The following is a 275,696-nucleotide window of genomic DNA, read 5'->3' as shown; positions in this document are numbered from 1 at the left end:
ATTTTGGAGACATAGTATAGTATGACGTACTGCATAGTATAGTGTGACGTTTTTGTCAAGTTTTGGACCAAAAAAACGTTTTTCAAAAAACTGGTCAGATTTTGGACGACATAGTATAGTATGTCGTTTTTGTCCAATTTTGGACCAAATTTTTTTTCTCCAAAAATGGTCACATTTTGGAGACATAATATAGTATGATGTACTACATAGTATAGTGTGACGTTTTTGTCAAGTTTTGGACCAAAAAAACGTTTTTCAGAAAAATTGTCAGAATCAAAAACAACATAGTATAGTATGTTGTTTTTTGTCCAATTTTGGACCAAATTTTTTTTCTCCAAAAATGGTCACATTTTGGAGATATAGTATAGTATGACGTACTGCATAGTATAGTGTGACGTTTTTGTCAAGTTTTGGACCAAAAAAACGTTTTTCAAAAAAATTGTCAGAATCAAAAACGACATAGTATAGTATGTCGTTTGTGTCCAATGTTGGACCAAATTTTTTTTCTCCAAAAATGGTCACATTTTGGAGACATAGTATAGTATGACGTACTGCATAGTATAGTGTGACGTTTTTGTCAATTTTTGGACCAAAAAAACGTTTTTCAAAAAACTGGTCAGATTTTGGACGACATAGTATAGTATGTCGTTTTTGTCCAATTTTGGACCAAATTTTTTTTCTCCAAAAATGGTCACATTTTGGAGACATAGTATAGTATGACATGATGCATAGTATAGTGTGACGTTTTTGTCAAGTTTTGGACCAAAAAAACGTTTTTCAAAAAAATTGTCAGAATTAAAAACGACATAGTATAGTATGTCGTTTTTGTCCAATGTTGGACCAAATCTTTTTTTCTCCAAAAATGGTCACATTTTGGAGATATAGTATAGTATGACGTACTACATAGTATAGTGTGACGTTTTTGTCAAGTTTTGGACCAAAAAAACGTTTTTCAAAAAAATTGTCAGAATCAAAAACGACATAGTATAGTATGTCGTTTTTGTCCAATTTTGGACCAAATCTTTTTTTCTCCACAAAGGGTTACATTTTGGAGACATAGTATAGTATTACGTACTGCATAGTATAGTGTGACGTTTTTGTCAAGTTTTGGACCAAAAAATGTTTTTCAAAAAACTGGTCAGATTTTGGACGACATAGTATAGTATGTCGTTTTTGTCCAATTTTGGACCAAATTTTTTTTCTCCAAAAATGGTCACATTTTGGAGATATAGTATAGTATGACGTACTGCATAGTATAGTGTGACGTTTTTGTCAAGTTTTGGACCAAAAAAACGTTTTTCAAAAAAATTGTCAGAATCAAAAACGACATAGTATAGTATGTCGTTTTTGTCCAATTTTGGACCAAATTTTTTTTCTCCAAAAATGGTCACATTTTGGAGACATAGTATAGTATGACGTACTGCATAGTATAGTGTGACGTTTTTGTCAATTTTGGACCAAAAAAACGTTTTTCAAAAAAAATTGTCAGAATCAAAAACGACATAGTATAGTATGTCGTTTGTGTCCAATGTTGGACCAAATTTTTTTTCTCCAAAAATGGTCACATTTTGGAGACATAGTATAGTATGACGTACTGCATAGTATAGTGTGACGTTTTTGTCAATTTTTGGACCAAAAAACGTTTTTCAAAAAAATTGTCAGAATCAAAAACGACATAGTATAGTATGTCGTTTTTGTCCAATTTTGGACCAAATTTTTTTTCTCCAAAAATGGTCACATTTTGGAGACATAGTATAGTATGACATAATGCATAGTATAGTGTGACGTTTTTGTCAAGTTTTGGACCAAAAAAACGTTTTTCAAAAAAATTGTCAGAATTAAAAACGACATAGTATAGTATGTCGTTTTTGTCCAATGTTGGACCAAATCTTTTTTTCTCCAAAAATGGTCACATTTTGGAGATATAGTATAGTATGACGTACTACATAGTATAGTGTGACGTTTTTGTCAAGTTTTGGACCAAAAAAACGTTTTTCAAAAAAATTGTCAGAATCAAAAACGACATAGTATAGTATGTCGTTTTTGTCCAATTTTGGACCAAATCTTTTTTTCTCCACAAAGGGTTACATTTTGGAGACATAGTATAGTATTACGTACTGCATAGTATAGTGTGACGTTTTTGTCAAGTTTTGGACCAAAAAATGTTTTTCAAAAAACTGGTCAGATTTTGGACGACATAGTATAGTATGTCGTTTTTGTCCAATTTTGGACCAAATTTTTTTTCTCCAAAAATGGTCACATTTTGGAGATATAGTATAGTATGACGTACTGCATAGTATAGTGTGACGTTTTTGTCAAGTTTTGGACCAAAAAAACGTTTTTCAAAAAAATTGTCAGAATCAAAAACGACATAGTATAGTATGTCGTTTTTGTCCAATTTTGGACCAAATTTTTTTTCTCCAAAAATGGTCACATTTTGGAGACATAGTATAGTATGACGTACTGCATAGTATAGTGTGACGTTTTTGTCAATTTTGGACCAAAAAAACGTTTTTCAAAAAAAATTGTCAGAATCAAAAACGACATAGTATAGTATGTCGTTTGTGTCCAATGTTGGACCAAATTTTTTTTCTCCAAAAATGGTCACATTTTGGAGACATAGTATAGTATGACGTACTGCATAGTATAGTGTGACGTTTTTGTCAATTTTTGGACCAAAAAAACGTTTTTCAAAAAACTGGTCAGATTTTGGACGACATAGTATAGTATGTCGTTTTTGTCCAATTTTGGACCAAATTTTTTTTCTCCAAAAATGGTCACATTTTGGAGACATAGTATAGTATGACATAATGCATAGTATAGTGTGACGTTTTTGTCAAGTTTTGGACCAAAAAAACGTTTTTCAAAAAAATTGTGAGAATTAAAAACGACATAGTATAGTATGTCGTTTTTGTCCAATGTTGGACCAAATCTTTTTTTCTCCAAAAATGGTCACATTTTGGAGACATAGTATAGTATGACGTACTGCATAGTATAGTGTGACGTTTTTGTCAAGTTTTGGACCAAAAAATGTTTTTCAAAAAACTGGTCAGATTTTGGACGACATAGTATAGTATGTCGTTTTTGTCCAATTTTGGACCAAATTTTTTTTCTCCAAAAATGGTCACATTTTGGAGACATAGTATAGTATGACGTACTGCATAGTATAGTGTGACGTTTTTGTCAAGTTTTGGACCAAAAAAACGTTTTTCAAAAAACTGGTCAGATTTTGGACGACATAGTATAGTATGTCGTTTTTGTCCAATTTTGGACCAAATTTTTTTTCTCCAAAAATGGTCACATTTTGGAGACATAGTATAGTATTACGTACTGCATAGTATAGTGTGACGTTTTTGTCAAGTTTTGGACCAAAAAAACGTTTTTCAAAAAACTGGTCAGATTTTGGACGACATCGTATAGTATGTCGTTTTTGTCCAATTTTGGACCAAATTTTTTTTCTCCAAAAATGGTCACATTTTGGAGATATAGTATAGTATGACGTACTGCATAGTATAGTGTGATGTTTTTGTAAATTTTTTACCAAAAAAACGTTTTTAAAAATAATTGTCAGAATCAAAAACGACATAGTATAGTATGTCGTTTTTGTCCAATTTTGGACCAAATTTTTTTTCTCCAAAAATGGTCACATTTTGGAGACATAGTATAGTGTGACGTACTGCATAGTATAGTGTGACGTTTTTGTCAAGTTTTGGACCAAAAAAACGTTTTTCAAAAAAATTGTCAGAATCAAAAACGACATAGTATAGTATGTCGTTTTTGTCCAATTTTGGACCAAATTTTTTTTCTCCAAAAATGGTCACATTTTGGAGATATAGTATAGTATGACGAACTGCATAGTATAGTGTGACGTTTTTGTCAAGTTTTGGACCAAAAAAACGTTTTTCAAAAAAATTGTCAGAATCAAAAACGACATAGTATAGTATGTCGTTTTTGTCCAATTTGGGACCAAATTTTTTTTCTCCAAAAATGGTCACATTTTGGAGACATAGTATAGTATGACGTACTGCATAGTATAGTGTGACGTTTTTGTCAAGTTTTGGACCAAAAAAACGTTTTTCAAAAAAATTGTCAGAATCAAAAACGACATAGTATAGTATGTCGTTTTTGTCCAATGTTGGACCAAATTTTTTTTCTCCACAAAGGGTTACATTTTGGAGACATAGTATAGTATTACGTACTGCATAGTATAGTGTGGCGTTTTTGTCAAGTTTTGAACCAAAAATGTTTTTCAAAAAACTGGTCAGATTTTGGACGACATAGTATAGTATGTCGTTTTTGTCCAATGTTGGACCAAATTTTTTTTCTCCAAAAATGGTCACATTTTGGAGATATAGTATAGTATGACGTACTACATAGTATAGTGTGACGTTTTTGTCAATTTTGTACTGAAAAAACGTTTTTCAAAAAAATTGTCAGAATCAAAAACAACATAGTATAGTATGTCGTTTTTGTCCAATTTTGGACCAAATTTTTTTTCTCCACAAAGGGTTACATTTTGGAGACATAGTATAGTATTACGTACTGCATAGTATAGTGTGACGTTTTTGTCAAGTTTTGGACCAAAAAATGTTTTTCAAAAAACTGGTCAGATTTTGGACGACATAGTATAGTATGTCGTTTTTGTCCAATTTTGGACCAAATTTTTTTTCTCCAAAAATGGTCACATTTTGGAGACATAGTATAGTATGACGTACTGCATAGTATAGTGTGACGTTTTTGTCAAGTTTTGGACCAAAAAAACGTTTTTCAAAAAACTGGTCAGATTTTGGACGACATAGTATAGTATGTCGTTTTTGTCCAATTTTGGACCAAATTTTTTTTCTCCAAAAATGGTCACATTTTGGAGATATAGTATAGTATGACGTACTACATAGTATAGTGTGACGTTTTTGTCAATTTTGTACCAAAAAAACGTTTTTCAAAAAAATTGTCAGAATCAAAAACGACATAGTATAGTATGTCGTTTTTGTCCAATTTTGGACCAAATCTTTTTTCTCCACAAAGGGTTACATTTTGGAGACATAGTATAGTATTACGTACTGCATAGTATAGTGTGACGTTTTTGTCAAGTTTTGGACCAAAAAATGTTTTTCAAAAAACTGGTCAGATTTTGGACGACATAGTATAGTATGTCGTTTTTGTCCAATTTTGGACCAAATTTTTTTTCTCCAAAAATGGTCAAATTTTGAGACATAGTATAGTATTACGTACTGCATAGTATAGTGTGACGTTTTTGTCAAGTTTTGGACCAAAAAAACGTTTTTCAAAAAACTGGTCAGATTTTGGACGACATAGTATAGTATGTCGTTTTTGTCCAATTTTGGACCAAATTTTTTTTCTCCAAAAATGGTCACATTTTGGAGACATAGTATAGTATGACGTACTGCATAGTATGGTGTGACGTTTTTGTCAAGTTTTGGACCAAAAAATGTTTTTCAAAAAACTGGTCAGATTTTGGACGACATAGTATAGTATGTCGTTTTTGTCCAATTTTGGACCAAATTTTTTTTCTCCAAAAATGGTCACATTTTGGAGATATAGTATAGTATGACGTACTACATAGTATAGTGTGACGTTTTTGTCAAGTTTTGGACCAAAAAAACGTTTTTCAAAAAACTGGTCAGATTTTGGACGACATAGTATAGTATGTCGTTTTTGTCCAATTTTGGACCAAATTTTTTTTCTCCAAAAATGGTCACATTTTGGAGATATAGTATAGTATGACGTACTGCATAGTATAGTGTGACGTTTTTGTCAAGTTTTGGACCAAAAAAACGTTTTTCAAAAAAATTGTCAGAATCAAAAACGACATAGTATAGTATGTCCTTTTTGTCCAATGTTGGACCAAATTTTTTTTCTCCAAAAATGGTCACATTTTGGAGATATAGTATAGTATGACGTACTACATAGTATAGTGTGACGTTTTTGTCAATTTTGGACCAAAAAAACGTTTTTCAAAAAAAATTGTCAGAATCAAAAACGACATAGTATAGTATGTCGTTTTTGTCCAATTTTGGACCAAATTTTTTTTCTCCAAAAATGGTCACATTTTGGAGACATAGTATAGTATGACGTACTGCATAGTATGGTGTGACGTTTTTGTCAAGTTTTGGACCAAAAAATGTTTTTCAAAAAACTGGTCAGATTTTGGACGACATAGTATAGTATGTCGTTTTTGTCCAATTTTGGACCAAATTTTTTTTCTCCAAAAATGGTCACATTTTGGAGATATAGTATAGTATGACGTACTACATAGTATAGTGTGACGTTTTTGTCAAGTTTTGGACCAAAAAAACGTTTTTCAAAAAACTGGTCAGATTTTGGACGACATAGTATAGTATGTCGTTTTTGTCCAATTTTGGACCAAATTTTTTTTCTCCAAAAATGGTCACATTTTGGAGACATAGTATAGTATGACATACTGCATAGTATGGTGTGACGTTTTTGTCAAGTTTTGGACCAAAAAATGTTTTTCAAAAAACTGGTCAGATTTTGGACGACATAGTATAGTATGTCCTTTTTGTCCAATGTTGGACAAAAAATTTTTTCTCCAAAAATGGTCACATTTTGGAGATATAGTATAGTATGACGTACTACATAGTATAGTGTGACGTTTTTGTCAATTTTGGACCAAATTTTTTTTCTCCAAAAATGGTCACATTTTGGAGACATAGTATAGTATGACGTACTGCATAGTATGGTGTGACGTTTTTGTCAAGTTTTGGACCAAAAAATGTTTTTCAAAAAACTGGTCAGATTTTGGACGACATAGTATAGTATGTCGTTTTTGTCCAATTTTGGACCAAATTTTTTTTCTCCAAAAATGGTCACATTTTGGAGATATAGTATAGTATGACGTACTACATAGTATAGTGTGACGTTTTTGTCAAGTTTTGGACCAAAAAAACGTTTTTCAAAAAACTGGTCAGATTTTGGACGACATAGTATAGTATGTCGTTTTTGTCCAATTTTGGACCAAATTTTTTTTCTCCAAAAATGGTCACATTTTGGAGATATAGTATAGTATGACGTACTGCATAGTATAGTGTGACGTTTTTGTCAAGTTTTGGACCAAAAAAACGTTTTTCGAAAAAATTGTCAGAATCAAAAACGACATAGTATAGTATGTCCTTTTTGTCCAATTTTGGACCAAATTTTTTTTCTCCAAAAATGGTCACATTTTGGAGACATAGTATAGTATGACGTACTGCATAGTATAGTGTGACGTTTTTGTCAAGTTTTGGACCAAAAAAACGTTTTTCAAAAAAATTGTCAGAATCAAAAACGACATAGCATAGTATGTCGTTTTTGTCCAATGTTGGACCAAATTTTTTTTCTCCAAAAATGGTCACATTTTGGAGACATAGTATAGTATGACGTACTGCATATAATGGTGTGACGTTTTTGTCAAGTTTTGGACCAAAAAATGTTTTTCAAAAAACTGGTCAGATTTTGGACGACATAGTATAGTATGTCGTTTTTGTCCAATTTTGGACCAAATTTTTTTTCTCCAAAAATGGTCACATTGTGGAGATATAGTATAGTATGACGTACTACATAGTATAGTGTGACGTTTTTGTCAAGTTTTGGACCAAAAAAACGTTTTTCAAAAAAATTGTCAGAATCAAAAACTGCATAGTATAGTGTGACGTTTTTGTCAAGTTTTGGACCAAAAAATGTTTTTCAAAAAACTGGTCAGATTTTGGACGACATAGTATAGTATGTCGTTTTTGTCCAATTTTGGACCAAATTGTTTTTTCTCCAAAAATGGTCACATTTTGGAGACATAGTATAGTATTACGTACTGCATAGTATAGTGTGACGTTTTTGTCAAGTTTTGGACCAAAAAAACGTTTTTCAAAAAACTGGTCAGATTTTGGACGACATAGTATAGTATGTCGTTTTTGTCCAATTTTGGACCAAATTTTTTTTCTCCAAAAATGGTCACATTTTGGAGATATAGTATAGTATGACGTACTGCATAGTATAGTGTGACGTTTTTGTCAAGTTTTGGACCAAAAAAACGTTTTTCAAAAAAATTGTCAGAATCAAAAACGACATAGTATAGTATGTCCTTTTTGTCCAATTTTGGACCAAATTTTTTTTCTCCAAAAATGGTCACATTTTGGAGATATAGTATAGTATGACGTACTGCATAGTATAGTGTGACGTTTTTGTCAAGTTTTGGACCAAAAAAACGTTTTTCAAAAAAATTGTCAGAATCAAAAACGACATAGTATAGTATGTCCTTTTTGTCCAATGTTGGACCAAATTTTTTTTCTCCAAAAATGGTCACATTTTGGAGATATAGTATAGTATGACGTACTACATAGTATAGTGTGACGTTTTTGTCAATTTTGGACCAAAAAAACGTTTTTCAAATAAAATTGTCAGAATCAAAAACGACATAGTATAGTATGTCGTTTTTGTCCAATTTTGGACCAAATTTTTTTTCTCCAAAAATGGTCACATTTTGGAGACATAGTATAGTATGACGTACTGCATAGTATGGTGTGACGTTTTTGTCAAGTTTTGGACCAAAAAAACGTTTTTCAAAAAAATTGTCAGAATCAAAAACTGCATAGTATAGTGTGACGTTTTTGTCAAGTTTTGGACCAAAAAATGTTTTTCAAAAAACTGGTCAGATTTTGGACGACATAGTATAGTATGTCGTTTTTGTCCAATTTTGGACCAAATTTTTTTTCTCCAAAAATGGTCACATTTTGGAGACATAGTATAGTATTACGTACTGCATAGTATAGTGTGACGTTTTTGTCAAGTTTTGGACCAAAAAAACGTTTTTCAAAAAACTGGTCAGATTTTGGACGACATAGTATAGTATGTCGTTTTTGTCCAATTTTGGACCAAATTTTTTTTCTCCAAAAATGGTCACATTTTGGAGATATAGTATAGTATGACGTACTGCATAGTATAGTGTGACGTTTTTGTCAAGTTTTGGACCAAAAAAACGTTTTTCAAAAAAATTGTCAGAATCAAAAACGACATAGTATAGTATGTCCTTTTTGTCCAATTTTGGACCAAATTTTTTTTCTCCAAAAATGGTCACATTTTGGAGATATAGTATAGTATGACGTACTGCATAGTATAGTGTGACGTTTTTGTCAAGTTTTGGTCCAAAAAAACGTTTTTCAAAAAAATTGTCAGAATCAAAAACGACATAGTATAGTATGTCGTTTTTGTCCAATTTTGGACCAAATTTTTTTTCTCCAAAAATGGTCACATTTTGGAGACATAGTATAGTATGACGTACTGCATAGTATAGTGTGACGTTTTTGTCAAGTTTTGGACCAAAAAAACGTTTTTCAAAAAAATTGTCAGAATCAAAAACGACATAGTATCGTATGTCGTTTTTGTCCAATGTTGGACCAAATTTTTTTTCTCCAAAAATGGTCACATTTTGGAGATATAGTATAGTATGACGTACTACATAGTAAAGTGTGACGTTTTTGTCAAGTTTTGGACAAAAAAAACGTTTTTCAAAAGAATTGTCAGAATCAAAAACGACATGTCCAAAACTTGACATAAACGTCACACTATACTATGTAGTACGTCATACTATACTATGTGGTCCAAAATCTGACCAGTTTTTGAAAAAAATATTTGGTCCAAAATTTGACAAAAACGTCATACTATACTATGTCTTCCAAAATCAGACAAGTTTTTTTGGAACACACTTTTTTGGTACAAAACTTGACAAAAATTTTGGATAGTCATAGGATAGTATTTCGTGCAAAAATGGTCAAAAACGTCATAGTATAGTATTTCGCCCAACAATGGCATAGTATAGTATGTCGTCCAAAAATGGTCATAAACGTCATAGAATAATATGTCGTCCAAAAACGGTCAAAAACGTCATAGTATAGCATGTCGTCCAAAAATGGTCAAAAACGTCATAGTATAGTATGTCGTCCAAAAACGTCATAGTTTAGTATGTTGTCCAAAAACGGTCAAAAATGGCATAGTATAGTATGTCGTCCAAAAACGGTCTAAAAAGTGATAGTATAGTATGTCGTCCAAAAATGGTCAAAAACGTCATAGTATAGTATGTCGTCCAAAAACGGTCAAAAATGTCATAGTATAGTTTGTCGTCCAAAAATGGTCAAAAACGTCATAGTATAGTATGTCGTCCAAAAATGGTCAAAAACGGCATAGTATAGTATGTCGTCCAAAATTGGTCAAAGAGTCATAGTATAGTATGTCGTCCAAAAATGGTTAAAAACGTCATAATATAGTATTTCGTGAAAAATGGTCAAAAACGTCATAGTATAGTATGACGCCCAAAAACGGTCAAAAAAGTCATAGTATAGTATGTCGTCCAAAAACGGTCAAAAACGTCATGGTATAGTATGTCGTCCAAAAACGGTCAAAAACGCCGTAGTATATAGTATGTCGTCCAAAAAATGGTCAAAAATTGTCAAAAACGTCATAGTACAGTATGTCGTCCAACAATGGCATAGTATAGTATGTCATCCAAAAACGGTCAAAAACGTCGTAGTATATAGTATGTCGTCCAAAAAATGGTCAAAAATGGTCAAAAACGTCATAGTATAGTATGTCGTCCAAAAATTGTCAGAAACGTCATAGAATGGTATGTCGTCCAAAAATGGTTAAAAACGTTATGGTATAGCATGTCGTCCAAAAATGGTCAAAAACGGCATAGTATAGTATGTCGTCCAAAAATGGTCAAAAAAGTTATAGTATAGCATGTCGTCCAAAATGGTCAAAAACGTCATAGTATAGTATGTCGTCCAAAAATGGTCAAAAACGTCAAAGTATAGCATGTCGTCCAAAAATGGTCAAAATTGCATAGTATAGTATGTCGTCCAAAAATGGTCAAAAACGTCATAGTATGTCGTCCAAAAATGTTCAAAAACGTCATAGAATAATATGTTGTCCAAAAATGGTCAAAAACGTCATAGTATAGTATGTCGTCCAAAAACGGTCAAAAAATTCATAGTATAGTATGTCGTCCAAAAATGGTCAAAAAAGTCATAGTATAGTATGTCGTCCAAAAACGGTCTAAAAAGTGATAGTATAGTATGTCGTCCAAAAATGGTAAAAAACGTCATAGTATAGTATGTCGTCCAAAAATGGTCAAAAAAGTGATAGTGTAGTATGTCGTCCAAAAATGGAAAAAAACGTCATAGTATAGTATGTCGTCCAAAAATGGTCAAAAAAGTGATAGTATAGTATGTCGTCCAAAAATGGTCAAAAACGTCATAGTATAGCATGTCGTCCAAAAATGGTCAAAAACGTCATAGTATAGTATGTCGTCCAAAAACGGTCAAACATGGTATAGTATAGTATGTCGTCCAAAAACGGTCTAAAAAGTGATAGTATAGTATGTCGTCCAAAAATGGTAAAAAACGTCATAGTATAGTATGTCGTCCAAAAATGGTCAAAAAAGTGATAGTATAGTATGTCGTCCAAAAATGGTCAAAAACGTCATAGTATAGTATGTCGTCCAAAAACGTCATAGTATAGAATGTTGTCCAAAAACGGTCAAAAATGGCATAGTATATAGTATGTCGTCCAAAAACGGTCTAAAAAGTGATAGTATAGTATGTCGTCCAAAAATGGTCAAAAACGTCATAGTATAGCATGTCGTCCAAAAACGGTCAAAAATGTCATAGTATAGTTTGTCGTCCAAAAATGGTCAAAAACGTCATAGTATAGTATGTCGTCCAAAATTGTCCAAAACGTCATGGTATCGTATGTCGTCCAAAAATGGTCAAAAACGGCATAGTATAGTATGTCGTCCAAAATTGGTCAAAGAGTCATAGTATAGTATGTCGTCCAAAAATGGTTAAAAACGTCATAGTATAGTATTTCGTGAAAAATGGTCAAAAACGTCATAGTATAGTATGACGCCCAAAAACGGTCAAAAAAGTCATAGGATAGTATGTCGTCCAAAAAACGGTCAAAAACGTCATGGGATAGTATGTTGTCCAAAAACGGTCAAAAACGACGTAGTATATAGTATGTCGTCCAAAAATGGTAAAAAATGGTCAAAAACATCATAGTACAGTATGTCGTCCAACAATGGCATAGTATAGTATGTCATCCAAAAACGGTCAAAAACGTCGTAGTATATAGTATGTCGTCCAAAAAATGGTCAAAAATGGTCAAAAACGTCATAGTATAGTATGTCGTCCAAAAATGGTCAGAAACGTCATAGAATGGTATGTCGTCCAAAAATGGTTAAAAACGTTATGGTATAGCATGTCGTCCAAAAATGGTCAAAAACGGCATAGTATAGTATGTCGTCCAAAAATGGTCAAAAACGGCATAGTATAGTATGTCGTCCAAAATTGGTCAAAGAGTCATACTATAGTATGTCGTCCAAAAATGGTTAAAAACGTCATAGAATAATATGTCGTCCAAAAATGGTCAAAAACGTTATAGTATAGCATGTCGTCCAAAATGGTCAAAAACGTCATAGTATAGTATGTCGTCCAAAAATGGTCAAAAACGTCAAAGTATAGCATGTCGTCCACAAATGGTCAAAATTGCATAGTATAGTATGTCGTCCAAAAACGTCATAGTATAGTATGTCGTCCAAAAACGGTCAAAAATGGCACAGTATAGTATGTCGTCCAAAAACGGTCTAAAAAGTGAGAGTATAGTATGTCGTCCAAAAATGGTCAAAAACGTCATAGTATAGTATGTCGTCCAAAAACGGTCAAAAAACGTCATAGTATAGTTTGTCGTCCAAAAATGGTCAAAAACGTCATAGTATAGTATGTCGTCCAAAAATGGAAAAAAACGTCATAGAATAATATGTCGTCCAAAAATGGTCAAAAACGTCATAGTATAGCATGTCGTCCAAAAACGGTCAAAAATGGCATAGTATAGTATGTCGTCCAAAAACGGTAAAAAAAGTGATAGTATAGTATGTCGTCCAAAAATGGTCAAAAACGTCATAGTATAGTATGTCGTCCAAAAATGGTCAAAAAAGTGATAGTATAGTATGTCGTCCAAAAATGGTCAAAAACGTCATAGTATAGCATGTCGTCCAAAAATGGTCAAAAACGTCATAGTATAGTATGTCGTCCAAAAATGGTCAAAAACGTCATAGTATAGTATGTCGTCCAAAAATGTTCAAAAACGTCATAGAATAATATGTCGTCCAAAAATGGTAAAAAACGTCATAGTATAGTATGTCGTCCAAAAATGGTCAAAAAAGTGATAGTATAGTATGTCGTCCAAAAATGGTCAAAAATGGCATAGTATAGTATGTCGTCCAAAAACGGTCTAAAAAGTGATAGTGCAGTATGTCGTCCAAAAATGGTAAAAAACGTCATAGTATAGTATGTCGTCCAAAAATGGTCAAAAAAGTGATAGTATAGTATGTCGTCCAAAAATGGTCAAAAACGTCATAGTAAAGCATGTCGTCCAAAAATGGTCAAAAACGTCATAGTATAGTATGTCGTCCAAAAAACGGTCAAACATGGCATAGTATAGTATGTCGTCCAAAAACGGTCTAAAAAGTGATAGTATAGTATGTCGTCCAAAAATGGTAAAAAACGTCATAGTATAGTATGTCGTCCAAAAATGGTCAAAAAAGTGATAGTATAGTATGTCGTCCAAAAATGGTCAAAAACGTCATAGTATAGCATGTCGTCCAAAAATGGTCAAAAACGTCATAGTATAGTATGTCGTCCAAAAACGGTCAAACATGGCATAGTATAGTATGTCGTCCAAAAATGGTCTAAAAAGTGATAGTATAGTATGTCGTCCAAAAATGGTCAAAAACGTCATAGTATAGTATGTCGACCAAAAATGGTCAAAAACGTCATAGTATAGTATGTTGTCCAAAAATGGTCAAAAAAGTGATAGTATAGTATGTCGTCCAAAAATGGTCAAAAACATCATAGTATAGTATGTCGTCCAAAAATGGTCAAAAACGTCATAGTATAGTATGTCGTCCAAAAACGGTCAAAAAAGTGATAGTATAGTATGTCGTCCAAAAATGGTCAAAAACGTCATAGTATAGTATGTCGTCCAAAAGTTCAAAAACGTCATAGTAAAGTATGTTGTCCAAAAACCTCATAGTATAGTTTGTCGTCCAAAAACGTCATAGTATAGTTTGTCGTCCAAAAATGGTCAAAAACGTCATAGTATAGTATGTCGTCCAAAAACGGTCAAAAAAGTGATAGTATAGAATGTCGTCCAAAAATGGTCAAAAACGTCATAGAATAGTATGTCGTCCAAAAATGATAAAAAATGGTCAAATACCTCATATTATAGTATGTCGTCCAAAAATGGTCAAAAACGTCATAGTATAGTATGTCGTCCAAAAACGGTCAAAAAAGTGATAGTATAGAACGTCGTCCAAAAATGGTCAAAAACGTCATAGAATAGTATGTCGTCCAAAAATGGTCAAAAATGGTCAAAAACGTCATAGTATAGTATGTCGTCCAAAAACAGTCAAAAACGTCATAGTATAGTTTGTCGTCCAAAAATGGTCAAATACGTCATAGTATAGTATGTCGTCCAAAAACGGTCAAAAAAGTGAAAGTATAGTATGTCCTCCAAAAACGTCATAGTATAGTTTGTCGTCCAAAAATGGTCAAAAACGTCATAGTATAGTATGTCGTCCAAAAACGGTCAAAAATGGCATAGTATAGTCTGTCGTCCAAAAATGGTAAAAAACGTCAAAGTACAGTATGTCGTCTGAAAATGGTCAAAAACATCATACTCTAGCATCCCTCCATCCATTATTTATCCCTTTATCCTCCCATACTATAGCATGTCGTCCAAAATTTGACCAAAATGTCATAGTAGATCATGTCCTCCAAAATTTGACAAAAAAGTAATTGTATAGTATGTCATCCAAAAATTCTGTGTGTTTTATGTTTTACAGCTCTTTCATGCCAAGTGTCTCCTGTCAGGCGCAGTGGATCTGATCCCATCAGCAGAACATATGGAGGAGGAGTCAGCTCGACTCGTTGGGTCTGTGTCCAGGGTCACGTGCTGTCAACCTTAGAGGAGGAAGGCATTTGTACTGTACACTCATCCAAACAATAATGTATAGGCTTTATGTTTATAGTAGTATTTACTTTATATTTATGTAATTAGTTATGGTTTAGTGTAGTTACTTTATATTGTTTTAATACATTATCCTTTTTGACATGGTATCTGTTTTTATATTTATAATTCAGTCTTGTTTTCAAATAAAGTATCTCACCAACATTACCGTGGCTGTATTTACCTGAGAGGGTTTATAATAATAATTATAAAAATAAACAACTAAATGTTTTTATATCCACATGTTAATAAGCTGAGATGTACACTTAAACATCGCTCCAATAAAGTACTTTTGTGCCTTAATATAGGCCCATCATCAGTCAAACTGGAGCATAATATTTGAAAACTAGTATTTCATTGGTAGATTGAACGGTCAGCCTTTTTTCTAGATTACCGGCTTAACATTGTCTTACTGTATTCATGAAATATGCTCCAGAAATAAGTTTATCATTGTTGTTATTATAAGGTTCAGCTCAATCTTTGCCAAAACCAGCATGTAAAGGCAGTATTATTAAATTAGCATTCAATAACAATGAATTAAAGGTGCATTATGTAATAAATCTAAAGCAACTGTCCATAAAATCCTCCTAATATGTCACAGAGAATTTAGGAATAATGTTCATATAACAAACTGAACTCACCAACAACAACAGTACAACCAAAATATGTGCATTAAAAAAAATATTTTGCAGACTGCAAATCATGGTAAAAATCATGTTTATGTTTTGAAATCATGTTTTGGCATGTGGCGCCACCTACCGCCGTCTACCAATCATTGCAGTCAGTAGACGTAACTTTCTGGCATGGGCTAACCATGGGTTGCCAGTTACGTCAAAAAACGAAACCTAAAAGACCTCTGTATTTTTTAATTTGAATGTAGTAACCTTTTTGGCCACATTCTTACATATGGCACCTTTAAGTGGCAGTAAATGAAGATCTATTATCTCAGTATCATCATTAAAGTTGCATTGTTTCCTCATACTTTTTGCAGCACTCTGATTCACTTTAAATGCTCAATGTTTACTTAAGTTCAAAATAGATTAAAATAAACTTCCAGCAGCAAAAAGGTAAAATTCTTGATTCTATGCCCTGTCTTTTTTCCCCTTCATGCATCTGGAAACAAAAACCTGCCATAGACACAGAAATAAAGCAGTGTGGACCAGTTTGATTTAAATGTGTCATACAAGTTTGTCTTTTCATGGTTTGTCTCCACCTAGTGGGCATTTTAGAAAACCTACAAAGAGACACGTCAGTTCGTTTCAATAACAAAAGTTTTATTAACAATGTAAAATGACCTCTATCAGCTTGGACTAAAGTACCTTCACTGGGCCCTAAACATTGATCGCTATCTGAATTAAGCAAGACCCATGCTGTCTGCCCTCTGTCTGCACCGACTGCCTCACACAGAGGGGTTGCTCATGTCGTACCGTGATACTCTTTGCTTATCGACTTCACCCGTGAAAATAATCCAGAGAGCATTGCGTAAAGATTATGCGTACATACACGTTTAATGTCTCAATTTATAGATAGATAGTTGTGTGCAAAGAAGTCGTCGTTTATGAATATTGTATCGTCTATTTCATTTTTGAAGCTGAAAAGTTAAAGTTGGGTACAGGTTCTTGGTTTATGGAAGACTAAATTAAGTACATTGAGAAGAAACAAAAAAAAAACAGCAAGAAACAGAAAACAGAGACTGTAATACACAACAAACGTACGAATCTGTCACCTCAGCTCAGACAGACAAAGGCATAACTTTATCTTTGCGACCATCCTCAAATATTCTGATGGCATTTATTCTTGAGATATCCCTTTATTTCCGACAAAAAACATTCTGACTATTATATTCCCTTTTTAAAACATTAACCCTCACTTCATTCGCTCAAGTATGTGGTTGTGATTGAACATGGACCTCGCATTCCCTTTCACACCAGACGAGCAGATATCGGACGTCATTTACCAAAAGAAAGTCTGTTGCAAAATATCTTAAAATATATGTTCATGACTTTTGTTTTCATCACATTGCAGTTACAATTGTTTCTTCTTCTTTGTATTACAAAATAAAATTATAAAATGGGTAGCCTTTAAAAAAAAAAAAAAAAAGAGAAAGAGACAATTTATCTGAAAATGGCAGTAATAGATTGGTGGGAGACACAAGTGGTGAGGGACAGTGGGGTCATGGTGTCTTTGTTGCCGCCTCCTACCCACGAAGGCGGGGCCCTTAGCTGGTTACCAGGCAACAGAGCCCAAAGAACCGCCTCTTCCTCTGTCGAACCAGTGGGTAGGGAGTCAGGTTCAGCAAACTGCTGTCATCTGTGAAACAAGGAGATGTAGATTGACATTGTTGCCATGTCAGATATGTCCTACTGAAGTTGTTTGACAGTAAGTCAAATCTTTTTTTTACTTAACTTTTTGACAGAGGTGGAAAGGAACGAAATACATTTACCCAAGTTGCTGTATTGAATACTTTTTTTGTGTATTTTGTATTTTTTAAGTACAATTTATTTTACTTGACTCAAGTATTGTACTCAGTTACTTTATAAATCCTATCCGTTACTGAGTAAAAATAAAAATTCAGCACAATGAAGACCTACAGGGGGAAAATATACACCAGAACCAGACGAATGATGATGTGATCAACACCAGCACTGGCGCGTGAGCTCCAAAATAGTTTTGGATTTCTGACCCCTTGTCATATTTCTAATACTCTCACACCCCACGCAAAGTAACTAAGTAACTTCTACTTTAAGTACATTTCAAATGAACTACTTTTTACTTCTACTTGAGTACATTTTCAGATGACTACTTTTACTTCTACTTGAGTAATATTTCATCAAAGTATTGGTACTTTTACTTGAGTACAATATTTTAGTACTTTTTCCACCTCTGCTTTTTGACATGTGTGTGTGTGTGTGTGTGTCAAAGTAAAAGTCTGACCTTGGTTCTTCAGTGGTAAAGGCATTGTCTCCCTGAGTTTACTGAGAAGGTTCTTCATTTCCCTCATATCTCTGCAATTACAACAAAAGTTATTATTTATTACACCGGTAACTGATTTACCTTATTTTCCATTATCATAGCTATATCTTAAAATATCTAAAATATTACCTGATGCAGATTACCTATTTATTTTTATTAATGGCAAAGCGCAGCACACTCAAGCGAAAACTACGAAATGACTCACTTGCATTGTCTGCAGATGTTTCTGTGCTTTGACCAACATGTACAATGAATAAACAACTTACTTACTTTTCTATGTTTTCTATGTCAGTGGCCACCAGCCAGCAGAGCTGAGGACAGTCAGTCGGGGAGGAAGACGTGTCCTCCAGGATGGGAATGTCTGAGCACTCCTCCATCTTAGTCTCAACCCCGGGTGGGCCGCAGGATTCTTTACCTGCAAACACATACAGAGAGAGAGCAGCTCATCTCAAAATGTGTGTTACCATGACATTACAAACCAGATAATAGGAATGAGGGGGAAAAAAAGAAGCTATATCAAATCAAATGATCATTAAATTAGTAGATCTTTAGGGTCTTTGCTGAACAAAATAAAAAAAAATGTGGCAGTGTTTCATGTGTGTGTCCTGTTTGACTCCTGTTCCTGCTGTTTGAGATTTCCACAAATATATTCAGTGTAACACTGTGCATCACAGAGTCAGCCCTTGATTTTTGGGAGGACATAAAAAAAAAAAAAAAAAAACCTGACATCAGTCAGTTTCTTCCACTCTAAAAAAATGTAAAAATGGGCCTCTTTACAACTTGAGGCGTTGCAGAGTTACACATTCAGCACCACGGACAGGTCTTTGCAATTACACACGTTTCAGAACCATGGACAGCAGCTGTACGCCAAACTCACCCCGATATCAATAGCTGAGATAGGGGACGGGAAACTACAAACATCAGTCCTGTACGTTTAATTTTATATAAGTTAAAAAAATATATTTTTGGCGAACTGTCCAGGGTGTACCCCGTCCATATCGCCCTATGTCAGCTGACATTGGCACAGCACCCCCTGCAACCCTCCGGTGGAGGATAAAGCAGTAGATAATGAATGGATGGATGGATATTTCTGGGCTAAAAAGTTAAAATCCTCATTTTCATTTGACAAATGTATCTCGTTTTTGTTACTGTGCGATATTCAGGAGAGTAAGTCGTAGAGGCTCATGTGACAGAGACCTATCTGTATGTGCGGTGTCTTTATCTGTGGCCATGTAGGTTCAATGTTACTTCAGTATAACACACACTCTATGTTTGACGTGTGAGCTCAGTGATGTCACCATAAGGGAAGCGCTTTTTCGTAAAAAATGTCCTTGGATGCTTGTTTGTCTCTATGTGGTCCTGTGATGAACTGGCAACCTGTCCAGGGTTTGCCCCACCCCTCATTTGGAAGATAAGGCCTTAGAAGATGAACGAGTGAGCGAGCGAGTGAGTTCTTTTGGTTGCATCGTCATGAAAAGCCTGAGTTGTGCTTCAGGAAGGGATTTTTCTTCTACAGCAGATTTGATTTGCTCAGCACTCTCCGAATAAATTTTAATGTTTCAAAAAAAATAATAATCTGCTGAATCAATTCAGGTTTGTTGTGCAGACTCCTCATAGTATTACAACAGCGATGGTTGAGTTCATTCATTTACACTGTGCTTTGTATTTTGACGGGGATTTTTTTAGTTTCTTAAATATATTTTTAATAAAAGGAGAAATTAAGCATCTTCATTCATGTACAAACCTTTCCTGTGGAGCTGCAGGGAGCCCAGCAAGCAGACAGACTTGAGCATCTCAGTGATGTACATCTCCAGACAGCACTGCAGCTGGATGAAGAGCCTACAGATCTCAGGGTGGATCTCCCCATCCTCTGGCCTGAAACGACACACAACTCAACTGCATGGACTAAAAATGACTAAATCAATAAATGACAAGTCCAAAAAGTTACAAAAAAAAAAGATATACTGCAACACCGTTACTGACCCACATTATATCATAAGTATTTGATTACTCTGTTATTGTGGTTTGACTCGCCAAATTGTAAGTTCCATTACATGATGACAAATATCACATTTTGCAGTAGTCCTTATACATACTTTGAGTTACATTACATCATATTTTGAAATGTTTTTCCTTTTTCCAAATATGACTTCCTGTACTGCCAGTCTGACTGCACGTGTTTCTATTAAAATGATCTATAAGCTGAATATTAGCTCTAAAGCCCTCATGACATCAGCTCATGTAAGGAGAAGAGTTGAATTTAAAAGCTCTCGGATGCAAATGAGCCGTGGGATTTGCAGAAAACGATGAGTCGAGGAGTTATTCATCTGCTCTTTTTTTTTTTTCAAACTTCTTCTTCTTCTACCTCGAGCTGATGACTATAGCTTTTATGAGACACGTCGGTCACTTCACGGCCACGTAAAATGTGATGATTGGGTGACTGAGAAACTATGACAAGTGATATTCAGCAGGTGTGATATCACATGGGAAAATGACAGCGATGAAAAGGTGTGAAACTTGCACCTGGTCCAAGTATTTTTTTTTCACACAAATCATGCTGTCGCTGTTCCACTCTTCCAAACAGCAAGCTTCTACTTCTCCTGCTTACCAGCGTTCCTGTAGCACACTGGAGAAGCCATGCATCACTCAAACCAACCAACACACACACTGGCTTTATTTGATTTAAACGGGAATAATCTGTGTTGTCTAATTCAAACTCTGTGTCTAGTTGTAGAGACGGACGCTGAAAATAAACTGCCACAATAGGGCTGAGCTTGGGGAAAATATCAAATTATTTATCTGATTATTTTAAGTCATTTGGTCAATATTCACCGTGGAGCAGATTTAAAACATGACGGAGCATTACAGCTTGAGACACGTTTAAAATATGACATGCTGTATTGAAATGCAAGGATGAGAACTTTAAGATATTAACTGTTTTGTAAATGAATTACCTTTTTTCTTTTTTTTAAATTGGGGAAATGAATAGATTAGCACTCGCTTGCCTTTCCTCCCACAGTCCAAAAACACGCAAATTTGTGGATTAGATAAATTGGCACACTCTTAAATTGACCGTGAGTGTGAGAGTGGACGGTTGTTTGGCCCTACATGTGGCCCTGTGATGGAACTGGCGACCTGTCCGTCACACCAGTAGCCCGCCTTTCGTCCTATTATGTCAGCTGGGATTGGCGGAGGATCAAGCGGTAGAAGACGGATGGATGGAATAATAATATTACAAATAAATAATTCCAATAGGAATATGATAGGACATCCTTGAAACCAGTCTCTGACACAGAAATACAGTAGATGAAAACCACAGGCAATAAAGCCAGATGTTCTATATGTGTATATATATATATATATATATATATCTACATATATATATATATATATATTATAATTGTGAAATCAATTTGAAAATAATTCGCTGGACAGCTTTAACAAAAGGTGTTTTAGGGTACATGCTCGTCATGATTATAACAATGATGTTGATGCTGATCTCATGATAAAGCACAAGATCATAATGAATACAGCACAACTGTATAATTACAAGCCATATTTTGGAAAAACAAACAAACAAAAAGAATAGGGCAGTGAGTAATATGTAGCTTCTCCACAGTTTCTTCAGAGACTGAAATACGATGTTATTTCAGCGTCGTTATGAACGCCTCTGAGGATGCTGAGGATGTTTGTGTGACGCATGCCTCTGCGTGACAGGAAATATTAAGCAGACGTACAATGCATATTTACGGGGGCTTACCATAATATGAGCGCATCATGCACTTCAAAGGCCGCACGTGAAATGGAAAAGATTTTCTCATGCGTGTAACAGACAGTGAAGGATGTGCATTCTTAAATCACTGTAAGATATAGCGCGTGGATTAATTATTGAGTTAGGGAACGGGTTACAGAGCAGAGAACAGCTCACAACTAACTCATGAAATGGTCATTGGGAGAGCATTAAATGGTTTCAAAAATATGAAATATGTCATTTCTAAAGAGCCTTGTGGGCTTTAGCTCCAGTAAACCTACAGATTATTGGTCTAACAGTACATAAGACAACACTGCCTCATTGTTATTTAAATCAAACTTTCAGATTGCCAGGTCAGCTGGTATCCTAGCCTTACTGAAGACCTTCACTTTTCCCCCCCTCTTCCACTGGCACCGGTGTAGATGAGATCAATGCAGTTCACCATAAAACAATTATTATTATTAACCCTTAGTGGTCACACGGCACAGATCTGTGCACAGACCCTTGATGTAATACATAACGCCTTATATGGACATCCTGGGGGGGTGTGTTTATAGGTCACATATTCATGCTTTACAAAAGGCATTCTTCCGTCTTCGTATGTGTTGTTGAGGCAAAGGTTTTTAAACAGGCGTAGCATAATTGTGCAAAAGTCACAAAATCGACCATTTTGTATTTCCAAATTTAACACATTAAAACAAAAAAAGAGTACTTTTGGTGAAAATGAAAAAAATATATATATTCCATCAGATTGCCTATAGGTTGTACTGCAAAAAAGAAAATAAAACTATATTGCACATTCTTATCGGCTCTGTATATACATTTTAACATAGTAATGTAGTAAATACTAAAATACAAACCAAGTATTTCAGGGTATTGATTGGTGGTACTCCAGAACGATTTGGGGATGACGTGTATTTTGGATTTTCCTGACAGATATTTCAATGACACTATGATTTGTGATGATCATTTTTTTGTGATCATTACAAAATACACTGTTTTGTTAAGAGTAGTTACTGTTCCATCACCATCCTGAACAGTAACTACTCTTAATGTCAACAATTCTTTTCAACACGTATGCCTTAGATTTTTTAAATTTGAAGATGCATTTGCCTTTGTGATTTGCTGATTGCAAGGTTTCAAAAACAGCAATTTTGAAATAATTGTTCAGCTATTGCTGCAGTGGTGAAATCTGCCTATATCTATGCATCTATACAGTAACATAGACATGAAACAAACACGCCGCATACACGGAAAGCAAACAATCTAAAAGTCATTGACTCCCCATTATTGTGATAATTATCTTCCACTTCCACTCTGCTGTGTACATTAACGTTTTAGGGCCAGCTAATGGGAAGTGGTCAGTTACAGTATGCTGTTGTGATTGCTTCCTGGTAGAGCCCCCCTCCACCCTCACCCCCCAGCAATTAGAGATGGCCATGGTTTCTAAAAGCCGGTCTCATGTTCCGTCTCTCCAAACTTTCCTCCACTCCACTCCAAACTCACTGAGACGAGATTGTGCTCAGTAAAAATGTACCTCTTTACAACTTGAGGCGCCGCAGAGTTACACATTCAGCACCACGGACAGGTCTTTGCAGAGACACACGTTTCAGCACCATGGACAGCAGCTGTACGCCAAACTCACCCCGATATCAAGGAGAGACTCTGATGCGCTGATCTCGCCATTTCACAGCCTTTAGTCCGGGTCTTGAGCATTTCGGCCCGCAAAGACGGGCAGTCGACAGTGATTTCGCCGATGGAGATGACCAGTTCCCGGTACAGAGCCACGAGTGTGTTAAATTCTTGAACGATCTGTGGAAAAAAAAAAACACACACAAAAAGCTAAACGTTATTTCTCTGAATAACTCAAGTCAAATAAGCCCCAAACTACTAGAGCTGGCGTCCTTCTCTGGTCACTGCAGCAAACTGAAGGATCCCATGAAAACCAGTCACTCAGGACAGAAACGCATCCAAGTCTCTTTCTTTCCACTCTGGGGACAAATAATCTCCCAGTTCAAGTGCATGGGGATATGCTTCAACAGAAAGTGTACAAATGCCAACTGTTGTCTGAAAGAAACATGGATATAAAAACATTTTTTTATGAAATAATCATTGGCAGTGTATTGGCAATTCTTCCCCCCTCCCCAACTCCTACTACTACATCCTGCTGAATCAAGGTACACACGAGCAGCGAGTCTCCATGACGCTCACTGATGTATGAAAGGGTGAAGCAGGCATATACATATGATCCCTGCTGCTGCCAGCATCTGTCAAAACACACGACATATGTGCCACGATCACGAACACCTCTGTGGATTCTTGCAATTCAGGGACATTTAAAAAAAAAAAAAAAAAAACAGAAAATCACTCAATCTGGTAGCTCCCAACACTCACAGAATGCAAATCACTCATCATAATCTGCACACGCCGAGATGATCTGTTTGGCTTCACAGCCGACAAAGCAATGCAAATGCATACAGCTATTTTTAGGCTCCCGGGCCGGGTTACAGTCTTTAACAGCTGTCGCCTGTGCATCCTGCATCCACGGGATAGCCGAACATCCTAGCACAAAGAAATCCTGGGGAATAATAACAATGCACCCCCCCCCCACCCTTTATAAGGGACAGCATGCAGACATTGACGTGTCGCAAACCTACCATTCTGCAGTCGGCCACGGCGCGCTGGGCTTTGCGGGTACTTTCGGTGCTCTCCCTCCTCTCTGGGTCTCGGTAAGGAGGCTTGCCAATCTGGAAGATGTTCCCGGCGGATCTGGGGCGGTTTTTGCGCCCATTCGATGCAGAACTCATGCATACACATCCACTAATAAAACGGCTCTAATACAGAACGGTTTTTGTCTTATCCCCTCCGCCAAACTCCAGCACTTTCTCCTTCGCCACCTGGCTGTTTACCTTATTCTCTTCCCCCCCCCCCTTCCCCGCAGCCCCGTTTACCTCAGACAAACCTTTGCTTTGGTTAAACCTCGATTGTGGTTATTGCTCCCTCTCTCACGTTCCTCTCCTCTAGTGTGAGAGGAGGCGCAAATATTTTCCTAGACGAGCCTCGGAGCGCAGAAAAAGTGCCGGATGAGCGCCTTCGACTCCTCTCTCCGCATCGCATTGACTGCAGCGGGGCGCAAGTCACCTTCACTCCAGCAGCACACGGTGCACAGTGAACACTTCACACCCAACCCGGAGTCCAGCTATAGCTGCGGCGTCTTCTCTAACGCGCCGATGTCGCGGAGAGCCGATCGCGTGCATTCACGGGTTTCCTCCAGATGCAACCATTTTTTATGATTGCGCGTTTCCATTAAGCACAAATAAGAAGGGAGATAACGATCTTTTTTTTCTTTTTTCTTTTCCCCTCGCGGCACAGCTTCCTCACCGCAGAGACGATGACAACAACGTCCCCACTGACTGTCGACAATTCCACTTCGAGGAGAGGGGGGGGGGGGGGGGGGGAGAGAAGAAAAAAAAAAGCTGAATGTTCCCCCAAGAAAAAAAAAAACTTAATTCCCACTATCGCGATCACTATTCGTCTCCCAGTTTGTGTTTCCACCAGCTACTCGGCCGGGCCCATCTCTAACCTTGGAGAGGCAGACAAGACGAGCAGTTGCTACAGGCCCTACGTGGCTCTGTGGCTGCGAACACTGCGCACCCAAAGGACTGAATACTAATCAGGCCTGGTGCTCTACAGTCACAGTCAGAGCCCCTACGCCTTGAGCTGGAGCTGCATGAGCTCCTTTAACGTCTTAGATCGTGCAATGACCGCACTTTTGTCATCACCCCCAACAGAAGTGGGACGACAACACAAGACTTAGTTAGACAGTGGCGTGCACAGACAGGCCGAATTGGAGAAAGACACACCTAATAATTACTTGGAAAAACTTGCATATGTATTAATTTCAACCACTTATTATCACTTATGCAATCACACAAAAAAGTTTCCCCATAATAACTATATATATGTATATGCACCTGAATTCAAAAGTGAAGGTCTTCAGTAAGGCAAATTAATGAGAGGTTTGCACTTCCTTTCTTGCAGGAATAACTAATGAGATCAATTTCAGTTGACATTAAAGAATGCAAAGGAAATCAATGAAGGCACACGTTTCAGGCGTGCACCCTACTATAGCACATGAACAATCACAGGTAGAGAGTAGACCGTGGGAGGCTGTTTATTGTGTTTTATTTTTGGATTTAGTGACGTAGAAGAGAGCGCTTTGGAGCTAACTCAATCATAGCCCCATCTTATCATAAGTAGATTTTTTTGTTGTTGTTGTTCATTATTTTATGATAAACAAAAAACATTGAAACTTGGCCAAGAAGATGTTAATGCCACTCCTCATAATGAGAAAGCCAGTCCTTATCCTGGAGGAGCAGAGTCTGTTCTTTCCGTAGAACAAACTTAAAGTGACACGTTGTAGGATTTTAACCTTCAAATAATTCCTCTTCTTTAAGATTATTTTGATGGTGCATCAACTTACAAAAACAGGGTGAATGTCACCTCTGTCAAAGCGAGAGCTATTGGAAAAGCAAAAAATAACCGTGCCGTGCCAAGGCGAGTAGAGGCGTGCAAGTGGAAATTTGCCATTATGTATCGTCTGGTTTTGGGTCTGTGCCACAAAAATAACTAAAACATTCTCCTTTACGGCACCCGTAAGCGAGGAAGCAAATGCAGCATACAAAGTTACGGTATTCATTGAATGGATGTCATGGCAGAGGAAGCACAAAAACCACAGAGGCTTTAGGAGAGATAGAATAAGAGGAGTGGACAAGGAAAAATATTAGTCTGGCTTTCACTTTTGCTCCACTAGCAAAGGGAAACTTGACAGAGGGCGACCTTGTCCTCTTACTGTTGAACTACTAAGTGTATTGCAGTTTGCTTAGTGTCAGGCCGTTATATTGAAATCTCGTCAATGATAAATCAAGTTATTCAAACAATGAGCACTGTTCTATAAGTCGAAAATGCAAGCCATGTAAACTAAAGTGCTATCGTTTCAATTTCTAACAATAAAACAATGTCATCACATTTGTATAAAATGCTATAACATAGTCTACTGTACCTGGTCTGAAGACATCTGAAGGTATGGTTGGCTAGGATTAGCGTTACCGCGACATATATCTTACGACATTTATAACAAACAATACCGTTTACCAACTGCGGGGGGGAACCCGAGAGCCACTCCTACATTGTGTTACTTTAAAATTCGGTTGCTTAAATCCAACCACGGGGCCAAATGTCATGTCTCAGGAGCTGTGGGTAATTATTTCAAGAAAGAAAGGCCATCTGATTGGTAATAAACTAGACTGCTTCATTGAACTCATGTGGTTCTATATCACACACAGTGACACATATACAAAATACTGCAGTACAGAAATGGAAATGGGAATTTAAATATAAACTAGGGCTGGCAGCAGCGCTGAACAGACCCTCGCATCCCCCTCACGCATGACAGAGTAAAAGCAAATGAAGATCACACCCTGAAAGCTTCATGTAAATGAAACCGTTTGTTAGTGAAGGCGTACTTCCTGTTGTCAGTAGGTGGCGCAGTGGCTTTCATCGTGTGGACTGACTGGCCCTAAAGAGAAGATGAAAAAGAACAGAGATGGTTGTGGCTGTGCTGAAAACATACTTTTGGCCACTATGTTTCTCTGTCTGTGCGGAGACTGCTGCATGGATGACGATAACATTAAATGTGCAAATGTGTGTTTTTTATTATATAATTTCTGCACAATTCATTGGATCTTTCTAAAACTTTTCTTACAAGGCACGACCTTCAAAAGTTTGCTCAATTAATTAGTGAAAGGAAAAGACAAAGATAATGATGATGCTGGAAAAAAAGAATAATCTGTTTTTTGTAGCAATGATGTGGTTTATATGGGCAATAATTTCTATTGTTGAATCACCATGAAAATCTAGTCAGAAGTGTTCTCTAATAACATTATTTTAAATGTTATTATTATTATTTGTATGATTGGTATTAAACTGTGGATATTCGTGGAAACTACAATCTTTCAATAATCATATGTTTGCTTCCCAATGACAAATACAGTTAGAACTTAAAAAAACCCAACTGATTTTAAAAGTTACATTTGACTAAAATTTCAGATCTCTACTCTGTACTATTCTGTATTATTAAATATAATGTTGTATGATGTGTTTGCAAAAAACCTGATATTGGATAACGTTCTTGGAAAAGTAAAAAAATTCCCATCCAGATTTTTACTTTTTCCAATGGGCTGTGATGCAACTATAGTGAAAGTAAAACACCACAGCTTAAAAGTTCCTATATTAATTCCATCCGTACACTGCACAGACACAGGACATCCACACGGCATCTGCGTCATCATCGTCATCTGGACGCAGAGAACAGAGAACAATGGATTCCCAAACACCCCACTACACCAATCCCCCATTTTCAAATTATTTATTAATGACACACAACAAGCTGATACACTGCTGTTTTTTTCCCCTGCTCCAGCAAACGTCTAACCCTGCCATATCTATACTTTACCCTCAGTCCTTTAGTTTCATTAAGTGGAATTCCCTTGTCCCTGTTTTGCTCCGTCACAGTTTAAATGACTGTCAAAAGGAAGGGAAGAAGAGGTAGCAGAGGAAGCAGAATATGAAGAAGCCGATAACCCAGTTGACCGAGTAGATGTAGATGATGACCATGTCCATGTCGAAGCGCCAGCCTTGAGAGTCGTCCTCAAAGTCCATGGCGTCCTGATGGAAGCTGCCTCCGTGGGGGAACTGGCGTCTGGCAATGGGACTGTTCTGCCTCTGGAAGCCTGGTGTGTGTGTGGGACAAATGCAGCATTACATGTATTATTATTTTATTCAAATAAAAATCACAATGCATCAGTGTTTGCTGTAAAATAGTTCTACATTAGGGCAACACTTAATAGTAGGGTAATATGGTAATAGGGTGATAATAAGGAGGTGATTTTTCAGGTAAAAACATCTTGTTTTCCTACCGTCACTTGGAAATGTTTCTAAATTAGAATTGATAATTTATCGTTATTGGCAAGCATTTATTTGGTGTTTACTATTACAAAATATGATAAAATTACTTCACCACCACAAAATGATCACCATATTTTTACCACATTAGTTTTATCTTTGATTAAATTCACATTGCATTCGAAATAGTATGAAGCAAAGGTGGGAAATAACTAGGTAGGAACCATTTCTGGAATCAGCAATCAATCAATTTTAAGTTTTGATGTACTTGGACTCAAACACTTGCCTCCAAAGATACGGAAGAGCTTTCTGCAGCTTGGGAGAGGCCACTTTGCACAACTCGCTTTCTGAAAAAGTTGTTTCCGAGAAAGGTATTCCTTCGGGAAAAAGGTTCTCGTGGTTTGGTTTAGCTCTGTAAAGAAAGACACAGAGACACACGTTAAAGAGCCAAGAGGGAACATTAGAGTCACAACTCTAGAAAGAGAGAGAGAGAGAGAAAAAAACAGCAGATGAAGCAACAAAAGACTAATTTTCCTCCTGTTTCCGTGTGACCTTGGCTTTGGTAATCAAAACAAGAATCTTATCTTCGACGCTTGTCACCTAATCACCAACAAGAGTCCTTATAGTCTGCAGTGCTCATAACCACGGGCCACTCTGTCTTTTTATGGCCACCACGGCCGCTCACTTCTTCTCCTACATTCTTTGAGAAGTAGGTCAACGTGAATCACATTGCTTCATTACTAATTCATGGGTTCCTCCAAATCAAACCATGTAATCAGTGTGCAGTGATCATGGGATTGCATAAAATATGCATGTCTGCGATACAGCATAGGTGCAAAAACCTTGTTTGTGTAACATTGTTATGCACAGACAACACATTAAAGAACTCGTTATTTCCATCAAGGCATAAAAGCAGTGAATGTCCAGGTTGTCTTCTCATCTGGTCAGACCTTAACTAAAGGTCTACTCTGTTCCCTATGGGATATTTGAAGCTGAGCCCTGTGAAAACAAACACAGGACTGTACATATAGCCAGAAATATACACATAATTAGTCTTTACGGTCATTATATTCATGAATGTGAACGTTACGTATATAAGCATGTTGATTTATACCCATTTTAGCACCCTGTTTTTGCCCTTTAGCTCACCCTTCTGGAAGAAGACGTGCGTGATGATTGTCCTGCAGAGGGGGCAGGGGGTGTTGGCGGGGCTGCTCTTCGCCAGCGTCCGCAGACAGGGTTCACAGAAGATGTGGCTGCACGGGTGGCACATGTAAGGGCTGAAGTACACGTCCAAACACACAGCGCAGAGGTAACCTTCTTTGTCCCTGGCGCTCACGTCCTCATCGTCTTCACTGCTACTGCTGCTGCTGCTGCTGCTGGATGGGTTTTCTGTTGAACTCTAGGTGTGCAGGGAGACAAGACACTTTTAAAACTTTTAAATACAAACAAACATCTGCTACGCTCATACCATTTTGTTTTCGTGTGTTCCATGACTTTCTTGCTCTGCACACGCGATGTGCTGCATTTGACGTCACGGCTGACAAAAGCTCAATAGACTTGTGTCAGACTATGGCAAGAAACGCCCCCATGAAAAGTTCTCGAAGTGGATTCTACAGCTAAAAAATAATACTGGGCAATCAAGACGACTTCACAATCAATCACAATCGTGTTTTTTTGACTTTCTCAAAATGCAAAGCAGTATGAACAGGTGATGTTGCATTAAAAGACACATGACTTACTGAGGTTTACTTAGTGTAAACTCTGAGTATATTAATCCTCCACTTAAGCCTCTGGTGCATTAAGATGAAGAAGAACACTCCAGGGATCATGTGAGGTTTGTTTAGGCAAATATAATATTATTACTATAAGCTCATTGTTAATCCACGTGAAAATGACTTCTTTTGTCACCTTCTTGAGGTTCCTCAACTACTTTTTCTCTTTAACACGCCTGATTAGATGAGGGTAGATTTCTTTGACACCCACCTGTACATAAATAATAATGTGTGAAGACACAACTGTGTCAGGTGAGACTAAAGCTGAGGGAAACATCCTACACCTACATTACCTCACATGTTATAGCATAAATATAAAGAGAGCAATATGACCCTGGGGTTGGCCTTAATTCGAAATCCATTCACGTTCCACGTATGGGTCATGTAAGAAGAAACTGCATTTTGTTTACACTGCAGAGGGGTTAGTTCTTTTGTTATTTTAATCTAGTCGGGATCATTTGATTTCATAAAGCACAATGCAGCTGCCACCTGCCCACTGCTCAAATCCCTCACATCTCAAATCCCTCACTTGCAGCTTCCTGTTTTCAAATGGCAAATATAACTCACATGAGAGGATGCACCGAAACTCATTTTGAGAACAGTATCCCAAGTCATCCTAGGACTGTGTCAGCAGACCGCTGGGGAATGGAGTCTGAAGCTGCAGATTTGAAAAAGATCGGGGGGTGCACACAGAGTAATTACCACTTTCTCACCCAGGGGGAGCTCCAGGGATTTCCCTGTCACACCAGCACTGACTCCCAAGGTGTGTCATCAACACAGATCACACAGCTCCCATGTAATCACAGGCACTGAGGCGCTCCCCTGGAAACGTACACTGTTACATAGCAGCTTTGTTTTGGTTACATTAGAAATAGAAGTAAAACAGACACATCAACACGTTACCTCCACACTGAGAAGTATAACCTGATAAAGAACCAGTCACTGTCTTTTTTTTTTAAGGCAGTGACAGAAACACGACAGACACCGTTTCGATAACCTTTGTGTATGAACTGTGATTCTTCTACGACTAAAAGTGCAACCCGAGCCATATTTCTAGCTTCTGTTTAACAGTAATTATATCAGCTGGAACAAGTTTCCAAACAATCCAGCGCTAATTGCCTCTCTAACACACAGGATGAGACTGCACCCTGTGGGAAATGACAAAAACACCTGCTCTGATCTTTGGCCTACTGCATAATCAGTGCAAACAGCACCAAGACACTCTCAAGTTATATAAAAGTGGTACTGTTCAGGACAATTTTGGAAGAGAACACCACACAAACAGCCCTAATTTAAAGCTCCAGTGTGTAACTTCCGTTGCCAAAACACAGCTAGCATCACTATCCACTATCAAAGACACTATTTGTTCTGTTTTTGATGATATAAATCACCAAACGAAGCTGCTGGAAACAGAAGCAGACACAAACCAAGCTTCTGCAGTGAGCGGCAGTGATGCTGTCATGAGAAAGACAAGTAGTTTAAGACTCTGAGATTCAGGAGAATTAGAAGGCGTAGGGTAGCTGGTTGAACTTCTGCCTTCTCTCCGATTCTCAGTGATTCTGTGAGCAGTGTGGTAATGTCACCGGGTGACAGAAAACAAAGCAGAAACACAGAGAGTGTCGCGTGGAGCTGATAGGCTTCATCAGCATTGTGTGAACTCATCTGACAATGGATGGAATTGAAGTGAAATCTTTAACATCCAGGTATCCAGGAAGTAGATGTGATGGGACCTCCCACTGTACTGTACCTCCTCATAAATAGAGGCCTGAACCTCCACTTCCTCTTTTGCCATGAGCATTTGAAATATCCTACATTTTGTGTTTCTCCTTAGTTGGATTTGATCTTTAAAACAAGTAACCTTTATCATTTGTGTAATAGTTTTATGTTTAAGAATGTCCAGCTAACCATAATTCATATTCTTATTTGTTAAGTTAAGTGCACTGCATTACCGTAATTACGCGATGGTTTCTGAAAAGTGGGAAGTTGCACGTGAAAGCCAACATTGTGGTTATTACGGTAATCGGTCACTCGCACTTTTACAGGAAGTCAGTGAATTTTTTGCCCTGTTTTTGCACATTGAGACAAAGACTCAAAACATGTTATTGTTAATCTGTTGTTCGTGTACAACGCAATGTTTTTTTTCCTCTAATAATTTGTTTCTCTTCATTTTAAATTGTTCATACACTATTTTAGTTATTCTGGGAAAAATAAAAAATAAGCAGGACTTTTAGAGGCTCAGGTGTTAAAGGGTTAACTTGACTTTATGTTGAATTCATTATTTAATTGATCAATATTTTAATTCATTTCTTCTTCTTCAGAACTATGAACTGATTTACTGTAACCCATGACTAAAGCTTTCACAAACACTACAGCTTTTTAACGGGAAGTTTCAAGTGCATAAAACGGCACAAGCGAGTGAATGAGGAAAAACTACTGCTCTCCTACCATTAGCTTTCACAAGTGCCACAGTGCTGCTCGGCGGCTAATGGCCCAAATGCTGTGCTTGTACTGAGACGATCCCAAGTGGAAATTAATGTAATTGTGGAAGTGCAAAGTTAGACACAGCTGAGAAAAGACGCCGCTAGCTCAATAAGCCTTGATAATGATACATGAGCAGGCAAGCTCGTTCAATTCCCCTGAATAAATCAAAGTTTAGAGAAACGCCTAATTAGAAAAGCACAATTATTCAAGTTTTGTCTGAGAGTCAGGTGAGAAGATCAATACGGCTGTCTGTTTATGCACGCTGAATATGAAGCAAGGGCACAATCGGCACGGAGACACAGTGGTGGAAAATGGATATGCTCTGTTTCAAAGCAATTAAATACATTCAGCTTTGTCTAATACACCAGTTGGACTAATTCCAACCCACCAACCACCTGACTGCAGAGCTGCAGGACCCAATCAAAACAGGATCTGCTTCTTTGTCTGCTCGGTTTTTGAAAGGCTCTCTGGCCAAGCCTCATCATGCAGCTCATTCAGATGTAACCCCACTTTAAACCGCATGGACAATGGCTATTGAGATGAGCGTGGTGCTGAATTAGGGCTGTCGAGAGTCAGAGTCTGGATGAAATGAACACACCCTAATACACGTGAGGCCTGCAGGTGCAAAAAGAGCAATGAAAAGTTGTGTTGTGCCCAAGGTTTTGACATTAATTCGTTTTTATTTTTTCAGTTTGCTTTTTTAAGTTATAGTTGATTCAACAAATGATTTAGTAGTTTCAGCTTAGTTTTTATTTAGTTTTAGTCTTAGTTGTTCAGGTATTAAGAGAAAGCCTCGACTTGTAGACGCTGAAAAGGTTGAAAGAATGTGTGACACCAAATTTGGATTATCAAATCCTTTCAAAGAAACCTTAAACACCTGCAGGTAAAACATAAGTAAAACGGTATTGCAGAATGAAGTTTCTGAAAAACGAAGACGAGGCTGAATTTTTCTACAGTTCAGTTTAGTTTGAGTTAGTTTTGCTTTTTAAATTGTCGTTTTTATTTTGATTTCAGTTAACTAAATCCTTTTTTCACTGCTAGTTTTAGTTTTTGTTAACTATAATAACCCTGGTTGTACCACAACATTTCCACATTAGTTTTTTCATCTAGAATGATACTTTAAATAGACTTCAAATCTCACAGTTGCTGTGTCCACATATTCCCCAAAGTCTAATATTACCATAATAAACTAAAAAATGCTTTCATAATTCTGTGGTTCTTCATCTGTCATTAATTGTATCATTCACCTGTCGGCTCTCATGCAGTTGACTTTGCCTCCACCTCTCCCTTCTCCTTTGCCTCCTCCTCAGACACTTAATCCTGTTCTTCTCTCTTTTACACATCCTTCGCTCTCCAAAAGGAAGACTCGGCGGCACCACAGCAGCCGCCGTGGTTTGACTCGTCACCTCCATCACACCACGACCTTCCTCTGTGCCATCTTCCGCGTCCTCATCCTCTACTTCGTCATTGTCCACCTCTTCCTCTTCTCCCAACTCTGAGCTGTGGTGACTTTGCGATGATCGTCCAGTCGCTGTCGCAGCTCTCACCTGCAACCAGAACGGATCAGGCTCTCTGGATGAACTGGGTGGGTGGTGGTGCAGGTCTTCTGCAGCTGTCCTAAGGGAAAGCCTCTGAGCTTGCAGTGGTGTGGAGCTGGATGGGATGGAGCGTTGAGGGGGAGAAGAAGACATGGGCTTCACAATGGGCCATGGGGACTGGGCAATCAAACTGACGGTGTTGGTCTGGGAGCAGCCGATACAGATAAATCTGGGACATGTTTGTCCTCCCTGTAAGTTGTTCGATCCTTCTCCAACTTCGAAAGGGCTGCTGGACAAGCTTTCAGTGATTCCTGCTTCCCATCTTTCCTGGGCTCCATCTCCATGCGTTCTTTCAGTCTTCCACTGCCGTTGCTTCCCTCTGGCCCTTCCTTCACCACTTCTTCTCTCCTCTTCACTTACTTGGCTTCCTTCTCTCCATCTTCCTCTGTCGTCCTCAGCGCAGGTCTTCCTGCGTGCTTTCCTCCCAGGTAAGGAAAGTCTCCCCAGCTGCTCCACACTGCTCGATCTCCCTCTTCCAGCTGGATCAGCGCTCCTCAGCCGAGGCCTCACTGCCTTCAAGTACGGGGCGCAAGGTTTATCGTTGCTGTTTTCTTCATGCGGATCCTCAGATTCATGAGCTGTTACTCCACTTGAGATGTTTACACCAGAGCCTCCTGCATGGGAGCTCATGATGATGCCTTTCGCAGCCCCTTAGGCAGCAGCAGCAGAGCGTATCTGGTGCAACTTCCACCACCTAGTCTGGTCTTTCACCTGTCATTCTTCCTTCAGTCTTGTTTCTGCCTTCCAACTTCTTCTAGATGTATAGAGTCAATCTCTTTTTTTAAGAGTTAGAGGGAGTGTTCCAGTGCAGAGGAGGTGAACCATGCAGTCCTCTGGCTTGATCTATCCTGCCCCTGTTTCCCCCCCCTGGGACATTCCACACTGGTGACAAAGACAAAGTCCTTCTGGTTAGCTGCAACACAATAGCAGCACTGTTCATGGCCTCACTATTGTCCTGTGTGACCTATAGAAAACACATCTCTATGCAACCACTGCACACACACACAAAAATAAGGTGAAAAAGCCAAAGCCACCTTTTATTTTTTATCACATCCACACTGCGGTGTCAGCTTTTTTTCATTCATGTGTGTGGGGGTGCGTCAGAATCAAATTGCCCTCAGTGTCTTTTTTTTATTTTTATCATTGAGTGTGTGTTTGTTCGGACAATTTATTGTAATTCCCCAGACATTTTGTTTAATTGGTGTTCATTTTTTGTTGTTTTTGTACTGGTTTGCTGAGGGCTTCAGGTGCACTTTTGCACCTCATAAACATTTACATGAAACAAATGTAAATGTTTTCAATGAGAGATGTTATCATAACCTGTTCGGTAGCAGTTTTTCCCCCAAAGGCTTTGCTGTCTCTAAGAGGATTTAAGGCTGAAAAAAAAAACATATTCTTTACCAGAAGTGAAAAAAAGGCTGTGATGCTGTGATATCCAAGATTATTAGTATTTTTCACTTCTCTGGTTTAAATTCCCCCCTTTCGTTGTGGCTCGGAAGGTTTGATGCTTCCATCCCAAGCGCCTCAACTCAGGCTTGTTTGAAATGAAAGCCACTGAACCACATATTGCCCCTGATGCGTGTGTACACCGCACTGCACTTATCCCACTCCATTCCCTGACTCACTGATTACATTTTCAGTTTCCTCAGATTTTAAAAAACAAAAAAAATAAGAAGCAAAACGCAATTATTAATTTCGGAAGATTCAAACTGCCCCCCCCCCTCTTTTAGACACACACACACACACACACACACACACACACACACACACACACACACACACACACACACACACACACACACACACACACACACACACACACACACACTTCAATTCTCATCTCTCCTCTCGCAAAGATCAGACAGACTCATTTGACGCACCGCCCACTGCGACCAGCAGATGGCAGCAGCTTCCCTCTCTGTGCTGATGTGGCGCTGTCTCTGGTCCTGAATTGTCCTTCCACTCGAAAATCTGGACATGCTGATGTTTTTCCTCCATCCCGGCTCTTAACAGCGTTCAATAACGCACACTTTTTTACACTACGTATTGCCTTAATTTCGGCACTGAAGACGTTTGTTTTATGTCACATGTCTGTTGAAAATTAATTTAGATTAAACGATAAGTTAATTTGAAGTAATAAAAAGGACAAAAAAGACTTGTTCTTTCTTCGCTTGTGTGTAATAAATCCTTTACCCACACCATATTTATATATATATATATAAAAAAAAGTAACGCTCGCTTCAGCTGTTGTAATTTTAGAGTAAAACGGAGGAGAGGAAAGAAGAGCCGTGCGTCTTTATTGGCTGCCTGTGCTGAAAAACAGAGCAACAAGCAGAACACGAGCATAAAACTCCAGAGCGACCTCCTCACGGTCTGACGTACTCAAAGCTCTTGGTATAAATGAAATCACCTCGTCACCAAGCCGCTCATATGATTCCCACTAACAGTGAGCGCACCCGGCTGTCAACACTCAAGAGCCACAACGCGCGCACAAAAACTCCCGCACACTCACTGACAAACACGCCTGCGTCATGCGTCCTGAGAGCGACGGCACGAACTCGGTAACTCCTATGGAACCCAGTAAAAGGCACAGCGGCTGCAGCAGCTGCAGTTTGAGGGACTGACTGTGTCCTGTCTGTCTGTTCAGCAGCAGCGTGTCCCCACTGCTCTGGGGAAAGTTGTAGTCGCATTATGGATTTTGTAACAACTATCAGCAACGACAGCAACGTGACGAGTGGTTCCCCTCACGGGAAGGACGTGGTTGTTGACTGGGACGGGGGCGAGAATGGGACGGGGTATGGGTCTCTGCCTGGTCTGGAGCTGAATTACCAGATTATCACTTCTCTGCTCTTGGGGTCCCTCATCCTATGCTCGATATTTGGCAATGCGTGTGTCGTTGCAGCCATCACCTTGGAAAGATCTCTCCAGAATGTGGCAAACTATCTGATCGGATCCTTGGCCGTGACAGACCTCATGGTATCGGTTCTGGTTCTGCCAATGGCGGCTCTCTATCAGGTTTTGAACAAGTGGACTCTGGGTCAAGAGATTTGTGATGTATTCATTTCTCTGGATGTACTTTGCTGCACATCATCCATCCTGCATCTGTGCGCAATTGCCTTGGACAGGTACTGGGCTATAACTGACCCCATTGACTATGTAAATAAACGGACACCAAGGCGAGCTGCGCTCTTGATTAGTGTGACTTGGTTAGTTGGTTTCTCCATCTCTATTCCGCCTATGTTAGGCTGGAGAAGCGCCGAGGACCGGGCGAACCCCGACGCCTGCATCATCAGCCAGGACCCGGGCTACACTATCTACTCCACGTTTGGCGCCTTTTACATCCCCCTCATCCTCATGTTGGTCCTATACGGGCGAATATTCAAGGCTGCTCGGTTTCGGATTCGAAAGACGGTGAAGAAAACGGAGACAAAAAAAGTGTCAGACAAGTGCATGGCTATCTCTCCGTCCATCTTCCATAAGAAAACCAACGGCGAAGCCGGAGGGAAGGGCTGGAAGCGCAGTGACGAGTCAAAAACGAGTTCTCCGTGCGTAAACGGCGCAGTGAAGCATGGGGACGAGGGCGAGTCACTGGAAATCATTGAAGTTATCAGTAACTCAAAGACGCATCTTCCTCTCCCCAACACCCCGCAGTCCTCGCACGGCTACGATTACATGAGCGAAAAGAACTCGGGGGCGAAGAGGAAGATCGCGCTGGCCAGAGAGCGCAAAACGGTGAAAACACTTGGGATCATCATGGGAACTTTCATCTTCTGCTGGCTGCCCTTTTTCATCGTCGCGCTGGTGCTGCCTTTCTGTGCAGAGCGCTGCTATATGCCCGACTGGCTGGGCGCAGTCATTAACTGGCTGGGCTACTCCAACTCGCTCCTCAACCCCATCATATATGCCTACTTCAACAAAGACTTCCAAAATGCTTTCAAGAAGATTATAAAATGCAAATTCTGCAGGCAATAACCATATGTGGTGTTCACTGGTGTGTTAAACGGACTTCATGGAAGTGGTGGAGGAAAAAAAATACTATCCAGACTTTAATTCAGGGACAGTCTCTTTTCAGTGTGTGTATAAGAGAGAAAACCTTCAAAAAAAGAGAAAAAAAGAAGGAAAGAAAATCACTGGTTGCTGATGAAACGACACAGAGACAAGACATGAACAGTCGCTTTAAATGTACAAGCTCATGTTTATTCAGTGTTTGTAGCTACAGTATATATCCTATATGCGACGGCAGCCATCGTTGTATTGCCATGCAAGACGTGTCATGTGCTGATTCCATGCATTTCATATCACGAGACGCGGGTTTCCGTCCTATTACAACCATGAGCTTTGTAGCACTGAAATAATAAAAGCAATCAAAGTTTGTCCTTAAGAAATATGAGTCAGTTGTTATTTAGGCTGGAAAATCGAAAGTAATGACCCAAGAGGCGGAGATCAGGGGCCCATGACGAGGAAATCGCAGATTCACTTGGTTGCTTGCTGTCACGTCACACTGTACATCTTCATACAGGGAGGTCGCAGGGAATAAATCAATTCATGTAGATGAGAAAACAAAGCACGGAGGCAACTTATCAGTTTGCTCTGACAGGCTGCAGGATGAGGACTGGATGGTGATCAGGTCACCGGTGCATGATGCCTCTCAGGTATATCAGAGCAAAAACACCAGCATCAAATTCATCTCAAAGTCAAAAGCAACAGGAGGTTGTTGTCTCTCCCTTTCTCTTTTCACCCCATGTGAAAGAAACAACAACAGACTGTGAAAGAAGGATTGCTCAAGAGGAACTTCAGTGCTGCAGAAATTAGTGCTAAAGTTTGTACACAGACCATAAATAGCACATGGTATAGACTAGAAAAAAAAAACTGCACAGACTGCATTTCTATAATCCCAGACACAAAATCCACTTACAGCATAGAGACTGTTGGGCCATGAAAAGGACTAGGAGGAACACAACTTTCAGGAGGAAGCCACTTTTATGTGAGGCCAGCATGCTTCATAATGTAAGATGGCTGTTTGGATTGTTGCCATGGCAACACATGAAGCTTAAGGCCCACATATGGTCAGCCAGAGTGTATGCTGGCGAAGTAAGACACAGTTTAGAAAGGTCACCTGTGGAATGCGAGCGTGCGTGATAGAATACGCTGACAACGTAGCGTCAGGACACATGTCAGTTATTATTATTGATTAGAATGAGTTGATTTTGCAGTATCCTCAATTAGTGATAGTGAATTTGACCTCTGCATATAACTCATTCTATTTAGAACACACAAGAGCAGTGGGCAGCACTTCTCTGCACTCAGGGAGCAATAGGGATTGGATGCGTTGCTCAGGTGCACACCAGCCATTGACCAATCCTGGATTTTGAACCGACGACTCTCCAGTTACAAGCCCAAATCTTTTCCTCTTGGCCATGCAAGCTGCCTGACTTACTGGTTAGCTGGAGCCTGAAAGAGGACCCTAACTATATATAGGCCATCAATCAAACAGTAAATATAATAACAATTGCTACTTTAAAAGCCACAATAGCAAAGTACATGGTTTTTAAACCAGATGAGGTCATTAACCCCAAAAGCAATGCCCGTAGCTACAAAATTAAGATAAATTAGAATGTGTAACAGGCTTTTAAAAGCTTAGCATCGATAAAAGAATTGTAAAAGAATAGTTTAAAATTGTGCCTGGAGAAAAATGACCTGTAAATTCATGAACCCATTATTTCTCCAAGCCATATGTTTCCTTTCTTCATCAGAACCATTAACTCTAGCTCTGTGGCGAGTCATTGTGACTTTCAGTTATCCTAAAAAATGCTTTCGGAAATATTAATTTCATACCTGTGACCTCTGGGTCAAATTCTGGGCTTATGATGAGCTCAGTCAACCCCATAGAGATTGCGGTGTGAGCTGCTGAGCAGGGTAGAGTAAAAATATGTCCTTGTGAAAATGTGGAAACCATTAATATCATTACATTTTGGACCTGATATGAGATTACCAAGCCACTGACCTGCTTTAATCTACTGGATTGTGAGACTACAGTAATCCCACGGAGGTAAAATACTGTAGATAGATGGTTGTGGTATAATGATACAAAAGCCTTTTATACAAACCAGCAAAAGAATTGAAGAGTATGGGATTATATAAAACCACTAGGGGATTATAGGGTTTATTACACGTTCAACTGGCCTAAAACAAGAGGCAAACTACCAGATTGCATTATAGTTATGGTTTTGTATGATAAAGAGAAAGACGTGTAAAGTAAAGAACAGGTAAGACCAAATGCACAGCTCTCGCATAGACAGTTAATGATTGACTGACTTGTCTCATCCATACCGTCTGAAATCTTCGAATGTGGCTTTTGTTAAATAGAAGCTGCATAAAACACAGATAAACAAGCTAAATTAACGTGTACATCGTTTTATTTAACTTGCATTGACAGAATATTGAGATGGGACAGGAGAAGATTATGCAAAGGATCAAACATTCAGTGAACAGATAAGCCTTTCAAATCACCGATCACTTGGGAAATCCAGGGCAAACACTCAATCATTTAGTGCAAATAAGAATATTCATATTTATTTCGAAATGAACGGTAATTAAAATAGAGCAAAATGCTAGTTGACTAACAAGTCTGTCATGTATAGGGGCTTAAAGGGACATCTCTAAATAAACCTAGGCTGTATTCAAAGGACAGAGGATTGCCTTGGTGATATTTTATGAATAATAATAATAAAAAAGAAAATCCTGCTGCAATATACATTCATTCCTGGTCTAAAATTGAACACTCTGAGTCAGGGGCTTATCAGAGGACTTTGTTGGCCCCAGGCAAATGAAACCCAGGGGGGCCATATTAAGTAAAAGTAGAGCAAGCAAGTGGCTACAGTTCAGGGCAGCGTGACCCCGTAATAAAACCTATGTAACATAATGCTATATAATAATATACATTATTAATTCACGGGTTCGAAAAGTGGGTGGTAAGAAAAGTATATATTTTTTTCATAATAAAACAAATTTGAAGATGTGCATTATTATTCTTATTCTTCTTATTATTATTATCATTATTTAAAAAAATCACTGTTATCGAGCCAAAATTACTTTTATTTTGAAAGTCAGATGCACTGCTATGTGCAATGAATGTGGAGGTAAGGTAACTGTGTGAAGCGTTCTTTTTACTTTCGATCTGTCAGAGGCTTTGTTATATTTTGTGAGCGGACATGGAGAGAGTATGTATATACATATATATACTTTATTTTTGCATTTAGTGTTTTTTATTGTCGGCCATGGTTAATTAAAATTAGTATTGAAAATGTGCGAGTAAAAACGAGGCAGCACATTATGAGAGCCTGTGTGTTTTTACCTAATGGGGACAGACGGTTGCAGCGTTGCATTAGACATAATGAAGGTTAACGGGTTGGTTCCATTACGGAGCTTCACACGTGTAGTTGGGTGCAATTATTATTACTATTATTATTATTTTAAATGGACCCATGCAGGACTCTGGTTCAAGGATTTTCAACTATGGTGTGATTGCAGTCTCATGTCGGCCACAGCTGTATAGAAATGAAGGGGTTTCACGGAAAACATTAGCTGTAAACTAATACAATCGGGAGGTTGAATAGTTAAAGGTGATATAAAACATCTACACTGTATAGGAGCAGATACTGTACTATTCTGGAGACCCTTGTTTTTCTTGTCCTCTGGCATTTTTGAGAGGGGTAGTGAGGCTTTTTTAAGTTTAGGTTTAATAATGTATAGCAGCTCAATGCTCTGCCTGCTTTGCTGGTATCCTGTGTGCTGCAACTAAACATTTATTTTATGAATATAATGGCCGTACCACTGTTATGAGCGAAATTTTTTATGTTGCCTTTAATTTCAGATGACACATCACGGTCATTTCATAGCCTAATATAACACATTAATTACATAAAGCCCCTCAAGGCAATGATATAGAGAGGGAAAAGCATATTAGTTAACAAAATGAATGGATGAGAACTGAAGAAAGGAAAATGGCTTAAACGACAAGGAGGGAAATTGATATAAATGAGGATTCAGTCCAACACGCGTCTCTGCCTCATCCCCTCCAACGTCAGGGTCTTCTTTATATGTCAGAGTCTTTTCAAGGATCGCACACTCTGTCAAATACCCGAGGCTCAAATCTCCTTCTCCTCACCCATGCCCAGCAGAGACGACCGGAAACATCTCCTGATGTGGAAAATCAAGACTTTTCAAATACGGCCAGGTTAGTTTTCTCGGTTCAGGAAAGGGTGAATCATGTTTGTTTTTAAGTCATCGTCCAAACACTGATGGATAAGACTTTCTCTCTCACACACACTGAACTGCATCAGTGTGACGGAGGAAGGGAATGATAATGTTCAAGGACAACAGTGAACAGGGAAAGACGCAAGAGTAAACAATGTCTATCACATACTGTTTTCACAAATAATAGAAGAGACAGAGAAAGAGAGTCGTGCTCCTGTGTATTATCGCAGCAACCTCTTTTTTTTCTTTTAATTTTGAAAGAACTGCATCTCCTCCAACAACAAGTCACAAACAAGCTGCTTAGTCGATGCCCCCCTCCCCTCCACTCTCCCCACTCTGATACACTTCTCACAGAGTAATCGCTTGGTGCCGTTCAGTGAGTGCTATTCAGCTAAAACTTTGATGGTTTAAAGTACGTGGAGAGACAATGAGTGGATGAGGCAGAGGACCAAACACTAACTGTGTGACAGTCTGAGAACAAAGGCCACTCCAAACAAAACATGCCCCTCTCAGTTTGCCTGGAGGCATTGCTCATGCGTGTGTGTGTACGTGTGTGTGTACGTGTGTGTGTGTGTGTGTGTGTGTGTGTGTGTGTGTGTGTGTGTGTGTGTGTGTGTGTGTGTGTGTGTGTGTGTGTGTGTGTGTGTGTGTGTGTGTGTGTGTGTGTGTGTGTGTTAAGAAGGGCAGAGAGAAGTGGAGAGAGAGAACATGGACTGTATGCTGACAGCCCGGGAAGCCTATTTGAGTCCAGCTATTTGAGATGCATCCACTTGTTGGACTTGATGAAAATCCAACAAATACAACACACAAGAGGACTGAAATCTCTGAAACTCCAGTATTCACCAATTTAGTTGTGTGCAGACAATTTTCAAGAACAAAATGCTAACACAGAATAAACACACTCAGTATGTCCAGGTCAAAGAGCGTGTATACAGACAGACAGTGGGATGGGACAGGCAGTGTGTTAGTACCTTTTTTTTTTAGATCATTGAAAGTAGGGTGGGATCATGAGATCATTTTCTTTATATTTTTTTTACTGCATTGTTCAAGATCCTCTTCATAACCCGATTGTAACCAATTCATTAATGCATGGTCACAACAATTAAAAATGTCAGTCACCTGTGGAACGGACAGGTCTGTAAAAACACCATCCAATGATATTGAACGGCCCAAATTAAATAATTGGATCGTGATACATCAATCAAGCTACCATCTGTCCGCCCTCCCTCCTATGCACGTACGGCTCTTCGTGCACTAATCGCGCATGCGCAAAAAACAACACACAGTTGCAGCAACGTTATGTCAGGAAAGCTGCCAACAACAGGTGTTGGTTGCAAATGAAAGACGGACTGAAAGGGCTCCAAAGTGATGCCATTGTGGCTCTGTTTCTACTGGACCGGTAGGTTAACTTGCTTTTCATCATCGCGTTGTCAATTGAACAAGTAGCCACAAAATTTAGCGTCACCGAAAAAGTACCAAAAGTTACAGATGATGCGCATCGCTTGGAATCCGTGTTCGTTGCGCGTGTTCCTGTGCTCCGGAGGCGGAGCTTCGGAAGGGAAGTCTGAAGGAAGGGGCTCTGACTTTTGAATTCAAAATGTAGACTGCTCTTTCAGTTTTTTCCAGGATCTCCAACTTTACCTTTAATAGCCAATCATGGTGATGATTGCACATGCAGTTTATATGGAAAGCGGCTGACTCATCATGAGGATTTACACTAAATCATTGTGATGGGTCACAGAATAGATTTTCCGTTTTCTGCACCCTGATCCTCTGTCCTTGCACAGTGTCTGGTCGGTGAGAAGGAAGAACTTTTTCAAAGACTTGAAAAAGTCACAATCATAATGGCTTCATTAATACAGCTAATTTCTCAAGTTTTAAAAAAATCTTATATGAATCTAGCAGTTATATCCTGCACAGACTTTCCAGTTGTTCTTATGGGCATAATCCAGTCCCTGTTACTTGCTGAAATACAACAAACACAACCAAAAATAATGCAATGTTTTCCACTTGTCAGCTCTTGTCTTGTGACTGAAAGGTTACTTCCCGAAGACTACTTTCATTTATTTGACAGAATAACCACCCATAGAAATCTCTTTAGAGAGAAAATACAAAAACGAAAATGCAATTTTTCAATTCACAAAATGTGATTGCATGCTCCTACAGTAGTACTCTGCAACCACATGCAGAGACAAACAACAATTCACTCTCACATTCACACCTATAGGGCAATTTAGAGCGTTCAATTAACCTCTGTGTTTTTGCTGTGGTGTATTATGGATATTTCCATCGATCTACTCCCGCTTTATCCTGCACATGAGGGTCACAGGGGGCGCTGTTCCCATCTAACCTGACATAGAGACAAACAATCATTCAACCTCACAATCACACACATTGCATGTATTTGAACTGTGGGAGGAACCTGGAGATTAGGAATATTTACAACACAAAATCTTAAAGCAGTTTGACTTTGAGTACAGAGCTAATATTAATGCCGCAGTTTTTCAAGGTCATTCATAACAAAAAAAAAGTGACTATATGAAGAGAGAGTAAGTGTTCCGGAGGAAACTGAAGCACAAGACGTCACCAAGAGTTTTAATTTGGACTTTCCTACCTCCGGCACTGTTTGATGGGATTGGGGGAGGAAGAGACAGAGAGAGAGAGGAACTTTGGATTATTGCATTATTTCCAGCCACTGTCATCGTGCAACATCTCCTGCCAAGAGTTAGATCGTTTGCCTTTAAATTTACTTTTGGAGGGGGAATAAAGGCCCCTGGTCCACATTTCATCTGTTGCCAAGTCTTGTTGCTTATTTTTACAACATCTCACCATGTGTCCTGTAAATATGGTCACAGTCTTGAGCGTAAACACATCAACATGTCAGCGTTTTCCGCTTCAGGGACAGCGTTTAATTTGAATATATTGTTTCTAATTTTATAATTCGCCTCTGTAACCTAAAAATCCACCTGTAATATGTATACTTTTTTAGTGCTTTACCTGTAATAATGTTTTTTTGTTTGTTTATTTGGCTTTTTTTTTCCTGCTCCATCCATTAACAATGTTGCCTTTTTGTGTCCTCAGAGACAATGTCTTCGCTTTCAGTCAAGTTATCTTAATTGCCAATGGGATACTGACACTGGCAGAAGATGTGCATATTAATTGGGCTCTTGGAAACACACACACACACACACACACACACACACGCGCACGCGCGCACGCGCACGCACACACACACGCGCACACGCACACACACACACACACACACACACACACACTTATGTTCCAACAGAAACCAATACAGTAACTCCCCGGAGCCCATAGTTCTTTCCTCGTCTAATTGGGTCGTGTTTATGAAAACCTTGACCTGTTTTTGCCACAACTTGACAAACTACATTCTAAAGAGTAGTAAAGTCTATGTTTCCTTGTAACTGCAATAAACATCAATATTCTATGTCTTACTTAGTCGGCTTTAGTTTGTCTTGTGTGGCAGTGGCAGTGGCGGTGTGTGCTATTGTGTAACATGGAGCTGCCTTGGGACTGTAGATGAAAACGAGCCCCCAGGCTAAATCCGACTAATTTCACAGTACATCATATTGAATAATTAATGGCCACTGTCCCTGACGAGAAAAAAAAATAAATGAAAGAAAGATTAAAAAAAAAAAGTGAAATAGAGGAAGCAAGGGGATAAGGCTGATTAGAATATGATATTAGAAATATTTGATCATTGTCACTGCTTTTGCCACGGGAACAACGTAATATGATAATCTTTAAGTCCTCAATTACGCAGTGTTCAAAAACAAGTCGACGACAAGAGATCACAGAGGATTTGATGGATAAAAACAAGAATGCAAAATACTGTGAACATTTCGAACACTCGCTCATTAACCCAAGAACACAGAGCAGTATGTACGGAGGCTATAAGAATGTGTAGAGAGTCTTATATCCTTTCAGAAATCTGATTAAACTTTTTTTCATTTTCACCAACTATACAAACACAAAGCAAAAAGTACTCATAATGTTTAAAATCCGACTGATTCTTTTTTAATTTGGAAGCACGTCACAGTTCAAAGTTCACTTTTAGGAATAAAAAGAAAAGAAAAACAGTCTGTTTTGTGTCTGCACAATTATTGCTACTTTGTATCACTACTAAAATGCGATATAATGAAACACCCCCAGGATGTCCATATAAGGAGATATGTGTTATTCCCCATGGGTGCACCTGCGGCAAAGATCTGTGCCATGTGAGCACTAACGGTTAAAAGGTTCAAATATTTGAACCTTTTAACCGTTAGTGCTCACACGGCACATTTGCACCAGTTCATTCTTCAGAGAGAAAAAAATGGTACATGGTACAAGGTCTTTTTCTTTCCCACTTGTGGGCTATGAGACAGAGAAAGAGAAGGAGCTGAGCTACCACCGCCTGACATGGCAGCTGACGCTCTGCCTTGGCCCCTGAATTCAGACATATTACAAGACGTTGATAGGACACCTTGAAGTCCCTCCAGTGATGTCAGTGCCTCGTCTGAGGAGCCAGAGGACTATAATGGAATCCCAGTGACCTAGCACTGAGGTAAATTGGTGTACACTGTACAGCCCTAAGTGACTTGTGCAGTGACTGGTCGATGCCTGTATTTGTGGGGCAAAAGCTAAAAAACTACTTTTTTTTGGAAAGAAAGTGTTAAAAAACTAAAATAAACTCAGATTTTTTGACGTTTTGAGCACAACACAACAGAATCCATTAGGCTTTACAAATTTATCAGGCCCACTTTTCACGTTCCTTTGGGTCTTGACTCAAATATGCTTGTCCCTTTGTTATTATAAAAACTAGGGCTGTCCGCATTAATCATTTTGTGTCTAAAAGTAATAGTTTTGGCATTCTTTTGATTCCCAAAGCAAGATATATTTGCAAGAGTTGCTTTACACAACAACATCATTTACAATACGGACTTGTTGTGAATTGCAAAATAATAGAATTTTAATGATAGAACTTCTGCTATAAATTGCAAATAGTTTGACAGCCCTAATAAAAAATGCAATCCCTCACCGGATTAGGCTGTGAGATTAAGATGGCTGGCTGATTAATGCTTGATGAAAACTACATTTAACACAACCACTGTTAGTCTCGGCAGTGACATAATGCTCAGTGATGGATTGGCCCATAAATTAAAGCAGGAACAAAGAAGAACAGTGTGCTCGTTGCTAAAGAGAGGGAGCTACTTTTGATGTTAAAATTATGATTTATGGCAAAAAAAAAATCAGACTTGTGCACTGCTAAGAAAGTGTTACCCAAGAGTGAAATCGTCAGTATGAAGCACATGTGCATAAGGATTTTCAGATTCCAGGCTCATGGCTAAGCTGATGGACTCGGGCTTCAAATGAGGAGGCTGCTGATGTGTGCAGTCAAAATGCTTTCAAGCATGGAATACATACAATACTGTAATATCTACAGCAGCGGTCTGCACTGTATACTCTACTCGCATGTATCTTGGTCATTTTGAACGTGTCTGGCATGAGGAGACACCTTCAGGCTGTTTATAGGCCTATGTGGGACCATCAGTTCTCGGTTGTGCACGAGCATGCGCACGAGCATGTGCAGTGTGTGTGTACATGTCAGCTCATGCCGTGTACGGATGTGCACAGTCCAAAGGCGTGCACTGCCGACTAATGTTAATGGACAGCAACAGCATTCCCCCATGGCAAAGTCTGTCCATTAGTCTCTGTCACAGCACAGCTGCAGCTGCAGGTATCTACAGGATAAGAGCTCGCTGACACTTCATCACTTGCAAACTGAGCCTCTAAAGGAGGCCAATTAGATATATTCAGTGCTAACAGCAGCCAAGGGGTTTATCTTGTGATCCTTTGACCACGCCATTTAAAGAGAGAAATAGTATATAAGAGTGAGAGTGAGCACGCAGCTCCAAGGGAAGTCAAGCAGAAGAGTCGCAAACAGGAATAGATTTGTGTACTTCGCCATGTCCACGTTACGTTCAGGACCATATGGGAGAGGTGAGCAGAAAGAGTCTGTGATATTTATAAAGACACTGATGTGATTAAATCTGGCATGTGAAGCTGCAGGTGTTCCCAAGGTAGGAAATGAAATCCCTTCAGCATGTTCTGGCTCTTCCCAGTGGTCTCTTACCTGGAGGAAGAAATCCCAGAAAAAAACGCCACGGGGAGGCATAGTGTAGGCATTCTGATCAATATCTGCCTTTCAGTAACATATTCCTCCCCTCAGCTGTCAATTCCACTCCACATTAACAATTCAAAAGCAAAGTGTTTTCTTTTCTTTGTTGATAATAATAATAATAATGAAAAATAAATAAATAATTAAACTGTATCTGTTTCAGAATGTTAGAGGCACGTGCCACAGTGTGCATATCATCCTCACAGCTCCTAACACTTTTCTCTGTTCTCTCAAATTTGAATCTGATTCCCCCGGTGTCCTTTTGCAACTCCAATGCTCTTCAATTTTCCCTTATTTGCTCCTACTTCACCATCCCCCCCCCCCCATCAATCCTTCTCCTCCTCCTCCTTCCACTCCTTCCATCTAGTCTCATAGACTTTCCACTTAACATCAGCCGGGGAAAAAAAAAACAGGTCAGAGAAGAGCAGCCCCCACTTGCTGTCTGGCTGGCAGAGATCCATGGCCTTTTGCTCTTGTTCAATTTTTCCGCACTGTGGAGTCTGTCGGATGACCTCTCGTCTTGAATGTTGAGAGACCCTTCAAATGTTGCCGAGAAAAATAGAAATAAAGATAAACAGAGGGCGGTAGGGAGAGGTTGTGGGCAGGGGTGTCACTATTTGGTGAAGAATTATCCGTTAAGGCTTCACATTATGTATTTTTAAATCATTTTCAAGTGTTTACTCTTTCTGTTTAACCCTTTAACAGGTTTGCACAAGCACACTTTGCATTACCGTAGTTACGTGACAGTTTGTGCTGAAAATTCCAACGGTTTATGAACGACGAGAAGTTGCACGTTAAAGCCAATGTGTGTTTATTACGGTAATTTCACTGGCGATGCTGCAGGAAGTCAAAGTATTAGCGCCAGAGAGGAGAGATTGGAAAGAACACCCGTACATCGTTTCCATTTTTTGGGGTTTTTGCACATTAAGAGACAAATGTTATTATGAATATGTTTCATACTGCTGAACATTTTGAGGGTTAGGTGTTAAAGGGATAAGTTATTTAATGTCCAAAACACAAGATTCCATATTTCAGAATTTGGCCTCCCACAGTACCATGTTATCTAAATGATACTAAATGAAATTTTATGCAAAGTGATTATAATAACATATATTAAGAATGTTTTTTAAGGAATCTGCAACAGGTTTATGACACAATCTCTTACAATATTAATCACTGGTGCAGCACAGTGAGCTACTGTAAGGAGAAATGTGTCTTGTGCATTTGAGAGAATGAAACAAACATAGGAACAGCATAAAACAGCAGCATGAAAGTCTTAAAGAAAATGCCTGAATCCTGCTCACTGGGCTAATTAATTAGTATTAAACTATCTATTTTAATAAACTGATTTATTTAGTTGTGGACTGGTTTGGCTTTTGTATGCAAAGGCAATCTTTTGTTTCTAATTCAAGCCTAGCCACACGACCATAACGCTCGTATATTACGCAACACCTTTCAGAGACAAACCCGATTATGAAACAGAGAAGAGAAATGTACACACGTGGATGGAAAGTGAGAGAAAAACACAGAAAAGAGAAACGTTACATAAAAAAAATAAAAAAAACGTGATGGATCTCGTACATATACAGTACATCAATAATGCACACGCACGCCGCAGCGCCTATTAATTATGTAGACTCGGGAGAAATATACCATGGAAGTTTGCAGACTCAGTGCAAATTCTGTATACGCCATTATGGTGATTGCTGTACATGTTAACTGCCCCAAAATAGTCTCGCTAACATCCTCTCCCTCAGAGAGGAAGAAGAAGACTCACAGGGGTTTGTTTTGCACGCGCAGCATTTCTGTGCTCATGTGGTGCACGCACTCGCAAATAAATACAGTGTTCGCATTAGAATTTTACTCATGATTAGCATGCCATATTGTCAGCTTGTCTGACAGCTGGTATATGCTAATGCTACTTTTTTTCTGTCTTTTTTTTAACAACTGCCGGGTGTTTGTGTTCAAATGAACAGGCAGCAGGTGAGTAAATATACGACTAAGAGACTGTGAGAGCTTCTCGGGTTCCATTTGAATAAAGCTGGTGCCTAAACTCACTTCTCACCACTGACACAGCGATGTACTGCACACATCCATACTGTTGCACCACATAATGTGAACAATGCATGTCATGGTGGTGATGCACAGAGGGAAAACTACGAAAAATATGTAGTGAAGAAGTAGATTGGAGAAAAGGGTCACAACTGGGGGTCGGGAACTAAAGTGACCCCAGGGCTACTTTATGACGTACCGTAATATTGACAAAAACTGGCATTAGCGGTGCTGCTAACTGTACTTTTGGAAAAAATGTTGCTGTTTGTCTGTGACGGATTTTCACTGTTCACAGTTGGAGAGATCTGTGTTTCTGTCCCAGCCTGCTGCCTGTTAGTGCAGAGGAGGCAGGGCTGGCTCCAGCAGCTGACGACAGTATGGTTGTTTGAGCATATTAAAAAGTTCTGTTTTTATTTATTTATTTATTGTTTTACTTATTTAAGGACAGAGGCAATGCATATTAATAAACGTAAAAATTTAAATTTGCCACGTTGCAGCCTGAGTCTAATTTTACGCCTGTAGCCCCTTGACAGGTTGATGTTGCATAGGATAAAAATGGAAATTACATTCAGGGAAACAAAAACATAGGGACATGAAAGCTCCCAAGAATCAATAAAAAGTTACGAAAATTGTTATTTTATTAACCCTTAGTGCTCACATGGCACGGATCTGTGGACACATTCACAGTGGAAATAATACACAACTCCTTTTATGGACATCCTGGGAGAGGTGTGTTTACAGGTCACATATTCAGGCTATAAAAAAGTGTTTTCGAGTCAAACTTATGATTAATTTAATATCGCACTTTATTATGGTATAACGTAGCAATAAAAGTGCAGAAGTCACAAAAATTACAGTTTTTTCTTTGATTTGTTTATAAAAACGAGCAAAGTTAACTTTTGAGTACTTATTGCTCTGGTGTCTAGTTGGTGAAAATTTATTTTTATTTCATCAGATTGCCTAGGTTGCGCTGAAAAAAAGAATATAGACACTTTTTTACTTCTAGCCTCTGTACATTTTAACATAGTAATGGAAAAAAGCAGCCGAAATGCTGTGTTCTAAGGGTTAACATAAAACTTTGAAATAACTACTTTAAAATAGCACTGTTTCCCTTCCCCTCAATGTTAATAATGAGAAATAAAATAAAGTGCATTCTTTACTTATTTATGTTTAATTCTTTCTCCTGAAAATAACCAATGAGTGCACCATTAACCTCTGCATCAACACGCAGAATCAAAAATAGTAGTAGTATCTTACCCATGATACTACCCAGCATCCTGCTGCTGTTCAGTTCAGCACACACTGGGGGGTATTTTATACTATAATATATTCTAATTATATTTCTTTATTTAACTTTTCTTCAGTTGTTCTTGAAACAAAATGTACTATCAAACAGGAAATGTTATGCAAGTATTGACAGTTTATGATGCAATTTATTTAAAATCTGCAACAGCACCACACACTGGTGATGCTGCTCCATAAATCATCATATTGTATAGTTTTTAACTATAAAAACTGCTGTATATTATTACTTATAAGATGCAGCAACATAATGGCAAGCTTAACCTGAGAACACAGCGCATTAGGCCGCTTTTTCCCCATTACTATGATAAAGAGGGGCTATAGGAATGTGCAATATACAGTATAATCATGTTTTCATCATTTTTTTCCAGCACAACCTAAAGGCAATCTGATAAAAAATAAAAAATAAATTCCATTTTCACCAACTATATAAACACACCTAAAGGTTTTAGCAAAAAGTACTACTTCAAACTTTTAAATCTGATTCAATTTGTGAAATTTGGAAATACGTATGAAAGAAGGGAAAAGTTCAGTTTGCTTGGCTGCACATTACTTTTTTTTATGCTTTATAAAGAAGATAAAAAAAATGCATTTGCAAAATGCGTTTTTGACTTTGAATATGTGACCTTTAAACACACACCCGCAGGATATCCATATAAGGAGTTGTCTATTATTCCCACTGCAGTTTACCAAGGGTGCACCTACAGCACTGATCTGTGGCACGTGAGCACTAAGGGTTAAGCAAGAAGCTCTCTCTGACTGACCGTTTTTAAGCTTAAAACAAATTAACAGTGGAGATTAACAATGACTCCATTTTATGCATGGACATATTTAAATGGTACTCTGGCTGACAGTGGCACTGCATGGGAATAAGAAGGTTGATTTTAAACTTCCACGGGTAAACCGTTTATTCTATGACATAAGCTGCTAGTGTCATGAAGTGTAAAAAAAAAAAGCAAGAGTTAAACTAAACTAACAAAAAGGTTAAATAGTAAAACACAAGCTAAGACGAGGAACTTATGCAAACATGAAAAACCTGAGCAACATAGCATGAAACAAACTAAACGAACCAACAGAAGACGCTATGGAGCACAGAGACTAATGATGCCTTCACGTGCTATCAAAATTATGGTTAATATGATTTCCCAAGTTCCGATTTCACAAAAGGGAAATATGATCATCTTTCTGATAGCATATGATACCTGAGGGAGGCTGGGATAATCAGACACAGGTGAGACAATCAACAGGGAAGACGGGACAGGAAGTCAAACTGAACAAGATACACACACTAGGAAGAAGTACAAAATAAATCAGGAAAACCAGTAATAGAACAAACAAAAGGTAAAGAAAAACAGAAAGACAAAAAAAAGAAATATTCTTGCTATAGAAGCTTTGTATGGGTTCTACACATTGTATATGACATAGCTTTGATCATCTCCACAGAGGCCTGAATCAGACGAATGAATATATTCCACACAATTTCACTTGCAAGACACACACAGCATCAGTAAAAAACTGAAAAGTGGTTTGAGGTCATATACTTTTCTCTGACACACTGAAAAAGAACAAAAGAAAATCCCCAGGTCCCTGCTCAGGGAAAGTTCAGAAAAAATGTGTTAAGTTTAAATATGCTGTTTGACAGGATATGAATTATTGTAGACAGGATTCCTGACCAATAACCTATCAAGAATATCAGGCCACACATCGACTTTGATAGATTCCCTTTGATGCAAAGCTTCAATCATCTGCTTCTACATATTGTTTTGCTTCAAAAGTATAAACGTCTCTCATGTCGGCGCGTGGAGCCCCAATTGATGATATGTTTGAGAAGATTTACAACGCGTCAGCCGGAATGAGAAAGTAATAGGTTTGCGGAGAAAATGGATTCAGACACGAGACGGTGGAATAATAAATTGGTTTATCAGATTACGTTAAGCTCCAACAAACTTTCTGTCTTTCCAACAACACGGAGAATTAATGAATTGAGCGTAATCAAGAGTGGGATTATTATAATTATCATCTTTATTATTGTTATTATTATTGTTGTTATGTGATCACCAAAATGACAATCAAGATAATGTGGCAGGCTTTTTTAGTGATGTATATTCTTGGATGCTTAATTGTGGTTTCCACTCTTCTCATTATCTCTTACAATTCCCATCAAAATCTTTCACCCACTCACTTTCTCTCTTTTTCAAACACAAACCATAATCATCTCTATTCTCCTCTCCTCTGTAGGTGTCTCTTCTACACCTATAGACCCACTGTGTGAATCCAAAATCACACAATTCTTCAAATAACTTTGAAGATTTAACTGATAAATTAACTTCAAGGCAAAAACTAAACTTTTTTGGGGGGACCCAAAGATTGATACTCCGTCAACTGGGATTATCTCCAGTTCCCTTGTGACCTTCATGTGCAGGATAGGAGAACACATGAAGATAGAAAATGCAAAACAGACAAAGAAACAGAGCTGGAAACTCCGGGGAGATGAACTCCCAAAATAAACAAAGGGATAACACATGCAGAAGAAGAGGATACTCTGTCATGTGCAAGTATTTTTCTTTTTGCAGATTAGACAAACAGAAATAACAAATTTGAAGGTACAATGGTGGATTGCAGTCATTCCCAGATGCTGGGTTGGGGACACAAAAATGGGTCACATGAATTTGTCCCAACCACAAGGCCTGAAGGACAGACTTCACTTGCAGATATAGAAAAGAGGAAAAAGTAAAGGCTAAGTGAGCTGGAGTACAAAGATCCAAAATTAAAATGGAATAGTGTGAAATAAAGCACAGATGCACTTTATGGTCACTGCTAATCTCCTTTGCCATATTTTATTTTAGTTATCATGATCTCCCCTGTCTTCCTCTCCTCTCCTATTAAGATGCAACACAGGGAAGTGATTGCTGCTGCAGTCCCTGGAGATATCTTCGAGGATCCACTGAAATAAGTGCTTGTGGTGGTGGTTCGGCATGCGTAACAAGAAACATGATGTGGGCAGATCTTTTGCACATGATTGTGGGCAGGAAGCAATTTCACACGACGGCTTCCAATTTGTTGACAGAAAATATGCAATCTATTTGCCTCCTCATCGTGGCAAGTTCCTCGTCTCTCTCTCGCAACAAATACAGCACGCAGCCATCTAACTCTCGCTTAAATCTGATCTCGCTGTGACTGCGTGTGCAGTCGACGTCCTCCTTTGATCAATAACATTCACTCTGTCATTCAAATCATCCCAGTGTAATATCAGAGAGTCCAGTTCACAATACGTGACAAATAAAGTGATCTCGTCGTCCCTGCAAAAGCCCTTGGCTCAGCTGTTTTCAAAGGGAGCTGTGTCATTCCTAAATCAGTCAGGTGCATTAACATGCCTGACCCTCATCAACGCGTGCAGATACGATATAAAAGATGAGGCAGCCAGAGTCAGACAGAAGCTAAAAGCCATGCATTATCTACCATAATTGCATTTGGCAATATCCAGTGGTACTAACTGCAAAAAAGAGGGGGAGAAGGCCAATTTCATCGTTACACTGGAGTGTGAAGAGGATTTTAATTCAAAACGATGTGATGCTAAGTCAAGTTTGGCCCAGTCATCAAGTCGAATACAGGGGAAGATGAAGGGCAATGATGGGGTCCGGGCGGGCACAGAGTGGAGTGACAGCCTCACTGAGCTGAGAGCTGCATTATGGGCGTGTGCATTTAACAATAATAATCCATCCATTCATCCGTCTTCTACCACTTTATCCTCCGCATGAGGGTCGCGGGGGGAGCTGTGGAAATCCCAGCTGACATAGGGCGATAGAAAGGGGTCGTACCCTGGACAGTTTGATAGTCGCCATCGCAGGGACACATATACACTCTTAGAAATAAGGGTACCAAAAGTGTTCTTCTACAAGGGCTGAGGTTCTACATGGAACCATTTGTTTTTCAAGGGTTCTTGGTAACACTAATGGTTCCAGTAAGAACCATTTTGATCCAGAGAAGCCTTTAAAAACCCATTCCTGCATGAATAAAGGGTTTTAAAAGGGTTCTTGGTAACACTAAGGGTTATAGGTGGAACCTTTATTAAAGTGTTTACCTGGAACCAAAAACGGGTCCTCCTATGAGGACAAGCCAAAGAACCTTATATGGTTCTACTTAGCACTTTCATTTCTAGGAGTGTAGAGACAAACAACCACCCACTCTCACATTCACACCTTTAGATTGCCCAATTTACTTAATCCCCAAATCTGCATGTTTTTTGGACCGATGAATCATCTGTTCCATAAAATGTCATAAAATGTCATAAAATGCTAAAAAAAATGTTTATCAGTGTTTGTCAAACCCGGAAATGACGAAGTTCTCGAATGTCTTGTTGTCCACAAACCAAAATGATTCGATTTTTAATGATTTCTTTGTTATGTGGAACTAAGAAAGCAGGAATTATTTACATGTAGGAAGCTTGTTTTAATCATGAAAAAAGCTTAAAACTGATTAAACGACTATCAAAATAGTTGATGATTAATTTAGTAATTGTTTAATAATCAATTAATCGATCAATTGTTTCAGCTCTAGAGAAAACCCATGCAAACACCATGCAGAAAGGTCTGCCCAGGTCTTCTTGCTGCAAGAGTGCTAACCACTACACCGATCGTGTGGCCCCACAATAATAATAACACTAATAATAGTGGGGGAAAAATAACATATAAAGCAAGAGTTCACCAGGAGCAGCACAGCAGAATAGTGATGGATCCTGTATGAAACAACGCTTGTTTATTTAAGAGGTGTGTGCGCGACTGCAATCTGTATCTGTCATGTACAGGTGTCAGGGTTTGATCCGTTCATCTATCCCTGCAGTGACGGTATCAATATCTCTCCTCCTCCTTGTTATGATCGCATGAAAATCCCCCTTTGAACACAGGGAGGAAAATCTCATGGATTTGTTTTTCATTTCATCCTATTTAAGCTCCCTCCCTAACTCGCTCTTTTTCCCCCCATCAAACTGCTACAATCCATTTATCACCTGTCACTCTTCACCTCTTTCAAAAAAAAATAAATAAGAAAATCACACAAACTGCATGCGCAAAATGTATTAATTCTAATTCCTCTCTCGTATCTGTTCTCTCTCCTCAACCCCACATGTGCAGTATCCCTTCTCAAAAGCGTTTCCCTCTTCCAGGGCACAATAAACAGTTGTTTTGAGAGGGGAATAACAAAGATTGTCGCCATGGATACCTCTCCCATTCCGCCTGCACTGAGTGGCCCTTTTTCGGGGTTCTAAAAGGAGCAATTATCTGATGATATCAAAGACAGGCGACGACATAAAAAAGCAAAGCGAGGGAATTGCGCCCAAGCCATTCATCAGACAGGTGGAGCAGGGGCCTCGTTCACCTTATTCAGTCAGGATGGCGGCTACAGGCAGCATTCATTCACCTCAAGGGGCCTGAGACGATTATATAAACACAGTCATTCTGCCTGAAATGACCTGGATTTTATGACGTGCAATAGGAGAGAAATGCAATAGAAAGTGTCAGGAGAATATAATTACACAATTACAATAAATGGTGGCACAATAATTGAAGTCTCTGTTCAGATGAGCACATTTAGAGACCATCATAATTAAGACACGTTTTTTCTTTAGTATTTTTGTTCAACTATATATTTATTGTATTATATTGAGGTTTATTCATCTAATTATTGAAAATATTAGTAGGGTCAGAGCACTCGAGGAGTTATTCTTGTTCTTATTATTACTTTTGTTCTATATTTCACTCAAATTAATCACATTTTAAGGGCCTAAGCATGCCCAAGTCACAAAATGTTGTGCACGTGTCAGTCCTGGTGGAAATGTACGTGTGAAAGTGGTTGTGTGAATAGGCGTGGTCAATTGGAAGTGGGAGGAGCAAACAAATGTGATTAATGTATGTGTAGTTTCTCATACATTAATGGAAATTGGTACATGCATTAAACATGTCAGGACACTCAAAAAAGTAAGCAAGGACTTTGTGGTCAATCCTAGAGGAAGGCGGCCATTTTGGATTGAACGACCATTATTATTTTTTTTTTTTTTTTTCATTATTAGTGTTTTTTTTTTTTTTTCATTATTAGTGCATTTTTGATTTAGCTCACTCTCTTTTCTCCGATTCTGTAAATTTAGAATTGCACACAAATCATCGCTTCTCTGTGAGTTGCCTGCTTCAATCATAGTTTCATTGTCATACTTCCTGTTTTTTGGGGGGGTTTTAATCTCCTCTCAAACATGTGCGCTCTCAGTTCCAAGCTATAATTTCCCGCGGTGGTAATTGTGCAACCAACTGTTCATCAGCTGGTCTTATCTGTCCCAACAGCACTGCAACACGCCTCCTCGTTAAACTATTAAAGTAGACAGTTGTTTACAAAGTTAGAATTTACGTTTTCTACAGCCGTTTATCAATTCACTTTCTTTATTACAAACTTTTGAAATTATACTGAATCTGCTCATTATGTTAAACGTCTTCCCCACTTCCACACTTTTGGGCATAACTTTTAAATAAACAAATGTCCATCAAAGCTCTTATTCTATGACAAAACACTATAAAGATAAGATGTATTTGATGAATCATGCCCTCTGTTGGTTGAATGTTGTGAACGGATGAGCTTATTTTGAGACACGAATGAGGTGTTTTGAAGCTGAAATTAAGTGTTTAGCTGAGAGGCATGTCGCTAATGCAGACTGTGTCGCTGCAGTATTGATCAATGCTTGTTAGCAATTGAAAAAAAAAATCAGCAAAATGACAGCTTTCAACAAATATTTCATGGGCAAACCTTGGCTCGTGTGTGTACATGGTATTCCTTATGTTCTGGGGACTGAAATCTGTTTACACAGTCACACTATGGGGAACAATCAAGTCAGGAAGACACGTTTTAGAGTGAAGCTGATGTTAGGGTTAGGTTAAGGTTAGGGTCAGGGTCAGGATTAGGTCCAGAAGAAACTATGGTTAGGGTTAGAGTAAGTCTCCAGGAAATGAATTTAAGTCAATGCAATGTCTGTGTGTGTCTTTTGATTCAAATTTTGATTTAATTGCGGTTAGGTTACGGTTAGGTTACGGTTAGGGTTACAAATTAACTGGTTATGGTTGAGATAAGGGATAACACTTTGCTTGTCCAAATGAATGGAAGTGTGTGTCATAGAGAAAGAAACAGAGAGAGTGTTTAAGTGTCACCCAAGGTTCTAGCAACCAAAAAAAAATGCTTCCCCTCTCTGTTATGAGCAGTGTCTCCTCCCTCATCTATACTGCCATCAAACAGATCTTTAATTGTTTCAAAATTGGGTTATTTTGTTGTTGCTTTCGGTTCTTGGAAAATACAAAGTCAGAGTCACAAGCCTCCATGTTTCACCCAGGTTTCCTTGGATGGAACAGTTAGCGGCCATTTTGGGTCACTGGTAATGTCTCTAACAAGGAAGAGGTCATACTTTCCCACAGGCCTTTCTCTTAAAGTTCATATTGCCTATGCATAGTTCAGCCATACTCTCACATTTGACCTGGGGGTTATGAGACCAGTGTTTCATACAATGCGGTCACAAACACGCGATAATGAGATTTGATTGAGTCACAGTCGCTTTTGGACATATCAACATCGAACGCTCTTGAATTTTCACTTGGGCTTTAGAAAAATGCAGCGTCGCTCCCCTAAGAGCTCGGCTGACATTTTTATATAATGGGAGCGGAGACTCTTTCGAAATAATTCACAGTCCACGGAGATTTAATCTCATTACAAGCATGAGGTGTTGATCTTCGGCAAAGTTCAACATGAAAAATGAATTGCAGTGGGGGGGTTCCCTGAGGAGTTTTCCACAATCAGATTTTTACGTGAGCAATGCATTGAAACTACGTAAGTGTAACTGGTGGACTGGAGTTATTGACAGCCATATTGATTTGCAGTTTCCCAACGCATGGGGTGAAAAAGGGAACACGGTACTAAGAGCATGGTATGATATTTAGTTTGTAAGCACTCTGGTGAAGCAGAGTCAGATAAAAACACAATGAAATCCTACAACTGAACAACAAGGAAATGAGTCAGGGTTCAGTTGAACATGCGTGAAAAAAAAAAAAAGAAGAAATCTGGTCAATTTTGCACAGTTTTTAACAGGAAAACAGACAAAGGCAGATGTGGAACAGGTAATCAGAACAGGACACGTGGAGAGTTGACCTTAGTGACCTTAGTTTAGACCTAATCTCCTACCACAGTCAGGGTAGAACGACTATTATCCTTGTCCTTAGCAAGGAATCTATTTATCAAATGAATTGTGTCCTCCTCTGCTCTGCTTGTTAGTATCAGGTATTTCACAGTCATTAGCACCACTTTGTGTCTTTCTACCACCCATTTTTTTTAAATGACAGTTTAAATTCAATCTCCTTATCAGTTGACAAATGCATTGTTCTGGATTTTGCCACATTTTTTTCCTCAGCGTTGTCTCCCTTTTCTTTGTACCTGCCTCTTCTATTATTTCCAGGTCAAAGCCTGTGGGTGGGAACTGTGCGTGCAGAAGTAATTTTTGACTCGCATTATCTGGGTGTGTTACACAGGATTTTTTTTTTTTTTTTAAGTCATGTAAATGCACTGAGTCCCAGAAAGGCCTTTTCCAAAGGCTGAATAATAATACAACGTGTCATAACACGTTTTGGAACGTTCCCCCAATACAATATCGACTAATCTTTCATAATAACAGCATGTTTTGACCAAAAGTTCTCTTTTTAAACGCTTCCCATTGGTCAGTTGGTGCAACACCAAGGGAATATGAGTCTGAGGGAGAAGGAAAAAGCAAAAGTGTGCACTCACAGAGCATAGTAATATGAATACAATGTGAGTAATGTGTGTAAAAATCCACTCAAAATGTTCAGCCCAGTAGTTTAAACCTTACATTGTTAATATTTGAACAACTTCCTGTGAAGAATGTGCACATCAAATATTTGTACCTGGATCCCACTCAAGGATTTTGGCAAAAAAAAAAGGTGGGCCAACCTATAACTGATTAAAAACTTAGAGCAGGTAAAAGATAAAATCAATGAAATATAAATCAATATCTGGTCCCCCCCCCACCTGGATGATGAAGAGTGCAGATTTAGAAAAAGGAGCAAAGGCTGTAAATCCTGAAACCGTCAAAGGCAAAGTTTGGGTAGTTGAATATTTACATTCACACTTTTATAGCTGTGTGTGTGTTGCCGGGCATATTTCAAAGCTGTAAATGGATGTGCAGACTGTGATATATTGTACATTGGCCAAGTGTACTCTGAGGACACTTCACTCTGTGGAATGAGACTAGCAGAATAAATCAGTTGGGGCAGGGTGTCGCAGATATTTAGGGACTACAAATGTATAGTGCAAGTTCTACAATTCGAAGCGTTTTTTTTTTTACAGATTGTGTTTAAGAACAGGCAATAACCACTCGTGTCACAATAAATAACCTGATAAGAAATGGTGAAAACAAAATAAAATAATTCAGAGAATGTTGGGGTATGTGTGAATCCAAGGATTATGTGGGCTGGGCAGCAATTTACAAGCTCAGGAATCACTTTACTAACTCCAAGACAATGTTCTTTATGAACATCTGTAAAAAAGTAAGTAAGTGTAAAAAAAAAAAAAAAAAAAAAGGCTGAACTGGGTTATGTGTACAAAACAGAGGATGTGATTTCAAAAAAAAAAAAGAGTGTTTTATCTGTGAGCTCACACAAATTCCATTATGTACAGTACATCTATTTAAATGAGCCAAAATGTACATCAAATATTTGCAAAAATATACCAAAAGTAAAGCATAGTATGCATATTTTCTTTTCAGGAAAACGGAACAGGGCCACACATTGGTGCAGTGGCTTGCATTGTTGCCTCACAGCAAAAAGGTCACCAGTTTGCATGTTCTACCCATAAGTGTGCAGGTTTTCTCCGGGATTCGGACACTTTAAATTGATTGAGTGAATGGTTGTTTGTCTCTGTAGTGGCGCTTTTCCGTTGTATACAGTTCTAGCACTTTCTCTACTTGACTGGACTTCACTCAGTTTGGTATAGAGTTTAGATTCTCTGCCTGAGCCCGACCCGGCCGATATTTCCCGCCACTATCCTCTGTCGGTCCCTTGATCAAGCCCTTGTGTTTTTTTTTCTCCCTCGTCGTGTTTACGTGGTATGTTATAGCACGTCGTATTGTGTGAAGGTGTAAAAGCCTGCGGCCACTAACACATCATTTAAAAAGCAGGAAGCGTATCGTCATTAGCAACATATGCTTTCTTGGAAGCAGATCTCAGCGGCTCTGTTATTGTTGTAAATTAGACTGTGGCAGCAGGTACAACAAGCTCCCACTGTGGAGAGGACGTGTACATTTATGGCTCACGTATTAAAAAATTGTCGGGTTTAAATCCGGCTCGGGCTCGTAATTACAGTTAATGTGTCGGGCCGGGCTCGGACACAATGTGCACGGCTCGGGTAGGGTCAGGCTTGATTTTTTTTGGGCCCGATCTAAGCTCTAGTTTGGTATCAGGCATGTCATTATCCACTACACCAGGTACTATCCCTAATGGAAAAAACAAAAACAACAACAAGTAGAGTCCAGCCGAGCCGAGCCGAGCCGAGTAGTGCTAGAACTGTATCATGGCAAAGCGCCATATTTTGACCCTGTGATGAACTGGTGACCAGTGAGTAAGCTGATTTCTGCCCTCGGTTAACTGGAATTGGCTACAGCAACAAACACACAAATATCAAATACATGACTTGATCTCATGAGTCAGGGAGTACGATAATTAATGGGACAATACAGTATTTGTGTGGTTAAGGTTTATGTTGTTATTATGTTAAAGTTATTTGCATAAATCTGAAATATTTCAGCAAGTCAGAGACGAACATTGCATGTATTTGAGCTCCAGTGCACATCAGAGACTTGCATCTAGTGCCTCAGAGGTTTGTTGTGTTTTTGATATTGCGAGCACACCAACCTATTTAGATTTGCTGGAACATATCATATCTGAAGATGAGCTTTCAGTTTAGCTAGCCTTGAGTAAAAGTCCTGACAGGTTTGATTTCTGCTCAGAAGCCCGGTGGTTCTTTGAGTTTGAGACCTGACACACACACACAAACACACACATATGAGCTGCCTGTGGTAATTCATAGACTGACAGATCTCCTGCTGTGGTCTGTGGAGGAGAAGACTGTAGATGGACAGAAAAACTTGAGGGGGGCAGTATGATAGAACAGATCAGATCAGGATTAGTCAAGAAAGTTTTTGGGGGCTCGTTTGGTGTTTTCTTGGCAAGTTCACGCCTGACAGATGTCATGTTTTACTTGGACTTTTGCTTCTCTGCATCTCATTTTTCTCTGCGCCCTTTTATGTTGCCTCCACAGCGAGAGAGGATTTTGCGATTAATATTTGGGCAACTTCGTGTTTAACCCTTTGGTTTTCAGGATTGCAACCCTAATTTACTTCACAGATTAGATAAAGCTCAGAATAATGACCCATTAAATTCGCAAATTACATAAATAATCTTTTATTTATTTCCACTCTTTGTGGGATGTGGAGAGTTTCCTCCAAATTACAAGCCATGTCTTCACAAATGATAAATTCATACGACTCACAAACTGGCCTGATATAGGCAAGAAAAATACTTGGTCGTAATCATTATATACCATGAAGTGCTGGCTGCAGTTAATGCACTGATTGCTCTGCGAGTGGACCCATCTAACTAATCCAAGCGCTGTTTGATGTTTAATCCACAGCTTCTTCATGTACTAGTAATACACACTTATGTATTATAATACATACTTGCCTTGCTCTGCGACTGTGCTGCTTTTTTTTTTTTTGGACCCCCTGCTGTGACTTAACCTCCTTGTTGACAATAAAGCCTCACGTTAACAACCTCATATTTTGTATGCACACATTAACGCGAGGGAAAAAATAGATGTCCTAAGCATGACCGCATGTTCCCGATTACTGTGCGAGATTTACATACGAGGGGATACGTTTCCATGGCTTTGTGTGCTACTTTTTCTCATTTACCTCAGGGTCAAAGTAAAAGCTGTAGATGCAAAAAAAAAAAAAAAAAATCCACGTCAACTCAGACGTGTTTATACTCAGAGAGGATTGCACCTGCAGATCAGTGTGTGTTTAGAACCTGGTTCATAAATAACTGTGGAGGGAAATGATCCACATCTGAGTCTTACATAAACCTCAACCCTCCTTTGATAAGGAACTATACAGCACAAGGCAGGAGGGGCTCAGGCCTTTGGGATTTTCCCCCTCTCTTAGTGTTGTATATACTCTGTACAGTCATTCTCAAAGACAGTGTCTCTACTTTCATGCACACTTGTGCATTCATAATTCATATATATATGGGAAACATTGTGTGAATAAAAGCAGCCAATTTGTTTGTTATTTAAGGCTTGAAGTTGAAAGAACAATCGGCAGCAATACATTTTCATGAGGTGACGGCTATAGAGAGGAAAAATACTTCTTTTTTTTTTAACCTTATTTGTTTTGGTTTTTTTGCACTTTGGTCGTGTGCTTTATAAATAAATTGGATTGGAATGGACTGGATTGTTCATTTTTATAAACCACAGAGACGTGTAAGCTAAGATTTCTAAACAATATTTTGTTGCTATTTAGCATAATATACAAACTACGAAGGAGTATTAGAGCCAAACTGAAGAGAAAAAAATGTAATCTTTTGAGAATAAAGTCGTAATATTAAGAGAATAAAGTTTCTTTTTGATCATTATCTAATGTATTATTATTATTATTATTATTATTATTAATAATAATAATAATAATAATAATAATAATAATAATAAATAGCAGCAGCACAAAGATGTAACCAGCATTATCGTTGCAGTCGACCACAACCAGTCATTTCCTCCTCCACAAAAAGAGATGACGTCGGTGTGATTCTTTCTTCCAAACAAACTCGGTTTCTATCACAATCTTTTCCAAGTCCTGACGCTAAAGATAATGTGATGCTGATGTGACAAAAAAGATTAAGTATTTATTTGTGAAGCCCTAAATCAAACTGTAACTTCACGAAATGCTTCGCGTTCCTCATCTGAGATTTTGCTTGAATTATAATAATTCTCATAATATTACGACTTTATTCGCTGTCGTAACAAACAAATTAGGGTGATGGTGACCATCAGGAAGTATAACTTATACATTTTACGACACATACTACTATTATTTGTTAATTATTATATTTATTTAGACGATTTTTCACTTCTTTGGCATACAAATACACAACAATGTCAAACAAATCTCCTGGCGTTTATCCAATCCAGTCCAATTTCATTTATAAAGCACATTTTTAAACCACAGTGTGGACCAAAGTGCAGTGCATACAAATCAACAATAAGAGGGATAATGAGGGCTAAAAGACACACATAAAGGCCAATAAAAGAAGCATTTAAAAAGACCTGCTGCAGCTGAGACACACATAAGAAACAACTCACTCTGGGTTAAAAGCCAACGGAAATAAACAAGAATAAAAAAACAAGAAGTGTGGGGGCCTGCCTGATGTGGAGTCAATCCACAATTTAGGAGCTGGAACCGAGAAAGCTTCAGCCTTGATTTTGGGACAACTAAGAGGAGCTGATCTGCAGACTTTAGTGACTGTGAGGGAAAAATAAGACTGGAGCAGATTACAAAGATAGGGAAGGGTAAGATTACGAAGGCATTTAACGGCGAATGAAAGGATTTTAAGTGCAGGAAAAACAGAATCGGTATAACATGCTCACACTTTCGAGTCGGCGTCAGTAGGCGATTAATTATTGCTTGATTTGCCCCCCATATAAAGAGCATTGCAATAATCTAGGCAAGTGGAAATAAAAGCGTGAATTACCTTTTCAAGATCATCTAGTGATAAAATTGATCTGACCTTAGCGGTCTGACGACTGTGGTTTGCATCTTGGCAAACATCTCCCAGTGTTTCATGAAAAAGTGTTTTAAATGACTCTGGTCTGAGTATTTCAGTAACTGCTGATTTACTAGGCTTTTCACAGAGAACAGTCCAAAAAAGAGAGAATATCCAGCGAGTTCTCTCTGGGTGAAAAAAATGCCTTGTTCATGCTCCGCAAAGAACAAGGAATCCAGGAATTTAGTGCATTGTCACGTCCCAGTGAGTGCCGAAGTCAACATCACAAGTTTTGTCTCCTGTACTTAGACTGAGGAGGACCACCAAAACATGAGTGAGTCATCTTTTATCACACTTTGCCAACTGATAGGGCCTCCAGAGTCCCAAATATAAGGATTTAAATGATTAAAAAGTGGATTCTTGCATAATATGGGACCTTTAAGGTGAGGGTAAGGGGCTAGGGAATACATTATGAGGGTCCTCACTTTGAATGCTGCACAAACGTGTGTGTGCAGGTGTGTTTTAACTGAAATGTAATGTTTCCAACCGACTGTATTTTTTCTATTTCTGGCTCGAGTTATCACATGATGCTGAACACACGCAGATGTACATTTCGGGTCTCATAAAGCATGTACATGTACACATTAATCACATATACGCACGCCTCACGGTACATGTGCTGTACTGCGTAAAAGCTCAGGCCCACACACCCACATGATATATAAGCTGACATGTACAGCGCAGATCCAGTGTACAATCCACAGACATGTTTCACGCTATACATTAGGCCCTAAATATCTTCTGCTGAAGGTAATACTGTATTATTTCATTCCTTTGTATTTCTAATCACTCTTCCTACAGCCCTCCTCTGCCTGCGTCTCCCTCCCATGACAACACCTCTTTCATCTCAACCATGAGCCATTCATCTTCCTCTGTTCTCTCCTGTAATCTTGGATTACTTTTACATTCTTGGCATCATTCGTATACATATCATCTCTTCTCCTCCCCAACAGCCCAGGAAGAGAAAAAGAGGAGCAGGGAAACTTGAGTACGCCTAAACTCAAGTTGCATTTTCTGGCCAAAATAAAAGAGCTTTTTTTTACAGACTTACTGATTTGTTCCAGTAAAACAGGAACGTGTGGTGCGCTCGCACTTAGAGGCTGAGTTTAATCTAAATTTATATGCATCACCCAAAATCAGACCACAGCGTGACAGGTAATATCATAGTGGCATTTCAAAGTTATCTTTTTTAAATCCCGTCTGCTCTGAACACCCACCAGGATCTGGCACTGAAATTATTGTTTAATATAAATGCTGTTGTGTTGTCAAAACCCACCACAATGATACTCGTGCCTGAAATAATGACGGCTCACATTTAAAAAGACGTTATGAGGTCACAGATTCCTTCCATTTACCACTGCCTACATCCATCATTGTCACCTCCAGTAAACTTTATAAGAAACTGTGTCGCTGATGTTTGTTAATTAGTCAAATAAAACAATCTTGACTCTTGACTGATAAACTTTTTAATCAGTCCTAGGATCAAGGATTCTAGGATTTAGAAAATAACTTTCTTGTATAACTTTCAATATCTAATGTGGAAATAACAGTGGTTCTGAGGAGATATTATTGTAAAATGAGATTTATTTTGTGGATTTATTTTTGGAGGGCCAATTAAATGGCTGTTTTTTTCTGTGGTTTTATGGGATGGATTAAGCTGGGCAGTGATATGTAAAAGGAATATGAGGTGAGATAACAGGAAGAATAAAGTGTGCCTTTCCAAGTAAAGGAAGATTTTTTTCTGCACCCAGAGCTCTCTTAACAGAAGCACATAATCCTAGTCTAACCCAGGATTACAATATTATAGTAATACCATGTTACAACATCCAGGTAACTTGTTAAGCATAATGTATATAGGTTACAATCTATGTAATACCTTCACGGTATAACGAGTGACATTAACCATTATAATTAAGTTGATGTCCATCCTTTTTCATGCCTCACTCACATTTTTCATGATCGCTATTGAAATAAGACGTAATATTACCTCTTTGTTTGAAAGTCATTATCATACTATTACAGCATATTGTTACTGCATTGACATGTAAAGTGTTAGAGGGAAACTATATTGTGTTTAGTGCAATGAAAGAATCCTCAGACACAACTCATCACAAACATGTGGTTTCTCTCCACTGGTGCATAGTGTTTGCTCATTGTGTGAACGGTTGGGTTTCTCTTCTCTCTATAATATTGTACAGTGCCTTGAGATAATGTATGTTTATTATTTGGCGCGATACAATGCATTTGTGTTTCCATACAATACAGGAATTGAAAGTGAATTGAATGTTACAGCAAACAAATATCCTCTTGTCCCCCAGTAGATATGTGAGACACAGTGAAGGGACCTCCTGAAATGATTTCCATAAATCAGATACAACATAGACTACAGTATATCTTTGAGCACGCTGGTATAGACTTGCAGTTAGATCATTTCAAATTGTCCTTATTTAACTTTCCTTCCAAGTTAAAACTATAGATCGGCGCTGAATTACTGGAATTGTTGTCTCGCGGAGCTCCACTTTGTCCATAAAACACGCGAGAGTGCTGGCGAGGGCAACGCTATCAGAAAACCGGAAGTCCGCGATAGTTCTATTCTTGGCTCCACAGTGCAGCACAGAGTCCTACACAAACTTCCAGCCTCAGAGGATTAACGTGTCCAGTGAATACATGTTATATTTGACCGTAATGTGTCTGCTAGAGCCTTCAAATTATCACTTTTCCAAATGCTAACTGCTGTTAGCTCCCAGTAGCCTCTGTGGCTGATGTAATTTCCTGTCCCTTAAGTTTTGTTTTACTTTTTTTTTATTATTATTATCATTTTTTTTTTTAAAGAGATACTAAACAGAGTGTTCTGAACAGGGCTGTTTTGGCGGGGTGATTGAACTGCTGTGGTGCTTCATCCTTATGGTATTTTGACCAAAGCATGTGACAGACATGTTCATTAGGACACCAGGGAACTAGTTTAATTCGGAGAAATAGGGTATAATATGAATCCTTTAATTTCCACTGCTATTTGTTCTTCAGGTCACACGCCGCAATAAAGGCAGAGTATTGTTAAGGTCGCGTGTCCTCAGAGCTGCATTAAACTGATTCACTGGATTACAGCCTGATTTCAAGAGACTGGCTCTGCAGACGACACATCTCATCTGATTATTCAGATTATCAAAGTCCTGTGCCAACAATCAGAGGGGACTAAGCAGAGAAAACTGAGACTGTCAGGAGGAATACAAAAAAGAGATGTGAATTATTTTTAAACCAGCGAGGTGAGAGGTTGACAGATTCAGGTTCAATAAAAATATGATTCCTTGGTCTAAAAATGCAGGTTTTATTTGAAGAGATCTTTTATGGAATAACAATAATGACTACAATTGCTTTTCGATATACCGTCTTTCTGATATCCTATCCTTTACTGTCACTCTCATTAATCCATAGCTATTTTTTTTTTTACGCTTGTTGTTTTAGGCTCAACATGACGTTCACACAAAAGCAGTAGGTTTCTGAAGATGTCAGTCATTAACAGTGTGACCACAACTCAATTGGCAAAGACCTGAGAGTAAACAAACCATTCGACACCCCCACACCCACACACCCACCAGCTTGTCTGTCACAAGGTCATGAGAAGAATTCCTCTGAGCGTTAAGGGACATTTGACACATTGATTTGATTGCAGGAGAATATTTTCATGGCAAAGGTTTGCCTTCAGGTTTAAGGTCATCGGTAAAACTGTCACAGTAACATTGATAGCGCAGGGTTTTCCGGAAAATGAACATGTGCCTGTGTCTATCATAATCCTAATTGGGGGCACGAGAGGGGCATCTCATCTCGAGACTGCTTCAAATATTATTTAGATTAACACAAAGATAAATCAGTCCACATCACACCACAAATCTAGCATGTGGATAATATCGGCTGATTACTTTCGCCAAGCAGTAAACACACCTTTTAATAAATTATCACAACTAAGGACTTAGTCATTTTTAATTCATGTGATCTCTGTTGTTAGTCATCAAACTTAAAATATAAAATTTTTATCTTATTTAATTTATACTGTGCCTGTTGTCTCTTGTACCCTTTTGCGCTGATGTGAGTGCTTCTACCTCAATTTTGTTGTACTTTGCAATGACAATTATTAAAGATATTCTTTTCTATTCAAAACAAGCGTGTTCCACCAACTGGACTGGAAAGTGATGTGCTGCAGCAGGGTAACATGAGCAGTCAGTGCGTATACGGCCTGTTCAGACTCTAATTTGAAGTGTGCTCACAATTGTCCCTGTAGGTTTACAGCACACAGACCCTAGTGGATCTCTGTGTGAACATTATGTCGAAAGCGTGACCTTATACCTCAAAGAAGTGAAGTGACAGACTATTAGGTGAGAAGCTAGAAACTAGAAACCCACAGTGTTTATTTTTGTTTCCCTTTACTACCATCTACACACATGACATGCGGTGAAAAACCTTTAACTTGTGGCCACAAATTAGGTATAACTTGCACAAGAAAAACAAATTAATAATATTAATATCAAATGAACCTTGCGTAAGCATAAGAAGGCTGATGCTGCACAATGGTGAGATACAAGATAGTGTGATTGAGTTGTATTTTAGGTTGGCAATGAGTCACAAAGATATTCTCAAAAGCCTCACATTGCAAGGAATCATTATTACCCAATTTAAGTAAAGTGAGAACAATATTCACAAAGAGATTTGATCTTTGACGAAAATTACTATGATTCAAAATATATCTTGCGTGTGTTTCAGCAATGTTTCGTTTGAATGTGATTGATCGCAGAAGTTTTGAATCTGTGAATACTTTTGTGTCACGGTTTTAAGCGCGGGTGCGCTCCATTTGCTTACCCTGCCGTCCAAGTTGTTGATGGGAATATTAACCCACAGTTATACTTGTTTCTTGTCCACAAATTAGTATTTTGTGCGCACAAATTCATATTCCGTGGCCACAAATTAGAGTCCCCCCCCCCCCCCTATGTCATGTCTGGGGCTCCGCAGCTATCCCTCATTACTCGCATTTTTTTATTATTTTTCGTGTCGTGTCAGCACTTGTTTGTTTTCAAAACTGCTTAATCATCAGAATTTGCCTCACAGCCACACCTTGGGGAAAAGCATTCCTCCTAAAAATGCAATTACTTTTCCTAGTCATCATTTTACTCAGTAGGGCAAACCAATTAAAAAAAATTGAGAGAGGCCTTGATGGAATTATTGATGCGTGTGTGCATACATGGATAATTCCACGTGTGTGTGGGTGCCTAAGCAATGGTCTCAGCAGTCTTTACGGGGGAGTAGTTACTAAAGTCTCTCTCTTTTTTTTTTTTTTCAATACTGCAAAATGTGCTGATTGTCACATACAAACTCACAAAACCACATACTGTGAAATTTCCGTGATATCAATCTGCTGAATAATTGACGCCGGGCTTCATGGGATTCTCAGAAACAAACCCGCCCACTATGAAATTGATCAATTCACTGGCTCTTGAGAAAATGGAAGGACAGCGAGACCGAAAAAATACATACATTTCTGGATTTATCGGGATTCTCAGCCACGTGTGGTCTACTGTGCCGGCAACTTTTCCAGCAGTGTGGAAGATTGGTTTGATTATAATCAATATCCAAGCAATCCATACACCCTCCTGAGTGTAACTGCAGATATTTTCTGTGACTGATACGTTGTGTGCGTCCATGTATTGACGTAGTGTAGGGGCGGAGCTGGAGGATCAGCTAAGGATTTGGAGGTCTGTTACGATCACTGTCCTGTGACAGGCCACCTGCTCTCAAAGTCAACTCATCGCGTCATTTCACACTTGATGGTAAATGGAAAGTGGGGATGGAAAAAAATGAGGAGCAGGGAGCGTGGAAGAAAAGACGCTTTCAAGAACATTGACGAGAAAGAGCAGGGGTCAAGAGATGTCACGTGTGGGCAAATGGGAAAAGCTGTTGGGGGAATGGAGAGATCAGGACCACAAAAACAAGTAATGGACCTGAATGGAGAAAAGACCTGAAGCAGCAGTGCAGGTATTTTGTGTTACTTAATGGCTTGTGTTTTGTCACAGATAGCAGGGGATTTTAGAGCTATAAATACCTGGGAGTGGTGATTGACAACAGACTGGACTGGAAATCTAACACCGAGGCTGTGTACAAGAAGGGGATGAGCAGACTCTATTTCCTGAGGAAGCTGAGATCCTTCGGTGTCTGCAGTTTCTTTGCTGTTGTGTGTTGGGACAGCAGCATGAGAGTCAGTGACACTAACCGACTTGACAAAATCATCAAGAAGGCTGGCTATGTACTTGGTCTTAGGCTGGACTCCAGGTATGCTACATACATCCATCCATCTATCTATCCATCTATTTTAAGAGAGGATTAATGTCCCTGACCACTGCTGGGTGTCATCAACAACATACTATAGATCCATCGATCCATCTTCTACCACTAAAAAGTAATAATTAAATACAGTTTTTGTTCACCACATTTTATGAATTCATTATTGCCGCTTGCTTATTAAATTAGAGCTGCAACTAGTGATTATTTTCAAAATGCTAATGCAAAATAAATATTTGCTCGCATATTGGTGAATGGACACCGACTTCGTCGTTTCAGTATAACACCATGTTCTGCGGTGAACCGTGTGAAAATGTCTCACCCACCGTGAGGACAGCCTCTTCACTCCCACCTCCCCGCTCCAGACAGCGCAGCTGCTGCTGATGAGCCACTGCCTGCCTGGTGTAGCGTGATAAATCAGCGAAAATAAAAATTCCTCCAACAAATTTGAATATCAAGGATGCACATCATCGGGCCATGTTCAACCCATATCCAATGTCTTAGGGCGTTCAGATTAACAGTCAGCGAGATATGCTTGTCACAGACACACAGACACAACTTGCTTTATTGCTAAATTGATAAAAGATAAAATTCAGCACAATGAAGACCTACAGGAGGAAAATATACACCAGAACCAGACGAATGATGATGTGATTAGCACCAGCACTGGCGTGCCAACATAGAGGGCGCGTGCCAAAAGTGACGTAATATCCTGGGTCACGCCGGACACGTGAGCTCCAAAATAGTTTTGGATTTCTGACCCCTTGTCATATCTCTACTACCCTCACACCCCACGCAAAGTGACAGTACATTTCAAATGAACTACTTTTTACTTCTACTTGAGTACATTTTCAGATGACTAGTTTTACTTCTACTTGAGTAATATTTCATCAAAGTATTGGTACTTGTACTTGAGTACAATATTTTAGTACTTTTTCCACCTCTGTTGATAAGTGAGAACAGCTGTTACTGACCGTGAAGCTTTCTTTAGATGGAAGATCTAAAGAAAACGCTGTTCCTGTCCCTTTGGTAAAGGCCTCTCCAGTCGCCCATATTTACAGCGTACATAACTCAAATGACAAGACAGCTACGCTAATGTAGCTACATCACAAACACTCACATTGGCCACATGGAGCTTTGAAACTGAATAGGATATTAAAAAAAACTGATGCTTTAATCTATTATTTACAATCAAATTAAAATGCAAAGCGTAAAACTAGCTGACTTCCAATTCTTTAAAAAACGGTCATGGGGGCGAGCAGTAAGATGCTGAAGCTAAAGTAATAGTGTAAATTATTCAATCATACCTTTAAATTATACTTTGTAAAATATGGTTTGATAAATATGTACAGTATGTATAGTTATAAAAACAAAGGACCACTATGCTCAAGCTATTTGGCTCAGTCTTACTGCCTTAATTGCCGCAGAACCTCAAAAAAACATTATGTCACTGATTAGACCGTAAAACACTCCACTAATCTCAGCAGATTTCTGAAAAATGAAGATCACACTGTCTGATTCAATTTCAAAAAGAAAGTCTTGCCAATCATTTCCCCCCAGAACCTCTGCAAATGTGAAGATTTTTCAAAAAGGTGATGTCCAAATTGCCTGAAAATCAGTGAAATTAGAGCACATAGAGCAATCAAGATAGAGGTTTCTCAGGTTCGCAGCTGTCATTTCGTCTTGATCTCTTCCCAGGGAATAACTCTGTGGGAGGGGGGAGGGGGGGAATCATTCGTCTGTGAATGAGAAACAAACATCTTCTGGGTTTCTTTCTGTATTTCCACACAGGAAGAAAAATCATGCACAAGCACTTGACAATTATTTTAGCTATCGTGATATGATGATACGTTCAAAAGAACAAGCCTTAATGAGAGCTGCCCTCATTTGGCACAAAACTGTTAAACATCTAAATGAGGCTCTTCTTAAATAAATAACTATGTTGTACCTGTGAAGGAAGTCGGACATGAGACAAAGAGAAAAGGAGGGGGCAGTAAATAGACAGAGTGTGTGTTTTGTAGTCTGGAATGTGAAATAAAATAAATAAGTCAAATGAAAGAGGGGGGACTGTGCCAAGCTTCAAACGACAGGGTCTGTTCTTTGTTCCCACTGGAAGCTTTTAATGACAAGTCTCTCTATGACTCAAGAGCTCTCACACTGCTCTGCACTTCCACCCACTTCATTTTTTATTTCAGGGTAAACTCACGGCAAACACACTCCACTTGACCACGGGATCCAACCCGAAAATGAAAGAAATGAAACGTTCAACAACGTTTGAGGCGTGCTGACTATAAACTACATGCAACCCACATATGTCACTTCACTTCTCATATACCTTGTGGTTGAAGTTACTGGTGACGGTGGATTTTTTTTGATGATTTCTATATAATTGATGAATGTTTGAGATTTGCACTCGTTTTAAAGGTCCCATATAATGCAACTTTTTAATCATTTAAATCCTTATGGGACTCTGGAGGCCCTACCAGTCGCCAAAGTGTGAAAAAAGATGACTTATTCATGTTTTTGTGGTCCTCCTCAGTCTAAGTACAGGAGATAAAACACGGGATGTTGATTTCTGCGCTCACTGGGACGTCACAAGACACTAAATTCCTGGAATTGTTGTCTCGTGGAGCTCCGCTTTGTCCATAAAACATCGTATCTGAAAACCAGAAGTCCGCGAAAAGTTCTATTCTTGGCTCCACAGTGCAGTACAGAGGTCTACACAAACTTCCAGCCTCAGAGGATTTATCTGTTCAGTGGATACATGTTATATATGACGGTAATGTGTCTGCTAGAGCCTGCAAATAATCACTTTTCCAAATGTTATCTGCTGTTAGCTCCCAGTAGCCTCTGTGGCTGATGTCATTCCTGTCCCTTAAGTTTCGTTTTACTTTTTAAAAAAAATATATATATTTTAAGAGATACTACTAAACAGAGCGTTCTGAACAGGGCTGTTTTGGCAGGGTTTTTGAACTGCTGTGGTGCTTCATCCTTATGGTATTTTGACCAAAGAATGTCACAGACATATTCATTAGGACACCAGGGAACTAGTTTAACTTGGAAAAATAGGGTATAATATGGGACCTGAAAGATTCACTGTGGAAAAAGCTTTTGCCTTATAATTTTCTGAATTTTGTATTTGTGTAAAATATGAAAGCGGAGACAGAAGCATCCACACAGACGACGCTGCTGCTACTGCCACCGCTCTCCTCAGCCAGTGCTTTTAGTCAGAGTGTGCTATAATTTTCTAAAACAAGAAGAGTGACTGCTGCTGCATCGAGCTTCAAACAGCAGGACCTGCCCTTTTGATCCGAATCTTTTCATGATCAGCTTTATGCTTTTATTGAAGAGAAATAAATCACAAAAAAAAGAAAAGAAAAAAGAAGCTCCAGATTCAGCATTTGAAAAGAGTCAAAAATATATCCCTGTGCTGTGCAGTTAGACGTGCGCTTATTTGTGTATTTGCCTGCGTCAGAGCAAATTAAGAGGTTGAACCTGAAAGAGAACCCCAGCGTTTTTTCAGCGTACAGGATGAGTCACTTCAAAAAAAATTAAATCAGAGGATGGAAGTGATGAAGATGGACACACACAAAAAAAGTCTGAGGAAGAGTGAACTTTAGCTTCACAAAAGCAAGATGGTGGGGTTTTCTTTATAATTTCTGAAATTGGCAGTGATTGGCCCCTTTGTTGAACCATAAAAAGAAAAACACACATTGTTGCATAGAAGTTCTCTTCATATGGGTGAATAAGGAAACCAGGGCTCATCTGCATTTCCCATCAACAGTGAGAGAGCGAGCAGCAATATGTGAGCAATAAGATTAATTAAAAAAAAACTACCATTAACTCATTAATTTAGTGCTCACATGGCATGGATCTGTGCTCCTTATATGGACATCCTAGGGTTAGGTCACATCTTTAGGCTTTACAAAATTATAATTAATTTTATATTGCCTATTTCTTTTAAAGTGGGAGTAGCAATAACTGTGCAGAAGTCAAAATTTTTGTTCATTAAAAAAACGAGGCAAGCAAACTTTGACATCACAAATTCAATGCTCAGGTGCGTTTATGTAATTGGTGAAAATGGACACAAAAATCATATCATCATTTTGCCTATAGGTTGTGCAGAAAAAAAGTATAATACACACTATATTGCACATTCTTATAACTTCGGTATATACATTTTAACATAGTACTGGGAAAAAGCAGCATATATACTCAAAAAACAAAACAAAACTATATACAATACACTATATAAGGAACCGGTCAACATTAACTAGTTGCTTACTAACATGCATATAAGTACCACACTTGCCCTTTATTAGTAAATATTAAGCACGTATTAACACCTTATGTAGGAAAAATCTTAATTCATGTTGTAATAGAGGTAGGTTATAATTAAGGTTATGTAGAATAAGGTGTTAACACGTGCTTAATGATTACTAATAAAGGGCTAGTAGGCTTCTTATATATGTTAATAAGCACCTAGTAAATGGTGAATATGTGTTCCCTAATCTAGTAAAAAGATTAGATCTTGGGGAAACTGAGTAGTCTTTTTCCTAAATTGCATAAAAGTCTGAAAAGTTGCCACAACTTTGCTGCACAGGTGATCAGAAAATACGCCTACATTACATGATTACCGAACAAAAAAAATATTTCGATCGTTCAGGGAAATGAAAAACTTTACAGCTCACATTTAAAATTCAACAAAATTTAATACTGCTAAGTAAAAATATGTTATGTTATAGCTTATGTGAATTAACACATAAATACAAATATTTTGTCCTTTAAATAACAGAAAAACATATAAAAGGCCAATGATGGCTCCTCCTACACTATATGATACATGAGAGATGCTAAAATGAGAATAATGTGAAATTAGTGAGTGTAATTTACCTTGTCACAGTGTTCTCGGCCTCATAAAGTACCTGATTGATTATTGGATGGCTGTTAAGAGCCTGGGACTAAAAAAAAGTCTTAATCATTCGGAATTATACTCAAGTGACAGGTTGTAAATCTGAGAGAAGAACAGAAGGGTGGAAATCACACCAATTTATAGGCAGGCCAGGCCACAGAACACTGCAGTTACTGCGCCATGTCAGCGCTCAAGCATATGTTAGATATCGAGTCTTAAATTACGGCTTAATGTCTTACCCTGGAGACATGTCAGAAACTTGACGAGAGAGAGAGGAAGGGGGCGTCACTTTGGTTAAATATCAAAATTAGCCTTAAAGATGACGACTTTCATTTTCACTTAATGTAAAAATAAATGTACTTTTGCTCATTTAAGCCTCAAGTCAATGAAGTTTGCTAGAATTCTATACAGTGGAAGTGGAAATACACAAAACTATTATGGACGTGTTTTGTGTTTGTGAAGTTTTACTTGAAAATGGAGGCAAATACTTATTTTTATTTTAATAAGTGACAAAAGTCGTGTGGAGATATAGAGGATGCGACGTGCGCTTTGCAAGAGTGGACGTTAAGGTCAGCGGCATCCAGCAGCCGGCTGACAGCAGACTGTCTATCACTGCACATCACTCCGTGATGGAGGTGGCGAGGTAAATTTCACCGAATAATTTCTGTCTGTCACTCGGTCGAGTGAGGACTCTCGGGTCATCGCTGTGATTGAATGGCGACGCTTTCAACCTGCCGCAGCAACACGTCTAACTATAAATGAAGGAATCTCTTTCGGTTTTGTTATCTGTTTTGCAACAGCCACTCAGTCTACCGACTTGAAACTTGCTGGTTGTGTTGCTGACAAAGAACTGCTGTATCGAATATTAAAAGTGCTATATGTGAGACTTTTTAGAATATAGTCATAAAATGACCCTCATGTGTCAGCAAAGGTTAAGGAAATATGTTAATTTGAAATACTATGGTGCACATTTGAATGTGTTATGGTTGAGAGGAAAGTGAAGACATAAACGTCATGTGGATGATCTTCTAAGACAGTGTTTCCCAACCTTTTTGAGTCACAACCCTCAACGCGCCGGTGTGGACACATGATGGATAAATCGCTGTCCACGGTGCTGAAACAACACCCGATCAATACACCGTAGACCGGTGTTTTTCAACCTTTTTTGAGCCAAGGTAAAATGTTTTTAGTGCTGTCAGTTAAACACGTTATTAACGGTGTTAATGCAAACCCATTTTAACAGCGTCAATTTTTTGATCGCGCGATTAACGCTCTTTTTGGACCCGAGCAAACTTTGTATTTTTTTTCACTTGCTGTTGCCTGAACTAGAACAACTACAACACCACACCGGATCTAGATAGACTGGAAACAAAACAACAGACACGCTGCGCGAGCCGTCCTAAGAGTAGTCGGCTCGCGTAAGAGTAAACGTTCCGTTTTGAGCGGATGGCGAGCGCTGTGCACTTCTCCGCTAGCTCCTTCAGCTCGGATTAGCTCGTTACGGTAACAACACATTAAACTACGAGACTTCGTCTGCGTTGAAGAACGTCTCTTTATTCACAGAACTGCGGGCTGATACACAGCCTCTGTTATTATTGTGCGGCTCTCACAATGAGAGGAATAACTGAAAATATGCAGAGTGACGGAGATATTCACCTGCAGCTCGCTAATATAAACACAAGGAACACATTACTTCTTGCTTCACCTAAGTACCTATCTGAGGTCACACGCGAATGTCTCGTACCTCCTACAGCACACACACACACATGCACAGCTCCTCACACACACATTGCACACATCAGGTTTAGCCTGTAACATAGATGAGTTTGTCTGACAGGGTGGTTCAGTCTGTAGAATAAGATGTGTAATAATAATTCATCTAAAATTATATATTGGCTTGAACAAATATTAAATCATAAATATTGTGTCCTGAAATTGCAGTAAGCTGTATTGCAATTTAGATACATTTTGATTAATTGTTCAGCCCTACACTACAGTATAATATATTTATGCCAAAATATGCAAATAACATTTACACAAAGCAAGCCAATCCACTTTTCTATGTTGATAAGAGTATTAAAATGAGGAAAAATAATGGTACAAAAAGAAATCAAGGGACATTTAGAATAGATACAAATGTGCGATTAATCGCGAGTTAACTATGACATTAATGCGATTAATCGCGATTAAACATTTTAATCGTTTGACAGCACTAATTTTTTTCATTGAAAAAAATCACGAGGCACACCACCAAACAAAAATGATACTCTGTAGCCTATATTTACAATTGAGTCATTCTTATTAAAGTGTCTAGAATATTTATATCCATATTATTTGCAGATAATTCATTATTTGTTTTAAAAAAATGTTTTTAGACCGATTAGGTGAAATTGGATAATTTCCACGGCACACCCGATGATCTCTCACGGCACACTGGTTGAAAAACACTGCCGTAGACAAGGAAGCAAAACAGGGAGCTTCAGCGACAGTAATTCTCTCTCTCTATCTTTCTCATACACTTACATCATGTTTTTACAGCCTGTTGTTGTCACCTTGGGTTTCCTTTCAACATGTTCCTATTGCTGACGGACATAAATTGATCAAATAGGTTCAATGTTAATACAATTCAAACTGACACGGTACTACTTATGTATGTGCATTAATACAGCTAAACTATAAGTGGGTAATAGTTTAGCTCCCAAGACTTAAAACCTGATAATAAAGACTATATTTAGAGCGGGCTCAGGGAAACCTGAACCATCTTTTAGTTAGGCTGCTATAGACCTCGACTGCTCGGGGAAGGTACGTGGTGCACTCACACACAGGGTATGAATAGGACTTTATTAATTTATTATTTATATGTCAATAATCTTGTTCTTCCTCTCAATAGTTTGTGTCTTTCATTCCTTTCCTCTCTTTCTATCACTCTCTCTGTCTTCATCTTGCAGGCTGCAGGATCCAGATCCAGTTTCAAGGCTATCATTATTATTATTAGTATTATGACTAGCATTTGTGGTATTGCCATTAAAGATGATGTCGGCATACTTTCTTTTCAACAATCTCTGCTGCTGTGTGTATAAACATGTCATAACTGATTCAGAACTGTCTTGCCTAAACCTAGAACTTGATACAACTGTTATATATCTTTTGAGACCTTTAAAATGTGTATGTGCTTGTTTGTACCTCTAAAGAAACATGCACTCCTAATGACAAAAATTTAACTGTATACGCTGAGAAAGGTACAGTGCTTGTACCCTGATAGGGTACAACTGGAGCGACAGCAAAATGTATAGTCTCGTACTTTGATTTCTTAGTGTGTAGACTAGCAGAGCAGGGAATCGAACCCACAACCTGAAACCTGATGATTTGCTGCTCTGCCACTGAGCTACCATGGCCCACACTCTACAGTGTTTTCAATCCAATCCAAATTGATTTCTACAGCACATTTAAAAACAACAGAGTGGCCTAAAGTGCTGTACATGGCATAAATACATAAAACAGACAATGTAAATTAAAAGCAACATAAAACACGGAATATAAAACCAATAAAACACAACTGTAAACACAGAAGGTCACTGTGGAACATATTTTACATAATCTCCTATTATTACTCTGTCATGCATTGGAAGTTTTACTGGGAATCATATATTGCTGTGCTTGCAAACCAAGAGTGAACTGGATCCAGGGGTTACTCCGAGGGCAGGGACTATGATTTCAAGGTCACAGTATTTAAATCATGGGCACATAATTTCTAAGCCTACACATTACACATGACTCACTAATTTCCCCTGCCAGCTCCAGAGGGCCTTGTACCTTCACACACCCTCTATTTTCCCCCTTTACAGCTCATTTTTGTGAAGTTTCTTGGGCTCACACTCTCCAGATAGATTAATGCTGGGCCAAGCAACCAGCTCCTACTGACAGGAACATTATAAATGGCTACTGTCAGCGTATACATAATAAGAGAAAAACAGTGGACACACAAAGACTTGTTGGATAGTGAGTTCATCATGTAGAAGAACAATCATTCAGATAGAGAAAAATTAGATTTTTTCTTTGATATGATTGACAGGTTTGTCTTACCGACACACACTGCACACCATTTCACACATAGCTCCCAAAGCACCACGGGGGGGGGGGGCATTATTAAAATCTCATCCAGCCCATGCCTTTCACTCACATGATAACAAGCTCTGGTTAAAAATCAGTGGGGATCAGTTTCAGTCAGATGTGGATTCTCTGCATGTTTCCACAGCACCCAAGAGGCCAATTTATCCACCTCTTTACTGAGTGCAAACCAAATGTCCATGACATGAACCAACAATGAGGAGCCTTGACAACATTTTTAATACGCGTCCCTTTGACTGCTGACTGAGGACAGAACACTAACAATATGGTAAGAGCTTATGGTTAAGAATTTGTAATAGAAAAGTATATAACGTTATAAAATAAAAATGAATGCATTTAAATATGATTCACAAACACTTACACTGAGGGTAGTACGGTAATTATCATTAACAAGCTATTACCAGGATAGAAGTTTTGAAATAACATGGTACTGCTTAAAACCAAATAATTATTGTTAATATGAAGAAAGGGAGTATCACTATTATGACATAATGAATCCCTTGCTGTTGTCGTAATGTAAAGTGTTATCTTCTTGTACTTCTGGATTAAAGTACAAGCTTTTTTTTTTATGTGTTTATTCACCTGAAAACACTCACATTAAGCAGTCTTGGTTGGGTTTGAACTTGGGTTTCACTAAAATATGCAAATATACCAGGATCAGTTTCAAGAGAACCAAACAAATCAGTTGTGAAAGACGTCACAAAACCTCATAAATGACACGAGAATAAAAATTGTGCTCACGGTTCATGGATAATGTTAATGTCATTTGTATTATAATGAAAACAAAGAGATCAAGAAGAAATTACCCCCATTAGACGCAATCTTGACGATCGAGGTTCAGTGTTTTGAAATGCCTGGGAACCAAATTAAAATTCCTTTACGTGGTATGAAATAATTTAACTGGGGAAATATATATGTTTCTTTTTTTATATAAGCTAATATATAGCTTTAATAGAAAAGCAATTACTACAGAAACTGGCGTGGCTGAATTCTGCAGGAAATGGGATACGTTTATGTTCTTTTTTTTTATTATTGTACTTTAAGGTCAGTGGCTGTCACAGAAGTCCTTTGCTTTTAATGTTGTATAAAATCAATCACGTCTGTCACTGGAAAGCAGTGATTTAATATATTAAAGCAACTGCCAGAACAATTCTCAGCAGGGTAAATATATATAAAGTAAGAAGAACCTGTCATGGTCCATGCAGATGTACACTGAGTCAACAGCGCTAGTGTTTGTCCCCAGTAAAAGTAAACATGAACTTACTATACATTTTTGTGGGCGTCGTGGTATCGCAGCGGCGTTTCCTCTCTCTCTCTCTTTCTCCATCCCCCCCGACCAGGGATTTTGTCCTTGCTTTAGCCATTTCCATGGAAACCCCTCAAATGAGGTACACATAACAGGTCTTGATGTGAAGGGGGCAGCGGGTGGTCAGCAGATAGGGACAGCAGGTGGCCTGCTGCTATATGATGACATCTGATAACCTGCGAGAGAAGGATGCTTAAGATTATTTAATATATCACGAAACACACCATTAACGATAAAAAAAACAACCGTCAAGTTATTTTTGGAGAGATCTGATGTGCACCTTTGCCATTTCAAGCTAGAGATGTTTTACCTACGTTGCCTAAGGGGTATGACCAAGAAACTAGGTCACTGAGCCAGGAAGAGACCAAAACCTGGTCCAAATGAGGTAGAAATTGCTAAGTTTAGGACTAAAATGTTGTATTTATAGTTAGGGACTCGGACAGAATGGTCAGAGTCCTTGGTTTGAAACCCACCTGACAGACAGACAGACAGCTATAGGCACTCATCTCATATTAAGTTATTTGACTCCAGATGTGAGAGAAAGGCAATTTTTTTGTCCATGTTTTCACTCCTGCGTGGCTTAGCTTTGGTTATATTTCCATTTAAAAATGATAATTGTGACAATGAAATTTCAATTTTTAAAAAACAGTTCATTTGTATGTTAATCTTAAGAAAAAAAAAAAGGTCTGAAGTGACCATTGGCCCCTGGAAATCTTAACATTATGAAATCTGGCCCTTGTTAAAAAAAGTTTGAACACCTTATGCTGTCCAAACGACTATAAGTCACTGCAGTGTCCCAACAAGAGTAGCTGTGCAAACGTGTGTTTGTGTGCATATGCACGCCAGTGACTCAGATGGATCTGCACCCAAAGAGCCTGAGGTCTGAAGGCAGCAGTTCCACACACACACACACACAAACATTTCCAGAGTAAACAGGGCATCAAGCAGGAGCTATGCATCACAGATGATGAATGGCTGCATGTTTCACAGTCCAGGGGAGATAGATGAGCACTGTCCGCATGTTTATCTGGAAAGATCCTGAAACTGTCCACAATGACATCACCCTATCAAGTGTGATAAAATGTCTGAGCATTGTAGAAAGTGTCCTACATTCAGATGCATCACCGCTGTGCTGCAGTGTCCTGACGAGCTCTCAAAAGGAAGACGGAGGCACAGCACTTCCATCATCACAGGAGCTACACATGGTCGTAAAAACACGGCCATGAAACATGAAGAAAACATCTCCTGTCTGGGAACGATGGGGGGAACCGTTCCTGTGATGTATAGCCACCATCTATCAGACAGTATTTGGAGTGTGGCACAACACAGTGGGCTGGAATTGCCGTGCTGATTGTGAACAAACTCTTCAATCAGCTCAGTGGGAAGAGATTGCTTTACGGTCTCGCCAAAGGTCAAATCGAGGTGTGAGGCTTTTTTTTCTGACTAAAAGAAGGACTCATATATGTTTATAATGATAATGACGGGCCCAGCTTCTCCATTACCATCCGTCATTAAGACTGTTAACAAATCGATCCCCGTGTCCCACTGGTGACGCCTTCAGCCGAGGGAAAGAAGACACCAAGTAAACACAGACTGAGTGGATTTACAAAGCCCTCTCCTCTCATTCATTGACAGCCTGCTATCATGATGCAGTATACGCTCCTGCCGTCACACAAGGCTACACCAAGAGGACAATTCATTCTCATGGAAGGATCAACCAACAACAGAGTTGAGATAACCAGGCAAAGTCAATATTTATCTGCTTATTCCAAATTAAAATGAACAATGTTTGTTGTTAGAGGAGATTATCTGATACTTACTCTCAGGTCTGTCACAGGTACCAGACGCTGCAATATGCCTCGACTCCAGACAGGGTCATAAGTCAGTCCACAGTGGAGTGGGGACAAGCGTGCAGTGATTACTGTGACTCACAGTGTGTCCAAGACGAAGCTGAGTTATTGAACAGAGAGGGCAAAGATCCTCTCAACAAACAGTCATAGAGGAAGGAGGACGTTTGTCCAACATGACAGTCCTTTGAGAATGTAAGATAATATCCAAATGTTAAATATATTTTTTAAAAACTGAAGTGCATTATTTTTTAAATATGAAGAAATGTCATTTTGATTTAAAACATTGTCAAATGAGATCACAAAATGCTGATGAGGCCAAACAGCTCCACATGACTTGTGTATTGTGTATTTCTCAGTATCGTGGTGTTTAGATTGGAGCTGCAACTCTATGATTATTTTTCATAATCAATAGATCTGTTGGTTATTTTCCTGATTAAACATTTGGTCCATAAAACGTTGATCAGTGTTTATCAATCCTGGAAATGACAATGTTCTCGAATGTCTTGTTTTGTCCTCAAACCAAAATTATTCCGTTTTAATGATTTCTTTGTTATGCTGAGCAAAGAAACAAAGAAAATATTCACATTTAAGAAGCTAAAACAATCAGAAATCTTGTTTTACTCATGAAAAAAGCTTCAAACCGATCCAACTATCAAAATAGTTGACGATTAATTAATTAGATCTTGTGTCGCAAAGGTTTTCTATCTTGAGATTCTCCCGAAACCCTTGAAATTACAACTTCTGTTTAAAGGTGAATTATTCAACCAGTGAACAGAAGACATTGACAAATTGTACCTTAGTTTCCTTCTTTAAAAAGAATACAAATACTGTGGCAAGGGCGTCATGGACCGTGGGGACATGTCCAAGTCAGATTGTCCCTACCAATGAGCTTAAGCTTTGGGTCAGTGAGAGAAAAAGAAAGTTTTTTGATTACCTTGACATGGGGGATAACTACGCCCCCTGGTGTCTGACGTCCTGTTGAGGACAGCTTCCCAGGTGTGTGATAGGATGTAAGATCCCTCATCCCGGATGATGGTTCTCAGGGCTCCAAAATCTAGTTACTTGACCGAGCGGATCACTTTGGCCTTTTCCCAGTCCATGATGTGACTGCAAAAGGGCATAGTTATAGTCTGACAAACCTGAATAAAACAGAAAGCAAATCATGTCACATGTAACATCACGTGACCACTTCTGAGGAAGACCACAGGAAGTGGAAGTTTTTAACTTTATTTAGACAAATAAACATTATTTACTGTTCAAACAATAAAAAATAAAAACCTTTATTGTAAAATGATGACATGTCAGTAACCATTTTGTATGACGTTGAAGTTTCTGTTTAGCTTAAAATTGAAATAAAATATTACTTATTAGTATATCATATTAAAACTATATATACATATATTATTATTTATTGAGTGCTGTACACTGTGGTTTATATTTACTGTTGTATATGAATTGGTTGATGTTTTGCTTCAAACAGCAAAAGTTATTTTCTTTTTTCCTGCAATATAGCTAGCTATAACTAGCTAGCTATAGCCTAGCTAGTTTCTAGTTTTCTCTTTTCTCTCTGTTCTTTGGGTTTTCTGGTGGAATTCTCTGTTTGGGTGTGTAAACTAAGTTTTTAAAAAATAATAACAATAATAATAAAAAAACACTTCTGTCACACCAGAGTACTTACCACACTCCAGGGTGTTGCTCCTGGGTTGCAGCTGGATGCTACTCCAGGAAGTGGTCGAAACATGTCAAGCATGCCCCAGCAGTGTCCCGACCATATTGTGGTAAATCTTACATTCACATGCTGCAGGTGACACACAAGCCTCTGCTTTATCTCAACAACATTAAAACACTTCTCTCACACTGTCACCTAGTTTACGAACATGCTGCGTGCTTGTCCACATTTGTGATAATCCATGGCGATACTTTAAAGGAGCCACATTTATTCGAAGAAGTATTACTTCGGCACAGAGGCGTGTGGCTGTGAAACCGTTGAGTGCACAAAAAACCCTCATGAGACGACACATTTCTGCCAAAAAGCCCACATTCATTACCAGAGAACAGAGCCCGTTTATCTCAGAATTATTATAGTTTGTGTCTGCGGATAGTCTGAAATTGACATTTTTTTGTAATTTTGTCTGCAGCCTCCATGGGAGCAAGGGATTATTTTCACAGGAAATCCAGAGGGAGCAATATTGCATCTAGAGGCCAGCAGTAAATACCAAGCTAACAAATATTAAGCCTGTGATTCTCATCGAATCCCTTGATGATTTTACACATTATTTCCCTTCCCAAGCTGAGACCATGCAAACTGATCGTTTCTGGTCTACTCTATTATCCACATTTACACAATACATTTCATAAAACCTTGGCGGTATACAGTATGTTGCTTGTATAGATTGGCAAAGGAAGTCGTACTTTGAAGCAGCAGCAGAAAAAAAAAATCTATAGGTGAATTTAAGAAGATTAAATTTAAGTTAACACAAGCTGCCATTTCACTGCGTCAACAACAACCACATACAATTCCACACCTGGAAACGTCTTCTTCATTCTAAGCTGTCAGCAGTGTTGCCAGATCTGACAGTTTCCAGCCCCAATCACATCTTAGAACCCGTCCAATCCAATAAAAACCAGCCCAAACCACGAAAACCCCGCAAACACGTGAAATCATAACACATGCAAATAGAAAACAACACATCCAGAGCTTCATATCTGCATCAAATAACCACACATAAATGATAGATGAATAGGCTTTTGCAAATTGCAACCAACAAGAGCGCAGTAATTGCATCCTAGCGCCAGTCCCAGATTAGTAATAATGCCAGCTGCACGTAAAAAGGTGCACTTTTAAGCCATGTAGGCCTAATAAATTATTATTATTATTATTTAGATCACAAAAGGCTTATATGAGGACAAACGAAAACTCGCTAAATATGAGGAAAAGCAGCTCAAATTTTATTCACCACCCGATCTGGCAACACTGACTGTCTTAAAGTGCCCCGTGGCCAAATTGCTATAACCTGGTGTTTTATAAATAGATTGTTGAGGATATTTTACACTTTGCAACACTAGTAGCTTTGTGGTTTACATACTAACGCTCCAATAATGTCCAATGATTGTTCTGAGAGAGTACACCTACCAACAAGTCATCCTACTGTTCCCTATGCTGAGCGAGTCTCATAATGGTCACACCATGTTGTAAAAATCCTTGACATCTCATTTCTTTGTATGAATGTTTGTGCTCCACATATTTATGCGTGTACAAGAGAGTGTGTAGATATAGCTATGATGAAAGCGTGACAAACAGTACATTTATTTCCTCACCTGTGAGGCACGATGATGGACAATTTCACTTCACCATAATGGGCTAACAACCCCAAACACATGCTCCATTCAAAACCGTCCTCGTATTTCACACCAGGTTTAGACACGCACACGGTCTGGCAAATATTGAGCCATATTTTGCGGAAATTAATTTGCTCATCGACGCAAACTTCAGCTCGACAATCCTTAAGTATTCATCTCTTTGGTGGAAAACCTGTAGAGAAGACACGTCTGTGTGGACCGAAGTCTCAGTTTCCTTACGTCCTCTTTGGCTGATGTGACGCTGTGCCGTCCAAGGGAGACCAACGGCTGTTTTCCCATTCACTGTGCATACATGTTTAGGAACATATCAATGGAAATCAGTGATGCGGGTATGGGGGGGGGGTGGGATTATGTGGGGTGGAACAAGTGATGCAGGACAGAGAGAGAAAGGAAAAATAAGGGAGACAAGAGCTGCTGAGGAAGTAGTTTTCACAGATGACCACATTGCTGAGTCTGATAGCAGCCGTTACACAGACGCAGAGCTCGACACGGTTGAGTCTATGTCCGTATATCTGCGATTTAAAAGGAGTTTTATTGAACGGTTTCATCGGCAGGAAATATCTTTATCACTTCGCTCAACGGAGGGTTAACTGCCTTTGCCTTTAAATCACAGCTCCAAATAAAGTCCCATTTATCCGCTTGTGATTCGATATAAGCATAACAAATATATGCAGCTGCCAAACTACTGTAAATTCACTGTAACGTATTTCATAGCTTCTAACAACTTTCATCAAAGTGCCTCAGCTGTTAATGTATTCACTTTTGAGAGTCTCTCTCTCCCTCTCCCCTGATGTCAGCCCTCCTCATTCCTTTGCCCGCAGTGTCACCACATAATTACAGATGATCAGTGAATCGTCTACAAAAAGCCGTTTCTTTGCCTTAAATTCACAGTTTCTTTTTCTTTTTTTTGCCCAAAACGGCCAGAAGGACTACGCAAAACAATGCAATCTGACACAAACACTTGTGCCTGTTAATTGAGCAGCACAAAAGCTAAAAAGGTTTAGCTTTTGTTGTGCCACATCATTCCCACTGCAGTAATCCTCAGAACATGTCACACACAGTCAGCCAGCAGCAGGGAGGCCAGGAGCTGTAAGCAGAAGTGACACTTGTGCTATCAAAAGGCTTCAAAATAAACGCCACTTTGCACAGAGGGAACAGGAACGCAGTGAAAGGGAGGATAAAGCAGGCGCAACATGCAGCGCCATAATACCATTAGCGACCGCCTTCGCTGATTAAATTCTTTCCTCAACTTCTAAAGTGAAACAAAACTAAATCCACAGGGGAGGGGGATCAGGTGATCCAGACGAGGTGTGTGTGGACCTCCAGGGCAGCCATAAATGTCCTGGTGAGGATTTCTCCCTGTTGTGGGAGGCTGACAACTGACATGTGGGAGCTGGAGGCGGCCGGGCAGCTTTTGGAGTGCTGTTAACTCTACTCAGGAGAAAATTGGACAGTGACCGTGCGGAGTTGTTACACCACGGTCAACATTTTTATTCTTTTCCAAGCTGCAGGGATTAGACAGGTGTTGCAATGCACGGGTTCTGGCGTGTTCTATTGTGGCACTGTGGTAGAGCTTAGATCGGGCCCAAAAAAAATCAGGCCCAAACCGAGCCCATGCACCATGTGTCCGAGCCCGACCCGGCCCGACACATTAACTGTTATTACCCGAGCCCGATTTTAACCCAACATTTTTTTTTTAAATACGTGAGCCATAAATGTACATGCTCCCCACAACAGGAGCTTGTTGTACCTGCTGCCACAGTCTAATTTACAACACCAACAGAGCCGCTGAGATCCACTTCTGTGAACGCATATGTTGCCAATGACGGTACACTTCCTGGTTTTTAAATGATGCTTTCAAGGCTGCAGGTTTTTACACCTTCACACGATATGATGTGCTATAATATACCACGAGAACACGACAAGGGAGAAAAAACACAAATGCTTTTGTGCTTGGCTCGGGCAGAAAATCTAAACTCTACACTGTGGGTGTTTTTATACGCTCAGTACAATCTTAGAAATAAAAGTGCAAATTAAACCATATAAGGTTCTTCCGCTTGTCCTCATAGGAGAACCCTTTTTTTTGATAAAGGTTCCACCTGGAACCCTTAGTGTTACCAAGAACCCTTTTAAAACCCTTCATTCAGGAAAGGGATTTTTAAGTATCAAAAGGTTCTTACTGGAACCATTAGTGTTACCAAGAACCTTTGAGAAACAAATGTTTATACAAAGGTAGAACCTTGTAGAAGAACACTTTTGGAACCCTTATTTCTAAGAGTGTACAGTATATGGAGAAGCACATGCATAATATTACCTTGTGCAACCTCACAACATGTTTCCATAGGGAAAATAATGATAGTTCTTTCATTCAATATTAATCAGCCACCAGCAGAGTGAGACAGAGATGGTGGATTATAGGACTGGAATATGTGTGTGTGTGTGAGTCATGGTGAGTTTACACTCCACTCATTCTGCTCTCTGATCACGCACCCCGGTTACAGGTGCTTCAGCGAACCCCGTTATCACACTGTCAAACATGTGTCAAGAGGATGACGGCGTGATTATCTCGATGCCGTATCAAACAAATCCTCACGAGCCGTCGTCGCCGCCGTTCCTGTCACAGTTAAACACGGAGCCCATTTAGGGAATCGTGAAACCAATCAACGGCAAATTCATCCTCGGCTTTATTTGACAAAAAAAATCCAGTTAATGAACATCAACACGTACAGCAGCACGGGATAATGAAGTAAAGGAAAGTCATTATTTGACCACAAACACTGTTTCAGCTATGATTAGGAACTGTGTCATCAAAGTCTTTTTTGAATTAATGAAATTAGAAAGCTGCTGGCATGACACAGACAAAATTCTGCTCCTCTTCTGCTTCTGTTTAAATTACTTTGGTGCGGTATGACAACAGCAACCTCTGCTCTGCACCTGTTAATATCCTCTGTGGCATTTTCTCGCGAGGAATTAACCTTTTTAATGACAGTATAGTAGACACTGATTCTCCCTGTCACTAATTAGCAGGACACCATAGCTGCATCCTGGGCTGAGTGCCACCCAAGGAGAATGTGATTGGTTTAAGAAATACAAAAACGTGTGTGTGTGTGTTTTTTTTCCACAATGCAGTGGAAACACAATAACAGGAACATCTCTGGTAGATTTAAATCTAGAACCAGAGCCCTGCCGACCACATCAATATGAGAAGTATCCATTTAATCTCACTGGGACATTGATATTCCCATGAAGTATTTTTTTTTTTATTTATCCTGATATGTAAGATATCACTGAAAACACGAGCAGGCACCGTCATCCGTGAGGGAGAAAAGATTAAAAAAAAAGGGGACAGCAATTCACAAAGAAATGATCCCAGTAAATTGTTACGCCTCATTGGTCAATATGTAAATAAGACTGCAATAACCACATACAGTATATGTGTGTGAGGAAAATTATTCATAGACGTGGTCAAAGTGTTTCCATCACTGTATTTATCATCACTCCTGGGCGTGTTTGCAAATGTTTATACATACATACATACATGTATATATATACATATACATATACATATACATATACATATATATAACATGTATATAGAATGTAAATCCCATGGTAACAAATTCCTGATACATGGATAAACCAGGAGCAAGTCTCCCATGAGGCATTTAGAGTTATTAACTGATTCTGAAAGTGTGATTTCTAAGCTTGTCTAATGTCTAATACATGAAAATCTGAAGATGAATGTGCAAAATTGCAACTGCCTACAAATGTAGGGGTTTGCATTTAAACTAGTCATATTATATACTATTTCTCCAAGTGAATCTAGTTCCCTGGTGTCCTAATGAACATGTCTGTGACATGCTTTGGTCAAAATACCATAAGGATGAAGCACCACAGCAGTTCAATCACCCTGCCAAAACAGCCCTGTTCACAACGCACTGTTTAGTAGTATCTCTTTAGGTCCACCAAAAAAAAAAGTAAAACAAAACTTAAGGGACAGGAAATTACATTGGCCACAGAGGCTACTGGGAGCTAACAGCAGTTAGCATTTGGAAAAGTGATCAATTGCAGGCTTTAACAGGCACATTGCTGTCATGTAAAACATATATCCACTGGACAGATACATCCTCTGATGCTGGAAGTTTGTGTAGGACTCTGTGCTGCACTGTGGAGCCAAGAATAAAACTTTTCGCAGACTTATGGTTTTCGGATACCGTTGCGCTCACCAGCACTCTGTTTTCGGTTTAGCGCATTGTGACGTCCCAATGAGAGCGGAAGTCAACATTGCGTGTTTTATCTCCTGATAGGGCCTCCAGAGTCCCAAATATAAGGATTTCAATGATTAAAAAGATGGTTTTGCAAAATATGGGACCTTAATAAATAATTAAAACACTTGGAACACACAGTTTGTGTAGTGGTTTGCGCTCTTGCCTTTGAAGCAAGAGGACCTGTGTTTGAGCCCTGCATGGAGTTTGCATGTTCTCCCTGTGTGTGCGTGGGTTTTCTCCAGGTTCTCCGGCTTCCTCCCACAGTCCAAAAACATGCAAACTGTACTGTAAATTTACAGTGAGAGTGAATGGTTGTTTGTCTCCATATGTGGGCCTGGTGACTGGCGAACTGTCCAGGGTGTACCTGGCCTATCGCCCTATGTCAGCTGAGATTGGCACAGCTCCCCCCGCAACCCTCATGTGGAGGATAAAGCGGTAGAAAATGGATGGATGGATGATTCACACACTTTAATGAAATGATCTTACCTAATGACCTAATGTCAGTGTTGCTTTCACATGCGTTACCCAGGCCAACATATATTATGCTTACTCCATGGACAGCGCACAACCACAGAGTTCCTTCCTCCGTCTTCCACATACAGAGGCAGTTCTGCTCTGCCCTCTGTGTGTCTGCTTCTGTCTTTATTCACCTTGCACTTAAAAAGAGAATAAATGATAAGAGGACTTTCTAGTTTTATAACACGACCGATAAGAGGCCGTCGCAGTCTTTTTTAGATACAGGCCTTATCTACTTGCCTTTATGGCTGCTGCTTATCAATGATTCCTTTCCAGACATTTCAGGGGATTAGGCCAGATTTACTTTATGATTATTCTGCTTCCGGAATTCTGTCTGTTTACACTGTTACGTCAGGGACAATATAACACGGAGCAGTCTGAAATGTCTATTTGTGGGAAAGGCAGAAATTCAATAAATTCTACTCAAAGCAAGCACTCAACCATTTAAATTTTCCCAAGTACCATGTACATTACATCACAGAGTGTCAGCCATGGGGGTTTCTGGCAACACAAGTTGTTTTGCCGAAGCACTCAACATGCTTTTAGTTTTGCTGCTATATAAGAAAGATGTGCTTTCAATTTTTCAGGATCCGTCATTGGTGTGTAAGGTTAGGAGGCCACACAGGTTAGGTCACAGGGATACAGGAAAAGACACAAACTAAATTGTTGTATACATAATGTATTGATTATACATTGCGGCTGGAGAAATGTTTCTCGCAAAACAAATGAACGTATAAATTCTATTGCTGTGCAGATGTAATGAAGCTTCACTTACTTTGACTGGTGAATGACTCTCCACTTTATAGTGATGCGTTTCAGGTGAGGGCGTGACTGTGACCCAGAGTCAGTCTGGCAACACATGAAGAGACACTGAGAAACTCTGTACCTGAGGGAATTAGTGCCATTTGAGCAAATAATGTGTTTTGGTTTACTGCACTTCATAACATGAAGTTACTCGATAAGTCACAAGTGAGGTGGCAGTTGTTTTCTTTTCCCTGAATCGCTCAAAATGTGTTCCCCCACCACCGACCGTAGTGCCTCGCTAAGCATTATTAAAACGCAGCAAAGCATGGACCAGATGAATGTTGCATTGACATATTTTGACAGGTCACAGTAGGACAAGCGCAGGTGCCCATTTAGCTTCCTCCCTCGAAAACAGTTGGAAATCTGATATAAATATTTCATCAAAATTATATCCGTAAACTTAACTTTTCATACTTCAAATAATGTTAAATTAAAGTGAACTAGTGCAGTGCCCGTAGCCAGTATGTATTCCGATAGTGGGAGCTGAAGAAGATTTTTTCAGTTATGGTAATGCATGATAAGGAACATAAAGGCTAACACAACAGCTAGCTACGCTAATAAAACTTTTTTTTTTTAAATTGCGTTGTGCCTAATGAGGTTGAACAGTGTTTGTATTATGTTAGCCCTGTGCTAATGCAAATCCTAGCCTCGCTAGCTTACCTTTGGAAACAGGTTCACCACGTTAGCCGCAAAGTAGTAGCATGCTAATGCAAAATAAATATGTGCTCGCGTATTAGTGAATGGACACCGACTTCGTCGTTTCAACACCATGTTCTGCGGTGAATCGTGTGAAAATGTCTCACCCACCGTGAGGACAGCCTCTTCACTTCCACCTCCTCGCTACAGACAGCGCAGCTACTGCTGATGAGCCGCTGCCTGCCTGGTGTAGCGTAATAAATCAGCAAAAATTAAAATTCCCCCAAAAAATTTGAAAATCAAGGATGCAAACCCTCGGACCATGCTCAACCCATATCCAAAGTCTTAGGCCGATCAGCGGGATATGCCCATCACAGACAGACAGACACAACTTGCTTTATAGATAGATGAATAAAAAGCATTACACATGGATTTTAAGGTATTTTTATGCATTTATCCTTCAACCTTGCCTAAATATTCCTCTATTGTCACATGTATCACAGGTTTATTTATAGCTTCATTTTGTTTGTTACCTCACAGGATTAAGACTTGTCAAGCGACAGAGAGGAGACTATTTTGTCAATATCTTATACAGTCCGGTGAAAGCTGAGCAACAGGACTCATTACAACAGAAACTCATTACGGTGACTCACAAAGGTTCCACACATGGACAAAAGACGCAGAGATCTTGCCGGTGCACAAAAACAATACAGGAAAGAAAAGGAGTAAGTCCGTTTGAAATGAAAGAAGACATCTGTACAGCCTGTACAAAGGAAGCAGTGACAGCAAATATCAGTGGTTTGAAGGCATCAGCTGTCAGATGGTAATAACCAATTCCATAAGTAATCAGCAGATCCGACCCCAATCAATACAACGGTCAATTCCATTGATCACTGATACAGACAGTCCAGGAAAACCTTTACATGCTGCCCCTTTAAACACAGTTCTTATTTTTAACCTGCAGATTTATGTAATAAATCATGATTAAATAGCATTTTTAAAAAGCCTTCAAGTATCAACATCAGTGCTTGAAGTGGCCTGATACTGTCCAGCACTTCTTAATTTTACCATTTTAGGTACGGACACTTTTATTTGCACACTGGCGCTTCACACGAGATGCTGGTTCTCTTTTTAGGTCATAGAATAATCATGTTCCAGGGCGCACTAAATGACATTCACCCATTTGTTTCTCGTGTCTAGAGTTTTTGAATTTATTGTTAAAATAGAACACTATCTGTGAAGAAAAAAAAATGTCATTAATATTTAGTTATACTCACCCACTTCTTGCCACACGTGTCCTGGAATGGACTGTGAGCTTGAAGTTTAAATCATTGCGGGAAATATTAATGACTATCTTAATACGCAAATTAACGTGTAACACAAGTCCAGTTTTTAATTATTTAGTTCAATATTTAAATGAATACATGGTGTGAACAACACTAAGATATTCTGGTATCTTTTATTTACTGTGGAAAATGTCATTATTTTGTGTTTAATGATTTAATGATACTGACATACACGGCTCATGTGGATCACACACTGATCGCCATGACTTAAGTCTACACGGTTTCTTTCAAACCACTTCCAGTCGTATGGAAATTAACACATTTCCTCGTTTCAAATAATGACATGTTTGATATCGTCGTAGCTTGAATGCTTTCAATACATAAATATTGAATCTGATGCATTTGACAACTGTCGCATCTAGTTATATCCATGTGATTGTGCTGCAGGAAGGAGATGAGAGACCAGACTGCATTATTACATTATGACCAGAGGAACACACAGTGTCCACCTTAGTGATTAGTATTTGCTGAACTCTCCACAGCCTGTAGCATAATAAATACAGTAATGTTCCAAACATCTCAGTTTTTCAGCGCTCTCATCTCCGTTCCTGATGAAACGCAGTTTTTTCTCGTCACTTTTCATCCACTTCTTTTAAAGAAGTTCTGCCGTCATACTATCGATGTGACAGCATTTTATCACTAGTAATGATCACGGTACATGAAAGCATTTAGTGGTTCGGCTAGACTTACTTCACGAGAATCATATTTTCTTTCTAAAGAATGCTAAAGGAGGTTTACATTCCTGACTGTATCAAAGTAAAGGCTGCATTAATGATTCATCTTACCACAGATAAATCCGATGAGTCTCCTTGTGCAGGTTTTCAGGCTTCCTCCCACAGTCCAAAAACATCCTGATTGGGTTAATTGGACTCGTAATTGACAAGTCAAATTCCAGGATGTACTCCAACCTTTCGCCCTATGTCAGATGGGATTGGCTTCAACGCCTACAAGACCTTCATACGGAGGATAAAGGGGTGGAGAAGTATGATTATTAACAAGGTCCAGAAACAGATTTCATTTACGTGTCTTTGAGTCAAAAGCCAAATGAGAAGTAAGCCAATTATCCTTTAGATGTTCACGTTAAGAAGAAAGAAATCATGTTAGGAAAGAAAGACAAATAATGCGAAGAATGTAAACAACATTCAACAAAAAGAGCAATAAGGAAATATATTCTGTATATTTCATTATATAGCTAAGTTCTTTTTGCAACCAGCACCGTTGCCCCCTGGTGGCTAACTGCTATTTCCATCCTACGTCCTGAGTTTCACTTCTTAAGCACCCCGCCCCCCCCCCCCCCACCCCAAAAAAAGAACTACTACCAGTTTTATAAACAGTCAAAAATAGATCAAGGAGTTAGTCGCTTGCTTACATGAGTCCTTATTCCTTATCGTGTCAAACACATTTATCAGTGCAACACTTTCATCAACCAATCAATAGCAGCGAACACAGAAAAGAGGCTGCGCGCGCACACACACACACAATGGGTACACACAGGGACGTGTGGTACGGCCATGTAATGATCACACCTGCCTGGAGCTTCAAGGTTTTAATTACAGGCTTCCACAGGCAGACGAGAACTGCCACTTTCACTTCACGAAGACAAAAAGACACGGACATGTGAGCACACACACACACACACAGTGGGAATGACAGGTACACTATCAAAATGTGGGAGAGGAGGACACGTTTTTCTTAGAGAAAGAGCTTTTGTGATGCAAAAAAGTTTTCATAAAACTGGTTTCTGGTCATCTGCGTCCGTGTAATGTCTTCATGTTTTACTTACGTGTGAGTGAACCACGGACAACATGGATGAACTGCACTGATGCTACCGTTGAAACTGGAGAGAGGGGGCATTGCTGTGAATGTAATACAAAGGAGAGAAATGCAATTGTTCAGCATGGATGGAGAAAAAAAACTCAATCACCGTCAGGGCCACACAATGGATTTACTGTCACTTTGTATGGTTATCACCAATATTTGGCTAAAAGTCAATGGCATCGATTCAGAGGAATCATTATGTGAAGGTGGAAAACATTTGTTGTCAATCGGCAATTATTTGGCCGTTCATCAGCATCAATGTGACAAATGTGAGGAAGTCATGCTTTTACTCGAACTCTTGAAAACAATTTCTGGGTTAACATTCTGTTCTCATTTGATGGAAATTGGCTCTGTAGTTTTTGAGAGGGACTGAGCAGAGTGCAATTTTTGTGTTTGCTGTTTTTAGCAAATTGAATGTTTCATAATTATAATGTTAATAATTATAGCTACACGATTCTTACCCAACATCATTCTGAGAAGTGGATGAAAATGAACAAATGTTGATACAATGAAGAATAGAAGTTACAGACTAAAGGAACTAATCCTCCTGCTCTTCACCGTCACCCACTCCACGGGATAATGAACCCAAAGCCTCACCTATAGTCTTCTTTATCATTCTCAATGATGACTACACAGGTGGAGGTGGAGAGAAAAGTGCAGGAGAACAAAGATGAATGACAGTCTCTTTGATTAACAGTGCAGGAAGGGGAGGAAGAGAAGCGCAGGAAGCGAACATGGGTGTAGAATTCCTAATCATGTCTTTTTACTCGATGATGCACAGCAGTGACGAGCTGCCAGCAGCGCATTTATTTTTCAGCACTTAAGACAAATGGATTGATGCCGACCGGGGGTCGTCGTTTTTTGTTTGTCCTTTGGCGAGCGGAGGCATTGTTTGTAGGGGAAACTTTGAGTTGCAAGTTTGTGCAAGAAACTGTATTGAAGTTACAAAGCATCACAGCTGATACAACAACCTCAAAAACTTCCAACTTCAATGTTGACACTGGAATAAAAGCATTTTTTAACCCAGTCTTTTTAGTCTTGCTACACACAAGAGGGCACAAAGTTCTTGCATTTTTCTCAGAGCAATCCGTGTACAGCTCGAGTCTGAATTAATAAAGACAGAAACTATCCTTTTCCTTCTACTCAACAATATATATACTCATCGCGTTATTGCTGCTCCAAAACCTGATAGATGAGCTCCTCAGTGGTGCGGCGTCCAGGGCACGTCTGTCAGGTTTGTGTCAGTGCCATAGCGATTGGAACTGCTTGAATAAAACAAAACACACTTGGACATCAAAAAAACAATATAGTTTTCAGTTACACCTCTGCATCAAACAAAAACAAGAACTTTTTTTCACAAATATGCCTGTGTACTGCATTTTATTGAAGCCTTTGGAAAAAGCAACAATTTTTGTTTTTTTCTTTTATTCCCCCATCAAAACATGACCAGAACATATAAATCAAAAATCTTTCCACTATTATGCGTTGCGTCCAAAACTTCAAAAATCGCCATAATAAACGAAAAATTTTAAGCGCAGACATCATCTACCGCTAAGGAAATTAAGATAGAAAGAGATATTTTTTAGGTTTCAATAACAGGTAAGGCTGAAAGCATAAGGCTATTATGTAGATCTGACTGCTACTCATCACAGTGTCAAAATCGCTAGTGTAAGGATTATCCGACTGACCTAATGAACCACATTAATCCAGAAGTTTCAGAAGAACTGATTATGGAGGCAGGGTAAAGTTCAGGTTTTTCCCTTCCAAGTTACAAACGAATCATAATATATTTCAACATTCTACATGAAATGTTTCTTCTTGCAGACGTGCATTATCATTTCCCCTTTATCACGATACAAGTTTGTACATCTTCCACATAATCGGTTGTTCTGAGAAAACAGGAAATGCCATTTTCTGCCAAATCAATAACCAACACTTCATTTCTACCACTACATCGTCAAAAAAAAAAGAAAAAATCAGTACACACAATCAGTCAAAGCAGAGAAGAAGAAGAAAAAAAAAACAGGGCAGCAGGACAGATACGCTTATCTTTTGACTCTGAAGGAAGTCACAGTGGCTCATTTTGTGAATGTTCCAACTTAAAAATCTGAATTCCTCAAATGAAACGGTGACAAAAATGTATGTTCGCAGTCAGATTTCCTGTCGCACCGAGACACCATCGACGGCAACAAAACAAGATGCTGCAGCCTCATTGGCACAATCCTGCTGCACTGCTTGCTCCAAGGCCTTGTGATGTGTGATGTAAAAAACAAACATATGAAATAGGTCTTTTGGTTATAAAGTGCTCGGACACACCATCAATTAGCAGCTGTATGTATATACACATAGAAATGTGGTTAAGCATCGTGAACCATTTAAAAATCACTCATTTTACAGACACATTCCCCCCAAACTCAAAAAGAAAGAAAGAAAGAAAACATTTCTCTCAGTAGTTACTTCCACTTCATCTCTGGTTACGACAAGAGTTATTTAAAACAAAAAGGAAATCAACATAAAAACAAACTAAAAAGTAACATTTTGTCATGCGGAATATCATCCATATTTTACATACATACAAAATAACATTTCTTTTCTGTTTTTTTTTCTTTTAAGGATCAAGTCTGTAAACACTGCTTTAGGTCCTTCAGGTATATTTTGTCCACATTTCTGCTACAATCTGTTTTTTCCCGTAGAAAATAGTCCGAGGCTCCTTCTCTGGCACCTGCAGATTTTTATTTTATTTTTTTTTGCTATTTTCTCCTCAACCCTACCCTCCTAACATAGTAGTTTTACTATCCTTTAAATTTTCTACACATTTCACGTAGAAAACATAGAAAGAGAAGAAACTACAGGAAACTAGTGGAAGCTCTAGTGTGGTGATATATGTGGGTGTGGGTGCTTTGACATTTTTAAGCACTCACATAAACACCATATTGATTTTAAAAAAAAAGAAAGAAAGAAATTCACACAGAAAGAGTTATAACTGAGGGAAATCAACAAGGCTAGTTCTATAGATAAGGCATAGCATGGGTAGAGGTTGGGAAGGTTTGGATTCCGGCACATAAGGGCAAATTATTGCCTTTCCAGTACATTTTAAAACCTGGGGAGGAGGGGGGGAAGGGGAGGTACTAGCGTTAGGCAAAAGTGTTTGTGTAAGGTCGTGACGGACAGCAGATGTAATTCAGAGGCCTTGGAGGAACTCCTGGAGCTGTCGGACGAGCTCCGTGTCCACACTCTCCATCAGGACCCCGAAGCCCTGGTCCCCCATCAGGGTCTGCTGTGTCTTCAGCTTCTCATAGACAAATTGCTGCAGAGAAACACTGTGCACGGGGTCCTCCAGGGCCAACTGTAGAGGGGACAAAGAAAATGGAAGGTGGGAAGAGTGGCAGTTTGTCGCCTGAGGTGGTGTCAGCAAGTTAACTTTGTGTGAGAAAGACCACGGGCTACAGAGGCATTACATTTAATGACAGGGAAAATGTGTCCCATTCTCACTGGTCAGGGAAATAGAAATGGTCCTGGGTCAAATGACTGTGGGGTTTTGACACCTTTGACTCTGATTGCTATGAGTAAGACCCAGGTGAACACGCTTATTTCCTTCTTGACACAATGCTTTGATGCCGATTCATATTCTTCCCAACTGTTCGCATAATCATTGGCCTCATACCTTGTGATGTCCCAATTCATGCATTGGTACGGAGCCCCTAAAGGGACAAGAAAAAAAAAAAAACGTTTCAGGTGCTCACCTGATACAATCAGGTGCTCACCTGATACAATCAGGTGCTCACCTGATACAATCAGGTGCTCACCTGATACAATCAGGTGCTCACCTGATACAATCAGGTGCTCACCTGATACAATCAGGTGCTCACCTGATACAATCAGGTGCTCACCTGATACTTTCAGGTGCTCACCTGATACTTTCAGGTGCTCACCTGATATGATCAGGTGCTCACCTGATACTGTTAGAGGCTAAGCTAAGCTAACTATGTGTGTGCGTGCGTGTTACGTCAGTGAGTGAAACAGGAAGTGTGTGTTCGCCGTGTGGTTGTTTATGTTGGAGAGCCGCAGCGAGAGACTGTCACGCTTCATAATGTTGCTTTGTTATGTTCTCCCCTTTACGAGAGAGACTCATTGTACCCAGAGAGGCTGTGCATCACCCTGCTGTAATGAAATAAAGTGCTGTGTTCAACGCAGATGGAGTCCCGCAGTTGTTGTGTTGCTGCCGAACGAGCTAACCCAAGCTAAGGAGTTATCGGTCCCTTTACTGCGGTTCAGGGAATCGCGGATTGGCGTTGTTAACAATACTTTCTCGTGCTCATCAGAAAGTAATTGCATGCGGGCATGATGTCCGTGAGATCATCCACTGCAGTCATTTCGGTTTGTGTTTCTGTGTGAAAATGACAGTGTTTCACTCACTGACGTCACACGCACGCACACACATAGTTGGTTAGCTTAGCTTAGCCTCTAACACTATCAGGTGAGCACCTGATCGTATCAGGTGAGCACCTGAAAGTATCAGGTGAGCACCTGATCGTATCAGGTGAGCACCTGAAACCTTTTTTTTTTTTTTTTTTTTCATGTCCCTTTAGGGGCTCCGTACATTGGTGACACAGGAGTGAAAAGACCATTACTCGCATTGGTCATGGTGTTAATACAGGGTATATGCAGGAATCCTGAAGTTATTTTCAATACCTATTTAAGACTTTTTCATGACCATATCGTTTTTTGAGTGGCTTCACTCGTGGTGTAAAACATAACTTCAGTAGTGCATACTGGACTCCAACTGTAATAGATTGTTTTTGTACAACTAGTACTTTTCGTAGAACCCCTTATAAAAAATAAACAAACTAGAAAAGCACTTGGAGAGCGCAGACCTCCGCCAAGGCAGCTCAGCCCCCCAAAAAATATCGATAAAGATAGTGATAGCTACGGTCTACGGATCACGCCCAAAATTTCATCACTTGTTCCTGGTCCCATTGCGGACATTTTCTGAAGATTTCATCTAAATCCGTCCCCGTCATTTCGAGTTATGTTGCAGACAGCCAGACAAACAAACTCCGGCAAAAACATATACCTACTGGAGGAGGTCAATAAAATTGCAGCAAATCTCATACAGATATGTCTCCTCCCTTGAGGTCCCAGGCTGGTTCATGGATCGACAGCAGTGTGTTCTGTGACTTTAGTCGTGATAACGTGTAAATACTTCATACAAAGATGATTTAAAAAAAATAAATAAATAAAAACCTAGAACTTAATTAGCACATTCTGTGCTGTGCTACATTTGAATTGCCCAAACGCTAACAACTTCTGCTTTGGTTAGTGATTGATTTAATTTATTGCATATAAATGTATGTGTAGTGTGTGTGTGTGCTCTGCTCGTTTCTCTCATTAAGATTTGCTTTGATTCCCCCCCGGGATAAATTATCATTAGGCCTGAGTCCTCTCGTTGAACCTTTCCTGCACAGGTCAGTTTAGCAAATGAGACGGGAACAAACTCCTTCAGCAAATGAATACACTTAATCACCTGCATTAACACACAAAAACGTGACATTCAGACATCCAGTGTGTGCATCCTACTTGCACAGCCCTAGAAGATCTTCACAAGCCACCAGCTAAAAAGAATCCTTGCCATAAAGTGCAATTAAACTAGTAAAGAGCACCTGTCAGCGAGTGGCTTAACGGAACACCCGTCAGCTCACCTTCATAATTACATTTAGCACACAGACCTGCTGGAAGTGCGTGTGTGTGTGTGTAATAGCTTGTCCTTAATTGCCTTACGAGCGCTACATATCAAGGCCTTTGTTTATAGGCAATTAAAAGCGTGCAGGTACCTTTCTGCAGTGTCTCGGCAACAATGATCCCAATTAGAGCACACAGTGCACATCCTAATGCACATATTACAAGTACGGACAAAAGTCCTGCTATATGTTGGGTGAAAAACAGAGGTTTTTAAGCACACATTTCAGCAGGTGCACAACTTATACCTATACTCTGTATAGACGTCGTTATGCCAAATGAGGCATTTTTTGTTAACAAATCTTTACTGTACCTGTTTGGATAGATGAGTGTGCGTGACTGCATGTGTGTCTGTGCAACTGAATTGAAAGTGATGGCTATACAAAACAATGTGGAGTGGAAACTATGAGTAAAAAAATAAATAAGCATGATCCACCATGATGAAAAGGGAGCAACAGATGAAGAGGGAAAAAAACCAATGGCACAAGGCCAGAAGAGGTGAATATTACTACGCAGGAAAAAAAAAAAAACACACGAGGAGTAAGGACAATGATAAAAAGCAAACGGGGATGCAAGAGGAGAAAGGATCACTGCTTTGCAAGAGGTTATTGGAAACTAGAATGATGACGTTGTAGAGGAGAACACTATCAAGAATGTGAGTGACCCAAAAGCAGATATGTGACGCAGAGAGTGTGAGCAGTTCAACCTCGCTGTTCAGGACATAGTGGAAGAAGAAAGAGGAGTGTGAAAGGCACAGAGAGAGAGAAGAAGGTAGACTGATGAAATGACGGAGCCTGTGAAAACTCTCATATCTAATGCAATCCCCAGACTACTGTTGCCCTTTAACAAGCAATGAAATAAAAAAAATCCTACATTATTACTGTGGAAAAACATCAGTGCTGTTTCAAAATCAGCCTGCCAGGGTTTTTGAAACATCTGCTACTATGACACAAAGACATTTATTTCAAAAAGCACTCGGTTGATGCATCTGTCATCATCTGGCTATAAAAAAGAAAAACATTATGTGGTCTTTGCCAACAGAAGTGACATTTGTGTGTTTAAATCATGGGAGTGTGATCATTGCATCACAATTGGTCACTCTGAGGTCCAGTTCACACTGGATGGAAGTGCAGTGTGTGATGGGTGCAGTACTGATCTGCTGCACCTTACACAACTGTGTAGTTCACACAGTTTCTTAACATCGGGTTTGCCTTTGAAAATCATAAAACACACTTAGAACACTAATAAATACTAGGGTAATGTTTTACAGAGACTGATCTGTGTCGTTCGGGATTACAGTTTACAGTTTTGTAAATGGTCTACTTGACTTTTTCATGCGCAAATCAATGCATCAATATCCTAATTGAATGACACTGTGACCTATACAACTTGCTGCAGTCACACATGGATACCATGGTTACCACAGTCATTTCTTCAGGTCTACTTTAGACATCACAGATACTGAGACATAAGTTGGGCATGTGGATGACCTTATATTAATTATTATATATTATTTACGATAAATATAAATACTGAAACTGTGAAGAAAGATTATTTTCATCAGTTATTCTTGGTGGGAAAATAAGCAAGATCTATTCCCAAAAAAAGGTCACTCACTCACTCTAACATGAGCAAAACATTCCACGCCACACACATGCAGCCAGAGCTGTCCACTTGATCAAATGACATCGGATCACCTGAGACCAGTCGTGTTAATCTGTCCCAGATGAAAGATGACCACCATGAAGAAATGATGGCCATTTCTTTGGTAGTGACTGCTAAATGGTGGCCCTATGTCGTCGTACTGTGAGTGAAGTTTAAAGACGGCAGTTGTCAAGGTCTTGAGACCCTGCGAAAAAATCCTCTGAAAGTGCCATAAATGTAGGATGACCTTCTTCCAGTGCGTGAGTCTGTGATTGATATCGTAACCTATAATACAATGGGCGTCATCACCGTATAGTCAACAAACTGTATGCTATACTTGATGTGCCCGAGTTCATTAGATCCATGTTGGATAGTGTGTTTTGTAATGATATTTAGATTGCTGAAATTGGTCTATGTGGGGCATATGTCACAGATGGAGTCAAAGATGCAACAGTTTTAGCCACGTGTCCTGTCATATGTCACATCCATTCCACCTGCACATATACAGTGTGCAAGTTTGTGTCCGCGTGACAGAGAGCACACACACACTTAGTTGTTATAACCTGTGGTGGAGTAGGATGTACTGAACTGGAAACCAAGACCTGTATTGTGTAAACGGATGCTGACAGTGGTGGTGGAGTAGATTACACTGCAGGTAAATATCTGCGAAATATGTGTCAATACAATGATGAATCATCATTGTATTGACACATATTTCGCAGGCCTTGCCACCTTTGCTGTTGCTGACTATGAGGGCTTTGAGGGAGAGAGAGAGATGCGGTGTTGCCTCTTGCTATGCAAGACGTCATCGTTCTTCATTAATTAGGGAGCAGTGGGAATTATCGTGTCGTTACAGCACATATAGTTTGTGTACATGCTCTAGAAGAGGGGCCTCAAACTCAAAATGACCTGGGGGCCAGTGAACTTCTAGGCTGGTCAGGATGGGGCTGGGCACCGGTCAAAGTAAAATGCTTGGATAACTCAACTTAACTTGAAATTATATCTTGATAATCTATCATGATACTGCGAATTTAAAATATGCAGGATGATATTGCTCACCCTTTCAAATTAAAAGTGTTTGTTTTGATATAGTTCACACAAAAAGAACACACTTATGATGCAAAATGAATCTGTTAATAGAATTATTAAAAATAACATGTAGACAATTGTATTTAAAACACTAGACAAGATTATATACAATTAAATGTTGAATTTAACACATTAAAAAATATCATTGATGTAACCTATTGTATTATTAAAAATTTAAAGTAAGTGCATGGCCACAGGACATCGGTTGGGGGCCGCATGGGGCCCACGGGCAGCGATTTGAGACCTCTGCTCTAGAAAGACATGATCAACTCGGTCATCACCCACTTTGCCTGCTGTGGAGAAGACGTGTGCCATTGCTGAAGCTGCCAGATTTATAGCTGGACACAAGAGCGTACCATGGTAGTTACAGTGAGTAGATGTTTACATGTATGGGGATTAGGTAAATTGGACACTGTAAATTGGCTGTAGGTGTGTGTGTGTGGGAGTGTATGGTTGTTTGTCTATATGTGGCCGCCGCGACCCTCATGTGGAGGATAAAGCAGTAGAAGATGGATAAATGGAACATTCCAGGTAATACTGGTAGAACACAGCTATTTTATTAGGGTAATTCATTGTTGGAATAAGGGCTCATTTGGATAATGCATACATGGATAATGACATGACAATGACAGGAGTCACAGGCGAGCATTATCGGTATACTTCATGTGCAAACATAGTCACTCAAGTCACGTCCGTTCGCTTCAGGATTGGACATGAGGGGAGTGACTTTGAATGACAGCCTTGACAGTGTCATGTGATTGGCCAGGAATGTCCAGAGGAATCGGACAGCACCCAATGAGAGAGCAGCTCCAGGTCACCTGACTATCTAAAGTTGAAGCACATGCACACACACTCGTGTTACCATGCCTTAGAAACATATATATTTAGACAGAAAGAAAATAAATAAATATAACCTACACCATACACTGTGAGTATCATCTCAATTTTATCATTATTTTGGATTCTTTTGTCAGCATTGTCGATAATTGACGAGCCGTCACTGCCGACGACACTTCACAGCTGCTGTCAAGTGGTCAAATAAGACTCGACGGAACACGTTCACGACCGACAAGTGCTTCTCAATACATGTTCTGAATGGAATTGCAGTCGTCTATGAGACAATTCATCTAAGTGCAGTTTAATATTGGCAAAGGTATTTTTTAATGCTTCACAAAGGGCACATTTTCTGTATGAAACAAAAAAAGATAATTGAGTACCGCTGCTTAAATTTCACCAATCATTAATATAAGTGTGCCATTGATGATGATCACTCATAACATGCTCAAATGAGCACCAAAATGAGCTGCCAATTAAGATACCAAAGACAAAAATGAATAATCTAATATGATTATTACTAATAAGGGCCGTGCCATCATAATTACTCATGGAAACTGGCACAAAACTGAGAAACACTGTGGTGCTGATTATTGTCGTAGTGTAATTATTATTAACAGAACAAATGTGAATATTACTTTCTTGCTTTTACAATTCCCCAAACACTCAATTGTGTATGTATATTTGGTCTGTTACTCCAGACTAAGCAGAAGTCAATAATGTTTTACGGAGATTGATCTGTATTGTTCGGGATTACAGTTTTATAAATGGTCTGCTTGACTTTTCCCATGCGCAAATCAATGAATCAATAGCCTAATTGAATGACACTGTGACCTATACGACTCGCTGCTGTCACACATGGATACCATAGTTACCGCAGTCATTTTTCCAGGTCTACTTCACACAGCACAGATACTGAGACACGGGTTGAGCAGGACTTTACCTGCATGTGGATGACCTCATATATATTATTTGTTTATTTTTATATTTTATATTTCTATTCATTATTTATCAGACAGTCAAGAATGGAGAGACAGAAAGAGTTGTCCATGTTGAGTATTCTGTGGCAATAGTGTAGAACTGTGCTAGCTTTACATCATACTGTGGAAATCTTTTGATCGGACCAGCACTGTGCGTCACCCCATGTTGTAGAAGAACTTGTGAGTGAATGTGCACTGAGACAGAGTGAGAGTTGGGGTAGGGTTGCATTGAGTCTATTCATTTCTTCGGCCATAACTTACACTATTGTTCAAAGGTTTGGGGTCACTTAAAAATGTCCTTATTTTTGAAGGAAAAGCACTTTTTTTTTTCAATGAATATAACATTAAATTAAGGTGTATAGAGGCCCATTTCCAGTGTTCTAATGGTACATTGTGTTTGCTAATCGCGTTAGAAGGCTACTGGATGATTAGAAAACCCTTGAAAACGCTTGTGCAATTATGTTAGCACAGCTGTTTTGCTGGTTCTAATTTCTAATCTTGTCAGTCAACTCTTGATGAATACAAGTGTGAGTTTTAATGGAAAACACTAAAAATCTGACTAGTTCATTCATTATCATTATCCTATGTCATACACAACTTCAAAACTCCTCGTCACCTTAAAAGCCGCCAAGGCCTAATTGGATTTGATCAATTAACTTAATTTTAGCATGCACTCTTGAGTTCACTTGTCCTGGCTAATTTGCCCTCTGTTCTGGTTAAAGGTGTGAAGAATGCTCTCAGTAATTATACTGATTCATTATTGTCCATGTGCCAATAAGAACAGGGGTGTAATTTATCTCATACAAGCAGGTGCCATAAATATAACAGGGGTGTCAGGGTGATGTAAATTAGTAATTAATCTATTCACTTTCCCTGAGTCTGTTAAGGTTAAAGTGTCTTGAAACAACAGTCTTGTCTTGCTTACACTACAAGCAGAGCCTGTGGAGAAATGCAGCCAGTGTGTAGAGCAAAGTTGAGCGAAAGGGGAAGAAAAAAAAGCGAGGTGAAGATCTGAATGTGCATTAATAATATGTGAGTACAACCAATTTGATATTACTGTGAAGGTAAAATCCAGGAATACTTAATATAAGGCCAACGCAGGCTTAGGGAAGGAAAGAAGAAGAAAAAAAAATGAAAGAGAAATGGATTCCGGATGAGAGAGAAGCGTAGAGGGAGTGACCTGCTGTGACTAAGATACAGAAGCAATGGTGTTCATGCCTCAAAGAAAGTAGAAGATAAATGAGAGGCAGGATGAAAAGACAGAGAAGGATTACATGTAAGAAAAGTGCGAGGGGTTTGGCAGATTCCTCGCGTATGGAGGATGATGGAGGAGCGCGCAGAGAAAACAGAATAGAGAAGTAGGTATGAGAGGGAACATCTCAAGATTATGACCACGATGATAAGGACCACCATGCTGTGTCCACAGAGGTAAATCTATCCTCTTATATATCTCTTTAAAAATGACTGCAGAGAACATTTGTCCTGAGGTAACCTCTTTTGGACCATACCATTTCTTTCAGTGTTGTTATGCAAGCAACATCAATCATTTGAGGGCAGGACATTGTATGTGTTTATAAAAATAGTGAGGACATGTGTTACCGCATGCTATACTACTGGTTCCAAATGTGCGCGTGTTGGAACAGCTGCACTGGCCTGCTGAGACTGGACCTGCTGAGTCTGACATTAATCCTGTTACCTCAAGCTTCTCCAACTCCAGCTCCTGCAGACGGCAGTTATCTAGTGTTGTCACCGCACGCTCTGCCCTGAATGTGCCCTACAGACGTGTCGTGTAGCGACACGGCGAAGTTAAACTCAAATTTGATTCATTATTAGAGCTAAACGCAATGGTTTATGGCCTGCAAATGTCAGTATTCTAAGAAAAAAAAATGTGTAACCTTGCACCTGCGAGAATGTGAAATTGCTCATGTATGACTATCAGAGATCAAAGATAAATAATAAACTATAACGATGTTTTTGTCAATCTATCGTCATAATAAACAAATATGCTGTATCATTATGGCCCTGGACTTTTGCACAGTACTGTAAATATTGAGCTAAATCTTTCATTGGACAAACAGCAACTACATGCGTGGATTTCAAGCAACACTGACACCACAGTAAACAGAGAAACAGTAAGCAATAAGTAACATAAGGACAAGATTATAACATTAGTCAATGTCATCCGGAATCTCACATGAATGCAAGCGAGAGAGGGAGAGAAACCCCCCCTCCATTTCCCATGGTCCCTTGACTTAGAGGGAGTATTAGAACATTAGAGCTTGATTGCAGCTATTTCCTCATTCAATGAGGCGGCACAATGTAATACCATAATTAGTATTATACTAGAGGGCGTAAATGTTCGAGCCCCTGTAGCCATTTGTCACTAGGGTGCATATGACCAAATACATGGGCGGTAGTGCGGAAAGTTACCACTCAAGACATGATCAAGAAAAAATAAAAGCTGCAGTGCCAATGTACTCATGTTTGTTTCAAGTCTGTTGCTTTTCCCTGTAAGATCTGACCATACAGCTGTATTCGGCACATAACTAGAGCTTGAATAAACTAAATATAAAATGTGTTCATAAGTGCCATTACTTCATTTAAATAACCTGAATGAATGAATGATGAATGAATGGATTCAAATCTTTCATTGAGGCCCAAGTGTGCGAGTGAAAATCTGTTTTGTTTTTAGCCCTCAGAGAAATGTATTCAAACCTGACTGTGAAATAAAGAGTTAGTCCTCAGTGTATTATGTTTCAAACTGCTTGCATACATACATGCTTGGCTTAACCCTAACCCTTAAACTCAGAATTAAAGAACTGGATGAAGATTCCCTAACGTGTCATTGTTTTTAATTGAACTACTTATGAAGTTGAAGTCTAAAAATGTTCCCCATCCGTTGTCATTAATGTCTGTAACTTTATTTTTGTTTTGTTTTTTCCTTGTGCAGCTGCTTTTCTTGGCTAGGTCTCCCATTGAAAAAAAAGTGATTTATTTCAATCATATTTAATCCTGGATAAAATAAAGTTAAATAAATAAATACAAACATTTTGGCTGGAACTCTTGGGTGTGAGTGACAAGCTGGGCCAAACGGTGACAGGCAACTTGAAAGGTTCTTAAAAAAGACAATTTCCTGCATTTGTAAGATTAGACTTTCAGAGGAAGAATTCATCTGGCGTGTTTTTGAAGTTTGGGATTTTTTTTTTTATGTTGTATCAATGAGATAAAGCAGACTGGAAGATGGAGGGTATCATAAAGTATCATAAATATTACATATAAGACTATTAATATAAATAAGACTTTTAGAGGTTTTGGTTCAAGTAGGTCCAAAAGTGACAAAGACATTAAAAAAAAGGAAGTGAGTCGGTGAGGTAAAGCATAAATAAGCTGCTGTGTTGGTTTCTAAATTAACCTTCAGTCAGCCACATCACTGGTCTCATCAAAAAAACAGCTGTATCATTCACAGTGACACATCATGGCAGCAACCTAACAAGAGTGGCATAATCTGAAAACATAAACATTCTACGGTGGCATAAGTCATAAAAACGAATATATAATGACAGCAAAAGGTGACACAGCATTTCCACTGCAATGGATTTTAGGAATATAAAGAGCTACTTTTGAAGGAGTAGACTGCACAGATGATAAATGAGCAGCTGTAATCGAACCTCTGCTCCACTCATCACTTGAGGGCTGAGTCATATAAGACCATGTCTGATATAGCATTGCATGAGCATAATTTTGAGCAGTCTGTGGTCATTTAAATGGGTAAAATGTGGAGATGGTTAACACACTGGGTTGGGATTATCACTGTCGGGCAGCATTTGTCAAAACTAGTACAGATTAATAAACATGTGTCCCACTGCCTTTAGATGGCTGCAGGGTATAAAAAACGAAGATTTTCAGAGCTATGAACTGTGACAATCACTGGTACTAATTTAAAACGACAAATTGAGCTCAGATTTCCTGCTTTACATGTAATTTGTGAATGCTGATAAAAATGAGTATAGTGGCTGTGGAATGATTGGTCAAAATTGATCGGAGTCGCATTATTCTATTTTTCTATCTGTTGGACATTTTTGAGACCCCTCCTTTTGAAATCGGGATCGGGGGCAGCGTCAGACGACAAAAGCGTCATAAAACCATATCTAACTTTAACAAACACAGACATGCTGCATACCCACAGACACACATCTACAGTGAAACTTACACCTCTGGTGGAATCTCACAAGTATTATCTTCCTTTTGAGCTCCGTGAGACAACAATTCCAGGAATTTAGCGCATTGTGACATCCCAATGAGTGCGAAAGTCAACATTGTGTGTTTTATCTCCTGTACTTGGACCGATTAAACTACTGATTAAAAAGTTGATTTTGCGTCATATGTCCCCTTTAAGAATTCTCTCCGAGATGTTTTTCAGCAGTGGGAGCAGTTAATTCCACGAAAGTCAGTTTTATTTATTGTTATTTACTGTAACATCTTTGCTTAACATAATATAACACGTTCTTAAGGTACAGTTAAATTCCAACTTTGAAAAAGGCAATGCATTTAGTGAATGCAATCAACAAACTGCACCATTTGTTATTGCTATGTCGAGCCAGGCTCCTCGCACTCTGTGGGCTTTCTTATTTAACAGCATCTGTTGTGCAGATGCTAGCTTTACATTTTCAGCTCATTAAAAAAAAAAGTTATATTATTAATTCAGTTAAGTTCCCAGCTTCCACCCTTGAATTCACAAACAGCAACAAGAATGCACTGAATGTTTAGTATTCCTCAAGACAATAGGGTTTAACTGCCAACAGTATGCCAGTAAAATAACTTTCTCTTAAAACTAATAAAGTATAATACTTCATTTAATTAGTTGATACATCTACCTGTCCAGAGAAAGGATTATAAAAAACAATTGTATCTCTTGTGTAACAGGCTTTTACTTGAGGAAAAGTGAGCAGCAGTGTGAATTGGACAGATCAGACTCTCTAGCTCTCCCACCGCTCAATCAAAAACAGAGTGACTGGTTATAATGAGCCACATGCTGAATGAAAGGGCTTCACTCTGGTAATTAAGATGTATTATGATCAGTTTAACAACTGTGACTTGTCACATCAAATATGGATTATTATCATCATTTAAATCAAACCAATTAACTCCCAATAAATCCGAAGAGCTGACAGGTGAAAATACTACACTCGCTCCTGCCTGTATCGTTGTGTGCTCGATCGGCACAGCTGCAACGCTGACAAAAAATACTGTTACAGACACAAGTGGGTAGATGATTTGAGCATTCCCTGTGGTGCATGCTCAACAATTTAATATCTGGATGCTTTTTATAACAGCGGGCTACAGTCTTGATGAGATGCTGCCATGGAACAGCTTAATCAGTATGGCAACACTAATGATAGATGTTAAGGAGATCTCTTCTCAGAGCCACAGAGATGCCGTGATTTATTATGTATCTTTTGACCTTTGCTTAGGATAAAGACGAGCAATGTAAAACAGGAATAACACCACCAGGCACCAGCAGCAAGAATGAATGATAAAAGTTGAGCAGAAACTCTGATTGAATCATGAATTTAGCTCAAATTAATCATGGAGAGAGATTGAGGGGATTAGAGATATGGTCTAAGGCAATCAGTTGAATATAGTTTCTGAAGTTTTGGTTGTTGTCATGGCCTAACTAGCTTAACAGTATTGAGCCACATGTTTATAGGGGTATAAAGTCCATCATTTAACAGTTTGATCATGAATGCTTCCATAAGAAATGTGCTGTTCTTTTCACCAATTCAGTTTCCACACACATTTCTCTATTTCGGCTCGTCTTCAGAGTGTATCTAGTGCCATTTTTGCAATTTATAAAGATTAAAAACAGAGCCTTCAACATGTCTATGTGATGTACTGTATCGCTATGAGAAAGTCTACCAGTACACTTAATCTCTCAAGTACTTAAAGTTACAGTGAATTCGATACATGGTAAACGGCAACACAGTATTTGCAACCCTGCCATCCCGAGAGCAAACAATTTCCAGTTGTCTCAAGAACAAATGGCTGTAAATTAGAGAAGTGACAGAGATGGAAACTAATTTGGATATCTCCGTGTGCCTTAGGCAGCACAAAGGAGAATCTTTCTATCTTGCACTGCAAAATAACACTGTCAAAGGCTCTGTTATTCAACAAAACCAAATTATGCTGACAATGATGGTCTGCCTGAGACTGGGTAAGTCTTCATTACTTACGCTTTGTGTGGCCTAGACTGAACTGATAACACACTGAAACTCATTTCCTATAAATATATACCTTTAGGATCTCTGGAGTCAATTTAATTAGTAATTAAAATGATAAACTGCTGAATGGCAAAACAAAATATTTTATGATTTATTGGTAAATGATCAAAGCTAAAAAACACTCTCAGCAATGACTGCTATTGGGGAATAATGCATTTTTTGTCATTAAATATTCAGATATAAATGGGGTTTCCATTAAAGCCAACTAAATAAGTGATTGCTAATCTACATGAAATCACAAAAATTAAAGGAATTTAATGACTAAATAAGTGCTGGAAAAATGATTTCCATTCCCTTTAAGCAAAAACAACCAAGACAATAAAGTAATAGGTAAAACTATCAATCTCTCTGTATCAAACATTTTACTGGAGGAGGTCTTTTAATTGGAATTTAAACTTCAGACTGATTTGGACTAGAAGCAGGTGGCTGACAAGATTTGTCACGCTTCTACACCTTTTTAAAGTAAAAAAACTTGGTAATTTTTTTTAAATGGTTGAATCATTGTCCGTCTTGTTATTGTTTTTCATTTGATAAAGGCAAAACAAGAAAATGCTAGTTTAAATGTAAACTGAATGTCCTATTTTGTGTGTCACCCTATCAAAAGCTACAATAATAAAAAAAAAAACATGTCTGGTACCTCAGAGTTTCTTTAGAACATTGATGAATGTGATGTGAAACAACCTGACCCAGCATCTCTATTAGACAAATATTGTTTAGTCTGAGCTGCAACCAACTTGTATTTTAGAAATCACACAATGTTTATTTTTGTAAAATTCAAAATTGCACGACTGCCTATAAATCTGAAAACAACTCCTCTCGCTGTGAACGCGATGTTTATTATACCACCATATCCGACTATTACCAATACTAATAGGAGAAGAATGCAGTCAAACCCAACTCATTAGCCTAATAGCCTGGAACAAAAACCTCATCAGTTACACATCCTGAGCAAGTGCTATTAATGACTAAACAAAAACATTCTGTTCAAATAAAATTAAACCATATTAAACAATAAACAGAGGGCACAAAATGGGACTTTGAAAATGAGGGTGTGTGCACCTCAGATTCTGAAAAAACAGCTGTTGGAGAATTAAACACACAGGATAATGTGCCCGTTTGCAAAGATGAGGCAAGTGTGGTTAACTTATGAAACGTTTCTTGTCATCAGGTTGTTGTGATATCAGTCCATTCCCAACGTATGTGGCATTGCATTGAAACGGTCACATGTACACCGGGCTAAACATCTTGGTCTCAGAGATCAAGCCATTACAAAATGATTGATTAAAAAATATTTGACAGTGACAGGAAACACCTGAAAAACAATGAGCTTTCAAAAACACCTTGTTTACACAGGATAACCTATCACCTACAACTTTTGTTTCAATTATGTAAGGGAAATCTGGATTCACTACTTCAGAAATTATGAATTTTACATGTGATTGATGGTCTGTGCGCCACAAACAGAATGCCTTTTCCCACATGTCATGACGAATGTGGATGATGGATGAGGATGCCAAGTTTTGAAGGTCAGTATTTAAATAATTCAGGAAGTGAAAAAACTAAACTATCTTTACAGGCTGCAGAAGGCATCGCCTAAGTAGTGAGAGACTTGTATGGCTACGACTTGTTTTTTTTGTTGTTTTTGTAATTTCTTGTTTCAAATTTCCGTAAATCAACTTCGAGCTCGACATGGCATCTCATCATATCCCACATAACTGTCTTTAATAAAGATACCCTGTCCAGTTTTTTAGCTCTCTAATCACTCACTGGCAACCACTCGGATGAATGCAGCAGCACAAGAGCCCCGATGTGTGTTGTGCTTGTACATTAATGTGTAGTAAAAGGAAAAAGAAATACGCTCAAGAGGCTGTGCGCTAATATGGCACAACAATCAGAGCAGATGTTATTAGTACTCGGAGAAAGTCTTTGATCCCTCTTCTTGTTTGATGGTGTTGACCTTGTACATGAAGCACAAGAATCAAATGATGCATTATGTGCCGAGGCCCAAACACAGTCAGTTAGTCTTTTCTACTTGTCTGGAATAGTCAGATGAAAGTGAGTCTGCTAAAATAAAACTAATTATGTGTCTTATGCGAGTCAAAGTCATGCAAAGTAACTACCATAACTACCACCAAGGTTCCAGAGCTTGTGCTGGTCATTACACAGGACAGCAAAGGTATCAGGGTTTGCTATATTTACATGCTTTCTATAGTGTGGTGTATTATCCATGTGCAGTGCATGAAAAAAGAAAGCCCAAATATAACAGGACTTTGTAAGTGAATCGTGATTATACATGCACACCTGCCTGGAACAGGAGGTATACAAAGTCGAGTCACTGTCACTATCTGGGAAGTATCTCGGAACACCACAGAGCATAGAAGCCAGTCCCGATATGGTGCCTTTGGCATTGCTTCACCTGCTTCACCTCTTTCACTACCTCAAACCCAGCCACCACCCCAGAGATGTGACATTTCACATCTCAAGTTCCAGTTCTCACACCCACACCTCCTGCCTTTACTTGCTGCCTGACTGGCAACGCACCAGACCCCTTCAGCTTACCCTGGAGATGGTGGACCTACAAGGCTGCTCCTGATGAGAGCTGACTAAACAAAGTCGATTGCCATAGAGTGCAAGCATGCCTAAAAACATAATTAAGCAATGCGTATGCAGCAGCATTAAATTTATTCATGTGAGATGCATAGGCAGTCCACTGTCTGAATAAATTAATCAAAGAAAGGCATTGATGCAGAAACACAACAGTTAGTGTTCAATATAAAAGCCTTTCACACTGGCTCTTTCAGACCAACACAAACATTGATGCACAAGAATGTATATAAATATACAAATATGCACACACCTGCCAAGGACAGAAGCCATGAGACAGCTGGAGTCAATAAATGTCAAGGGTCTCTTTCCTCATTAACATTCCCCTCTAACTCAAAACCATCTCACACAGTACACCCGCCGCTCGCACACAAGGTTTCAAGCACGTCCTCAAAAAGCACACACATTAGGAGGCTGAAGGAGGTAGGACTTTAACTTTCCTCTTCTCTCTTCCCTAGAGCAAAAATGTCAGGGTCTGGGCTGAGGTGATAAGTACAGTGGCATACTGCCCAGCATATACACACACACATACTTACAGAGGAAAAGAGTCAAAGTCACACAAGGAAAATAAACCAAACCATATGAAATCTAATTTACATTTACTCATCTGATGAAGGCCAGACCAGAAGATACACCAACATCTTGTTTAAACATATTTTTTTTTATACTATAAAGGTGGTTCTGCAATGTGTGAGCCTCTGCAATGAGAAACTATATATAATTGGTATGTTACACTTGCACAGCAATATTTATAACTACCTAAAGTGGCAGCATGCACCGATGAAGTATGCATGCTAGGACGTGTGCTTCAGTATGAGCTTCGTTTTCACATAGCGGTTCAGCTCAGTGGGGTTTGGAACTGCACAACCTGACTTGACTTATGCTTCCACCACAGGGTGTCTGGGCTGGATAAGGTAAATTATGTAGTTATTTACACAGCTGTCGTCACAGTGGAGCTCGCATATAAATTCCACAAAGAAAAAGAACACAGTCAACAAAGAGAAACAATGGCCGACATCCAGCATTCTTTCTTCTTAGCATGTGGCTGTTCACTCCGATGAAGAAGATGAGCTTTGTTTGAGATAAGGCTGCAGGTTGCCTGGAAAAACACCTCTAATTTGCCCTTCCATCAAACTTATGTGACGACTTCTCTGTCGACCAGTCAACGGACTGCAGAAAGTGTTACACTTACTGGTGTCGTTATAGAGGCGAGTTAATGCAACAGTGTGTGTGTACGTGGAGCGGTGCAGCGGATCAAAAAGAGGAAACAATACAATGTCAGCACCTTGTTTCCTGTTCAACAGACTGCCACGGTGAAATGCATGTTGAGGAAACTCTGCACAATGTATTGATAATGCATCCTTCTCTCAGATGCAGTATAGGGCTGAAGGATTTTGAAAAAATATCTAAGTGTGGAGCTGCAAATAATGATTATTTTCCTAATCGATTAATCCGTCAATTATTTTCTCGATTAATCGTTTGGTCCATAAAATGTCAATGACGATGTTCTTGAATGTCTTGTTTTGTCTGTGTGATATTTGTGCAGATTTGAGAGAAACAAAGATGTGTATAGATCAAGACAATTTTTAATCTAAAATTATATTTTGACACATTTTGGCATTAAAAATATATACATCGCCTCTCGATGTGAAAATTGCAGTAGGCTATATTGTGATTTCCATTAAAATGTTGATTAATTGTTCAGCCCTAAAGCAGGGGACCTACCTAACAACATCCCTGCATTACTGAAACTCTTCATGGAAATGGGTCTCTAACTGAAAAACTGTACCAGCTGTTGATGCAGAAATGTGGCTGTGGATTGGTCCCCGACCACTTTTCTCAGTGCTAATACATCAGCTCTGGGCTGTAAAATATATAGCTTGTATTAGTTGAGCATTTTAGGCTTGGCTTGTATATACCCGTGTAGAATAAAGGTTAATGTACATCTTCATTTTAACGTGCTTTCTTTCTCCACGTAATCTGAACAGAACGCATAACATTACTGGAATGATGTTTTGGTCATTTGATTGAACGGTCTATGCACAAATGTGTGTGTGTGTCAGACTCACCAGTTTCTTCCTCTTGTCCTGTTCTGTCGGTGGCTCTTCATCATCACTTAGCTTGGGCTCCTCAAAATGACTCATCAGCATGCAGCTGCAAAGGCAATAATATTCCACTCAAAATTAATAAGCACATATAAACCCGCACAGTAGGAGACAAACTCGGAAGAGGCAGCACACACACACACACACACACACACACACACACACACACACACACACACAAGACTGAACCCTTTGGTGCTTTTATATGCAATGCTGACTGGTGTTCATATTGGTTCTTATGCATGCAGTGTTTCACAAAAGAAACATTTGTGCTCAGTCCAAAGTCTGTGCATGGTCTTTTAATTCCTTATTGTGAGAACAGATAGCTGGGAGATCTTGAGTGTCACGTTACCTGGCTTTAACATGCACTTAATAATGTATGATCCGATATTTAACTGCATTCCCCCTAAATACAAACTAATGAAACTATAATGAATGTGACTAAATTAGGTATAGAAAAAGGGTTGAATTTCCAAGACAAATAGCCTAGTTAGAACAATCCACTGAACACAATAATAATCATCACATAGTATGAAATGACAATGTGAAAATGTGGAGGCGGTCTCTCTATCAGCCAAATCTGCAGCTCATTTCTGTTCTATGGGGAAGTGAATTCCAGCTCCCTTTTAGCTTGCAGACAAGCGTCAGTGTTATTGTTCAGTCTCATGGCACTCGTAAAGTGGTTTCAGTCACAGCAGGCGGCTGTTTTATTTTCAGTGGAGGAAAAAAAAACACCTCTAAATATCAATAATACGCTACTTGGTGCAACAGTTTCCCCACAAACTGAAGAGAAAACTACATGAATCTAAAAGCAAAACAAGATAAATAAATGAATGAATGAATACATAAAAATAAGATAAGACAATGAGAATAGAACATTTGATTTTTTACTCTCTGCCAAAAAATAACATACATAAGTAATTTTACCCTCAATAAAACCTTGCACTACTATAACTGCATCACCACATTTTATATTAATTCCATTCAAATGTTGCATATTGGCTCTGGACAGTTCAGAAAAGTGCAGACTGAGGAATGACATTTTCAATAACACCAAAGTGCCGTTCTGTGTCAGCTTTATTTGCATGGCAGCTGTGACTCTTATTCTTACCCCCAGACCGTACAAGAACAATTACAAACCACCTTTGACAACAGAGAAATAAATGGAAAGTCTGTAGACTTTGATTAATTCCTAAATACAGGCGAAAAGAATTACAATCCCCACTGCGACTCAGTCTCAGTCAATTGCTTTTTTTACAAACAGTGAATTAAACTCAGAGGGGAAACGAGCACTCAAAGTGTTGTTTTTGTTATGAAGCACAGCAGGGAGCAAAAAGTTTCAACACATCACTGGCAAATAAAGGAACACTTACACTAACCTTTCTACACGACTCTACAGTTCATTTCACAGTGGCACGTCTTAGCAGGGTGCTGAGTGTTTCGAGTATTTTTTGACAACAGGGAGAGGGGGTATCTGCATGGAGGTTAACATCTAATTTAAAAGATTCTACAGTGGATGACGGGGGAAGAGAGATGGGGTAGATTCAGTGTGTGTTAGTGTTTTTAATAGTGTTTTACTGTGCCATTATTATTTTAAAGAAATAACCACCAACACTGCCACTATGTCTCCTTCAGCACAGTCATTTTTATAAGGAATTAAAAGCCTTAAAAGCTTGTTTTTAAATGCCTCCTATAACTCTTTCAAAACAAATATTTCAACTGTATTTTTTAACACTGGGTTCCAAAAAAAGTTGTCGCCGACTTTTCAACTGAATTAGGATATTGCACCGCTGAATCCAAAAATGAAATCCATTTTTCTCAATCAGGTCAGGTTTTTATCCTAATTTGATTTTGAAAAATCCGATCTTCTGACTAAATTGATTAAATTTTTGTGACATTATCAGTTGATTTTCATTAATATTTCTCATCCAAAAAAGGTTTTTAGGAGAAAAAAAAAAATGTTTTCTGACAGATTCCAGAGTTAGGAACAATGTTGTAGTCACCGCAAATGTAGCTGAATATGTCAGGCTTATTTTTGCAAGATCTTCTAGTCGAAGCCATTTCATTCACTTGTAATATATAAAAAAAAAACAATTAGTCATAAGTTGGCACATGCAACATCTTCAGAATGTGTTTATTGCAAGAAATGTTGCATCATATGACGTGAAAATACCCGTACATGTAAAAACAAATATGTAGCTTTGTTCAGAAAGTTGACCTGATTGAGCAACACCAATGGGATTTTTGGATTCGGCACATCAAAATTATCCTAAATCAGCTGAAACGTAAAAAATTTGACGTTGAAAGTGTAATCAACATTGAAGTTCTTCCTTTATTTTCTCTCCATGTGTACTTACTCTCTGAGAGTGCCTGTATCTGGATCTTCTGTCATCACGTCATGGAGCGCCTCAATGCAGATGTTGATGATGCCGCAGAACTTGTCCTGGATCACACTAATAACACACACACAGGCAATACAGGACTAATTATACATGAAATAATTAATTCACAGCTATATGAAAAGGCGAACGTTTGTCCAAAGAAGTAAGGCAAACAGTCACGGAGAGCAGCATCACAACACATCACAACTGACCCAGGCTAAATCCTGATAAAGTGGCTGTCAACAAAACACAAGGCCCTCCTGAAGAAAGAGATTAAATCCATCCACAAGGCATCACAGCACCCATATGCATCTCTGTCACCATTTCACCTTTGGCTTTCGGGAAGGAAATATTTTGCTACAAACTGTTGAGTGGAAGGGTAAACAAAATAGCCCATATAAAAACGTGCAGTGAAAACATTTCTCTATTATTTATGATCCGACAAAAAAGTACTGCCTTTTTCCACGGCTGTAAAGGCAGTTTTGTTGTTTCAGAAATATTCCAGTTTAAAAAAAAAAAAGATTGAGGGCTTATTGTCTTTAGGAGCCCACACACTTGTGCGTTGAAAGCCTAGTTTTTCCAAAGACATTGTGGAAACTTTTTCAGAAACTATAAATTGTTTAGTCTTGGCCTGCTGCCTGCGAAATCTGAGATCTTTAAAATATGCCCACTCACAACATCCACCACCTGAGACTTGACACAAGAGATAGTCATTGATTAGTTATTTGAATCTTTCTTTTTTTTTTTTTTTAAACCACTGCAACGGTAGTGGGGTTTCCCTTGACAATACGAATAAAAGGTAGATAGGGAGAAGACGTACAGACTGAGTATGTATTCATGTAGGCACTGGTGCATCAAACGTTGTCATTTCAGGTATTTGGCTTAGTAGATGCAGGCAGCTCACTGAATTCAGAGCAAGGTTGGAGAAAGAAAAGGGAGAAAAAAATGTATAAGAGACATATGCAGCAAATTCACATAGCTGTGTCTTTGTTTTATGTATCGCAATGTTTTCCCTCATTTTCCCTCACTTACACCAAAAAAAAGGGGGTGTATGCTCATTTGCATGGAGAGATCTGCATTCATCAATAAGGATATTGTCGTAGCGTACAATCAAAGCTAAGACCAGGTGTACGCAAGTGCAACACAATGTGTGATAATTGTCATCAGATCTTACTAAAAAAAATGCCTGTTCATACAGAGCTATTGCACACAAAATGTTTTGTACTTGTTAAAGGTCCCATATTATACCCTATTTCTCCAAGTTAAACTAGTTCCCTGTTGTCCTACTGAACATGTCTGTGACATGCTTTGGTCAAAATACCATAGAGATGAAGCACCACAGCAGTAAAAAAAAAAAGCAAAACGAAAATTAAGGGACAGGACGCACACAGACGCAAACCGGGGTCTTTTTGCTGTAAAGTCACAGTGCAATCGGTAAGTTTGCCTAAACATAGTAAATATAAGTATAGCAAAACTTAAGGGACAGGAAATAACATCAGCCACAGAGGCTACTGGGAGCTAACAGCAGTTAGCATTTGGAAAAGTGATCATTTGCAGGCTCTAGCAGGCACATTGCCATCATATATAACATGTATCTACTGGACAGATAAATCCTCTGAGGCTGGAAGTTTGTGTAGGACTCTGAGCTGCACGGCAAGAATAGAACTTTTCGCCGACTTTGTGGACTTCCGGTTTTCATGTTAGTGTACATAGTGCTGGGTGATAAATCAATAATATCAATTAATTCAAATTTGTTGTTTAGGTTTGTTTTTCATGACAATCGGAAAATCAAATTTCCCCTTTAACTCCACCACCAACGCTGCCATGGTTCCTCGCTTCTCCTTAAGATGAACACAGCATGGTAGCAAGAAGGGAACCACGGCAGCTAGCAGGGAAGAACTTGTCCCCAATAAAGGCACCATGCTGTCGGTCACTTGGACAATTTGTTTTGGGTTTTGTGGTATCAGACCACGAACAAACCACAACACAGAGCAAGGTTTGTTTTAAAGATGTTGCAAACCAAAGGGAGCAGCACAACAAATGTGTTCCAGCACCTCAAACAGCAGCATGCAGCTGAGTGGGAGAAATAACGCTCTCTGTGGGCGATAAAGGACCATAGCCCACAAACATCGGCTAAAAACAGTCTTCAGTAGGCGAGTCATTTTCACATTGTGTCCCGTTACGACATATGATTTATGGGGTTGAAAAGCCCCAGGTAGATGCTAGCAAGCTGCAAGTATTTTGCCGAAGTTGCCTTGCCTCACATGTACAACTGCACACGGGAGAGGAAAGCTAGAGAGCTAGTGAGGGTGTCATTTTACTCCACCACAACAGACTGATGATCTTGTTTACACAACTAAACAGAAAAATAGCAGTATACCGTTAACACTTGTATTCCCTTGTTGCATCCGATCTTAGATGTAGCCTTCATATCATGCTATAGCATGAATATTTGCTAGGAAAAGCATCGTTTGGGTTCAACCATTCTAGCACTGCCGACAGTCTTCAAACCTCCTACATTAAAGCAGCAATCATTTTAAATTTGGCCAACAATGGTTTTACGTTTGTGTAGGAGATGTTGGTTGAAACAGTGTTGCCTCTGTCCACGCAATCCACTAACATTTAATTGGATATGGTCACACAGGACACACATATGGAACTCCTCATGATATCGGTGAAACTGGATTCACTGATTGAAGTCTAAGTTGAAGACCAAGAGATTGAAAACCACATGAAGAAAGACAAAAGCTGAAAACATAAATTGTCACATATCTCTTCAGATTCCACTATGTGACAGATGGGGTGGATGTTTCTCACCTATTGTCAGATGGTAGAAGAGAGAGCAAAGCCAGAGAGGACAGCTTTCTCCTTTCAGGCTGAGTGATGTTGTCCATGCGGTCGACCCACATATCTATAACACAGCCCAGCAGCTGCTCCATCTAATGAAGAGAGAAGGTTAAAAAAACAGAGAGTGGGAGAGTGCAGTGACACAAGCAGTGTTTGACAACTAATGACACAGTAAACTGATGGATGTCTGTTTTAATGGTTACGTTGAGCAAAACTGACCTTCCCTGTTTGTCTCGCCTCATTTACCCCCCTACCTTGTCCTCCATTATCAAACAGAGGACTTTGGCTTGATGGAGAGACAACCCAGAGCAACGACTCTCCAACTGTCACATACTTAGATTAAGACAGCAATGATGAAAACAAGACGAATGAATTTTGCTCTGGGTCACAATAAAACCACAGTTTCCAGAGAAGAGGTGTAACTCAAGGGCTTTAATATCACTTTTTGAAATTCCCTATTATTTTCAGGCTCATTACTTTCAGCCTTGCTCAGAATAATTTCCTTTGAACAGTCACCACGGTTATGTCTCATACAAAAAATTCAAAAGGAACTGAGCTGAGACGTCTGAAATAAAGAGCAGACATAGAGCCTCACCTCCTGGTTGGACTCGGTGGCCATTTGAGTGAACAAAGCGTAGAAGAATCCCGAGTTCTGGAGCAGGACACGGCCCATGATGCCAAGGTAAGTCGACATCACCACAGGATATCTCTGTGCAACACAATGTACAATTATCCGTGGATGCCGAAACATACCCATGTACATATTATTTTACAAGAGGCACAAATTCAAGCATGAGAGGAGGAAATAGATGGACACAGCAGAAATGTGAGAAGGCCAACTATGACCTTTATCAAGGCTGATCAATATATGCCACGACTGCCTTCATAAAAATGTGACAGAGAAGGACACACTGGAAGCACACATAATAACAGTTTAATTTTTACTGTTTCTTTATATTTAATACAACTGTACATAATATATTAATATAGTAACTGAACATGTATCATAATGTTCCAAGGATTTGTCTTTACAGATTTATTAATGTACTTTATATAGCTCCTTGCGAAAAAGTTGATGTAAAACTTACCTCACCGTCCACAATACCTCTGAAGACACCTGGCAGCAGGGGCTGGAACATGTGGGCTCCCAGTATGGGGCTAACCTTTAAAGCTATCTCGACCACCTGCAGAGGGACAGAGAGAGGGAGATAGAGAGGAGTGAGGAAAAGTAGTGGAAGGGGAAAGTGCAAGAAGAGCATATGGGGAGAACTCGGGAGGGAGCCCAGTAAAGGAGGGAAAATACGGAGTGTGCAAAAAACACAGGATGATGTTAAGAATGAGCAAATTTTGGAAGGGCATCAAGAGGCAAAGAGGACTTCCTTTTAGAGAGAAACTGTTAAGGGTATATAATCCTATTTTTAATTGTGGGTCTGACCAAAATTATGAGGCAAGCAGATTTAGGCCCTTAAGATTTAGATGCCACGAAATGTAACTCTCAGGCACCAAAGACAGCTTACACGCATCAAAGGAAACAAAGCTAGAACATGAAGAAAAAAACACAGTGACAGTTGCAGTATGCATGCATCTTTACAAATACAGAGCTGTACTGTATATACACACATGCACTTGGCAGTCACTTAATAAGCTTGAGCTGTGGAACATATAATATATAAATTTAGCCACAAACAACATTTAATCTGAAAGGACAGGAATCATTGCATCCTCGTTACACTTCGCACAATTAGCGTACAACATAAATCCAGACACCTTAGACATAATACTTTTGAAATTATATAATCACTTGATTTAATTACTTGTTGTTTTTTGTCAATTTGAATTGAGGATTTATCGGGTCTTTTTAGGGATGTATGCATATGAAAGCGAGTCAACATGCCACAAGCTGTCATGACGGCTGACAGGTTTATTGTCTGCTGGCTTTACCGTCCTCTCCAGAACAAAGGATTAGCAGGAGCCAGATGTGCAGTCAAATCAGGATTCTTTACCCAGCTAAACCTCTATGATCTCATGGCTACTCTGCATATTTACTCAGCCATCTGTAAAGACAGCGCACCAAGAAAATTAGAAATTTAAAAAGAAATATTCCATGACATTAAACCCATTTTGTAACACACCTATTAAGGTCTTGAGAAGTATAGCTGTGTGTGTGTGTGTGTGTGTGTGTGTGTGTGTGTGTGTGTGTGTGTGTGTGTGTGTGTGTGTGTGTGTGTGTGTGTGTGTGTGTGTGTGTGTGTGTGTGTGTGTGCGCATACCTTGAGCACTTGGACCCGTCCCTCATTTGTGATGTCTTTGAGCAAATCACAGAAGGAGCGACACAAAGACTCTGCATAATTCTGGAAATACAGACAAAAGGTGCTTTTGCTATATCGGTATATACTGAACGAGCTGCGACGTCTTTTGTTTCTCTGTTGTGTTTATCTTGCGTGAGTGTCTTACCTGCAGGAACTCTGTGGCAGACAAGTATATGTAGGCATTAACGATTTGGAAGCAGGTGCGCAGGTTCTCGGAGCTCAACTCTGAAACAGAGCATCAGACAAAAAAAACAAAAAGTATGAAGGTACTTCATGATAAGTGCTAGACAGATCTGCGTTATTATCTCAACATTCTGTTACTGTATTGCAGACTGGATGGATGATCTTACAAGCTACTTTTAATTGCGAGAAATCAATAAGCGCCCATTTCACTCCGGTAAATGTTAAGGGTTTAAATCGGTTAATGTCAGCTAAGGATTGTTAAATATTAGGAGATGTATAGACTGGCTTAAAAATATAATACATGCACAGGAAGTTCATGGAGAGTTAATAAGGTACTCTTCGATTTTAATATCAGAGATAGATAACAAAAGCTCAGCAAATGATGCACAACTATGCTATTTCTTCAATCTACTAATGCATGTGGTGCAAGGGCAACATGTCAAAACCAAATTTAACAAAATAATCAAAAAGGCAACATAATGATCAGTGATTAAAAGATATTTAATGACTTGTGAGCATATGTCTTTTAACCACAGTTTAAGATGTCAATGATGCAGCAAATGAATACTGCAGCAATGTGTCTACAAGAGTGGCTGCTTAACTGCCTGCACTAATGAAAGTGATAAAGACAATCTAATAACAAGGACTACCATATTCTCACCATTAAATCAGTTGTAAATATACTTTTCCTGACCTTAGACACACAAACTGATGCATGACTTGCATGATTGCATGCAGCGTATTATACGATATATAGCAGGCATATACCTTAAAATGTGAAGTCAGAAAGGAGAGCCAAGGTAGGGATGAGGGGATAATTTATTTCAAGGATCAGGACTGGCCCTTTGCCCAAACACAACTTGATATTAACTGACTGGCAACAAGCCAAGAGATGTTCAAAGGCTGTCTCCACCCTGACACAGGCAGTCTGTGTGAAAATTCAATCAAGTCCAAGAGATGATTCATAAATACACAAAAAAGGAACTTTGGGGAAATATGTGACAAAAGGAAATACACAAGAATAAATCTCATTATTTGGATTTTTGCCACAAAAGAAAACATGGAAAATAAAAATGTCCTTCAGGGTCAACCCCCCTCTGTATACGTGTCAGGTCATGCAAATGAAACATGCATGTAGCAGGCAGGACTGTCAGGAGAGTACACCGACAAACCACCAATTACTCTCACAGACACACCCGCTGGGCAATTTAGAGTGTTGCATTAAAGTACCCGGGAAACAAAATCCATGCACACAGACGCAAACCCGGGTCTTTTTGCTGTAAAGTCACAGTGCAATGAGAAAGTTTGCCTAAACATAGTAAATATAAGTATAGCGAAACTTAAGGGACAGGAAATAACATCAGCCACAGAGGCTACTGGGAGCTAACTGCAGTTAGCATTTGGTAAAGTGATCATTTGCAGGCTCTAGCAGGCACATTGCCATCATATATAACATCTATCCACTAGACAGATAAATCCTCTGAGGCTGGAAGTTTGTGTAGAACTCTGTGCTGCACTGTGCAGCCAAGAACTTTTCGGGGACGTCCGGTTTTCAGATACCGTTGCCCACACCAGCACTCCAGGAATTTAGTGTATTGTGACGCACCAGTGAGCGCGGAAGTCAAAATCGCATGTTTTATCTCCTGTACTTAGACTTAGAGGAGGACCAAAAAACATGAGTGAGTCATCTTTTTTCACACTTTGCTGAATGATAGGACCTCTAGAGTCCTAAGGATTTAAATGATTAAAAAGTTGATTTTGCATAATATAGGACCTTTAACCAAGTGGCCACCAAATAGACAACTGTGTCAATTTGTCACTTTAAAATATGACATACTATACACAGAATGCAAGGTGAATTTAAGTTTATCAGGTTGAGAAGGGAGAGAGACTTCAGAGTTTCACAAATGACATAGGAGTAGAAAAGGAAATGAATATGGTATTATCAAGAGAGGAGTTTTAAATATGGACAAAGTCCAGCTGGAAAATAGCACACAGAATAAATGATGAGACTGGTCTCACAAGAAGCAGTAAGATGTGGCCCACATAAAAGGATAATATTACAATATTATTGAGAGTAACTTTCACCACTAAACGGAAGAACATACACATCGGTTTGACAGTAACATAACCTGGCATGGGAACAGACCTTAACAAATTAAATAACCTTTTGGAAGCAGACGTATGGGTACAAACACACAATATACATGGAGACAGGTGAGTGATGGACAAGAAGAGGACAGGAAAAAAATGGTTCCTCAAAAAGACAGACTGAGAGAAAGAAAAAAACACTCGCTCCCTCCGACACCTGCATGCCAACACAATCGCCCCCAACTGTCTTCCCTCCAGTTCACTCCAGCTAAAATCTGCATGAGTTTGAAAGTAACACGAGCTGACAGGGTAGTTCACTCCAACACCTGGAGTAGTTGTTTACTTCATACAAGTTGACAGGATAGCTAATTCTAACATCCACAACAGCAGTTACTTCTCTCTACACAAAAAGTAACAAAGTCTCTGTCTTGTCTTTGAAGCCGATTTGTTCTAGAAATCACGGTCTTGTCAACAAGTCTTGATGTTTGTTCGCCTACCACGCCTGTTCACTGCGTTCGTTTAGCGTCATGCTGGGACTGCACTGTGCATGTGAGCTAAAGTGCTGACTAAATAGGTCCCTGTGTACCTGCACTGAGAGCAGATGGCAGCGTTCATTTTTCTTATTCCCACACTGTAGCCAACAGATGGCCTCCCAGAAACAGACTGCATACATCAACATGAGTATGGTCAGCATGGCCAGATTGGATATCGATTTTTGTTATCGCAAAACACATACAAACCGAAAATATTAAACACACATGCATGTATAATACTCTGCTATCCACACTAAGACATAAAGGAGGTGTATTTTAGTATGGAGGGGCAACAATGGAGGACCAATGACACAGTTGTCCACATTCACTTCCTGATAGATTCATATTGGTCACAACGTCAGCTTTGCTGATTCGTCAATCGTGTCACATGGCCTTAGTGGCTACTGTACAAGCCCATGGGGCAATGTTATGATCTGCACTTGTCTCAGTTGGTTAAAAGTGATGCCAGCTGACTACCTAAATATATTGAATGACCAGGGTTTGTCTGACATATTCCATGATGACAATGCCAATTTTAATCTGTGAAGGAAAGCTTCAGGTAGACAAGACATAATTTTAACATATGGATTGTCTGCCACAGAGTCCAGACATAAACCGCAATGGAGAATCTTTGGTATTATGCCTCGACACAGCGGTCCAACTCCATCATAAATATTATAAATATAATAAATTAAGGCAAGATTTCAATTAATAAATGCAGTCCAACAAAAACTCGACATTTTTGGCAAGGCAGTGTTTAAGGTATTTACTCATAAAATGTGCGGTAAAGCAATTGATTTGCCGTATCCACCATCATTAAGAACAATGTGAGGGAAAGATGAAAGCTACACTACAACAAATGTTCTCCTGTGATCAGGATAAGCCATTCATTCATCGTTTCTGTTTTAGTGTGAGCTAACAAGCAAACAAGAGGCAGATACACAAACATGTTTGCTCTCATTTCAGACCTGACTGTCCGTCTAAAAACGTGGCATAATATGAAACAAACTACACTTTTCCTGCAAATTATTGCGAGTGAGTGAGCGAGGGAGTGAGTGAGCGTTTCTTCTGCAAGTCCAAATTTTGAAACTCAATCAAATTCCCGTCCACCATGACATAGGGCATAGAAGGCAGCTGCCTTAACAGAGAGTAACAAATCCATGTTGACAGCTTATCAAGGAGAAATTTTTGACAACTTGGTGAATACTCCCGAGTCTTCAATGAGTGATGAAATAACTATATTGCAGACGTGTGCGCAGCACTGTGCTGCTCAGGCCACAGGAACGGGCATCATGTCAATCATGGTGCTTCAGGAGATAGCAAAATGCCTCAACCTGACTATTTCAGACGAGAAAGGGGAGTACATCCAAAACAGCCCCATAGATAATAGTCGGCTTTGCTGCTTAAGAGCTAGGAAGCAAAGAAAAATGATCCTCCACTCTGTGCCTGTTAAAATTCATTTTATCACATCATAGCAAAAAGCACCCACGCTCTATTTATGTTTATTACAAACACAAAACCTGAGGTAAACACAGGCCTGGTCTGCTCCTCCATAATGCTGCCACCACAACCACCGTCATTACTTGCCTTGCTGATAAGCTGTGCACACACTGTAGCAATATCCTCTGAAGGAGTGTTGTGTATGAATATCATACAAGAGGAAGGACAGGTACAAGTATTCATATACAAGAGGAAGAAAATGAATTGAATTTTCATCCTGGGCTGGAGGTAGGTCATGGAGCTCAGAGCACTAAGCCCCAGACTTCATAAGACTTTCATCTTCTCCCCTCCCGTCACTATCGCGAATGAACCGCGAGGCACCCCAAGTGTCCATGTATGAATACAAAAGCCTGACAAAATAACAATGCATCTGGTTATTGGAAGCAAATGCACTCACATTTTCCACATATCATTACGCCACTTTTTAGAAGTGAGACCAATACTACAGGGAAAAACAGGAAGGTGGGTTCACTATGACTCACCTAAACTTCTACATAATCTACATAATCAGTCTCACCTTCTAAACAGAGCCTGATAAAGTCTGGCCTTTTCATTTTTACAAGTGAAAGATAATACTGTATTAATACCAATATTAAAATGTGTGACCTTAGATTACCCAGCAGCCAACACATGGAAATACAAATAAACTCAAGCTGCAATAATGTATTAATTAATTTATTAATAATCAACTGCTTAACTTGCACATCAGTTATTTGTTTGAGTGTTTGAATGACAAGTTCTCTAATTTTAGCTTATATATGAATATTTTCTTGTTCCTTTAATACTACATGACAATCTGGAGGAGAAGAAAATACATTTGACAACAACATTTTGAGGTTTATGAAACGAAGATCGACACTTTGCATAATTTTCTGATATTTTACGCACCAAACAACTGATGAAGTGAAGGTTACTTTGTTGTTCTGTATAAAACGATGTCGTGTGAGAAGTGACAGAACATCTTTTTACTTAGTCTGTCACATTGCGCACAGTAGCTCTGCCACTCACTTAACACCTTAAAGGGTGAGAGATGTGCCTCTCTCTCATGGGACAAAACTGTTAACCGTCTTCTACAGATAGAAGCTGAAAGTTGACCACAAAGTATCATGCAGCGCTGCTTTCACTGTTGAGGCCAAGCCCAAAAAGATTAAAAGTTACAGCAATGTTGTTAAGAACAGGGTTTTGTTCAATTTGTTCCTAGACTGCTCGTGAAGTATGAGCTCATGATAGGCTTTGAGGTTATAATTGAACGTGAAAGGGACTGAATTATGCTGAAATGTAATATTTTGTTCTCCTGTGCATGTAAAAGCCTGTGAAGGAAATATTAGAAAGTCCAAGTGAAAATGAGTCTAAATAGAATAGGCTGTTTTGCCAGATCAATAATATAAAAGCAATTACATTTTTAGAAAGCAACAGAAGGTCCGCAAAAAACAGATGCCCTGGCTATAATCAAATAGTCACAATAACAGCTGTTACAGCACTGATTAAGCTGTAGTGTGTACGTCCTTCCTAGCCCTGGGCATACGCTGCACAATCCACTTCGGTTGTCAACAATAACCGGGAAAATGAGCCTCACGTCTGACTGTGATAACAGCCTCTAATGATTGTTGGGGACACTGCTAAATTTTTTTGGTTATCTCCCAAAACCTGGTTTAGCTTTACATTACGTGGAGGGGTTGACAATATCATTGAAGGCAGCCAGCTACGCAAACTTTGAATTGAGAAGAGGACTGGGAGTTTTAAAGGCAATTACAAATGCATAAATTAAAGGTGAAATCAAGTTTTATTTTAGAGCGCAGTTGATAGCTTGTTGCCCTCCTTAAACATGTTTATTATGGGTAATAAAGTACCTGCTACCCTACAGAGACATTTCATTCAAGGTTTGGAGAAGTATTCACGCTTGACAGAGGCGAGAAAAGCTCAGCGAGAGATTTAATGAAGTGGCCCGATCTCAACTTTACGAGAGTAGGGCCCCGTCCCAAAACCTCCCCTAACCCTCAATTTTTCCCCTAACCCTAAATTTTGCGCGTTCTCGTGTAGGGGGAGCAAGGGGGATTGCTATGCCCTTATAATCAACCGTCAAAATGTAATGAGCTCTGATGTGTGCTTAAAACCCATGATGCTTTGCGAATTCATCGAGCCGGCTGATTTTTTTTCAACAAAGATGGCGGCCACATCTGCAGATGAACAATTTTGTTTTAATATATTTTTCGCAAATAAGCATGTTACAATGTCGAAATGTGTGTAATATGTTGGTTTGATATACATCCAAAGGACCGTTGAGCTTTGAACACTAATGTCAGAAAATATCTGCCGATTTATGAAAGCAGCTAGTTAACTAGTTAACTAGCTAGCGGCTATTTGCAGAGTGCTTTAGCTCTACATGACGGGGCATACTCTCTCGAAGCACTTGGCAAATAGCCGCTAGCTAGCTCTGCTACATCTGGGTAGTTTTGTCAGTGTTTTCGATGCGTGTACCTGTGTTCACTTGAACACGAATACCCTGGACTTGTCAGATTACAATCACATTCGTGATATAGTGTTTACGAGGAAGGAGAAAAAACTGCGTAGACGGAGAAAAACAAACTCAGCCAATGCAAAAGACAACACAGCTGGATCCGCCGGCATTTTTCCTGAATGAAAACAGTAGCATGCTCCACCAGTAGAATTGTCAACATGCGACGTAGGTTAGCACATTCTTTATGTTCACTACGCTAATTTGCATATAGGTGTATATGGTGTCCCAATTCCATAGGGAAGCCACTCCCCTAAACGAGTGGAATTTACGGTTTAGGGCACTCCAAACCAAGCACTCCAAACCAAGTGAAATCCAAACCGATTCAGTTTAGGGCACTCCAAACCAAAACTGAATCGCTTATAATAATGGAAGGTGTTTTTTACTCCAAAAAGAGATAATTGTTGTGAAGGATTACGTCAAACTTTAACTAAAATGACAGAAAAGATTAACAAAAATAACTATATAGAATACTGTTGGCTAAGAGAATTCCTGTATTAAATGTCGCCAAATAAGTCCAACTTCTTAAAAAGCTGTCATATTAGTCAGCACCTCAAACTGGGGAGCCTGTGATAAAGAGGTTCTGTTATCATGTCCTAATTGATCCATGAAGCACATTATCTGGGTAGTTAACTGTGAGTCTACACGGTGAAAAATGTTAGAGATCCACTTTCGCATGAAAAAGATGAGGCAGAAAACTGCTTTCAATACAAAACCATTGATCTTGTGGGAATGGTCTGACACTTCTCTGGATGAAGCAGTTGCTAAACGATGGAACGTTCATCAAGCGGTGCATTGCACAGCTCAGTTAAGTGCTTTAAAGCCACCTCAGAAAGGTCACGTTGCAGCTTCTTTTTTTTCCTGATTTATTTACCATAAAATGCAGAGGCGGGTCATTAGTTGTGGGACAATTACTTGAAAATAAATAACCAGCTATTATGATTTGCATCATCATTTATCAAGCTAAATTTCCATAATTTATATAAATGTTATATTGGCTAGACTATTTAGTTATTTCACATAATTTAAAGAAAAAAACAATGTGCAATCTGAAATGCATGACTAAATACACACTCAAACCCTGAACCCCATAAATGTCATTGACTGTCTTTCCTTGGACTTGCATCACCAGCAATTCACCCAGCACATCTCTATAATCTACAGGGAGGCCATTAGAAGGGTTAAAAGGGTTACACTTCTTAACCAGTGTCAGGTTGATATCCATTATAGAGTAATACACAGGCACCTCATGACCTTTCCCATAGTTCATTAGTATGTTATCTAACAACCCAACACCTACGGGAGATGATGATGTTCTAGCTCTAAAATCCCTGACAGCAGATGGTGGAGCACCAGATAGATATCTGAATAAATGAGACCTGGGAAATGCTGTAGAATGTGCTCAAAATATTCCATTATTAAATTATGATAATAATTAGATTCAGACCCATTTCTAAGCCAGTGCCAAATTAAGAGCTATCCATTTATTAGCATTACGAGACCTCTTGTGTTTTAGCAGATAAGGGAGTTGTAACCAATTGCTTTACCTGAGGGGGTGAAGGATGTTTAAGTTGCTTAAGCCACACACACCTCAAAACCTAACAATTATGATATAATATCAATAATCCTACAGAGAACTTAAAACATCTGAAAGTTAGTAAGATGCTATCACCCCTTCTGCCACAACACCTGGGAAATGTGCCTCCTTCCTTATTGCAGCCACTAGAGGTTTGAAGGTTTAACAGGTTTAACCAAGAGAGATTATTTTCAGACCTGAACAGCTGACTAGTCTTCTACTCTAGACTTTCTAGTGGAGTGAAATTAAAACATGAAATGCTTTAAAAGTACAAGCTGATTCTCCATCATAACTGGTCACATGCAGCACCACGTACAGCTGATATGTGTCCTAGGACAGAGAGTGGTGGCAGTAACGCAGGCCATATACTACTAGTCTCACAATTTAGCCAAGGCAAACCCCCAGACATTCTAATTAGAGAATTTGCTGCTCCAGTTTAGCAATTACGGAGCGAGGCACTTTATCAGGCAGGCCAGGCCACATACCTGGCAAACTGTGACACCATACTGAGCCAGATTCTCTCAATGGCCCACATCCCTCCTCTGCTCTCCATGTGCTAAATAAATGAACCAGCAGTGGTTGTTCCGGTGCAAATCAGCCAAAGATGATGACTGACCAAATTTTGACACAAAAGAGGGACAGGATAGGAAGAAGGATTAGAAAAAACTTGATTTCCACAGCAGATCATCTGCCTCCATCTAGCCCTATCCCTTGTGTCTTCTGCTGTTACACCAGATGTCCTCATGACCTCCTACACAACATCCATGGACCTTCTCTGTCGTCGTCCACTTTTCCAACAGCTCAATCTTCAACATCCTTTGTCCAATATAATCACGATCCCTCCTCTGAGACCAAACCATCTCAACCTTGAATATTGAAATGTCCCTCTTTAAATAAAAACACACAATTAAAACGGTGTGATTTGTTTGACCCTATGATCATAGACCATGCCTCTATCATGCAGAAACAGTTCAGCTTAGTCTGTGCAAACGTCTCTGATTGGTCTAAAATTTGAAAAGCCTGGGTTGTGATGCTTTGGTATTGACTCAGTTTTTTCCATTGCTAAATAAGATGAAAAAGCTAGTCTCTACTCTTTTCAATAATTCATGTCAAAGTTCCTCAGAGAACACCTCCAATGTAACACCATGTAACTCTATCATTAATTTCCCTGCATCACTTCTTAAATCATTAATTTTCATCCTCCACCTCCTCCTTGTGACATTTCCCCACATTTCTTGATCCTTTTTAATTCCTTCCTCCTCCATTTCATCCATCCGTGACCATCCTCCTGAGTGAGTCCCTTTGCTCGTCTGTATCTCCTGAATCCCACATACATGCTATAAATTATCAAACGCTCCACTAAACCCATCAGGCCACACTAGTGTTCATTTTAGTCCCACTCGCTCTTTGTGTGCAAAAGCACCTAATCAATGCTGTTCCACATCACACTGAAGGCCACACACACACACTCACTCACTCACAAACACACACACTCGCCTCTACACACTACAACAAGTGAAGTGTCCCAGTGCTCCAGGCCTGTGATAAATCACCCAGCCACTTCCATTCAATCTGCTACCACTCACAGCTGCCTACAGACCCAAAGAAGTGGCTCGAGGCAACTGCAAATCCACAACTGTGATCTTCGCAGGCTACAAGAGCCCGAAATGATAAAATTATGAAAATGAAGTCCATGTCCATGGATTGCATCAACTTCCCTTCCACATGTTCTCTCTGTGACTCCAAAATATTTGATCATAAACCACTTGCTTTTGCTTTTTCAGCTGCAAAGCTTTTCTTTGTCTCAGGCTTAGAGAAATACTAAAACATGAATCCCTACTTCACAGGAAGCCAGTATTTAATTCAATCAAATAATGCAGTATGTCATACAGTTGTATTATTTGTAAGGGACCTCATGGTATTAAATATATACATTCATGGAAGTAGTAAGACACAGACATAATGTGCAAAGAAGGAATGTTCAATAAGCTCACCCAACAATGACGACATGTTCTGGAAAATTCTGAGTAGCTCTGGTGTGACAGCTGGGCTGTTCTCCAAAGTCACCAACCTGTATGATGGTACAGGGGGGTGAGAGATGAGTGTAGAGGTTATAGATGAGAGGTGGCAAAAGAATATTGAGGAGGAAACAAATACAGCAGGACAAATTACTGAGTCAGACAGAGGAGGAAAGCATAGGCATCACCAAAGTGGGGGAAAACATGCTTGAGTGGGTGTCAAAGAAGAAAGGAAAAGGAAAGAGGCAGAGGAAAGCAACATCATAGTAAGAAAAAGTGCTGGTTTAATATAATTTTATTCTTAAATCAAAAAAAACAAATTAATTTTTGGAGCATTTTGGACACTGGACGGACATCGAATTCAAAATATGGCATGAATTACAGCATACAATACTCCATACAGCAAAGATACTGGATTTCACCTGCATGTTTTGATGCATTCTCCACAATTTATTATGAAAAATGAAAAGTACTTGAAATGGCATAGAAACAGAAAAAAAAAACATCCGATAAAAGGAAGAGAGAATGACATTGACTTTCTAAACAAAGAAAGCAAACATTTAGGACATGGCTGTTTATCAGGCAGGATGAAAGGCAGGGAAGAGATATAAGATTGTGGCTTTGTGCTATACACATTACACACACACACTGCATGCTGAACAGTGCAGCTCTCCGCAGGGACAGACAGAATAAGAAGAGATTAAGAAGGGAGTTAAAAAGCAGAGATGATTGGAACAGAACAAAAGGTAACCCTAGCCAATTCTGTTCTCCTGAAGCAAACCTTTTTTTTTCTGCATCCACTAGAGATAACATAATTTTGCAGGATATCTTTACTATAGTTTTATTATAATACGTGTCCAGAACAATAACATAAAGACATGGAGCTACATAGCAAATGAGCAGATTCATAAAAACACCTAAAGTGTCTGTCACCGTCAGCCTAATTACCACGACTTGTGCACAAAATGTAACTTGTTAATTGGTTTCCTACAATTAGAAACCAACATTATCATCACACAAGATAATTAGACCTGGGATGTGATGAAAACACTAAATGATACAGCAGACAACCTAAGTGGGATCAAAGAAGTTGCCATAATCTGCCATAAAAGTTAATTACCCGATCATCACGGCAACATGAGTTTGTTATCATGCATGACAAGCGTAATATCTCAGGCGGCATAGCTGGCTTCATTTTTATCCACCATTTTTACTATAAAAGAATCTAACTTTTTTTTTATGCAAATGGCTTAAACCATTAATAGGAGAATAGCTTGAAGTTATATATAATGGATTACACTAAAAAGTAGAAGAACATCTTGAAGTGTGATACAGTGATTTGTGCTGACCAGGATTACCTCAGCTGCTGCAAATCATTAACGTTAGGTAAATTAAGTGTGTCATTTAATTTCATGATTGGATGGATGGATTATTAAAATCAAGAGTTAATCACATGTACAAATATATGAGCCAAAGACACTCTTAGATCGACCCATTAGTACACAGTTGCACTGGAGCTGCACTCGGGGAGTGAAATTATCTCATATCTCAGTTAACGGTTATCAATATCATTTTTACATATTTGCATCCTCAATATCTTACATAGAAGATTGTCAAAATATAACAAACGACTTACCATGGTTATATAAAGTCAACGTTAATGACCTCCGCCAAGGAGGTGATGTTTTGCTGAGTTTGTTTGCCTGCCTGTCTGTTATTTAGCAACATAACTCGAAAAGTCATAGACTGATTTGGATGAAATTTTCAGGAAATGACGCAACGGGACCAGGAAAAAGTGCTTCAATTATGGGCGTGATCTGTAGACTAGACAATTTCACTGGTTACGACACTCGCTGTCTGACCCAGGCGCGTCTGGCAGGGTGTATTTTGTAGACACTGTGCCTACAACTTTTTCACAGCAATTTTTTTATATGTTGCCAAATTATCAAAGCCAAGAGTAGATTTTTAAGGGCTGAGCTGCCTTAGCGGAGGTCCGCACTCTCCGAATGCTTTCCGAGTTTATGTATAAATTATCTAAGATACACATTATCACTGCCATGATTTTGTAAAAAGAGTTTCCATACAAAACCATAGAGTTGTAAGTCACTGTGTGTTAGCTAAAAGCTAAATATCAGCTAATACTATGAATTGGAGAAAAAAATGGAACACCACAATGCAATGTGTTTGAAATACTCCATACATGGTCAAAATGTTTGTTATTTAAAAACATCTACACATGAACACAAAACTCTTAATTATGAACAAAACATGATATAAACATGATGTCCTCACCAAAGCTCCAGTCCGTCCTCCAGCAAATACACATGTGGTGGCTGGGAAACATCCGTACTCAGTTGAATGACAGGCAGGAGGAAAGGGTACAGGTTCTTACTCTCTGCGCCAAGGCCCTGTGAGTACATAGGAATTCACACAGTCAAAGCCAATTAAGAAAAAACTTAAGAAACTTAAGAAAACATTTTATGTTTATTTTATGGACCACAGGCCATTTATTTGCAGTAGATGAGGGGAAAAAAGATCAGGTCTACACACTTAGCTCTAAGGCTGCACACACACTACTCTGTCTTGACATCCTTTTATCTGTTTATTTGTTTAATGTATTGTGTGCAGGCACATAATGCCAATACAAATATATGCGATTTACAGGACACTTCTATCTATCTATCTATCTATCTATCTATCTATCTATCTATCTATCTATCTATCTATCTATCTATCTATCTATCTATCTATCTATCTTCATCTAAAAACACATACATTGTGCTCCAGATAGACATACTTTATTGATCTGTCATCCTCATACCACCAGGGCTCTATCAACACAGGAACAATCTTTTCTGGAAAAACATTCCAGTAAACATCCAAACCCCCCCCCCCCCCCCAAAAAAAAAACTACTGAAAATGCTGTCGTATATATACTAGACCTATAAGTGGCACTGTAAACGGAGAAGATGCCGTTATACTCATTACAATCTATCACAGAAACAGAATGAATCAAGCCATTTGGCACACCCCAAACAATCTCCGAAGAGAAGGCAGACGACAATGACGAAAAAGATAAGGACAGTGAATGCCAGTGCAAGTGAAGACTATGGGACTATGACATCATTGTTTTCCCCAAAGTAGCATATTCGTTATGCAACATTTTGAGATTTTCCCACTCTGGGACCCATTTTCAAAAAATACCATTTCTAGGCTCCTAAAAGCACTGTTTCAGTGTGGATAAAACACCATAAGGGGTATAAAAAGGCTGTGGGCTCTACTTTAGTTTGAAACCCCAGGGCTGTATTCTCAGTATAGATAAAAAACTGAGAATGTTGTTCTACTTACTTCTACTTATCACATTTCTCTTTAGCAATGCTTTATGAAAATGTATGTATGTTTCTTGCCTCAAAGCAATACAGTTTTGGTTCAAGTGTACCAGCAAACTGGGGCTTTGTTCTCACTGTGGGTCACTGAATGGTCAAAATACATACATTTGTGTACATGTGTGTACTTTGTTTAATGTAGGCTTCCACTAGTTTCCTCCCAGAGTCTAAAGACACGCAGATTAGATTAACTGGTAGCTCTAAATTCCATGCCGGTGTGAATGTGGGTTTGAAAAGTCGTATTTATGTGTCAGCCCAGTGGTAAGACTGAAGAGCTGCCTGGGGTGTCCCCTGCCTCTCATCCAATGTCATCTGGGAGACCAGACCATAATTTAAATCACACAAAGCTGTTTTGTGCACAAGAAAGCACATCTTTTTTCTACTTATCTCTGTATATTAGTTCAACCACTATTAATTTCCAATCTCATAGTTTGTTTTTGTTATTTACGTTATCATATATTATCGAATAGCCTGGATCATTAACCATGACTGAGTTCCCATGAAAACTTTTGGAGTGCACTTCACAAAAGACAAAGGATAACCTACCCTGAGGCTAAAGTGTCAATACAGAAACTGACAACAAAGGCAAACACAAATACACACATGAAAAAAAAACTTACCAACTGTACCATCAACTGTCATGTTTAGCCGAGCTTATGAATTATGCCCTCTGAAAAGTTCTTCCCCTTGAAAAATCACTTCCATCTTCTTCACACATTCTCTCAAACTCTTCACAGTCGATAAAAACTTAAACACGGTCTGACACCATGCCCTTTCAAAGCACCCCATCACTTTGAGTTTAACTTGGCCACTTTGTGTATTCACTGAAAGAACCCACATGAAAATGTTGGAAAGAGTAATGAGGAAACCATGCTTGTGTGCATGTGGGTGTGTACCAAAGGAACTGATCTGTCTAAAAGGCAGAGGATTCAAAGTGGTGTAGTGTCCACACATTGTTTCAATGATGGCATGACATTAATTAAGTCTAAATATGCTTGTGTCTATGCGGACGTGAAACAGGAAGAGCCAGACTCATTTCCCAGTTGGCACCACCCTGTTTCCCTACCACAGGCAACAAGTAACTAGTTTCTTTGAGGGAGCAAGCAAATATGCAGACTCTTATGAGCATAAAACCTCTTTTAATGCCGTCTGATCTTTCACAGGCATGGCTGCTTGAAGCCAGTTCCAACAGAGGCTCATCTCTATCCTTCTATGATTAGGTCAGTTCCCCACTGTTCCACAGCACTGCCAAGTTTACTATGCACAAAAGATGGTTTAGGGTTGTGACGTTTCCCAGAATCTGTCACTTAAGACATTAAGCACTGAGGGCTGGGCAATACACCAAGTTTCTAAATGATATCGCCATATTTTCAAAACAGGTTGTACAATTACATAATTATACATTAAAGCCACACTTGCTTAGATATAAGGTGTATCGCTACCTGAACACGATTTTGTTCTTTGTCCATTTGTTGACTGACATGGTAAAGGAATTTTCACAGCGGTAAATTACACACACAAACACACACAGAGAGCAGCTGCAGAGATCTACCCTGTAGTGGTGTGTCAGGAGTCTTTTTTTCTCTCCATCTATCCTTCCACTCAAATATCTTCAACAGTGTATAACAGTGGCTGTAAGGTGTTTATGTTGTTCAGTTGTGTTTGACTTACCCCCAAGACTGAGAGGAAGAATAAGTAGACATCACTGCTAGGCGAGGATAAGTGAATAAGTGAAGTGTAATAAGTGAATTTACATGTAACACAATGTATTAGTGTGAGTGTCACCAAAAGTGGCCATTGTTTCTGCCAGAAGCAGTCTTAATACGAGTCATGTCCTGTATCTTGTCTTCTCTGTGATAGTCTCTCCACTGTATTTATATTGACCATTGTTTTTCATTTTTGCAGTTACTGTGACAGACCTACAACAAGCTCATGTCAGAAAGTCTGGATCACCGGTGAATCATTGCATCAAGTGCATGTGTTGAGTTTATTACAGTATTGGGAGGACTACAGGTGCCGTTCTTTTCAGACAACTTTAGTGACTGATGGCTATGACATGAAGGAGTTCAGCAAATATGATTTAAAGGAAGCATATCAAAAATCAAATTCAACTTTTTAATAATTTAAATGGTTATATTTGGGACTCTGGAGGCCCCACCAGTCGCCAAATTGTGAAAAAAGATGACTCACTCATGTTTTTGTGGTCCTCCTCAGTCCAAGTACAGGAGATAAAACACACAATGTTGACTTCCACACTCATTCGGACATCACAATGCGCTAAATTCCTGGAATTGTTGTCTCGCGGAGCTCTGCTTTGTCCGTAAAACACATGAGAGAGTGCTGGCGAGGGCAACGGTATCCGAAAAGCGGAAGTCCACGAAAAGTTCTATTCTTGGCTCCACAATGGAGCACAGAGTTCTACACAAACTTCCAGCCTCAGAGGATGTATCTGTCCAGTGGATACATGTTATATATGATGGCAATGTGCCTGCTAGAGCCTGCAAGTGATCACTTTTCCAAATGCTAACTGCTGTTAGCTCCCAGTAGCCTCTGTGGCTGATGTCATTTCTGTCCCTTAAGTTTTGTTTTACTTTTTTTTTTAAGGTGGACCTAAAGAGATACTACAAAACCGAGGGGCTGTTTTGGCAGTGTGATTGAACTGCTGTGGTGCTTCATTCTTATGGTATTTTGACCAAAGCATGTCACAGACATGTTCATAAGGACACTAGGGAACAAGTTTAACTTGTAGAAATAGGGTATAATATGACTCCTTTCAGTGTTTCAGTAACAAATTGCAGACCATAGCTTTCATCGCTTTCATCATCGTTAAAATCCACTGCTTTGTATATATCACTACTGTGCAAGTAGTGATATACAAAGCCAGAACTGAGTAGCGAGTGGAACTGGAAAAAAAAATAACCTTACTTTTTTTCTTTTTTAACATCAGCATTATATCGAACAGTATATATTAAAATCTCAATTAGTATGCAGCTGCACAGTTGACTTATCTTAGCCCCTTTAGCAGTACACTCCCTTAGCACCGTGCAGCTTTCCATATGTGCACTCTTGTTAACTCTCTCAAAGGGACTGTATCTATCGCTGAGTGTTTCGACTCCTACTGTGTAGTAATGCAGTAGCAGCCACACAGGAGGCCAAATCTTGCTGATGGGTGCCCCAGTGTAACGACTAATAAAGCATCTGTCTCAGACTATGTTCCTGTCTTCATTTAGAGATAAACCTGATTGACATTGATGCAAGTGCTTGAAAAAACAGTATAAAACTTGCCTCACAAAGTCAATTGATTTTCTTTTTTTTTATTATTCCATGCCATGCTAAAAGAGAATAACAAAGCCAGAAATGAATTCAGAACCTCTATATGTTTAGGATGGTCGGGGGAAAAAGGTATCGCAGAAACCCAGCCAGTTTGGGGAAGGGCATCTAAATGCAGGTCTCCCTATCAGACAATTTTGTAAATCAGTCTCAGCAGCATGTGGCCAGACAAGTAAAACCACACTTATTGTCAGATTCACTGAACAGTACCACCTGTCAAAGCTGCAGGACGTGGTAATTCTACTGAAAACTAACAATGTACTTTCAATTGAAACAGCTATCTAACCCCTGAGCCATAAATTAAGTAAATCCTCAGCATTATTCTTGGCAAGAGTTTTTTTTTTTTGTTACTTTTCCATTTATTTTAATTCAAACAATTTTGTTAATGGGCTCCCTTCTTATGATCCTGGAAAAGAGACAAGAGCTGGCTGGCTGCAAGAGTGAAATGAGCCAGCCAATCTGTGCTGTGGTTTGAAATTATGAGAGTAACACATATGGGGAAAGTTGCTCATTCAGGCAGTTAACTATTATCTCAATTTAAGTAGCATCTACATACTTAAATATGGGCCAAAAAAAACTGTTTTTCAGTGAACTTTAACTCACCCTGTGCACCCTTAACCAATTAATAGAAAGGAAAGATATATATATATATATATATATATTTTTTTAGATATATATATATATACACACACACACATCAACTAATGTGGTATTACAAGCTCTATCAGAATGGCATTTCTACTATAGTTGCTGTATTTTCATTTACCAATGTATCCACAAGGGTGCACAATTGCTTCTGGCCAACAAGGACTTTTTTTCCCCACGTCATATCATACCCCTCTCTACTTAACTTAAAACAAACATTTTTGAAGTAATGAGAAAATGAATGGGTGCTGAAGAATCACCATTACCTGGACCAAGTGGACGAGAGTGGTGAGTATGGCACATCGCAGCATGTTGTGTTCTTCGGACTGCTTCCAGAGCAAAGGAAGGTATTGAACCAGACAGCCTACATATGGCCGTATCTGAAACAGAAGGAACATGAAATGGCAGTGACATATTAAGCCACAGATTCTTCAGAAAACATACCAGCGACACAGCTACCTGTGCTATCGCTACCACAGCCAGAGCATACACAGTACATATCAACTTATCGATTTTCAAAGTCACATAAGATTTAATAAATGTATTTTTCTCTTTGAAATCTCTTGGAAAAAAAACAATAAATAGATCTGTGTTTAGATCCCAAGTGGATGCCATCGATCCGCTTCCCTGGTGCAACTACACAATATGATAGAACCTCTGTAATTCCATGACACCCGAGTTTGCTGCTGAATTACAAACTTAATAAAAGTTTTCTTTCATTTTACTGTGCCGACATGCGAGAAAGTCACATCCCCTGTAGCAGCTATGCGGCTGAGATGCAGAACCTGCACTGGGATTATTTGCTCAATTACACCTTCATGAGTAGCTTGCTGCGAGTACAGGGAACACTAAAATTCAATTGTCACATACAGCCTTGAGCAAAAAATACAAATAAAATGGGCGAATAAGACACACCAACCAGCCGAGGGCAACAATAATGAGACTGACAGGCCAGCAGAGACAGGAGTTTAATCTCATCATATACAGTAACAGTATGTCATCATCTCTATTTCAACTGAAGCTGCATTCATGGTGTCATTGCATAGCTTTCTTAGCTACTGTCAGTCTTTGGGTTTTCAAAATCCCTTGTGAGAGGGGTTAGAATATTAATGGGACTTCCTCAGCCTTTGGATGTTGAGCCGGGGACCAGTGACAGGGGAAGACTTACCCAGACTGACAGCTCACAAGAATGAAAGGCACTTCTAAAACCGATTTAAGTCAAGAGATTGTTTAAGGAATCGAGCTTAAAATGGTTCTGAAAAGAGCCACAGGGGGTCAAGAGGAAGGTCACTTTTTTTAAGGGGCAGGCATTTAAGTGGATTAGAATGACTTACTGGGTCCTGAGATTAAAAAGAAAATCCATATGGCCACAAAAACACTGTGGCAGCAGAAGAGCGACTGTACCGTCATGGCAAATGAGAGCAGACAGAGGAACAAGGGCTGCTTGAGGCCTCATGATTTACAAAGTGTCAAGAATTGGACTTAACAAATCATTAATGTCAAGCTATCTTTGAGGACAGGCGGCTGCTTTACCTTGGCTTACCTGTAGTCTGAGGCTAGTATGGGGGTGAAGGATGTTTTGTATCAGAGTTATAATGTTTTTAATAGCTGTACGTGTCCCCCGCAGAGTTAAGGTCAATGACTACAATTTGCTTCAAGCTATTCTTCACAAAGCAGTGAGCAGAATACAGCTCCCCTGCTGTCAAAACACAAGGACTCTTTCAATGACATCAGAGTTTGGCTCAGGTTTACCTCACATGGTGGCAGGGAAACGATAAGAACAGTAATATGTCAACAATATCTCAAATCTCACCTGGATGTTCACTCTCTCAATGACACAGGAGATGACATGGAGCACCTGCATTTTAGTGTCACACTGTGTCACTTGCTGCAACAACTGGAAGAGCAGCCCAAAGATAGACTCCAGGTACTACACAAAGAGACAGCGGAGTTTATTTATTAGAAAAAATTAGACAGCTTAAGGGGAATTCATTGGTTAATCTTCAATGCATTTCAACAGAAGTGATGTATTTACTCACGGGGAGAAACTGCTCTGTCCGGAACTCAAAGTCATCAACAGGTGGGTGTGAGTTAAGGATGAAAACAAGTTGCTTGTGTGACAAATATGACAGTGGTTAAACATTAAAACAGTCTTCAGTTTCTTTAGCATAGCTAAGGACTGATCAGACTTGTGCATCAATAGATCAACTGAGGCTTATAATACATTGAATCAATTGAATTGTTACAAAAATGTTGCCTGGAAGTAGGGATGAACCGACGACTATGAGTAGTATGATGCAAAATTCCATCCATCATCTACCGCTTTATCCTCCACCCGAGGGTCACAGGGGATGCTGTGCCAATCTCAGCTGACATAAAAAAAATCTGGAATGTTCTGATTATGCCAATACAAACAAGATAAGTATTATTTTCTATCTATATTCCATCCAATCGAAACCTTGCTTTGTAGCCTCGCTTTGAGTGTAGCTGTCGTCTGAATGAAACAAAATTCAGTATTATGTGGTCATTGCAGGAAGGGATGGATAAAACGGCTTGCAACAAAATCGATTTAATATCATGCAAATCAGATGAAGACTGATTTTTTTTGTACCTAATTGTAGGACTACATTTTGACTTATTTTAAAACCAAGCAATACCTAATTCTCTGCTGTAGAGCAAGCAAGAGTATTTCCTCTCTGGCAGCTCCGACTGGTCAAAGCAATATTTGCATTAAAGCGCGACTAAATACCCGCGAAGCTGTGCTATTCAGGGATGCAGCCTCTCCTGCAGTAGACGCCGCAGCAGGGTGTATGGTTTTCATGCTGGGGGTTGATGTTTGTCCGCCTTCAGTTTGGATAAGCTTTTATTACATGTAACCGACCAAATTTGCCCTTTACTGCTTCACTCTCTGTCGTTCTGTGCAGCAGCTGAGTGTGTATGTGTGTGTGGAGCAGAGTAAGAAGGGAAGGGAAAGGGTGATGAGAGAAGGGACATAGAAACACACTACAGACACATAACGAACTGAAATAAACTAGTGCTGCCCTCAAAATGAATGGCAGTCAAAAACACTTAGCCAGGTGATATTAAAGACAGTAGAAAGTTCTGTTAATGAATGTAGAGGGAACACTGCTGCTTTGCGAGTACGATGAAAATAGACATGGTATCTGCATCACAGTATCCCTACCTGTAAGTACTGCAAGGATATTGAGCTTCAGGGTTGTAGCTGTCTCAATCCGCACCTTTATGAGAAAAAAACAAAAACATACCTTTATTGTGAAAAGGATAATTAGGCATCATACATTTCCCTCCATATTGCCTGCACATTCAGCTTTGAAAGCGAGCAAAAAAACCCATAAGTGCATCATCCTTTAATGGAAGCGTATAAAAGAACACAACAACCAGCTCTCAGAATAACAAAAGCTTTTCATAACACTGCGTGTCCCTCTAGTAAAATACCAAAATACAGGCTGTCTATTGTTATGAAATGGAGCATCCCCCTGTGATCTCTCAGACTCCAGCACTGTAAACTGGCAGTGGTAAAGTTATGGAGGTGGCACTGTCCACCAGGGAGAAAGTGATCAGGTAGTGGGAAAGAAGTTTCAAGAAGGAAAATGAGTGAAGAGGAATGCAAGGGAATAAGGACTCATTTAGAGTCAGACTTTGTTCTCTACCATTTCACAACATATTTTAAGTACAAAAGGCAAAGTGAAAGTGAGGCCGTGGTTTGTCTGTGCAAGTTTTATCCATAGAGCTTTCAGTATAATATACATGTAGTATTAAGTAATATTATTACTAAATACAGCTACCGTCCTCATTCCTATAAACTGGTGTTCACAATGTAATTCCAATTGTAATTCCTTTTTCTAAAGATTCAGTCAGGTATTCTGCTGTGTATTCACCTCAGTTTCAAGCGTGCATTTTTATTTCCATGATTGTAGTAAACAATTCTAATAAAGCAGGCTCGATAGAGCTTGATGTGCTGAATCATGGACTTGCCATAAGCTTTTTCTTTTAATTTATTCCCACACTGAATGATTCCGCGTATTCCTACTAGAAGTTACAGTGGGTGAGTCCTTGTTGACTCTGTGTGCATATTTTCACATCTATCAAAATAACAAATCCAAGACTTTCTTCTTTTTGGAGGAGAGCACACAAATAAATATTTTAGTTTTCAGTTCATATATGATTTATATGTCCATATTTGTGACAGAGTCTCAAAGCGTATTCCAATGACGTGGGTGAAGTCGCCCTTCATGCTTGATACATTTTGTTTTATTAATGCCAATCTGTTAACTGGAAGTTCAAAGTTAACCTCAGGTTTGTTTGTTTTTTGCACTGGGCATGTGTATTTGAGCGTCAAATCAATAGCAGGATCACACATATCAAGCTGCTGCATTTTCTGTTTTGAACTGACCAATTGAATAAGCAGCAACCTTTTAAGCCTCCCGCCAAAAAAATAATCACCTCTTGTCACTGCCACACAGGATGTGCGGCAAAAATTTTTCTTTGTAGCTTTACACAAAGACATTGGTAGCTTTTTGTGGCCGGACTATGAACAGTAAGGAGAGAGTTGGCAGGGGCGCCGCTGGTGTCCATCAAACAACAGGTGCTCTTGGAGGGGGGGATGCTACTAAAAAAATATACACCTGATGCCAAAAAATAGGTATTTGCATAAAAAATATCGAAGTCAAAGCACTCACAGATACTTTTGAAGTTAAATGGCCTGTATATCAACTACTTGTGACAATAACAGTGACTTGATATTGTGACATTACCAGTGAAGTTAGTGATATTAAAGGTGCATTATGCAATAAATTTAAAGTGGCCGTAAAACCCTCCTAATATGTCACAGAGACTCAGGAATAATGTTCATATAACAAACTGAACTCACCAACAACAACAGTACAGCCAAAATAATTGCATTAAAATCTACCACCATCTACCAATCATTGCAGTCAGTAGTGTCTCAGCTGCCAAGCAACCACAGGTTGCCGGTTACGTCTCAGCTACAATGGAAACAAAACAAAACCTAAAAGACCTCGGCATTAATGTCAAAAACACCAAGATAACGTTTTTGGCAAAGCGAGGGTCTATATAGGACATGCTTTTGAACGGTGGAGAGCGTTGAAAGCTGAGAGGAATTTCAAAACTGATGCAGAATTGGCTTAAAAAAACATCTAAAAAACATTACTCAGGTAGACTTCACTGTCTGTAAAGTCATCGCAAACATAATAGGATTATAATTCAGAGGCACAAATCCATATTAGAAATGCTTCAGATCCTTCATGTAGTCGAGGAAAAATGGGACAAACTGTTGACAAAAAATGTCAGAGTTTGATGTCATCAAAGCTGACTCAACAGCAAAGTCTAAAAAACATCATTACCTCCCACTGGGACTGCAAATGGCCTGAAAACATAAGGAGCTGAAACTTGCAGCCAAGATTATTTTTAGGCCTTAGTATGTGCGAGTAAACGGCAAGGACGAACACAGAGGCAGCAGTTAGAAAGCAGTGGAGAATGTTTTACAGAGAAAAAACAGGCACAATGGTAAGCTGTAAGCAACATGCATCTGTGTCAATGATTATGCTCACTTCAAGCCAAACAGTGTACCGCAACCACTTTAAAGAGCACTGAGGCACCGGCCACTGGACATGTGTTTAAAAGCTTCTTATCTAACCTTTTAGCCATGGAAAAACTAACCTTTGTGGCTGAAGGGAAAATACAGACTTTTTCAAGATACAGGGACATTTTTTTAAATACCTGGAAGCCAAAGTGCTTATCAACTTGTTTACTCAATACTTGAATGGAAAAGTAAACTTCGGGTCAGGCTTTTAGCCAGCAGGGCGTCCGGGCAACCTGAGAAATTAGATGCCATACTTTTAGGCAGGACACCCTAAAGGTGCCCTATTTTTCCCCCCGGTAACCACCGAAACAATGTCATGAGGACGCGCGGGTATAGACAGGCGCGTGCTGGCCGTAGTTTTTGCTGCCAGCATGCGCTCGTTAGGTGTCCACCAGAGTGAAGTACAGTGATCTTGACTGGATGAGATGCCGTCTTCATTTGTGTAGCGCTTGTGTTATGTCCCCCACCCCCTTCGTAAACTTAAGCGCAACCTCGTTGGCACTGCACGCACACACACACACGCTTGGACGCGCACAGCCACTCGAGAGAATGAGCCGGTGACGAGCTGGAAAAAAGACGAGATGAATCAGTCAACATATAAACCTGAGGTAAACTATTTCCAATTATTCTTCAGCCAACTAACCAACAAAACTATTTCTTTGAGTAATATTGGTGCCCATTTGCATTCACATTGGGGATGCATAAGTTAAATGGAAGACCTAAAAAAATTATATTGCTAGCTAATAAAAACAGACTAAATGGATTAAAATAAACTATCCCCAGGATGTTGAATGAATGCTCACTGCTAATAAACATGCAAAGAAATAACCAGGTAGATATCCCCTAAAGTAATTCCTTTGTTTTTGTCATGCACGTATGACATTTGGGTTTCAGATCATAAGACTTCTGAATCTCAGTCTCTTACATACCCTTATTTACATCTGAGATAAACAACGTGAAATGTAGTACCTTTGGTAACAACCCATCCAATTTAAGATGAGAAAATGCAAAGGAACTGTACACCAGAAAAAAAAGGAATTGACTTTGCTGTCAGGAAATGTTGGGAGGGACTTAATGCCACCGACACAAGTTAAATTCCAGCTAGTGGAATCCATATAATCCTCTAAACTCAACTCGACATGTAGAATGATGTGACCTTCCTGTTCATTAATATCCACAGTAACACGTTTAGGTCACACTGCAATGTATTGTTTGGGCCAACAAGAATATGGTGCTGACAGAGCCGTCTTAAATGCGTTACTCTTCATTTCGCTAATTCTTTATTCAATTAAAGTCCCGAAACCTGATCGTGTGTCATAGACGGGAGACCACAATTAATTTTAGAGAGCTGAACAAATGTTATTTATATCGCATTAGTATAATCAGAGCATGGTGTTTGTGTAGGCATTGCCTTATGTATATTATTATCTTAATTATATCATAGCCTTAATAAAATTATAATCATATTATGCGAGTAGAGCATCTAATACAAATAAGGAAAACAAATAAACAAACATCTAAAAGTTTGTCACAAAAGGAAGAAGCTCATTAGATAAGACAATGATGCAACCCAGTTGTTCCTAAAGGCAGAGTGCTAATAATGAGATAATTTTGAATATTCAGCAATAATACAAGATAGAAATAACACCCAAATAAATTCTAATGGGTGTGTTGCAGAGATGGCTATACAACTGTATTTTTTTATGCATGAGCGAGTGCTCCAAAAAGCAATTATTGGTCCCTAAATAACTATGCATGGGTTCAAAAAAAGTTTTTTTACCAAAGGAAATCTATGAATATATCTACTTGTGCATAACTTGTGCCTTACCACCAAGTCAGGATCCTGCATGAGGCTCAAGATGACCTCGTACAATAAAGGTCGAAGGTCGGATTTGAACTTGACAGAGATCCACTGTCCTATTAGCCAGATGACCCGTCTACGAATCAACTTGTACCTGAGAAGAGAAGGGAAGAGAAGACTCATAAGTTGTGCTTGCAGAGAAACACTTAAACAGGCTTTCTGCATATTTGCATATGCGACCCCTGAAGGGAGAAGCTGACTTTTATATATTCGAGTAATAATTTGGAAAATGAATGTCTCTCTAATCTTATGTCCACAATGTGGCTGTACTAATGGAACTATTAGAAATAACTCACCCCACTATTTGAAGGATGACATCAGGAGTGACTCTGCTTATGACTCGACATTAAATTTCTTCTATCAGAGGCTTGCATAAGCCCGAAGACTGCAATATAATTTGGGGAGGCCGAGGGACAGACCCATATCATTGTCCCTCTCATATGCATATCCAGCTCTGAGACTGTTTAATTTAGCCCACACTCTGGCTGTGTACATTTCTGCACGGAACAGAGAGAGCCAGAGAGACTCACACCGGATATTGGATATGGTGACAAAGTGACTCGAAAACCCAACGGACAAAATGAGACAAAAGGAAAAAAGGAAAAAGATGAATGAGCGAGGAGAAAAAATTCAGTATACTATGTACTAGTGCTGGGCACTAGGTTAATGCACGTTGACGCGTGTTAGCGCATGACGCTTTTCCATGACAACTGACAGGAAAAAGAAGCGTCTTTATCGCCGTTAGCACACCTACAGTCGAACTGGAGCGGTCTGTTTATTAAACGAAAAGAGCAGCGCTACAAATAACTGTGTACTGCTTATGTGTGTCTCTGTTTTAGTGACACTAAAGTTTAGTGTTACTTTAGAGACTCATTTTAACAATCCGGAGTCACATGACACGTGTCTTTTTCCGGTCAGTCTTCATGGAAACGTGTCATGCATAAACATTGATGCCGTTAACGCACCCAGCACTATTATGTACTGTATATATATATAAATAATGTGTATACAATGTGTATAAACCTTTAAAAGAACACCTGTGAGAAAATGCCAAAAAGCCTGAAGGACAATGATATCACTGTCTTAAGACGCAAGGAAAGAGTCTGCTAAGAAAACTAAAATGGCCAAAAAGCCACTGGGGCAAGAGTAGTATGTGATATGAATTAAAATGCACTAGACTGTTTTTCCCTACTGTGCGGAACTGATTGTTGGTTTTTTCAACAGTTGTTTGGACAGACGAGAGGTGTCCCTCGGCATTTGCACTTGTTTGTATCTGTGGCAGAAATTGTGTCTGTGGACAGCCTCAACAGAAATGAGTGGATGAGGGGGGGATGTAGGATAAGGGGTAGCACTCTTGTTGGCTTCTTGTCACATATCCACGGGGAGCCAGAAAGTGAGTTCTGGGCCAACCGCCAGAAGACACTAAACAGCATGACTCAGGACTTGCAGATGGAAAACAATAGTGTCTATGTGTGTGTGACCATGTGTGTGTAAATGTCTTTCTATGGTTGTCTGGAGAAATTGCAGTTTAAAACTTTTATTGTGAGGCCATTTTAGCCGGAGAAAATCAAATGGCTGTTTGACGGTTAAGACGGGGGGTGGGGTTTTATGGTTCAGCTAAGGTCCTGCATTTGCTTAAATTGAGCTCTTTCCGCAAATAAAATTACCATGTGCGTACGTCACATCAATGGCAACCAAACCATAAATATAACTGAGCCCCTGGAACACTAAGCCAGACAAGATTGTATAGATCACAACAACAAATGACTGACTTTGAGGCCAGTGACACAGAGGAATCGACAGCAGACATTCTATCATCTCTAAGAGCAGACACGTCTGGTACTATCAGGTGAGATCTTGACTTTCTGTAAAGCAAGCTGAAAGAGGCAGTTTCTAAAATTGCAAAACACAGTGGCTTTCCCCCTTAAAAATATCAAGGCTGCTACCAGTAACACAGATAAAGGAAAATCCCATACATTCTGCCCTTTAATAGAAGCTGGCGATCATGGGTTTTGGAGAGGAACCTGGATTATACTTTATTCCTCACTTCTAATCTGGAATTAATGTACACCACTCTGGCCGATTGGAAATAATTTACACCTTTGCAAAAACAACACTGACCCAGGATTGGAAAGCTGCAAGGGCTCTACTTTGTGGCTTTGTTAACCACTTCACATGTCAAATTGTATACGTTTTGGGGGGTATCCATAGTGTTATGTCCACTGCCATTCTGTATGGCTGATGCATTGCATACATTAATTGTATATTCTAAGTTAATTAGAACAGAATACAGGGAGCCTGTTGATATTTGTAAGTTGGAACATCAAGTCCAAAAATCATCCCATGAAACGACACAGGTACATCGCTCTCCAAAAAAATCACAATCAAACTTAGTAATATGCCCACAAGGAAGCCTTTAGAAGGAGACGCACTGAGCAGTGACCACATATTCATTGAGCAATGTCATTCTATTGAAAATCCAAATCTATTGAAAATCCAACAGCAAGAGCAGACATCTGAGGGACTAAGGTTTGCCAGCTATTAAAAGCATCCAGAGTATGAGATGGACTCAAACTGAACCACAGTGTAACAATGCGTGACAGTTTATTTTAGTGCAGACAAACACTTCTGAGCAGGAGCAGAGACAATATATTATGCTTGATCAAGTCCCATTTGAAAGAAAAAGAAATCACTGCAACAAAAAAAAAATATCAATATGAAGTGAAGCAATAATGCTCTCAAAATGAAAGTCCACATTCTTAAATAAAACAGGAAAGAGTCTCCATGAGCATCAGCTCCGGTGAGTGTGGCACCAAGTATGAGAGCTACTCCCTCCCTCACACACCGATAGATGTTTGCACAGCATTCAAAGTGAGGATCCTCATAGTCAAATTGCATTCCCTAGCCCCTTACCTTAATCACCAAGTGCCTAACTGTAACGCTAACCTAAACCCAATTCTAACCCTAACCCTGAAACCAGGTCCAGGATCCAAGTGTATTTGCTTGTGTGAGCCATGATGTGGGCAGATTCAAACAATGCACAAGAAAACAGAGGAATCTGAAAAAGTCCATCAAAAAGGGAATAGTCTGGCAGATTCAATGTGGGTTGTATGTTTAGTATTAGTACTTTTACCATCTAAATATTGCTGGAGACCAAGCACAATAAGCACACCCCCACAAGGAAATACATTGAAATAAATAAATAAATTACAAAAATGGCTTGGAAAGGTGTATTTCCAAGCCATGGAAATGTGAATTTCCAAGCCATGAAAATGTGAATTTCCAAGCCATGGAAAGCTAGCTCATATTAAGAGCTAGTTTTGCTCCAGATGTAATATTATTACATCTCGATCTAATCAAGCCATCTGTGGTATGTGCTGGGAAAAAAAAGTTTGAAAATGATAGAGGCCCAGACTCACAACCTATAGCCAAAAACCACAACACAGAGGACCTGTGGTGCCATGCCTAAAACGGTTAGAGCCATTTTGTTGGCAGAGGTGGGACATGCACAATACTAGGCAGGTGTTCATCAGGTTATGGCTGCTCAAGAGACTCAAGATCACGTTATTGTTTCTTGACACCTAGCTGGAGCAGACTAGCTCCACACAGAGGTAAACATGCAAATGGAAAAACAGTAGAAAAAACTAAAATATCCAAGGAATTGACCTAGAAACAAAATTTATTAGTCAGCTCAGAAACAATGAATTTCAACTAATGCCATATCCCCACGAAAGCGGCATGTTAAATGGCACAGGCGAAAAAGGAGCCGGGGGGCAAACAGGCGTGTGAAAATACGGCAGGTGTGAGTGTGCAGGTTTTAATTCCAAACCCCAGAGACAGCCATGGACAGCATTCATTTAGCTGCAGTGAATTAACAAGCTTTACCATTAGATCTTTCTTTTTCATTTGAATTATTTATCTGTTACTGAGCACATTTTCATTGTCATTGTACTTTGCTCCAACAGCGAGTAGCGAGAGAGCCATGGAAGGCAAGTAAAACAAATGCTGTCGTAAGAACAGCAAACGGGCACCAGGCCAGTGTTTCTAAAACATCATTATAATATACTTGCTTCAGCAAATATACATTCACACAAGTCTTCTAACGTACGCCAGCGAAAATCACAAGATTAGTGAGAGAGATCAAGCATGTTCCTGTTTTAATATCCACATCGGCTCTACAACATCATGAAACCGACTGTGGGAACACCTCAAATCTGATAAACCTGCTTTATTTATCACCCAAGTAAAATAAAATCAATTATAGTTGAAAGGGTTATCTGAATAAATGTACAATTTAAATTATCTTAGTGGAAAGCATTCACACATCATGTAACAAATACATTTGGGCAGTGTTATTATTATTTACCTTTTTTTTTAGTCATTATTTTACTGACTGCATCAACAATTAAGATATTCTGCATATGACCATTGACCAAGGGGCTGCACACAGATTGCTGAACTGAACTGATTGACATTTCTCTATTGTTGTCAACACATCCAGTGTGTCTTGAGCAGTCAAATGATTGCAGTTAATTGTGATTAAGAAAGAATCAAACGTTTATTTAAGTTAATCAGGATTCATCCGATTTTTATAGAGATACATGCTTAATTTGCAATTTACAACACTTTGGACACAAGTCCATATTAACAACGTAAAGCAACTTTTACCAGGGTATCTTGATTGGGAATCAAATGGGAATCTTATATGATCTTAGATTTTTGATTTATTTCATTATTTAAAATCTGTGGTAACACATCTACAGTCTTTCTTTGAATCACACTACTGTGGACGTAAAGTGAATAAAACAAAAAAAAAAAAGATCAAAGAAAAGGAAACTTGGGTAAAAGTGCAGGGGTTTTTTTCACACCTGCATCATATGGAAATAGAGTTGCGTTGAAATCAGCAGGTCTCCACTTTGACGTCAACACCAAAATGAAAGGCTGATGATTTGAAGTGCTGTGGGCTTTTATTTTGTGTCCGTCTTGGGGTCTGTGTGTGCAGGCCAGTGTTCTTGCTATTATGCACACCACCTTGCCTCTAGCCATACTCTCTTACTTGTCACTTTTGAAATTTATTAATCTATCACCTCGCTGCTTATTGTTAATGCAGCCGAGTGACTGTCGCCCACTTGATCAACTTCCCTCTCAGGCTGTTACAAGGCTTTTCTAGTTTTATTAGTCTGCTTGAGTGCTCGTGTTATGACAAGTTTGACTGTGGCTTGCTAGAGCAGAAGGAGCCTTTGTGATTATAACTGCCACAGGCATCGACTACAAGCATCAGTTGGCTATTTATGAAAAATCAATGGCTAGACAGAGGTTAATAGCAAATTAGCTTGCGATGACGGGAACGTTGTCTATGCAATGTATCAGGTGCCACTTACTTACTGCAAGTGAAACGCTGTACAAACAAAACACCTTTTTAAAATTTACTTTGGAGCAGAGTGATTTCATTTACCGTCACATAATACTTATGAAAAAAATACATAAACACTGCAACTTTCATTCTGCACAGGGGAAAGTAAAGTTGGCTGCAACACTGTGAGACTGAGCGAGGTGCTACTGTACAGCCATAGAGGAGAAGTTTAATGCTTGAGGTGCTGGTATAGCCCAGCTTGGGTCACATTTCTCTGTCCAAATCCCACCCAAGATATGAGAGAGTCCTAACTAAACCCAACCTGAATCCTGAAAGGCACCATTTTTTTTGTGTGACTGGACTTGACCAAAGCCTGCCAGGAACAATTGCTGCGTAACAATACAAAGCTAATTAGATTGTCAAGTGTCCACATGAGGTTTCCACATTCTTTAACTTTAATTTTAATTTACTTTTATAAAACAAAACAGAGGGAAAAAGAAACAAAGATGCGAAGACATTTCAAAATACCTGCTCATGTCAAATTACCTGTGATGACTGACTTGCAGCTCCCCGAGAAGCTGATTCTTGAACCACTGGTCAAAGTCCACATTATCAAAGAGTTCATAGGCAGCCAGACCCACTGCATTGTATACTGCAGATAAAAACACAAGTTAGAAAATCAGCACTGAGGATATAATAATATAAGTCCAAGTTAGGACAAAAGACATACAGTTAAATCTTATGGTCCAGCTAATATCTGTAGAACATTGAAATGTTCGTTTTTGTGACGACTTCGAGTAAATTACTCTCACTTCTACAAAATCATTTTTAATTGCACTACAATATGCGACGAATCAGGTTTCATTTCAATGTCTTAAATTCTATTTTGATGTATATGGTCCAAGGGCACTTATCCAATAGGAGCTAATGATGTACTGCAATATATTTACTCTGTGCAGGACAAAAATGATCAATGTGATAGTGTGGGAATGGAAAGAAAAATACATATAGACCTCATGAATGTCTGCTGCAATAAAAATACAATCATAAGCGGCACGGTTGACTGCCAGAAAGCAGCATTTGTCAGCAAACTGAGCCATGGTTTCGCAGCAAATATGGTCATTACTTAGCAGCAACACCAACACAAATACATAATGCCAACAAGAAAGGTACTCAACTCAACAAAGCACATGGCTACACATTTATGATTTTGCACCACAATACTTTTTACATTTTCCAGCTCACAATATTTTTCGGCTTCTCCCTCTCTAGAGGAAACAACCAAACAGGTTAAAAAAAGAATAAAAAACAGAAATACATTTCTTTATTAATGTCTCTATGGAGCATGTATTCCATTATACAGCTCACTGAAGCAAACCTGGAAGTATAATCTTGGGTTGTGCACTCAGAAAAGCACTTGACCATCTTTTTTTTTTTTTTTTTTTTTAAGCAGTAGAATGGAAGCCTTGCTCTATAATTGTATTAGTCCTATTATAATTACTGAATCATTTATGTTCTTCTTGGATAAAAGAGAACTTGCAATGATTTAGTGCCCCTCTCGATCTTCAACCAGTTACAGCTCTCACCAACACATCATGTGCCAGTGCTGCTGCAACCACAGCACAGCTTCATCATTCTGTAATGTTTGATATTTTATCAATACTGTCAGCGAAATTATAAGATCTCTACAGACATCCAAGCTTTAACAGAAACCCTATTAGCAGCGAGGGGAGGAAATCTCAAGGTACCTTATAAATTCAATTACAAAACAGAGGGCTAAAATTATATTATAAAGTCACTTTTTCTTGGAAAAATATGGTGCAAAGATCCATAAACAATTCATGTGATTATTTATTTATTTTTATATTTTACATTGGAGAGGAAAAAATACTTCAGGAAACAAGGAAAGTAAATAGGATTGCGTCTCCAACAACAGCGTTTAATTACATAATTTACTGTGCGACATACTTATCGCTTTCTATTAAGGTTTAGGTAGCTATAAAAAAATAAAATTGGAGAACATAAATATTGGCTGTCTAAAACAAAGAGGGAGGGGGAGAGAGAGACAATGCAGCAATTGGGTGCGCCTCCAGCTGAGTTAATCCATATCTACAATTCTGCTATATGTATCTATAAAATATTATTGAGAAAAACTAAATGACCAGCACCCATAGACCGAGCCAGGGAGTGAGAAACGCTGAAGCAGACAGCTGATATTTCTCTTCAAGTCCGCCCGGACATTATGAGGGAAAGATATTAATACAATTTAAGTGTATTTTCCAGTCTGCTAGTTCACTTCTGTTTTTATTGCCATTTCTGATGATAGATTTGTTCCCACATTGATTCATAATCTTTCAAGAGAGAAAAACGACACATCAGAAATCCCCCCCCCCCCACCCCTAACTGGTTATCCTAACTCTGTGATTTAGTTGTGTGTGCCATAAAATCAGCCCTGACCTGTCAAACTGTCATAAACACTACAGGGATGTAGAGTGGGATGTGAGACGGGGAAACGAGATGTCTGTATACAATTGACCCTGGTTATACTCGCCACGTATTTTTTTGCATTTTGTGGAAAGATAACAATGACAAGCAACTCTGCCAGGCTTCAGGGTACACACTAAACATTTAAGAATAATTTCAGCAAACTTTTCAATGGCATGACTCACCTGCATCCTTCATTAGCAGCTGGACGGGGTCTTCCACGTTGGTGGGGCCTGGAAAGATACTTCCACAATGTTAATTTTATGCAACAAGCCAGAGGGCTTTCTTAATGCAAATCCTCTAATGTTTAAAAATCGTTCCAATGATAATGATGAGGACCTGTAGGATTTAATGGACACGTTGACTAATGGTAAACGGTCTGCACAATGTTAACTACCACTCAAACTGGACTATGAGTCACATTTCAACATTAGTCATTAAGCGCTTTTGGATGAAGTTTTTTGGAAAAGTGATCATTTGCAGGCTCTAGCAGGCACATTTTCGTCATATATAACATGTATTCACTGGACAGATAAATCTTCTGAGGCTGGAAGTTTGTGTAGGACTCTGTACTGCACTGTGAAGCCAAGAATAGAAGTTTTCACAGACTTCTGGTTTTCAGATGCTGGTGCCCTCACCAGAACTCTCACATGTTTTAAGGAAAAGCGGAGCTCCACGAGACAACAATTCCAGGAATTTAGAGTCTTGTGAGTTCCCGGTGAGCGCGGAAGTCAACATCGTGTGTATTTGTATATCCCCTGTACTTAGACTGAGGAGGACCACAAAAACATGAGTCATCTTTTTTCACATTTTGGCAAGTGGTAGGGCCTCCAGAGTCCCAAATATAAGTATCAAAATGATTTTAATGAAAAAAATAAAAAATAAAAAAAAACTCTCAAAGATGAATCCAATATCAAAATAGTTGACAATTAACTCAATCAATTAAAAGTTGCAGCCCTAGTAGTGTCTAATTATATAAGCAGTGCCATTCCACTTTTATTATGATCATTTACTTTACACTTTATAATAACAAAATGCTTGTTGTCACACTCTTTTAAAGAGGGACTGGTCATCAGCAGCACCTGACGAGCATGATCATCATCATCCTAAAGATTTTACCAACACTGGCAAGTAAACAGCAACTCGGCATCATCACTAGTTTCAGTGTTAGGGTTAGTGCTTCCTGCAGAAGCCTGCACACACATCTCAGCAGGCTCTGTACTAAACACCTGCTTTCCTGTTGTATCCATCACCCAGGTGTTCATGAAGGAAAACGGCATATGTGTTCAATCAATACCCATTAGTCTGACAACACCATGTCAGTTACTGCCATGGATACAACCTATTTCTGTGAAAAACATGCGAGGGTGATTGTACTGATGGAGGTTGTTATCAGGCATGTCACCCATTCCATACAAAACACAATTGGAAATAGGGTCAGAGATCTGAGGCCCATTTTGTGCTATGAGGAATATATAAGGTACAACATGTCCAAGGCAGGCTGATTTTAACTTTATAGTAGTATAATACAGAGCTAATACAAAGTACAAAACGCATAAATGCATTGAAAAACAAAGAATTCCCAAATAAGACATAATATATTTAATGAAATACAAAATATTTTACTATAACAATAAAACACAGCAGAAGCAGCAGCACACCTCCTACGACTTTATAACCCTTATGATCATGGGATTTCTTTTAGGGCAGCATTAAACAGCATTATAGTTTAGGTGGGTGTAAAAGTGGCAAATTATTGCTTCTTTTTTTTTTTGGCGTGTAACAATGTTTGAATTAACACTTAACTCACCCTGAAGATTCTGAACCATTTCAAGCAATACTGGCGTCAGGGTCTGGCTGTAGTTGTGAAAGATATCCAGGAATAATACTTCTGTACAAGGCTAAAAAGAAGAACAAGGGATAGAAAAAAACACAGTTAAGTAACAGAATCCATGTGTGACAACACGCCGTCAAAGAGGTCATCAGCAGGATTCATTAGCATTTATCTAAGTACGCTACATTCTTAGCAAACACTTGTATGGTGTTGCATGGAAAAATATCATGAATAACTGACATCAATATGCTGTTTGTATCCTCTGTCAACACAAAAAAAAAAAAAAAGGGATGGGTATGACAAACGTGCACGCAAACAACAGCAGATGTATTGAGCTCCCAATTCACTGTAAGGTCTTTGTGACATTGTGAGGATATTTCCGTCCATGTGCAACTGTCTGTGTATGAATACAGGACCTAATTTCTGAGGAACTGGTTAAGAATTAAGCCAACATTATACTTCTACAACTGCGTAACCACGGAAACCCCTCAAGCCTTCATAGTTCTCCGTTGTGGTGCCGGATACACACTGCAATTTTTCCGCCCTATCAGTAGGGGTCGCTGCACAAGGTTGTCGTGCTTCTGGCTACAGTGAGCAATGGCGTCCGAGAGAGAACGACTGTTGCTGTTGCAGCTGAATAACATTGAAACACAGATACTTTTGAAACAAAAATGGAGACATGAAAGACTGAGGAGATGTGTCCGGATGTGGTATGTATATCCACTAAATGTATCAAGACTGATATGTCCTGTTGCACATATATGTTAGTTATGGAGGTCTACGTATATATACACATTAACTTGTTTTTATGGTCAAAAACTTTGTAGTTGCTGTAAATGAGCAGATAGAAATCAATCCTTACCGACGCTCTGCTATATATCATGCAGTCGGAGGACTCACCATAACCGAGGTAGGGTATCAACTGTCAAGGATAACACTTTATTTAGTGCGTCGAAACAAATGGAAATCAATTCACTCTCCTAAGCTGTGCAAACCTATGTGCGTATGTGTTCAAACATAGAAATAATAGCCCAGCCACAAATAACAGTTAAAGGGATACTTCACCGATTTGAATGTGGCTTTGTATTGCTAGAATAGCAGTAGTATTTTTTAGAAAATGTGCTTCCCTCCCTCAGTTTTTCACTGAATTGTAAAAAAATCTGTTTTCCATTTTCAAAATGTGCCCTACTGTGATGCAAAACGTGTCATTTGACTCACAGGAGGGCACATTTCGATAAGGGAAAACAGATTTTTTTACAAGTCAGGGAAAAACTGAGGGATGGAAGCACATTTTCTAAAAAATACTACTGCTATTCTAGCAATACAAAGCCAAATTCAAATCGGTGAAGTATCCCTTTAATTAGTTTTGATGCAATAAAAAAGAAGGAAATAAATAAAATGTAAAATGTTTAATTTCTAAAGCTAAAAAAGGACAACCACGTTGAATTTGAGCTACTTTTAAAAAATGCAGTTTGTAATCAATATCATATAGAAAGATGAACTGCCGCCAGTCAGGGCAAGGTAAGGTGTTATAATGAGACGTAGGAGAGGATTGCCTTTGAGGAAAGGAGGTGAATAATTAAATGGCCCGAGTGCAATTTTTGTTCAATGTTTATTTCTATTATGCATTTGAGTGTTTTTATCACCCGTTTGGTTTCTGTAATGTGCTAAAGTTTTTTTAAATAAAAACATTGAATATAGGTATAAGCAATCTTATCACGGGGAACTATATCTATATATAGATACTGTATATAGATATAGATATGTGCATGAACCAGTGACAGGTCATAGCATGCAACCTTTACACCTTGTTGGCAACAGGCCAGAGGTCACGACACTCTTAAAAAGCCAATCTCTCAATGACATCAGGGCAAACACAAAACCCTTGTTCAGCTGGGAAGGTTATAGACAGGTAGGATATAGATCCATAATCAGCAATTAGAATTGGTGACCATGGAAGGAATAAATGGATAGTGACATTTGATCCATGAACAAGAGTATGACAGTGTGCCGATGTGTGACTCTTGAGTATTTTAATGGTGCCTCTGAATGTGTACATGCATTGGAATGACAATAAAGACATTTGAATCTTTTGCATGAGCTAAAAATCGTCTGTAATCTGTAACCATCTGTACCCTCTCATCACCTCCCAGGAGAGAGTGTTTGAAATTATTGATACTGTTTAATCTCTTATTTGACAGTTGTATTAATTATATCAGCTATTTACAATTTAATACAGATTTTGTGTTAATGCATGAAGATCTTTGACAGCATCTTAGTGTAATTCAAAGAAACAGCGAGGTACAAGTTTGTCATCTAAAGCGATAAAATGAATTGGGTTCAACAGAGAGCAGGAAGAGGAGAGTAAAAAGGGGTAGACAAAAAAAAAAAAGCCAGTGGATGAGAAATGATGTCATGACTGAAGCTAAAGATAAGCCCCTGCCAACTAGACATAGCCAAGGAGATACGATATAAAGCCCTGGGGAATGTTGACTCATTTATAAGCTGTAATGTTTACATTTTGTTCAGTGTATTCACAGGAAATGCTACTTTGATTTTTTTTGTAAATAAAGAACATTTTGTGACAATATTACAGTAATTACACCTTTTGCTATAATGTATCTTTTAAAGGTGCCGTCTGTAACTGGTTTCTGAAACACTTTATACAATTAGGGCTGTGTTTACAGCCCTCACCACCAGGAAGTTATGTACTTAATATACATATAGATATTTAACATCCTTAGATCTGTACAACACATGCTTAGGATTTCTGTCCATCAGAGATGATGTTATTGTGGTGTTAATAAGAGGCAGGATCCTCGTTTGTCATTCATTCACTTGTGTTTTTTTACTTACCCGCAGACTGTACTTCCAAGAGTCTCCACCTGTTTCTTCAACGGCTGAAAAAAAACATGTGAAATGGTTCTCCATTAGAAAATCTCTGTCGTCATCTCAGTGATGAGCAACTGAACTGAGCAGTTATTGTAGCTTTAAAAACAGTCTTGGCTGAGCAATCACAGCTATTTGTAATACAGCACTGTGTCCAGTATCTTGGTATGGCCTGATGCGCCCTCTAAACCAATACAAGTAGACGTGGAAACTGTCCTTTTAGAATAAAACAAACAGATTATTATTAATTCTAATTCATATTCATTTCATACTCCATGAGAGAAGATTATTGACAATCATTGTATATAATAAGGACAGTGTTCGTGGGGCATCATTCTCGCCTCTCTCCCAAGGTGGCAGTGACATTGACACATTCTCCAGCAGTCAATGCAGCGTCTATGTATATATGTCAATGTGCATCCCAACTTCATGAGCATACATTTAAATAAAATAAGTTTTGCTGATGTCTACACCCAAAGCCACATAATGAATTGTAGAACCGACTAACCCTCACTGTCCTGGACCTTCAGAGAAGATACCAGTTAACTCAACCAGTCTGCAAGTCTAGATAAGCCCCAACACTGGATTTAGCCTGTGTATCTGGAGATGTGCTATTACCAAAGCTCTCCGGGTCCTCTTCCCACATTGCCAGCTCTTCCTCTGTGAGGAGGAAATAGTGTGAGACGAGCCGGCGTCCAATCTCCGTCAGTGTGGGGTGAGTGAAGAATGCTGTCTTGATCTTGTGAGCCTCCAGATTCTCTGGGGGGGGGGGGACAGGGAATGAAAGAGAAAACAAAGGGATGAAAATATACACTTATAAAAAATAAATAGTGCTAAAATTAGCACATAGGGTTTCTAAATATAAAAAAGGATGCATGCTCAAAATGCTTAATTATAGGCAAACTCCTTTGTTACAAATGGACTCAAGAATCAAAATAGTCTCTTCACTTATAACCTCAGCCAAGGATGTGAGAAGTCATATTTATGTTTATATTACTCAGAATTAGCCTGGGTAATCTAATCTCTGGCATATACTTCGACCAGCTCTCCTCCATTGTGTCTCTCAATGCCTCGTTTCCCAGTTGTGTCCCATTGTCAACAAAATGAGCAAATGTAGTGAAACTCTACATACCATAGTTTAATAATTCTCATTTTTACCTAATCAAAATAGAATGTTTGTTTATTTTTCTTGAAACTGACAAAATGTATGAAGAATTTTACTACAAGAGTTAATCCTGTCCTAAAACGAACAACATGTAGTTCCAGACTGACATCCAATCAGACAGGTTGCTCATCTTTTCATGTATGACCCAAATATCACTGCTTGTGCTATACTAATAACCCTCTTCTAATACACTCAAATGTGACACAGCATTGACCGAATATAAAAAGAGAACACCTGTGAGCTCAATCCACTGAATTTAACATTGTGACATGAAAGACTTTGTTTCCCCCTTTGGGAACGGGAAATGGAAGGCAACGCCGAGGACTGGTGTCACACATTTGATTGAAACCAAGGTACGAACACCCACGAAAATATGGCTCCTTTCACTGTCAACTAAGCATTGCTTAGGAGAAAGACACCACAGTACCTTGCAGAACAAAGACAGAGCTTTGTGCTCTATGACTAACGAAGCACTAGAGGCCTCTTGCAGCTTGAAATAAACATGAGCCAGGGCGAGTGATGTTGATGGCATTACAGCACTGTGCTTTTCCAAACACTCTCAGAGAACAACTTTGAAGAGCTTGTGGCATTTTCTTTGAGACTGGGAGTTGCCTAAATTTCCTTTTAAGTCCTGCTTTCATTTCATTTTGATTTTTCCTCATGCATCACTCATCTACCGTGTTTTTCGTCCCTTGTATTATCACTTTATTAATCCTTTATCCTCCACCCTTCAGCACCCCAATATCCCAAAGACCTTGTGACCTACCATCCATGTTCTTTGAAGGTTTGTAGGCATCGTTCTTAACAATCATCTTGATGAGATTCATGCACTGAACAATGAAGCGTTCAAAGGTCACTCCCTCCCCTGCAGGTGTGAACACATAGCTGACGGCAAATTCAAGGGAGCACTGGATTAGGGGTAGGAATGCACATGGGTGATACTCCAAAAAGTCCAACAACTATATAGAAAGAGGGAATGACAGAAAATGACACAAGATAGCAAACATAAAGGGAGAGGAAAGCATAAGATCAAAATGAGTCAGTTGTTTCTTTGCAACAATATATATACAACCCGTGTGTGGTGCATTATCACATATTAACATTTCACTCACAACTTTTGTGTACAGTATGATCGTTTTCTCCAGTTTTTCTCTGCAAGTACTATCCGGACCAACCCGTCGGCCTAAAGCACAAAAAGAAAACACACACCATTTCTATCAGAAGCATATATATATATATACACATGCATACATATATTCACACATATATGTATATATATATATATATATATATATATATATATATATATATATATATACACACACACATACATACATATACATACACACACAAATATATATATACACACATACATACACACATTTATATATATATATATACACACATGCATACATATACACACACACATATATATATATATATATAAATATATACATACAGCTTCAAAGTTATCGATAAATGTTGATTGGGACACCAGTGAATCAGCATCATTATAAGAAAAACATCCCAGACCTACTTACATAAAGTGTAATGAAACTGTATTTAGCAATGTAGAGTCATTAAACTTTCTTGGAGGAGTGTTTAATCGATCCCCAACTTTTTGTATTAGGCTTATGTCCATCAAAGCATGATTATAGCTTAAAAAAAAAATAAAAATAGGAACAGGCTTTTATAGAGCTCAACTTGCTTCGGGCGAAAAAGAGTAACGCATTGTTATGGAAAAACATTCACAAAGGTCGACATACAGTATATTCTAAAGGCTAAACAGAAAGTTTTTGATTCACCAGATGACAGGGGGATTTAATAACTTCTGTGATTAATGCAGTTCCTAAGTAGGAGAAATGTATTTTACCTTAATACTTGCTGTACTCCTGTTCCAAGTATCCTTTTGAGTTTATTTTCACATTTACAGCAATTACTCTGCACACTGTAAAAATGTGTGTAAATGGCTATTCCTTTCTTATTCTGTGGCAGAAAATAAAATGTGGATAATTGCTTTTTATTGCAAGTCATATTGTCATTGCAATATTTAACAATGTTAATGCATATCACATTTTTCCTCTTATCATGCAGCCCTTGTCTCACTTGAATAAAAGGTTGATTAAACATTATGTCTATTGTGAGTGCGTGTGAATAATTTCAATAGTCTCTTGAACCTACAAGTGTAACCTGACTAAAAACAGACAATTAGCGTACGCCACGGAAGCCACGGTTTGATTATTTGTAATGAAAAGGTGCATTCGCTCTTTGATGATCAGACCTTAAAAGAGTCACAAATTATTCATCGGAAGCATATGAAGGATGACGGGGAGCATTCGATGAAAAATTGCTTTGACTGATGCCTGAGCTCATCTTTGCTAAACAGGAAGGAGAAAATGTTCAAAAACCGGAGAGATTCATTTGAACTCCTGCAGCATGAATTTATTTACTGCAGCAAACTTTTCCTCCTTCAAGGCCAAATGCCCATTATATCCTACTTTCCTTGGGACAGTGACATGGACCCATTACAGTTTTTGCAATATATAATAAAGTGGGGTAATAAAAGCTTTTCAAAAAATGACTATGGCACTCTCTAATGTACATGCTGGCGCCATAAAACTACTTTTTTTTTCTTTCTTTTTTTAAATCAGCAAAGAGGCCAAAGTCATTGTTGTATTTCCTCTTATACACACATTTATTTCAGCAACTCATGGTGTAACGTAATAAAAAAAAGGTTTTTGTCTTGCTTCCTCTAAGATACTGTACAGATACATTTTTGGTTTTTTTACTTCTGTATCCATACTATAATGTCCTTGTATGCAGGTGTTTGACAGCTAGTGATGTGAAGCAAACTGAGGGCGCAGATTTGAAACACACAAATAAAATTCATAGGATAATTCAAACGAAAATGAAAATCTAGCACAGCTACAAGAGGGGTCTTATTTCTGATACAATCAGCCGAGCAAGGAAGCTGTCAACAATGTAGTGACTTGCAGAAATAGACATGTGACCTTGGACGGAGGATAAACATCTAGCAGCAGGAGCCAGACATCAGAACAGGACACAAGGACTGTCCCAAAAACACCAGTTTATAAAGCTGACCTTATCAGACTGTGCAGAGCTGATATTTCTCCACAGACAGACAGTGACCTGCCTCTGTGTTTCCTCTATCTGTCCGGACCAAATACCAACAGGACCCTGACACTGTCTCTGATGCCATCAGCAGAATAAATATTGGAAGTGATAGCTGCTGCTGATATCTCAAATAATTTTTTTTTGCCAACATCTGCCACTATGACAGCTCATGGAGCGGTCTCTGAGATTTATCTCACTCACTGAGCATTATTATGACAAACCTATACGGAAAAGCAAAAAGGATCATCGATGGCGAGATCACACGGTGAAGTTTGGGCCAACGTAGCTGCATAGAGCAGAAGGTCTGGATCCAGAGAGCGAGAGACACTACAGAGCACTGGGATTTTAACTGGCCCAACTGTTCAAACCTTTATGCCACCACAGGAAATGCAGACCAAGACAGCACTCAGCCAAATCGTGTCAGTGAACTGACTGAACACTTTGTCTGGGCAGTGAGAGAGAGAGACACTCAAGGGAAACAAGGGAAGGAAGAATCAACTGATTATGAAAGAAAAGTAACTTCACATGGTGTAATCCGACATGCGAATTTTAGTCGAAATAAGAGTCAGATATTTAACTTAATTTAAAGGTCCCATATTATACCCCATTTCTCCAAGTTAACCTAGTTCCCTGGTGTCCTAATGAACATGTCTGTGACATGCTTTGCTCAAAATAAGGATGAAGCACCACAGCAGTTCAATCACCCTGCCAAAACAGCCCTATTCAGAACACTCTGCTTAGTAGTATCTCTTTAGGTCCAACTTAAAAAAAGTAAAACGAAACTTAAGGGACAGTAAATGACATCATCCACAGAGGCAACTGGGAGCTAACAGCTATCTTTTTGTGGACTTCAACACCGCGCGCTTTATCTCCTGTACTTAGACTGAGGAGGACCACAAAAACAGGAGTGAGTCCTCTTTTTTTTCACACTTTGGCGACTGGTAGGGCATCCAGAGTCCCAAATATAAGGGTTTAAATTATTATAAAGTTAATTTTGCATAACTGATCTAGTTAATAAATTAATTTTGCATATCCATTTATATTTACTGGTGAGCTTCCAAGCTACTCAAGTAGGCTATAGTCCACATTATCTGCAAGAGGCCTGGCCGTGTTTCTCTACATAAACAGTCGGCCATTCAGGATGGATCCCAAAAAAGGGTCATCAAAACAATTTTTGCCAAATTGCAGTCTCCTTGTCACACCTTCATTTCCTTAAGTTAACAATTAACAATTCCCTCCAGTTAGCTCTGTGTGTAAATACAGGAGAAGGTGGCATCCGAACTCGATAAACTAAAGGACTGTAAGCAGCTCATAAAAAGAGACATAAAACATCTTAAATGTGTATTAGTGTTGTAAAATTCCTGTTAAAAGGAAGACATTAGGCAGGGGAACGACACAGTCAGAAATCATCTCACACATAAACCAATTAAAGACCGGTGAAGAAAAACAAACACTATTTGATTTGGGACAGGGAAGTGAGATTACTTTACTTAATTATTTATAATTAGATCTCACGGTCACACCAATAAGTGAGAGAGGAGGTCAACATCAATGAGGAAAGATTTTCCAAAATAACCCATTACAATGCATCTTTAAATTGCGCTCTGAAGATCTGAAACAACAAAGATTCTCTTTTCTTGAGTTTTTAAATAAAAGAGAAGTGAGCACACACTGTATACAGAAGCAGATCGTCTGTTTGCTAATGGTTTAAAAGAGAAATCCTCAATTAAAGCTTAACCTTTTCAGAGAAGTCATTTTGATATTTTAATTTGACACCCATACAATGCTATTATGAGACTTGGAGTTTGCATATCATGGAGGATCTTCAAACTTATAAATAGCAACCTTCTGCATGCATAAAGCTACTGTAACTGAGACTGTTTACTAAAGCCTTGGATCAGAGATTGAAGAAAAGAGAATGAGACAAGTACTCACAGCATTCCAAGAATTGTTTTAGCCTTTCAAACACTGCATTCAGGAAACCCTGAAAACAAAAAGGGTGAGATGAAGTTTAATCACTGTGACATTATAGCAGTTGAATCCCTGGTGATTGCTTCATCAGTATTATCCAGAAGCAGAGGAAATAAGTTCAGTGTGTTGCGTATGTGTGTATCGGTAGGAGGCACACGTACATGTTTGTCATTGTATTCAGGGGTAGAAATGAAAATGTCAGTTATACATTATGAGTCAGTTTTCTGTATCATTGTGTAGCTGTGGCTTAGCATGGGAAATTAAACGATAAACAAAGACGCAATCTGCTGAGATGGGCATTAATCAGTGGACAGCTCAGCTACCAACGACAGTGTCAAAAATTGTCACTAAGGACAAGAAACTGGGTGGGAGGCTGAGGGAGAACAAGGACTGCGGCAGATATTTCTAAAGCTGATTGCAAGATATTTACGGAAAGAGGAGGCAAGGTGATAAAAGAGAAGAAAATACCTGCATAGAACATGCAGGAAATTAGAAGTGACAAATGCGCTACTTTTCAGCTGAATCAGTGAATAATTCAACAGGTTTGCCAGCAAAAGAGGGAGTGAGGCTCATAGCAGTGACAAGGACAATACACAAGATACATTTTAAAAAGTAAATGAATTGAGATGTTACTAAAACGATGACAAATGGTTAGCATCGACTAGAGATGCCTGCAAGGACATGTGACCTCTCCAACTATTATTTTTCTACTATATTCACTACAGAAAAGACTAAATGACCTATGAATGTGGGCACAGGAAAAAAAAAGAAGTTTATTGGTAAAAATATCTGCAATATCTTACTCTATCTGCATTGCTTATCGGCCCAAACACTCTCGATACAGCAGCATATCAGACATTGTCAAAATGTCCAATATCGTGCATCCTTATGGCATTTTAAGACTAAAATTTGATTAGTGTTTCAGCTCTGTATGATTATGTACATCTGCAGAGATGATCCCAATTTATGTGCTGGATTTCTTTTACCGCAACATCTCAACCAGATGTGCCTTCTTTTATAATTCATCATTATTTTGGGATTAAAAATACTTAATAGAATCATGCAGATCCACAGTTCAAGAACAAACAATATATCTAGAAAAAAAAAACAAGTGAGGTTTATTTGTAATGAACAGAATAAACAGATAGTCTATCATGACATATCATGATAATTTTATGACTCATTACAATAAATGTCTTACAGACCACTGGCAATGTAGCAAACAGATGAGATAATCGTGGAGTTATCAGACATCGCTATTTTCCCAGTTTCATTTGCCTCACCTGTTCCCTTTATGAACTCTCTTTCTCTCTCATTTGTTCCACATCATAAAACCTGACTGTCAGACACACACACACATTTAACTGAAAACAAAAAAATAACATATCTTTAGGCTGTAAGACTCCACTGTACAGATATGTAAAGAGACAACAGGAAAAAACAAAACTAATGAAGTAAGCTATAAAGTCCCTCAGAGATCAGTGAGCAACTGGATGCTGATGCATGACGACATGAGGTCAGGGATTTGTTTCTGTACAAGAAACAAGGACACATAAGTCTTAGTCTTGTTGAAAATATTTTACAACCTCAACATATTTTACAACCTAAAATATTGGGAACAATGGCCTTGACCCGACTGCTGTGAAAGGCTGTGGCTTCACACGGAGCATATTTTTTGTCTCAACTCAGCATTAACTGAACAATAACAAGCATGAAAAATGGTATCAATCAGCAAAGGCTGCAAGTAGCGAGCCTGCGATATTAACAGCTTTTACATCTTAACATGAAATATTAACTCTAAACCACCGCATCTACTCACTGAGCTGGAATAACAAGCCGCAGCTCAAGGCAAATTACATTTTAATGTGAATGTTTTAACCATTCAACAACCCTCAGCCTGCAAGCAAAAACTTGTCTCATTAGTGGAATATTAGAGTATTGATTTCTTTCCACGATAAAGTGTCTCTGTCATCTGTGTTATATAGTAATAATGACAAACACCGTGGGAGAAGGACAGATGCAGGTAACACAGAAGCAACGTGCCAATACTGACATTGAACAATTACTTTTTTGACAATGCACGTTTACATTCATTCAACAACTCTTGTTGTTTTATTTGAGCTTTATCCAGTCGGAAAAAACAACTCAACTTATACCAAGCGATGCTGCTTCAGTGACTTATATTTTAGTTAGTTTAGTTAGTAGAAAAAATATTTCTTGTGCAATACATTTGTCTCAAGGATTTATTGTTCACATATCTAAGCTCACATGTCAGTAAACAGTGAATACAATCAACCATCCTAGTTTGATGATCTCTGGGACTCAGGGAGCAGCATGGTATGAGCTTCAGCTCAGTTCCTGATCCTGTTTTTTAAGTTTTGCATGCCACACAATTGTTTTTTCAAGAAGTGTATCACAAACCCAACACATCCTGTACTCTTTTCAAAGTAAAAATAAGTCTAATGTTTCTGTTCCCGGTTTTAATTCTCCCCCCCAAAACTTTTATTGTGAAATATTTGCAGGACAAGCACCGCTACACACTAAAGCGTTCTGGCATTGCATTAAATGCAGAGGAGCATTTAGAGCATTTAAAAGTTTATTATTTATGATGATTTTCAAAAGGCAAACCCCAAGTATAACAGCAGCAGCTCCGCAATTAAAAGGCAATTAGAGATCATTAGGAAGACATCATTAAATGGCAGCGAATGAAACCGTCCCTGACCATCAATGGAAATCTTTGGATTTAAGGAGTGTTGAAAATATGTTGGCTAATGTTAAGGCTTCTCAAAAAATCAAGTCTTGTCATATTTAAATATGTTAATTTAGAAATGTTATATTAACTTGAACTACATGTGTTTAAAACATGAGGAGTCAAGCTCTCTCCTTGTGGATAAGTTGATACTAAATGTGTTGGAGCTCTCTGAATGCATTTTCCTCTTCCACATCAGGGTTAATAGGGTGATGTGACAACACTGACTGTGTGCGATAAGGCACACTGTTAACACAAGACACTGTGTAAGTGCAAGAGTGCTGCCTATTTTCAACAAACAACACAAGCTGCTGTGCCAGTGGATGTTTCTCTTATGGCAAAGTGATGTTTTCAGAGTTGCATACACCCTTATCATTCCAGACACGAAATATCCTATCTTCTATTCTTTCACAAATCCTTAAATGTAGTAGTCACAATGTAGCTGGAGTTCAAAGCATATGGACATGTTGTTCAAATTAGGATTTTGGTTTCCTCAAGGCTCAGACACACATTTAAGATTTTATTTTTAATCTGTAAAAAGTTTGACTAATTTGATTAAACAGTTTCATGGATTTGAAAATCTCACACAGACGACTCTTTGAACCACCACAAGGCGTAGGGCCCTTTCAATTATCAACAAAATACGGCCAATCCTTGAGCAGCCAGAGGCAAAATAACTCACCATCACTTCCATATTTTGTTGTGGTTCTTGAAATCCATGGACAGTCAATTTACGAAGCACTGAAAAGGAAAGACAGGAAAAATATTTATAAAACTTTTACAGTGTTTGGGTGATATGGACTGTTTTTTTCTCTTTATACATCTTTGTATTGTCCTTGACATTTAAAAAAAAAACAAAAAAAAAAAACAGTTAAGAATGTTTAAAAAAAGGTAGGGGTTGTTAAGTTCACCCTTTTTTCCTACTGCATTCGGACACAACAATGGATTATAATGATTTATTACTACATAATATTCAAAAAATATATTGTTTAATTAATTATTTTTTCTTCAAAATACAAATCCATTCATTAATTCATAGTTATATTGAGTGAGAGATAAGATCATTTTCAATTTATCGTTTTACAATGATGAAAAAAGTAGTGTACTACTGTTATCAGTTATTCAGGGCCATTAAATAAAAAATACTTTTTAGATCACTGCACCTTGATTTAGCATGAGACTGCAGTTGTGATGTGTGATGTGTGATGTGTGTGTGTGTGTGTGTGTGTGTGTGTGTGTGTGTGTGTGTGTGTGTGTGTGTGTGTGTGTGTGTGTGTGTGTGTGTGTGTGTTGCCTGTATGGCCATGTGTGAGTTTGCGTGTCTGCATATGTTACTACCTTTAAGAGAGAGCAGTGTCCTCTCCAGTGAGCCAAGTGCTGCAGCCTCATCTCTGGCACAGATCTGCTGGAGGAAGCAGTCGGTGTGATGACTCCACAGGGAGCAGGCGAAGCTGTAGATGCCAGACGCCAGCTGCCAACACACACCAACAGTAGAGTCAATCACACACACGAATAAAAACTACTCTGGATCACTGTTTACATTCAGCAAATGCCGCAAAAAGTTAATTTTGGCACACGTGTTAATCACAGATGTTTAGGCACACCGAGTGTCATGCAATGCAACACCTCTGACAGCAAAGACATAAAAGCCAGTTACATTGATGACTGTGCTAATATTGTGCACGTAATACACTCATAGTAAAAAACACAGAGTGACCTCTGAATTATGGGTCTAATATAGCCCTGAATGGACATAATATTACAGTCATTACCATAGAATTATGTAGACCCAAAACAATTCTTTTTTTAGGCATTCTCCTGCAGAGGGGAAAACAAGATCATTAAAGGAGGCAGACAAAAGTACTCTCAGTTCCATCAGCTGTGTCGCATATACTCTGGTCCAGTAGCTCAGAGAATATAATAAACCTGAGAAGAAACAGTAATGAGCTTTGTTCATAAAAATATACAAATAGGGAAAATGTGACCACACGTCTCAAACACAGTCGCTCAATCTTAAAGCAACGACACTCTGAGATAGTCTTCATTTAGTCTGAAAGGTTCAAGTAAACACCAGAAAAGGAAGTTAACAACTCAAAATGTAGTGGGTAATACTGATGAGGCCAGGTCGGAATCAGTGGTTACAGTGGTGACAGGACTACTAAAAGAGAAATCCCTGCTTTGACAGCGCAGCGCAGGCTTTGATAGATTCTTTATAGAAAACTGCCGAGCGGGCAAGATTCCTCTTTGGAAAGATTTCTCTGGGGATCGCCACATTCCATTCCTCAGATCCCAAACTAACCCAGCATATAAAACCTGAAAAAGTGACGAAACCACCACAGTAAATTATTCTATTGGCTTCTGCATTATCTCAATATTGACCTTCATTAACACATGCAGACTAAACACATGAATTAGTATATAAAGCAAAATGGACTTCAATGCATTTCATAGCGGTCAATTGCAGAATAAAATTACAGTCATCATCCAACCACAGAGTGTAATTATAGCTCAACCAACACAAGCTGCTTTAAATAACCTCTACAACAACGTTTGTCCCGTTATTGAAAACATGTTTATAACAGCTTGAATAGAATACGTGGTCATCACACCAGCGAGTTAGTCCAAATTTGTACGAAGAAAAATTAAGAAGACACTAAAATATTAGTATGACTTAAAGGTCCCATATTATACCCCATTTCTCCAAGTTAAACTAGTTCCCTGATGTCCTAATAAACATGTCTGTGACATGACACCCTGCCAAAACAGCCCTGTTCAGAACACCCTGTTTAGTAGTATCTCTTTTATAAAAAAAAAAAAAAGGAAAAGAAACTTAAGGGACAGGAAATGACATCAGCCACAGAGGCTACTGGGAGCTAACAGCAGTTAGCATTTGGAAAAGTGATGATTTGCAGGCTCTAGCAGGCACATTGCCGTTATATATAACATGTATCCACTGGACAGATAAATCCTCTGAGGCTGGAAGTTTGTGTAGGACTCTGTGCTGCACTGTGGAGCCAAGAATAGAACTTTTCGAGGACTTCCGGTTTGCAGATGCCGTTGCCCTCGCCAGCACTCTCGCATTTTTTTTTTTTTTAGGGACAAAGCAGAGCTCCGCAAGACAACAATTCCAGGAATTTAGCACATTGTGGCGTCCCGGCGAGCGCGGAAGTCAACATCTCGTGTTTTATCTCCTGTACTTAGACTGAGGGGGATTTGATTGATTTAGCATAATATATGACCTTTAAACGAGCTTTTAAACAATTGTGTCTGCAACCAATTACACTTTCTTTTGGTATCATTCACAAAACAGATAATGACACAATCAGCTCACTTTTTTCAAAAAACCACTGTAAAGGACAACATGCTTTTCAGCTTTTCAATGGCCCAGACTGCAATTTGTTTTACGACCCAGAAGGCATAACCACTGCACTGAAATGGATTATGAAACATAATAAGAGCTTAAAAAAGTACCCTTCACTACAAACACTGAAGTCCCCCTGACAACAGATTACATCACCACCAAATAGCTTCATTGCAGTGGTCTGAAAGCTTGAACTGAGGTATCGAACTTCAATACCATTGCCATTCTATATATACAGTTAGGTCCATAAATATTTGGACATCGACACAGTTCTCTTTATTTTGGCTCTATACACCACTACAATGGATTTGAAATGAAACGAACAAGATATGCCTGAATTGACTGAAAAGTTATTTCATGGACAATTGTGGGCTATTCCCTCATTATTTCATCTTCAATGACACAGGTAAAAGTTCTGGAGTTGATTCCAGGAGTGACATTTTCATTTTGAATCTGTTGCTGTTAATTTTCTATATGAGATCCAAGGAGCTGTCACTGTCATTGAAGCAAGCCATCACTAGGCTGAAAAATCAAAACAAACCCATCAGAGAAAAAGCAAAAACATTAGGTGTGGCCACATCAACTGTTTGGAACATTCTTAAAAAGAAAGAATGCACCAGTGAGCTCAGCAACACCAAAGGACCACAGAAGACCACAGAAAACCACTGTGGTGGACGAAATTATTTCCCTGGTGAAGAAAAAGCCCTTCACAACAGTTGGCCAGATCAAAAACACTCTCCAGGAGGTAGGTGTTTCAAAGTCAACAATCAAAAGAAGACTTCACCAGAGTGAATACAGAGGGTTCACCACAAGATGTAAACCATTGGTGAGCCTCAAAAACCGGAAAGAAGATTAGAATTTGCCAAACAACACCTAAAAAAGCCGTTATAATTCTGGAAGAACATCCTCTGGACAGATGAGACCAAATTCAACTTGTACCACAGTGATGGGAAGAGAAGAGTGTGAAGAAGGAAAGGAACTGCTCATGATCCACAACATACCACCTCATCAGTGAAGAATGGTGGTGGTAGTGTCGTGGTGTGGGCATGTATGGCTGTCAATGGAACTGGTTCCCTTGTATTTATTGATGATGTAACTGCAAACAAACGCAGCAGGATGAATTCTGAAGTGTTTCCAACAATATTATCTGCTCATATTCAGCCAAACGCTTCAGAACTCATAGGACGGCGTTCACAGTGCAGAGGGACAATGACCCAAAGCAAACTTCAAAAGCAATCAAAGAGTTTTTTAAGGCAAATATGGAATGGTATCAGTCAATAACCTGACCTTAATCTGATTGAACATGCATTTCACTTGCTGGAGACCAAAACTGAAGGGAAAATGCCCCAAGAACAAGCAGGAACAGAATAGCGTTACAGTAGAGACCTGACAGAACATCACCAGGGATGAAACCCAGCGTCTGGTGATGTCTATGCCTTCCAGACTTCAGGCTGTAATGACTGCAAAGGATTTGTAACCAAGTATTAAACAATGAAAGGTTGATTTATGATTGTCCAATTACTTTTGGTCCCCTAAAAAGTGGGAGGCACATATAGAAAGTGTTGTAATTCCTACACCGTTCACTTGATTTGGATGTAAATGCCCTCAAATTAAAGCTGAAAGTGTGGTTAAAGCACATCTTGTTTGTTTCATTCCAAATCCATTGTAGTGGTGAATAGAGCCAAAATAAACAGAACTGTGCCGATGTCCAAATATTTATGGACCTAACTGTACCTAATACCTAAAAATTTAATTTCATCAGCATACTGTGTTGACCGGGATCTAACAGTGCTAATGATTGGCTGTCTCCACATGTGCAGGAAGTTAAAAATACAAATAGTGCTTATTCCCCAAAGGAGAATATGGAGTGTTGTTGAGTGTGTCTGTGTTGTGTTTTGAGAGCCAAAGCTACTTTGACTTTAAATTAAAGATTTTAATTAAATAACTCAAACCACACTCCATGGTAAAGGTCATATTTTTTCTATTTATGAATCAACCTCGAGTCTGCAAAATTATTTTGCAGACTCGAGGTTGATTCATAATATTATTATGAAGCTGAATTTTGGATACTGAATTTTTGGTATTATTGATATTGTATCAAAATGCTTAATCAATGCCCAGCACTATTGACAAGAGGTCTGAAATTAATTATTGACTTCCTCCATTTCTTTTCTTAAATCACATTTCTAAAAGTTGGGAAGCAAAGATCACTTAAATGACCCAATCTTATTCTGCTTCTCTGTGAACACAACCCCAACTTTATCTTTACATTTTCCCCATTACTCAGTAACTTATTTATATATACGACCCATCACCAGCAGCCTTTTCAATCACTTCTTCCTCTACACAGCCACACTCCAACTATTTATCACTCCCCTCCTTCCATTTCTATTTTATGATCTATTTAGGCACCGGCTCGGCGTGGACCAGTAAAGAATGAAGAACTTGTGTTGTTTGCAGTGTCTCATCAACATACAAGATGCAGTCAGTGTGCTCCAACACCTGAACAGGCGCAAACACTCAATGAGGACAAAAAGATGATCAACCATCCTCGCAAACATTTCAGTACTTTTGCAAACCTCATAAAACATACACAGTGAAACACAGTGAGTGAAACAAAACACCACCAACTGAGAAGGTCAACAGGTGAGTTTAGAAATTAAGGCATGTATTTCTGTGAAAAAACAGCATTGGTTATGTCCGGGGAAACGAGGAAGTACAACCCACTATATAATTACGGTCTTCCTTGCTCAAGAGTTTAAAAGTCTCACTTTGTTAATGAAAACAATGAAGGTTGTGTCGGGTCATAATTAGCTTCCCCTGCTACCGTTCAGCCCAAGGTCTAATAAGGTGTGCTGTTTGAGATGGTGACTGAGTCGTACCACAAGAGACAGTATTTACAGGTGCTGGGGTGAAATCAAATAACCCAGATTAAATCAGTGAGGACTCAAAGGATGTAGTATGCCGACAGAATTAGCAGTGTTGCATTATCCTGACAGTGTCACCTCTTCAAAAATAGTCTATAGTGGCAGCTCCCAAAGCCTGGGTCGGGACCAACAGATGGGGGGTTTTGGTGTCCCTAATCAAATTTGTTGAATTTTCCCAAACTTTTACTTAAGGTTATATGGGGTTGTTGTTGTTTTTTTGCCCTTGTCAAGATTTATATTGTGATTTGGGTCACAATAATTTGCCATCTTTAAAAAAAAAGGTTTGGTCCATCATGTGCACATGTAGTGTCTACAAAGCCCCAGCTTTGCTATGAAAGGATAGAGAGGGAAAATTGCACAGACCATTTAGCTTCAAAGTCATCAGTGCATCATTTAAAAACCTGCACTGTTTAATGGGGCTCAGTCTGCCTGCGTTCCTTGTTTCGCCGTAGGGCACACATTTTGGCACAGTGTGTGCCTCTGCATGACGTCCAACTATTTGGTCTCAGTTACTGCCACTGATCTGTCTCCTCCCGATTTGATAATTTCATTATCCTAAAACTTCTCATTCTGACTGCCTTTCTGTCCAAGTCTCATGTTCTTTAAAACCTCAGATGGGGGAAAAAACTGATCATCTTACTCTGACGCTGTGAATGAAACATTAATTCACACAGTTTCTCTCACAAGAAACCAGCAACAAGGGCAAATCTATACCCAAACACGTCAATCATGCTGGAGTCATGCACGAAAACAGCCACAAATGTATGTACAGAAAATCTGGCTGCTATATTTCTTCTATAGCTAAACAGCATCTCCTACAGGCAAATTACACCTGCAACGTCAAAGATCCTATTTTTCATCTGCAAATATTTACAGGGGAAAAATTATATTACAAGGTAAGAAAGCTGATACCAATAGGTGAAAATCGAGAGCACAAAACTACACTACACTACAAAACCTGTTGTGTTCAGGTCCACAAACCTACTTCTCAAACACAAACAAGCTGAGTAGGATACTGAATCACTAACAATGACAAACAAGATGTTAAGCTAAGAGTGGGGGAAAAAAACGACTGAAAAATAACAAAAACTGTCAACTTACATCCTGAAAAAGCCGCCTGTCTTGTGCCAGACGTTTGGATGATAGTGTTTTGGTGACATGATAGAAGGTTAGCAGTGCTCTGTGCTGCTGCAGGCCATCTTGACCCTTCACAGACTCCAGCAGAATGGGGATGAGCTCTGGCCATTGCCTGGGGCAATCCAGACGGGCCACCTTGGCTATGAGTACTGCAATCTGGGTGGCTATCTGTTTGGGGGAAAAGAAGAAAAGAAAAAAGGAAATCACATACCAGAGGCACAGAATAACCACAAGATGATATCACACCTTGAACTTCCTGGGTCACTCAACAGTATTTATATGTGTCTTAAAATAAGCCACAAACAACTGTTTGTCCAGTTTATGTTTTACTTAAAATGCAAGTATATTTGTATTTTAAGGGAAAACAATTATTTTAATTTAGTAATTTCTTAACTTAGATACTGTACTGCTGAAATTGCACCCAGGTAAAAAGTCAGTTTTCAAAGAAAGGTGAGCCAGTTCATAAAATGTGCTTGAATGCGAAAACTCACATTTTCTGGAGTTATGATCTGACAAGCACCGGTTATTGACTGGAGGGACACATGGTGTTTAAATGACATTTACTGCTTGCCATATGGACCCTATCAGTCGTGAGGTTGAAAGCCTTTCCCTCAGGGACACAGAAGCTGGAGAAAAAAAAAGGGCTGGATGGATGGCGACCATTCAGGGCCACCTCACATGTTCCCTCAGCCAGATGCATTACACTCTGTATGATTCCTGAATTATTTGTGTGTCAGCATTCTCCTGACATCTATAAAATAAATGGCTGATCAAGAAACTTGTTGACCCTTGAGTATAATGCCCCATATCAGTGCCTTTAATGATCCTTTACAACATTTTGTTTTGTTGTTACATTTCTTTGCTGAGCATTTATTGTTGCTTTGTATGAAACAATTTAAACATTGGCACAATATACAACATATCAACTGCTATAAATAGCAGAGCAACAATTGAATTCCACCCAATCACTTAAACCTATAATAAATTAAAATGTTGTGGCTCTGGCAATAACCAATCAATATTGCTCTCAACACTGACAATGTTATTTCTCAGTCATGAGCTTTAAATGCAAAATATTATCTATTTGATGCACACAGAATCTACTGACTTCAATACGTATGAGTCACTGTGCTGGCATACTGTAAAACAGGACATTGTGCACAGTAAAAACAGAATTACATAAACACACCACTGGAATAGACTGTGTGACTGGGATTATTCTGAATTATATTCTGTATAATATAGCTCTCTTAACACCAACATTGTGTTCTAAGCCTCACTCACTTTACTTAAGGAAAATGTATTTTCCTGCGTGGAGTTTGTGCGTCGTTTTAACGAGCACTTCGCCGCAGCGATGGCGCACTGTCGCGCACAGCTGATTCAGAGTATATCGATCTGTCTGCTAAAGATGCCAAACACTCTAAAATGTTTTAATGGTAATTTCCCCTACTGGACCCTCTACCGAGCGAGGGTTCTTATGTTTTCAGCAGGCAGCTGTAGTCTGAATTCTTCAGCTGTGCGCAGCAGCGCGTCATCGCTGAAGTGAAGACTGCAAAATGATACTGTAAACGTGTGCAGCGATCGATCAGAATAATCAGAATGCATCAACTCACTTATACCAGTGGAGACACTCTGTCCACGTTCTAGCTACAAAAGGAACGGACTTAAAAAACTGAGAAGTCAGGGAGTTCCTCAGAGCAAAAAAGGCATCTCCACCTTCAAACGCATGCCTCCCTAAATTTAACACCATGCAATAATCAATCAAGAAACCAGAGTTTGTCATTTTCAACAGGAACATTTTTCTCATTTTAATGAGTACGTGCTCTGATTTTGTCTTACTGACGGACACATGTTAACAGGCCAATTGTCTGAAGGGGTACGGGACTGTAAAGTTTGGGAACCACTAATCAGAAAGATAAATGTTGAAAGCTCTGCATCTAGAGTAAACGATAAAGGAGAGTAGATCTGCCGATCTCTGATCAGTCCAAAAAAAGCAGACTCTGTGATCCAATAGATGAAATCGGGAAAATATACAGCATTATCACACATTGTCATTACTGAATACTAGAGGTGAATGTAGCTCAGAGCGAGTCTTCTTTCAGCTGGAAGGTTGTGGGTTTGATTGCCAGCTTCGTTAGTCTACATGCCAATGTGTCCCTGGGCAAGACACGTTAACCCCACGTTGCTCCCGACTGCTGTGTTAGCAGCGTGTAAATAGTAATAAAAATTTGTGATAGAAAACACGCTGCACGTGAATGAGCTGTATGAATGTGTGAGTGAAGCGGTGTGAACGGCTAAATTGTAGAATAAAGCAGATTTGAATGGTCATCAAGACAAGAAAAGTGCTATATACTAGTGCTGGGCACGTTCACGCGTTAGCGGCGGTTAACGGCATCAACTGCATCAACATAAGCGCACGTTAACGCATGGCGAGCTTTCATGATGACTGACCAGAAAAAGACAAGCAACGTCATGTTTACGTGCGCTGGCACCCGGAGTCCAGGCACCGTTTACCAGTTAGCTCCGTTAGCTACTTTAGTGCCATTAGCACGCCTACAGTCGAACTGGGGCGGTCTGTTTATTAAACGAAAAGAGCAGCGCTACAAATAACCAGCGTATCTGTGTACTGCGTATGTGCGTCTCTGTTTGTAAAGTTTACGTTACTTTAGAGACTAATTTTAACAATCGGGAGTCACGTGAACATGGCGTCACGCGTCTTTTTCCGGTCAGTCGTCATGGAAACGCGCCATGCATTACCGTTGATGCCTTAACGCTGTTAACCGCCGCTAACGCGATACTGTGCCCAGCACTAATATATAGCACTTTTCTTGTCTTGATGACCATTCAAATCTGCTTTATTTTATAACGCTGGCGCCGTTAACACATTAATATGCCCAGCACTACTATATGTACATAAATACAGACCATTTACCATATTCACTATGATGGATAACACATTTCACACTAATTTAAAGCTTTAAGTAGGATTAATGCTTGATATCAGCTCTTATGTGATAAAATAATACAGCTTCAGCCATGAATAATAAAGAAACATGTTAACCATGAATAATGGAATATAACATAAGAGGCATAAGGCTTTCAATCTATTAAATTAATTATCACATTAAATAATTTTACTCAAAGGATTTCACCGAGTTGCATCATGCCAAGTGTATGTTCGTACTCACAGTACATCAAATTATTTCACCACGTACCTGATTGACAGGCTCGTTGAAATTTGTGATGAGACCTGCACGCAACGACGTCTTCTCTTCTTCTGATAACGCACTGTGAAAAACACAAAGCAAAATACATTCTGGTGAGGAGTGGAGGAATGAAAAGCTGAAAAATACAACAAATAAGCACACTTTTCAAACAATACAGTGTCTACACAAGTACATTTTTTGAAGCAAAAACATGAGAGGCAGAGGCATTTATATTTCTCAAAAAAAAACTATTTAACTCTGGACCTCTTTGCAGAAGGCAAGAGTACAAGCCACTAATCCACCCAGTCATATTTTGACAACAGAGTGCCAAACTGCCTTGGCATTGTTGCATGCAGCTCTTATCCTAAGTGACTCATTACACTTTCATTTCATATTCTAGACATGCAAACCACAAACTCTAATATGGTGATGATATGAATATGATATCAAGCTGCCATGTTGTTATGGGATCAATTAAATCCCTGCATAATCTCTGCAGTACAGGATATGCCAGAAGCTTGATTTAATCAGTAAGCTTTGGATAAATCCTGTGGTCGACTGCAACTTGTGTGTCGAAATCAGCAATCGGAGTTTTAACAAAAAGGGCAAGTCCAATTGTTTGTCAGGACAATCCCCCAAAACAATCAAAATGTATACTGTCTTTTATTTGTATTATTATGAGCTTCACATAAATATGGGATGAAAAAATTAAAAAAATTAAATAAAACCCCTGGAGCTCATGGCTACGCTAAGGCCACACAATAATATAAATTATATAAATACACAGAATTCAAACAAAGACATACTAAATGTTCTAAAGTCTGTCTGTGGGTCAATAAACCTGCTACATGTTCTGGTGTTGTGGATATTTTTGTACATGTGCAGGAAGACAATTACTAACAATAATGGCACCATCATTACCGAGTAAGCCAACCCAGTGGTTTGCTGATATATGTCAACATACATCACATCTATTGATAGATTCTCGCCTGGAAAAAATCTTAAAAGTGTAACTGAAATCATGTTCTTGCTATATAACAGTTCTGGCATGTCATTATTTTGTTAAGCATATCATATAGCTAAACTAAATAATCTGAAAAGCATTTTTTGGATGGGTTATTATAAAAAAACAACACAGTAAACGGAACATTCGGGTTTGTATTGTTGGTGCTATGGAATGCAATGTATGCTATGTAATTTCACCTACACTTATAAGTATAATACTGCCTCATGCATGGTGCCATCCCAAAGAGTATCTGGATTAATGGCAACAATTCAAGGGCAATCACATAAATAAACTCGAGGACCAAAACCGCTTGCACAGCACTCTAGCAAATGAAATTCAGTTTACTGAACTACTGACATGAGTAAAACTTTGGTGAGAGGAGAAAACTTTTGAAAGACTAAAATAGCAATAATGTAAAGAAGTGGAAAAATTGCCAGAGTTGGCAGAAGAACTGATTATATCTGGCCAGCTATTGTCCTACAAGTTTAAGAGCAAATGTTCAGTTCAATTCAGGTTCCATAGACAGAGTGTAAGCATGAATGAGAGACACAAAAGATCAACTACATATAAAATCAGAGTACAACGATATGAATATTCAGGATGAATGGTACAAAAAAGAAACAAGAAGGCTGTGAAAAATGGTGGAGGCAAAAACTGCACATGTAAGCTAAAATTAGTAAAAGAGAGAGGCACTGGAAAAATGAACACAATGAGAAATTTAAGTTACAAAATTGAACCTGTGACAAAAAGAGATCTGGGGAGAAAGATGGATGCTGACAAAAGAGCTGATTAACAGAGAGGAGAGAGAATGAATGAACAAGGAAGTAAAGATGAGCAACAGAACACAGAAGAGGGAAAAAGCCTTGGATAGGTAAGTGAAAGAAAAGATGAACACAAATAGGGAAAAGAGCGACAAAGACAAGTATGCACTTACTGAGGGGCTACTCTCCTCCAGTATCTGTCAATGCCATTTTTGAAGTACAGCACAGCCAGCCACCTTACGTTCACACCCAGCATGTGGTTATTGAAGATATTCTGTGAGGGGAAAAAAAAAAAGTTACAGACAAGGCCATCACTTGCCACCAGAACAGATTTAATATGCCTTGGTATTGATATTACAAATGTCAGGTAATAATACAGAATACATCGATAACACTATTCTTTTAAAGGATATCCACTGTAATGGTGATTTGACAGTGGCGGAGAGGTCTGCCAAACACAATCCAAAAATCTCCAATAACAAAGGTCAAAACATTCGATTCACATAATTTTCCTCCTCATCAAAACATTCAGTGACCCCACATGACGTCTGGATGGGGAGGGAAGGAGGGCCCTGTCATCCCAAGAGAGCCTTCACCTCAATCAGCAAAATGTTGCCACCATTACTGTGAAAAAAAAATCTGGCTGAGTGCTGCTACTGTGTTCTCAAAGTCATTCTCCTATTCACTGCAAGGACAGGCGCTCCATAAAGGGAAGCGTAATAATATCAGAGACTGGATTCTTGGCTCTCACATTTGCAGGTTTAGGGGGTGTGGGAACAAATTTGAGTTAAAAAAAAAAAGCACTTTGTTGTATTTTTCTTTTTACGAGTCCATGTCTCTGTGTATTTTTCTTTCCTTTCAGCTCCTAATCAAGGGAATAAGTTGCTATTAGTAGAAATAAATAGTCTAACTATTTACTTGAGTGCAAATCAGTCCATTGCCACAAAATGACTTTTGTATGCATCAGTGGACGTGGAGATTCGTTGGCCTGGCTGAAATTTGATTTCCTTATATGCTGTCCCTCCTGTGCCATCTCTGTAGTGAGATACGCAGTCATAATTCTCCTGAACTAAATGAAAAAGGGTACAGTGTGCACCTTGAGAGATAATGATGTGCTCTGGAGCATGACATCACAGGCAGCTACGCAAGATAAGGCATGAAGACAACTCATACGCAAAACATACCAAGAGCATTATCAGAAATGTCCGAGCCTATACCAGAACTTTACAGAGCCATGCTCAATTTATCTTGTATCCCAATTAACATGCACAGCAGGTACGAAAAATGCAGAACCACAACACAATCCATCTCGCCGTTATGATGTTTCTGTGACGTAAAAGGTCAACAGGAAACTGACGCACTAGTCAGCTGATTGGGCTACAAAAAAATTTCACTCCCTTGCAACAGGTGGTTCTTCAACGCCTGCAGACTCATACAAAGATTAACATCTTGTCGAGACAAACAGCCACAATACAAGCAGGAAAAAACGAGCTGCTGGATGTCATCAATTTTCGCCTGATGTGTGGTGTTCAGTGTCGTCGTCCGTTGTCGTCATACTGGTAGGACGTCACGCTATGCAGCCATCGGGCAGAGCCCACACACCGTTTACCGAGTAAAGATGCTGTTGTGAACCATACCATGATGGATACACAACATAAAAGGTTGAGCTGAATGTAGCAGAGCTGAAGATGCTGAGATTTTCATTGGGAGTGACCAGGAAGGACAGGATTACAAATTAGCATATTTGAGGGACAGTGCAGGTTGAACGGTGTGAAAAGAGGAAGACAACACAGACAATTTACATGGATGTTGTGTAAGAGGACACAAGGGATAGTGCAAGATGGGAAAATTATCCACTGCGGCAGCACCAATGGGGAGAAGCCGAAAGAAGAAGAAGACACCCAGTGTTGTCTTCAGTGACCTGCACTGAAGCACAGTCAGCCAACAACCACGTGCATAGCATAGTTGTCTGTGGATTGTGTGCACGTGTGTGCCATATCAGAGAACAATCAGGTTTACATGAAAGTCAGATGCAAGACAATTGAAGTTAAGAAATGTGAACCATGAAATCTGATCTGTTTTGAATAAAAACTGAACTGGAACAACGTGGCTGGTGACGTAAACTCAGTTCTGGATGAACATTTGCACGATAAGATCCACATCACCAAGCTTAACAGTTGCATGGATAGTTCCCTGTACCCCAACGAATAACCATGAACTGATCCATCACTGTGTCAAACCTTAATGCAGAACAACATTTTTGTTCAGGAATAACTCCAGTGGATGTCGCCAAGATGGTGCTGCTGGTGCTTTTGAGACTGATCGGTTGTATCGAACAAATGTCACAAAATTTAAAGAAGAGAAAAAAAAAATGGATCCTGGATCCACACTTAATCCTTTTTCAGATGTGGTCCCTACCACCACCTCTAAGAAAAATGTTCTCCATATTATTTACTTAATCTGGCTCATAGATGGACAGGAGGCACCTAAACCATAATCTCCTTGGTGGAGGTAATCAATATCGACCGGGCTTTCTGCTCCACGCACCACATTGATTAATATACCTCAACATTGTTTAGACTTATTCCACTTATTTGCAATCACCCCTCACCAGAAGGACTGAGTAGAAGCCTGGCTGGGTCTCCCACTGTCGGAGCTGCTCCTCCGCAGGCTTCAGCACAGCTGTGTCCTGACTGGTTGCTTGGGTTAAGGCCTGCAGCACCACTGAACTGGCACTGTCTATATCCATGGCTGGATATACCTGCAGGATAAAACAGACAAAAGAATTTCATTTGCTTTTGTTTGTAAAACTTTAAAAAGTTTAGCACACAAAAAACCATAAATATTTGCACCTGAGGGATAAAACATTTACTGAAAGCTAAGGGAGTCAAACGCCATGTGCAAATGTCAGAATAACAAGTTGCTGCTATTTTGTTGGTGGGTTTTTTTGCCGTGTCTGGTTTTATATTTTGCTAGTTCCTTCTATTACAGATCAAGCAGCACAGATATCACTGTCAACCATCATTAGGGAGAAACAAATCCTTCCAAATAGAGGAAAAGCACAAACGCTGCAAGTGATTTCCACCACACATGTAGAGAGGTGTTTTTCAGTTTCAGAACTTCAGGCTGTCAGATTAAAATACTGCCTCACAACACCTACTTTGGTATCTTGAACGTGATTGTTAATCTCCTAACTACAAAACCCCCTGGGCTGCAAAGTATTGTTGGTTAATCAATAATTTATCAATTAATAAATTAATTGTCAACTATTATGATAACCGATTTTATCGGTTTGAGTGATTTCTTTAATAATTAAATAATTAAAACCATCTTTAATAATGGTTTGTGATTTGAGAATGTCACACAGGCCAAACAAGCACTAATTTACAGATTAAAACAATGATGAAAATTATAATTTGTTGCAGCCCTGCTGAAATGAAAAGAAGCACATGTTAACAGTTAATTTCAGCAACAAAAACACAACCTTGGTTAATAATCGTCCCAAGTAACAGATGTGACTGTGGAGAACTGTTGGCTAAGAAACCAGGAGAGAGTCTGTGGTGAAAGTAAGCCACCACTAGTAATAACAGACATGTAGAGCAAGTCTGCCACCTACAGCCCAGAAACAAATTCAGCACATTGATCCAATGTGAGCTTTAGTTGTAGCATGTGCACATCGACCAGTGTTACGAACACAATCACATTGTGGATACTGAATATTGTAATGAACATCCATGAATTATTTATTCAGGAGTAAATCTATTAAAAAAAACATTTTCTGTTCTATAGGTTTGATAGCATTAGGTTGCATCAATGTAATGCGATCAATGAAGGGTCTTTTTCCAATGTCTCAGACTCCCATTGGATAATTTTCCAAATAAAAAAAATCCATCATAAACAGGTCTTACGAATAAAGAACATGCTAACTGCTGGAGGACTTGCCAAATGTGCAGATGCACGGTCAACTCATATTTTATCATTGGTGAACAAATTAACACATTTCATGTAAATCCCATGTAACTGGTCAAGACAGAGGTAAAAGTCAAGGAAAACAGACAAACCTAGGCTCATCTGTAACTACCAAGTTAACCCAGAAGAGAAATAATAGAACCTAGAGGAGTCAATGTTTGCAGAGACACACATGATTAATATATCCTACTGGAAAATATGATACATTGTACTAACTTGTTTACATGGAATTAAGAAAACAGAATTATTGTCTTAGTCCGACTAAAATCAGACTGTTCCTAAGACTAGGATAAGTCAGTGAAGCACCTGCATCTTAGGCTTGAACTGACTCAGCATCAAGTGCATGGCACATTGCCTTGAGTATTCTCCAAGGCACTGCACACACTGGTGCCCGTAGTAATAGAGATATAGTGAAAAGTGAAGAGAAGTGCTGGAAAAGTTATTTTTTAATCTTCTTTTCCTTACAACTAAATGTTCATCTAGAGGGAACACAAACTCAAATTCACTGAGTAGAGGGGCAAATCTTTGTTAAAAATTAAAGTTGTTTCCTGCTTTAACCATATTGAATCTGGGAGAAATGGGTCAAGCATCGGGCATCGCTCACCAATCAGCCTACTGTTGAAAGTTAAACTTGTCCTGTACTATATGTAGGATTGAAAACATTCCACCGTCTGATACTCAATGAATATGACCTGATGTGTGTGGACGTTGTTGTTGTTCATATGGCAGCCCACTGGAAGTGACGCTGTAGTTTGCTGCTGGAAATCGTAGCAGAAGAAGAGAGGGAGGTGACGTAAGTGGGGGATGCCCAACATCCATATGGAGTGGAAATATGGCAAGATGCTATTGCCACAGCTTCTCTGGCTGTTCGCTCTGCACCATCATGGGCCTTTTTCACTGCAGTCATTCTCACTTGTTATGTTCAAAGAAGCACACCTAATAATGCTTTTTTTTAAAAAGAAGGTGGAATGTTGCCATCATTTAGACTGAGGCATTTTACAATGACATAGGTGGAAAAATGTGTATTACCTGTTATACAGCATACATTCAATTTAAGTGTAGAGAAATGCAAGCTATGACCAGAGACTTAGGTGTGGTCAAAGTGATGCAACAGTCTACTGACCAAATATCATGAATAGAGCTGCAACTAACAATTATTTTCGCAATCGATTAATCTGTCGATTATTTTCTCGATTAATCGATTAATCGTTTGGTCCATAAAATGTCAGGAAATGTTTAAAAACGTTGATCAGTTTTTTGTCAAAGCTGAAAATTATGTTGTTCTTGATTGTCATGTTTTGTCCACAAACTAAAATTATTCCGTTTTAATGATTTCTTTGTTGAAGCATATAAAAACATGCTCCCCCCCATTCTTACCCCAAATTCACCTCCGTTTGTAACACCAACACACAAGTACACACAACACGATGAGTTATCGCTGAATTTTTCGATGGAGCTGCAAAACTCGATTGAATAACGGCCTCAAATGCTAACAATTGCTGGTGGTGGTTATACACTGACATATAACTTAAACTGCAAGTGAACGCTAAAGGCCGATGTGCAACCAAGTAAATCGTAATCTATTAATGCGATGCTACTCGTGGCAGATTTACTAAAAACTACATGACACTATAACGTTACACTGGTGCAGCTAGGTACGCTACTCTGCTGCTAACACTAGCAGAAAACGTCGCTGTGACGGTTTTCACATTGCGGCTACAATAGCACGCGCTGGTCCGCGCGTCTATGAAGCAGCGGAGTTTGTTGTTAAAAGGACGCAGAACCAAAACAAACTTCGTAGACAGCTACAGCTGTGCAGCAGCCGTGTCGCATTAATATCACCTACAGTCAAATTCGAAATGCTCACAAGTTGCCCACATGGTTTATGGTCACCGTGTATCATGTGAACACGACACCTGTCAAATTGCGAATGGAAACGAGAGACACCGACTTCTCAAATCGTGCATAACCTAAATTAGAGCAAAGCTAACTTTGGGCTAGCTTAGCGAGCTAAACTTATTCAACGGGAAACCAAAGGCCGACAACGCCAATTAAGTGGAATAATGTATGTATTCTGATAAAAGCGCAAAATACAACGTGGACTCACCTTGTAGAGTGACTACGGTAGAGTAGAAATCAATGTTTACAACAGTGGCTGCTGAAGCGCTGCCTGTGTAGTGTAATAAGAGATGGAAACACACGCTTGTGGGAATGGCGCGAGCACGACTGGAGTCGCGTGATGATGACGTAGCCAGCTGCAGCTAGTCCTTTTTGGTACCTTTAGACGTCACTTATGTATAATAAGAATTATTTTATATTGCACTTAGCCAGTCTTGTTAAAAAGTACCTAAAAGTGATTTGTACAAGTATCAGTACAAATGTACAAATGACTTTGGTAGAAGTTGAAGTCACTTTTTAATAATATAGTCATAATATTAGGGTAAAAGTCATAAAGTATATGACATTTACTGTATCAAAAGTGATTTTCTGATATAAAATATGCTTAAGTTTTAGAAGTAAAAGTATTAAACATAAGTTAGGATAAGTTAGGATGAAGCCATGGTAGCTCAGTAGTTGTCTTTCAATCCTTTAGCAAGACACACAAAAACCCCATGTTGCAGTGTGTGAATGGGTGTGAATGGCAAAACTGTGTAGTGAAAGTACACAATTTAATTTAGGAAATGTAGTGGAGTAAAAGTAAAAGTTGCCAGAAATAAAAATAACAAGGTGAAGTACAGATATGTGAATTTTGTACAGACACAAAGTATTTGTACTTTGTTACATTACAACAATGCTTATCAGTGTCATCAGACGGACAGAAATATTTTAAAATGGCGTATTTTCAGTTATTAAAACTAATCAATCAATTTTAGATCATATTTACATATAGATTATACATATACTTATATATATATATAGTATATCGATGCACACATGCAATACATTTAAAAGACCTGTTCCAAGACCATTGTAGTTAGGCTAAAAGATTGGTCGTCAGTTGGACGTGGGACTTATCCTACCTCCAACGAGAAAAAGTGCACTGGAATGCCTGTCGAAGTGGGACCTCCTAATTGCGAATTCGGGGCTGATCGACCTACCCTGACTTCCTTAAAATGAATTGGGAGAATAATGGCGGCGTCCATGGAGTCACATGAATAGGCTATAAACTTTACTTTTCTGCAGGTAGAGTTGTTTTAGACGGAGCAATTTTATTATTTCTTATGTCGTCGTCGTTATCTGTTAGTATGAAGATATGTAGGCCTACGTTAAAAGTATACTCATGACGTTACATATCGATATGTATCGCGTTTACATATACGGCTCACTTGTGTTATGTAAATAGACTGAATTGCTGACAGTCAAAATGCCTCGTCATACATGAAGCAAAAGCGCCCCGATCTTCCATGTTTTGTTTTCTAACATTCGACTTCAATTGCTGGAACGCTTTGAAGTAGGAGCTAGTACAATTCAGGTAGGATAAGTGCCACATTCCCATTTGTTTGGATGGGCTCTGCATTGGAACACACAACTCAATACACTACTTAATAAGTTGTAAACCAACAAAGCACACAGGTTCTGATGATCAGTTAAATATGAAAACAGAGGAAAATAAAAGATTGAAATACAAAGCTTTGATAACAACTGGGCTTTGATGACTATTGTGTTTTGATTACACGAACCTGTTTTTTTGTGAGTTTGCATCTAAGTCAGAGGTAGAGTGAGAGACTGCTGTTGTTGAAATGGGAGTGTCTTCTGGAAGGGTCATTCCCACTTGCTGTCAGTCCTTACTTTTTAATGACTCGCTAGACCAAAAACCTTCTCTCAGAGCAGACACAAAACACTGAGAAGTTAAGTCAGACATCATGGATTTAACAGAACTGGTTTTAATTTGTCTTGGTGCAGCAGTTACCGTCTACTATGGAGTGAAACTGCTGCTTTTCAATAGGATGCTTTTCCCAAAAGTGTGGTTTCCGCTGGCAAAGACATTCTTCACGTCCATGGGAGAATGGGCAGGTGAGCTCTGTGTGTGTGTGTGTGCGTGCGTGCGTGCGTGCGTGTGTGTGTGAGAGAGAGATAGAAAGAAGATTTTCCTGCACTGACTGGACAATAATGTTCTATATATCTCTACCCTTCTGTGGCAAATAAAAGCAAACATTTTCACAGACAACATATTTAATAAGATGAGAGAGGGAGCAGAAGAGTACACTCGCAACACTTTCAAACAACTTTTGGGTATTTGGGCACTCAATGCAATGGTCAGTGGCATCAGTTCATTTTATAGAGTGATATTTGTAGTTTGCATTAGATTGTTACATAGATAATACATACCCTAATGTGATGTCATGGTGTGGTTTCACGACATCATGATATTCTAATCCACTGTGTTTTGTAAGCTGTCCTACAGGATGCAGAATTAACTCACTCACTTATACTCATTAAAATTGTGACTGTCACTGGTGACGGTTTAAACTGCCCTCCTATCACGGTTTGCAATGCAAGATGATAAGTTTATGCAAGGAGAGCAAACTTCCAGCACACTTGAGAATCACCTCGTTGCATTTTAACCAAAACACGAGTGAGGACACTCTGACTCACCCCCAAGACCATCTCCTGCAGTAATTACACACAGACATTCCTCTGCAAGTCCCACAGCAGTCTCAACTTGCGAGATCTCCTTTGGCGTCTTCTAAAGGGCTTTACTCAGTCTCCCACAGTGCTAAAAGAAGCCTCCTGAAAAAGAAAAAAGGAAAAAAAAATCTCTCCTTTCTTCCCCAAAGCCCACTTTGATTCTATTCCAGCACAAGAAAAACAGCCATCAGGACAGCGTGTTCCAGGCTGAACCACGTCCCTTTGCATTCATTTTTGTCCTGACAACGTCAAAACAAACTTGCGTGAGTTTTTTTGTCTCCTTTCTCCACCTCAAGGAGCTTGAGATGCATTGTGCAGGTTCATGGGTCAACTTGCGCATGGATCTTTACTGTTCATATGCTGAGCAGTGCACAGGACTTGTGCAAGGATTAGTAAATGATTTAGTTCATTTTCTTAATGATGATGATTTCAGATGAAATACAATACGGATTTTAATGATGTGTAATTTATATAGTGTATCGCTGAAACCCACAAACTGCACTAACTGCCATGTGCTTGTAATTAGGGCACACAATATGTACTGATAGCGCCATTATCAGGATTATGTAACACCGACTGACCAATAGGATTTTCATAATTGTATCCCTATTACTTTGTCTTCGAAGTTTGTTGAACTAATTTGCATATATGGAAATGGGTTTGTCATGTCCCAGACTCTTGGATTAAACTCACCCTCACACTGAAACATCCCATCCATCCATCTTCTACCGCTTTATCCGACATGAGGGTCGCAGGGGCGGCGCTGTGCCAATCTCAGCTGACATAGGACACATGTAGAGACAAACAACCATCCACTCTCACACCTACGGTCTATTTAGAGTGTCCAATTTCTAAAATATCCCCATATTTTCCAATTCAAGGTCACATGATTTCCTGTAATAATTGCATTTTCTACAAGAGCACTGGCAATGCGAGGTTTTCTGTTTGGTTGTTGAGCAGCTTGAGCTCGAGTGTCAAACCCAAATCCAAGTCCTGGGGGCCAAAGAGCATCTCATCTGGTTAAGAGGGGAAAAAGTGGGTGGAAAAACAGCTCTTCAGTATCGGGTGGGCAATATGTCTAATATATCTTACTCTTATTACACAATATTTCATCTTGATGCAATTAAGACATTCATGATGATTTCTCCCATAATTGCACAATAAAAACATTATTACAATACATATATTACAACGCAAAATAAATCTGAAATTAAGTAAATGACGTGGACAAGTGTAATTCAAACACTAAACAAGCTTATATAATTTAATGTTGACTGTAATACATTTAATAATGCGATAATCTCTGATCATTACAATAGCTAGTAACAAACATTTAGTATTACATTGTGTCTATGTACTATCACCACCCTGGCAGTTCAATAGTAAATTTAAATTTAGTCTCCCATATAAAGACTGGAGAAACCCTCTGAAATCAACTTTCATCGTGGAATGTTTCCTACAGCTGCAGCATGCGCAGCAGGAGTTACTTAGTGTTGATTTAAGTTGAGGCTGATCGCTGTAGGCTCACTAAAATTACCCCATCATTTCATATTAGCCACATCTTCTAGTTTTTTCTATGACTTCTGGGTTGGATGGAAAATGTAAAATCCCTCCTTTGTGTTATAGGAGTTGCACATTTCATCCCAGCTGGATTTGCCTCCACAGGAAAGCATCCTGATTAATGCCTAAACAGTTAATCTCATTAATGTGATAGAGCAGTAGTTATTTTTGAATCTCTAACTTCCTCTCTCTGAACTTTCAAGTGAGTCCTGGACAGAAAAGCACATTATTCCTTCTATTAGTCACTATAGCCAGAGCTTCCTATAATAGCTGTATGTCTATGCTGTCTGTGTGTGTTATTCCCATATCTATCATACCGATACTCCGATTTATTTCAAACTTGACAGGTGTCGTGCTACGGGCACGAGTAAGTGCAGTGCCAAGTTTGACATTGTTTGGATAAGTGATATCATACAAAAGATATCATTAAATATATCGGTAAAAGAAGCACACATGAGCATCCACGGGTATAAAAAGTTAAGCTAGTGCAATATGTGTGGGTGATTATTATGTAAGATAAGGTGCCATCAAGCTGAAGAATGACAGAGACTTCTGCCAGCCGACAAGGTTTAATTTTCTTTGCAAAGAAAGGTCAATCTGCACACGAGTGATCCTAGTTGGAGAAAGATGCAGCACATAGTGAACCCTCCACATTTATACCTGAGCAACTCCCCTCTCGCATTCCTCCAATAGACAGGATAGACCTTTCCAGGTCGTGTTTTCACACCTCTTTGTTTACTGCACTAATCGGGGAGCCGACTCCCAGCGGATGTTGTGGTAAGGTGCAAGTTCAGTCAAGACATCCACAACTACACAATCTACAATACAAAATATGTTTCTGTGTTTCCGTGTTAGGAAAAGGGTGGTGGGCAGTTGTAGCTCTGAGACAAAGAAATTGAATTTACCATTACAATGACGAATCACTTTTCGCTCACTATAGCAGTCCAGTCAATCCCAACAGCAGCACAGGTATCAGCACAACCCTTATAGATGAGCAAGACCCAGAAATTCTCGAGCTCCTTCATTTATAAGAGTGATTGAGGACAAGCCGTGTGGACCTGGAGCTTCACTGATCAACACTGCAACTTCCCCACACTTCATTACAAACAGGCCCGCAGTTGTTTCAGGAGGTCACAGTTTAACGACGCCACGTAGAACAACATCATTATCAATAATGATGCATCGCCGTGGTCATCAGGGATACTGTGTCTCATGCTAAAAATAGTGACAATAGAAAAATGAGAAGACAAACGTGAGAGGGAGGACATGAACAATGCAGGCAACAGTCAAGTCTAAAAATATTAGCCTACATTTACTGCGGTTGTAACACAGGAGATGGCAGGTGCGATAGTCTGCCGGTGCCAAACACGGGAGAAAAATGTTTTTGGAAACACGTTTCATTAAATTTTCAGTGCTTATCTTGCAGCTGCTTGGCAACGTATCGATAAAGTTTGGAACAAAGCGTATTGGAATATTGCGTTTTTGAAGGAATACTGGATCAAACCAGATTTCTTTAGGCTGAATATGCACCTATCTGATGTGCACAAGCCTGTGCATACTCCGCAGTCACACGATAGTTGTTGGACACCATACAAAAAAACAGTTCTGCCCAGATGACGGGTCAAGAACAAGCTGCAAGAACTCCCAAACAAGTGCTGCAAGACTATCATGACGTCATTCTTTTTTTTACAGCCCCGGCAGAAAGAACACATTTCTCTGTTCTTGCCGAGCCTGTACTGACCTTTAGTCTCAGTGAAGATATAACAGCACCCAATTTAGTCACAAATTACCCTAAAATATAAATAAAAAGCTGTTCATTAATTATTATCAGCTCCACGCGACTCTCTATGTTCCTTAGAGGTGTTTGGATTTCACAATATCACTGCATTCCCTCACCAGCGAACATATCTGTAATATTAAAGGTGCCATGTAAGAATGTGGCCAAAAACGGTTACTACATTCAAATTCAAAATACAGAGGTCTTTTTGGTTTTGTTTTCTGACATAACTGGAAACCCGTGGTTGCTCGGCAGCTGAGACTCTACTGACTGCAATGATTGGTAGACGGCGGTAGGTGGCGCCACATGCCAAAACATGATTTCAAAACATAAAAAAAAAATATTTTTTTTAATACAAATATTTTGGCTGTACTGTTGTTGTTGGTGAGTTCAGTTTGTTATATGAACATTATTCCTGAGTCTCTGTGACATATTAGGAGGATTTTATGGCCAGTTGCTTTAGATTTATTACATAATGCACCTTTAAAACTACCCTCTCTTCGTGCATTGTTATATTTGACTGTTCACGAAACCTGCAGCAGACAAGATTTCAGCTGATGTGATCATACACTAATGGATACTTGTGAATATTTTATTGTATTTCAGAGTAAAGGGTTTCTGTTAATGTCGCATCATATTTTGCAGAGAAGACAAATTGTCACATAATCCATGTAAAGTATTTATGGTCTGATACAATGGCTCATTCATCATCCACAAAAAGGTCTGCTGCTGCAAACATGACAGTAATAAACAAAGCATAAAACTGTTTTATTGGTCTGGTTGGTTCACTTCACATTAACTTTGGTTTGCTGCTGCTGCTGCTGCTGATGACGACGACGATGATAGGAAATTCAAAATGAACCGAGAGAGGTTCCAGATCAAAAAGGTCAATTGATTTTTTTGAGTTTTTGAAGACTCGTGAAACATTGCATTGCCAAAGTGAGGAGAGGGTAATGTGCCAGAGCTAATTACCGTCTCCCCGAGGAACATCACATCTCGGCTTTTGAGAGAAAAATGTTCAACGAAACTTTTTCGCAATTGATTCCCGATATGTGAGAACTTTGGTAAAAAAAAAAAAAAAAAGTTTTAAAGCTTGTAGAGTGATGCCACTCTGTGTGTGTGTGTGTGTGTGTGTGCGTCAGGAGTTGCTTTACTCAACTGATTAGTCATAGTGTAAGAAAATGTGTTAAATTGCTGATTGAATCAGTCTCATTTGAAATAACATTTGAAGTAATCTAGGATTTACTTACCATTTAATCATCAACATGGAACAGGCCCGGGGTAAATATGGATGCTAATCACTTCCTGTCTAATAATACTGAAAGAAAAGAAGCCCACGATCTTGATAACCCGGGTTGGGAGTGAATGGGGAGAGAAGCGAGCTCTCGGAAACAAGCAGGTCCAGTTTGTTCTCTTTATCAGACGTTGGAGAACATGCTGTATTGGTACAGCCTGTTAGGGTTGGGTGTCATGTAAATAGAAAACCCTCTTCCTCTGTGTGGCAGCAGAGGAAGAGAGATAAGGCCGTGCAACGCTGGTTCACAGTGTCTCTAGTGGATAGAATTGAAACTACAGGAGCGTTTGTGTCACTCATATATGGCTGCATCCTTGTTTCAGTGGTGACCGGTGCTTCAGAGGGCATAGGGAGAGCATATGCATTTGCAGTAAGTGACTGATTTCTGAACATTTATTGACGCATGTTGTACAAATATGTTGTTTTAACATAATATCATTATGTCCTCCCCTCCCCTCCCGTCCACCACGGTACTGTCGCTGTCCTCAGCTGGCCGAGCAAGGGATGAGTGTGGTTATCATGAGTAGAACCAAAGTGAGACTGGATCAGGTCGCCAAGGAAATAGGTAAAGCTTTTTGGTTGCTTTGTGTGTTCATCTGTAAGAGTTCATAATACATCACTGACCTCGTGTTTCCACGCTTCACAGGTGATAAAACAGGGCAGAGGGTGACGGTGATCGTGGCAGACTTCACGAAGGAAAATGTCTTCAGTGAAATCGAGGATCAGCTAAGGGACCTCAACATTGGGGTTTTAGGTCGGATATATTGGATGTTTTTATTCCTCCAAGTTCAAAATACTAGCTTTATATCACACAAACCCAAATGAAAAAAAATACAAACATTATTGGATTATTGCCTTGTGTCTTTCCGCAGTCAATAACGTGGGCATGCTGCCCAACTACATCCCCAGCAGGTTCCTCGAGTGTGCAGAGCTGGAGAAGGTCAGTACTGCCTCAACTATTTTACTCTATGGAGCCCTTTTTGAGGTTTTCATTAAAATTAAAATCTATGCGGCCCTGTGATGGACTGGCGACCTGTCCAGGGTGTACCCCCCGCCCTCTGCAACCCTCATGTGGACAGTAAAGCAGGAGAAGATGGATGAACAACAAATAACCTTACACTCAGTGTTACAGTGTTTACCCCCCCCCCCCCCAAATATCTACAAAGATAATTTCTCTAAACCTATTCCAGCATTTTTTGCAGCCATGTTCAGGTGCAAGCAATTGTTTCCCGTGTCTTTGCACGTACATTGAACGAACACTGGATGTGGACTCAAAAGCACAACTCAAGAACAGTCTCGGCGTGAAGAAAAAAACACCTTTTACAGGTTTCCAAAATCGCAAAAGAGGCCAAAAGGCTACGACTAGTAACTAATCTTTAGACAAGGACAAGGACGCTTAGTGGACCACCTGGTCACAGACACAGGAAAATGACACACAGGTGGAAGGATAAGGATCAACGGGTGAAACACAGGAGGAAAACTGTACAGGAAGCAGGCTCTGAAACGAGAGGCAATGGTAATTATTTCAAAATAAAACAGGAAACGAACAACAAGACTACTCGTTACACATTGATTCAATTCAAATTTTATTTGTAAAGTGTGCACTAGAGATGCCCTAGGCATCCCTTTTAACAGGAAGAAATCTCTGACAGAACTAAACTCAAAGATGTGCAGCCATCTGCCTCGACCGGTTGGGGTGAAAGTGGGGGACAGAGGAGAGATGGTCTGCCTCCTGCATCTGTGTAATGGTGTGAAACCCACATGCATGTACTGTATGTGTTCATGCACATGGGCAAGATGAACAAAACAATAAGACACTCCGTAGCTACACTGACTTGTCCTTTTTGTATCGTGTCTTCACTTGCATGATCAATAAATAAGTCCAACATCGCATTATGTCCTCACCGAAATATTTGTCTCACAGAAAACCAATCATTTCTCCATCTGTATCCACATTTGTGCTTTCAGACAATTACCAAGGTGATTAACTGCAACGTGAAGACGTTGGCCAAGGTAAGAGAACAATTAACTTTTTTATATCTGATCAATTGGCTCTTCATAAACAAATAACCCTCGCACCATCTGCACCCACATCAGTCCTCAGAGCTCCATCAGACCGAACACGTATCCATCATACGTGTCACGACTGAAAGACGGTTAATGAATCATGAACTGCTCTGTATTCCTCGCAGACAAACCCCCTCTGAACATATTTTCTTTTTTCCTCCAGATGTGCAAAATAATCCTTCCGGGCATGGAGAACAGGTTTCCTTTATCCATGTTTTCTTCATTAGATTTAATGCTTAATACAATAAAAACACAACACGTTGATTAACGACGTTAACGACCGTTTCAACTGATTTCTGCCCTCAACAGAGGGAAAGGAGTGATCGTGAATGTTTCGTCTGGAGTTGCCTGTATTCCATTTCCTCTGTACACTCTATATTCTGCCTCCAAGGTGAGTGAGGTGGTATCACCGCCGGTAGAACTCTAATCCTCATAAATCATATGTCGTATGATCACTCATCCTTTTCTAAAAATGTATGTTACTGTAGGTGTTTGTGGAAAGATTTTCTCAAGGTCTTCATGCAGAGTACAAAGATAAAGGGATTATTATTCAGGTGATATGAGAATCCACCTTTGAATCAACAAAATAGCCCTTTTTTGATTCAACGTATTTATCTTAAAAGGGATTTCTCCCTCTTTTTATTCCCTACAGGCAGTCGCCCCATTTGGCGTCTCCACTCGCATGGCCGCGTACCAACAAACCAGTATCTTGACTTTGTCACCGGAAGACTTCGTGAAGAGCTCCCTGCAGTACGTCAGAGCTGGAGACAAGACACACGGCAGCGTCTGTCACACAATCATGGTAACACTCAACAATGTCCTATAATACTTAGACCACAGGTGCCAAACTGCCATTTTGGCCCCCCAATTGATTACATGCGGCCCCCCACTTAAAATATGCTAGAATGAAAACATGGCCCACGACCTCACTGTCTTTTAAACACAGTGTTTAGCTGAGGCACAGCTGCCAGCGAGGTGACAGAATGTAATATAATATATGTTTGTTAGCAATCTTAGCTAAGTTGTTGATTTTGTGGATTCAAAACGGTGTGACCATGGCAACCCATTCGCCACGATACAGGAAGTGCCCTATAACTTCGGCATAGATTGAGGTCCACCTAATTTCCTTGGTGGAAACTTGACAGAAAGACCATGGCCTCAACTCTATAGGAAGTCAGCCTTTTTTATTTCGGCGTCCAATTTGGGGATCTGCGAATCTATGTATGTTCCTATAAATCTACGTATGTTCCTACAAATCTATCTACGTTTCTACAAATCTACGTAGGAAATCTATGTATGTTTCTACAAATCTACGACGTTCCTACAAATCTATGTAGGAGCAATGTCAGCAAAGTTGTTGAAAGGTTTTGCGGATTAAAAACTGCGTGACCATGACAAGCCTTGGCGAATTTCGACCATTCGCCACAATACAGGAAGTGCCCTATAACTTAGGCATAGATTGAGTTCCACCAAATTTCCGTGAAACTTGGAAGGCCATGGCCTCAACTCAACAGGAAGTCGACCTTTTTGAATTTTGGCATCCATTTTTGGCCCCTATAGACCATACTAGACGTTCATTGGCCCCCAGATCATTTGAGTTTGACACCGCTGACTTAGACTGACTAATGTGTGTGTGTGTGTGTGTGTGTGTGTGTGTGTGTGTGTACATCAACAGGGCTGGATACTGCAGTCTATTCCTCTCAAGTTTCTCCACACAGAGTCCATGATACACAACCTACAAGACTATGTCAAGAAGAAAACTGCACAAAGCGTCCATCGTCGCAAGTCCAAGTGCAACTTTTGAAAACAGAAGCAAGAAATAAACAGGAAATATCTGCACTGTAAATAGAATGTAATATAATTTTGAAAACTAAATGATAAATAAATAGAATGTATATGTATATGTTGTAACTTGTTTGAGTAGTTTTGTTATTATTAGCTATTGAAGGAGGATATTAAGCCTCAACAACAGAAAGTAGATGCACGTTAAAAGTCACACCAAATATCAACCTGGTCTGTTTCTTTAGATTCCACTAACGCTACCATCTCGTTCTTTACTGTCCGTTATAGCAAAAATATATATATTTTTTATTTTGTTAACATAGTAATATATATATAGTAATGCACCCCAGGATCCTGATATTAATGATATGATGATGTATTTCTTTTTTTATTCTTAATGTATAGGGAGTTTAAAACACTGTTTATATGAAACATAATTTATTCTTATTACAGGGTATCTTGTCGCCAAGGAAGTGATGATTTGCACATTTCTCCTCAATTTGATTATGATTATTTCCTTGTTTTGCCAGTTTTACACTAACTATTATAGCGTTTCTTGCCTCTATTTGTGTATATTTCCTTTCACATACTGTCTATATGTGTAAATGTAAAACGAGTACCATAGGAAATATGAGTTACACTGTTACTGTAGTAGCTGCTGATGAATTAATGGTGCACCCATTTTTCAGTATCATCAAACGCATCCAAATCATATTCTGATGTACTACATGCATGTACACTTAATAAATTAGATCATGATTTAATACTGCATTTACAATAACGTTAATATTAATTCAGGTGTCTAAATGAAAACATTGTCCTTGGATAAATGTGATCAATCACCGCGTCACTGCCCGGTTCCCTGCAGTCATGAATCTTGCAGAAGAGAATGATTATTAATGAGTCTGGAGCCTGATCCTCAGTTGTAAGACACACTCGCACAGAAACACACCTGCTAACGCCATTAACGTCAACTCTTGCCCCTCCGAGATGGAGGAAACAGTTGATCGGATGAGTACACCACCAGGCGTCTTCGCCGTGGTGTCAGTCACAGTTTGAAATCTCCACAAAACCAGTCGGAGGTGGAAGCTTCTACCTGCTCCCTGAGGGAACTGCAATACACAGAAGACCAGGACTTGATATCCTGCCCCTTCACAGGATGATGTACAGTCTTTTTTATGCTTACAAACGTTTCCCTGTCCGTGCACGCACACATGCAGACGGCGAAAAAACACACAGCTGCTTGAGTTAGTGTGTGCTACCGTGATGTTTGACCTAAAAGAGCCACTAATCACAGGGCGACCAGGGCTGTTTTGACACTCGTGATGAATGATCCTCCCCATGAGAGATAGTTCAGGCAGAGGGAAACGCAGCTTGAGAAAGAGGAAGAGAGAGCGAGAGCGAGAGAGGAGGTCAGAGTGACCCTGAGCTTAGATGATTCATGCCTGGACTGAGACCTGAACGGACGTCTTACTTTATCTGATGATTTCTGACAGCTCTACGCCACTTTAAGGCGACCCACTATCTACTGTAAACACGTCTACTGCTTTATCTTCCACATGAGGGTCGCTGGTGCCAATCCCCAGGTGACATAGGGACAGGTCGCCAAAAACCACACAGAGACAAAACAAAACATTCACTCTTACATTCACACACAGGGAGAGCAGGCTAATTCCACTCAGAAAGGAGCTTGGTCGAAATAGGGATTTGAGCCAGTGACCCTTCTTGCTCTGAGGCAACAGTGTTGGCCACTACTGAGGCTGACTCAGCATCATGGCACACTGCTTTGTGTCTGTCCTCTCTGTGAAGTGACTCATTTAACGATATATGTTCAGATTATGGGAATATGGGAACATGAAGCGCTTGATCTTCTTGTAGAAAATTGCCTAAAGTACATATAAAAACTGGACGGACTATAATTTCTTCTTAAGCAGGGTAGAAAAGTTGGTAACACTTTGGATTAGGGAACAGATATTCACCATTAACTTGGTGCTATATAAGTCGCATACTAGCCCTTTATTAGTATAAACACCTTATTCTACTTCTATTACGACATGAATTAAGATTTTCCATACATAAGGTGTTACTACGTGCTTAATATTTACTAATAAACGGCTAGTACTTATGCTACAGCTACATATGCATGTTAGTAAGCACCTAGTTAATGGTGATCATGTGTTCCCTAATCTAAAGTGTTCCCTAAAACTTTAAATATATTCTGTTTTGTTTTAATATCTCTTAGTACTAATACCGTTGTGAACATTAAATCTCTCAATGGACTCCTGTCTGTTGTGTTTTTATTAAAATTGTTATTTTTGCACCATTTTAAACATGTACAGTATGTGTTTTTGGAAACATTAACCCTTTAAGGTACGCACCGAGAAAAAAGCAAAAGCATTTTTTATTATTTTATTTACTTATGATAACAATAACGTGAAATTAGACCCTACAGTATCTCAGATACAGGCCTCTACCAAACAGTTGAGACGTCTGTTCATAATAAACCTGGGTAATTTATAAAGTACAACATTCAGAACAAGTCACATTAAGTGTTAGCTTAAGTGTTCAGCTTGATGCAGTTTTAAATGAGATATCGTGACTTAAAATGTGGTCGACCAAATGGTTGAGTAGTACCTTAAAGGGTTAAGATTCTTTGAGGATTATAAGGCTGTATACAACAGAATGAGATTATGGGGTCAGCTGTCATGTGACTAATTTGCCCTAATTATATCGTAAATGAACGCCCCATGACTAAACTATTCCTTAATTACTGAAGTGCTCGGGCAAATCGATGATTCCAGAGTCCATTAAAATGCTGTGTATGGATTGTAATAGTGTCAGGTCTGGTTTTTATAGAGCTGGTATGGTATCTGTTATTTACAGCTATAATTAAAAAAAATAAAATAAAAAAATCCATTTCACCTTAATCACGCAGACGTTTCCCTTCTGTTTGGTCAGAGTGTTCTCAGATAATCTCTGTCCGACACATCATTTATGCTCTTAGACCACTGAAGAGGCTACTGCTATAAAAGAAGAAGATTTAGGAGAATATATAACAATGTACTTATCCATGTCCACTGTGTGCTATGCTGAGAGAAATGCACTTGTACTATGCTGTAGTTTATCTGCTGCATTCAGACATTATCTTCTTTAAACTTTGGTTGTAACAAAGAATTATTGTTGCCTTTCTGTCATTTTGAAGCAGTCTGGTCATTTCTCCTCTGACCTGTGGCATCAACAAGGTATTTTTCACCCAGAGAACTGATAATCAGTGGATACATTCTCTCTTTTTTAAAACTCAGTGTGGAAATCTGTCTTGTATAAAGTTCCTAAAAGGGATACTTGAGTAAACGTACCAGATGCCAAAGTATCGTACCAGAAAATGACTTTGGTAGTTATTTTTTAATAATATTACTTAAGTAAAAGTCTTGACATTTACTATACTTAAGTATTAAAAGTGATTTTCCAATTTGAAATGTACTTAAGTTTTAGAAGTAAAAGTATTTAAACAGGAGGATTGAGCTTATATCCAGTCTTGTGTAAAATATTTAAAAGTGACACTTGAGTAAAGTATCAGTACCAAAAAATGACTTTGAAAGAAGTTGAAGTCACTTATTTTTTAATAATATTACTTATGTAAAAGTATTAAAGTATATGAGATTTACTGTAACTATCAAAAGTAATTTAAGTTTTCGAAGTAAAAGTAAAAGTGTTAAAAAATGGTAGCTCAGTGGTAGGACAAGTTGTGGATGTGGGTTCACTTCCTGGCTCTACTAAAACTACAGTGTAAAGCAGATCATCAAGACTAGAAAAGCTATAAATAAATAAATAAATAAATACAGACCATTACTAACTCTTCTTCTGACTTTATCTGGTTGTAACGAGTAACAAAGACAGTTAGTTGTAGTGGAGTAAAAGTAAAAGTTGTCAGACATATAAATAACAAAGTAAAGTACAGATACGTGAATTTCGTACTTATGTTACATCACAACACTGGTGGAAAACCCAGTCGATCAGCAGTTTCTGAAATACTCCGTTCTCCCTAATTCTGATGCTCAGTTTGGTCTGAGGCGTACCTAATAAAGTGGCCAGTAAGTGTACACTCCAACAATGATGGTAGTATCCAGTATGGCCACTAGAGGGCACCAAAGTTTCATAGTGCTTTTCAGGGTGCTTTTTTTTTTTCTCCCTTTTGCATCTGCTGCAGAAAGCACACACACACACACACACACACAGGGGAAAGAGGGAGGTAGATGAGTTGATGAAAGCTTATCAAAACTGTGACTTATTATGTCAGGCGACATTGTGGAACTACAGCAAAGAGTACACAACTGCTTCACTATAATGATAAATGGAGCACAAAATTCTGAATACTATCACAAATCAACATACATGCATATTTTTAGGCATACACACACACACACACACACACACACACACATGCACACAACAGGAGTGATTTAATGTAACCTGACTACTTTGCAACACTTGGAATTTCCAGGAGGTGTGTGTGTGTGTGTGTGTGTGTGTGTGTGTGTGTTTGTTCCTTCACCCGCAGCAAGAAATGAAAAGTTGTTTACCGTTAATTGCTCAAGAGCTGGGACTTTCCTCACCCGAGGTGCTCTGCAATTTAGCGGTGAAAACACTTCACAGCCCACTTTCAACTCGCCACACTTTCAAAAGTCTCTCTCCCCGAAAAACATCAAATGAGCTTCTCATAGGTACGGGATATGTCAGCACAGCGCTCACTGATAATAGCAGGTTGTGGCAGAGCGGGAGAGCTTTTCTTCTTCTCCATGCATGTGCACAGTAATGGTTTTACCATCCGGTGTGGGGGGGAGATCATATTTTAGCACAAATATGAGGTGAAAGTGGCCTCAACACCTCAAACAGATGAGAGACTCATTAAGGGAGGAGGTCAACGGAAAGTCATTGTTTTAATTTCAGTGGCTGTCTGCTGCTCGTGTGGGTGGTCGACGACTCAGAGGATGATCTTTCTATGCAGTGTGTGTGTGTGTGTGTGTGTAGAGTGAAAGAGAGACCGAGAGGTGGTGTGTTTGAGGATGCTCCCTTGTATGATTCCCCCTCTCCTCCCTGGACACTGCTTGCTTGTTGTTTCAGTAAACAGAAGAGGGTCCAGTGATGGTCCAAGACAAGCACGCAGCCACTGCAGCCCACCCAGGAGCCAAGGTCAGGACCACTAACCCTGCAGACACACACACACACACACACACTCAACATTGTCCAAGTAGAACCAGGACAAATTTTTAGATTCAAACTGAAACTCATTCACGGGTCATGCTTGGAAAAAAACCACCACCACACCACCCAGTCAAACATGTCAGTACACTACCGTTCAAAAGTTTGGGGTCACCTATACAATTTTAAAAGAGTTGCAAAATGAATAGAAAATAAAGCCAAGACATTGAAAATAAGGGTTTTCTAATCATCCAAGAGCCTTCTAACGCGATTAGCAAACACAATGTACCATTAGAACACTGGAGAGATGGCTGCTGGAAATGGGCCTCTATACACCTATGTACATATTCCATGAAAAAACAGGCGTTTGCAGCTAGAATAGTCGTTTACCACATTAACAATGTATAGAGTGGGTTTCTGATTCATTTAAAGCTCCCATACAGTGGTCCTATCACACATATATGTGAGTTATGGAGGTCTACTTTACTTGTTTTTATGGTCAAAAACCTCCTAGTTGCTGGAAACAAGCCGATCAAAATCTCTCCTCACTGAAGCTCTCGTCAGTCGTTTCAGACCGAAATCTCACAGACTGCGTTGCGATTGGCCAGCCAAACGAGAGCTTTCCCAACTGTCTTGTGATTGGCCAGGTACCTGGAAATTACGTAAACGGTGGATGTTTTAACAATGTTTAAAAATGGCTACATCACGACTCCCAGCCGCAGTCCCTTTTACGACTTTGACCCGGAGTCGGACACAGAGTCAGAAGACACTGTCGCAAGTGAGACACCTCCACAAAGGACGTTCTTCTCCTTCTGCGGTATAATGTACGCAACCGGATGTGCCCAGACTCGTGCCCGGAGCAGGAGGATCTGCTGTTCAGGAGAACCGCTGTTTACGTAACCGGACCAGGTTTTTTTTCAGAGATCTCGCTGAGCCTGAGATTACAATACAACACAGCGTTCTCAGCAATGGCTGAACTGTTTGTTCTGAACCTTCAGGGCTTCGTAAACAAGGTAATGTCGCAGATGCACACCAAAAAAACAGTGTTAATTGGAACTTCCGTTCTATGGGAGCTTTAATGTTATATCCATTTAAAAAAAGTACTTTTCCTTCAAAAAAAAAAAGAAGACATTTCTAAGTGACCTCAAACTTTTGAACTGTAGTGTAAGTTAAGATAGCCCCTCTCTGGATAATGCTGGATAATTATTGGAAAAGATATTAAAACCTCAATAGTCAATTACATACAGTGTGCATTCCTCGACTCCATGTTTCCTTCAGTGGCTTTCTCCCTGCGTGTTTTCCGTCTCCTGAATGTGCCAGCGTGACACCCCAGCATAAATATTTGAATATTTACACTAGATGATGATTATACTACTCGGAATATTTCTGTGACATAATTACCACCTTGTCTGTGCAGCGATGTTGCTGAGCACACACATATATACCTTCTTTACCGAGGTAATTATTTTCTCACAGGACGACTAATAACCATACCACTTCTCTCCTGTCCAGGATGGAGGTCTTTGAAACCCAAGAAGTTTAATTCCAACCCTTCATCTGTGTGCTTGTCAGGGGGGGGGGGGGGACGACAGGCTGCACTGTCAGCATGGGAAAGCAAACAAGATTACAGAAGAAGGAACAGAGGATAAAAGAGAGTAAAACGGTCAGGAAGAAGAAAATGGAAGAGTTTAAGAGAGAGACAGTTTGAGAAGTGGGGGGGGGGGGGGGAAGAAAAGGCCAGCGACTTCTCTGACAGCTCAGTGCTCACATATGGCCAGGCTTTGCTTGTATAGCCTCACTTCAAGGCGATGGGCCCTGCAAACATAAACAGTGGAGAGGCTGCAGCTGGAGCAGGGAGGCAGCCCGAGCTTTGCTTACCGAGAATTCTCTACACTAAACAATGGATCAAGTGACGCACAGGCCTTTGGCAGCGCAACAGAGGCGCAGGCGGGTCAGAGAGATGTCTTTCTTCCTTTACGTTTATATCTCTGCTCTCTCAATATTTACCCCATGGGAAAACACACAATTTTCCATTCCTTTTGTCCCGTAGGGAGCAAAAGAGGAGACCCCCAACCTCCCATAACCCTCCTCTCTCTGTCCCTGGGTCCGAGAGGACAAGTGTCTTTTTGTGAAAAACTTTGGGAGTGAGACGACTCTGTCTGGGGTTTAATCACGTAGTCATTGCTCCGTATACAGGTGTTGGGGATGAATACGTTTAAGTTTAGCGGCACGGCACAGCGCTCTCCTTCAGTGCCGTTCATTGATATTCACTCGCACGGGCCTGTGTCTGGCCATGTTGAGGAGAAGCAAAGAAAATGAGGATTAATCTCTCTGAGAGGGTTACTGCCCTAAATAACTTTATGTGTGTGTGTGTGTGTGTGTGCATCTGTGGTATATGGCTTTTATGATGGGGCACAATGGGGAACGGAAGGGCCCAGGAGCCAGTGAAATAATCCAAATTACAGCTTCCAGTTGCCGGGGTAACTGGGTAGGAATGAGGGGTAAATGGTGCTTTATTTCCTAATGAAGTGGGGGCTCTTCTTTCTTGTACATTTAGAGACCTCCTTAGACTGTTACCGTAACAACAGAAGGACACTGTACCCCCACTTTATGTAGCCGTTTGTTTGCCGACTCATCTAAATGAGAAACACCTATGAGAAAACCTCAGTGAGATTAAAAATCTAGGTAACACTAGATTACGGAACATATTCAACATTAACTAGGTGCTTACTAACATGCATATAAGTAGCGTACTAGCCTTTTATTACTAAATATTAAGCACAAATTAACAAATTATGTAGGAAAAATGTTAGAGGTGCATTATGTAATAAATCTAAAAAAATGGCAAGAAAATCAGTAAATATGACAATTTTCAAACACTTCCCATAGATGTTGTTCTTATTTAACAATAAAAATTACTAACTCTAGACACTAGAAAATAATAGAAATAGACTTTTGTGAACGCCACGTCATGCAGCCTTGGAAATGATTATTCTGGGAAACAATATATACATACATATACAATATAGTACCAGCAATATACCAATAGACGCAAAAATAGTCAAATTGAGAAGTAATTCTGGCTTATATCACTGTTTAGAGACAGACCAAATAACAATTACAGTATCATTAGCACAAACATACACTACCAAACATATTCATCTTAAAGAAGAATAAAAACATATAAATAATAACTCCTTCAGTTATTAATTTTTAGGGTCCTCTACACCTTGTGTGCGCTCAGACCCTAATAATGAATTGTGAGTTCTTTAGCCTTAAAGGACTCGTGTGTAGGATTTAGTGACATCTAGGGGTGAAGCTGCATATTGCAACAAATTGAACCTTCGTCTTTCGAGTCCAAACCTTTTGCAAACACTCAATGGAAGAGGAACCGCTCCTATTTAATGTAAAACGCTCATTCTATGGTAATGAAAATAAATCATTTTTAACATTCAGGTGATAATAAATGACTGTAAACATACTGTTTAATACTGCATTTAATGTTAAATTCTACACACTAAACGTCTAATAACACCGTCAGTTAATTTTCCAATTAGTCATTTCAAATCCAACCACACCAACAGAAACGTCAAAGGTCAAGTCTTCTAAAAAGTCTTCAAATGTCTTCTATAACATGACTGTGTTTGTGATTTGACAGGAATACTCAGCTGTGGGAACAGTTCAGCAAAGACAGAGCCGGAACTAAAGCATCTCTATCCGTTGTTTACATTAAGAAAGGGCAAAATAAGAGAAGATGAATCCAAAAGAAGTTTTGCTGATTGAGAATCAGTTTCTACTGAATCTACAGACATGGTTAGATAGCTAATTATACATGATTTGACTATTTGAGATATATAAAGATAACTGAACGATTACCTCAAGGAGAATTCACTGTGAAATGAATTTGTCTGTTTTTTTTTTAACTTTCCTTGCTCCTAATCACGGACCGGCTTCTTAAAATAAAAAAAAATAAAACAAAAATAAACTCCAAAACCGAGGTTTTTCCACAACTTCAATGTTTAACGCATTTGTACCAGAGCCAGTTCTTAATCATCTTAATTCACAACACAACGCTGAGTGAACGTCCAGAAACCCGAGCCTGGAGGCCCCGGGTCAGCGTGGGTCAACACTCATTCACAGCTTTTCAATAATCAAATCAAACTAGGTGTCGCGGGCCTGATTTCTGCAAATAAACCTACACGGCTCTCCTGTCGCTGCGTCTCTGTCCAGTGTTTAACAGAGTCGCATATTAAAGTGTCAGCAAATATAAACAGACTTCACTTTGACGCAAGGAGACACGACTGAGGAAGTGGGGGGGGGGGGGGAATATATACCTCGTCGTCACTCATCTTGGGTCAGGAAATTGAACGACATGAGCGTGTAATAAAACAAGAATCCAATAATCAGACTAACTTGAGACATGTCCTTCATCACTCACTCACTCACTCACTCGCTGTGAATGTATGACCCACTTTAGTTAGCGGCGAGGATAAGAGACCTTTGTGTGCCACTGAGCCGTGTTCGCCGGGCCTCCATTAGCCGCCTCAGTCAGTCAGGTGAGCCTTTCTTTGGTCCTACTGTCAGTAAAAAGACTAAAGCCTGTCTGCCGTCTCACTCCAAGCAGACTGTGACAACAAAAAAAAGACAGATAGGAATCTCCAAATCTCAGTTGTGGCTGAAACAGACAGAGACAAGTAGACGGCGAAGGGTTTGAGGGGTTTTGGATAAAGAGAAAGAGCTTTTTATTCTCTGTCTGATTTGAACAGGTGTGACTGATGTGTGGTCTCGCTGTGTGTGTGTGTGTGTGTGTGTGTGTAGATACTTAAGGGCTACCACCCACAAGGTCGACATGTGTACACTCACACACATGCTATTTACCGAGCTGCGTGCTCTTGTTGAGGCACGTAGCGTTTCTCTGCTGTTTATTGATAGCTATCAGCACTTTCTCATTTCTTGTTTAAGAAAACACACAACACTCGCACAGAAACGTCTCTCTTCGGGCCTTTTCTATTCACCGAGAGGTCAAACACAGCTGTGCGTGCGCGCTCACAAGAATGTGTTTATGTGTGCGTAGAACTAGAAAACTGAGTTTTGTTGTTGTGGGGGAGCTGACATGTATTACTAGCTAGCTAGTAGCATACTAGTCCTTTATTAGTAAATATTAAGCATGTACTACTAGCTAGCTAGTAGCATACTAGCCCTTTATTTGTAAATATTAAGCATGTACTACTAGCGAGCTAGTAGCATACTAGCCCTTTATTAGTAAATAGTAAGCATGTACTACTAGCTAGCTAGTAGCATACTAGCCCTTTATTAGTAAAAATATTAAGCATGTACAACTAGCTAGCTAGTAGCATACTAGCCTTTTATTAGTAAATATTAAGCATGTATTAACACCTTACATAGGAAAACTCTTAATTCATGTCATATTAGAGGTAGAATAAGGTTATGTAGAATAAGGTGTTAATATGTGCGCAATGATTAATAATAAAGGGCTATTATGTGACTTATGTTAGTAAGCAAGTAAGTTAATGGATTCATATTTCTTACAAACAATGGGACAATATCACTTATTTTTGTGTCCAATATACCAAGACAATATCACAAACTTGGGTATTTAGCAATACCGATATTAGTCAGATTAACGATTTCATTTCAAAGACATAATTATCAAACTGTGTAACAAATATTGCTCCTCCCAAAAGATGAAACATGCCTCTGCTAAAATGCTTTTTATTTGCATTTTTACAGTCTGTGCATATAGCGAAGCATGCAAGATATAAATAGGATATAAAGGATTGTTGCATTGTATCGGATTTAACATTTATTTAACACATCTGTTACAAATACTGAACAATTCCCATCCCTATTTCTTACTGAACATTTTACAAACAAGAATCTGAATAAGATCATTTTTATAATGAGGTCCTGGATTGAATGGAAAGATGCAAATGCCCTTTATGACAAATCACTAGGACTAGAAAGACAGCATTAATTCATTTTTTCTCACTAATCAAACATTTTGATCATGGAAATTCATCAAGATCTCCTTACTGAGTGGGATTTTAATGATGATACATATTTTGATGCATAATGAACTCCTATATTGCCCATTTCTGCCTCTAACAGCTCCACCATCTTCCACTGCTTCCATCCTTTTCATCTTCTAATCATTTCCAGCACAAGAAGAAGAAGAAGCAATTAAAGATACTTATGCACTAACAGTGAAACAGCCTCCACTGTGGGCTGTTTGAGGGGCAAAATGAGCAGAGCAACAGATCAGATCACTTTAGTGTGCAGAGAAACCACATCATCATCTACTTTTGTACTCACACGATCATGGAGGGCGAGCGTGACAGAGACGTTAACAGCCATTATGATGTTTTATGTGATATGGGGCCACCAACAGTTCTGTCATGGCAGTGACCGTAATATCACAAAACGACAATGGCTGATGCCTTCAGGGTTTGGGTTTCTCTGTATCATAATATGGGAAGAAATTGTTGTGGACCAAAGTCATTTTTCATACGACAAATATGACATATGACAATTATATGATGATTCCAGTTTCTCAAATGTGAAAATTTGCTGTTTTTCTTAGACTTACATTCTTCTACAACCAAACATATTTGAACAATCAATTGGGGAAAAAAGAAGTGAAGTTAACTTTTTGGAATCTGTGATATTTCAATATTTATGCACTTATATAATTCCGATCAAAGACGAATCAATGAAACAATCCTTGGTCACAGCTCCATATTATTACAAATTTACTATTGTGCTTTAAGATGAAAACATATGATGATGATGATATATATAAAAATAAGGCATTAACACGGTTAACACAAGGTACAACACTGTTTATTGAAGTCAACAGTCATTTTGTTGGTAACTCACTGATTTAACAAACCTGATCTTTAAAAAAAAAAGGACAGTAAATAAGACACATTTTAAAAATGTAACTTTAAAATACTAAAATAGGATATAAAAAGCATTTGCTGCACTTAATTTGAGAACTTAAAACACAATATAACAACGTCTCCTCTGTATTATTTCTTCCATAGGAACTTTTCATTTGTCTTCCACAGACTCTTGCTCTCCTCCTCCTCCTCTCCAGATCGACTTCTCGCTGGACGCTTCGTGTTCACGCAGACTCTCTGCACTTCTGCCAGGTCTGTTAACCTGTTAATGCTCTCCTCGTTACCCTCATTGAGGATGTCCCAGAAATCTTTGCGGCTGCCTTTTGGAACCTGCACAGGTGTACTGAGGGCGTGTGCACCAGCAGAAGGTCGTGGTGAAGCAGAATCAGAGCTGAGGGGGATTCTGGAGGAAGAAGGGGAGGTCAGAGGTGGTGTTTTTGGGGTGCCTCTCTGCTGTGCACCCCTTGGTTTGGGTTTTAACAAATCGTCGAGGATTGAAATGTCTCCTATCAGATCTGTGAGGAGGGAGTGATTACTTAAGGCAGAAGGGGCCTGTTGAAGAGGGGAAGAAGATGGGGAATTTTCTCTCCGTCCTTGAATGGTTTCTTTAGTCCTTGATGATGATTTCTGCTCTCGCTCCCTTCCCTGTGCTGTGGGTTTGGATAACATGGCGGACCTGCCATGGCTGAGGTCCGGGGAAGAAGGGGTATCTCTGTCTGTGTGGTTCGGGACAGCAGCAGCAGGCTTCCCAGACCCCAGACCACTGCTGCCGGCACGATCCACGCCAAGACCACCACCGGCTGTGTGAGCTCCAGAACAAGAAACACTAGCCCTTTTTGTCCTCCTGTGTCCTTTGGCACTGGAAACCATTTCCTCCTGCTCCTCTGACTCATGGCTTGTAATGTTACCTCGAGGTTCTAGAACATTCTGTTGTGAGACCTTTTGCTTTTTTGGGGGTTCTAGAACATTGCTTTGTGGGTTTTTGGGATCCGTCTGTGGATCTGGAATATCATTTTGGCGAAGTCTGGACTTTCTTTGTGGTGCAGAAACATCGGTTTGTGGGATTTCAGGATCAGCCTTGGGCTCCCGACTCTTCTTAGTGTATTTACGCTTTTGAGGAGCTTTTGAAAATTCCTTTTGTTGGCTTCTGGTTTCTATAGCAGTTCTGGTGGCTGTTGAGGAGTTAGCTGCTGTAGAAGCAGAGGAGGAAGTTGGTGCTGAATCAGACTGTGGGAAATTATTTGCGACTATATTAGCCAGGTCAGGCTGGTTCAGTGAAGTGTAATACTGTCGTAGCCAAGCCAGTCTCTGGCTCGAGTCTCTTCTCAGAACCTCCACTGCAAACTGACGAACTGAGGGAAAGTTGAATTTGTTCGCCATTTCCTCCAGGTGCTGCCTACAAACAAAACCAAAAACATCCGTGTACAAAAATGTGGTAAATCAAAGATACTTTGTAATAGTTTCTGCTAGTCTCCTGTGAATATACATCATATTAATATAGGTAGTTACTGTATGATGTGTGCCCACTGCACTTCGAATTAGACATATAAAACATATTTAAAAAGAAAGCCATAGGACCTATACTATTAATCAAACTTTCTGCGGCTCCATCAGGCCCAGGCTATGATGAATAGTATTCATGCTCATATCCAGACAGCCATGCAGTATGGGGAATGTTTTTTTTCCTGAGCTCCGAGGCAGTCATTAAATTTTTCGTCTAACCAGAATCGGGCACAGCCGCACTTCAAAGCCACTGGTAGTAGAGCAGTGTTACAAAAGGTGTTATTACCGTTTGTGGCTTTCACTGGAAAAACAATAAATAAAAGCAATGGCAGTAAAACACGACGTGCATGTGGATTCAAATCATTAAACAGCGAGGTTAATTGCGGAGGAAATCAATATAACTAGTGTGCATTTTCACTTCCTGGTGAGCCTGTGGGCAAAAACACAAGCTTCCCCTTGGGGAGCGAGTGTTTAAAAGGCAGAGGGGTGGAAGTGACGCAGTAGAACAAATACATATACACATACTGGATAGAGAAGGTGATCATTTTTGGTTCACCTCAGGAGGCGCGGCGGTTGTGGCGGGGGAAAACTGCTGCGCTCGCAATCTTCGGGCACGATGCAGGGGAATAGGTGGAAGAGAAAGCTCAGTGGTGGTCCCTCGCTAAACACACACACACACACATTCCCTGAGGCCAAGTGGGGGCGCTCAACACTGTATGGAGGCAAGCTTTGGCTTACCTCCCTACACTGCCAGGAATTTCTTACTTACTCAATTTTTATCACTCCCCCGTAACGCCTTTCATCAACGTGCCTTCATCACTCCCATCTCTTTTCCCTCTTGTTGAAGGCTCCCTTTACTGGTCTTTTTCTCTTGTATTTCTCTCATGGAAAGTCAATCATATGTTTTTTTTTCTTCTAATGTATACTCCTTTATTAACTGTTCAGTGCTTTCAGTACCTGCATATGGCCTGTGGAGTCTCTCCAATGATGACGGTGGTGTTTCTGGTGTGGTGCACGCTCTTGCTGGTGAAGGTGACCGGATGTTCCACACTGGGCCTCTCAGGCCTGACATTGGCAGAGTACAGTGGACTGTCTGGCGGACTTGAGGACAGGCTCTGGTACAATCAAACAAGAGTGAAGTTCTGTTTTTATGCAGTAGTGAGTGAGGATAACGTAAACGAAAAGTAGAAAGGAGCCACTTTCCCAGGTCATAAGTACCAATGGTCTCTGTACTGAAATGAACACCTACAGAGGGGTCAGATGACCCGAGTCAATCTCCCAATCTGTAAAACTGACATTTTATTGTGTTTATTGTCCGACTCTGTTTATCCATATCCTATCTAAAGCTCCCCATGGCAAGAAAACAGAGCCCAGAGGAGGTGTGACACAATTAATGTGTTGCTTACCCCAGCCTTTTAAGAGATTATTAATAGATTAACGATTAATGATAACCGATTAATCGGTTTGAAGCTTTTTTCTTGATTAAAACAAGATTTATGATTGTTTTAGCTTCTTAAATAACACTGTTCAACATTTCTTAATATTTTTATGGACCAAACAATTAATCGAGAAAATAATAGACAGATTAATCGATTATGAAAAGCCTTATTATCTGAAAACTCATGCTTCATTTCCACTGTATGGCAAAGTTCGGTGACAGGAAAAATCAAAGTTTGCCCACCAGCTGTATATAGTTGATCTTTAAATATTATTATATAAAGAATGTCTAAATGTTTGTAACATGAAGAACTGGACCAATGCGTCAGCTTTGCGTACCTCTTGGGTTCCTAGAAGTTGATTGGCCGGGAGCTGCGAGTACATCCTGCGTTGAAACACGTCTCGTACCGCAGCTCTGCTGATCATCTCCTCCGCTTTGCTCCCACCCACCACACGCTGGTTGGAGTGGGTATACACCACCTCCTGCACGCCTCCTTCAGACAGAAACATACGTCACTCGTTTTAGAATTGTATTTATTAAATGTTGTGGAAAAAAGATATGAAATGGACGTTGAATCTGACCTAGCACACTATCGATTGTTCCATCCTTCCCTTTGGGCTCTGGCGATGTCAGACTTTTCATACTTGTTTTTCTATCTCCTCTTGATTGTTCTGTGCGCGGAGATGTGAAGCGACCTCCTGTGAACCTCCCTTTCTTTTTAGGAGTGTGTTCATCCTCTGAAGATGTGTATGTCTCTATGGAATCTGTGTATTTGGATCTGGCCTGGTTCCTTGCACTAGTCGTTTGCCTCTTTCTGTCTTGGCCTTTTCCCTCTGAATTTAAGGCTCCTTTCTTAGAGCATGCTGTTTTCTCCAGGTCAAAATCCTCAGATTCGTCAGAGTAACCCTTAAAGCGGTGCCGTGTGATTTTGGGCTTGTTGGAGGAGTTTTCATCACTCTCCCAATCTATTGCTATTTTCTTATCTCTCAACCCTTTCAGACCCTGTCGCTTTTTTACCGCTTCATCCTTCTCTTGTTGCGTCCTGGCTCCTTTCTTTTCATCATCTCTGACTGAATCACTGGAGACGTTCCATGGTTTTATCCCCACTTTGGGGAGACGGTCTGAGCCATTCTCAGATTTGGAGCTCTTGTACATGCAGTCATTTGTTTCCATTTTCTCAGGATTCCCAGCACCTGTGTCAGAGAGGATTTCTTCATCAGAACTACTGTCACCTTCAACCTCCGGTGTTCCTTTCACCCTTTCCAAGAATCTGGAGAAACCATGCTGGAGGAGATTCATTTGGCCAGGACCGATGGCAGCATTCCCACCCCTGTTCCCATCCATTGCGCTTGAGTTTGAGTCCTTCCTCTGAAATTGCTGTCCATCATCATCCTCTTCACTCCCACTACTAAAATCCATCACCCCTCTAGAGACCTTTGATGCATCCTTGATAGCTTCACAATTCAATTCAGAATCTCCAGGTTCCTGAAATAAAACAGTTGAAACCAACAGCTTAGGGTGACAAGCATAACAACTAGATTGGAGTGGTTCGTACGAGAACAAGAAACCGGTATAAAAATTGTAAATAAACTGTACATGCACTGCAATAGACAAACATAGCCACAAAATTCCACCAAAAGCCTGTAAATGCTTTACTACCCTTGTTTATGCCATCTTTCAGTGGACAAACCCATGTGACATTTCGCTGTGTAACACGAAACAGATGTTTGCAACAATAAATCAAAATAATAGACATCAGCGCAACATATGCCCTCCATCATAATGTAATATGAAGCAAACAAGGGGGTCACAACATTTCCTGAAGTAACATGAATGGGCTTTTATTGAAAGAGGCCACCAACTGTGATTGCAGTTTCACAAAAGTTACCAAATAAGTCTTCTGCAGAGCGCACATATCTAAAGCTCCATTCTGTGCATGTTTAGGAACTCCAGCGTATTCAGCACTGCAGGAATCTGAACAGCCCTCAGAGGAGAGTCAGTCCTGTACAAAGGACAGTGTGCTGTGCTGCACAGCAAAAGCCTGGCTGGGAACATGATGATAAGGGGTATCACTGTGTAAATAAATATCTAAGAGGAGATGATAGACTTCGGTGTGGTCTGCCCCTTCCATTAGGACAAGCAAATAATTATATCCAGCTGTTTTCACACAGCATCAGTGAGAAAGTGAGAGGCACACAAAGAGAACCTGATCCTCTGGTTTTGCTGAACTACCAAGAACAGAGTGTTAAAAAAGTTTTTTTCTGTGAGCCAAGGCCTTAAAGTGGTACTCCACACAAAATCTAACAAACTACAACATTTTAAGAGCAGAGTTCGCTCTAGTATATAATGTGTAGTTTTTACACATACAGAGAACAGGAGCGTATTGTCTGCTACAGTTTACAGGGTTTTTAATCATCCAATAGCTAACACGATTAGCAAAACACAATGTACCATTAGAACACTGGAGATATGGTTGCTGGAAATGGGCCTCTATAGACCTATGTACAGATTCCATTAAAATCCAGACGTTTTCAGCTAGAATAGCCGTTTACCCCATTAACAATGTATAGAGCGTAATTAAAGTGATTAATTTAATGTTATATCCATTGAAAAAAAAGTGCTTTTCCTTCTAAAATAAGGACATTTCTAAGTGACCCCAAACCTTTGAACCGAGTGTATAACAGCTAATATTTAGACGCAAGATGGCGGCACATGATCCACTGTGGAGAGCCCCTAAAGGGAGAAATCAACAGAAAAAGAAGCAGAAGAAGCCATATTTTGAGAAAGAGGCTAAATGTAAGTTTCAAAAACAATTCTCTTTGACACGTGTGGCCGTGGCGTGAACTGCAGCCGCGATCAGACGAGCATCTTGGGCTCTGGCCAAACATTACTAATGAACAAGATAGACACTGGTGAGGTAACTAAAGCAACATTCTCATCTTTGCTTGGCGTCAGTCACTTTCCCTGTTCAGCCTGACTGGCTGCTCTTAATAAAACTTGCTTTTTTTTATGTTTTTGAGGGTTCCTGTTGCAAGTCTGTGTTGTGCTGGGAGTTAGTCGTTTGTTGATATTAGCACACTCCATTAAGTCACTATTCACTGCTTCGGTAGAATTCAGCCACTGATGTTTTTCCATTGGCATTCGGGTGGGAACATTGTGTCATATCTTTAAGATATTTGCAGACACGTATCGAGTAGGGGTGGTCTGATTTCTGGATAGCACTTGAACTGCCTGAGCTCAAGCTAACGACAGCTGCAGTGAGAACTTTTTATTTGCCATCCCAAAAGTCATTACAATCACGTTTCCCACATTCTTCCTTCAAACTGAACGTGATTTATCGAATCCCCTCTAATTAGGTATATAATCATTTTAAAAGAAAAAAAAACCTTAAAGGGAATAGGAGGATGATCACAAAATCAAAAGAAAAGTGAAACTTTGTGGCTTGGTTGGTTGATTGACAGGCAGGAAGATTCCTGTAGGAGGTATCCCTTCTTTCACATGGGAATAGAAGGATGAGTGGGCTGCCTGGGAAAGAAGATGGAGTGAGGGATGGGAAAGATGAATGCCCTATGTTCGGGGTCCCTGAGAAAGGCAGAGTTACTCACGCTAACTTCTTTCCTGCCCTGCTCCGCCTTCTCTTCGCCTGTGTGCGTGCTGGTTGTCATTACTCCGGCCTCCACTTGTCCTTCTCGCTGAGAGAGACACACACATTGTCCAATATCAGTTTGGTATGGTACCACTCATCAACAACTGTTATTCTTCAGTTTTACTAGATATAACGTTGAACAATAAAAGAGATATCACTTTTTATTTGAAATTCAAACATGGGGTGAGAAAAAAGCTGTATATTCAAACTTTGAGGCTAAAACTGAAAGTAGTTTAGCTTGAGATCTCTAAAACCTCACTAACAGCTTGAACTATGGCCGTTTTGACCTTGAAGGTCGTGGGTTCGATTCCTGGCTCTGCTACACATCACACTTAACCCCACATTGGTCCTGGCGACTGTACCGGGAGCGTTTAAATGGATATGAAATATCTGTGATAGAAAACGCACTGCACATGAATGTATGAATGTGTGTGAATGGGAGCGTGGCAAAACTGTGTAAGCTGAGATTTAGTTAAAAAACTATCTACATATGAGGACTACATATGCTGACCTCTAGTATCTTGCGTGTGAGACATGTTCCTTGAATCTGCAGCCTGAAGAGGTTGTTTATCCCAAACAGCTCCCCTTTATGGACGCCATGTCCCTGCACGGCCTCAAAATAACGCCGGGAGCTTGCTTTCTCGACAACAGAGGACTGCAATTGCTGGAACAAAGACGGACATATTAAAAAATGTATCAACATCGAAGCACTGAAGTGACTGAAGTGAAAATAAAAGGTATCAGAGAAAGTATCTTCACATTAAGGACATGTGGTCATACTTGTGTGGTACCTGTTTGTAAACTTGTCTCAGGTAGATCACTTCCTCCACTGTTCCCAGTGAGATAAGCCTGAGGACAGTCACATCTCTGCACTGGCCAATACGATATGCCCTGAGGGGGAAACACACACACACAGGTATATGTATACACATCCTTAAGCATACAAATTGAGACTTATTATTACATTAATCAGTACAGAATATAGACTAAGTTTTATTTAGTCCTACAACAGCTGCTGAAATACAGTGTAAAATTCAAATTGTCTGTCAAGCTGTGGCTTCAACATACCTGTCAATAGCCTGAAGGTCATTTGCTGGGTTCCAGGTGGGGTCAAATAGCACTACAACATTGGCTCCTACAAAGTTAAGGCCAAGACCACCGGCCCTGACAAAACAAATCAACAGATACAAGGTTTTGAACGTTTACTCTAAAAATATACATTAATAAACACATGCTTGTATAAAAAAAGAGCAGCAATCTTCTCTCTATAATATTTAGTGTGCTACTAACATGGTGGAAACCAGGCAGAGGTTGATGTGAGACGAGCTGTTGAATTCTTTGACAATCTGAAGTCTCTCTTTGGACTTGGTGGTGCCGTCCAATCTGCTGTAGTCCAGTCCCTCTGCCATGCAGTAGCTCTCCAGTACATCTAATAGCTTAACAGGTTCAAAATACAATGAGGCGATTGACAGAGCAATGTTTACAAAATTACATTACAGACAGTGTCAAGCGCTAAATCTATTATATAAATGCAACTTTGTGAGAGAAAATGTAGATGCTAGACAAATAAACATGATTAAAAAAAGCAATATCCCTTGTATATTTATAGATATACTATCTGGGTAATACTAAGCCATGGTCTCTAATTCCACAAAAAAGTCAAACAAAGGACATGAAAACATAACCTCAGGGCATTCACAAATGTTTTCTTACTGTCTCAGGTGACCACAACCATTATACAATCCAGTCTAATTATCAATTAAAGTCTCATTTCACTCCCAAATAAAACCCAGGGCTTATTTATTAATCTGTGCCATTACAAAACAATGCCTCCAGAAACTATTTCTTCTGTAAACACATCATCTACGAATTAAGAGAGTGTGTTTAAGCAATTTGCTGTGCTGAAACCTAAGGTGAACGGATACATGAAGAGAGAGACATGAAACTCTAAAACAGCGTTGTGTGTTCCAACTTGCACACCATTTAAAACCTCTTTTGAATACATCAGCATGGGCTAAAATCATTTTGGTAAAGGAAAACATCTCACAAAGTCATCGACAGACAGAAAATTAAATACTCTATGATTTCAGTATTCATTAGGCACCAACACAGAGAGAGAAAGAGATCTCACCTTGGTGGACAGAGAAAACAGTAGTACTTTATCTCTCTTCTGCAGATAATATTTAAGCAGCCTCTGCAAAACCTGAAAGGACAATACAAAGATGTTAACTTTAGCTGAAACAGCCTGTAATGCTGACTTAGCCTTTGTTCCTAAAGCATACCTTCATTTTCCCACTGTACATTGGGTCTGACAATGCCTCGAATGCTTCATCCTTACATCTTTGCACAAAGTCTGGAAACTTTTGGAAAACCTTCTGACAAATTGCAGTCAAATACTTTTCCTACACAGAAATGAACTGAATTAGTGAAACAAATGTGGAAAATATGGTATGAACTTATAGAGTCTGGAGGCTTTGTCCAGGAGATAGCCATCATTAAGTTAGTATACATGCTAAATCAGTTACAGGATAAGTGTTTGTACCTGTTTCTTACTGGTTCCTGCAGTGGACTGAAGCAGCGCCACATGGTTGGCAATCTTCCTCAGTATGGCCAAGTAACTAAAATAAAGATCCCTCATTTGAACGCCATCGGAGTTCGTCTGTAACAGGAGAAAAATGTAAATAATGGATTTTTTTTTTTTCAACCACACTGGTTTGATATTTGTTCCTCCTTGCATTCAAAGTGCTTATCAAGCAACTGGCACATCGCAGAAGCCTCTAAGTTTCTAATTTGTAATGTATTTTAGTCCTGTATTTCATGCTGAAATCCACGACTTGTTTACCTATATTACTCAATGTATATTTTTTAAGTTTACTTTTTTTTTAAGTCAACATGGCTTCAAAGCACCATTAACAAGGCAATTTGAGATGGCAGACTTCACCCTATTCATGCAACAAGCCTTTGTTTGTCATATTGGCAAGTGTAAGTGTGGAAGCACAAACAATAAAATGAAAACATTTCTTGGCATAGAAGGGTGCATGGTGTTAAAAGGTGACACTAACTGCATAGCAGCATCTTCTACGGGTGCGCCCACTTCCACAGTCACATTTCTCGGAAGACCTCAGCAGTAACGTGACATCTTCAGTATCCAGCACCGTCTGATACACTGTTTGCTGAAAGTCCGTCAGAGAGCAATACACCACCTGGGGGCAAAATACAACACAGCAATTATTTGAGGGTGCTTTGAGACACCAGAGAGTTTCATCTCAATATATAAACCAATAAGCAGTCTTACCCTGTCGTTCTTTTTCGGCAGCTGATCTCTGATAAGAGATTTAGTCCTTCTGAGGAAGCAATGGGATATCTTCCTCACCAGGGCTCTGACAGCTTTCCTTCCTGTCGCTAGGGCACGTTTTGTCGCGCTGTGCCGCTGCCCTTGCTCAACTGGGTCTGAAAACTTGTTCCTGAAATGTCCCAGACTGCCAAGACAACCAGGTCTGGCCCTACACAGAATACAATACACACAATATAAAAAGCTGACTGCACTTCACAGGACCAAATGACTGAAATGTGTTGGGAATATAAACGTCTCTTCAAATACCAGTCCATGACACACCACAGCTCCTCAAGGTTGTTCTGTAAGATGGTCCCAGTGAGACCAATTCTGATCTGAGGGTGAAAATAGGTACACCTTAGTCCAAATGTTAGGCTAACTTTATCTTTAATCTAAACATACTTTATCAACACGAAATATTAACACTAAGATTAAAAAAAGATTTCTGACCTTACATTCCAGCTCCTTCATAGCCTGAGTGATTTGAGAGTTTGGATTCTTTATCTTGTGAGCCTCATCTACAACCACAGCAGACCAGTCGATACTGCAGGCATAACCAGGAAAATACACAGAACATTATGTTTTTGTTTTTTTTATGTATGTATACAGACAAAAACGTATGTTACCATGTTGCTGTTTGTGTGTGTCGATCAAGGTTCTTACTTATTAAACTGATCCAGACAAAGGCGCAGAGTCTCATAGGTGGTGAGAGCAATTTCAATGCGTCCCTTCTTAATGCGAGCCAGTTCCTCCTCTTTCCTCAGGCCATGGACAACCACAGCCTGGAAATAACCCCACGCATCCAGTTCATCTTTCCAGTTATAAAGCACTGACAGTGGAGCCACAATGAGGAACACCTGGATCACAGAATCCAAATAACAATTCAGTGCTTTCACATTTTCTCAAACTACTGCTGCACTTGATTGAATGAACTTGGTACATAAAAATACGCATTTGTAATCCCAAACATGATTTTTATGATTCATAACATTCCTCTTATATCACATATATGCCAGTACCCACTTTGTTGGGTTTACTGTGTGTGGAGGGGATCTGAGTCTGAAGAAACTGTGGCCTGTTCCTCTTCATGTCCTCCCATGTGCCTGTTTTGTGCAACACAGCAGCAAGAAAACCAATGACCTAAAATAAGGCCAAAAAGATGAATAGACAGAACAAATGTAAAGAAGAAATGCAGACATTTAACCTATTAAAATATTTTGCACCTAGCAACCTTCTTACCTGCACAGTTTTTCCAAGGCCCATGTCGTCACCCAGGATACATCCACGGGAACAGATGTAGCTGTTGTAAATGAACCGGATACCTTCCCTCTGATAATCCCTCAGGTATCTGTTGATGGTGTACGGGACTCTGTCCCCATCAGCTTCACTCAGCTCAAGAGTAACACATAACCTGGTGTCTGTGATGATGCTGGGAAACAGCGGTTTCTCCTGGTTGAATTTATTAAAGTCTGGTCTTGAGAGTTTCGAGACCGGTATAGCTATTTCCTCATCTTCTTCTTCCTCCTTCTCTGCATCTTTATTTTGGTCAGTAAATATCACCCATGCTGTGGAATCATCGCTGTGGAAGTTGGAGTCCAGTCTGTGGACGGTTGCTTCTTGCAAAGTGCCATCTCTTGGGTTCGGAGCCAGACAAGTGTCACCTTCACGCCACTTTGCTGTGAACATTATGTTGATATTGTGTCAATGTTAATTGAACATTTCTGTCTTTAAGATGGACAGCAAAGGGTAGAATATCTGTTTCAAAATGTTAATTTCCATCTTAAATTTGCAGCATCCCCTTATATCAAAGTTGTTTGCATACTAATCATTAGTTACCTCGGCAGATCTTGGTGTGTTTGGCAATATCCAATAATACATCTACTAATCTAATCTACCCATACCAATAGTAGTCCGATGCAGTCATTTCAGATCATTTATGAACTATGAAGCTGTTAGCAACACATTTGCACTGATTTCAAAGACATAATTCATCCAACTGTTTGACAAATATTGGTCTCCCATAAACAAGAAACAAACATACCCATACTGATTACCCTTATCAGAGGACAAAAATATTAAGATTATTATTATGTCAGCGAAAATGACAATCCAAAATACTTTACTTACTTACATTTAGAAACCACCAAGAAACTAGCATCTTCACTAAAGGGACATTTATACTTTATTTATTTATACATATATTTATATTATACTTAACAATACATCAGTTGGTTGCTAAGTATTTACAACAGTTTGTTGCTAGAGGGTAGGTCTATATGAGATATAAAGTAGCTGCAGTAATTTTACGGTTTGAAAATATAGAAACGTAACTACCAGAGATGAATGAGTGAATGAAAGGATGTCTTACAAACCTTTTTCACCTGCAGAAGTTGAAGCCATCAGGAAACATGACAACACTCTCCTCTCTGCACTTTCTCCTATTGGGGAGCTTAGCTTGTTAGCTAGCTAGCTTGCTTGGCTTAGCTTTCTTGTGAGGAACTGCAACAGAAAGAAGCGAACAGATAAAGAAGTTCGTGTCAAAAAGTCACGTTATTCCGAGTAAGAGACGAAGTCTTTATCCTCCGTTTATGTTAAGTGAGACTCAAAAAGCCTCAGACACAGACAAACAGACACAGCAGCAGCTGCAGCAGACACACTGCCTTCAGCTGAGTGTTTATCAATCTTCACAAACACGTCCGCACTTTCCATACATTTCACCGACTCAGGCTAAATTAAATCAAATAAAATGGAAACAACGAAACACTTTATGACATATTATCTTTACTTTACTGATGTTCAAGTGGTTCGACCATGGTGAAATCTAATATTTGTGGTGTCAAAACATTGCCACGAAAGTGCTGTGTGGAATCTAAATATCCTTACCAAAGCCCTGTTAGCAAAGGTATGAAAATATGGCAGTTATTTACTAATTTCAACAGATACTTTGAAAAACAAGAAATAATTTCAAGGTAAATAATGTCTTAAAATGAAATATGAAATAAAAACAAACAAAGAAAACAGTAAATATGATGATAATTAATTAAAATTACATAAATTGCTTTAAAGTACAGGTTTTTTTGCTGTTTGGAGTGTGTATGCTAGCTTGCATCTTTATTTATTTATTTATTTATTTATTATAAGCATTAACTTTATATATAATGTACTAAAATAATGTGATTATGTTAGACATTTATTTTTTGATTTATGCGATATCAGTTGACATTTGTGCATAGTTCCTGGTTTGTTTGGTCCATTTGTTATATATGCTAGATAATGGAGAGTAGAGAGACTTAGAAGAGCACAGACAGGAGAATAACACACATTCAGTGCAGATGAAGGTGAAAATAAAAGAAGTAGTAAAACATATGTGACCTGAGACCTGAGTCTCTTGGTGGTCTGACCATCACTAAGCTCACTTTAAAGTCCGGTACACATTTCTAAACACACGGCAACACTGTCTCAGTTCTCCATCCCCGATTTGACTTTCCCTAAACGTTGGCCACGGCGCTTCAGATGAGGCACGGCAAGGTCCGCTTCTCGCCATGCTACGCTGCCGTACAAAAAAAAGGAGCTTTTTGTTCCTTTTTTTTTCTCTACACTGGGAATTTATAGGGCAGCTGCCACAGATGTTCTCATAAAGAAAGTCCAAACACTGATGTCAAACGGTTTACATACTGCACTCAGTCTCGTACACACTTGTGCTCTAGCTGAACCGCGAGGGCCTTCACTGGCCTCATTTGCAATAATACATTACTGCTCAAGCAGATACAGTTAGATCATTGGTTCTCATCAGCAGTCATTGTCACAGATGACTAGTTGATTGTGTTGAGTGACTGTCTCAAATGGTCTGTGCTGGGCTTCAACTCCCAAAGCAAAGTGTGAGCTGAGTTTTTCATACTTACATGTAGCTTTGTGTTTTGTCCAATGCATGTTTATTTTCATGAAAGTATTTACATTTTCAGTGACTGCTCTCAGCTACAACAAATGAGCATTTCACCGAAACAAAACAGTGTTTTTCCCTTATTGTGGTCAAAATTCTAAAATCAATATCACATAAGACAGAAAACATTTTTAGTTGACATATCGCATCACTTTCAGCCATTTCATTTCACAGAAATAAATGGAAATATTTGTTTTTGGATGATTATTTCTTTGTTGTAACAATGCTTATTGGCAATGAATCGTATACCGTTGGAAAGCCTGTTTATTTCTGTTTTAAATGGTGCCACATTTGAGGAGCAGCGCAGTTGAATGCGTAGGTTGCACCCACTCTGCCAATGCCAAACAGCTTATTCTGCTATTGACTCTTGTTTGGTGTTGTTTATACGATTGGATGATTGAAGTCTGAAGTAATTATTGGCAATTTAACAATTTATTCATTTAACAAACAGGGGCCTCAGTAGCGTCCTCCTGTGGGATGGCATCCCATTCTTCTACCAGCATTTGTCGCAAGTCAACCAATGTGTTGGTCACTCTGGCACAAACAAACACCAAACACCACCCAAGCTTTATCCTACAAGTGTTCAACAGGGTTGAGGTCAGGACTGCAGACAGGCAATTCCATCCTCTCCACAAATTCTGGAGGTGCAGTAGTCTCTGATAATCTTTGTCATCTTGGTCATCTTCAGACTTTAATCATCCAATCCAATAAATGGCACCAAATAATAGTCAATAGCAGAATAAGCTGTTTAGCATTGGCAGAGAAGATAAGCCACATGCTATTTAATTGTCTATTATTAATTATTGACAATGCAAAAACACACAATGCAAGTTATATTTTCGTATTGATGCAATGAGGTAATGTAGAATTTTATCACTTCACCCTGTGAAGTGGGAATGAAGTATTGTTTTTAGTGGCTCTGTGTGTTTGTTTGTTTGTTTGTGCTTCCACACTTGTACTTGCACTTGCCAATATGACCAACAGAGGCCGCCAGGGGCTTTAGGTAGTACTATTGAGATACCATCATCGTTTTTATGTTTGGTTGTTTGTTATTTAGATGCCTTTTTTATAAAATATCTCTTAAGACTCAGGATGGGAACTGTTTAATAATGTATTCTAATTAGGTCAGGAGGGTAAACGCTCTTGCATTCACCGTAACATTTCCCCACTGGCTTTCCTGAAACCCACCTGCGTTGACTTAGGCAAATGTATTTCTCTGCAGACATAGCTTTCATCTCCGTCAGATTAATTTGGCTGAAACGAGATTTGATTTGAATAAAAATATTGTTTTGGATGAGGCGCTTGCTAAATTTCTGTTATTGGTCATAATCAGAGTTTGGAGAGGAAAAACCTGAATGGAGGTCTTGCCTCACTCACAGGAGCTTTTTGGAACAGTCCATCTGTGTTCCACCACCTCTCTCTCCCCCTCTTACACACACACACACACACACACACACGCGCACGAGTCAGGGTTTGCCATGGGCCAAAAGTAATTACCACCATGCCAACAATGACAGTTCCAGCTTCATATGCACTGATTGCAGAGATGGAAAATTGGGTTGATAACTCATGCTTTTCTCTTTCATTCTCATTTGACTTCTTTCACTTTCCCATTCACTTGCTTTCCTGTCTATGTCATTAATTTTGTGTCTGTTGGATTAATGCGATACCACGTGTTTAAAGTCGGCACAGCTCATGTTGAATTAAACAAAACGGCTGAAATGTATTGGTTATGATGCTTTGGCTACTTTTCCTTCCTCTCATTTCAGTTGCCACCAAACTCGACCACAGTACTGGAGGTAAGACATTATTAGAATGGATTAACTTGTATTTTAAATGTGACAATTGTGTAGTTCATTCATTCATCTTCTACTGCTTTATCCTCCGCATGAGTGTCGCTGGTGCCAATCCCAGCTGACATAGGGCAAAAGGCGAGGAAAACCCTGGATAGGTCGCCAGTCCATCACAGGACCACATAGAGACAAACAACCATTCATTCTTGCAACCAATTACGATTGCCTAATTCCCAAATCTGCATGTTTTTGGACTGTGGGAGGAAACCGGAAAACCTGCAGAAAACTCACACATACATGGGGAGAACATGCAAACTCCTTGCACCAAGGAACCATGTTCCCACTGGGTCGCAGACCTGGGTCTTCTTGTATTCTTGCACAAACCGTGTGGCTCAATTCTGTAATGAATAACAAAAAATATATGAGCTTTTTCTACGTTAAAGTTCCTTAGTTTGAGATATATATTTTTCTAAAACATAAAATGGCAATAATTTAATTTAATTTTAAAATTTCCCAGAGATATGGGACCTACAGTTTCAAGCAATTAGGAGATGGGAATTTTAAGAATTCACTTAATCATCGCTTTGTTCTTACTCACTGCTGTCACCACCTGATTCCATGAATCCCGCTTCCTCTGATGCTCACGGACAGCAGTGATGACGACACAACCGATTCTGTTGAGTGGGCTGGATTTCAACATGGAAGCTCCCGATGACCTGTATTCGTAGGCTCGTCCCTTTTGTCCTGCAGTGACATGGAAAACATGTTTACGCTCAAGCCGCCTCTCATTATGCTGCAAGCCCATGGAAGAGCCTTTTGTTTGTCCAATTGAGACACTCTAAGCACATCAACTGGCAAGTATAACTGACTTTGGCATCCATGCATGCGTGTGCTTGATGTGATCCTGTGTTTACAGGCCATTCAGAGCATCCCATTAAATGGCTGACAACGACATTGTTAGATTATGTGACATAAGTGTAACAAATAGAGAGAAGAGACTGTGATTTCTCTTTCTGTTTTACTCAATTTTGGTCACAGCTATAATATTCCTGCCATTTATGGTGAACAGGCACAAAGCGGTTGGACTTGAAATAAAAAATATCTGGCCACTCGACAACATTTCCCTCTCTTCCACTCGTCTGAACCACCGCTACGCAAACGTGAACACTGACCAGGACTCCATGTTCTGCATGACTGCACGTCCCAACAATGAGGCCACACAAAAATCAGCAACTCATCAAAACTGGACGTTCCGATTCTCAGGCATTTAAGCATGCAATAATGGTCCTCTCTACCTCGCCACTTCACAGTCACAATCAGGGTACAACGTGGTGTCTGTAGTGGTTCAGCTCTTAGAAGGGAGAAGTGAAGACGAGGGCCTCGATTGGATGGATTTTGTTTTCCTGAGTTGCTGAATAGGCACTTGTGTGCATGGATAAATATATATATACGTATTTAGGACGGCTATTGTTTGTGTTTCGGATATTTTACTTATATGTGACCTCACAATTTCAAACATAAGTATATTTCCATGCAACCTACTTTAGGGAAAAACTGAAGATAGTCTGAGAGACGCCATACACAATATCGAGGTATATGGAGCTTTTTAAATACTGGAATCCACAAAGTTTTCCTGTGTGTCTGTGTTTGCGTACGTGTGTCAGTGTTTTATGGGATGTTATCCGGTGGGGAGCAGTCCTGCTGAGGGGTAGGCCATGCATCCAAGCATGTAGCACTCACACATTCACCATATGGGGTCCAGAGGGGCTTGCAGGGCCAGGCCAAGCCACGCTTATGGACCATTTAGCACACATTGCTTTCTCCTTCATGGCTGCACTGCACTCCCTCTAACACACAAGTCAGAGATGGAAAATTTTACACAGCGAAAAGCCTCACAAGGCACAATGGGATCTAGCTCGAAGCATATACAAATCGGTATTTACTGGCATATTTTTCTATATACTGTATTTTTCCATGCACCCTTATGATACTGTTGCGTAAAATCTTTTTAAATCTGCCAGTGGTACTGCAGTATAGACTGCCTTATACCAAATTTAAAGTATGTCATTATTTTCTCCTTGTTTAGATGAACTGAACTCAGACTGTTACAACCATCAACCAAAAACACTGTAAGTTTAGAACTTTTCATATGGATTTTCAAACTCTTTGTGATGAAGTTTTTTGAATGCACCATTCATCTACAACAGTTTTTGTCCAGATTATTTCTTATTGCAAACACATAATCAACAAATAAAATAGTAACATATGCTGAAGAGATAATCCTGACACCAAATCAGTCAAGAAGGGAAAATAGGAAGCAGTTCAGATGATGAAAATCATAAAAGGACCTGCTTTAACATTAAAGCTGTAGTGTGTAACTTTTAAATGTCCGCTACATTAAAACCTTGTCAAATGAGTTCACACCATGCTTGTTAGCTCTCTGTGTTTTGTTCTCATGTCGCCCTCACCTACCAGAAACACAACAGCTACATAGCGCTAGTAAACGAAGAAAGCTGCATACAACTGGCCAATCACTCTAAATACAAAAAAAGTACCCATGAAAAGTTTCAGAAGTGGATTAAACTTAAAATAAATCTGCATCACATTTTAATCACAATCATGATTTAGATTTTTCACGATAAAATTTATGTAATTGTCTGATATTGGAAAAGCCAAAATAATGCACCAAAGAAGCCTCAATATGCCAGTCATACTTGCTGCTGTTCACTGCACCATGCAGCTCCAAATTTCCTGGATGCAGTCTGGATGAGTGACACTGGCCTCCTTTACACCTGGCATTAAAATGCGCTGTCTGTGACTGGATTAGCACCGAGTACATGTGCAAATACACCCCGAGAATGTGTAGTTATCCGATCTGCCAAACCACTTCAGGAAGTGGTCTGTGACGCATTGTGACCACATTTAACAGAAGTATGTAAATGCCACGAGTCTCTGATCTGCTTTTGTCGATTTTCCGCTTGTCGAAGACCTCAACTTCTTGTTGTGACGTTGATATGGCCGCTCAGGAGGTGACGTAAAGGGGAGAAGATGACCGTGAATGGATATCCATCGGCTCTTTATGTGGACACAAGAGACCCATGTTAATACCAGGTATAAATGCATGTGGAGAAGCTATATCTGATCACAGAACACACAATAAAGGGACCATTATTTTATAGACACAACTTTAGAGACCATTAACACAAACAACAAAAGACCAGTGGAGCTTAAACTTGGGACCCAAGTGAGAACTGCTTTTAACTCCACAATTTAGAATGCAGATTTGGTTAGTATGACCAAAGACATTAAATTACATGGACAACCCTAAACCATACTCACCTAACTCTAACCTTCACATTAACACATCTCCATTATGGAGATTTGTCTCTTGTTCCCTACGGAGGACACGTTCCTAGTTATCTAACTGTCTTAACAGTTTAAGATCCACACTGAACAAATAACACCTCGACCACACATGCATGTGAACAAACAAACACTATCATCGCAGTGACTGCGTGAACAGTATACCTCAGTGCCCACAGAGACTTAATAGTACGAACTTCCCCATCTATCTCCCCTTTTTTGTTACATCTCCATATCCTGCTTCCCTCCCTCCCTCTTCCACTCTGTCTGTGTGTGGTCTGGAGACAGTGTAAATCCCCAGCGCGCACACGGTGCCACCCAACGCGATGCTCAGTCCTCCTTATCCACAGTATCAGCTACCATGTCAGACCAAGTGGGTCAAGGCCATTTATGCCTTTAAACCTCCTCCAAGAGGCTTTAATTAACTCTTTTTTTTACTGACACAGAAAGACAAGACCCACTCGCTTTGATTTGCAATTACTGGTGTGTGTGCTCACACATTGTGAGTCCGGTTGTTGTCTCATTATGCTCCACATCTATGCTTTTGAAAGATGTTTTGATGTCATTTAACTGCAACCAATACCTTAAAAAGATTCACCACTGAAATATTCGGAGTAGCTGAGGTTTACACTGACTTTTCATCCCCAGCCACTAGAGGGAATCACTGCAACAAATCATGTGACTCACTTTTCTCTCTTTCTCAAGGCATCGTCAATAAAGACACCGCGTGTTTTACACATCCCGTCTTTCACCTGGACATCACAAAGTCGACTTCTATCCGTGCTGTGTCATCATAATCACACATTTTGGTGACAGAGAGGGATTACTCTCATTCAACTCAGAGGCCCTGGGAACAGCGGAGGCGTTGGGGAAGAAAATGGGAGCCTAAAACTCCCCATGTCTTTGCCTGGCTGGCTGGCTGGGTGGTCTCACGGGGCACAAATATCATCCTAAATGACCATCCTGTCGACAGTTCACAGAGAGCATTTTCAAACAAACAGAGGGGCAGGACACACTGCGAGAGAGGAGACGCAGACATGCAACATAACCAATACTTAGGCATGGATGGGCTGGGCTGAAATGTGGAAAGACAGAGAGCTATATATCCTATATATTTTTATAAGTATATATATCCTATATATACATATATGTGGGGATGCGATAGTTGTAGAGAAATAGTGACCAGATGAGATAGGAGGTAGGGAGGAAAGGAAGGGAAAAGGGGACAGAGGAAAACCAGGGAGATGTCCTTGCACTGTTCTGTGTGTGTGTGTGTGTGTGTGTGTGGTCTGAAGACCTCCAGGCTTGTTCCGGGGTGAGTGTATGAGTGCACGCTTCCTGGGCTCAGAAAAAGGAAAAGGGGAGGAAAAAAAAATAAAAGAAAGAGAAAGAGTTGAAGTCTGCACAATAAAGGGAATGTTTGCCTTTGCCTTGTGTATGAGAGTGAAAGAGCGAGCGGGTCCCCTTTGTTGAATAAGCAAGCAAACACTGGCATGTTCCACTTGCCATGTGGGGAGATCGCGATGTTGTTTGCAAATATATCTCATCGAACACGCCGTCGCCCAGCAACAGCGAAACACGAGCAGAAACACTCAAGCATCTGCGCGTCTATGTGTATATATGTCACGTATATTAAATGATGCAGATCACTGCATCATTTTGAATAATGAACTTGGTGGTACGATATATTTTCCATGGGACCCAGAAGTCTACGACTACTTTCAAACCTTTTTTTTTTTTTTTTACAGATGTAACAAACGGTAACACTTTAGATTCGGGAACACATATTCACCATTAACTAGGTGCTTACTAACATGCATATAAGTCGCGTACTAGCCCTTTATTAGTAAATATTAAGCACATATTAACACCTTATGTAGGAAAATTCATGTCGTAATAGGGGTAGAATAAGGTTATGTAGAATAAGGTGTTAATATGTGCTTAATGATTACTAATAAAGGGCTAGTATGCTACTTATATATGTTAGCAAGCACCTAGTTAATGGTGAATATGTATTCCCTAATCTAAAGTGTTACCCAACAAACTGCAAGAATCATCACATCATAGTTATCTTTATCACCAAAAACATGCAAAATATATTTAATTGTCAACACAGTTAACCTCATGGTAGCTTAGATTAAAAAAATTAATAATAATAATTTGCAAGGTGCAAACGCAAAGTTTGATTTCTCGACGTACACAGAAATAACAAACACAAATATTGCTTGCGTTTTATTTTTTTTTAAATGCATACAACACTGCACAGGGTCAACCTAGCCATTTGCATAAATGATATAATGAGCACATTTGTAGAAATGCACACAACCCCAAACACAGCGCACACGCCCACATACATCAAACGCACATATTTGTGCTCAATTAAAATTAACACGCACTGAGGCCCAAACCCTGAAACCATTTCCCGAGTCATTTTGTGGACTTTTGTGAGTCTCAATCTCGCACACTGCAAAAAAGACATGGCATGGAAAGATCCGGTGCCGAACAGACTGTGTTACATATGAGTCTACTACAGTTTCCCCCCCCAAACACAGAGACCTTTTTCTTCAAATAAAGATTATGATTGGACTCCATCAGTCATCTGTTAGGCCTGGACCAGAGCTTTTTCCAGCCTCAATCTAGAAGGAACCAGATGCCACAGTATATCCTACACACACTACACACATACATGCACACATAGGCAAACAACTGCAGCTCCAGATTAGGGATTTGGGGAATAATATATCAATTCAAAGCCAAATGACTGCTGCCTAACCAAATAGTCATCTGGTTGGCATAAGGCGTCCATATTTTTATGGACTTAATGTAGAGGATTGTTTCTGGATATTATAAAATGGGAGTTTTTAGAAGAAATGCAAATGATAATGATGCTAAAATTCAAACTTTTATTTGAATTCAGATGACTTAGGTTAAATGTTATGATTTTTTCTTTTTTATTTCTGGCGTCAGTCTGGAAAATAAAAAATCACCTATCCAGACAATCTGTTAGATAAAGTCAGGATTTTGTGTTGTTTTTTCTTTCTCTCAGAGTCACAGCATGTGTTGCGGTCATCAGCCGCAGCCTCACATGGCCCTCAAGTGCACACAGGATGTCTTGTCTGACGGCAATAAATAATCCGGGTCATTAGTCACTTTGCTTCAGTGACACGCAAAAAAAAAAAAAAAACACTGCAAAGACACAGGGACACACATAAACTCACACATGTATGTGCAGATGAAGACACACACGCATATGCCCATCCCTTTTCCCTTGACTTTCAGAAAAGGCCTCCTTTCTCTACCACACGCATTCTATTTATTTTTTCAATCCATAACCAGATTTCCTCCATCCAATGATCTCTTTTGTGGTTTGTTTTGTTTGTTGTAAAGTACATGAACACACACACACACACACACACACACACACACACACACGCACACACACACGCACACACACACGCACACACACACGCACACACACACGCACACACACGGTAGCCCATACAGATAAGCAGGCTGGTATAGCAGCTCAAGGACTTATAGATGTTGTCCAGGCAACTCTTTAACAGGCACCATTTTATTAGGTACACCTGCACAAATGAATGAAGCAGTGGCATCAAGCATGTCAGGATCAACTGAAGCTTCTTACAAGACATTATAAGTTATAATTTACCTGTAAAGAATTCTTCCTAAGTATGCAAGCCATGAAAATAGACACAATCTACTGTTCCAGCACTGAAATATATGATATGTGTACATTCAGACTATGCCAAAATGATAATAAAACCTTTTGGCTTTCACACAAGATTAAAACACTGAGAAGACGTGGACATTTTCAAATCATTTATGCTCCTATATTGAATCTGAATAAACAAATAGCTTTGCACAAGCATAGTGTCTAGTCCAAAGTGCACGTGATGGCCATTTACCTGATTTCTGGTTGTGTATCCTAAATTTGACTCATAATCCACATCATTTTCATTAACCTAGTCCATATACAGTCCAGTGGAGACGGGACAACAACTTTATTTAGTAGTGTACACAACTGGTTCAGTACCATATGTGTACTTTAAGTAATTACAAACGACTCTGACCAACAGACTTTAAACTCGGTATGAATAAAGAAATATTAAGCATAATGGCAAACACCAAACACAAACAACCACTTTTTTTGTGTGTGCGAGTGTCTCAAAGTCACACATCCCTGTGTTTTTGCACCCGTCCGTCAAAACGGACACACTTCCCATTTACACGCAGAGTGCAGGAATGTTTACGACGCTCTGTTAAATATAATGATGGCTCGGTTTTGTCTCCGTGAATTAAGGCCTTTCCTATAAAAAGAAGAAAAGGAGGGTTCCCCTGGGGCATGTTTGGGGCGCTCTCCCCGCAGCACAATGGTTTTACACACACAGTTCTGGAGAGCTAAAAACGGTGCTCTGTGTATATGCTGTGACTTCACGCTGTCTCGCTAAATACAAGCCAGATACCCTCTCTGACATCGGTTGGGTTTTTATGGTGAGATGTTTGAATTGGAGTTTTGTTCTGTTTCATTTCTCTTTTAAAGGAGGGCGTGGTCTTGTATCTTTTTTTTTTTTTTTTTGGGAACAATACCTCTGGAAATAACTTAAGCCCAAAAAAGTTACTACTGTGTTACGGTGAGTAATGGCACAGACGTCACAGATACAATCCCTGTTGCTTGTTGCTTCTCCCCTCTTAATTCAATCCACTTCAAAACAGTGAAATTGTCAGTTACTCAATGCAAAAACACAAACTCACAAAAAGCTTGACTCATTCACACGTAAAACCACAAATGATTGCGTTAAATTAAAAACAAAAGGTTATCCACTACTACAAGTGCTGTCCTAAAAGTAAAAGGAAACATCCAGCTTGAGATGAATTTGCAACACAACAGGAACTTATAAATCAATGGTCACAGGAACCTAATTTCATTTCAAATCATGCCATTTTTCAAAGGTGATACTTTCCACGTTTAGGCATTTGGTCCAGAAAACATACAGTATGCCATCCATTTTGTTTTTCTCCTGTGACACGCTACAAAACAACACTGAGGAATCAACGTGAGCCTGCTGGGCCTCTCAATTAGAGTCCAGGGCTCAGCTCGACCAGAGCCAGATGTGGCTCTCGAGATGCTGATTATGTTTGTTTCATTTACAAACACAGCTCAGAGCAGATTCTTCATTTTCTGCCCACACCCCCTCCCCCCCCCCCCCCTCTCCCTCGAATCTATATACACAGGTTCTCATTCTGACATAAACTGCAAACAAAGAGAATTTTTCGGGTTCTGTTATATTTTAAAGACTGTGTTTGTTCGAAGATGTCACCCAGGGCCATGGTTTATGGCATGCACTGCAGCAGCGGCGGCGATGCTTTGTGTGACTCGCTTGTTTACTCGGGGGGGGGGGACGCACAGCGGAAATCTCCGGGTGACAGTTGAAAGTACATAATGTCATTTTGAGGACGCGGAGAAGCGGCGTCGTCGCTCTCGTGACAAAACCCTGACACCGATTCTATTAATGAACACACACATTTCTGTCTTTTGTGCAGTTTTATGTCACTTTCAGAGATCCCTGAGTCAAGCCATGTGTGATAAAACACACACACATCCACACGTTTTCCTTACACAACACTGTGTTGTTCCTTTGGGTGTATGCACCACATCATCAGACCCTCCGCTGCCCTCCCCGTCAGCCAGTGCAGCCTCTTTAGCAGGAAATGACCTCACACGCGGAGAATGAACCCACGCCATCACACGAAGACCCTCTTCAACCCAAGGTCAAAGGCCAGCGGAGTCATGGGGGAGTCAGGGTGTGTGTGTGTGTGCTGGAAAACGTGTGCGAGGGTCGTCTCTGATCAGTTGTCTCCGGTGGACACTTTGAGTGACTCAGTGTGTTTGTGTGAGCGGTTCTGTGGTATGTGAGGCATGTGTGACTGTTGGTGCATGTGTGTGTTTGGGTGTGTGTGGATGCACACACCTGTGGGTGAGCAGGTGGAGATGAGTGGACTTTTGATTGTTGGTCTTTGTGAGGACGTGTGTGTGTGTGGGGATTAAACCTTCTGGGTTTCCTTTAAAATCATGCATGACCTATTTTTGTTTTGGTTCAGAATGACCACTCAAAAACAGTGAATAACAGAGTGAGGCCACTTGCTTTTGTCCAGATGTTACAGTTTTTTACTGGAAGTGCTCTCTCTCTCTCCCCCTCTCGTTATATTGTGATAAATGTGTGACTTTTTAAACCACATCCACTTTGTCTTTGAAACTGACCAATACTTTCCCCTCTTTCCGTGGTCAAATCTTAAAAATAACTTTAAGATTTGACCACCAGAACTGAAAATTCTGCCTTTTCATTAGTGGTTCCAAAGTTATGAAACACACTTCCAAGATTCAAGAACCGTGTGTTTAAACAAGCCTTTTAAATACTGTAAGTGTTTTTAGTTATTTTGTCTTTTAACTGTGTCTGTTTTCAATATTTTCAATAATTTGCTATATATTAATTGGTATTGTCACAAAATATTCCATTAAAACAACTCAAAACCAGAACTGTAAGACCTGAATCAAAGCACAGTTGTTTGTGATAACAGTTACGGTCGACCTGTTCAGTTCAAGTAGTCGGGACTCTTAGTCGGACTAAGCATACTTAGATAATGTGAGTCATAGTCTGATTACCCCTGCGTGTATACGCTTAGTCGGACTGGAGTCGGACTTGGAGGTGGAGTCAGACATACGCAGCCAATAAATCGATTTTCTCCTCCCCATGTATACTCGGACTCTGCAAGTTGTCCGGTTGCCTGTTTTAGTCCGACTACGGCCTTAACGCGATCAAACTGTGCTTGCGAACGTACTGAGTGTAACACGAGAAACCATTCGCCCTGAAAATGAAGAAGCGACACCTGTGCTGTGTCAAAAATTACAGTTTAAACATACTGTACATCTTACAAGCCGCACAGATCCACAGTGTACGTCAGAATCAGGGCAGCGCATGACAACATGAGGATTAATGTGAATTCCTCAATCATTTGTATCAAGTACCTTCAGTTTGTTGAACTTCATTTTCTGAAATGTCGCAGGGTCCACGCTCTCTGTTCTCCTGACCTTCACTCTTCCTATAAAACCAAGAATAGCTTTCTGTTTGCCATCCTCCCCCCAAAACCAGAATCTATCAGTATATAAGCACACATTGACTTTATTTCATGCTTTGTTTGACATTTCGGCTCTGCACACCAGCATAGTAGTGAGCGGACAAATCAATGTATGTTTACTTGGATCACATTTGATTTAAAACAGCCTCTGAACCATGTGTCGTCCAAACTTTTTATATGGGGGACACACTTTTTTTTTAGAGATGACAATCTCAGATTTGTGCATTTTGACTATTCTACTGAAATTTCCGCAACAACTATTAATTTGAAAGGATCAACCAGCCATTTCCAATAGACATAGGTGTCAAAAATTCACATTTTATGCATGTAATTTAATAAATCTTAAGTTAAATGCTTGAAAAAAAACGATAATAAATTTGCTGGCCATGACCCATTTGCGCGTCTTGGCCCTGGCCTTTGGGAATGACTGCTATAAACTAGTCCTCCTCCACCTCATCACCACACTCCTCTCTTCCTGCATACAAGAAACAGTTAATGGCACAGAACACCAACTACATCTAACGTGACTTTATCACGATAACAACAATAGTTTCAGATTCATTTTTCCCTCTGAAACACGAGGCTGGATTGAGATAAACAGCCAACGGCACATTCTGTGTATACACAACAGCCCCTAGACAGTCTATGGAAAATCAAAGCAATAATTAAAATGCATCCAGTAATTGCTCTTCGATTATACCCAGCTGTGTTTACATTTAACCATTGCATTTGGAAATATGAAGTCAGCCTCTCTCTTCCTTCATATGCTGTCTTTCTTTCACTACGTTGTTTATCTGTCCATTCACTCTCACCTGTCGCGCATCATCTATTTTAACTGAGATTTGTTGTTCACAGCAAGAAGACTTTAGCTGGACGCAGAGAGTTTGAGGAGATATTTTCTTCGTCTCGAGCAGATATGCATAAATTAGGCAAGCAGATTGTTAGCAGGTGGTAATTAGGAAGCAGAGATGTCAGCCGAAAGATCCAGGCGTGGATAATTATGACAGTCGTTTCCCCCTCCCCAATCAAGACGGACCTCACAGTAAGCTCGTCAGACTTTGTCACCACCAAAACAGCCCAGGCAGCTGTATGGGTGAATTTGAAATGCAGAGAGAAATCCAGGTGTGATATACTGTACTGAAGGAGGAAGGTTTCATAACCCCGCGCTCACAGATGTCCTGCAGTGTGTCCATAAATTCCCTCACAATCTCCTGTGATGCTCCAAATTGAGCTGTTTGGGCTAATTGGCCACTTAGGATATGACCTCATTGTACTGTGGGGGGAAAAACAAGCAGATGACGACTATGACAGTTCACCAATGAGCCAGAGGAGAGTCGACGACGCCTTATCGCAAGCGGTCACAAATGAATAAAACGTATTATTTACCCCCCCCATAAAATATATCTGCCACGATTCCACTCGCTTTATCCATCTCATACACAAAAGTATGGGAAGCACATGTGAGAACAGCACACACACACACACGCGGCTTGGAGAAGAGTTGTGACTTTGAAAGTGAACATTCCCCTCTTGTTTGTCCATATTTCGACAAGGGAACAACAATAATTCCACAAACAGATCCGAGCTCCAACATTTCAAGGCTGATGTGTCCTCATTAGGATTTTTTTTTTCATTTTTAATTTTTTTCATGCATTTGGATCGGTCGTAACAATCCAGAAATCCAGAATCCACTGTGGCTGCACAAAAGTGCATTCTCCAATAAATAAATACCGTCATTCTGTGGGATTGCCAAAATTCCAACACAACTGATCCAAATTAGGAACATCCAAATCTCTGTAATGAGAGTGTTTATGTCAGCGGAGTTACAGTCAAAAGCTGTGGAACATGGTCCATGGTGTATTGCCTTGTCTCTACTCCTCCCCTTGTCGTCGTTGTCAGTTTGTCAGATACTTACTTACTTACTTACATATGTGTATTGTTGAACTATTCAACTAGAGTATCAGCTACGCATGCACTATGTTAGTTTTGTCTAAAACTTTTCAGTTAGAACTCAGAACTTGTTGAGTCTATTTTCAACTATTTGAGTCAGTGACTGTCACTAAAGATCCAGTGTGTAAGAATTTGTATGTTAAATTTAAGTTGGACGAAGAAAATAATTCCGTTTTCTTAATGTCATGTAAACACAATAGTCCGACTAAAATTGATCTAGTCTTAGTCAGACTAACATACCTGGACAATGTCATTCATAGTCTGATTACTACCCGAACCCTAGGGTTAGGGTTAGGGTAGGGTTAGGCTCACCCTTACCCTATACAGGCTGGTGGTGTGCTCAGGGTCATTTGTGTAGGGTCCATGCAGACCACAGAAATGTATGTCACGTGGATGCTAGCCGACCTCTGTTGACATGCAGATGCAAAAATTGGTGAGACTACAGATTGTGGCAAACAGAGGATTTGACCTCTCACCCTTCCCTTATGGGCTTGTGTCAAGGAACTACTGTGGCCTACATGAATTAATTACTTGCTTATTAGCTCTTGCTTCAAAATGCAAAACTAACACTCGGGTATTTCTGCTCAAGTTGTCATGATGCTATTATAGTGGCCTCTGTAAAGGAAGGAAGGCCTATGCCTAAAATACAATATGTAAGCTTATTCTAAATCCACACAAGCTCTCTAATCTTATTGATTGACCTTTTGGTTGCATATTCATTTTCTAAACCCTCCTTAATGTTACACACCAGACCATTAAATTACACCAAATATCACTAAGTTACACTCTTGTCTCAGAGGTTCAGGGTGCAAAACAAGAATGCCACTCTTCCTATCACAATAAGTGACAATAGGGTTATGGAAGAAGTGGAATTTCAGTTTGAGCACCTTGTGTTCAAAACATAAAACTGACACAAAATCCTATATAATTGCAGGTTTGTGATGATACCTGGGTTATTTCAAACACATCCACATTAATACAACATTTATTTTAAAAACCTAAGCAATCAACCGTGGAAACAGGCACGGTCACTTTGCCATAGAATAAAGTGTATTATTCCTTTAATTTGCAACATTGATAATATGTGGGGATTCATTAGGGGGCTCAAAAGTAAGCATCAGCTCTGTTGGAACAATTACTCCTAATGGCGGTTGATGCAGCTTGTTTATGAGCTTGAATTCTATTGAGGAATGTAACAGTTCCTGCTGTTGTTAAGACTAAACTGAACAGGAGGTCTGGGTGAGTAAACAGAGTTCTGGACAGCTTATGAGGTTCTTACCTTTAAATGTGTCACTGTTTCCAGTGGGCCTCCCACAGAGACCCACCCCAGGTCAACTGGAAGTAAGCAAAGCTTCGGTCAAAAAGTGCCAATCTGCAGATGTTCACATCTCAAACCAAGTTATTTGTTTGCGAGTGTTGCATTTGTGAGTCAAAATTTCCTTTTCCTTCTTTACACAATTTATAAAAATGAAATTTGTTGAGAAGTCAACTCCATCTGTTTGACTTCTCTGCCAGTTTTCTTCGCTTGTCCACCCCCCCCCCCCCACCCTCCTTTCTGTCGAGCCACACAGCGCTGATATTGTACTATGATGCTTATTTGTTGAAGCCATGTGTGTACATTCAGAGGAACACACTTTTCCTGTTAACAGTGGAGGCTGAACCCACTTACAAAAAATTACAGCCTCTCAGGCCATTTCTGCAGACCAGACCACAGCCTTGTCTAAATATCAGTCAGCTGCAACGCTGTTTATCCCAAATCTCAAGGTAAATGTTGGACAAACACCCACGTGGACTGTTACAGGTCCAAATCAGGACGTTACAACTGATATGACTTAAAGTTAAATGACTTAATATTCGTCTAAAAAAACTTGCAGTTACTTTTTTGGACCTGATAAAACCTGATTTATGCACACCAAAGTTCCTATGCCACATGATTACATAGACGATAACTGGACGACTATTTCAAGAATCCAAAAGAAACTCAAGGAACTTTTTCAGACATGTACTTGAGGTATATGGGGTTATATGGGCTGTGTGTGGAGAGTTTACCTATTCTGATTAAATCAGTCAAACAAAAGCATTCTCTGTCTCGTGTCACGATTCCTTTCGCCCACGTCTCCGGTGCCGCTGGATGGATGGATGGAGCATGATGGAACTGGAACTCTTGGATCCTCACCGAGGCTGCTCTGATTGTGCATACAAAGCCAGTCGGAAATTGGGTGCGGTAAACAGAGGCCAGGCAGTGCTGCGGCGCTGTCAAACAGCTCGCCGTATGATTGAAGACAACCTTGAGCTAGAACATAAACATCCCAGCAGGCTCTCGTTGTGCACTCAGCCCCTACAGCTTCACAGGCAGCCATGATGGATCAGTGGAGACGGCAGCTGGGTCAAGATGGAGGAGAAGGGGGATAGTTCTGTGAAGATATTGGGAGTGGCACCTGTACGAGGGGTGCAAAGACAGTGGAAATAAAAGTTATTAACACAATACTCCAAGTCCTATTTCCATAGCTTCTTATGTTATCTGGCAAACACAAGCTGAGCTGTTATGTCCATTATTATGTCAATTACTGAACTAAGAAACTAGCCGATTTTGGAAAACAGAGGCTTTGTGTGGGCTTCAGGAGATTGTTTTTCTGTTCTTCTTTCCATGTTTGAATACAGCTGTTATTGACTCAAAGGAAGAGAAGATACAGGCTGATTATTTCTTAAAAAAAAATAGAAATCTTAGATCCTGATGAAGTGTTTCCACTTAAGGATATCAATATGTTGGCATATTTCAGCCTCAACTGTAATCCACCTGCAAATCATAAATAAGCGCATGAACCAAACACAATTCCCCCCCTTTTATTCTCCATGGCCGCTGGCCAGCCACCAGCCTTGAGAGGTGTGAAGGCCCCCGCCTGGGGGGGGGGCAAAGAAGGTGATTGCCTGATGAAGTCATTCTGGGATCGATGCCCGAATAACTCCACCTCCCAAATGAATGCTTCATCTCCTTTCCTCATTACAGAATCCATGTGGATCTGGAAGAGGAGGAGTGAAACATTAATTACCAGGTTCCCATGAACTACACAACAACTACTAGTTTAATTTTTAACCTGTGGAAAGTATTTTGAAAAGTTTGGCACAGGCAGTGAATAGATGAGCTGCCACCACTCGTTTGGAGTGTTCTCTTATTACTGCTGCTTTCATTTAAAGAGCAAAGTCTGAATAAACTGGTTGTCCCGATTGCTCAAAAAAGACTAAATTACTGCCCTGACTTCACTAAATTAGAAGAAGCTGATTTGGAAGATGTTTCTTCCTGCTTAGTATAATTGCTAAAGTGAATAATTAGTCCATCTGATCCACATTAGCACATGATGGTAAATAGTAAAAAAAAAAAAAGGGAAATATGCTCATGCTTGCTTGGTCAAGGGTGTTTTGGCATCTTATGTGCATATGCATTTCATTAGTTCACACAGATGCTTGCAATATAATCTCCCGGAGCATTTTTACTGGCATATCTTTACAGCCGCTGCACTACAGTATATTCGAAGGGGAGGGCTATTTTCCACAATGACCCTGTGGCTCTTTGTTGGAGTCCCACAGAGTTACCGTCATGACAACAGCCTGGAAATGTCTCGCACAGATATCGTGCAGCAGTTATTACACTCCTGCTCGCTTTAAGGACACATTCCACTGACAGGCCTGCTTCTATTCCGAGGCATTAGGGGGCATCGCAGGCTAACTTTGTTTGCCTAAGACAGGTTTCCCCACTCAAGACACCACACTGGGGATATCTGATTACCAGTGAAATGATAGGATTGTTGCAGTCGCCACACCTATATACCCTTCCTGCTTATTCTGAAGAAAAATCAAAAATGTTGATGGGAGGGAATATAATCTAGATAACCTTGTTTAGATACAGATCTTTTGCATATTGGCTGTCCTAAAAAGGGTTTTTAGAAACTTAAAATTTAAGAAATGTAATCTTTGGAGTGTAAGTGTGTTTAGCATCTCTGTTATTTACTGATATAGTCTTATACTCTCTTATTTTATGTATTTGTCTGCGCACCTGTGTGCACCATGTAACTGTGTCCTCCTTTTTTTCCCTAGCTGTGTTTGTATATGTTTGTATGTGTTTGGATCTTCCTGGCGTGGTAGTGTTTACAATCACCAGCCAATCAAGTGACGGACAAAAGGTCAAATGAAGCAAACGGGACAGGACCACCCACGTGGCCAAATAGGAAACAGCCATGTAATTGTGGGAGATGTTTTTCCAATGCTGAGCAGGGTGACGATGCAATCTTCTTCTTGTTTCCTTCCTTAGTTTAGTTCTTTTCATTTTCATCATAACAAAGACAATATCCTGGATTTTGTCCAGAAAACTTTCCCCACCTGGACTGAAGATGGTTAGAGGCAGCCAGAGGAGTCGCTGCTGCGCACAGAAACAAAACAAAACAGGGCCACTCATTCACTGCCATCACATCCACCTACATGGGTAAATTATGACTTTATGGTGGGCTGTTGTGTCGTTTTTCCACATTAATTTAGCGTTATAGTGAGTAAAATGATTTGAAATTCGCTTTAAATGAATTGAATCATAGCTACCGAGCAACAACAACAACACTACGTTCAAATCACACAAAAGAAGGTAAGACAGGAAGTTAGTCGGTTGCTAATTTAAGCTAACGCTAGTTAACGTCCTGTTGAGTGAAAAGCTAATATTTGAAATTCCACGGTCAATATTCTTCACATTTTAGACTCGGTAGTTATATGTATTATCATTTTATTGATATTAATAACATATTTCTTGACAAACAATTCAGTTGTAGCCTATGAGGCCACGGAGCACAACTTTACGTTGTGTGAGTGTTACAGTGTTTATGTTACAAATAAAACTCAAGCAGTTAAAAAATACTTCCCTTTTTTTGTTTACCATATTTAAATATGGACTATCGGATAAAATCACCTTAATCTTCTATATTCGTACTTGACTCTCTCTTGAATCATTAAAAGGGTTAGTGGCGTTTCTATATATTATACGATAATGACAGGTGAGGTGATTTGTTTGATTGTTTTGATCAGTGAAAGTCTCAAATACTCGGCTATTTGCACAAATGTGACACAGCACTGCCTATTTGTTGCAATCTATACGTAGCAGCTCTCGTGAGTATAGAAAGGCTGACAATGCTGTGCTGTAATTTGAGACTCAGCTGCTAAAATCACGGTGGTGATATAAAGTTGCAGGTATGACATGCCTCGACTCGGCCTCCATCTGACCCACCATCCATCCGTGTATATTGTTCCACACTTACAGCTCCTCTCCGGTTATTGCTTCTCCCGGGCGCCAGGACAGCATGTGAAAAACCATGTGAAAAAACCCAAAACACCAAACGCACCGGGCTGGTTTGGCTGTTCCCTGAAGTTGGGATATGCACACGAGGTCCCCTCTGCCTGGGTGGTCTCTCTACTTTAGTGAGCTGTTGCTAAGCAGCTAATAATAGTCGTGTTTGCTGAGTAATTTTTGCCCTTCTGGAACCAATCAGATGCAAGAAAGTCCTGCAATCTGACAGCCCTAGAGGCGGGATCTGGAGTCTTTTTTCCTCCCTCTCACCCCTCCTCCTCCTCCTCTGCCTCCAAATGGAGAGAGGTCTTTTCTCCTCTTCTATTGAATCTCAGAGTTGGCCGTGACGCGCGGCCCAAGGGAAGACCACATCGATCTCCACCAGAATGCCACCACGACCATCGAGCTTTCTGACCAGACGACTCGTGTATGGGAATCACGTTGCGCACGTCGCTTTTTGAAAGAAACTTAACTTTTTTTCCAGAGACTCGGTGAGTGCGGTGGAAGCGGCGGAGACCTCCGGATCACGAAATGTTGGGATGGAAGGCGCAGACTTTGACTCGCCGTCTCCAACAGGAGTATGAAGTCCTACTTCACGGGTGTGAGATCTCCGAGAGTGAAACTCTGCTGCTTTGGGATATCGCTGCACGCTTTCGGGGAAATACCATAAAGTGGGAAACGGTAACCCTCTCGCAGTCCCCGCAACATGGCCTCGGCTGCTAATGCGCCCTCCGAGCAGGAAAACAGAGACCCCGATCGGCCGAGAGTAACGCGGAGGAACAGGGGGGACTATTCCCGCAGCACGCCGCTGGATTTGGAGTATTTGCAGCGGCCGAGTTACTGCGATGCCGGCTTTGCTTTGGAGCAAATATCAGAGGTGCGTAACTCCTGTCGTAGCCGAGAAAGAGCTCCATGCTCCCGGTTTCAATGTATCAGCCATATAAAGTGGCCAAACTATGTCCAGTCGCTGCTAGGTAACGGGAAAGGCAAGGGCTGGAGGGGGGTACGCACGGGGGTGAGACAAGGTAGTACCGAGCCTCAAGTTGTTTTCTTTTATATCAGACTTCTTCCTGTGCTGCCGGCTTCTGCTCAAAGATGCCGAGCGAGTTAGATGCGCACATACAACCACAGGATTGTTGCTTATACTGCAACATCCAGGCAGTCCCGTCCTATAACGGTCCCATCCACACACACTGCAAAACACGCAGCTTCCACCCGCAGTCACGGCACAACCAGGGGAACTCTTTCACAAACCTCAAGCTGCACATAAGCGGCGTAAAACGTTTAACTGGATGAGATTAATGTAATAAAGTTTGTGTAACAGTGAGTGACCATGACCGACTCTCTTTGGAGGGGAAAAAAGAAAAACAGTCAAATCCATGTGGCTGCCCTCTTTCGTTCACAAATATTGTGAGACTGGGATGGCTCCTCCACTCCCCATGCAGGCCGGAACACACGGGCTGGAGTGTGTGTGCGCGCGTGTGTGCACAGAGCCTCTTCTGGCATAAACATTGACCTTGTCAGGACCAGTAGTCCTCACAGAGACCAAAACCTGGTCTAAATGAGGTGGAAACTGAGAAACATCTGAGAAACTGGTTAAGTTTTTCGGGTTTAACATTTGAACTGTGGTTAGGGTTAGTCATTAACTGGTTGTGTTTAAGTTATAGGGATAAAGCTTTGTTTTGGCTGTCCAAAATGTCAGTGCAGTGTGTGTGGGTGTGCACATTGTCTTTGCACTTGATATCACAGTCTGATCTGTGGGTGTTGGCGTATAATAAGTTACTCCTTAAATATAGTGTCTGTGTTGTGCAGTAGTAGTTGCCATACTTTTTGCGAAATTGACACAAGGGTGTTGTGCATTGTATGTTTGTGCCATGATGGAGACCTACACGACCTTGTTGAAATGAAGTCATCACTGTATCAGTGAAGTGACAGAAGTGGAGCAGCCTGTGTGCAGATGATCTGCAGGGAATGAAGATGTCTTTCCTTTGCACACATCCTGCTAAGGTTACAGTTTATACATGTTACTGATATGACACAACTGGTGTCTCTCGCCCTGGGGAGTCCCTCCAGTGACAGATGTGTGTATTTTTCGTCACTTTAGCTTAGCAGAGTGAGACAACCATTGTGTTTTCATGATTTTTGATCACAGCTCCCATTCATGTCCGTTAAAATCCTTCTTTGTGCAGCGGTTTGTCGTCTCACGGAGAATCATAACAACTAGCCATCTCAATTGGGGCCTACAGTAAAGTTATTTAATAGTATTTCTCTTTGATATTAACACATACACCACATGTGGCCATCTTTTTTTTTACCTGTATGACAGTAAATCTTTTCTGTTAAACCCAGCACCTATCCAGGTAAGTACTGATTTTTGTGTTTGAATTGAATTAATTGAAGGACTCTTGTTTTTTTTAGGGGAAGGCGACTGGGAGGAAAGCACCTCTGTGGCTGAGAGCAAAGTTCCAGAGACTTTTATTTAGGCTGGGCTGCTACATACAAAAGAACTGCGGAAAGTTTTTGGTTGTCGGCCTCATGATTTTTGGAGCTTTTGCTGTCGGCTTAAGAGCCGCAAATTTGGAGACGGACGTGGAGAAACTCTGGGTGGAAGGTAAGACACTATGTTTATTTCTACTGTTTTTGACCGAAAGCTGCGAGAACTGTTCTGTATTTCACTGTTCTTGAGCTATATGACTTGATAGTGCATGTTCTAAAGCGCATAAGATGGTTTAGATTGGAAGAAGACAGAGTTATTGCTGCAAAACTAGCCTGGGGAATTGTTTATTGTTTACGCCCTGGCAGGTGGCCAAGTGAAGCTTGCAAATCATTTTATATATCCAGCATTTGCTGCATGTCAAACCATGTGAGATGCACACACAAGATGTGCAAGATGTGGCTGTAACTGCTCGCAGAAGTAAGGTTGTAATTAAGTTCATAAGCAGCTTTTGGGGTAGAGGAAATTTTTGTCAAAGCCGCCATTTTGTGAGAGAGTGTGTGAGTGTGTGTGAGTGTGTGTCTGCCTGCCTGCCTGCCCCCAGCAGTTGAATGCTCAGAGACTGTGTGTGGTCCCATTTTGGACAGCTCTCAACTTTCCAAAAAGATTTGTCTCCGGCTGCAGGGAAAACGTGGAGTGAGGACAGGAACTTGTGTTTGTGGAGTGGATGTCCTACTCGCTTGTTGATTCTTTAAAGACAAGAAGGAAAAAAACAACTTATGGAGAGTGAATTTTTTCGAGGAATCGGGAACTGTGCTTATGGTCGGTGCTTGGGGGGTAAGGGGAAGGGGCTGTGCTTTTTTCCCCCTTCCCTTTGATGTGCATTCCTGCACTCAGGGCCAGAGTGTGCTGTGGGAGTCATGAATGGAGGAGCAGACTTTGCCGCTGAGAAGTTGAACACATATTTTTGGTCATATTAAAGAAACAAAACATTGTTATTAATGCATAGTTTTTGTTCTATGTGTGTGTGCTTTCCTCCTCTCTCAAACTACCCTCTACAAAATAAGGAAAATGGAAGATCCAACATGAAAGCAAATGATTTCTGAGCAGATCAAACACTCCTCCTCAGGTTGTTGGTCTCTCCTTGTGTGTTGCTGCTTCAGGGGTTTGACAGACAGCGTGTTCTTCTCATGTGTGGTGCAGGCGCAGTTGGCGGCAGTTAAAGTCAGGGGAGAGCTTCCTCAGTAGAGGACTCCTGACTGAAGTCAGAGGAACACACTGTTTTCACTCCCTTTTCACCATTTCAGGCCATGGTCATGTGTGCTACAGCGAGGAGGCACCATATCAGACAGAATGGCATTCCATGCTTGACAGTACACCCGTTCAGTTATTGGAAATTGAGGGTTGTAATGGATTAGTTGAGAAATCGGCTGAGAGAAAAGTAACCGCTGACGTAAATTCTGCATATATCAAATAAAATTATGGAAATGCTTGGAAGGGAGCAAACTGTCGACGTTTTCTGTTTCATAGTTAATGGAATCGCCGCTTTCTTTTTTGAGAAGAAAGCCAACTAAGACGATGACTGTTATGTCTCCTCTATATCACTATTGTTCTATCTGGAAGAGTTTATTGGAATTGCTAATTGGGGCCAAAGAAGGAGGTCAAAGAAGGACAGCAGTACAAGTAGTATTTGAATTACAAAAGTTCTTTTAGGTTTTTTTTTGCAGCAAAGATTAGTTCTCAAGAGTTAAAATATCTGGATGGATTGAATTAACTTAATGAGACGCAAAAGTTCATTTGTGTTTGCAGATTCTCAAAATAGGTTTGCTATTATGGGCCCTCAGTAACCAATTGTGTTTGTTATTATTAGACATGTTGTTTTCAAGCTGGAATAGACAATTTTCTGTCCTTAACTTGTCACTGTATTGGCAATAGATGTATCCCCTATAGGTCCTAGTACAGTAGTAAGTACCATGTAGTATCATGAAAGGTGCCTATTATGACACAAAACAACACTGACTCCTGAGAAAAGGCTCTTTAAACGCAAAATAATAGAATAATAATAAGAATAATTTTACAAAAGACGTAATAAGCACTAACTCGTGATACAGTGGTTGCATTTGGTCAGACTTCCTTCCCCTTTGTCTTTCATAGAAGTTATTTCAAAGAACATGACAAACGGCTGAACCAAAGTCTTGTGACCTCCTGTTAGACATTTACAGCATGGATACACACACTGACTCGTACAGATACACAGAGATCTGCTCGCACACACTCTCACACACAGACACTGACAAAGAGACTGGGCTGCCGTGGTTTCCTAGGTCCCGGTACGTGAGGGGTTCCAGATGTTGGTAGGGAGAGATCTGTTTGTTTAGATTAGACTGCACAGCTGAGGGATAGATTAGTTCTGCCTGGACTGTGTAACGTTGTGCTGGGCCGTGCTGGGGGACTGGCCCATCGTCCGAGAGGAAAAAGAGGAGAGAGAAGAGGACAGAGCGGCTGTTTATGTTTCATTTGGAACTGCCCTCAGCAGGCGACCCATGGACGACCCCGCTTGGAAGCTGTGTGGCCTGTAGACGCACGCACACACACAATACTCCCATCTCATATTTGATCTCTCAATTCCCTGACAATTGACTGGAGCAGTGTTTTTACATTTGTGATCTCATTTCTTGTCTGTCATCACCTGCTCTCTTTTGCGTGCAGGAGGTGGCTGACGTCTACAACAGACAGCCATTAAGTGCGCACCGGAGTCTGTCGGTGTGTTTATTCTACGCTCTCTCTCACGTGCCACAGCCTTTGCGGGGATCGTCTCTTCTCACATCTTCTCACACCAGCGCTCACTCAGCACTGTTTATAAACACTCAGACACAGGAAGTTCTGTTTATTAGACAACGCGACAGAGACCAATTGGGAGTCAGATGCATGGCTGCACAAAGGAGAGAAACTGTCTAACAGTTAGTGAATTATAGTGATAGTAATATTTTTTTATTCCTGTGTAGACAGCCTTCTAATGCACCGTGTGTATTTAGTACAGATTGCATCTACAGCGCAGATAAGCGCTTATGTTTATATCCACTGTACTATTTTCCACTCACAGGAAATTATTAGCTGAAACAGGAAGTTGTAGTATTGTGGTCTTCTAGTTTCACTCTTGCCACCACACACTAAATGTGACTTTCCTCAGTGTCTGAACTCGTGCCCATTGACCTTTGTTCGACTTCAGATACCCTCTCAATTTCAGATCGCAAGATGATCTTGCGTCGATTAACTATAAGCCACGTTCAGGGAGCAAAGACGTACAAAGACAGGGAAAAAGACCCCTTTAGAGTTCCTCCTGGCTACAACTGGGAAATGGAGCCATCCCTTGGCATTCTGGGTTAAGGCAAACACTGGCCAAATTGTAAAGAAAATAGCAGCACCGCCTGCCTCTAATTAAAACAGTATCGCATAAACATTTGCCTTCCTGCAGGATGGACGCTCACTCTTCTGCTCCGTTTCTGTGGCAGACAGAAGGGCTGGAGAGATTCAGCAGAAGTGAAAAAGCCTCTTGGATGAGAGGTGAAACGTCTTTAAACTTAACTCAGGCAAGTCCAGTCGCCTAAAGCTAACGGCTGAAGATGTAGCCGTGTGGTTATGGCGCTGCGATGTCGATGGGGGGAGATGGCACAGGGAGGAGAACGTTGGAAACGGGGCTTTTGAAGCTTGAGCTATGGGCAAGGGTTGAAGTTGAAACTGGGGCCAAAGCAGATGAGCTTGAGCTGTACAGTAATCTGGGCTGAGTTGTGGTTTCACTGTAGTTTTAGCACTAAAGAGAGAATGGGGGCCTATAGCATTCAGGAGACATCTTTTATTTTCATCATACATGAACTAGTGCTGAGGTGCACAGAGATGTATGAGTGAATTTAGTTCAATTAGTTTATGGTCCCCTGATTTATGGTCTGGACTAGGGGCATTTGGCTGTGGGTTGAAGCCTTGAGGCTACAACCCACAGACAGAGGAGAGGCCTCTAGTCCCAGAGAGCTTTCTGGCGTGGGGGGGGGGGCAGTGTAGAGGCCATGGGCCACGGGGGAAGACCCCTGAGACCCTGAGGTCATCTCGTAGAGGCCCCGCTATTTAAAACCTCACCTGATACTCACCCTGTGGCCTGGGTGCAGAGTGAAGACTCACAGCAGAGGAGAAGGGGGTGGAAGACATGCAGCAGAAGTCGCAGCTGTCACCAAGCCCCGTGTGCATCCTGTATGTGTTCGTATGTTTGTGCGTGTGTTCAAATTTGTGCATCTCAAAAGCCAGATGTTGACAAAGTGATAATAAGGCGTTCATTTCTTGTATCTGTATTTTTAAACATTTTGACCTTTGTCCTCCAGCAGAGGGCACTGAATCTGATATTATTCTCTGGATTGAAGCTTGCGCCTGTATAAGTAGTACATTTAAGTAAATGTATCAGTGCAGGCCAATGTTGCCGCATCGTGGAGTGACACAACAAAGTAGAGGCAAATTCAAACCCGTACTCCTGAAACAAAAGCAACTCCCTTTAGCTTATTCCTGATGTCCAATGTGGAAACGGTTAAAATCGTACAAATCTGTGTTTGTGTGCATCGTCCTGAGCCTTATTTAGGGTTTCAGAATCCAGTCTGATAGGATATATTTTTTTTCCCAAGCGACTCCTTGCATGTCTGTTTTGTATCGAGTGTGATTAAGAGTTGAGTTGACAGAGTTGGTGGTTGTTTTGTTGTTTTGCTGGTAATGGCAGTGGAGAAGGGAGCGGTATAATGTTAAGTGCATGCGGAAGAAGTCTTGACATCCTTTCTTGTGGATGAAGATGAGGAGGAGGAAGAGGAGGAGTGCCCCGAATGTGGTGTCTCCACTGAGGGGATTGTGGTTTGCATGATTGAATTATCCAGCTTTTGATGTGTATGGGAGCACTGATACACGCATGAATGCACATGTGTGCATACACGCACGCACACATATACACGTACGCACACATTTGCAGATGCAGAAAGGCTTTGGAATCTTGGTTCGGTGAATGGGTAGGTGGTTGATGCGAGCCGAGGTGGCGGCTCTCTTTTGGATTTTGCTTTTCATTAGTTTCCCTCCTTCTCTTTCTTTCTCTCACTTTATTCCTCCTGCCTAATCCTCAACCACTTTTATTCCCCAAGTAATCAAACACACCAATCCACCCAGTACTTAGTTTTGCACATAATACACGTCTGACTACGCTTGTCTTTATCTGCTTCGTACACTTCATGCATTTTCCAAACTGGACTCCGTTAAAATTGCGTTTATCAGTTCACCACAAACAGGATTAACTCTCCGAGGAAGGAATAACATTCCAGCGTGTTGTGTTAAACTTTACGAGTGGATGAAAAGTGTACGCTATAGTTGGTGAGGGATTTAATGTGGGGAAACATTGTGCCTCTTGTACTGTACACAGACTTGCAGCGCTGTTTTCCCAAGCTATCGCTGGCTCATTTGAAAACAGTTTTATGTATATTAGCTTTACCTGTCAAAAGTGTATGTTTTTAATCCCCATTAACTGTGCGGCGTGTGTGTGTCCGCGTGCGTGCTCACGGCAATAACGCACTCCCATTCACAAACAACATCCTGAGATGCCTCCAAGTTCTCTGTTTACATTTTGCATTCTTTCAGGCGCTCTTATTCAAAAACCAGAGCCCTGCGAATGACCAACCACAGGAGACTGTGGAGAGACACACACACACACCTCCCTCTCTCTCACTGTCTCTCTTCCTCTCTTTTCCTCTCCTGCCAGAGAGGTCTCTCTCTTTCCCCGAGCCTCCTCTCCCCCCTAACTCCCCTCCGCCACTGCTCCCCCCCCCCCCCATTCCTGGCTGGAGAGAGAGTGGCCTCAGAATGCCAGATGTATTACAGAGTGAGGCACAGCAATGTAAACACTCAGCCCTGCCATGAGAGCAGGGTGGTCTGGCCTCCCTCCTTCCCTTCCCTTCCCTCCCCCCTCCGTCTTCCCCTTTCCTCTCTTCCCTCCCTCACAGTGCTGATTGCCAGAGGGGTGGAGAAAGTACAAAACAGCAGAGGGTGTGTGTGTGTGTGTGTCTGGGGGGGGGGAGAGACCAGAGTGAGGAAAGAAGCAGGAGTATAGTAGCGGTAGTGTGTTTGTGTTTTGGCTGCAGTGCTTACCCTCACACCGGCAGATAGATTGGGCCGAGGATTGATGCTTTTCAGACTAAAACATGGAGAATTTCCTCGTGTAAACACGCCATAATCATTTCTCAACTGTGTACGTGTCGTTTGAGGTTATTTATCCCCTCTGGGTTACGTGCGTAGCAGTATAGATCATTGCAATTCCTACAGCGCAACGTCATAGAATCTGGAAGGAGCAGCAATTACGCCAGTACCACACATGCACATGCAACGCAAGGAGGCGTAAAGATGCAGAGATATGAAACACTTCCTCCTGCAGATGATTGAGTGTTTTAAAGGTTCAGATTGAGGCAGTATGTGTCAAAGTGAACTAGTCTCCCTAATCTGAGACCGCCCTAGAAGTCTAGTTTAAGCATAAGGACAAGGGAAACACTGCTGCTGTGTTGTTATATGCTGTGTATAACTTTTTTCTGTCAATGTCTCCCTGATATTATTAATTTACACCCACAGTTGAAAGATGTTATTTTGTGTTAAAAGTTATTGAAAGCATCACTTGGTGAGGTTTTTGTTTTAGTTTGTTCATTCACCAATTCACCGATCGTAATCAACAACCTTTGTTCCACTTGGAGTATTTTAGACATTCTTCTTTTAACTGTTACTTTCTTCATTTTTTGGCTGAGTCATACACGTGAACAAAAGCCCATTTTCCTCCAAGTGGTACAGTTGTATTCTAACTGGTATATTGTTTTTTTATTGTCAAAAGTTGGATACCAAAATAGCCGATCTGGCTTTTAACGCTCTCTTCTGTTGGCTTAGCCAAAGGTGGTGTTAGACACACTACAGTCTGTTGATTGGTTGACAGGGAATTGTCACTGCAGTGCAACAATGAGAATGTAATAGGGATAAACACATCCTTTAACAACTGATCCTGGTTCAACATTTAGTACAGTGCATTGGTCAATCATATATTGCCTCATACATTATATTTTGTTGCACTCCATGGGTCAAATTAGCGCCAGTGTGTAAAATTTAGGAGGGTTTATTTGTAGAAATTGATTTTTATACCTATAAGAATGTCTGCAAAGGTATAAGTGCTTTGTTTTGGGGAGGCTGTCTTATTTTCATGATGCGCTATGGAAAAGGAGGGGTGACTCTGTTTGATGCCATATGTACTCTCACCATTAGATGTCAGTAATTCTTACTCACTGGACCTTTTTTCTAACTACAGGTAATTCAAATTAATATTAATGTTGATTATATGTAGCTGTTGTCCAACATATTGACTGTATTAACCTTATGTGGTGTGTTATTGCACTGCCTCCAAGTTATCAAATATATCCATTAGCAGTTTATACCCATAGTAACATATACTGTATATGTGTGATGTAATTTTATAGGAAATGACAGAGATGGCGGTTTGAGATTGGCTGCAGAGGCTCATGTCACAGTCTGTTATGGCTGGGTTGCGTGGACTAATCACAGGGCAGTAAATGCAGCAGGAAGGAGGGTTCATCTGGTTATAATCTGACATTTGAGCTGGAGTTGATGAAGGAGTTTTAACGAAAATATTTCGCTTTTTTTTAATTTTCGCTGTCTGATTCTACATCACTGACAGCGCTGTACTTACAACTTTCACACGTTCTCTTGGTCACCTTTCACAATTAATACATCACTGGCCTGACACCTTGTTTTTTTTTTTTTTTTTTATTGGACCACTGCACACAATCTAGCACATGCTACAAAAAAGAGGTTCAGCGTTTTCTTCTACTACTCTTTCTACTGCTCTGTGAATCCATTGGCATTGAAATAGGATTTTTTTTTTGTTGGGGGTGGGGGTAGGGGTTGAGTAGGACCTGAATGAAGGCAGCAACGTGGAAGAATCTGCCCATTGAGGAGTGTGTGAATGTACACCTCGGGCCCAGGGGAAGCTGCATTGGGAGCCAGCCGACTGCTAAATACACCCATTTTAGGGGCTGTAGGGACCGGACAGGTGATTAGCATAATCAGGGGTGAGGGGAGCCATACATATGGTAATGCTGGAGTTGGAGGGTGAGGGTTGGTGGTATGGGTGTGAGGTTCGTAATGGACGGGTGGGGGAGCAGGGGTCACATTTGTGTCAGGGGTCAGGGTGCTACAAGCAACTACAGCTCCACAATCAGCTACAGAGTAATCAGTCTCTATGTCTTTGGCGCTCTTTTCTGTAATTCTCCTGCTTTTTTCCCCCCTCTGCCTCCGTGATCGACCACTATCCACCTTTGCTTGTTTTGCCCTCCTGTTTGAAAGCTGAATGGAAGTAGAGAAAGGGAGAGTGAAGGGGGCTCAACGTGGGTCAGAGAGGGTCTCGGTTCTCAGTGAGGCCTTTCATCACAGGAATACAGCTGTGCGCACACCTGCATCACAGAGCTACCATACTGTACATAACCACTTCCACATCTTAGTAGTTTTGCCACTTCTGCTACAACAAAGAAAATCAAATATTTCACGGGTCAAAACGTGGAATCAAGGTTCACCTGTGATAGGTGAAAGTTTGGAGTTTGGACACATTGTTTTTGAAGTCTTTAAAGCAAAACATATTCCGGGGGTGATGAATTCCTGCAGTACTGCATACTTTTTTTTGTCACACATTGTATTGTTTTTATTACACAATTGCAGAATCTTTCAATTTGATTTGGATATCTCACTTGCTGTTAAATTATTTTGTGATCTTTGTGGTGTGTCTTAGTGGATGTGTATGACAATGTCACACTTTTGCTCTTTTATTTATCCAGTCCTGTGGGTAATAGAAAGACCTGAGATGTTATCCTGACTCATATTACACTGCGGTCAAATAAATCCAAGTCATCCGACAATTTCAGTGAAGCTGATTGTTTTATTTGCTGTTCTAAAGCATTGTTGATCCAATAGTTTGATGTGATACACACATCACTTCATTCATGGCTGGTGCCAGACATATGGTGACATTTAGTCTTGAGTGGATTTATCGAAACGCAGTTTTACAGGACATTTGTCTAAAGAAATGAGGGTGGTGGAAGGGATGGAATCAGAGTGACAGGCAGAAGAGCAACAGAGGAAGGTGGCAACAGGTGGTTTCTTTTCAGTGAGTGAAGCTCTGTCAGGTGATTGGTGGCAAATAAAGGAAGCTAACTGTTGGGAATGTGCCATGCTTAACTCAACATGAAAAGACCTGGCAAGCGGAGATAAAACAAGGTCTAATAAAAATGATGAGTGATGCAATTACAGTCTGAAATAAAAAACAAATACACGTGTAGTATAGTAGTAACTTAAATAAGTACAAGCAGTCATGTCTTAAAGTTTCCTCAACATTGGATTTTACAGTTAAATAGCTCTGATGCTGATGAGTCGTGGCGTACAAGGAAAACCTACCCTGATCAATATCCATAGACTATGAGAGTATGATTTTATTTGAAACCCCTTATTTACTTGCTTACTTGACTTAAAGCTGCTTTTAGTCATGCTCTGTCGTCCAGACATTTATCAGAAATTATCCAAAGGGGCTGTTGCAAATGTTGACAAATGTCTCTCTGGATATTTCCCATAACTTTTTCAGAAAATTAGTGAGTTCCATATGAGAATAAAATTTACGAATGCTTGACCCAGTTGCCAAACTTTCACCTGAATGTTCTGGAAATCCTTGTGCTGATGGGAATACAACTGACCCAGACCATCTCCTTGCCGCATTCTTCATATGTGAATGGCAATCTTGGAAAAAAAAAAAGTCAGGACCACATCATGCACGTGTTCTACATTCTCCTCAAGGTACAGGCTGCAGAAATCTGCTGTAAACTTGGTGGCAGGGAGATGACCTGGTTTTGGGGGGCTTCCTCCTCTCCACAGGGGTCCCAGCTGAGAGGGGGCCTAATCCAGCTAATCCTTTGTCTGCACGCACACACACACAAACACACGCACGGATGTCTCCAAACGACATGCACGTTCGTGCAGATACATCAGTGATCCCTTTAGCATTTTGTAATAAAGTCATATATCAGACAGCTGTTATTGGTGGAGACATTCTTAGAGGCTTTAAACAGATTCTAGATCTGTGGAAAGGAGGGAAATGTCATTTTAATTTCTATACCTAAATACAGAAGTTTCTTTTAGGAGGTGTAATGTTCATATGTACAGTATGAGCAAGAGTGTGTATGTTTTCGCACCGTTTTAACCGTCGTTTGCCACTGCTGGGTCGGTATTTTACTTGTGAAAGTGCAAGATGCTTCCGTTGTCAGGTGTAAGAGATGTGCACGGGAAGGGGGGGCGGTGGCGCTATGCTGTGGTGTGGCAGTGCGTTGTACGCGTAAGAGTGAAAGTTGGCTCCGCAGGGAGTGGGGGTGGGTTGGCTTTGACAGAGAGGCCTGGCTGATTGCCATCATGATCTGGCCAATCACAGAGAAGAGCTGAATAGACCAAAGGGAGAGAAAATGAGAGTATGAAAGGGGAGGGGGGGGAGTTGAGGATTGAAAGGAGGGAGAGGGGTGATGTCAGTTTCTTAGAAACCTACTTTCACTCCCTTCGCCCCCACCGCCTCCTGTTCCCCTACTTTGAGAATAGGGGGACCAGGGGTTAATGTTATGCAACATGCTGAATACCCACACTGAGGGCTCCAATACAGTGACACACACTGGCCTTCATCTTCTTTTTCCACTACTCCTTCTTCTTCTTCAACTTACTTCTTTTCCCTTTTTGTAATTATTCATCAATCAGTTGTGAAGCTTTCTCATGCATGAAAACACACACACACATGGGTGGCAGTGCAGGTATATGATAAGTCAGAATAGTATTTTCTTGATTTACTTACTAATCATTTGGTTAGTCGTTTCCAACACTTCTCTTTTTTATATTAACCTAGAGTGAGTGAGTGTGACAGTACCTTTTTAAAATACAGTCTTAGAATAAAGCTTTCTGATCATCTGTGACATCAAAGGTCAACAAGGAAACGCCTAACACTAACAAGTTTAAAAGGGGGGCATAACAGAAGTGGACACACTTGATTCAATAAATCAATTCTTTGCTAGTGCTTGTATACAGGGACAAGGACGGTGGTCCAGTTTAGCTCGACTTAACTGAGCATGAAAACATACTGTCTCAGAACCGGAGCTGAGCTGGGAAATTCGTTATAAAGTCAGTTGACACTTTGTTTTAGGTCACGGCTGCTGAGCCTGGAGCAGGACACCTTCACGATAACAACATATGCCAGGGTCAACCAGTTTTCTGAGGAGAAGGAATATGGGAATATGTGTCATTGAAGAAACACAGCTGTGTGTACACACACACATAAACACTCGCACACATGCTTGCATGTACGCCAGTGTGTACACACACACATATACTCGCACATATTTTCTTGGTCCAGCTGGGGTGTTAATTTCGCCCCAAGGCTGTGTGAGTGTTGACCCCAAAACGCTGTAACCTCATGAAGTGTGGAATTCTCTGAGCCTGACGCCGTAATGTGCTGTTTCCTGTAGAGGGAGAGTGCATTCCTTTGACTTGTCCCATTCCTGGCTGCTCGCTGTAAACTTGAGGTCTTTGGGTGGCAGCCTTCTGAGCATTGACCCTCCTCCCATCGTTTTTCGCAATCAGACCTCTCTTCTTCTCCTCAGAAACAAACTCGAACATGGATGCACCTCTTTCGCTACACCTGTGTTCCCTTTTTCCGCTGTTGGCATCGTGATTAAACTAAACGGCGGGGCTCGTCTTGCCTTCGAGCGTTGAGTATACCAGACAAGTTGACTTGTCAGTGCACTGTCAGTGTGCGTCGGTTCTAAATCAGTTCCATGCGTGCTCTTTTTGAAGGGAGGGCTGGTGTAATGTAGCTGTGTAGCTGGCCTAGCCATGGAAAGCATGTCGCTCCAGTTAACCCAGGCCTGCTATTAATGATGAGTATTATAAACATGCCTTCAGACAGGATCAGATGGTTATGCTGTTTGGGTCCAGAAAAAAAGAAATCAAGTGTGTTTTCCTAATGCCCCAAGACATGGCCCCCTCCCTCCCTGTTCCATTGGTCTGTCTGGGTGGTCCAGTCCGACAGAACAGGCATGCTTATGTTCAACTTTAATGCCATTACAATGGGCTGAAAATATACAATCTATGCCTGCTGTTGCATGAATTGAACAGGACTTTTAAATTGGATTACGGCGGTAATAAAATGTTACAGATTTTTCACACTGTTATCCTTATCACTTGGCCGTTTTTTATGTTTTCAGTATGTGTGTGTGTGTGTGCATGATCAAGTGCAACAGGGTAGACTATAAATTGTTTTGTGCTGTCACTGATTATAGCACGGGTCAAATACTTGACTCAGGCAGAGATTTGCGGTTTTGGAGGATGCACGCATAGAAATATGTGTAATATACACACATTGCAGCGCATGAAACCGGCAAAATAAAGCATGTATGTACAGAATTTGCTTTCAAATTTGTGAATAATTCAGTTGATAATAATTGTAGTGAAAATCGGGGGTGCCTGACTGCATTTCCCCCTGTTTGAATGAGGGTTTGCGAGAGAAGGAGAGCTTGACTTGGCTGTACTGAGGTGAAGCAGAGCAGCTAAAGGACCTGAAAGACTGCTTTTGTAGCACGGGCTAGCAGGGAGCTTAGCGTGCACGCACAGGGCTTAGTCCCACCACGACGCTGAGAGCAAAGCCGGGAAGAAAACTTCTCCCTCTGTTGCTCTCTCCCTCTTGCTTAATCAAACACATACACATGCAGTTGATGTGGTGTGGTGCTGCCGACTTGTTAGCAAATTTGAGCAGAACCGTGGAGCTGCTTTTGTGAAATGTGGCTTTGTTGAAGTGATGTTGCTTTTCTGGATTCAAAATAGTTTGGATATAAACAAAAACTTTAATCCTTAGATGATGGGCTTTGGGACATGTATATATAAACTGTTACCTAATATATCAATATAACTCTTTTTGTGTTAGTTATTTGCTGTGGGAACAACATATGGGTGCATGGGGAGTTTAGATCAAAGGTAACAACCAAAGCTGAAAATGATTGGCCATGAATGTACTAAACTAGGGTTCTGATCACATGATTAAACTCTGTCGCTCCTCTTTGTGCAGTTGGCGGGCGTGTGAACCAGGAACTGAGGTACACGCGGCAGAAGATGGGCGAGGAGGCCATGTTTAATCCTCAGCTGATGATCCAGACGCCGCGGGAGGAGGGAGCCAGTGTACTAACAGTGGATGCGCTCCTGCAGCACCTGGAGTCAGCTCTCCGAGCCAGCAGAGTTCATGTTTACCTTTATAACAGGTGACACGCTTCAGATTCTTGTTTTGTTTGTGTTTAATCTGTGTCTTTTTCTATCTCTGTATATTTTAAGAAAGTCACAAATTCACCTGTGAGGTTATTAATCCGAGGCATTTGTGCATGACTAATCAGAAACCTTTTTTTTCTCTTTTCAGACAATGGAAATTAGAACAATTATGCTACAAATCAGGAGAATTAGTCACCGAAATTCCTTTTATGGATCAGGTAAGATTCAAAAGATATAATGTGATCATTTGAAGTTTCATGCTGGACTCACACATACAAATTGCGTGGATGCGTAATGGCGGGTGGGTCTGACGTGTGGTGCTTGAGGTAGCTATCAATGTTAATAAAGTGATGGTGAAGCGATGACCACCATGTCCAGTGCATGTACAAGACTATTTCCATTATGTGATTTAATTGAGTGAAGCTCCATCTGACGCTTGGAAAGTTGAACATTTCTCAACTTCTGCCTCACTCAACAAAACTCTCTGAAAGAGTAGCATTTCAGTTGATGCTTCCATTTTGTACTGTATGTGTGAGTCCAGAACTGCTCGTGATGTTTTTCTGCCCTTATTCATTCGTATTTCTTGATTTGTGTATGTTTGTTTTATCCAATTAGATCATAGAAAGGCTACATCCCTGCCTCATCATCACCCCTTTGGACTGTTTCTGGGAAGGAGCCAAGCTCCAATCTGGAATGTTCTATCTCCCGTAAGTTGGCAAACCTCCTTTCATACTAAACAAGCGTCTGTGTTTTATTATGCCTCAGCAGCAGCAGTGCAACATGTGAACACAGCAAATTGCCCACTTGATTAATCTCTTCTTAAGCATGCGATCGAGTGAAGTGATCAAAAGCTTTAAAAATAGAAACAAATCCTAATCAGGCACACTTGGAGCTTTCCCCACTGTAAAGCTTGTTGGCAAACTGATTACAATGATGTTCGGGGGGGACAAAAGGGTCTTGAACATTGAGTTCCTTAGTGCTGTTTATGGAATAAATGTTTATTTTAACTGTATATGTTCAGAGGGAGTGAGAAAGAGGAGAGCTGAAGCTCGAGAACTTGTTTTTACTTTGTCAAAAGAGGTTGCCCAAACATGCTCAATCCTTCCAAAGAGACACCACCGAGGAACAAGTATCTGTGTGCCTCTGTGTGTATGTGTGTCCCCAAACCCGTCCCCTCTGAAGGTTCTATTGTCATGGTTGCTGGCATGCGTATCGCTGGTGATAGTTTCTCTCCAGCCCTGGGCCTCACATCATTGTCTGGACCTTCTGTTGCTAATGGCCTGCTGCTACAGTAATACTCATCAGACCTGTACCCCTATGTGTGTGTGTGTGTGTGTGTGTGTGTGTGTGTGTGTGTGTGTGTGTGTGTGTGTGTGTGTGTGTGTGTGCCACTACGATCATTGCATGTGTGTTTTTTTTCCAAAGTGTATCAGTTGGAGTCCCTGTCATTACAGTTTCGTTTAAGTGTGGTGCCCGTTGGTCTCGGATGGTAAATAAGGTTTTTTACTATGTTCTGGTTGGGAGGCTTGGAATAATAACCCAAGCCTGGTTAAGCACATACAATGTCGTCTGAATGACAGAGAGAAAGAGAAAGAAAGAGAGAGAGGTCCAGAGAAAGAGAGATTGGAATGTGCTAGGCAGAGCGACAAGGACTGGTTAGCACTGGGCTATTGCATGATGGGAATTGGTCTCCATTTATTGTTTTTTTTTTGTCACCTAGCAAGAAAGAGATTATTTTCTCCTCCCAGAAATGGAGTACCGTATATTGTTTCTTTGCTCTCTTGAGTGTCCAAGTGTCCAAGTGTCCTACAAGATTTAAAGGAATACTTCACAGATTTTGCATTTAGCTTTGTATTACTAGAATGAGGTAGTATTTTTGAAAAATTGTGCTTCCCAACCTCAGTTTTCCATGAGTCGAGAAATATCTTCATTCTTTTTTTTGTTATGCGCCTTTTTAGACCCGCCCATAGGGGGGTGGGACCTCATTCTCAGAATGTAAACTGTGTCCGCCATCTTTGCTAACAGTAACGCTAACAGGACCAAGTGTCACTCATGGGCACGTAACAAAAAAAGAATGAATAGATATCTCAACTCAGAGGAAACTGAGGTTGGGAAGCACCGTTTTTCAAAAGTACTATCATCTATTCTAGTAATACAAAGCTAAATGCAAATCAGTAGAAGTATTCCTTCTAACTACTGTCCAACACACTATTTGTCTTCTTCATGTAATTACAGCGTCCAATATACAATGCTGTCGTGGGAAAAATATCTTATAGTTGCATTTTATAACTATACAAAAATCAAACTGAATGTTAGCAGAAACATAATGCAATTCAGCTTGTTTGATTAAGTAAAGCATCATTTCTGTTCACTTGTGACTTTTGCAGAGGTAAAGGCCATCTTCAGTGGACTAACTTTGACCCCAAGGACTTCGTTGAGGACTTGGGGAAAAGGCACAATTATCCTGTGGAAGCCTTTATGGACATGTTGGAAAAGGCAGACGTTGGGCATGGCTACATGGATAGACCCTGTCTGAACCCTACTGACCCTGACTGCCCTCTCACCGCACCCAACAAGAACTCCACTAAGGTAGGCGACTCGTGTGCTGTCAAGCTTTTGCCTCAGCGTATGTATATATAGCATGTATGTTTTTTGTAAAACAAAATTTGTCATGCTGCTGACAGTCATTATCTTCCATTTTGTTTTTATTGCGCCAGCCGTTTGATGTGGCGCGGACGCTGAGTGGCGGCTGCTATGGTCTGTCCAGGAAGTACATGCACTGGCAGGAGGAACTGATCGTAGGAGGGACCACCAAGAACGGCAGTGGACCCCTACTCAGGTAACATACCCACACTTAGGTATACTCAGCCCCATAAACACTGCAGCGTTTTTTCCTCTGAAAAAAAGTGTGTGTGTGTGTTTTTGTGTGTGTGTGTTTGTTCTTTTACGGTCTCCGCGACTGCACATGCATGCTTGTGCGCCGTGTGCTATAAATCTTGCAGTCATTAGCGGATTCCAGTGAAATCTTAGAGCTCCAGCTGTTCCTGCTCAGCTTCGACTGCTCGGCTTGGACAGTGCCCACTCACACATGTACACACATGTACAGTGTGTATACACAGAGTTATCTATCCAGCCTTGGCCAGTTTGTCCAAATATACAGTGATACTTGACATACATGGTGTTTAATTCCAACACAAGCACCGAGATTAAGCTCGCAGATTATATGGTATCGCAGTCGACATGTAATATATACAGTTTTATGTGCATGTTTCCCCCTCCCCCTTCACAACAGAACACTTATATACAGTCAGTTACTGCATTATACGTGGTTTTTATATGAATATAAAAAATATATACTCGTCAGTAGGTAATATTGTGCTTCCTTTAAAGCTACAGTAGACGGGATCACTGGAAATGTGTTCAACACTTTTTTGTTTGTGGCTGTTTTTGTTGTTTTTTTTGTTAGGTTTCTTTGCAGTGTGGGAAGTTGTAGCTGTGTGGGATGGACTTGTATTCAGATTAGGTGTAGTAGAACAGTCAATAGGAACACCCTAGTTGTGAGGCTGTAAACGGAGCCTAGTAGAGGTGGAAGTATCTTTCTCTCGTATCACTCTATCTACATTATGCTGAAAGGTTTATATGAACTAACTGATGAATTATGTCTACTATAACTTCAACAGGGGGAAGCAATAATGTTGAATAACTGCCGTTTGTAAAGAACATGCACATACATTTACATAAATGAAAAACCTGCACTCACACACACACACACACACACACACACACACTAGTAATAGAGTACAGTGGGGTGCGTTGTTAGTTTTGCGGTTGTGTTTTTTTCCTGGCAAGGTTGGGTCATTAGGGTGTCTGCATGCATGCCTGCCCGTCTGTGTGTGTGTGTGCCTGCCTGTGTGTCCATTGGGCTGTTAGTGCTGGCACCAACATTTTTTACATCTTGTTTACTAACTGCCACCATTAACGTGGTTATCGCAACATTACATTCATTAAGAGAATGGCCAGCTTATGTCTGCTCTTTTCGCACGTTAAATTTAATGATAGGAAAAAAACGAATTGCCCTAGTGCCCAGAGTTGTTAATGACAAATCAGTGCTTCGTTAATTTACTAATACACACCCACTAAAAACTGTGTGTCTTCCTCACTTCAATAAACACCATGACCCTCAGAAAATATGTCAGAACACGATCAAGAACCTTACTGTTTTGTAATTAGATTAGATCTTTCAGGCACTTACTGTTTCTGTCAAATCCAGCCAGTATTTCTTAATTTATCAGATATTATTATTAATCTTGTCATGAGTAGGAAAGTGTAAGAAATATATGCAGCATGCTTGCAGTATATACAGCACTAAATGTTGTTGTAAAAGTTGGTCCATTGGAAAAGGAAAAAGTTCAAATTTACTTTAGACATTTTGCAGTGCAGCATGTGTTAAAAGCGCTATGTTTCATGGTTTTGGGCATCTGTATTCTCTGTGCCACGTTCAGATCCCATGGAACAATATTATGCCTAAGCAGCAGGTGGCCTTAACACACCAATGTTTATGATGACTTTTATCCAATGTGCTCCAGATGCTGCGGTTTTGCTGCATTTCACCCCCCCCCCCCCTCTCCTTCCCTTGCTGGTTAAATTAGAAGTCTCTCTGTTCAGGGACCTCTGGTTTAGAAATTAAATTAATTTGAGGTTTTGGCCCTTTGCAATCTTGAATTCTTGGTATTACTCCTCCATCTTCTCTGCTTCTCCTATCTCCGCATGTTCCCTCCTGATTAAACGTGATGTTGTCAGTATGGTTTACATCTCAGTGACATGTTGTCTTTTTTTTTTACCTTGTCTGTCTTTTCCTCCACCTCTCTCTGCCATCCTCCCTCCGTCCCGTCTTTCCAGTGCCCAGGCCTTACAGACCATGTTCCAGCTGATGACTCCCAAGCAGATGTTTGAGCACTTTCGTAGCTATGAAGAGGTTTCCCACATCAACTGGAATGAAGAAAAGGCTGCAGCTATACTGGAAGCCTGGCAGAGGAAATACTCTGAGGTGAGGGCCAAAATCGCTCTGAAATAAGAAAGAGAGACAGGGAGAGTCAGGGAAAAAAGGGCAAAGGAAAGAGAAAGGGGGAAAAGAAATCTACTCTAAATCCTCTACAACCACACAGTAAATCACTGGCCGGATACAGGTGAACATGAAAAAGGCCTCATCCAAAGCCTGGGCCCCTGATAGATACTAGAACCACTGTTGGTGTGTGGTAAAAGGCTGAAGCTTCTCTCTCGCTTCTCAGTAGAGAGGAGTGATAGAGCAACAGGGAGAGCATGTCTGGAATACATTAAGGGAGTGCTGGATAGCGCTCTCTCTCTCTCCCTCTCCCTCTCACATACAAACGCACATGCATTCGCACTCCAGAGTTCACACACAATTGCTTTCCCAGCTGTGGCCCCGTTGGTGGCTCAAGTGTGACATCATCTGGTCTTTGTTTTGAGGGCCCCAACCCCTGTTTGACATGGTGTGACCTTGTGTGTGTGTGTGTGTGTGTGTGTGTGTGTGTGTGTGTGTGTGTGTGTGTGTGTGTGTGTGTGTGTGTGTGTGTGTGTGTGTGTGTGGTGTGTGTGTGTGTGTGTGTGTGTGTGTGTGTGTGTAACATTAATCATGGGGCCCAGGAGTCATTGATAGAAAAGAGGTGTTATCATGTATTCAAATACATTTGTTTTTCAATGGCTACAGTCATAAAAGATGTGTCTGCATGAGTGCGCTGAGATTTTGGGCTTGTGTATTGCTATGTTATTGACATGTGTGCAAGTGTACGCATGTGTGTGTGTGTGAGTTTTCTGATGTGTGTCAGCCAGCATTGTTCCCCAATGAGCAGTTCAAAGACATCTGTCTGCCCTGAGATAGCTCAAGAGGGAGAAGACGCAGTCACGGTGTTGCGTAGATTCTGACAAGTGATGAACACAAAAAAATAAATACAGAATCTACCGATTTACACTGTTTATTATAAATAAACAGCATTTTTTAAGTGGATTCATGGTCAGCAAAACCTGACCTTGAACTTCCCACAGAGCCAATTTTGCACTGTGGCAGAGTAATGTGCGTTTTTGTGGGATGTACTGTATTTTATTTAGTTATGACTAATCTCTTCATCCTTGTGATTTAATTGCACTTCAAATCGTTTTGTTTTAATGGCTTACATGTGTCTCTCTAGGCGGTGCTGCAAAGTGTGGCGGCAAATTCTTCCCAGAAGGTCTTGTCTTTCACCACAACCACTCTGGAAGATATTCTCAAGTCCTTCTCTGACATCAGCGTCATCCGTGTGGCCAGTGGATACCTGCTGATGGTGAGGAGTGACATAGTCGCTGGATTAAATTATGAAATTTAAATACAAGCTTGGATTGAAGAAATGGGATATAGTCATCAAACTCATTTGCTTGACATTTGTGTCCAGCTGGCCTATGCGTGTCTGACCATGCTGCGGTGGGACTGCGCTAAGTCTCAGGGAGCTGTGGGGTTGGCAGGCGTCCTGCTGGTGACACTGTCTGTGGCAGCAGGTCTGGGCCTCTGCTCGCTCCTCGGAATCTCTTTCAATGCGGCAACCACACAGGTAATTCACCGGCTTGCACATGTTAAATTAACGTTAGTAGAATAATTTTGCCACAATACTTACAATCATCATTAGAAACATCTTTTGACAACCCATGATTACTGAGGAATTGAAATATTGTCAGTTTTGATGTTGCCGTCTGTGGCTTGTGAGGCTGATGAAGAGTGTGTGTGTCTGTGTGTGTTGCAGGTGTTACCCTTCTTGGCTCTGGGAGTTGGAGTGGACGACGTCTTCCTCCTCGCTCATGCCTTCAGTGAGACTGGACAGAACAAGAGGATACCATTTGAGGTTAGGCGAAACATCCACACTCTTCTCTTTGCCGCCCCCCCTTCCATCCATACTAGCCCATGTTCCTTCAGCCCCTCTGCTATCTTATCTCCTCTATAGAGGAATGTGTGAAAGCCTGTCTGTGCCTGTGATGTAGCATCAAACAACCCATGTGTGCCACACACACATACACACACATTCTGCTTTTCTAATCTTCCCATGTGTACCTTACAACTCAAAGCAGAACAACAAGATATCATTTCCTAATCTAGTTCACACACACTGGGTGAATACTCAGTCACAGGTGTAAAGAAGTGCTTCTGAAATGTCATTGTGTGTAATGTAGTTTGATCAAAATTTAAAGCAGCATTTTTGTTTGTTCACAAAGTGTCTTTATGACACATACACAGAGTTAAATGCAACGAAACAAATAAACAAATTAAGTTTGTGCCAGTTTTGTGTGTGTGTGTTGTGGCGCAGGATCACTTCTCATCACCAGAGGGGGAAAACACAGGCATGTATTTGCTTGTTTTTGTTTTCCCCTGCTTCCCTCCCCTTCAAGCCCTTGTCTCTATGTCTCCCTCATCCCCCAGCTTCCTTTGTGTGGCTGAGATGAAAACTAAACAGAGCTGAACCTGATCTCTCCTGTCTGACACACACACACATGCTCACACTCTAAGATGCACATGCCTGCAAGCACTTCCTGTGTGGTCCTGCACGTCCTCCAATCTTCATACGGTGGCCCCAAAACCTTCCAGGATTATTTATGTACCCCTCAGTACTATTTTATGTGAGAAATGGTTCAGATGAACGGTTCAGCTGCGGTGATTTTAGGAATAATTTATTTGTTTTGGGAGGCAGGCAGCAGATCACTTTGTTCCTTCTCCCTTCTCCCCTTTTTCCTCAACTCTTCAGACTCTCGTAGACAGGCCCAGGTGGATTATCCAAGTCCTTCAGGGCATAAAGAAACATTGCAATCAGTGTCAGTCATATTAGTGTTATGATAATTGTACATAATGTCAAGTATTACACATGTGCCTTTGGCGAAAAAATCTGATCAAAAGAGTTGAGTTTCATCGCTCTGCCTTTCATCTCCTTCCCTCTCTGTCTCTTGACAGGACCGTACAGGGGAGTGTCTGAAGAGGACAGGGGCCAGCGTGGCTCTCACCTCCATCAGTAACGTCACTGCATTCTTCATGGCAGCCCTCATCCCCATCCCAGCACTCAGAGCCTTTTCTCTACAGGTATGCCCAGTAGTGTGTTTGTGTGTGTGTTCTCCTCTCTATTGCTCTCTCTCATAGCTCTGTTCCAGTCATATTTGGCTCCAGATTTCTTCAGAGCCTAGTTTTATTGATTTCATTCATCAAACTGAAAGTGTGTGTGTTTTGTCCTCCCCACTTAGTGGTGTGCCCAGTGTCTGTCCAGATTGTGGCTGAGGTCCATGTAACACAATCAGTGTGTATGTGTGTGTACTCACATGTTGTTATGCCTTTCCAGTATATACTGTATTGTTCTAGCATGTACTGTAGGTCTGACTCTACTAACATCTCTCATTAATTGTTGAATTATTGACACCGAGGTTACAGTAAATACTGTGGAACACAATTATAAAACCTGAATATAAACAAATGACAGTTGAACAACACAAGGACTTTATATATTATATTATTGTGTTACATCTTTTGTTCTTGTTGAGGGTTAGGGGTTAGGGTTAAGGTTACACAAGGTACAGGGTGCAGATATTTGCCTCGTCTTTCTTATCACCACTGAGCTTCATAAATGTAGAATATGACTTCAGGAAGGAAAACAGTGAATGCTTGCAGTGATTGTCAACTGCTAGCTGTACTATTATGCTCTACTAGCATGTACTAGCTACATGTATTTTTGACTTATGAAAAGTAAAAAAAATAAATAAAAAAACCTACAAAGTAATTCTGTAGGTTCAGTTTACTGTGAAAGAAGAGCAAAAAAACAAACCTGAATATATTCACATCAGGGCAAAAACACTCAAACACAACAATTTAGTTGTCCATTACCAATCGGTTAATTGTTGTCGCTCTAATATTCTCTTTATTCACACACACACACACACACACACACACAGACAGTGTGGCAAGATGTCGCCACAGTGAATGCAATATTAGCATGTGTGGATAGATGGGTTTAGTACAGCAAGGCTGTCAAACTCGATCCCCCGTGGGTATAATCCTTGCTGCCTTGTCTCATACACACACACACTAGGACACAGGAACACACACACACACACACATGCATAACAAGCGTGCATAGCGTGCATATTTTACTTGTGGTTTTGTGACTGGTGGAGGGGCAGACTTGCAGTGAGTTAGACGATCATGCTGATACTCATCTTTTATTATGGAACACAGACACACACACACACACACACATACATGCATGTTACAACCAGCAGTACTCATCTGTCAGTCTCGTATCAATGCTGAGATATGTGTGATGAGGTGCGTGTGCGTGTGTCTCTTTATCACCATTAAAAACTTCCTGTTGTTGACTCCTCGGCGGTCTCGTTCCTCTCTCGCCTCTTACGCTGTGTTCCTCATTTTCTTCTTCCTTCCACCAATAGGAATCTGAAAGAAAGAGGAAGGGGAAAAAAAGTGGGAAGCTTGTCCAGATAACACAAAAACACACACAGGAACACACACATTCATGCACAGCGGACAGATGTGATGATAAATCTCCCCCACTCTGGGGTCAGCTAGCGGTCGCTGTCTGTGTATGTGTGTGAGTGTGAGTGAGTGAAGTCATACTGTATCTGTCTGGATGTTAGTGGGCCAATTGAGAATTAATTGTTCTATTCGACTTACAGAATCTTTTTTTTTTCTATAACCTCATCTCCCCTTTCTCCCACATTATTCCTCTTGTTGACTGAGTAGTAAGCTGTGGAATGAGGGAGGGTGAGGATGTGCAAGTGCGTGTGTCTGGTTGGTGTTAAGGTGTGGTCTAAGTAGGAGGCTGTACAGTTTTTTTATTTTTTTAAGCTGGCAGCAGATACGTGTGTGTATGTGCATTTCATGTGTGTGTGTAAGGGGTGTGTGTTGTCTGTACAGCCACAACGCCTGCTCATCACCTCAGGCCCCGCAGGCCTCTGGCTCCTTGGGTGGTCTGGCACTCACACACACACACACACACACACACAAGGGATTGTGTGTCTGTGTATGAGTGAGTGAGTGAGTGTGTGTGTGTGTGTGTCTGTGTGTAGTGGTCTGGCAACTACGCAAGATCCAGATTGTACTCTGGGAAGGGCCCCAAAGTAACCCCAACCCCCATCCCCTGCTTCACTGCACCACCTTCAAATACTTAACCACAACACTGTACTGGCTTCTATTACACACACACACACACACACATGCCTTGCAGTCAGTGATTTTTTTTGTCCTGAAAATGTGTTGAAAGGCACTTACACCTTGAAGCCAGACTATTCCGATTGTGTTATTTTAATGTATATTTAAGGCTTTTCAGTGCTTATGTTGAGAAATAATATTGCTCTGGGGCCATGCAATGTCTTCACAACAACTTTGTAGTGACAAGGATTGAGAAATACCTTTCATTATAGTACATTTATTATATTGTTACGCCACAATGTGAGGTTTGGTTTGGAAAAAGCTGTGCTTATTTTTGGATCCACTTTAATCTCGTGTATGTTTTTGAAGCCCCCACTTGCTTTAGACTTTGCCACCCCAGACTTTTCTGTGCATCACCTCACCGAATCCGACTCCTCCATTGTTTTGTCCCCTACTCTGATCCAACTGAAAGTATACATGAATTAATGATTCAACTCCCAATCACTTGGAATGGAATTTTGAAAAGATAAGATAAGATAGTCCTTTATTAGTCCCACAGTGGGGAAATTTACATACATACAAGTTAGCCTGAGTAACTCAATTTAGTACTATATTTGTCAGACTACCATGTTTGCACTTGAGTCTGGCTTTAGTCAGACTAACACAATCATTTGTTTTGTTTTAAGACTGAATATTAGCACAACCTTATTCGTCGCTAACCTTTTCCATAAAATAACCTCTTATTTTTTCTGTTTCTTGTAGGCCGCAGTGGTCGTGGTGTTTAACTTTGCCATGGTGCTGCTCATCTTCCCCGCCATCCTCAGCATGGACCTCTACCGTCGAGAAGACAGGCGTTTCGACATCTTCTGCTGCTTCTACAGGTGCGCACACGTAAACCCGCCTTTATTCCCCCCCTCTTTCTGATTAAGGTAATTCACTTATTAAAGGTCATTCATTCCTTCTTTTTTATCTTTTCCTCTGATCTCAGATCTAACAATTGATAATACAGTTATCGCGCATATCTCTTCACCTTAATCCCTCTTAGTCAAAACCCTAATTACTGCTTATGTTGTCTGTTTCTGTTTGGCTGTGTGGAACAGACTGTCTGTTAATCTGTCACAGACTTTATTAAACTTCACCAAGTCTGACTGCCAGTCTGGTCATGTCTATTGGCACAGCCATTGTACAGATGTGCACACATAGACACACACACTATTAAGTTCACTTGTCGAGTCTGAGCTCTATATTTCACACAGTGAAAAAAAACTGTTGCTCTAACAGAGCTGGTGAAAGATTGTTGTTTTTTTTAAACATATCTAGGGCAGTTCATGTTCAATATTGATGCATTTTTTCTTGTACTGACTTTTCTAGAATACCATTGCCTTGGCTGCCTGTTTTTTTTAGAGTCCATTTAAAT

General features: G+C 39.8%; 6 protein-coding genes across 7 annotated transcripts in view; 3 read left to right on the top strand and 3 right to left on the bottom strand.

The window, feature by feature from the left end:
* Positions 1-17,290: 17,290 nt before the first annotated feature.
* rgs7bpa (regulator of G protein signaling 7 binding protein a) lies at positions 17,291-24,603 on the bottom strand (the record flags this gene model as incomplete). Its single annotated transcript, XM_083904893.1, has 6 exons — positions 17,291-17,382; positions 18,007-18,077; positions 18,316-18,460; positions 19,790-19,920; positions 23,442-23,608; positions 24,454-24,603. The coding sequence occupies 6 exons, from the start codon at positions 24,601-24,603 to the stop codon at positions 17,291-17,293; spliced, it is 756 nt and encodes a 251-aa protein (XP_083761019.1).
* A 12,701-nt stretch (positions 24,604-37,304) lies between these two features.
* On the top strand, positions 37,305-38,585 carry htr1aa (5-hydroxytryptamine (serotonin) receptor 1A a; the record flags this gene model as incomplete). The annotated part of the gene is made up of 1 exon (XM_083905055.1): positions 37,305-38,585. One exon carries the CDS (start codon positions 37,305-37,307, stop codon positions 38,583-38,585), a length of 1,281 nt encoding a protein of 426 aa, XP_083761181.1.
* A 60,368-nt stretch (positions 38,586-98,953) lies between these two features.
* ipo11 (importin 11) lies at positions 98,954-191,774 on the bottom strand. Of its 2 annotated transcripts, none has more exons than XM_083904891.1 (30): positions 191,699-191,774; positions 188,234-188,383; positions 185,796-185,896; positions 183,865-183,937; positions 180,614-180,817; positions 174,563-174,695; positions 173,907-173,965; positions 170,440-170,488; positions 166,482-166,552; positions 166,136-166,328; positions 164,823-164,963; positions 164,172-164,215; positions 161,292-161,382; positions 159,667-159,714; positions 157,544-157,649; positions 151,612-151,738; positions 147,366-147,399; positions 146,200-146,240; positions 145,974-146,090; positions 144,427-144,540; positions 139,092-139,207; positions 136,776-136,852; positions 126,529-126,608; positions 126,345-126,425; positions 125,163-125,258; positions 124,670-124,783; positions 124,045-124,166; positions 121,204-121,299; positions 118,811-118,895; positions 98,954-100,922 (listed from the first exon to the last, which is right to left on the bottom strand). In XM_083904891.1, the coding sequence occupies exons 2-30, from the start codon at positions 188,369-188,371 to the stop codon at positions 100,758-100,760; spliced, it is 2,916 nt and encodes a 971-aa protein (XP_083761017.1). In that variant the 5' UTR covers positions 188,372-188,383; positions 191,699-191,774; the 3' UTR covers positions 98,954-100,757. The 2 variants fall into 2 exon arrangements, with proteins under 2 accessions (XP_083761017.1, XP_083761018.1); XM_083904892.1 differs by having other exon boundaries at positions 144,427-144,486; positions 146,019-146,090.
* A 1,680-nt stretch (positions 191,775-193,454) lies between these two features.
* hsd17b3 (hydroxysteroid (17-beta) dehydrogenase 3) lies at positions 193,455-202,722 on the top strand (the record flags this gene model as incomplete). The annotated part of the gene is made up of 11 exons (XM_083905172.1): positions 193,455-193,605; positions 199,175-199,221; positions 199,341-199,416; positions 199,498-199,605; positions 199,724-199,791; positions 200,820-200,864; positions 201,082-201,116; positions 201,228-201,309; positions 201,407-201,472; positions 201,571-201,720; positions 202,594-202,722. 11 exons carry the CDS (start codon positions 193,455-193,457, stop codon positions 202,720-202,722), a joined length of 957 nt encoding a protein of 318 aa, XP_083761298.1.
* A 12,226-nt stretch (positions 202,723-214,948) lies between these two features.
* ercc6l2 (excision repair cross-complementation group 6-like 2) lies at positions 214,949-227,236 on the bottom strand (the record flags this gene model as incomplete). The annotated part of the gene is made up of 20 exons (XM_083905171.1): positions 227,113-227,236; positions 225,980-226,416; positions 225,764-225,880; positions 225,404-225,597; positions 225,191-225,284; positions 225,008-225,075; positions 224,702-224,909; positions 224,469-224,609; positions 223,949-224,065; positions 223,689-223,808; positions 223,538-223,609; positions 222,697-222,842; positions 222,475-222,570; positions 222,198-222,297; positions 221,918-222,070; positions 221,366-221,452; positions 218,342-219,245; positions 218,099-218,253; positions 217,280-217,437; positions 214,949-216,215 (listed from the first exon to the last, which is right to left on the bottom strand). Exons 1-20 carry the CDS (start codon positions 227,138-227,140, stop codon positions 214,949-214,951), a joined length of 4,662 nt encoding a protein of 1,553 aa, XP_083761297.1. The 5' UTR covers positions 227,141-227,236.
* Positions 227,237-248,970: 21,734 nt separating this feature from the next.
* ptch1 (patched 1) overlaps positions 248,971-275,696 on the top strand; it is a gene marked incomplete at its 5' end in the record, with an annotated part of 43,777 nt that continues 17,051 nt past the window's right edge. The window contains 13 exons of the mRNA XM_083905169.1: positions 248,971-249,141; positions 250,683-250,875; positions 263,900-264,089; positions 264,242-264,311; positions 264,709-264,800; positions 266,481-266,682; positions 266,811-266,932; positions 268,993-269,140; positions 270,300-270,431; positions 270,540-270,695; positions 270,885-270,983; positions 272,081-272,206; positions 275,042-275,170. Of these exons, the coding sequence (XP_083761295.1) occupies positions 248,971-249,141; positions 250,683-250,875; positions 263,900-264,089; positions 264,242-264,311; positions 264,709-264,800; positions 266,481-266,682; positions 266,811-266,932; positions 268,993-269,140; positions 270,300-270,431; positions 270,540-270,695; positions 270,885-270,983; positions 272,081-272,206; positions 275,042-275,170 (1,830 nt within the window). The remainder of the gene's footprint in view (positions 249,142-250,682; positions 250,876-263,899; positions 264,090-264,241; positions 264,312-264,708; positions 264,801-266,480; positions 266,683-266,810; positions 266,933-268,992; positions 269,141-270,299; positions 270,432-270,539; positions 270,696-270,884; positions 270,984-272,080; positions 272,207-275,041; positions 275,171-275,696) is intronic.

This window comes from Microchirus variegatus (assembly GCF_963457635.1).
Source record: "Microchirus variegatus genome assembly, chromosome: 18".
NCBI classification, from domain to species: Eukaryota; Metazoa; Chordata; class Actinopteri; order Pleuronectiformes; family Soleidae; genus Microchirus; species Microchirus variegatus.
This window is presented reverse-complemented; position numbering and strand designations above follow the sequence as displayed.

Coding starts and splice junctions, on each gene's coding strand:
- ipo11 (XM_083904891.1), bottom strand. CDS start 188,371: ATGGATATAGACAGTGCCAGTTCAGTGGTGCTGCAGGCCTTAACCCAA. Junction 183,938..185,795: donor TGGAGGAGAGTAGCCCCTCA/GTAAGTGCATAC, acceptor TGTTTTTCACAG/TGCGTTATCAGAAGAAGAGA. Junction 125,259..126,344: donor GACGGGTCCAAGTGCTCAAG/GTATGCGCACAC, acceptor GTCCCTCTGCAG/GTGGTCGAGATAGCTTTAAA.